This window comes from Barbatula barbatula (assembly GCF_947034865.1).
Source record: "Barbatula barbatula genome assembly, chromosome: 11".
Lineage (NCBI taxonomy): Eukaryota > Metazoa > Chordata > Actinopteri > Cypriniformes > Nemacheilidae > Barbatula > Barbatula barbatula.
In genome coordinates, this window is record NC_136774.1 from 22,109,326 (window position 1) to 22,397,683 (window position 288,358).

General features: G+C 39.3%; 17 protein-coding genes across 22 annotated transcripts; 8 read left to right on the forward strand and 9 right to left on the reverse strand.

Moving 5' to 3' along the window:
• Positions 1 to 4,217: 4,217 nt before the first annotated feature.
• Positions 4,218 to 22,847, forward strand: grip2a (glutamate receptor interacting protein 2a). Its single transcript, XM_079466849.1, has 24 exons — positions 4,218 to 4,892; positions 6,413 to 6,487; positions 8,259 to 8,394; positions 9,746 to 9,891; positions 10,913 to 10,999; positions 11,465 to 11,540; positions 11,891 to 12,036; positions 12,878 to 13,025; positions 13,642 to 13,802; positions 14,936 to 15,061; positions 15,344 to 15,508; positions 16,342 to 16,528; positions 16,936 to 17,081; positions 17,162 to 17,242; positions 17,992 to 18,055; positions 18,311 to 18,456; positions 18,575 to 18,719; positions 18,800 to 18,939; positions 19,049 to 19,237; positions 19,540 to 19,690; positions 20,489 to 20,606; positions 20,860 to 21,027; positions 21,104 to 21,250; positions 21,846 to 22,847. The coding sequence occupies exons 1-24, from the start codon at positions 4,850 to 4,852 to the stop codon at positions 22,032 to 22,034; spliced, it is 3,180 nt and encodes a 1,059-aa protein (XP_079322975.1). The 5' UTR covers positions 4,218 to 4,849; the 3' UTR covers positions 22,035 to 22,847.
• Positions 22,848 to 24,271: 1,424 nt separating this feature from the next.
• slc6a6a (solute carrier family 6 member 6a) lies at positions 24,272 to 40,859 on the reverse strand (the record flags this gene model as incomplete). Of its 2 annotated transcripts, XM_079466851.1 has the most annotated exons (14): positions 24,272 to 27,204; positions 27,279 to 27,449; positions 27,533 to 27,633; positions 28,979 to 29,081; positions 29,174 to 29,311; positions 31,677 to 31,789; positions 31,926 to 32,050; positions 32,137 to 32,240; positions 32,335 to 32,469; positions 33,074 to 33,206; positions 33,279 to 33,513; positions 37,532 to 37,666; positions 37,753 to 37,982; positions 40,731 to 40,859. In XM_079466851.1, the coding sequence occupies 13 exons, from the start codon at positions 37,979 to 37,981 to the stop codon at positions 27,049 to 27,051; spliced, it is 1,878 nt and encodes a 625-aa protein (XP_079322977.1). In that variant the 3' UTR covers positions 24,272 to 27,048. The 2 variants fall into 2 exon arrangements, with proteins under 2 accessions (XP_079322977.1, XP_079322976.1); XM_079466850.1 differs by lacking the exon at positions 40,731 to 40,859 and having other exon boundaries at positions 24,428 to 27,204; positions 37,753 to 38,005.
• Positions 40,860 to 43,929: 3,070 nt separating this feature from the next.
• Positions 43,930 to 49,740, reverse strand: abtb1 (ankyrin repeat and BTB (POZ) domain containing 1). Its single transcript, XM_079467274.1, has 12 exons — positions 49,523 to 49,740; positions 49,027 to 49,089; positions 48,883 to 48,938; positions 48,502 to 48,646; positions 48,270 to 48,429; positions 48,085 to 48,130; positions 47,884 to 48,000; positions 47,277 to 47,389; positions 46,860 to 46,958; positions 46,449 to 46,616; positions 46,125 to 46,325; positions 43,930 to 45,804 (listed from the first exon to the last, which is right to left on the reverse strand). The coding sequence occupies exons 1-12, from the start codon at positions 49,576 to 49,578 to the stop codon at positions 45,598 to 45,600; spliced, it is 1,431 nt and encodes a 476-aa protein (XP_079323400.1). The 5' UTR covers positions 49,579 to 49,740; the 3' UTR covers positions 43,930 to 45,597.
• A 43-nt stretch (positions 49,741 to 49,783) lies between these two features.
• Positions 49,784 to 54,137, forward strand: LOC306900186 (keratin, type II cytoskeletal 8). The gene is made up of 8 exons (XM_079466946.1): positions 49,784 to 51,046; positions 51,723 to 51,931; positions 52,274 to 52,334; positions 52,477 to 52,572; positions 52,645 to 52,809; positions 52,995 to 53,120; positions 53,295 to 53,515; positions 53,892 to 54,137. Exons 1-8 carry the CDS (start codon positions 50,606 to 50,608, stop codon positions 53,950 to 53,952), a joined length of 1,380 nt encoding a protein of 459 aa, XP_079323072.1. The 5' UTR covers positions 49,784 to 50,605; the 3' UTR covers positions 53,953 to 54,137.
• A 1,899-nt stretch (positions 54,138 to 56,036) lies between these two features.
• Positions 56,037 to 69,586, forward strand: LOC306900247 (NACHT, LRR and PYD domains-containing protein 14). Its single transcript, XM_079467034.1, has 9 exons — positions 56,037 to 56,447; positions 57,623 to 59,210; positions 59,320 to 59,481; positions 66,548 to 66,712; positions 66,845 to 67,018; positions 67,322 to 67,495; positions 67,675 to 67,848; positions 69,077 to 69,244; positions 69,328 to 69,586. Exons 1-9 carry the CDS (start codon positions 56,420 to 56,422, stop codon positions 69,395 to 69,397), a joined length of 2,703 nt encoding a protein of 900 aa, XP_079323160.1. The 5' UTR covers positions 56,037 to 56,419; the 3' UTR covers positions 69,398 to 69,586.
• On the reverse strand, positions 68,494 to 73,818 carry gpd1a (glycerol-3-phosphate dehydrogenase 1a). The gene is made up of 8 exons (XM_079467035.1): positions 73,463 to 73,818; positions 72,557 to 72,734; positions 71,505 to 71,645; positions 71,222 to 71,360; positions 71,013 to 71,125; positions 70,372 to 70,608; positions 70,123 to 70,229; positions 68,494 to 70,048 (listed from the first exon to the last, which is right to left on the reverse strand). The coding sequence occupies exons 1-8, from the start codon at positions 73,504 to 73,506 to the stop codon at positions 69,952 to 69,954; spliced, it is 1,056 nt and encodes a 351-aa protein (XP_079323161.1). The 5' UTR covers positions 73,507 to 73,818; the 3' UTR covers positions 68,494 to 69,951.
• A 689-nt stretch (positions 73,819 to 74,507) lies between these two features.
• asic1a (acid-sensing (proton-gated) ion channel 1a) lies at positions 74,508 to 90,947 on the reverse strand. Of its 2 annotated transcripts, XM_079467290.1 has the most exons (13): positions 90,887 to 90,947; positions 90,670 to 90,701; positions 90,373 to 90,442; positions 86,513 to 86,942; positions 84,883 to 85,078; positions 79,414 to 79,561; positions 79,213 to 79,340; positions 78,989 to 79,139; positions 78,262 to 78,318; positions 77,875 to 78,028; positions 77,582 to 77,673; positions 76,898 to 76,977; positions 74,508 to 76,191 (listed from the first exon to the last, which is right to left on the reverse strand). In XM_079467290.1, the coding sequence occupies exons 4-13, from the start codon at positions 86,887 to 86,889 to the stop codon at positions 76,072 to 76,074; spliced, it is 1,503 nt and encodes a 500-aa protein (XP_079323416.1). In that variant the 5' UTR covers positions 86,890 to 86,942; positions 90,373 to 90,442; positions 90,670 to 90,701; positions 90,887 to 90,947; the 3' UTR covers positions 74,508 to 76,071. The 2 variants fall into 2 exon arrangements, with proteins under 2 accessions (XP_079323416.1, XP_079323415.1); XM_079467289.1 differs by lacking the exons at positions 90,373 to 90,442; positions 90,670 to 90,701; positions 90,887 to 90,947 and adding an exon at positions 87,994 to 88,178 and having other exon boundaries at positions 74,513 to 76,191.
• A 799-nt stretch (positions 90,948 to 91,746) lies between these two features.
• On the forward strand, positions 91,747 to 95,615 carry wdr13 (WD repeat domain 13). Its single transcript, XM_079467291.1, is given in 11 exon segments — positions 91,747 to 91,827; positions 92,135 to 92,212; positions 92,379 to 92,610; positions 92,925 to 93,034; positions 93,184 to 93,314; positions 93,505 to 93,627; positions 93,630 to 93,811; positions 93,906 to 94,086; positions 94,238 to 94,379; positions 94,729 to 94,847; positions 94,986 to 95,615. Coding segments are annotated over 10 exon segments (1,446 nt in total). The 5' UTR covers positions 91,747 to 91,827; positions 92,135 to 92,171; the 3' UTR covers positions 95,171 to 95,615.
• A 254-nt stretch (positions 95,616 to 95,869) lies between these two features.
• Positions 95,870 to 98,876, forward strand: asb6 (ankyrin repeat and SOCS box containing 6). 3 transcript variants are annotated; one of them, XM_079466921.1, is made up of 7 exons: positions 95,870 to 96,004; positions 96,239 to 96,378; positions 96,729 to 96,901; positions 97,000 to 97,106; positions 97,198 to 97,306; positions 97,483 to 97,569; positions 97,649 to 98,876. In XM_079466921.1, the coding sequence occupies exons 1-7, from the start codon at positions 95,972 to 95,974 to the stop codon at positions 98,377 to 98,379; spliced, it is 1,380 nt and encodes a 459-aa protein (XP_079323047.1). In that variant the 5' UTR covers positions 95,870 to 95,971; the 3' UTR covers positions 98,380 to 98,876. The 3 variants fall into 3 exon arrangements, with proteins under 3 accessions (XP_079323047.1, XP_079323048.1, XP_079323049.1); XM_079466922.1 differs by having other exon boundaries at positions 95,998 to 96,066; positions 97,649 to 98,849; XM_079466923.1 differs by having other exon boundaries at positions 96,000 to 96,145; positions 97,649 to 98,831.
• Positions 98,877 to 99,520: 644 nt separating this feature from the next.
• On the forward strand, positions 99,521 to 116,598 carry LOC306900839 (uncharacterized protein). The gene is made up of 14 exons (XM_079468154.1): positions 99,521 to 99,800; positions 100,886 to 101,020; positions 101,293 to 103,242; positions 103,531 to 103,704; positions 104,380 to 104,553; positions 105,478 to 105,529; positions 109,939 to 110,087; positions 110,179 to 110,289; positions 110,460 to 110,570; positions 110,789 to 112,699; positions 113,498 to 113,671; positions 114,205 to 114,366; positions 114,837 to 114,883; positions 115,933 to 116,598. The coding sequence occupies exons 2-14, from the start codon at positions 100,899 to 100,901 to the stop codon at positions 116,448 to 116,450; spliced, it is 5,655 nt and encodes a 1,884-aa protein (XP_079324280.1). The 5' UTR covers positions 99,521 to 99,800; positions 100,886 to 100,898; the 3' UTR covers positions 116,451 to 116,598.
• A 2,013-nt stretch (positions 116,599 to 118,611) lies between these two features.
• On the forward strand, positions 118,612 to 121,855 carry neflb (neurofilament light chain b). The gene is made up of 4 exons (XM_079468246.1): positions 118,612 to 119,759; positions 119,850 to 119,974; positions 120,543 to 120,895; positions 121,158 to 121,855. Exons 1-4 carry the CDS (start codon positions 118,728 to 118,730, stop codon positions 121,340 to 121,342), a joined length of 1,695 nt encoding a protein of 564 aa, XP_079324372.1. The 5' UTR covers positions 118,612 to 118,727; the 3' UTR covers positions 121,343 to 121,855.
• A 2,091-nt stretch (positions 121,856 to 123,946) lies between these two features.
• nefmb (neurofilament medium chain b) lies at positions 123,947 to 126,786 on the reverse strand (the record flags this gene model as incomplete). The annotated part of the gene is made up of 3 exons (XM_079468186.1): positions 125,744 to 126,786; positions 125,046 to 125,170; positions 123,947 to 124,961 (listed from the first exon to the last, which is right to left on the reverse strand). The coding sequence occupies exons 1-3, from the start codon at positions 126,752 to 126,754 to the stop codon at positions 123,947 to 123,949; spliced, it is 2,151 nt and encodes a 716-aa protein (XP_079324312.1). The 5' UTR covers positions 126,755 to 126,786.
• A 9,517-nt stretch (positions 126,787 to 136,303) lies between these two features.
• Positions 136,304 to 188,615, forward strand: dock5 (dedicator of cytokinesis 5). 2 transcript variants are annotated; one of them, XM_079467950.1, is made up of 51 exons: positions 136,304 to 136,460; positions 141,742 to 141,825; positions 143,842 to 143,882; positions 144,005 to 144,060; positions 144,461 to 144,557; positions 144,685 to 144,833; positions 146,049 to 146,184; positions 146,455 to 146,612; positions 148,507 to 148,588; positions 148,743 to 148,872; positions 151,122 to 151,194; positions 151,359 to 151,501; positions 152,305 to 152,430; positions 152,605 to 152,729; positions 153,042 to 153,140; positions 153,677 to 153,749; positions 154,088 to 154,191; positions 154,617 to 154,797; positions 154,929 to 155,026; positions 155,104 to 155,193; positions 157,573 to 157,673; positions 157,855 to 157,989; positions 159,631 to 159,742; positions 160,786 to 160,856; positions 161,044 to 161,150; positions 161,245 to 161,381; positions 161,942 to 162,037; positions 162,236 to 162,334; positions 162,637 to 162,807; positions 164,773 to 164,873; positions 164,988 to 165,046; positions 165,238 to 165,392; positions 166,239 to 166,324; positions 168,596 to 168,752; positions 169,777 to 169,817; positions 169,905 to 169,995; positions 171,798 to 171,917; positions 172,063 to 172,152; positions 173,356 to 173,460; positions 174,008 to 174,149; positions 174,865 to 174,946; positions 175,024 to 175,108; positions 175,418 to 175,504; positions 176,589 to 176,765; positions 176,986 to 177,069; positions 177,853 to 177,990; positions 178,561 to 178,727; positions 179,817 to 179,961; positions 180,246 to 180,396; positions 186,095 to 186,216; positions 187,293 to 188,615. In XM_079467950.1, the coding sequence occupies exons 1-51, from the start codon at positions 136,418 to 136,420 to the stop codon at positions 187,392 to 187,394; spliced, it is 5,604 nt and encodes a 1,867-aa protein (XP_079324076.1). In that variant the 5' UTR covers positions 136,304 to 136,417; the 3' UTR covers positions 187,395 to 188,615. The 2 variants fall into 2 exon arrangements, with proteins under 2 accessions (XP_079324076.1, XP_079324077.1); XM_079467951.1 differs by having other exon boundaries at positions 159,631 to 159,746; positions 160,790 to 160,856; positions 187,293 to 188,613.
• A 2,657-nt stretch (positions 188,616 to 191,272) lies between these two features.
• On the reverse strand, positions 191,273 to 192,244 carry LOC306900840 (uncharacterized protein; the record flags this gene model as incomplete). Its single annotated transcript, XM_079468155.1, has 1 exon — positions 191,273 to 192,244. The coding sequence occupies one exon, from the start codon at positions 192,242 to 192,244 to the stop codon at positions 191,273 to 191,275; it is 972 nt and encodes a 323-aa protein (XP_079324281.1).
• A 2,870-nt stretch (positions 192,245 to 195,114) lies between these two features.
• LOC306900841 (uncharacterized protein) lies at positions 195,115 to 196,086 on the reverse strand (the record flags this gene model as incomplete). The annotated part of the gene is made up of 1 exon (XM_079468156.1): positions 195,115 to 196,086. One exon carries the CDS (start codon positions 196,084 to 196,086, stop codon positions 195,115 to 195,117), a length of 972 nt encoding a protein of 323 aa, XP_079324282.1.
• A 2,144-nt stretch (positions 196,087 to 198,230) lies between these two features.
• Positions 198,231 to 206,101, reverse strand: vsig8b (V-set and immunoglobulin domain containing 8b). The gene is made up of 8 exons (XM_079467474.1): positions 206,018 to 206,101; positions 205,022 to 205,125; positions 203,994 to 204,163; positions 203,208 to 203,409; positions 202,563 to 202,712; positions 201,910 to 202,032; positions 200,860 to 200,998; positions 198,231 to 200,001 (listed from the first exon to the last, which is right to left on the reverse strand). The coding sequence occupies exons 2-8, from the start codon at positions 205,095 to 205,097 to the stop codon at positions 199,758 to 199,760; spliced, it is 1,104 nt and encodes a 367-aa protein (XP_079323600.1). The 5' UTR covers positions 205,098 to 205,125; positions 206,018 to 206,101; the 3' UTR covers positions 198,231 to 199,757.
• A 42,188-nt stretch (positions 206,102 to 248,289) lies between these two features.
• lrrtm4l2 (leucine rich repeat transmembrane neuronal 4 like 2) lies at positions 248,290 to 249,939 on the reverse strand (the record flags this gene model as incomplete). Its single annotated transcript, XM_079468157.1, has 1 exon — positions 248,290 to 249,939. The coding sequence occupies one exon, from the start codon at positions 249,937 to 249,939 to the stop codon at positions 248,290 to 248,292; it is 1,650 nt and encodes a 549-aa protein (XP_079324283.1).
• Between the last annotated feature and the right edge of the window lie 38,419 nt (positions 249,940 to 288,358).

Sequence of the window (288,358 nt, forward strand, 5' to 3'; positions counted from 1 at the left end):
TCAGTGTTTATTTTTAATTTTTTTATTGCAGGATTTGAGTGCTTAACAATGATGATATTTAATTATTGGGCATGAGCTGCCCAGAACTTTAAGAAATCATTCATTTTGAAACACATACATATCTCATGAACACCAGATGCCCACCACAGTATGCGAAGCTAAGAATTTTGGGGGGGGGGGTAGGAAAGTACGAAAGAAGTCTGTACTTATGTATCAGATGTTGACGGATGCTTTGTGTTTTTAGCTGATTCTTAAAGACAACTAGAGAATCCTCTGACCTTGTGGAAAGAAGGCAGTATGAGTGCAGTATTTCAAGGTGTTCATAGTTATGATTTGCCATCACACACATCACATGGCTGTTCTAAAAATTGTTCCATAGGATACAATTGAACTTTGACTTTTAACTGCACTCATCTTATATATAATGTATGTCAAATGCCAAATTATCCAATATATATCATATATCTGTGTATATAACATATATCTGATATATCAATTGTAAAAAAACATGGTTATTTAGTTATTTCTTGATTTACAGTTAAATCACTGTTCTATGAATTTAGTTTCAGATCAACAGCCCCTAGTGGGGAAATGTCGTCATTTTATTTTAATTAATGCTCGTAGAACAATACAAAAACAACATGTTTACAATAAACTGTTGTCTAAGGCGTATACAAAATGCTGTCACATACTAAATTGACAATAGCTTTAACAACACATTTATATCAATTACATTGGAGTTAATTACAAAAACACCGCACAAAACAAAACAAAAACGTTTCGAAACGTCATGTTCAACAAAGCCTCGTTTGCTAAAAACACGCGCTGAAGAATTCGCCGTTTGTTTGTTTTATTATAGTGAATAAAAATAAAATGTTATCCTCATTATTCTGAAATATTTTGAAGAGAAAGGTAAGTTTAGACTCGATAAGGACTTGGCTTTTGTTTCATAGTTCAAGTCAGTATTAATAATAATAATAATAATACATTTTATTAATAATGCGCTTTTCTAAAACCCAAAGCAGAAAATAAAACAAGTAAAATACACAAGTACAAGAGTAATACAAAGTAAAGAGTACAACACAGTAAAATACTAATCATAACAGTCTGTATAAGCCATTTTAAAAAGATGTGTTTTTAACAACTTCCTGAAACTTACAGGCTGACTAAGTCACAAATATAAGAAGGTGCTAGTTCATGCATAGCTTTGTATGTTAATGTGAGACAGTTTTAAAAGCAATGCGTGAGTAGACAGGTAGCCAATGCAAACTATAAAGCACACTGACGTGTGCTGACGTGGTGAAGTGTATGTAAGCACACGTGCTGCTGAATTATGAATGTACTGCAGACGTTCTATAGATTAAGCATGTAAACCGACCAAAAGTGCATTACAATAATCAATGCTAGAAGTAACAAATGCATGAATCAGTCTTTCAGCATCATGTAAAGTAAGGCAGGGCCTAATTTCTGCAATGTTTCTTAAATGATGGAATGCAGATTTTGTAATGCTCTTAATGTTAGCTGAGCATCAAAAATCACACCAAAGTTACGAGCACAAGAAGATGGAGATAAAACACTATCATCGATGATCAAATTAAAATGTCTCCGTTTTTAAGTAGTTGCAGATGTGCCAATGAGTATAATCTCTGTTTTAGATTGATTTAGTTTAAATAAATGATGATGCATCTACGTTTTTATTTCCTGCACACATTCCGAGATAATTTTTAGTAGTAGCAACATTATGCATTACATTCACTGGAATGACCTTAGTGTGTATGCAAATGATAAGGTGGCACATCAAAATAAATGTTTTAATAAAAACTGATAATGTCATGTATTAATTGCATTGAAAATAAACAAACATGGTTCCAGAAAACTGTGTTGTGTGTTGTGTCTGAAAATACTCTCCTGTGGTTCAGGCAGCCTGTATCTCTGTGGCAGGCAGAATCACTCCATCTGTCCAATCTATGGGACTCACACACAGATGCGTATGTTAGTGCTCCAATCATTACATTCTGATGACTGTTGTTTTTATAGTGAGCCAATGATATTTTCCATTCATGTCCTGACAGTATAGCAGTTGTCAGTTTTTTCCACATTATGACACTCTCATCTTTGCAACGTAGCTGAAGGTAAAACAAACACACCCCTGATACCAGCTCACAGCCCTGTAAATTCAGTGTATTATTTAGTTAAAGGCTTTCGAGTTGTGGATCTGTGTGAAATAAAATAAACCGTCTTCTCTAATAATTCTGATCTGATCAAGCAGTGCTATTTCCAACAGAGAATTAACAGACAGCTTTGCCAGAATGAGGAGAGAGAGAGCGGAGGAGGAGGAGGAGGAGAAGAGGTATCATAGGACGAGACAGCAGAGACTGGTCATATTGGACAAAACAAAGCAATATTGAGAATCCCTGTTATACGGACCGGAGGAAACGGAAAGAAGGAGCATGTGGCATGTAAGTTGTACATTAAATCCCAAACTGCTGCCAGACGGGGTCCCTGCGTGGGGGTGCTTGAAGAAGGGACTGGCCGGAGGGGTGAAAGGCAACAGGAGAATGTTTTCGTTCTCACTGCGGTGTCGGATGGGAGTTATCAGAGGAAGAGTTAAAGGTAAGAGAATAAAGGATGTGTGCATAAGGTGTGAGACCTTTACGTGCTGCTTGTAGGTGTGCAGGTGTAAAGACTGAACTTTATAGGTGTATTCTTCAGAGACGGCCAATGATTATGAGTCCGGGCAATATTTTCTATAGACCACTTTGGAAAACGTAAGCAACGCTGGTCCAGAAGAACTTCCTATTTCAGTTTTTTTAACAATACACAAACGTTTGACCAAAATACGATCAGCAGAACATTTATAACCAAATCAATATGTTAAACAAATATCTTTAAGATTTAATTATACGAGTAAGATTTTAAAACGAAGAATAAATAACAATAAAACCAATGTACTTCTGGACCAGTGTTTATGTCTTACAAAGTGGTGCATACGTTTGTATTTTGTTTTACTGTACAGTATGCATTCAAGCTTTAAAATTGAAATGAAGATTAGTTATCATGTCTCAGCTGACCCGCAAAACTAACTTTCAGCCACACGGAGGCAGTATAGTGTCAGAATTACTTGCACTTACAGTTTGTCCAGTTTGAATTCTCTACAAATAACTGTGAATAAAAACTATATTAGGACATTTGAGGGAAACGTTGTCTGCAGTAAATATAGAATGAAACAAAATGATCATTTGACCCAAACGCTTATAAATAATGGAGTTGTCTCCTAATTTTTAAGAGCCGTGTGGCATTTTCTAAAAACAAAGTGTCAGGCAATAACATCTCGATTAGGACAGCAGAGTGGGAATGTAATGAATTTAAAGTAATTGCATGAACCCGTGGTGTTAGTTAGTCTATGATCATGTCTGTAAAATCACAGTCGGCTATCAAAGTTTGACTCCTTCAGCTTTACATTAGTCGAAATTGCAGAAGCATAGATACGTTGCACGATGTCTGATGTAAAGACATTTGTTTGCAGTGTGTTAAAGGAAAGAAAACAGGTGTTGGTCTTCTCCTACACATACAATGCAGCTGTCAAGTGAAATATCCCCCCCAACCCTTAAAATGAAACTTGAGAGCAGTTGTTCATCGACAGGCTCTCAGTCTGTCTTTGTCGCTCACTTCCATATCTAGTAAAGTTTATTACTTCCATGTTGTGCATAATAAACCCAAAGCCTCAAACAAGCTAACAGGATCATTCAGATTTTAAACCTCACTGTAAATATTTTGAAATGCTTTGTAAGGGATAATGTACAGTCAGCGGATTACTATCTTAAAATAAATCGACATGAGGGGTTTTGTTTTACGGTGGCTGACTTAACGTTATCCTGCTTATTACGTTACTGCTTACCAAAATAAATCGATGATCATAAAATATAGATTGGTCATGCAAGTGAGTGTGTGTGTGAGCGAGACACAGGGAGGAGTAAGTGATTTTGCGTGAGGCTCGTGGGGTCGATACAGTAGTGAAAGGGTTTGTTCTGGTGGGTTATATTTTGTGTTCACAAGTCGGTTGGTAAAAATACACTCGTAAGCACAGAGACAGCGCGTGTGAAGGATTAATAGAGACGGAAGAGCACATCTGAACAGTGAGATAGTACAGTGAGTGTTAGGAAGGAGGGAGGAGAAGAGAAATGTGAGTCTCGTGTGTGGCTTTGCTGTCTGGGGCGGATCTCTGTAAAGCACTGAAGCGTTCGACTACATTCCCACACTGCAGTGCTGTCATAGCTGGATAAACTACCATCTGCTTCTTCTTATGCTGCAAACGCAGGACTGATGCTCTGATCTGTTCAAAGGAGACTAGTTGCATGTGTGGATTGTCACTTGGCGTCTGAAAGAAGAGTCCTACGTTACGTCGATTGGTAACAGGAAATTGGAGTGACACTGGAATATCCATTGGAAAAATCCTGTGGAACACACACACAGTTGTATTCAGGCACATGTGATGCTGTTGTAGGGAATCAGGAGATTCGTGGGAACTTGGAAATGCTGGAATTCCGTGTCGGGGGTCCGTCTTTATGGATTAAATAGCATTTGCTCAAAGTGTCCAAGTTCTTTATTCTGCCAAGCTGAACGGATGCACATGTTTGATTTCTTGTTCGCCATTTCATTCCACGTGAAGAAAATATTTTGCACACTTTTCCTTTAAGGGAAGCTCCGAGAGATGCTACCTCAAGTTACAGACTCCTAGGTTCATATGTTAATTTCCACTTTGGCGTTTTAGCAAAGGTAGTCACATGGTTTAGTCCGTTTTAGTCGGTTCACAAATTGGCGTGTGGCAGAATGGAATCGTGACATTCCCATGATGCTTTGTGGCTTGAGGAAAGAGGGTCGCAACAACAGTGGTGAGTCACGTTGTTTATTCATTGATATATAAATATATCCATATGGAGATGCAACTGCTTTTGAGCCAATTGGTTTTATTCTGACTACACCCAGATAAGCAATTGGTCTTATGAATGTAAACATTGGACTTTGACATGGTACATGATTACTTTTCACATATTACTTTTATTTACTTACCATTTACATCAAGGTACACGTTCAGAAAACAAGTCGGTGTATACTTTTGGATGTTTTTGTCTTGCACACATCGTTCGTCCGAAAATGAAAATGCTGTCATCATTTATTCACCCTCTTGTCATTTCAAACCTGTGAAATAAATGACAGACACAAAAGAAGATATTTAGAAGAAAGTTGGTAAACGAACAGCGCCGGTACTGGCATCGCTTCGACAATATTCTTCAAAATTTCTCCTTTTGTCTTCTGCGGAAGAAAGAAAGTCAAACAGAATTTGAAATGACAAGGGTGAGCAAGAAAGAATCTTTCTTTTCCGGGTGAACTATCACATAAAGTACGTGGTTGCTCTTTACAACAAATATGTTAAATTGCTTCCCATGCTCCAAATCCTTATTATCAAATCATTAGAAATGTGGTCGTTTCCCCCTAAAGATTCCCTAAATGTCGCTGGTGCATACGGTCAGTGTTCAGCTCTCAGAAATGTATGACAACTGGGGCCTCCGTGTCCTCTATAAATAAAAGCCCGTCTCTGAAAATAGACCCTGAGCTTCCATTTGCATTGTTAGAACATCATCCGTTTAACCTACATCAGGATTGGTGTCAACACAAGCAGGACTGCTGCTCCAAATTACTTTTAGAGTTTTAATAGACTTGGAAATGAGTTATCATGACCCGTGCCGACACTCTTACTCTACGATGGGTTTCAGAGACATATGGCTTTGTCTGTTTCTTTCTTGCCCGTATAGAACCTTGAATCTGGAAGGTGTGGGTCTCGAGCACTTTTTAAAGTAGCGTTTTGATGTTTTGAGCCTCTAAATCAAACAGTCCGGCGGTTTATTCCTTTGTTTGGCCTTTTGGCCTGAAGAGCAGCTAAACCATCGCTGACCAACAGAGATTTTATGACTTGTTAAAACAAGTGAGGTTTGATGACCTTCATGTATTTATTGGCTGGCAGGTACCGTATTAATTCAGTTGCTAGAAAATCTAAAAGACAAAGTGAACAATTAGGTCTTAGTCTGAAACTATGCACCAAACAAAATGGATTAATAAAGCGTTTAATGGCCGATTTAAATCAGCACAACCCTGAACTTTGCGTAGTAAGAATAAATTTACGATTCAGACGTGGTTTTTCAGACGTGTGCTGGAAAGTCAATGAAGCATTAAGTCTCGAGCTGTCATCATTGTGTTGCTCCAGGTGAGCTGAACCTGAAACAAGCATTTGCAATCTAATGTCTAAATGTCATGAAAGATGATCGGTGTTCCGCAGTCATCTGTAACCTGTACGGTGGCTTGGTGTGCGCTTTACAAAAAGTGAATTGATATAATAATTTCCTCTCTGTTTCAGATGATGGCCCATACACAAAGGGAAATAAAGACTCGGCTGCGAGTGACGGCCTCACCAAGAGGTGCAGTCTTGCCGGTAGGTTATCAACTGAGAGAATCTCCTGCTGTCAATGTTCTGCATGTCCTATTTCAGACGTTCCTTCTGTTGTTCTTAAAGGAATACTTCACACGGAAATTCCGTCGTCGTTTACTTTGAATTTACTGTAATGCACAAGTCATTTGGACTAGGTTTGTGTTATATTTGGTCCATTTTTGAATTTTGGAGCTTCGAGTCCCCATTCACTTTCACTATATAAACATATGTTAAATATTCCTGATATTTTTCCATGATAGATGATTTTCATTTTCTGGTGTACTGTCTCTTTAAGAGTTTCACTGCCCACGAGGCTATCTGCTCCGACACTGGGTGCATCGGGCGACCCGGGTTCAATTCCCGTCTCGTAGCCCTTCCCCAACCCACCCCCTTCTCTCTCTCCCACTTCGCTTCAATTCAATTCATTTATATAACGCTTTTCACAATGTGCATTATTCCAATGCAGTTTTACAGGAGAAAAATGAAAAACACAGAATGTGCATGATGTTTAGAGAACAAGCAGGATCATTCTGTCGAATAATATATAATAAATGCAGTCTCCCGGTCTTCCTGTCCTCTCTATCACGCAAAACCTCAAAAATAAATCTTAGGGTTTAAAAAAGAGTTCCTCGTGCCTCAGCTGAGTCTTGTCGCTTAAGGTGAAGAGACCGTTCATCTGTAATAATGCTGATATTTGATTTCCTAAGACTGCTGCTGCTACTGTATATCCCCTCAATCACTCTTTCTCTTTTTATTTTACCCATCGGTCTTGTGAAGAACTATATGTCAGTTTCTTTGGCTGGATTTAAATGAAAGCGATGAGAAAACACCATGTGATGTATATCAGTAAGGCTACGGTATCATTCTCGTTTTAATGCTGTCATCATGATGTGATGAATTCATTCACATTTATTCCTTTAGCAGACACTTTTATCTAAAAGAGAATAAGACATTAAAACATCATTTAATATTTATTCTCTGTGTGTGCTATTTTAAGGGTGTCCTAAATGTGTTTGCATTCAAGCTGTACTTTTATTATATTCATGGGTATTAATAAAATACAGAAAATCTATTTATTTTCCATTTATTTAAGGTGAAATTACAATCAAATAGTATTTTCTATATTTTTTTCGATCCTACAGGTAAGATATCTGAATGCGCAGACTTCCTTAATGGGAATGAAACCTATGACCTTCGTGTTGCTAAAGCAATGCTCCACCATTCAAAATCCTTTAATTTCTTTTTTTGTGTGTGTATGAAGCTTGAATGAACAAAAATATACATTAATACTTTCATATATGGAGAAAACATTTGTCCCAGATTCCCATAACAGAATAGAAAGCAAGAAAATATCCAAGTTTATATAATTTTTTTTAAAACACACTACTAATGTTTTCAAATGTATTATGGAAACAGTTTGAAAATGATTATCCTTGCTTGTGTGCTCCTTGGCATTCTCAGTCTATACATTACTGTTGTTTTTCTTTGTGCCCCTCGTGATGTGTTTTTGTTGGAATTCAACAGATGGAATTGGCATACAGAATATATCAAATAGGTTCTAAAAATAGAAATACTTTATATTATAGTAATAATATAAAATATATATATAATTGCTAATGTATCCTCCCAAACAACACAGTCTGCCATTGTTGTCCTACTACCATCTGTCTATAGGAATTTCATGTCACGACGCACGGTTTCACAAGCCCTCCCGGAGGCCGGGGTTGAGTTACCTGCTGCATTGGTCTGATGCTTGTGTTGTGTGTGTACACAGATGAACAGAGAGGTGTGACGACTGTTGAACTCATTAAAAAAGAGGGCAGTAGTCTCGGCCTCACCATTTCCGGAGGGTGTGACAAGGACGGCAAGCCGAAAGTGTCGAACCTGAGACCCGGAGGTCTCGCAGCCCGGTGAGAAAAATACATACACACACACATCTGCTGACACAGTGACTTAACTTCCTCAAGCATTTGTATTGCTCCGAGGTTACTCTTTCATAGCTCAATTTAAAGATATGATAAAAACTATATTTATAATGAAATTATAGACATTAAATGAATGGCAACTTGTGCAATCTGAGCACAGTTTGAGACTTTCTGAAGTACAATCATGTGAGATTACTGGGATCTTTTCTATCTCATTGCTTTAGATAGTTACGAGATTTTATTTTTGACTTCACGAGTCATCTATGCTAATAAGGCTGGCGTGATGAAAGAATGCTTAAAATATTTGGATATTAAAACAATGTGTTGGTCTGTTCAATACCAGAAGTGTGTTATGATACCTGATTTTGAGTGTGTCGTGTCTGTGGGTTTTGGAGGATGTTTTGCGTGTAAGGTTGTTTGGACACACAGCTCTTTAACCTTAGGATCATTGCTACTGTGTGTGTGTGTGTGTGTGTCACCTCAGGATGCAGGATGCTTCATCACATCAGCATCTTAGAGTGTGGCAAGATGATGCAGTCCTCACGTGACTGCTCTCTCTCTCTCTCTCTCTCTCTCTCTCTGTCACACGCACATACACACACAGATGAAGAATATTACAGTTGAATGGTCAAGTTGACCCGTAGGCATCTGCAGGAAAGATTCATGTTAGTGCGAGAAGAAATGCAGACATTGATAAGTGGACAGAATCAAACTTTGTTTTCTTCAATTCCTTCCTACCCTTCATATCAGAACCATTAGTAACAATGCAGTTCATCCCAGATGGATGACATCATGTCCTGTCCTTCACAGGGTTGGGAATGTCATATTAACCCCAGACTGAATAAAACAAGACATGACTCTGTTTTGTGAAGTATAGTATCATGTATCGTAAAACCTGAGTCCAAGTCAAGAGGTGTAAATGCTATTAAACCATGTGTTTAAATATTTAGATTTTCCTTTAGTTATGTGCTCATGTAAATTACCTGTGTGTTGCCATTGTGTTGCTTCTGAGTTAACATGATGCTCACAGGCAAACATCCAACTGCTGGCTGACAGCAGCAGCTTAAATTAGATCCTACAACACTACACGAGGAGTCAGCTCTGCTTATATCACACACACAAACACATACACATACCCACACACACACAAACCAGTTACCTGCTTCACCAAGTAAAGCTTCCACACCTTTCTGTTGCAGATATTATCTAGATTTCCAACTGCTTGCTTCTATTGTTTGTAGTTATAAATGAACACACAATATTTATATATTACATTGTGGCAAAACACTTTGTTTAGTTTATAAACGTCTTTTCTATGTGTGTGTGTGTGTGGAAGGAGTGACCAGCTCAATGTTGGTGACTACATTAAATCAGTCAACGGGATTAACCTGTCCAAGCTGAGACACGATGAGATCATCAGCATGCTGAAGAACATCGGTGAGCGTGTGGTGCTGGAGGCTGAGTATGAGCTTCCTCCGTTAGGTACGGACACGCACGCACGCACGCACGCACGCACGCACGCACGCACGCACGCACGCACGCACGCACGCACGCACGCACGCACGCACGCACGCACGCACGCACGCACACACACACACACACACACACACACACACACACTCAATCACTTGTTAGGTTTCCATACATTGTGAGGACATAAGACATAATTACTTTTATACTATACAAACTGTATATTCTATCCCTTTACTCCCACTTTACCCCTAAACCTTTCTACATTTTTACATTTTCAAATATCATAATTTAATAATCAATAATTATTAATAAATGATTAATGTTTCTGGATCAGGCTTTTACCGTCCTCATGGAGCCTTACAACGATAGACAAAGTGACACACACTTCAAAGTGTGGATGAACGTGAATCTGAATTATTATATGCAAAGCGTGTGTGTGTGGGGGAAACTGGTATTAATCTGGAAAATACCGTCATATACATTTTTGGTCATACCGCTTAGCACAATTTTCTTTAGTGCTTTTAATAACGTTACATTTTGACATTTTACAGTAAAAGTCTGTACATTTTTCAAAGCAGCTTTACAGGAAAAAGAAAGACACAGAAAGAGGTAGAATACAAGACAGTACACGGTATTATAGAAAGAGTTAGACCTTTCTAACCCGCCCTAAACTAATCTAATATCAGCAGTCTCTTCGGGAGAAACCAGACTCAGCCAGGAGGCCAGTTCTCCTTTGACACATTACTGAAGTTTTTATTAAAAAGTTACTTTAGATTAAAAGTTACTGAGTGAATGTTTTTGAAAAATGAGGAGGGATTGATTAATTTGACATTTGTTCGAAGCTGTTTAAGTGTAATAATAGAGGAATAATTTAACCGAGTGCAGCTATAACTTCACACTACTGTCAAAGAGAAAAGAGATTGTATTGTAAATACTGTTCAGCATTAAAGTAACAAGCATGCGTGTTTGGAGTATTTGTCTTTTTCAGTCTCCTGTGGCAGTAACACAGACGTTTGTTTGTGTGTTTAAGCTCCCAGTAATCCATGCAGTGTGATCTCCAAGACTATTGAAGTGTGTGTAGAGAAAGAGGGAAACAGCTTTGGTTTCGTCCTGAGAGGTACTGAACCATCAATGTGTCTGTTTTCACAATTACCTTATGACCCTAAAACTGTTTATAGGTACAGTACCCTTTATACTAAAATATTCATATTAAAAAAACATTTTAACTTTGATTTCATGGGGACTTTAACTTATACTACTGTTCAGTTAAAGGCTAGTTAAAGTGATAGCTTACTCAAAAATGCTGGTTTGAAATGACAAGAGGGTAATGGGAGTTTTCTCTTTTGAGTGAACTATCCCTTTAAGACCAGTTGACAGCATCTTTCATTTCACAGCCACACAATGTAAATACTGTGAATAGCATTCACCTTGTCTTGAATATGTCTTAAACCTTTCAGAATGTTATCCAAAGCATGAATGTGTGTTTGCTCGGGACCAGAAGGTAGTGTGCGTTTTTGTGTGTGTGTGTTACGTCCCAAGCGATCAGCTTGGCATGTCAGGTGTGTGTTTTACATGTTTTCAGGGGGCTTCCATGAGGACTGGCATAAGGCTCGACCTCTAGTGGTGACCTACGTCAGGCCCGGAGGACCGGCAGACAGGTGAGATCATGACTCACTTCACTTCGGTGTGTATCCGAGATTCTTAGGTCGTAGAGTCGTGTTATGGGGATGGAAGCAAAAATGCTTATTTTAGACTGTCACAGTTTCTTTTTGCCTGTGTGTGTATCTGTGCTGATGTCTTTGTGGGTAGGTGTTAATTTAGACATTGCTTTATTTTGGTGTGAAAGCATGTGGCGTTTGTCTCATTCAACTGTCTCGTTTGTTCCTATTTTATTTCTCCTAAGTCATTTTTGGAGATACATCTGAGACTATGTTGATACCAGTTTTATTTACAGTGTTTTACAGTGTCTCAGTTCATCTTACGGCCTCTCCATCTGTCTCTTCATCAGGGAGGGAACCCTGCGCGCCGGCGACCGCGTGTTGAGTGTGAACGGTGTGGCTCTGAACAGGCAGAAACATGCTGACGCTCTGACCCTGATCATGCAGAGCGGCCACGAGGCTTTCTTCCTCATCGAATATGACATCGCCGTCATGGGTGAGCAAACACGCATACGCGCACGTGCATGCAGACACACTTCAGCACGCTCGTATGCACACAGACTCTCACGAGGCTTTAATTAGACTAGAAACGTACTGTTTCCCGCTTGAGTCCCGTAGGAAAGCGTTTTTGTTTTTTGGAAATGCTTGAATAATCCTGCTTCCGTCTCCAGTAGAATTCTCATGTCTGTGCTCCGATTTGCCAACATAACAAGGTCAAAAGATCAAAAGTCAAACATGCCCGATTCACTTATTCTCCCCAATGTATAAGATATGTTGTCCACAATCATTTTGTAGGTCTGTTTATCAAAATGTTTTTGTTGTTTCTGTTCAAATATAAACGTGTCTAAATATTCATGTAAATATTCCTGATAAAATGATCCTTTCAAAGATATGTTGTCAACATTCATTTCTGTTCTCTTTCTCTGTCAACATAAAATTAATACTGTTTTTAGTGTCGTCTTCTCAAAAAAGAAAATCCTTAAATCATTTATCGCGTGTGTATACTGTATAAAAAGAGATCTCATGTACACAGGTTTGCTAGGAGGCAAGCTCAAAAGATCAAATCTATTCTAAACGTTTCTCATTATGTTTTTTGAATTCTTCTAGAAGAAAGATTTTAAAAATGAATTTTAGGAGAAACACCTGAGAGTTTACACTCAAATTAAAAACTAAAGTCTATGAAAGAGCAACTTCTGAGTATAAATAGAGATCTTTGAACTTTGGAAAAAGGAAAAAAGTAATTCGAGTAAAAAGTAATACATTCTTTAAACTGTTTTCTCATGCCATTGTTTTCATTTTTCTCTGCTTGTCCTCATTTTTCTTTTACCTGTTGTCAGATTCAGTGCAGAAGTCTTCTGGACCGCTGCAGGTGGAGATCTCTCGTGCCACAGGCTCAGTACTGGGACTCAGTCTCACTTCCTCCCTCTACAGGAACAAACAAGTCATTACAATCCAGAAGCTCAAACCTGCTAGTATTGCAGACAGGTGAGGACACACACGTGCACGCCTGATCACCATGAGAATATATATATAAATAAATATACACATTTTCTATATACACATAACAGTTGTTATAGACGTACCTGTAAGAGGTGGTTTTCCTGTGACTCAGAGCATGGCACTAATGTCATGGGTTCGAAAGAAATAAGTGTTATGATACTTCACGTTCAACAATCAATTGATGTTTGGCCAAGCGATTCATATTTGTCAATTGCAGCCGTTCCTAGTTGATACTGAAATATTTTATGCTTTTGAAGTAACAAATAATCATGCCGGATAATATGATAATATCATCATCGTCAGGTTTTGTTCAAGATCTCTTCAAGCCATATTGAAATTCATATAAACCTTATTTAAGTTGATATAAAGAAATAGTAGTGGTTTCAGACTTGAAATCTCACTATATCTTACTGAACCATCTCTTTTCCACTTTAAATCTTTCTCCTAACACCTTTCGTTGACTCGCCTCCTGTTTCTCACTTTGCTCCTTATAAATGACTTTCTCACTTGTTATCACATGCGCTCTCTCTCTCTCTCTCTCTCTCTCTCTCTCTCTCTCTCTCTCTCTCTCTCTCTCTCTCTCTCTCTCTCTCTCTCTCAGGTGTGGTGCTTTGCATGTCGGGGATATTCTTTTAGCTATAGATGGCATGAGTACAGAGCACTGTTCACTGATGGAGGCACAACAGCTCCTGTCAAACTCCTCTGAACTCGCCAAACTAGAGATCCTGCCCTCTCAACACACCATATCTGTACACGATACAGGTCTGTCTTCAGCAGCCGCATGTGCAGATAATACCCATGTGCACGTGGAATGATGACCTAATACATTCGTCAAAATGTGTAGTATTACAATCATCACAAGACGACGAACAAACAATCATTGCGTTCACATCTTCTTATTCACAGCTGGTGCTTTATACTGCTCTCTCTCTCTCTCTCTCTGACTGACCTTTATGTGTGCCACAGTGAGTTTATAGTCGTTGTTAGTAATCTGCTTTGAGCTACTTTACAACATGTATCATGAGTCATTTTAATATGCAGTAGCTAAGAGCAAGATTTCCCCTACCCTACAGACTCAAGTCCACACGGGCACACGGTCAGATCAGAGCCTTCGCTATGTCATCAGAAAACTGCATTCTAACTTTATCGTTGGATTTTCCAGCAATGCAATATCAACACAAGCTGGGCTGTAAAATTATTTGTACAGCCGCTTGCATCTCTGGGACATTGCAGAAAGCAAGATGTTTAGAAAGCTTACCGTGTACTACACGTTGTACACTTTAGTAAGCATGTGAAACGCGTTGCATCAGAGATACTCGTATTAAAGGAAGATGGGAGGGTCTGTTATGCTTCCAATTGGAGAACCCGTTACGTCTAACAAAACCCATTGACATCTATTCCAAAAACAAGCATCTGGTCTCCGTTCCTGCCTTGCGCTTCTTTGGCTGCAGGCTTGCCTTCTAGTGGGCTTGGTTGCATATTTTGTTGGGTGTGGCTTAATTGGTTTTGCATGTTATGATGGGCGTGGCATGTTCTAACGAGCGTGACCGGAGCATGTGCTCAATTAAGCATGATTAGCAGCAGAGCTGTGGGATAGAAGGATGTGTTCGTGCCAGCTCACCAAACAATGTCTCTCATCCTTTGTGTTTGTTTATGAAAAGAGAGTCTTAAAATGCTTCCTCCACTGCTGTCAGCATTATTACAGCTGGCCAGAAAATGTAAGAAAGAGAAAATGTAGGAAACAAGCATGTGTTGTGTATAAAGAAGTGAATGAAGCACAAACAACAATGTCTCAATGAAAATGAACATCAGACGTTTTGTGAGTGCTGGAACATAAGCTTGTGTTTAGCAGAAATAATGCATTTATCATGTTTGTGCATGTGTGTCATCTGCAGTACGTGTGCAGAAGAGCAGTCACCGTCCGTGGGATTCGAGCGAGAACTACATCAGTGCTCCTCCACCCTTCCAGAAAACCCCTTCATCCTGGAGTCACACCACCCCGACACCGTCACACTGCCGATGTGAGTCACTCCTGTGTGTATTTGCATAATGCATATTGTTTAACATTCTATTTACAAAAAACACTATGTAAGGTACAATATTAGTTAGTTAGGATTGTTTCAATCATATTAAGCATTGTAAAGGCTGGAATACACCACACGACTTACAGGGCATCATACACTAAGCGATGAAAAACGCAGACTTTCTGCAACGGTTCCAGACTGAAAATCTAGGCAAGGTCTGAGCAAATCCAAGTTTGTTTGCTGTCTGTCTGTAGTCTTAAAGTTTTCTCTCTTCTCCAGCTGTGACGTCTGGAAGCTCGGCAAATACATCCGGCTTTCACAGTTATAGCTGCGGGACCCAGTACCCCAACACGTTCCCCAGCAACACCCTGCCCTCCTATCCCCCCAGCCCTCGCTGTACGGTCACGACGAGGAGACACAGGAGACGAGATCACAAGAGCTCCTGTGAGTCAAAACACTGCATTTCTCTTTGATCAAGTTTAGTGACTCTGTTTAAATCTGTAATAAAATAACAAATTATTGCACTTGAGATTATTGTATACTATATATTACCATATACATGTAGTATACAATATATTACCCATATAATGTAAATGTTACATGTATATAATAATGACAATATATGATGTATAATATTGTAAATATGTAATCATTTTAATATGCAAGGCATATAATATTGCAAATGTATATAATTATAACATTCTATGATATAAGAATATCCAAATAAATGATTTATATAATTATGGCAATAAATAATGTTTCTAATAATGCAAATATATAATGGTTTTAATTATGCCAATATATAATGTATAGAATAATGCAAATATATAATTATGGCAACATATAATATGAAATCATGCAAAATTATATATATATAGTGGTTTTGCAACATTGCAAAATTGATTGATTAGTTATTAAATATATTGAGTTTGATAGATTAAGTATAGATACATTTAGTTGATAGACATAGATTTTAATATAATTACTGTGACAAGTTAGTATTGTTTGACAAACAATGTAGTTGACTTAAAAAAATCTAATTTATTCAGCCTCAAGTTGTTCCACACCTTTATAAACAAACTACATTAAACTGATATTATGAGAATGATTTATTACTTCTATATATAATATTATACATAATTTATGTATAATATTATTTAAATACATGATACGATTATCATTATGAACAAATGATTAACTGAACTTTTGTTGTTGTTGCTGACATTTTATAAAGGCCGTAATCCAAAGCACATGCATCTCCTCTCTATCTGTATCAGTATCTCTGGCATCGAGCACAGTGGGCGCCGGTGGTCAGGTCGTGCACATCGAGACCAGTGAGGTGGTTCTAAGAGGAGATCCTCTTATCGGCTTTGGGATTCAGTTACAGGGAGGTGTGTTCGCAACAGAACCGCTGTCAGCGCCCGCCTGTATCCGATTTATAGAGTCCGACACACCTGCTGAGAGGTACGAATCCCTTGAGACGTGATGTGTGCTGACACGATTGTCCTGTATGTTCAAAGGCTGTGGACAGACATCTACACACACACCAGACTTTGATCTGACTGTGTAACTAGATCACCTGTGACAGTTTGCTAGAAGCTTTGTGACTTCATACTATTGATGCAAGTCACAAATCTGCAACCTATCAAATCCAAAACTTTAGGATAGACAAGAGCATTTTAGGGTTAAGCTGAATTGTAAGGCGGCATCACATGTGTCCTTCACAGAGAACGTACTCCCAGAATGAGTTGCGATCTGAGAGTTTTATTTGCACAATTCTTTTCATCACTTTTTCATTATAGGCCTATTTACAATAGACATCGTGTGAATACGTCAACATGCAACGTTGACGTGTGTCATTTGTTCTTCAGGTGTGGAGTGTTACAAGTCGGAGACAGACTTCTTTCAATTAATGGGATTCCAACTGAGGACGGAACACTTGAAGAAGCCAATCAGCTTCTCCGAGATGCTGCGTTGACCAATAAGGTCACGCTGGAGGTGGAGTTTGAAGTTGCAGGTACAACATGACATTGATTTAAATGTGAGTCAATGGATTTGTGACGTGTGGTTCTTGATGTTGTTCTGTGATTCACACAGAGTCAGTTATCCCCAGCAGTGGCACATTTCAGGTGAAGATGCCCAAGAGACGAGGAGTGGAACTGGGTATTACCATCAGTGGTGAGTGATGGCCAACAGGGGGCACTGTTGACTTATTGTAAAGCCAATTAAGAAAGAAAAATCCCAGAAGAGGCCTTTATAACATCTCAAATATTTCTCAGATTGAATGAAAAGTTGATTTTTTCAAGTCTCAGATAGGAAAAAAGAGTCAGAAATGTTGTTTAGCTTTTTTGTAGCTCAGTGTTAAGAGCATTGTGTTAACAACGCAAGGTTGTGGGTTGGATCCCAGGGGATTGCAGATACCTGTGTATAAATGTATAGGATAATGCAATGTAAGTCGCTTTGGATAAAAGCGTCTGCCAAATGCTTAAAATGTCAAACGTTATTTAAGTTTTGTTTCAATAATGTCTCAAAGTGAGCACAGATTTCTCAAGTGACAGTCTATTATCAAAAGTCAATATTATTTAATTTCTCAATACGAATTCAAACATTTCACAGCAAATTTTACTTATTCTACATTTATATTACATTTCCATCCTGTATTTCAGCAATTACAGTCTAGTTTGTTTATTTTTTAGTTGAAACATAAAACATTGAGAGCTCCATCAAACGTAAGATCCTCTGGAGGCCATAGTCATTTCTCGCCTTTTGTTTACATCAATGTGTACGTTTCTTTGTCTGTGTAAAATTGCTTTAGAAATGACATTGCCTCTCCGAAATCTCTCAAAATACAACCAGTTACTACAAATTACACATAAACAAAATGTTATATACAAAATTATACATTTTATATCACTGTTGTCTTAAAGCCAGCAAGAAGGCCGGAAAACCTCTGATCATCTCTGAGATACAGAAAGGCAGTATTGCACACAGGTACACGTGCACTACAACACGATCACCAATGGATTTAAAAAAGATTTTGTCAACTTGTTTTAAAGAGAGAAACTGTTAAACATTTATTTTGTTCCTGTTTTAGTGGTTATACATAGTGGCCATATTTAAAAAGAAATGTCTTTCTTAATGCGCATTTTATAATTATACAATTTAGAAACAAATTAATTTACTGGTTTCCGTATGTGACGTGAATAAAACTTTTACTAATATAGTGAAACAAATCTATGTTTGCAGAATAGGAACGTTGGAGCCAGGTGACCGTTTATTGGCTATTGATAATGTGCGACTGGATAACTGTGGGATGGACGAGGCCATGATGATCCTCCAGCAGGCGGAGGGGATGGTCAAACTGCGCATTCAGAAAGATGAAGATAACCTGGGTGAGTGTGTGAGTGTACGTGCTAAAACATCATCATTTTATAACTCGCTGGTCATCACATTTCGACATCTGCATTCATGTTTGCAATCGCAATGTAAATGCAGATCTGTGTGTTGTAGATGAATTGGAGTCGTCTGGTTCCGTCATCTTCACCGTAGAGCTCAAGAGACACGGAGGTCCACTAGGAATCACCATTTCGGGCACAGAGGAACCCTTCAATCCCATTTTGATCTCCAGCTTGACCCGAAACGGCCTTGCACACAGGTGCTCACACATGCATCCAACTCGCGTGATACCTAGTGGACAATCTGAGAACTGCAATGAGATTGGCTTTGTGTGTGCAGGACTGGTGCGCTCCACATCGGCGATCGTGTGTTGGCCATCAATAAGATGAGTCTGAAGGGAAAACCTCTGAGCGAGGCCATTCATCTACTGCAGACCGCTGGAGACACTGTGACACTCAAAATCAAGAAATGCTCTGTTCGTAAGTGTCAAGCACACACAACAAGGACATTTGATCCAATCGTAGGAGCATCTTCAGGAATAATTCATTACCTCTCGTGACCTATATGTGTGTTTTACTCTTGCATCAGCGATGTCAGAATCGGACAGAGGCAGCCCGTCCCGATCGGCTTCATGCGTGAGTGACACGGAGGACGACCAATCAGATTCTCTCAGGCGGGGCAAATACTCGGAACTTCGCCTGACCACACCGCCCAGTTTGGATTCGGCAATGGACTCTTGGGATAGTTCTGCTCTGGATCCTGGCTACGGGAGTCAAGGTACGCGGATTAGATGAGTTAAATGTATGCTGACTAAAGTTAAACTGAAGGTCAATAATCTCTTTTGGACACGAATGAGTTGGAGGGTTTCTGAACATTCGAACTCGAATATGTCCCGCGAGCGTTGTGTTATTGGGGTAATTGAAAGACGTTTGGTTAGAAGAGAAGTATCTCATAGAAAATTGAAAGACAGCCATAAACGGGATGAAATGGTCTGATATTATACGACATTTTTTTGTGTACTGTCCCTTTAAATCAACCTTTTTGTTATAACGCAGCTTAATTCAAAGTCTCTTTTTTAGGTGTCTATATCCATAGAGCAAATGATTTCACCCTTCACCCCAATGATTGGAGACAGACCAATCACAGAAGCCCGCTGACCTCAAGAAGTCACGTCCATCGAAACGCAGTGTATGATGGGAGGTTAGGTGAAGAGGATTGGACATACTCTGGGTGAGAGTTCAGTCGAGTCATACTCTGCATTTGTTTTATTTGTTATAGAAATAAAGTTGTGTGTATTAGATTATTCTGGCATGTTTATAGTTTTGGTCACACACACCATGTGGCTGTTGTTCTTTCTCTTTTTGGAAATGAAACGTGCTGTTTTTTAGGCTTGCCAAACCTGCACATCACATTTCATGCCAAAATAAAAATGATTTTATTAGATAAATAATTTGCTGTGGTTTCACATTGACATCTTCATGACTAACACATTCTCATTCTAACGTCACTGTGATGTTGAAAAACTGTATAAACTGAATTTTATGTAAAAAGGGTTTGTTGTGCCTTTTAATTTATGACATCATTTCATATACATTTATATTGATGGACTTTATTTTATTGACTCTTTTAAAGGGAAAATGTTTGGACATTTGGATGTTTTTATTAAACGTCACGTCTTGCACATAAACCTCATGACTATTTGCTTCCACTGTCTGTCTGTATGTTCCACTTCTTTCTTTTTTCTTCTTCTCAGGTTTTCTGTGTCTCGTCTGCCTTACTAATCATCTGTGGGCCGCTCGCTGTCACCTGTCATTCTCTGCTTCTTCTATTCTACTGCTTATGTTTTTCTCCTTTCACTGAGACTGAACTATTTCACGGCCTCTGTGTTTCTCTGCCGTTTTCTTGTGGTTGATAAGGATATATTTCAATCCTGCCCTGCTACAGTTGTGTAAAGAGAGAGAGAACGATATACTACAATACTACACCCAGCCTGCCTGACATTACCCAGGTTGCTTTGCGTTGACACAGATCTGTCAGTCCGGCACGCTGTTACAACAACAATACAGATGCTCAGGAGAACTACTGGTCGCAAGCTCTTCAGGACTTGGAGACCTGTGGCCAGTCCGAAATCCTCAGAGAGCTTGAGGTAATATCATCATAATGTACACCCCAAAATAAAAAAAGAAACATTAATTTATTATGAGCCTGTATGACATTTTCTGCAGCACACAAAAGATGATATTTTAAATAAAGTTTTGATCTAGACAGCACTGAATCCCATTGAGTTCTATTGTACGGACATTTCTCAAAATATCTTCTCCAGTCTTTTACAGATATTGAACCATGTTAGGATGAATAAATGACAGAATGTTAACTTTCGGGATATGTATGGTTTGCAGGCCACTATGATGTCAGGCAGCACATTGAGCTTGGGAGAAGATGTTGAAAAACAAAATGAAATCATGACCAAAGCTTTTGCACCGATTCCAGAAAGGACCTCAGAGAGCACAGTTCGATCAGAAGACGTCAGGGACACCAGTCCTTCTCTTCCATTGGAGCTTCATAAGGTAACGTCCACTTTTCAGACGCTCCAGGTTTATAATAATATCAGATACTGTGAGCTTTATCATTCTCTCATCTCAGATCTGTTTACGGAAAGATCCTGACAGCAGGGATTTTGGCTTCAGCGTGTCCGACGGTCTTCTGGAAAAGGGAGTTTACGTGAACATGATCCGTCCTGATGGGCCTGCCGACCAAGCTGGGTTACACCCATATGACCGTATACTACAGGTGATAACCCCCACCGAATTCTATCTGAAGGAATAGTACAACCAAGATCTTGGTAAAAGTAATATTAAAGCTAACGTGAAAGTTCGTCGTTTTGAATCGTAGCAAGATATTCATAAAGACAAGGTACAAACAATGTACTTTCTCAATAACATATTTTCTGAAGTTTTTTTTGGAGAATCTAATAACCCGAAATGTAATATAATACACATAACTTTGTGTTCAGAGGTGTATAAAGACCTCACATAATGAAGCGATATGTTTTAATGATCTTAGAATGGGACCGCGGGTCCCCTTACATGACATTCACCATGTTGTTTGTACAGTAGCCCTAAACCGACTACAAAAAGTGTTTTGTAAATACGTGATCTCCTTTGGCAAGGAAGTGAAAACGTGACGACATCTTAGCCCTGTGTCAGCCTCCATAGTGCTTAGAAAGGGAGGGAGGGGGTTGGAGTGATCAGCCGTTGGTTGCAATTCTCAACATCACCACTAGATGTCGCTATATTTCATACACTGGAAACTACAGATTTTACATTGAGTTTAAATAATAATATTGAGCTCTTTACGAAGTTTTTTTTGTCAAATTTTTGTCCAGGTGAATCACGCACGAACACGTGACTTTGACTGTTGTCTCGCCGTGCCGTTGATCACAGAAGCCGGAGAGCCGCTGCAGCTGGTCATCAGCAGGAATCCTCTCACTCAGGCACACGTTTGGACACCTAAAGACTGTCTGGACCCTTCTGATGCACTTCCTGCACAAAACCCCAAAAGAGTTGACCTCTGATTTCCAAACATGAGCACAATTTTCATCGTTTTTCACAGAATGGTTCTCTCTCTCACGTTCACAGGGTCAGTCCCACACAAACAGTAGCATTGTTGTTTTGATTCACGTCTACGTTTTTGCACAATTAAGGGTCCAATACTATTTTCATCACTAAAGTTGATGATTTCATCTGCTATTCGTTTCGCTTTCACGTCTTCCGAGTTTATTTTGAGATTCATGCACACATATTGTTTTTGTTCACAAATTGTCACGTGACTTATCACACAGGCTTTTCATCTTTTATGAAAGCCACTTTTAGATATAAACGCTTCGATGATGATCAAGATCTGCAGGTTCTCACAAAGAGATGGAGCAGAGTCGCGCGTCGACTGTTAAAAAGATCTACATTCTTCTTAAGAAACAAAAGCTTGACAGGTCAGAGAGAGAAGCTGGATACGCACGAACACACACACTTCACATATTTTGATGAGAATATTTCAGGTTCATGTGAAGTGGTTTGTGATGGTCTATCATCAGACATTTCACAGTTTTATGGCTTTACATCCTGATAAGCGCCAAGAATGAATTCAGATTTGATGTAATGTAAAGTCCTTGCAAGGAATTGGTTTTAAGTGCAACTTTTAAAAGCAAATAGTTTTCCCGCAATCCTCTATTCTGTGTATTAAGCCCTTTTGTCTGCACTGTAGGTAGTGAAGGATGTTAATGTACAGTGTCACTGATGTGTATTTATTGATTTTAAATTAGAAATTATAATTTCCTTTTTAAAGAAAAATAAAGGGTTAAACAGAGCATACGTTACCGTATACATTTTACAGAAGGTAGACGATGTGATCTTTCCACGACACGTGTCTGACAGAACAGAGTTCAGGGGTTTGATTCTGTTGACAGGCGCTGGCACAATGCTGTCCCACACCTCACTGCGCTGTCAAAAACGTGTGAATCTAAAGCTGCTCGACGTGCCGTGTTTATTTTAGTCCCACGGTGGAATCTGATTCGAGGAACTGTGATGCTTTTTTAAGTGCTGAGAAATTGATATTAAAGGGGTCGTACTGTCGCAGGGTCAAAGAGACACCGTTTTACATTCTGAATCCGAATACAGACCTCTGAAGAATAGATGTAACCTTTCCAAAGAAAGACAATTGGTTGAAATGTATTTGTTTCAGTCATATACAGAACCGTACAATTATGCATTTGACAAATGCTTCCAAAGGGACTTACAGTGCATTTAATCTGATTTTATATACGTGTGGACAGCTGGGGATCGAAACGGGGAGTTTTGTTGAAAGAATTGAGCTACAACGTACCTTTGAGCCAAACCTATAGTTTATCAGCAAAAGTGACAGTAAGGAAACTTCTTTCATTATTTACTCGCCTTCGTGTCATTCCAAACTTGTATGACGCAGAAAACGAAGTCGGTAACCAAACAACACTGAACCCCATTGACTTCCATTGTATGAACACAAAACCACCGAGACATTTTTCAAAATATCTTCTTTTGCGTTCCACAGGTTTAGAATCGCGTGAGTGTAAATAACTGACAGAATGTTTTATTTTTGAGTCATCTAAACGTGTACAGTAATCTCTGGAACGAGGTGTTGTTAAAACTCAACGTGTAACAGTATATTTAACAGATTTAGGAACAGAACAGCGCCACGGAAATGCCTGCAACCATTTTTGAGGAGGTTTATTTGATTAAGACGGTCAAGTTCACCCTCCAGGGCATCTTCACATATTCCATGGGTAGCACTTTACGTTCAATCTATTGAATCTCTATATGGTTTCAAAGCAACTACGTAAACAAACATAACTGCGCATGCACGCCTTTGTGACCCGAACTTAACTTCCGGTACAAATCTGCATAGAATTCGTCCCTTGTCGAATTTTTCTAGCAAAGGAAGTCAAATACATTTTCTTAATACAAAATGTTTTATTTTGGGTGGAAAGAGCTCCAGTTGAATTCACTTTATTTAAAAAATGATTATACTATTAAATATGAATATAAATATTAGCTATGTTATTAGCACTAGCGCTAGTTAACTCCAGGCCAGGGGTGTCCGTCCAATGAACAGTCTATATCTAGCTATTGATATTCGCTTTTATTATTTCAATGCTGTCCTTGCATGAAATCTCGTCTCTCCATATTTCGTGATTTTTAGTTTTTGCCTTAAATCATAATTATTAGTCACTCTTTTTGTTTGTCACTGGGATCTGCAAATACGTAACAAATAAAAAGTAGTGCTTGTCAACTTTTTTTATTTTCCTGAAAAACAGCTAATTTGGACATCAAGATTTCGGAAGAAAGCGAGTAGATTTGCGCAGTTTTAATCCAAATTGACTTTAAACATTGCGACCTACAGTATAAATTTATCACGTACGTAAATCAAACACAAACAAACGTTTTCGATTTTTATTTCATATCTGAAAGATGCAATATGCATCTTGTATGATGTCTGTCACAAAACTACTTTGGTTTAACAAGATCGTTTAAGTTTTCTTATTACAGCAAAATAGGAATAAGCCATTTATTTATGTAAAAGAAAAACAGTATCTTGAACATCCTGTTTCAATCTTGCCACATTTTACATCTGAAATGATGCTAAAAAATGGAAAAGCCACTTGTTTACAAATATTGCACACTGCAAGGTGTATTTAGGCTCACACTAGTTCAAATATAAATTTCGGAATACATTCAGACAAAAATACAGCAAATCACGTCAGGTACAGTATAAAATGGTTAAATACAAAAAAGGCTTTTTATAAGTATTATATAAATGAAATACTACACAGGAACGAACACTTGCTTAGTGAACATTAGCTTAGAGAGAAGTGTGTGTGTTTGTGTAGGTTGGGACAGGACAGACGGGTTTAGCTAAATCTCGAAGGGGTCAGAGGTCATATGATCAGACGGTGGGGGTCATGAAGGGGCACGGTTGTATTTTTGGATGGCAGGGGGGTCTGGGGTAAAGGACATGGGAGTATTATGAGGGGCAGTTCTAGCTGAAATATGTTAGGGTTTAAGGCTTAAAGAGACAGTCACACGATTTGAGTTTTGGACCCGAGTGGCAATTGGCAGTGTCTCTGTGCATTGAAGCCCGGGATTATTAATCCTGAAAGTTGATGATTGTTACAGTCTTGAGTGGTTTGAGGTACTGGATCACGTGTTGTACAGAAGGATCCTAAAGTCTGAGACAACGTGAAGTCAAAATGCAAATGAAAGAAAACGACGTACAAAGTACTAAACTATTTCTGCTGTATTTCTGGGTCATCGGAAGTTTACTTTTAGTGCACTGGTTTAAAAATATGAAAGTATACTTTCAGTCGGTTGTTTAATACTTACAGGAAGTATATTTGGCCTATGTTTGTATACTTTAAGTATACTTGGGTTGTAGTTGTGATTCCTCTGTGATGCCGACTCAATACTTTTTCACACAATTGTATACACTGTTCCACAAACATACTTGTTCGAGATTATGTAACGTAAACAGATTTTAGTCAAATCTGTGTAGCGACAAAGTGATCAGAGGAATTTATATCAAGCCGACTTCAAGTATAGTTAAAGCAACAAAGATATCAAAATAATAGTTACTTGCAGTGCACGATTTATATTATTGTGCACTTTAAGTATGATGAACTTAGAAGTATAATTAACTAGTATTTTACTTGGAGCGAACTTCAAAGTGTACTTTCGTAAACCAAAATATGTGTTACAAGTATTGAACTGTCACTGTATAAGTTCACTTGTAGAATTCTGTAATATCAGTACAAAAATATAAAGCTTAGATGTAAACTAGTCCTGTATTCAAAGTTTACTACTTTTACACTCGAGTATACCTAAAAGTATACTTGTAAAAACGAGGCGGGGTAGTTTTGTCACGTAGTATTGAAATGGTACACCACGAGTACATTAATGCTAGTATATTTTAAGCTAAGGTTAAAATATACCTGAACTTCTGTAACCTATAGGTAATAAAATGAACTTATATTTGTAAGGGTTGCTTCAAGTCAATTTTAAGTTAACGCTTGCTATGTTGATCATATAATTTGTAATGAAAACAATTAGAAAGAAGGCAGTTTTCACGAGTGGTCTCAGACATGTGTGCTCCGACATACACAACCAGGTATTGATATGATGAAGCCAAACAGCCATGTGTGATGATAATAAACAACAGCTCTTTGATATCATCTTTCAGTAAATGAAGCTTACAAGAGTGAGACGTATAGTCAACGTGAACACAGCTGCCTGCAGTATTACAATAACTTGTGGCAGTGATCACAACATTCGAGAAGAGACTTCAGGACCGTGTGTTACGTTTGTGTGTTTTAAACAGTATGTGTGTGTGTGTGTGTGTGTGTGCGTGCGTGTATGCATTTGCAAGTTGTGCAGAGCGTCCGCCTGAAGCGGAGGTACATTCGTTTTTCTTCAAGACAAAGAACTATACGAACCCCATCGTACAAGACTTACTGCCACAACCACGGACAGACGTTATTATGTAGCTAAATGTTTAGATTGCTGCTGTCTTATTGTTATATTTTCCTAAAAATGAAGCTTGAACTGTTTACAATCGACTCTCGCACTTGAATAAACAAGCGGGACTGCAGGGAACACTTTTGGCTGAGCGACGTGACGGAGTCTGAACGTGAGCGACATTCTGGACCAATGAGATTAAACTTGGGGCTAGCTAGACAAAAATAAAAGCAACTAGCCAAACTTCTTTTTAATGTGGTCGAATGCCGTGTCAGCTTGCCTGGTTAGAACACAGGGGAACAGCGCACTACAGGTTTAACAAAAACTACACGCACCGATTCATTCCGACATCAGCATTAATGCCCATACCAGTGATTACAGTAATAATACAAATCCTGCATGGCAAAAAAGATATTTCGATTTAAGATAATTTGGTAAAATAAAGCCCAACTCAGATTGTACTAGTACAGAGAGCGAGAAAAGAGAACCGGGATCTCCAACAGGAGAGGAGAAGGAAGGGATAATTTGGTAAATCTCTCTTAGAGAGCGTCACATTGTGGTTTCTACAACGGTGTGGGTGTTTTTGGTGAAGGCGTGGATGCCGTTGGGGTCCAGAGGATGAAGCAGTTCGCTGTTCTTCAGGCCGTACTCCTTGGGACGAGAACTTGCGCCCCCTTTCACTGGCGCCGCCACGGCTTTGATCCGCTAAACGAAAGAAGATCATTAAAGTTATATGGTAGAAAAGTTGTTTTGAAGGTAATACGATTGTTTCATCTCACCTCTATCAGGGAGCCGTCCGATTGGATGATTTTAATGACGACCATCATCGGGATGCAAATCATAGAAGACAGCGCGAGAGCCCAACCCAAACCGATCGACCAATCGGGATACTTGTACAGCTTGTTGTAGGTGAGCGGCTTGTACTTCACCAATGAAAAGACAAAACAACCCTAACAAAGAAAGACGAGCGATCACGAACCTGATGCACGGGCTGATAATAGATAATATAATACACACATCTAGAGATGCTTACCACACAAAGCACCGGCGTTATGACCATCCAGCTCCACTTCATCCAACCATTGGGTCTGTAACCAATCATATCCTCTATAGCATCGTAGAAATTATCAGCCCCTGCGAACAATCGTATATCATAATGTATATAGAGTGACCCCAATATAGTATAAAACCATAAAATATCAATCAAACCAATGATCTAGTCATTTTCTTGAACGTATGAAGTTATACACAGGTGTAGTTCGTCACATCTGATATCTATGGATATGTCAGCTGACATGTCTGGAGTGGTCGAATGTGGCATGTATGTAAACATATAGGTTAATATGACACTTCATTTGATATTTCATCTAATGCCATGATAATTCCTCATGAACATTATCTATGGTTTTACTAAAAAGAAGAAACGTGGATGGTTGTACCATGGGAACCACAAATTAACTAGCGTTTTGCTATAGTAACCATACTATAATTTTACCATGGTATTTGCAGAGAAACCAGGGTTATACGAATGGTAATCAAAACCTGCCAAAAACATGGCTACTTTACTTTTACTACGGTAAAACATGGATAGGTAACCTTCACTACGGTAAAACATGGAAACTACACTTTTACTACGGTAAAACATGAATATGACACTTTAACTACAGTAAAACATGGATACTACATGTTTACTACGGTAAAACATGAATATGACTATTTTACTATGGTAAGACATGAATATTACAATTTTACTACCGTAAAACATGGATACTACACTTTGACTACGGTAAAACATAATTATGACACGTTTAGTATGGTAAAGCATGGATATTACATTTTACTATGGTAAAACTTAGAACTACACTTTTACTCCAGAAAAAAATGGATTCTACACTTTTACTATAGTGAAATACGAATATTACACTTTTACTACGGTAAAACATGGATACTAACCTTTTGCTAAACATGGATCCTACATTTTCACTACAGTAAAACCTGGATACTATACGTTATAATATAATAAAAAAACAAGAAGTGTTCAGACACTTGTAGGGCTTACTGTGTGTTTTAATTGTTAGCAACAGAACGGTTTGCATCTTACAGATCTTAAACCGTTGCACACAAACCTTTCCACAGAATTCTGCAGCTTTTCACAGCAGTCAGTGCAGAACATGTGAGAGAGTTTTATGTGGGACCACTCATGACTGCGAGAGCGATCTGAAATAATCCCACACGTCTGATGTGATTATATAAAACGAAATAAGATTATGTCAGATTCATTCCAGACAAACACGGCTGAGAGAGATAAAGCTGTACATGAGCTCTGTATTTATACAGCAAACAATCCAAAGTATCTTATTCTGTAAAGCATACAGTGTGTCTCCGTGTGTGTTTTTTGATTTATATTGCATAAGATGTTCCTGTCAAAGGTTGATTTAGCTGACTGCACATTATCAGAATTTTAAAAAGCAATGCTTACCGTAAACCCAGGCTACTGCAACACATTCAAAGAATGCAACCCAGAGAAGACAAACACCGCTGGCTGCGTAAAAGTCAAACAGCTGAAAGACGTACATGCCACCCTGAGAGAAACACAGCGGGACGTTTAACGTTCGAATGCTGCACAGTGACACACAAACACGTTTTTTTCCTGTCGTCTCACGGTGACTCTTACTTTAGTGACCATGGTGAGTCCCAGCAGGTAACTGATGACGCAGATGACAGCGATGAAGATTTCTCTCCGGTATCCCTTCCTTAGGAGGGATGGGTACAGATCAACCAGAGAGGTGATCTGACCCTCCACTTCTACAAACTGATGGAAAAATGCACGTCACTTCATTTCGTAGAAGTACACATATTCAAGTACACTTTAAAAGCAGCGAACACCTTGACAATGGTCCGAAATCGCCCACTTCCATACTATATAGTAGGCGAAAATGAGTCATGAATAGTATGTCCGAAACCTCAGTATGCAAAATAAAGTAGGCGAGAAATACCCGGATGGTCTGTCACTTCCGCCGAGATTCGTGAATGTAGATTTGGATGGACACTTATCTATCCCATGATGCCACAGGAACTGAGCAACGGTCAAATTTCCAAAGCACATCAAATAAATATAGCGTAAACACATTAAACATCCGTTTTTAATGTAAGTGCCAATAAATGAATTTCTCATAACTAAATGATGTTTTTATCAACGCTCACGTGTAGTTTGTTTACTAATTCGTCATAGGTCAAAGAGAATACAGGTCACATGACCATAAAACATGGCGGACGCAGTATGTTCATTCTTCACCCGCTCATACTATATAGAACGTAATGTTTTAACGGCCGATAGGTAGGTACTTCTAATTCAGTACGTACTGTCGCAATATGCGATTTCGGACGCAGCCAATCCTAGGTAGGTATTATGATCTGGTTCAAATACTTCATGTTCTTTCACCCATTTTGATATTTGGAGACATCCTTAAAGGGACAGTTCGTCCAAAAATAAAAATTCTGTTATCATTTGTTCATTCTCATGTCACTCAAAATCCGTGTGTGACTCTTTCTTTAGTGGAACACAAAAGAAGATATTTTGAGAAATGTCTTGGTGATTTCAACGGGGTTCAATGTTGTTTGGTTTCCAACATTCTTCAAAATATCTTCTTTTTTGTTGATAAAAATTCATACAGGTGTGAAACCACATGAGAATGAATAAATTATGAATGTAAATTTTTGGGTGAACTGTCCCTTTAGAAACTTGTTGACTCTTGCACGTGTGTGTATGTTATTTCACACATGCACACACACACTCCGAAGGAAATGTGATTCAGCACACGTCGTCTTTTCAGTCATATGAGACTGGAATAACTTCAGTGTCTCGTGATGCCAGTGTGCGGGCGTGTTTGTGGGTGGAAGCCCTAAATATATCGATATAATTCATCAGCTTTGGCTCACGGCCGCCATGAGAGATGATGTTTCACATCAGGATTGAGCGGTATGATATAGAGTTATGATCTGCTGGCTTATCTCTCTCAATGTTTGCAATCTTCCCTTCCAACACCACACGCTCGTATGTCACACCACCCAGAGGACTGTTATATTGCTCGTTCAATGACCGGGACACTTAATAGAGTCCTCACTTTGTTTGGGACAAACCCAACTGTTGGGTTGAATTAACCTAGAAAATGTCATGAATCTGCATCATTTTGTCTAGCTTTTCGAGTTTATGGCAGGATCATGACAGTCCCACATGTTTTGTGTGGAAGCGCATGTGCATCACATGTTTTGGCATGTCATGTGCTCTCCGTTCTCTCGTTCCTCGTGAATTATCACGTTATGGTTTCATGCCCTTCACCTGTTCCTCTCTTGATGTTCTCCCCTATTTAATGCCCGTGTGTTTTCTGTCTTGTTTGTTTTTCCTTATACCCTGTTCATGGTCTTATCTAGTCTAGTCTAGACAGTGTATTGGTTTTTGTCAAGTGTAGTTTGTCTGTGCCTATGGTTTTGCCTCCTCGTGGGTTTTGTTTTGTGTTTGTTTATATTAAAAGTATTTTTTGTTAACCTTACCTGTCTGCACACACAAACCGTGACAAGAAAACGTCAAGATTTGACCCAATCATGGGTTACAAACAACTCTGCAAAGTGCATTTCCCCTTAAAGCATATAGTATAATAAACTACCTAGCTAACAATAAATGAATACACAAATATATATATATATATATATATATATAAAACATTTGTTTTAGGAATGTTTTGCTAACATTCATGTCACGTTATGAAAACATAATGTTTTTATACCAAAGTTTCAAATTCTTTAAAATGTCTAAGAACATTTACCAATGACATAAAATGTTGATAGGAGGCTCTTTTAATGTACTGAAAGAAAATGTTTAACTTTTGGTGAACGTAAACTAAAGTTTTTATCCCATTTGCGCTAAATATCTTTGTAACTTAATGTAATGTATATTTTTTTATAATTACATATTTTTTATAATAATTTATTAATTTAGCAGATGCTCATCATTATACATCATATATGTAATAAAATTGAATAGAATTTATTTTGACTCAATTGCATTTAAAAATATCCCTTTTTTTGTACCTGTGTCTATTTACAACATCTGATGAGTCAAGATGACGCTAGTAATGGGTTACCGACCAGAAAGTGCAAGGACGTGTCTGCGATCTCACCTGACTGTCTAGGCCTAGCAGCAGAAGCATTATGAAGAACAATATCGCCCAGACCGTTGGCAGTGGCATCATGGTAACGGCCTTTGGGTACGCGATGAAAGCCAGACCAGGACCTGAGAGACACACAAGTTACAGCACGTGCTAAACAGGACACAGCGATGAGCCACATACGCAGACAGCCATGAGTGCAAAGTCTGATTCTGCTGATCATTTTTAAAATGATCCGTGACCTTTGACCCTGAGCATTACCTGACTCAGCGACATCTGCGATGGCCACGCCCTGCTCCTGTGCCATGAACCCCAGCACAGAGAAGATGGCAAAGCCCGACACGAAACTTGTACCACTGTTCAGGCATCCGAGCAGCAAGCAGTCTCTAACACACACAACATAAAATAAAATAAACTACAAACATAACGCAGACAGGAAAGCATAAATATGATATAGAGAATTTACACAAACCTGTAGCAGTTATACTTGTACTTGTTGTAACTTCCCAGTGATGTCATAGCACCAAGACAAATGGCATAAGAGAAAAATATCTGTGTGCCGGCATCAATCCAAACCTGCGACGAACCACAGAGAGTCATCTTTTCTTCAAATTCAAACTGAATCTCTTTTAAAAGAACAGAAAACAAAAACAAATCTCTCTCTCGGTACCTCAGGGTCCTGTAGGCGGGTCAAGTCGGGATAAAGGTAGAACTTGATGCCCTCGGCAGCACCGGGCAGCGTCACGCCTCGAACCAACAGCACGATCAACATCAGGAAGGGAAACGTAGCTGTGAAATAAACCACCTGCAGACAGAAGAATGTTCGACAACTCATATCAACACTTTAAGAGTTAAACTAAAATAACACTGGACCTTATTTATGACATAAATATGTGTAAGTGAATTTCTGTGTAAATTGTTCATGACGACACCACGTCTTTCCGGTGCACCACCAAATAAATGACCTCTGTTTTAACATCATTTAAAAAAGACTTATTATTTTTAAGACTTATAAAGATTATATCAAATAAGACAAAACAAGCATTAGAATAAGTGAAAACCAAGTTGAACTTTTTTCTTAGTAACATTATATGTAAAAGAAAATGCTATTTTTTATGTTTTAAATAATTTAATATGTATTTAAAACATTCTTGAATAATAAATAGTTAATATATTACAGTATTACAGTATATTGTATTGCACAATAAAGCAATTGGTTTCAATAATAATGAAATGTATTCATATTTTGCATGATATTCTTTCAGTATATTCCCATGTTTTTGTGTTCATAAGGACACCGATTGTTTTACTTTCGTAGATAGGCATTGGCTATTTTGTCTCCACGTATTCTTCTGGAAAAGACTTGCTTAAGAACCGCTACATAACATGTTTTTCGTTCTCTCTCTGACCTTGCCAGTGGATCTGACTCCTTTCCATATGCAAAAGAAGCAGATGATCCAAACGGCCAGCAGGCACAGCGCCAGGTCCCACTTGAGCCCGCCGACCTCGTCGATTCCTGAAGATATGCTCAGGACGTTCCGCCTACAGACGACAGTGATGAGTACGGACGCACACACAGTCTCGGGTCAACGCGCCCACGCGCTTTATACTCACTCCCAGAATTCTGTGACCGGCGAGGTGAGGTTGGTGGCGCTGGCGGAGAGCCAGAGCGTTTTGTTCTTGCGGACGGTGTCCTCAACGCAGTTCGCCGTGTTCCAGCTGTGCCGACAGCGAGCCCACGGCAGCTCGTGGTGGAAACACTGCAGCAGGTAATACAGACCCCACGCCAAGATCACGATGTAGTAGATGTTCAGAAGAGACACAATCACAACCGAGGCGTAGCCGATTCCTGTCACGGACACACAAGATAGTCAACAACTGGCATTATAAAGTAAACCTTACTAAAAACAAGTTTATTCGAGAGCGCTATTAGTATACATCTTTTATACTAAAATAAGAATGTATATTTGTAGTGTTCTTTTTAAATACTTCAGAAATATACATTTGAGTGTGTTTGAGTATACCCGAGTATATTTTGTCTTATATTCAATCTTTTGATGAATACCTAAAACATTTTTAATATTCTAAGTATAGTGGCTTAGTAGGCGTTTACGCTTGAATGAGTAGCCTATTAAATATTTTTTACATTGTTTTACATATTGTCATATAAACTTACGAGTTTATATAATAATAAGTGAACTTTGGAGTGGACTGTGTAAATAAAACAAGGGGTTGATCTTGATCTTCTTTGTTATTAGCCTCAAATCTACTTCAAGTATACTTAACTACATATTTCAGATATAAAACAATGAATACCTGAACAGGAATATACAGTAGCATTATACTTATAGTTTACTATTTTTATATTATTTTTCACTTTAAGTAGGATGTTCAGTCAAAAGTAGAAAAAACTGTAAGTATAAAACTAGTAGTTTACTGACTAAAAAATGTGTCTTTATAAAAGTTCACTTCTAATTTAGTTGCAGTACAAATAAAAATTATAGTTGTATTGTGTACAACTGTCACATAAAATATGTATAGACATATTCTTTTATCAAATAAAAAGTAGTATCCACATAGTACAAGTATAGTACAAGTACATTGATTGATATTAGCAGAATATTGATAGTATTACTAAATCAAGTACAGTATACCTACAACCTACTCAAACTTAACTTAAGTACACTTGATCATATGATGCTATTTGTTTTAATGGTACAGTCATGTTAAGAGAGCGGAAACCATGCTAAACTACAGTATCTGTTTCATCATGTAAACAAGAAAACCTTGAACTAGATAAAGGTGAACTTCCAACTGTGACCATCAATGTTAAAGTGTCTAACAACTGAACAACTTGTTCTCTAGCCAGCACTTGTTAGTAAGCAATCTGTGGTGTTGTACTGGCACAAACTGTCCCTATGGAGCAAACACACTTCATGCACGATGCTTCGTCAACCTTTAACCTAATAACAATACGGTTCTTTAACCTTAAGCAAAACATTTAACCTGCTCAGATTTGTCAAGTCTTGTGGATCTCAATATGAACATTTCTCACCACATTTACCCAAATCCAGATTACTTGACCTCTACAATCTAAACCTCCCTCCTCTTCATGTTTTTGAACAACGAAGGACTTTAAGGAGGAGAAGTTGATACTTAAAACTGAGACCTCCATCAAAACAATTCCCAAGGAGCATCAAAATAACTGGTAAGAATGACCTTAAATCTACTCCTTTGGTTGCTTTGGATAAAAGTGTCTGTCAAAGCAGAACAACAAAGTAGTCATGGAACCGAATACAGCGTTTTTTCTTTAAAGTGCGATAGCTTTGATTAAATCAGATGCTAATGTATCTACGTTTATATTGTAGTATATTTTTAGATATTTGGCTAATGTTTTTATCCAAAGCAAGTTTGGATTAGAAATGTATAAAATGTTATATCTAGGTACCAATGTAATAGTATATAAACTAAGCAAGTTTATATCAGGCAGGCCAGGTGTCTGATACATTATCCTATGGTCTTAATGCACTTCCTGACCATTGGGGAGGGTCCTAAATAAAAGGTGAATGCTAAGCTCAAGGCACAGCTGTGCGTTTGTCTCTATGATAATGTGAAGGTATGGGCAATACTCTCAAGGTGATTGTATTGGTACCTATGCATTTGAATGACACTGTTATGCTGATGAGATCATGGCTGGGGAACGGGCTGATTCCTGTACTGCATTTGCATGCTTTGTTTAGATTGTCTCCATCTTTATGCATCCCTCCCACTTGAAAGGTATAAACTGTGCTGAGCTATAGTCAGACTTGGGTGACTGCAGCGACGCACAGCGAGTCCTCAATAAAGAGTTTCTTCTATATGAAAGATATCCCAACGTCTCCTGGTCTCTGTCTAAACGTATATAAAAAGGATAAACGTTTCCTACAGCAACTGTGCATTTAAGCTACGGTTTACATTGTGTGTATTTCATATTCATATTTATACATATTGTCATGTAATGTTCTGTTAATCAAAACAATATTAATAAAAACGAGTACATGTAAAAAGTTAAAAGGGTTTCTTGCCGTTTCTGTTGTCGTAGATACCGCAGACAGGGAATTTGTGACATTTTCACGAACGTTATTCTATTAATTTCCACCTTTTTCCGTGTCAAGCAGCACGACTGTCAATCTAACGTATTTTATCATGCGGTATCTTTTATACGTATTATTACATCTCAACTCAATCTGATGGGAATTCATATCAGGTGACTTGTGTTGTTTTCTCTGAGAGCCCTGCTGTGTTCTAATGAGTCAAACACAAATAAAGCTTCACCTGTTGACTTCAACACCTCTTCATCTGTCATCTTTTTTGTGTGTTTTTTTAAGGTGGATGCCAGACGAGAGGCAGGATGCCAGTTTCATGCTATAATTAATACAATGTGCCACAAGCTCACCATGCGGAGCCAGGAGCTCACTGTGACAGCTGACCGCAGAAATCAAAACGTGTGTGAGAGAGAGAGAGCGAGAGAGAGAGAGAGAGAGAGAGAGAAAGAGAGAGAAAGAGAGAGAAAGAGAGGTGGATGGCTATGGGGAGATGACCCTGCGAGTGTGTGTCATTATTTGCTTTCTCTCATGGAACATAACAGGTGAATTATTTAGGAATATGGTGACCACTCTTTTCCACATCATTAAAGTGAGACTGTCAAGTTTAAAGCAACAGGACAGAAAAGCTCCAATAAAGTAGGATATCTTGCCGTCTGAATCTCAATTCATGGCAATGAATCGTATCAGATAATTTTTTTATTAGCGATATCCGATCCTGACATTTTGGCCAGTATCGGATCGATATTTAAGGGATTGAAAATATTTAGTTCATGATTTAGATACTATCAAGATCAGCTATCGGACATAAAATGTGGTGTCATGCCGTCCCTACAATCAGGGTTGGAAGTTATACCCTAATTCATCCTCTGCTTATTTGTTTGCGAGAATAGTCAGCTGTTATAAAGTCTCCTAACAAAACCATTGGATTAAAGGGGACGCTGCAGAAGCTCACCACTCCAAAAGATAACATTCATCTGTGCCATGCATGCTAAATATAACCCGGCAGAATGAATATTAAGAATGTAATCAATGAGACACCTCCGTCTGCCTCCATTTGAGCTCCTGAGCCGACTCTCTCCGAGCAGGAGATCCCATCTAAACCATCTCAGTCACCTCTAATGGCTGTTGCCATGGCGATGAGGATACATGTCCAAATGTGGAGCGCAGACGAGAGCTGGGTGTTAGTCAGAGCGTGATTGTGCTCGGCAGAAGTGCAGCGCAAACAAATGATGGAGAGTTAAACGTGCATGTAGCGTGCGTTCGTACACGTGTGTACCGATGACCCGTATCCTTCCCACCTCAGGCGGAAAAGAACGGGCGGCCCGGTTCGCAACGGGACACAAAGATGCGTTTCAAAAGAACACAGCATCTTGTAGGGTTGCCTAGCAACCGCAGCGGATGCTGAAAACAGGTCACAGTGAAGATGTGTGTGAGGAGATGCCTCGTCAGCCAATCGGGTTCAATCGACGCATTTGTGATGTTGCAAAAAAAAGCTGTGTCACAATGCACGTTGCTTTTGGAGGAGGAAGATGCATTATGGCTCTAGAGATATTAGATTTTTTTGGGTTGATTTTAAATATATATTAAACACATCACAGTAACGGCTGTGCTGATCGGTCGATGCTGCCATGCGCCCCCGCAGGAGGGGTATAAAATATGATCACGGTGAAACAGACAAAGATTTATGCAGATTAAAAGGAACTTCAGACAGACGAGACATTAAATCCAAGCCAGCCTGCCTGACTCTCTCGCCTTGTCTTTTGATTCATCTATTTGTCTCACCAGTGAAAATGGGACACAGTTTCCCCCAGCAGGTGATTCCCCCTTCAGAAGTGAACTGGCCAAGCGCCACCTCCAGAAAAAAGACGGGCAGACCTCCACCGAACAGAAATATGAAGTAGGGGATGAGAAATGCACCTGGAGAGCGAACAAGCACAAAAACATTGTGAGCACGTTATAGGAATGTCAACGCACATCATACTTCAACGCAAACACACACTGACCTCCGCCGTTTTTGTAGCAGAGATACGGGAAACGCCAAACGTTGCCTAAACCTACGAAACCTCCGGCCACAGAGAGCACAAAATCCAGTTTGCTGGCCCATTTCTCCCGCTGTGGTGGTTTGCCCTCCGCCTCGTCTTCCGGACGCGTGCCGGGACTCTTACCGGGAGACGGCTTCAACGTGTCTTTATGGAAATCTTTAAGACACTGCAACTTCTCCTTCTGTGCCATCCTGAGAATCGAACAGAAAGACATGTCACTGACGTGGAAACGAACAGTCAAAAGAGCAGAATAACATGCATGCATGAAAGTTTTTCCTTTGAGATTTGATATAAAACACAGAGCACAAATAATATCTGCAAATATCACCAGATGGCTATAGCGCCTGAAGCAATGATGGTCACATAAGGACTATGACTTAAAGACAAAACTTTTGTCATTTAAAAACCTGTATGACTTTTTTTTCTTCCGCAGAACAAAAAAGAAGATATTTTAAAGAATGTTGCTCACTGGACCCCCATTCACTTGCACTGGTTTTGTGAGAAAACAGGTGTACAAAACTAATTTATAATGTGTTGTAAGTTTTTCAAAGGGATTTATTTTGATAGGAACTGGAAGCATTTGTGAAACTGCAAAAGTGTTCACTTTCTTTCCATTTACTTATTTGATGATGATCCATGAGAAATAATTCAGATATAAAACAGATCTCATGTGTGATTTTCTTTCTTAATATGCCTTTTTTATTATAGGATATTTTTTATTATAGGATTTTACAAAATACAATCAAGAAGACGTGTAAATTATCAGCTTCTTTCAACACCTTCAATCAATCATGTGATAGAATCAAGCTCTTGAAACAAGATTCAGACCATGTGGAAAACCGAGAAGCTTGTTCTTCACCTGCCGTCTTATATCGTGTTTGAAACCAACACTCACATCTTCAACACTGAAACTGATAATCTACCCTAGTGTTTCTTCTACAGTCACAGCTCAGCGCATGACTTATTAATGTCTGTTTTTATTTCTATTATCTCATTTCAGCCCTCTGATAATGTTTGGACACATCCGAGTAATATTTGCAAGATAAACAGATAAATCACATCCGCCTGACGTCGCGTAGCCTCTTGTTTTTACGACATTAGATTCCAACGAGCCATTAAACAACAATAAACTGTCCATCTTATCTTGTCTAAAGAGTAATGTGCATGATAACATTATTTGTGAAGCTGATAACAATACATCTACATTTATGCATTTGGCAGACGCTTTTATCCAAAGCGACTTACATTGCATTGTCCTATACATTTTTTGATTCTAAGTATATGCAATCATCTGGGATCGAACGCACTGTCTTGGCATTGCTAGTGCCATGCTCTTGCACTGAGCTTCAGGAAAGCTGAAAGATTGCCTGAAAACGTGATTCACACGTCCTTCTCCCGAAATGTTGAGGTGACCTTTCTGCAGGGTCACAGCTTAGTTGCACTCATCCCCCATCATTCAGAGCCATTTAAATGAGCCAAGACCTCTCCATAGCCTTCATATAGATAAATACTGATAGCTCACTATCATTAAAAGAGATGGAAACGCTTGTTTATTTAACCAATGTGTAAAGCAAATGAGCCGTGACACAGTATCAGAAGGTCACAACAGGAGACAGCTGCGGTTAACCTTGTCTGGATGTTCAGCTGTGAGATGTTTCGAAGGCAATCGAGGTGATACGTTACACTACCAACTGTACCGTTGGAAGCCCAATTTGGAGTGTATTTAAGTCCACAAATGCACACGATGAAAGGGAATATTTAGAAGCAGTGATGCTTTATTGTCTTTCTATGCCAACAAAATATGAAATTAGATTCGATAAAGAAAGCAGCAACGTGAGATTAGGAAGATTACAGCTCATGTCTTTTCTTTGTTGTCTCTACAATACAAAATCAGTTCAGGCAACTGTATCTTAAATAGAAAAGCAACTAAACTATTTTATTGTGTGCCTTGTTGCCAAACTATGATTAAGATTAAGAACAACTTTTCTTGTATCAGAGATTTTGAATGTTTGTTTCTGCAAGGTCATCGAAGGGCACGCATTAAAAACCAAATCTGCGTGATATCCGAACCTGATTATAACCCCTTGCAGGCGCGCACACCGGGTGTCTTGATTCTCGTTGCGCGTTCCTTATAAAATGACATTTTTATGCGCGTGTCATATTGTGAACCCACTGAACCCAAGGTCCGGGATAAAATAACGACATCCTCGGGTTTTTCTGACATTGCAAGTGCGCCTAAACACAACCATGGCACAATAAAAGGCTCCGCGCTCGGACACGCCTCAAATCACCCATTTAATTTCTCAACCTGTTTTATCTCTAATGCACATCCATCAGGCCTGTGCATTAGATCACTGCGCACAATGAGAAGTTAAAACATGTGTCCCATTAACCTACATTTGGGTCTTTTGGTGGGAAGCGCATGACAGGTCCGAGACTAAACTATCTCCAAATGGTGTCAGTGTGAACATGCATGATGAATTCACATTCACCTATATGCTGTTCGTCCGGCTATGATGCGCTCGCTGGTGGTCCTCGTGTGACTGTCAACAAGCGTTTTATTGAGATGCACGAGACCGGTGTGCTTTCATTAACAAAGCAACTAAAACAAACCCATTGCATTTAATATTTAATGACACCGAGCGTGCAAAATGCGGCGAGAGCACTTTAAAGAATAGAAAAGAGCATTTAAAAGCGCGCACAAAACATGAATGTGCGCAACATATGAAGACAAACAGCGGGAATTGAATGCAATGCCCAAACCCCTTATAATTGGAAATAAAACATTACAATTCGCCAAAACACTGAATGGCAAAATATTTTCACGTATTTAAAAGTCTTTATAGGAGACACAATATACTCCACAGACGCACAAAAAACGAGTTTGCGCGCTTAAGGATGCAGACTCCAGCAGCCGATGGCTCGAAGGTATCACTCACCTGTCAGTGCAATTTATTCTTCAAGTCCCTCTGGTGTTCTTTTGTCTTCTGGTGAGATTACAAGGCAATGAAAATATTCTTAACGCCCTCTTCCCCAGACTTGTGTCTTATATGGGGAGCGCATGTAATAAGGGAGACAGTGGAAAAACACCAGGCTCGTGCAACAGGAGCGCGTTTCTTAAAGAGACACGCACGCTCGCGTCGCGATGCAAGAGGAGATCGCATCCCGAAAACCACGTGTCCCGTTTAAAACACGGGACGTATGGTGCTGTAAATACATGATTGTTTAACTGTTTTATAGGCTGAGATTTGTACGTGATGTAAATCTGTTGAAAATACGTTTTAAATAGCGTTATTTATACGCGCAAAGGTTGGCGATTGGTCCATCCTCGTTGCGGTGACGTGACATCGCCATCCGCGAGCTGCTTCTGTTGTTCTGTTGACTTAACTCCGTTTTTAACATTTTTCTAAAAGAAATGTATTGTGTTTTATTGTATTTTTTGAGTTATTATGGCTTAAATCAGAACAATCCAACTGCAGTTTGATTGATATGAATTGGATTGATTTTAGTCACATGTATCTCATTTTGGAACCAAACTCTCATATATGTCTTATTGATGACTCCACATAAATGATGAGTTATTTAATGAAAATTTAATATCAGACCTGCAATACAGAGAAACATTCGGGCATCTCCTTGGCTTGAACTTATTATTTTGATTTGCGCATCAAAGGAATATGAATGTAAATGTAAAACGTCAGTGACCGACGCAGAATCAAATAATGAAGCTTCGGTCCAGCGGTGTTCAGTGCTTAAAAAAATTCTCCACTGAGGTCACATGAAGGGGGTCAGTGGCCTTATTAGGGGATAATCTGCCCGGACTCAAAACTTTGGGATCAACTGGAGAAACAGAAAAGAGGGGGTCGGGATAGCATTTTCCCAAAGTCTGGTGTTGGGCTAAGAACCCCCCCAACCAAATGTGTCTAGCCATCAAAGATCTTGATGGTGTTATTTCATTTTAATTTCTTTAGAAGAGCTTACATTTTAAGCAGTACATTTACAAATCTGGTTTTCTTATCTATTTTAATAACACCAATGAGCTCCAAGGTCATATGACCACGAATCCACAAAGGTCTATTTTTGTATCTACTTTTATCCGAACATGCCTACTTTGGTTTTAGTTTCATTCCTTGCTGTTTTACAGACACAGCTTAGCTGCTAATGAAGATTTTGTTCCTTGATATTCTACAGTAGCACGTGTAGTTTGTAGACAGATGGCTGGTCCCTCCACACCGTCCTTCCCTCCAGGACATCAGTCAAAGGGTGAGAGCTGCCTTCCTTTCAGCCTCTCGTGGGTTCTGTTTTATTATTTGACACATGCTTCCACAAAAATGTATTGTACACATACAGTACATGTGGTGATGCCGTCTGCATGGTTTAGTCTGACAACAGGCAAATGTTAGTTCGATGCTTTCAAAATATATCATTTAGAGCGACAACAATTCATCAGATCTTTGTCCATCTAAGACTTATTTTGAAATAGTTTTGCTTGGACAATCTCTTTCAATTGAAATCAGAACGTCCATTTTGTGAAGTATAAGCACCAGGTCAAGTCGGCAAGAATTCTAATAGTTTTGCCCATGCGGCGCAAGTATTTAATACCTTTCTTTGGAAAGGTTAAGCATGTCTGTATGCTGTGCTGCCAAGTTTCCTCGCTGGTCTCTGTGGTACAAGGCAATCTCACGGGAGGAGATTTAAGATCTACCCTAATGGAGCGGGTTGTTTGCTGTCCTTGCCAAAATAATAACTGTAAATCAGCTCAGCTCTGGGGCGCCGAGCCATGTGTGTTGTGTAACGTTAAAGTTCGGTGTGATCACTGTTCTCTTGTGTGTATTTATAGTCAGGTTAATAAATTGTTGTTTTCGCTTCATTCGGCCGATGTGTGAAGCAGGTGGGTATGTGGAGTCATGTGATGTCATAGATAAGCCTCTTTTATTCTCACACACTCTTACAAAACGTGTTTTGGACTCTTGGGAATACCGAAAGAGTTCGTTCACACGTATGCACACAAACAGCACATGCTGAATTCAAATGTTAAAAACATACAGGACAACTTGAATAACATTTCAGGAGGACAGACATTCTTGTAAATGCTTTGTGCGGCACTTTTAGAGAGATTGAACAAAAACATTGAGTCATTTTGGAACTAGCAAACTGATGTTAGTTTTATGTGGACATTTTTCCTTAAATAAAGATGAAGGTTCACTCAGGAAAGGACCATTATACATTAATTCCTGTTTATGGTGATGATAGTTGTTTTGGATTGGGTCAGTATTAAGGAATTTATAATATTTGCCATGGGTGCATGTGTTGCCAGTCTGTGGTTTTGGTTTTTGATAAGCTTAATATGAAATGATTTAGGTCTTATTCCCAACAAACTAAGACCCGTAGAAACATTTACCATAGCAACTGCAAAATTACATTTATTTCAGTCATTGTCATTACAACGAAACCTGGTATTAGTCATCACTGCCTAAAAACTCATTTTTTAGATGACCCAACTAATCAAATGACTGTAAACTCGCAAACTCTTTCCCCGAGAGATCCTTTCACAAACACCAGACGAGATCATATAAAATATTCAGATAAATGAATAAATATTAGTGCAATTTAACAATGTTCAACAATAGTTGACCCGTAATTAAGTTGAAGTTGAATTTAAGTTTTTTCATCCTCAGCGAGCTTCTCTAAATCTCTTCAAAATTGTGTAGAATTCTACCGATTCCACCGAAAAAACTCTCTTCAGCCGATGACATCATGAGATGGTGGGCGATGCTCTAGTGGTGCTGATGCTGAGAGGTTTGTGGGTGTACAGTACATCGGTAAGATAACTGCTCGACTATGACCTAGTTAGCATCCTCACATTAAATCCATCCACCGGTGTCTCTGGTAAGTTAAAGCATGCGTCTCATGACTCAAGGACCTCAGTTATACAAACACACAGCTTTGGTGATAAATTAAATACTGCTCTGACAAGCTCCATCACTCTCTCTCCTTGAGCTAGTTGTCATGGTAATTCTCACTCCTGTTGCCTGGAGAAACAGGCAAACCCAGGCCAGAGTGACCCCCTCTTCATCATGACAAGTTAACAAACTCCTGTGAATATATGTACACTTTTTTGTACAAAAAAACAACAGGCAAAATTCTAATGGATTTAATAAATTACAATGCTTCATAATGGAATCTATAATGCAAAACATTTGAATTATAATGCTGTTTTTTTTAGCAGGGTTATAAATAACATAAGGGGAAGACTTTTAGTAATATTTGGATGTTTCTAGATTTAAGCACCTATTGTTTGAACACCATACCAAACTCTAAACTGTTAAAAAAATCTATTTAAACAACACCACATAAATTGTTTTAAGACATTAAGAGGTGTAGAGAAAAAAGATAAAGAACTGACGAATGCATGTCATCAGTCACTCTGTGATGACAAAAACCACGGGAAGTTGAGCTGCAAAACATTTACAGATGATGTGACGTCTGATAAAAATCCAACAGTTGAAAAATGCCAGAATAATAATAAGATTTGTCCTTTATGATATATATGAGAGCTATCCAATCGTACAGTAATACAGAGCGCACTCTACAGGCCAAAATGAATAATGCATCTAACCTTCATCAATGTTTTTGTCCAAAAAGTGAGACAGCAAATAAAAAAAAGTCTCATTGTTCAGAAAAGTTATGGAGCAATATCAAATTTGAGAAACCTTGTAAAACTAAATATTCAAAGAATTCCATAAAAATTCCATATTAAATATTTATTTTTTTGTTCACAATATTTACATCCCATCCCACATTAACTCAAATGAAAGCAAATACCATCTGACAGTAAACAATAACAACTTATAACGTTCAAAAACATTAAGTGTCATTTGTGGGGATTCATCTTAGCAGTTCAGTAACATAAATCTATGCTTAAAAAAAGTGCTGCTATATAAATGAGCTCAACCTATTCCTCTCATTTAAACCACATCATGTAGACATGCCTCTTTAAGACCAGCATAAAACCAAACAAATAAAAGACAATAAATGAAATAATTGTTAGAAACGAGCTAAACGGAAGCAAGATGAGGGAAAATAAGGTTTAGGGAGAATCGTGCTCAGAAGTCTGAAGCTGGAAATGCAATGCTGGAGAAATATGTATATCAATGAGAAAAGAATCTGCTTCAGTAAACGCTCATCTATCACACAAAAACATCAGAGAGAAATGTGACATTCTTTTTGTAAATAACATCTCCTCGATAACTCACAACAACTTGAAGTCCTTGAGCTTTCCTAGAGGCCATTTAAAATGTATTCCTGTTAAACAAATCGTGCTCATCCTCTTTACATTTACATAAATCCGTGTCTCATCTCTGATGCTGTAACAGCTCGACCTATGATGCATTCGTTCTTTGTGCTTGACACAACCAACCTCTCTGAATATTCCGCTCCAAGATAAATCGTTGGCACGTGCCAAACATAATCACGCCACCAAACGGATGCTAATATCAACCTTTGAAATTCAATTTCATCTCTCTGCACGTGACTTTATCTACTGGAAAGTACAGAAACTTTTAAATGCTATTAATAGTTCTTTTAATTCACACCAGCAAAAACAGTACCGTGCACTTTTTAAGACTGTTATAGAAGCATCTGTTGTTAAAATCGACCGTGTTCGTGTGTTACTGCCAATGTGATGCTCGCTACAGATGAATGTTTACTGTGCATGTAAAGCTCTTATTTTGTAAACCACTTGGTTCCCCTGACCTCATTTCCACACACTCTCTGTGTCACTTCCTCTGGATGTCTTATTCTTTCTTAGCACTCAAGACCGATGCTAGCCAGCAGGATCTCAAGGGCGCCGAATTTCTGGTTGGCCTCCTCGATGGCGCTGTACGTCTGAACGTTGCTGGCGATGTGGAAACGGATCTCGTCCACCAAAGGGATGGAATCTGTTTCCTGTCTGGCAGCCACATTCCCAGCATCCTCTCTGATCATATCTGCAAACTCAGATCTGTCCACCAGCTACAACACATAGTAAGAGAAATTCAAGTTTATACATTGCACATCAACCAAAAAACTGAATAATAATAGAAAATAGTATCATTGCAATTCTTTCACGAGGTGTACTTTAGCAAAACTATATTTACAAAATATATGCTATATGTTAAAATGGAAATTATTTTGAGGTACCATGTGATGAGAACTTCTAAAATATTTATTTAGAAAATGTTTATAAAACAAATAAAAGGTCCCCATGTTGACATCAGAAGGACACATGTCCGTCAGAATCATCATACATGTAAACACAGACATAGTTTCTGTAATGTATGTTCTGTATATACCCGCTCGATGATCTTGGCCATATATTCTGTGCACTGGTCTTCTAGACGTGACAGCCGGAAGAGTTTTGCCGTCTTCCACATGTGCAGCACGTTCTCCTCATTGAGCAGCGCTGCTAGAGTCCTGCCGCACAGACGCTTCAGACCGGGCAACAGGTACAGATCAGCTACACACAGAACCTCATAGACGTTCTCATGCGACAGCTTGAACACAGTGAAAGAACTTGAAATAAGTGTACAGGAACCATCATTAGTTGTTTTTATTTCTGTCCTCTAAATCCTGCATTTGTGAGATCACGTAGAATTGATGTCAGTGCGTGTGGGTACCTGGGTGTTGTCGCTGTAGATGTAGTAAAGGATTCTGGTAAACAGGTCATGTGACACATCATGCAGGGTGATCACAGGAATACCAGGAAGCGCCTGCAGAGTTTCACCTTCACTAAAATGATCCTCCAGCAGCGCCTTGAAATAATCGCTACGGCCGCAGAAAAACGCCTGCGGAAACAAACACGCACACAAATATACAAAAACAAGCATTTAATCAGCACAAAGTTTCCCTTTTTATTAAATGACACATATAATAAAGGATTGGAATTGGCTTATATTTATTTAGATTATAAGTAATCACAAACGTTGAAGTATTGGATTGACGTCAGATATATTTGCTGTCTGCCTTTCACCAACGTTGTCCCGACTGTAACGCTAAAAAATAAGATCATATTGTTAACAAACACTGACCTTATTACATAGAAAGTCAAAGCCGTCCACCCGGAAGCAGATGTCAGGATAGCTCGGAAAACTGTCAGTTAGATCGAAAGGAAGCTGACCGTATCCAACCTATAAAGAACAAGCAAGTAAAACATTTATGAACAATACTAAAGAATGTGAAACACACAGGACTCAAACCCTCCTGAGCAGGTTGGGACTCTAGTTCATATGCGTTTCTGCCCAAGTCTTATTCTGCAACTCTGAGATTGTTCAGCTTTCCTTGTTAGACACGACATTTGTTGATATATTTAAATCCAGCAGTAAATCTTTAATACATCACATAAAAAGGTGAAGTAACAACTCAGCACTGACCCTGCAGTTCCGTCCATTTGTCTAAAGCTCTCAACTGTTTAACACTAAAAAGCAAAGGAAAATAACAGCGCTCACCCTGAGTTCAGCTGGGAGAGCACTGTCAGCCAGAAGAGCCATCCCGTCCTGCAGCTGAAAATCATGAGGGTCTAGAGTCAACACCTTCACACACGTGCCTGGCTTACTGGACACTGAGACAGAGAGAGAGGAACATAACACATGAGAAACAGAATCAGATGAGTGTCACAGGAGTTTATACCATGGTAGGGATGTAACAAACAAGTATTATGATATTGAGCACAATTTTTCAACATCATACACATACATAGGAAATATTTAGATTTATTTATATAGATCTACCAATATTTAAGTGACATCTAAATGTTTCTTTTTTATATATTTTATTTATATTTATGTGTTTATAAATACAAAATTAATATGCACAGTACACAGACATATATTATGTAAACACAAACTTTTATTCTGGATGCGATTAATCACAATGAATTGTTTGACAGCCCTACCGTCTGTATATAAATAATAAATAGGCCTTTCACTAAATATCAAAATTGTCATATTGTAAAAATCTGCACACATAACAAAATGTTGGTATCGAAGTACATTGCTACATCCATCAAGTGCGTGTGAATCTGTGAACTGTTTGTAGATCTGAGCGGTTCCTCACCAAACTCATAAACCTGTTTGCATTTCACCTCCAGCTCCTCAATGAGTTCACTGATCTTGCACTGTTTGGCCAGACGCTTGCAGTCCTCCACATAATTCACATCAATGTCCAATCGACCTGCAAACAAACCGGCACGGACAAAACTACTGTCTGACACTGAACAACAGATGAACAGAACCTACAGCCTCACGTGACACTCACCAGTGTAGAAATACTGCAGGATCGCAGCGAATGCCGCAGGATTCACCTGTGAGACAAAAAGTGAAACTGGAACTGTTAAAACTGTAGATTTAACTGAACTGCAGATGCGTGCTTTAATGGATACAGATAGTCTGCGTGTTGGAATTTAATTTTGCTTTCACAATGACTGTGGTGTTGGCGCCTACAAGTGGATGTTTGAGGGCAATGGCGCTCTTCCCCTTCCATTTGGTCTCCAGCATGTGAGCAAAATATTCGGACCGGGCACTCAGGACACAGCGGTGGGCTTTAAACATCTCACCATGCACCATAAACGTCACGTCGCTGTAATTACCCAGCTCCAAAAGTCTGAAACGGAGTATGGGATCGATCAGTGAATGTTGGCGGTTTGTGTTTTGTGTGTGGTTGTGATGGTCTCACGTCTGTAAGAACTGGTCGTAGTAATCTCTCTGCATGGCTTTGGCTGTGATGCGCTTGTACTCCTTCAGCAGGCGGCGGATGGGGTCGCTCAGAGCGCCGTAAAGACAACGCTCGCCATCGAACGTGTTCGCCTCACATTTAGCACCTGCCACAAATACAACACGCATTAAACACAATCTAAAGATACCATTTATCAGCCGTCTCTTCTTTTAATAGGCCACGATATATTTATTTTTGTTGATGTTTTTCATCATAACGCAAAACCTGTGGTTACATTTGTTTTTATGCCTACTATTATTCACATAATAATATAAAGAATTAATGCGTGACCCTGAAAACCTTTGAACGGCAGTGTATATTGATGTTGAATACTGTGCTTACCGTTGGCGAGCAGGTACTGCACCAGTTCTTCATGTCCACACAGACATGCATAATACCTGAATCAACACAAAAAACATCAACGTCTCAGGCTTGTATCTGCATTACACCTGTAATGCACAGCAAAGACAATACAAAAACACTTACAGAGGTGTACTGTCCCATTTATCTCTGATGTTCAGTTCCACGTCCCTCTGCTCAACCAGGTATCTGGAGAACGTCAGACAATAATAACAAATAAAGCAAAGAGATCAGATGAATCACATGCATTGACAGTGACTGTGACAGTCACTACAGTGAACATGCACATTTGTTTAGATATGCATATTCATGATTTCTACGGAATGTATGAGTCATATAAATTTGCCTAGACAAAAATATGGTTTAATGTTAATATCTGTAAACATTTGCTTCTATATGCATTCAGAGTAGATATAGACTGAGCCACTCGTGTACTTTGTCATGGGTATTTACATTTACAGACTAGACTATACAGTGCACTAAGACTAAATAGGAAATGCACGTTCGTTTGGATGTACATGCAAAACTACAAGACAGGGTCGAATGTTTTTGCTAAAGTTATTAAGAGGCTATTTTAGATATGCATGAGGCCAAAACAACAGCAAGTCCATGGTGATCTGACCTCACTCTGGCAATGTCGCCCTTCCTGCAACTTGAAAACAGATCAACGGCGTCCATCTGCGCGGAGATAAAGGTTCTCTGAAATGCATCGAAACGGCCTGTCTTACTGACAGGATCGAGTGCAGATACTGTATAAACAACCGCCGAGCTTTTGTCAGGGCCGATGTTAGTTATGGCTTGCTTTGAAAGTTCTTGCAAAACGTAAACAGGAAGCACATTTGTGTCAAAGTCCCTTTAAGGAAAGTATCCGCGCTCGGCGGCCATATTTGCAGCTATTGCAGTCATACAAGACCCGGGTCCTATCACACTGAATGGGGAAATATAAATGTCTCTAAGATTTCGAGCTAAGACCAAGGTATTTTGGGCCAAAAATTACCCTGAAATTACACGTAGCGTGCGTTTTGTTTATTAATTTAAAACTTCGCAAAGAAAATCATTTTCTTGGGTGCTTTAGCTACCGCGCATGCGTCAAGTAAAGCGTTGCACTTTTCCTTATGAAAAGCGATAGAACTGCTGTATTTGTCAAGAGCGACGGTCTTGGTTCTTACGCATGCGCCATCTTGCGGAGAAGTTTTAAACTATTAGGCCTACAATACGCACTATTTTGTGCCAACAAACGGCTAATATTGTAAATTTTGCAAGATATATTAGTTGGAGAAAGAAATGATATAGTCCAGTTTTGTATTGTTGCAAAGCAGCTTTACAATAACACATTGTGAAATGCACAAGACATGTTTTTAATACAAAATATATAACAATATAGAAAAGTAGGTATATTTTATATACTTGATAGAATATAATTGATGGAATTTTAACAAATTCTTCAAATGTTAAAAATAAGTTTGAAATAAATACCCGTTCAATCATGCTTTTTCTAGTGTCAGTGGGTTTAAAAAAAACATTTTTTTTGCAAAAACTCGCTGAGAAATCAGATATGTTTTTGTATTCGCCATGTTAGACGGTCAGAAAAATGCTCCCATGTTTGTCAGATCTCTTTACATTGTAAACAGCAGCTCTTGTTTTGTCATTCTTGTGCTTGATTGTGTATGGATGTGGAGAATGTTTGCTCTGGACATGTGGTGAGATGAACAGGTTTTTCAAAGGGAAGAATGCTTGTATATTCTCATTTATACACAAAGACACACCCACCCGTCTGCATATAAGCCACATGCATCTGAAAAAAACAGCCAAGTCCACTGGAACACCACTTTATGTCACCATTTCCCAGCTCTCTGTCTTTCTCTCTCGGGTCATGAGTGTCCGTAGGTCATCCGGGTCCGGCTCCAGCAGCTGGTCATTGGGCTCATCACCATATCTTGGGTCACAAATACCCCGTCAGGGTAACTCTTATTTTGGCTTTGCCAACATGTCAGCGGTCGGGGTCCCCATCACGGCTGTGTCCGTAAACAGGAGTCTTTTAACCCCGGTGGATTTACAGCTGGACCCAACACTACAGTCTGTTAGAATCCAGGAGAAAGAACAGATCAAATCTCTCAACAACCGCTTTGCTTCTTTTATCGACAGGGTGAGAAATCTCTGCCTACTATTTTCACAAAATATTACTGAGAATGTAGAAGAACATCATTTTAGTTGCAAATGGCAAAAAAATACTGAATTATGAATTGAATGGGCTTTTTCATCTTATCATTTATGCACACTACATCAGTTTAAGTTAATACCAGAGAAACAAGATGAACAACAAACAGGAGTTTCAACTACATGGAAAGAAAAATGGCGAAAGAAATCACTTTACAATCTCTGTTGTTTTTCTTTAATGGTATAAAGTTTTAAGAGAGTATCTAAACCATGTCTGAAATGTCAGAGACTTTTGAACGTATGAACTTAAAAATCTTTAAAGCAAAAATCTTTTCTTATTCTGCTTTTTTAATAAAATGCTAAATTCTATGTTTTAAGATGATGTCACAGCAAAAAATCTTTTGGCTTTATGGTTTCAAAAACCCTTTCTATTGCACAAAGATTCTTAAAAAAAGGTTTTAAAAAAAGATAAAAAACGTTGAACGTATTTTGGAGAAACTAAAATGGTCCTTCTGTGTCATAACTGCAAATAACACTATAGGACGTTTATTGTTAATTATTTAATGGATTTTTATGTACTCTTTGTCATTTTTTGTCACATTCTTTTAAAAGGAATTTAATAAAAGCATTTCAAGAGTGTAACTGTCTTCATTCTCACTGCACAGGTGCGTAAACTGGAGCAAGAGAACAAGATGCTGGAGACTAAATGGCAGCTGCTACAGAGCAGGTCTAAGCCTGACTCTAAACTGGAGCACATGCTGAAGTCTTACATCAGTACCTTGAGGGCACAGCTGGACCGCGTGAACAAAGACAAAGAGCACCTGGATGTAGACCTCAAGAATGTTCACGTGCAGGTGGTGGAACAAAAGCAAAGGTCATTCATCAGATGCTTTAGACTTAAATCAGAGCAGCCAAGGGTTTTCAAACCACAAAGCTGTGATATTTATATTAAACAAACACACGTTTGGGAATTCTCTCATCGTTTACTTACCTTTGTGCCATTCTAAACCTGTACGATATTTTACAATGGAAGTCAATGAGGTCCAATGTTGTTTGGTTATCCACGTTCTTCAGAATAACTTTTGTGTTCTGCAGAAAAAAAATCATTCAGGTTTGGAATAAATGATAAAAGAATGTTTATTTTTGAGAGAACTACCCCTTAATGTATTTTGACAGAAACTATAGTCACCAGGGTAAATTGTTTTTATTTATACAGGTATGAAGATGAGATCAACAATCGGAACAGAGCCGAAAGCGAGTTTGTTCTTCTGAAGAAGGTTAAACAGAAAGTAAAATAGTGTCATACAGAAAATGATATATTACTTAAACCACATCAGATTCCCTTGTTTTTCAACTCTATCTGATGCTACCATTGTCATCTCATTTTCAAAAAGTGAACATGTGCGTCTCTGACTGTAGGAGGTTGACTCAACTTACTTGTATAAAGTTGCCCTGGAAAATAAAATTGCTGGAATCCTGGAGGAACTGAACTTTCTAAAGAGCTTCAATGAGGAGGTACACTGAGAAACATACACATCTGTCAAACATCGTCAGAAGGTCTTCTTAAATCTCTCCCTCTCTGTGTAGGAGCTGCGTGAACTTCAGGATGAGATACAGGACACGTCTGTCGTTGTGCAGATGGACAACTGCAGACAGCTCAATATGGAGAAGATTATTGCTGATGTGAGGAGCCAGTATGAAGAAATATCAGCACGCAGCCGTCAAGAAGCTGAGAACTGGTATAAGAACAAGGTGAAGATCGCTCAAGCCTTTTTAATATTGTATAATCTTGAGCACAATTTGTTGAAATTTCTTCTACAACGAAACATATTACAAGACCACAAGAATGTTTTTCTCATGAAAAACATGTGAGAAGCAGGTAAAATATACTTCTTAAGCCTAACACGTGTCTATGTCTATCCGTTTTGCTTCCACAGTTTGAACTGATCTCCTCACAAGCTGACCAGACCAACAATGAACTGAGAAACAATAAAAGCACAATCGCTGACTTGAGAAGACAAATCATGCGACTGCAAAGTGAGATAAACTCGGTTACATCACAGGTATCTGCTCACTAATAGAACTTACACTCTTTGTTACCATGGCAACACAGCATCCTCTGTGCATGCACTTCACAAACTGCTTCTGTGGGGTCAGAGGGATTTTTGTGATTTTTTAATTATAGTGTTTAGTAAATAAAACTTTATACCGGTTGCCATTCTCTGACATCAATGTAGCGTTGCAGCGTTGAGGGGCATATCAAAGAGGTGGAACGCAGCGTTGAGGCGGTGGTGCTTGATGCCAAACAGCGAATCAAAAGCCTGGAGGATGCGCTGCAGAAAGCCAAACATGATATGGCCAAACAGATCCGCAGCTACCAGGATCTGATGAATGTCAAAGTGGCTCTGGATATAGAGATCGCCACCTACAAGAAACTACTGGAGGGAGAAGAGAACAGGTTCAATTAAAGCATTTGATTTATTTTGTCTCGTTTAGTTTTATTTATATAGCGCTTTCAACAATTTTCATTGTTACAAAGCAGCTGTACAAGAAAACTTTGACTATAAGCAAAACAAGGTTATGCAAGTCAAAACACAGGTCAAATATCAGACAGACTATACATTCCTACAGGCAGTGTTAATTAAAAAAAGACTATAAAAAGTAGACTATCATTCATTTGAATTATATTACAGTATATGAATTTTGATTTGTAATAATATTTTTGGCTTGTTATTTATGAAATAATGCTAGTATAAGCAAAAAGGCAAAAAGGCGTATAAATGAGTAAAGATTGAATAAAGTGTACATGTAATAACTGTCCTCTCTTTCATCAGGTTGGAATCCAGTATAAACATACTTCCAGTCCATAAACGCTCAGCAATGGCAAGATTCTAGCAAGATACTCTTTATAAAACTGGCTTTTTGGTTCTTTAGTCATTTTTGCAAGAACACAGCAGTGCTTATCAAATAAAAGAAAAGAAGAAATAAGAGAAGATATTCACATTATATATAAAATGTACATCCACATTTTTAAACCTCGCTTTCCTACACTCATAAATAAATATGTTTGCTTGCTGGTATTTTACTACTACACTGTTATTTACTCTAACCGCATGCCTTTACTATGTAAGAATGACAAATACAGTTCTCAAGAAGATCTTTCGCTGGAAGCTTAACAGTTTTTTCGCAATCCTGTCCTGAGGGAAGATGAACAGGTTTGTTAAGATTCCACAGGAAACAACTAATGGGAATATAACCCACTCGAGACCTTTGGACAGAATTTCACAGAGAAAACTGTTGGGAAAAAATCATTATAATGTATTAATCTGGTACCAATTAAAACATTGGCATCGTTTTTAAAGGCGCGTGCACGCACACACGCACATTGCAAATACCATAATTCAAGGTTATGACGTCAGTCTGTTACTAGATGACGCTCTTTAGTTACTTGTGTTTGATTGTTTACCTTTGGTGTTACAACATTTGAATCAAACTGCTAATTTGACATTACTAGAATTCATATACTGAGTTTTTCATGAGTTTCTATAAAGTTTACGCTTATGTATGTGCGTTTCCGTAAGTTTTATCTTCGAAAGATTAGTTCTGTATGACATATCGCCTATTTCGTTGCTTTGGATAAAAACTTAATGTTGAGTTATTATTGTGACTAATTAGCATATTATAATAACACATCAAGTAATATAAACGATAAATCATGTTTTAGCCTTTTCAGTCACTAGATTAACCGCATTTCAAGTACAGAGAGAACACAAAATGATGACTCAGTGTTGAGTGTTTATTTTATATGATAACAAATTAACAGTTGATCACACCAAATATTTGTTTACATGAACCACGTGCACCACTTCATTAATGACCAACTTCACTGATGACTACATTGACCCCTAATAAAAGCATAGAGAGAAAGAGAGCGAAGTGAATGAAATATGTTCAACTCTCTAATTTTAAATTCCATGTTAAAAGATCTTAGTGACCACTAAAGCCGAAATTTCTTGGACAATGTTTTTGTTAATCTTTGTCCTACTATTGCCTGCATTGAGCTCTGTACTACACAAAACTTGCATGACAAAATCTAGCACGTGGTATTTTAACAGTCAATTCTTATGATGTCAAATTTAACAATCAATATTATAAAGATAATGTCAAAATGAAGAGACATGACAAATAAAACATTAAGATTAATTTAAATGACTTCAAATGGAAAAACAATGAGTATATTGTGCTGGTTTGGCCTACGATTTATAATCATCCAATAGTCAAAAAATCAACATACGCTTGCCAGTCATGCTGCGGTGTCATTAAACGAATAAACTCATTTTACAGCATTGGAAGCTTATATTGTGCCTATAGACTAAAGTGCATTCACGAGAATTTAGCAACTCACGATCAACTCACATTACATTACATTAACTTAACCAATTAAAATGTTCACAATTGTTTTTCACTTTTGATACTCACACTCTTATTGTCTTTTGTGAAATAGGCCTTTATTTAAATCACATCTCAGAGTAGACAAGATATAGTAAATGAGATCTGTACAAATCTGTATAGATTTAAGAATATGAATATCATGATAACATTTATGTGGATTCCAGTTCAGGGGATCAAGGGAAATGAAAAGGTTGATAAAAAGTGCTGGAAAAGGAGTGGATAATTAATATCTCATTTGGTAAATGTAAAGCAATTAAAGCATATGCCAATAAGGAATGGCAACATAAGTGGGATACAGGTAATGCATGCACGTCAACTGTATGAAATTCAACAAGGGAGGAAAACTAAAAGAAGCGCTGAGCGGGATTATTCCAATGAGCGAGAAATAAGAAAGACTGAGCTAAGAAAGAGTGGAGTGGATGAACTAATCTATTTATTTTTATTTTTGGGAAGGGCAAACTCAGGTTCACACTCCAACTGTGCTGCCCGCCGTAAATTATTTTGATTGACAGGGGTTCCGTCCAATCAGGAGTAAGTACCCCGGTCACACAAAAGACCCACCTTTTCCGTTTTGACTTATTTGTCGTTGTGTTTTCTGACTTGTTATTTTGTTTCCGCAATTGTTGTTGTGCTTTATGGTTTGTTAATGTGTTTTCAGATTTGTAATTATGATTCAGGATTAGTTTTTTGGCTTTTAGATTTGTTGTTTGTTTTGCGATTTGTTGTTTTGTTTGGCACTTTACTACTTCCGTACTACGGCATAAAACCGAAAGAAAAAGACAAAGAATGCGTCCCCAGACATGCTGTCCTGAATGTGCAGCCTCCGGGTTTGCAGGGAGACGCTCGACAAGACTGGAACCGAACAACAACCGTGCGGGATTTACAGATTTAAAGGACATTATCTTCAGCCATGCAACAAACAACTGAGATCATTAAATGTGAGCAAAGGTCACACACTGTGTGTGTGTGTGCGTGCGTGCGTGCGTGCGTGTGTGTGTGTGTGTGCGTGCGTGCGTGTTACACATATCCTACAGCTAAATTACAATTTGTTGTTAACGAAATGTCAACATGTATGGAGGAATAAACGTGAAAAAAGTAGCTATGGTAAAGCACAGGTATTAACATTTGAGATGTGAGATCTCTCTTCAAATTTGTAAAGCATTTTTATTATTTTTAGTGCATGATATTTCCGGTTACCATTTTCAGGATTGTCACATCCATAACGCTACGAATACATCACAAACATGAACATTTAAATAAAGTCACTGTTCTATAAAGAGCCTTCTCCATTCATTGGGTATTATTGTTTCAGGATTGTGCATTTTATTTCACAGAAATCCTACAAAGTGTGTGCTTTTTGGTCACATCCATAACGCATGTTTATTTCCCTTTTTTAAAATGGAAAATGAAATCATAAACTGACATTTTAGTATTTTGACTCTGTCAACAAGGGTTTAGTAAAATATAAACAGATGGTTCAGGCCTATTCGTAACAAATTCATTCTCTGAGCATTGTTATGTCACGTCCATAACGTTGGAATTGCCCATATGATTTTTTACGCAATGTTTTGCATATTACGTCGTATTCATAAGCATAAAAAACAAACCCTTATTAAAAATATAAGACTATAGAACACAGACCAAAACACAATAGAAAACAATTATTTACGTGGAAATTATAATGTTTCAATTGGGTTTTGTTTCAATGAAGTTGTTTGAGCCTATAGAATGTAATATGCAATGAAAGTACCTACAGGTTTTTAATCAACTTTAATATTTTTACAGCTTATTTTTATAAACGCACTATGTAGAGTTGGCTATATAGAAGTGCAAAACAAACTCTCAGGATGAATTTAAACTGGGGCTATGTAACCTCCCCCTTCTCTCCGACAACTATTTCACAAGACCTGAAGTAGGGAAACTATCCCTTTAATAGCACAGCAGCTTCAGTTTTAATGCTTTACAATCGATGTGCATTTGACATAATTGTACATATTTTTATAAAGTTAAAAAGAGCTAGCTAGATAAATGTCATCATTTTAAGAAGTGTTGTAATAGTGTGGCGTTCATCTGAAGTGAAGGACTTTTATTATGTATATTCCTCTTTTCGCAGATGTTCAGGAGGTGCATAAGGACACCCTGAGAAGCTCTCTTCTAAATTCAGTTCTGCCCGACTCGCTGTTAGGAGGTCAAACTGTGCGAGAGGTGATCGGAAAGGACCACTACACACCCGTCTCGCTGCGTGCTCGGGGGGGCAAGTCTGGAGATCGGGAAACTTTGGAAGATGTCATATCTCGAGAGTTTTCTCCAGGATCTGAAGGGTGTAGAGTGGTCCTCTACGGCGGTGTTGGAATGGGTAAGACTACAGCGGTGGAAAAGGCCATTTGGGATTGGACGTCTGGCACACACCTGCAACATTACAAACTTTTGCTCCACGTGTGCGTCAGTGAGCTGAGAGTTCCCGGAGAGAAACCTGTAAGTCTGCACAGCGTGTTAAGCCGTACACACCCTCACCTGTCCGCAGAGCATCTTGCCCTCATCCTAAAGAGGCCTCAGTCTCTTCTTTTTGTGTTTGATGGACTAGACGGATTCCAGAACTTTCTGTCCACTCCACCGTCCTCTTCGAGTCTCATCTGTGATGCACAACAAGAAGGAACTGTCTATGCATTGTTGTACAGTCTGCTTAACGGCTCGCTGTCTCCAGAAGCTTCAATACTTGTCACGTCCAGAGAACGGCTTGAGCTTGAGTCATGGAAGAGTTTTGAGGTAGTCGGGTTCTCTCAGACTCAGAGGAGAACGTTCTTCCAGAGATTCTTCGATGATGGAGATCAAGCAGAGAAACTTGTTTGGCACAGTGAGGAGATGTTGGGTGTGTCGGAACAGTGTTTTTGTCCGGCCTTCTGCTGGACACTTTGTAATGTGTTTAAAACTCAGTTTGAGAGGAACGGTACCCTACCCGAGACCCTTACTCACCTCTTCGGCATTGTCACCCGTATGCTCCTGGAGAAACAGAAGATGACCGTCGAGCAAACCAGAGAGCTTGTGTCGGGTCTGGGCAGACTTGCTTGTCTTTCTTCTGCCCAAACGGTTTGCTCCTATAGTGAGGTCACATCTTGCGGCCTGCTGCCTTTTCTACGCTGCCCTGTGCTTTCTGATGTCCTGCGTATCCGTGGTGATGTCACTTCCCCTGATTCCGCATTCTCATTCCTGTCTCTTTTGATGCAAGAGTTCCTATTGGCTGTCTCCTTTTACATCGACCAATCCGAGCATAGGGGGAATGAGATTTTTAAGGAGCGCTCGGCTGTGTATTACACATTTCTGGCAGGGTTGTTGGACCCTGGCCAGCGCAAAGAGATGGAGGACTCCGTGAACAGCTTTGATGAAAGTCGAATCTCTGAATTCTCTCAGTGGTTAGGGGACACTGCTTCCGCAACGTTATGTAACTTTGAACGAGAGCAACATTTCCGTATTTTGCGTCTTCTGCAACACACTCGCAATTCCTCTCTGGTCAAAGAAACTGTCAGTAAATCTCAATGGAGGCATATCTGCTACAGTGACATGCAGGAGGAAGACTGCAGCACGATGTCGTATGTGGTGAATTGCTTGGGCAAGTTGGAATATATGAACTTATACAGAGCATATCTAACGGAGGAGAAGGTTGTGAGACTGGCCCCAGCATTAAGGCTGTCGCAGAGCATCTGGTGAGTCGAAGTTATTTAAAAAATGTCAGCTTTATTCGGTTCAAAAGTTCACTGTTTTATCCTGCAATCTTTGTTCAAACGAGTATTTAAAGCATTTTCCATTTTCCAGTCTGTCGCAAAGCCATCTCAGTTTGGCCGTCATCACCCACCTGGCAACAGCGCTGGCAGAAGGACAAATGACCACGATGGATATGTCTTACTCCAGACTGGTAGATGGAGCAGTTAAGACCCTTTGTCACAAACTCGCAAACTCCAAAGTCAAGTCACTCAAGTGAGATATTTAAGTCTGTCTCTATCAGACAGGAAAATATTGGACATGTTATATAACCACCATGCAGGTCACACTTAAATCTAAAGCCTTTTCTTTTTTTAATGCTTTATTTACCACAAATGCAAATAAATAAACAAACACCGGGGCTGTGAAACGATTGATCGCATTCAGAATAAAGGTTTACGCGACTGTTTACACAATATAGGTCTGTGTACTGTGCATATTATTAATTCAGTATTTATAAACACAAACACATACACGCATATATTTAAGAAAAATGTGTATATCATTTAAATCATTTGTAAATATAAATAAATGCATGTAAATATATATATATATATAGAATATAGATGTTTGTGTATGTTTTACAAATTTACAAAATTGATATGCACAGTTCACAGCCAGATAAACACAAACTTTTTGTCTGGATGCGCTTAATGGTTTGACAGCCCTAATATACACACATGCTGCGTCCCAATTCGCCTACTTAAACGATGCACTAAAAGTATATACATTTTTACGTGCAGCAAAACGGTATGTGTGCACTAAGACATGCTAACGCAAAACAGACGACGCTGTTGTTGCTTAGATGATCTTTAACTTGGTGTCCATGCATCGACACTTTTCATTGGAAACAAAAGACCTTCCAGGTACTTTGAGAACGCTCATTTCAGCGTAATTTGATGTTGGACGTACTAAATGATGTTTTATTAACAAAGTTCGGGAGGAACCTAAGCATATAAATCAGCCCGATGTTCCATCAGCAGTAATCACCTATCAGCCGAGCACGCTATCTCTACTTAATTATCTAGGCTGGTTCACCATCAGCAATCACCTATCAGCCGAGCACGTAATCTCTACTTAATGATCTAGGCTGGTTCACCATCAGCAATCACCGTATCTACCCTATCAGCTCCTGCAAGCTCTATCATATATAGACAAACAATCTTACCTGTTGCATCTTGTCAGATAAGCATCGTCAAGTTTCGCCACTATGTCAGAGTCTCCCGTGGTCTCTAAAGTAGCAAACGTTCCAGATCCTTCGGTGCCATCATGCGCACCCCAGCTTTCCAGCTCAGGGTCGGATTATACGGACTATTTCCAAGCTTCGCCGCGGGGCCGCCATCCCCGCCGCTCTGAGCGGCGTGCATCTAAGAGGAAGGGTTCGTCATCGCTCCCACCGGCACGATCTCCACCTCATTCACCGGCGTCATCATACGCCTCTGCGCTCCCCAAGATATCTGCATGCAGCAAGTGGACGATCCAGAGCCTTCGTCTGGCCCTTGCCAACGCGGACGTCCCATTCAGCAGGCGGATGTCGAAACTAGAGCTCTACACCCTTTACGTGTCGTCCCAGGCTGACGTCCCCTCGATGAGGTTGGCACGATCGGCTGTCAATAACGAGCCAGGCTCGGCTCGGGGTCCCGTCTATTCCAGGCACGGGCAATCTACCTCCGCGGCTCGGCTAGGCCTCCCTCACTCGAGCCGACGCAGCAAGCCTTCGGCAAGTCTTGGAAGCGTTCAGGTCATGCTAGAAGCCACGGATATCCCGATCGAGCACCTCCGGCAGCCCGCGGCATATCAGCTCAACGCGTGGGACAGCACAGCGACTGTAGATGACCGCCCCGTACAGGCTGGCCGGCAACTCTCAGGAGCCCTGGCTCACCCATACGTCTCAGGCGTGAGGCTGCCTCCGGTGGGAATACAACCGCTGGTCTCTGGACCACAATTCTTTGGCGCCGTCGCTAGCGCAAGCTTGTCTCCGTTACACATACAAACGCCCGACATTAGATTCGCCTTGCCCGCCCCGGGCTCTTGGCTCCCCAGTGCGAGCCTGCCTCCGCTGGGGACACAAGCGCTGGTCTCCGGACCGCAGTTCTTCGCTTCCGCCGCTAGCGCGAGCATGTCTCCGTTAGATGCACAAGCGGACGCCATTAGATTCGCCTTGCCCGCCCCGGGCTCTTGGCTCCCCAGTGCGAGGCTGCCTCCGCTGGGGACACAAGCTCTGGTCTCCGGACCGCAGTTCTTCGCTTCCGCCGCTAGCGCGAGCATGTCTCCGTTAGATGCACAAGCGGACGCCATTAGATTCGCCTTGCCCGCCCCGGGCTCTTGGCTCCCCAGTGCGAGGCTGCCTCCGCTGGGGACACAAGCGCTGGTCTCTGTACCACAATTCCTTGACACCGCTACCACCGCTACCCCGAGCCTATCTCTGTTAGACGCACAAGCGGCCGCCATTAGATTCGCTTTTCCCGCCCCTGGATCTTGGCCCGCGGCGCCGGAATTGATTTCTGGGGTGAGGCTGCCTCCGTTAGAGGCACAGGCCTCAGTCCCTGGGCCTCATATCTCCGGCGCCGCTGCCAACGCTAGCACGAGCTTGTCGCCGCACAACGCGCAAACGACTGCCATTCTCTCTCTTCAACAGGCACGCCCCACGTTTTCATTGGCCACAGCCGCTGCGATGCCAGCGCCTCCACACATGCATGTGATGGAACCTCCACCAGTCTCCAGCAACATCAGAGCGCAGATTTTGGCAGAAGTCCAGGCTGCTGGCGCTCGAAGCGGACCCCAGGCCTATTCCTGTACAACCTTATCCGGAGTTGATCTTCCAGTGAATCACCCACTGCAAACGCTTCTCGATGCCTCTCTCAATTCCATAACTAAGGCAGTTTCCCCCAGGACCCTGCAATCATACCTCACGGCGTGGAGAAGCTTCAGATCATTTCACCAGGCTTTCAGCATTCCCTTCCCAGAATTTTCTCTCCTCACAATTACCTCATACATCTCATTTCTCAACACCGCAAAAAACCTTCAGGCCAGCTCCATCAGAGGTTACCTCAGCGGACTCCAGTTCTTCCATAAATTGATTTTCAACTCCCCGTCACCGGCCATAGCAAGCTCCCAAACATCAATGGTTATCCAAGGCATACGAAGATCCCAACCCGCCCGTCAGGACGCTAGGAGGCCCATTACCTTGGAGATTCTCACCAAATGCATCTCCACCCTCCGCAAGGGATATCACTCCACACATGTTGCCCGCACACTTGACGCCATGTTCACATTGGCGTTCTTCGGCTTTCTACGATGCTCAGAGATCACCACCACATCCAAATTCGACCCTTCAGTTCACCCCACCATGAATGACCTCCAGGTGCTGGATTCGGAGACGATTTCTTACTCGATTAAGCAAAGTAAGACTGACCAGACCAGGAGAGGTCATTTCGTCTACGTGTTCAACATCAATTCACCGATTCAGCCATATCGAACCCTCCTAGCCTACCTTCGCTACAGACAACCCCGGTCAGCGGCCTTATCGGATCCCCTCTTCGTCGACGACTCTAATCGCCCGGCCTCACGCTTCTGGTTTCAGAAGCACCTCAAAGCCGTCCTGCTCCAATCTGGCATCCCAGCAGACAACTTTTCCGGTCACTCCTTCCGCATAGGCGCAGCTACCACAGCCGCCCAAAAGGGCCTATCCCAGCCGCAGATCCAAGCCCTAGGCCGTTGGTCATCAGAGGCTTTTAGAAGCTACATCCGGACAGACTTGTCGCTCCTCAGGGAAGCCCAGCAAACACTCCTTGCCCGTATCATCTGATAGTCTCGGATGTTAGTTCAAACCTCAGCCACTTTGACTCATGATTCCTTGAAGATCGCATCACCTTCGGACCAATCGACTCAAGCAGGCGTCGCATTCACAAGTTACCAGTTGTCCAGCTTTGACACCCGGGAACACCTTCGGAGGAGATGGTTCTCACATCTGGGGCTCGGCTGAGCCAGTCTTCTTTGCTGAAGGCGGCACCACAATACAGTTTGTTAACAAGGCAGCCAGCGCTTCCATCCCACGACGTTGTTCTCAAAGTCTCGAAGACTGCACCACTCGCCCAACCGGCCCCGCAGGGGTCCTAGCCTCCAACAAGTGCTCCGTAGCAGTAGGCACCACCAGCAATGAAGCCAGTATCGCAGCAGCGACCGCCCCCGCAGGGGCCCGAGCTTCCAACAAGTGGTCTGTAGCAGCAGGAACCACCAGCAATGAAGCCAGTATCGCAGCAGCGACCGCCCCCGCAGGGGCCCGAGCTTCCAACAAGTGGTCTGTAGCAGCAGGAACCACCAGCAATGAAGCCAGTATCGCAGCAGCGACCGCCCCCGCAGGGGCCCGAGCTTCCAACAAGTGTTCTGTAGCAGCAGGCACCACCAGCAATGAAGCCAGTATCGCAGCAGCGACCGCCCCCGCAGGGGCCCGAGCTTCCAACAAGTGCTCTGTAGCAGCAGGCACCACCATCAATGAAGCCAGTATCGCAGCAGCGACCGCCCCCGCAGGGGCCCGAGCTTCCAACAAGTGCTCTGTAGCAGCAGGCACCACCAGCAATGAAGCCAGTATCGCAGCAGCGACCGCCCCCGCAGGGGCCCGAGCTTCCAACAAGTGTTCTGTAGCAGCAGGCACCACCAGCAATGAAGCCAGTATCGCAGCAGCGACCGCCCCCGCAGGGGCCCGAGCTTCCAACAAGTGCTCTGTAGCAGCAGGCACCACCAGCAATGAAGCCAGTATCGCAGCAGCGACCGCCCCCGCAGGGGCCCGAGCTTCCAACAAGTGGTCTGTAGCAGCAGGAACCACCAGCAATGAAGCCAGTATCGCAGCAGCGACCGCCCCCGCAGGGGCCCGAGCTTCCAACAAGTGTTCTGTAGCAGCAGGCACCACCAGCAATGAAGCCAGTATCGCAGCAGCGACCGCCCCCGCAGGGGCCCGAGCTTCCAACAAGTGCTCTGTAGCAGCAGGCACCACCAGCAATGAAGCCAGTATCGCAGCAGCGACCGCCCCCGCAGGGGCCCGAGCTTCCAACAAGTGGTCTGTAGCAGCAGGCACCACCAGCAATGAAGCCAGTATCGCAGCAGCGACCGCCCCCGCAGCACTCGTGCATTGGTCACGCAACGCGCATTGGTCGCACAAGGGTCACACTCGTGCATTGGTCACGAAACGCGCATTGGTCGCACAAGGGTCACACTCGTGCATTGGTCACGCAACGCGCATTGGTCGCACAAGGGTCACACTCGTGCATTGGTCACGAAACGCGCATTGGTCGCACAAGGGTCACACTCGTGCATTGGTCACGCAACGCGCATTGGTCGCACAAGGGTCACACTCGTGCATTGGTCACGAAACGCGCATTGGTCGCACAAGGGTCACACTCGTGCATTGGTCACGAAACGCGCATTGGTCGCACAAGGGTCACACTCGTGCATTGGTCACGAAACGCGCATTGGTCGCACAAGGGTCACACTCGTGCATTGGTCACGAAACGCGCATTGGTCGCACAAGGGTCACACTCGTGCATTGGTCACGAAACGCGCATTGGTCGCACAAGGGTCACACTCGTGCATTGGTCACGAAACGCGCATTGGTCGCACAAGGGTCACACTCGTGCATTGGTCACGCAACGCGCATTGGTCGCACAAGGGTCACACTCGTGCATTGGTCACGAAACGCGCATTGGTCGCACAAGGGTCACACCCGTGCATTGGTCACGCAACGCGCATTGGTCGCACAAGGGTTCCCAGTCACACTCGTGCATTGGTCACGCAAGCGCATTGGTCGCACAAGGGTCAACCGCCCCCGCAGGGGCCCGAGCTTTCAACAAGTGCTCTGTAGCAGCAGACACTACTAGCAATGAGGTTAGTATCACAGCAGCAACTGCCCCCGCAGGGGCCCGAGCTTCCAACAAGTGCTCTGTAGCAGCAGACACTACTAGCAATGAGGTTAGTATCACAGCAGCAACTGCCCCCGCAGGGGCCCGAGCTTCCAACAAGTGCTCTGTAGCAGCAGACACTACTAGCAATGAGGTTAGTATCACAGCAGCAACTGCCCCCGCAGGGGCCCGAGCTTCCAACAAAGCTCTGTAGCAGCAGACACTACTAGCCATGAGGCCAGTATCGCAGCAGCGATAGCCCTAACAGGCCCTCATCCTTTCGTTTATTAAATTTCAGGTTGTACCTCCGTAACGCACAGCATGGCATTTTTGGGGGGGTGTATGCGTACTTCGGCGGTTGTCCAGCTTTATTTGCATTTGGGGGGTGTGTTCTGGGCTCGAGCCGGTTCCGAGCCCGGAGCACTTGCTCTGAGCAGGGTAGAGTGCTCCGGGTTCGGATAGATCCGGCGGGCTCGGAGCCCACTCCCTGCACAACACGCCAAATACGCATAACCTTCATTCCCATGCTTTACCATCTATCCCAACAAGGAGCTGTTTATTAGCGAGGGCGAACTCGTGAAATGATGTTTTATTAACAAAGTTCGGGAGGAACCTAAGCATATAAATCAGCCCGATGTTCCATCAGCAGTAATCACCTATCAGCCGAGCACGCTATCTCTACTTAATTATCTAGGCTGGTTCACCATCAGCAATCACCTATCAGCCGAGCACGTAATCTCTACTTAATGATCTAGGCTGGTTCACCATCAGCAATCACCGTATCTACCTTATCAGCTCCTGCAAGCTCTATCATAAATAGACAAACAATCTTACCTGTTGCATCTTGTCAGATAAGCATCCCTCCTCCACCCCAGCTCCTCTCATTTTTCTAAAGTCCCGCAGGACCCCCGGGGGGGTGTGTTCTGGGCTCGAGCCGGTTCCGAGCCCGGAGCACTTGCTCTGAGCAGGGTAGAGTGCTCCGGGTTCGGATAGATCCGGCGGGCTCGGAGCCCACTCCCTGCACAACACGCCAAATACGCATAACCTTCATTCCCATGCTTTACCATCTATCCCAACAAGGAGCTGTTTATTAGCGAGGGCGAACTCGTGAATTATATGTCTAATACTATTTAGGACGGATAGTATGCGAATTGGGAAACACTGACAACAGTAACAATAACAAAACGAGAAAGAATTACAAAGCAAGTAAAATATACAAGCTATACAAATCAGATCAATGTAACAAATAACAATAAATAAATAGAAATTTCGAAGCTGGATAGAAGTTCAAGGCTTTACAATAGTGATCTTTACACCCTCCAATCCTCTTGGAAACACTAGCTCGTATGATGGGATTCATTCGTGTGTGATCTTGTCTGTGTGTTTAGTTTAAATGGATGTTCATTGACTGCAGCTGATTGTGAAGCGCTGGTTAAGATGCTTTCTGGCGCTTCTGAATTGCGTGTGCTGGATCTGTCTGGAAATAATCTACAGGATGACGGACTCATTCAGCTCAGCAGTGCGCTGGGGAACTGCAGACTACAGGAACTCAAGTACGTTTACTGTACATTATTCATATAATCACTCTTTTTATCTAACATAGATGGATTTTATTGCTTCTCTCTACTTATCTGAGTAGCGGATGTACATGCTTGTCTGTGTTTGTGTGTGCGTGTGTCCTGCAGTCTGGATTCGTGCTCGTTGAGTGCTGCATCGATGCCTGCGCTGTCTTCAGCTCTGAGCGGTGGTCATTCAGACCTTAAGACGCTGAACCTGAGCAGAAACACATTGGAGGATGAGGGAATGGCGATGTTGTCACAGGCGTTACAGACAGGGCCGTGCTGTCTCGACAGTTTGAAGTAACTGTCACACACACACAATGAAAATGATTTGGTCATTCATTCCAAACCTGTAGGACTTTCTTTCTCTTGCCGAAAACAAAAGAAGATATTTATAGGAACGTTGATAACAACACTGGACTTCACTTACTTTCATTGTATGAACACAAAACCAATGAGACATTTCTCATAATATCTTCTTTTGTGATCCACTGAAGAAAGAGTTAAATGCAGGATTTGATTGACACGAGCGTATATAAAAGATGACAAATCATGTCTCTTTCCTGGATGTTTGTGTATTTGCTGATGCGGTGTTTATTTCAGAGTGTCTGACTGCGGGTTGACTGGCTCCTGCTGCTCCTCACTGGCAGCCGTCCTCCAATCAGAACACTGCCGTCTGACTGATCTGGACCTGTCCGTCAACGAACTCGGCCAATCGGGAGCCACGCTTATATGTGACGCCCTGAAGTACTCCAATTGTAGAATGCAAAATTTGAGGTGCGTATTCTATTGAATCCGTCATTGAATCCCATTTAACAACTTTTTTTTTTAAATAAAGCAATAGTAAAATGTTAATGAACCCTTTAAATAAGCATTACGTAAAGATGGACACAATAAAACACATCTGACAAATGAAACTGGGCTGATTCTGTAAATAGAAATGTGTTTTGTTTTAGCTTGGTAAGGTGCGAGCTCACCGAGGAGGTGTTTGGAGTGATGGGAAGCATTTTGATGTCTGGCGTGTCGAGGCTCATCAGTTTATCAGTAGGACTGAACTCTGTGGGGGACACTGGAGCCAGACACATGTGGGAGGCGCTGAAGCACCAAAGCTGCAAACTTCAACACCTGGAGTGAGTGAAAGTTGATTTTAAAGATAAAAATAAAAAAATATATAAATAAATAAAATAAAATAATAAATAAAATTTGCTGTATACATCCTTGCATGTCACACAGCTACACCTGTGAACAAAACATCCGAGACTACACCTTTGTGAACCTGACAACAACTAAGGACCTTGGGAAACACCCAGCTAACAAAATATGTTTGTTTTGCTAACATTTTTTTTAGGTGATGAAAATGAGAAAGGGATTATTCAACCAAAAATGAAAATTCTCTCCTTGTTTACTCACCCTTAGGTTGTTCAAAACCTTTATACATTTATTTGTCGATATTTGATAGACAGATCTCATCCCCCATTGACTCCCATAGTTAAAATGTTCTTTTATCGTTGCTTTAAGAACATTTTTCGAATGTTATCTGTTACCTTTGGAGTTAAAGTCACAATTCACCCAAATATTACACTTCTGTCTCCGTTTCCTCATTAGCAGATGCCCCTTGATTTGTCATTTTAGTCCTTTTTAAATGTTCAAAACCCATTCAATTTAGTTTTAATTATATAGTGTTTTTCATAAAGCAGTTTTACATACATTTAGGCAGTAGTTACTGTAGTAAAGAGATATTGTTAAAAACAAATAATAGACATGAATATGTGAAGTAAGAACGTAAGGTTTTTAATCAGACATTTCTATTCATGGTACAAGTAAGCGCCACTTCGATTGATGTTAACAAAAACTTCCTGTTTCAGTTTTTAACACTAAACAAATGTTTGAACAAAATACAACCAACAGAACATTTATGAGTGAATCAAAAACATATATGTTTAAGATTTAATTATATACGTACGATTGAAATTTATCCGGAAGGGCCTCTGGACCGGTGTTTACATTGAAATTAAAATATTGTAATCAGTTTCTATGATTGAAATATTATAATCAGTTTCTATGTAGAAAGATATTTATGGCAAACACACCAGATTTAAGCTTTAAAAGACAGTCAGCACTACATGTGATTCACTTAAAGTCTTGTACTTACATTAGTACTTAATAAAAGAAAATATATTAAACAAGGTGAATAATTTAGAAGGCGGTAACGTCAACGCATGATTGATTTCTTGTGTTTCTGTATTAAGACAGCGGAGATGTTTTAAAGATCTCATGTACTCCCAACAGCATCTTACAGGATTATAGAAACGCATTCATCTGCTCCTGATGATGTGACTGTCTGTTCTGTCTCTGCAGTCTAGAGATGTTGTCGCTGACAGATGCTTGTGTTGATGAGTTATGTGAATCTGTCACTGCCAGCTGCACTTTATCATCCCTCATCCTAAAGAACAACCGTCTGACGGACGCTTCAATTCCACGATTGGTTAAATTAATGCAAGACTCTCCAATCATGAGCGAGCTGAAGTAAGTTCATTCAATATTGTACATGCACATGCACTGGTGTCACACTTCAAAATGACGTGATTAAAGTTATTTTGTGTTTCTAGTCTGCAGTATAATGACTTCAGTGAAGATTATTTTGAGTTGATGGATAGCTGCCCTGAAATTGTTTACTAGAGAAAAACAGATGGACACTTCTGCATGGCTGGAACATCTGTGAGAGATTTATCCTGGCAATGCTTTCGGAGGCACATGTTATAAACTCAAATATAGTATTTTACATCATTTTTGATATTTCGAATTATTGTTCAACACTCTAATTTTACTTTGAATGTTAAAATAAACAATGTTTATCACTGGACTGTTGTCTGTGTCACGTGAGGTTTTTTTTACAGAACAATGTTGCTTTAAGTGTATAAATCCAGGTCCATTTCTCAAGATTTTACCATTGAAAGGGAAATGTCACGCACCCACCCACACACTTGATCCATTGAGACGAAAGGGGATGACAACACGCTTACAATGAACAGATTTAGAAATTGCCGGCCAAAAATTCAACAGCATTTTTCACTGGTAAAACTGGTTAACTAAACATATAGGCGATATGACATCAGCACACCAGCATCCCATACTGGAAACCAGCATGCCAAACATATAGTGAGCAGCAGCGCACACACACACAAATGCAAAACACTCGCAGACGTGCTCAGCACTGCAAAACTGTCCTTTTGTCACTGATGTTCCGGATGGTTCTGCAAGCAGCAGATGAACTCGGCGACGGGCCGGCCTTCATAACAGATCTCATACACTCCACTAAATAAAGGAAACCTGCAGACACAAAGCAGAACGTTTAGATGTTGTGTCAGTGCGCTTCACATCTATATTTAGAGTTTGTGTCTCACTTGTCCAGCAGGCCTTTGTTTTTAAGTATGGTGTGGATTTCAGCGGCCGTGGCGGGACCCTGGAGTTTCTGACCGTTCAACATTTCCTTTTCAAGCTCCTCGAGAGACTGAAACACGAGTTGAATTACAATTTACGCTGAGATATTTGTTCTGTGTAGTTTTGGTTGGTCAAAAGCAGGAGGATGAGTAAATTAACATTTTTTATTTTTAGGTAAAATATTTCTACCCTAACAAATAAACAAGTCTCACTTTGCCGGTCTTGGCGAAGGCCTCTGCGACCTTGCGATTGCGTCCTCCGTAGCACGTCGTGATGAGATCAGCAACACCGCAGCTCTCCAGGAACGTCGCAGGTGAGACGGTCCCGGTGGTGCAGAATATCCGAGCAAAGCTGATCATCTCCATCAAACCCAGTCTGATCACGGCTGCTTTTGTGTTGTCACCAAAGCCTAACCCATCACAGAAACCAGCCCCCACTGCCACTATATTCTGTTTAAAGAAACCAAACATGTATTGAGATCTTCAATAATATTTCCAGACTCGACAACTCTGAGCGCGGTTTGTGACATTGTTAAGATCTTTTCTGAAGCTCTAATAAAGACGTGTGTGAGATTTCTGGGTGTTTTTCCTCACGAGAAGTATCGGAGACTTAAATAGTCTCGGTTTCTGTTTGGTCTCCATTTAATCTTATTGATGTTATTGATGAGAAACTTATTGATGAGAAACGTATTGATGTTATTGATGAGAAACTTATTGATCTTATTGATGAGAAACAATTGAGATATCGAAGAGATCTCATCTGCGATTTGTCTTTCTTATTCGTCCTCGATCCTCTTCTTTAAACGGCATGTGTGAAGTTTGAGATGTAAAACAGAGAAGCGTTATTAAGAAACCTTCAGGGCACCGCAGATCTCCACCACATCTGCTTCCTGTACGACCGTGACCCGGAAGTGATCCGTCTGCATGAGTTCTTTAAGCTCCGCCCCCTGAGCCTGATCTCTGCAGCCTTACAGACAAACATGCACAAAAAAGTGATGAATCTGACTGCCTGCTACCTAAAATGAAACAATCAGCAGAATCATCATTAAGTTTTTAGGCTCACCAATAGTGGTCTCGCAGAATTTCTCATCCGCCACCTCGTTGGCGATGTTTGCACCCATCAGCGCGCTCATTCTGATGCCGAGCTTCTCGTGAATGACCTCGGAAATGAGCTTCAGTCCATCTGGTCCTTCATCGACCCCCTAAACACACACACACACACGTGACGCATGCAGAGTCATGGCTTTTTCTGTGACTGTCTTGTGATCTTAGACTGCAACTTTCCTGCTGAGTAAGCGAGAAATAAACACGAACAAATTAACTTTCACACGGAATGAATTCGGCACCTTGATAAGGGACATCCCAAGCGCGTTCTGTTTGATTTTGCCCTTCATGGTGTCACAAACGCGGCCAATGAACTGATGTGGAATTACAAAGAGCAGAATGTCAGCGGCCTTTGTAGCCTCGACCAGATCTGCCACTGCCACCTGTGAGCGAGAGAGAAAGCCGAAGGGAAAACATGAGAGAAGGCAATAATGTAGGGACAGAATCTGTTTGGTACGGACAAAATGTCTCAAACTGAGCTCAGATTTGTCAAGTCTGCAACCAAAAGTCAACATTGATGGCTTCAAAAAGGTTCTTTGGATGAGAACATTTAACATCTTAAGATCCTTTCGGTTTTCTTAGTGGCGAGAAAAAAGTAAGAAAGAAATGGTCATTAAAGAACCAAATCTTTGTGGAACCAAAAATGGTTCTTCTATGGCATCGCTGTGAATGAACTTTCAAGCACCTTTGAAGATCTCAACACAAACTCAAACATTTCTCATCAAGTTTACCAGATTTTTTTACCTATACAATCTACATTCATTTACCTCCATACTTTACATGCGTTTTATTACAATTATAGTCTCATTTGTATCCGTTTTCATTTCTGTTGAAAGCTCATTTTAAAATAAACATACAAGACTAAGTTGAGTCAACATCAAAACGTCATGAAAAATTTATGAAAGCACTTCTGAGATCTTTGGAAGGATGCTTTTAATAATATATAAATGTAATTGCATTTGATGTTTGAGGTCTTGATGGATCTCCAGCTGTCAGATGTGACACATGACCATTTGGCTGTCTCAACCATTTGGACTGACTGCGGGTCATAAAGCCGAAGAAACCACAGTCTACGGCTTTAAACTGGCTTTCAAAAGTCTCCCCGAGGATATGAATGTAGAGTCTCAGCACTTTTTCAACTTCTGCACGGCATTATGACTTCCCCTGCAGTGAAAATGTCAAATCTAGTGTTCAGATCTGTCTTTGCATTGTACAGTACACCTCCCACCAATACAGTATACATCAAAGCATGTGTTTAACAATATTCAGTTTGTTCAAATGCAAAGCATCTTACAACATTCTCTGGAAGCTTGTGTCCGGGCAAGTACTTGACGTTCTCGTGGTCCGTGTTGATGATCTCTGTGAGTTTGCGTCCGTTCACCATCTCCTCGAACACCCACATGTTAACCGTGGAGTCAAACTTTGATTTATTCCTCACGTTCACGCCAACTATCTTGGCGATGGCAGAGCCCCTGTGCACATAACATTACAATATTCTGACAACACATCAACATTGCATGGTTGTTTGAGCTTCTCACGTCTGTTAAGACTAAACTTTGAACACTCTCTTGCGTGGCTCTATTTGATGATTCTGCACATATATACTATATAAACTACAAACATGTACACTTGCATTGCTGTTATATAAACAACTATGCTTTCTATGACAAACGGTACAATACGATCTTAACAAATGACTTTTTGATAGACAGAGAAAGTTATTCTTCCCAGATATCAACCCACAATATTCTCTGTTCACGCAAAAATAAACACATTAACAGGAATTAACCAGTAAACTGATATTAACCAGACTGCGTCAACTCTCAGTAATGTGCATTTATCACAAATGCATGTATATTGCAATGCAAAATATGTTCAAATATGACAATGCATATACATAAAGGATGTGGGCTGATTTTCTTCCAAAGATTTATGCCATATACTAAACTAACCAGGGGGACTGACTAGAACATATGTACCACTTGTTTTGCAATGACTCTTGCAAAGGTTCATGGATACTATTTAAGTCTGGCCCAAAGGTGACAGCACATAAACACCTGTTGAAAGTGTGTACAAAAAACGAAACATATGATGCACATTTATCACAACTTGCGAATAAACACTTAATGCTCACGAAAAGAAACCTTGACAGCTACAGCCATAACAGCCTTTCCTAAAAATACACGGAAATATTGTTTACCAGTTCCCGGAGCCGACGATGCATATCTTTTTTGCACTTGACATGTTGCTGATTCTCCACCGGATCCTTTTCTGACTTGCAATGCAAATCCCGTCAATCAAACCCGCAGCAAACTTGTGTAGCCACGCCCCCCGTCGCTCCAGACGGTATGGACGTGTCGTCACGTTACCACGTGAGTACCGCTGGAGCGCGCCGCCGTGAGGGGCAAAACATCAGGAAACGCAACATTTCAGTTTCCAGAAACAGCCGATTCCTTTGTAAGTCATCGGGAAGTCGTGAGGATCACAGTTGAGTCCAGCTGCTTGAAATCTCAGCCATTTTTCTGCGTGTTTTACTTTTACCACTCAGGGGAACGCGTCACGGCGCTCAAGAGGGGCGTGTCCCGCCGTGTTCACGTTTGAAGCATTTGCCCCAGAGACTCCGCCCATTGTCAGCTGGTCGGAGTGTTTACAAAATCTTAAAACGAGTTACTCAAGGTTTAAAAATAAAAGCGGTGCAGTCCACAACACTTACACACTATTTGCTACTGTTAGTTACTATAATAAAACTAAGCCATCAATAGCATAGAGAGTAATCAACAATGGTGCGTTTGTGTGGCTTTACTGAAAGCAAGTCTGTAATGGTCATCATGTGTTACTCACATGCATGAACTTTAATCTGACCTGCACATAAAGGCCAAGCGGTAACCGGAGCCTCCAGGCAAAACGACACAATGTCGAGACACATTGCTAGATTTATCTCAAGCAATGGCTTCCTAGATCCTATCTGTTTTTTTAAGAGAATACATGATCAAAACTGTCACGTAAATGATGTTAGATTGCAAATTGTTATATCCTAAATTAGACCATTGGCACCTTGATCCATCTGTTAGAAAGCTGGAATAAAAGAACAGCATTACAAAGGGTAAATCCCATGAGGAACCTGATGTCGCTCGAGAGAGGAATTTCACATTTCGAAGGAAGATAAACTTGAAAACATTTGATCTTTACATAATTATCACACAACTTATGATGCACACGTAAACAAAGAAATATTCCAGGCAAGTACATTGAAGGCATACTTTTATGGATGTTTATTCGTATAAAAAAAACATATTTAGTACAGCCAGGTGATAAACATTAAAATAATACAGAAATGTCTCAAGATGTTTAATTACACATTTCAACGTCTGCAACTGCTTGTTGAAAATCCTGCTTTGGTAACGCTTTGCTTGACGCATATATGTATAATGCTTTATGAAAGTATAGTTTCAATGCCTTGTAATGTCTCATAAATTGTAACTGTAACACTTATCGATTCTTTGTTACACTTTGCATTTTTAATTTGGTTATAATTCTTTACAACAAGATATAATGTGCAACACACATTATAATGAATCATGCCCTTAATTACCATTTATAATGCATTATACGTAAAGGCTCTCAGTAAAGTGTTACCCATTCCTTTAGTCTCTTTTAAAATAAAATAAGCATTGGTTGAAAACAACCAGACCAAGTACACTAGTAGACTGCTAGAATGGTAAACCAAACCAAATTAGAAGAAAATGATAACAAATAGCCAAAAACTCCACAACAATATGCCGATAACACTACGTTCTATCATAACTGGTATTTGACTCATATCAATATAACCACAGACTTTAAAAACCCTGATGAAAATTAACCATAGTTTTATTGTAGTAAAAGTGTGGTACCCATGGATTTAAGGCAAATTGGTTACCATTTTGTATAACCATGTTTTAATACAAATACCATGGTTAAACTATGGTAAAAATTGTGGTGGTTACAACCGTTTGTGGTAACCATTTGTTTTTGTTTAGTAAAACCATGGTTAATCTAAAGGGAAATACGTCATTGCGGTTTAAAAAATACTTAACATCCACCCTGCCGTTCCAGTATTTATCACATGTAACATATACATGCACAAAAACACACATACATACAAACAAACAAACAAACACCTGCATGTGCATGTGCAAACAAACGTTCTCTCTCACAAGACAACAACAACAACAACAGACACAAACATGCAATCGACACATTCGCACATGCATGCACACACAAACACACATACGCCTGTTTCAGCGACAAACGTGACATTGTGTACCAAAGCCTGACATGCATCACATTGGGAGTCTACGGGTCATTCAGATATCATGCTCATTTCAGGTCTTTGTACTGTATCTCACGCAGGATGGGCTTCAAACAATACCAGGCGATATGATTTGTCTGTCACATTACATTTTTAGTCATGTCAATGCCATTACGATGCACGCAGCTCATATATAATATAAGACATGAAATAAGTCCTCAAGCCGGCAGATGCGTTTCCATCAAAACGTCCAGGCACACAAAAGATCGAGCCATTCCATTCATATTTAATGTAATTGACATTCTTGTTTTAAAGCGACAACATCATAAACAGCTTGTTTGAAAAAAACACGAAACATTTTAAAAACTCCTAGAAAATTCGTGTTTTCTTACAGAGTAACAGAATAGACCACCACGCTGCAGTTCTGATCTGCTAGAACGTAGAAGATAATGTTGATCATCTCTAGAACATAATCTGTGTGTGTGTGGCAGGCAAACAGCTGGAGAATTGTGGGAATGCTAATGAAATTTAGCGACGTGGCATTTGACGTCATCCAAACCGAGAACATTCCCATGATCAGTGTTGCTTTTGTTTTGGTGCTTTTTGTCTGAACAGCGACATAACCTGTATTTCATGACCTTGATCAATCAATAAAAAAACACAAAAAAATCAAATTGTTATTCTTCACTAAAAGGAACAATCTGTCATCATCATCATAATCATCACGTCGTTTCAAACCTGCATGACGCTCTAGTCTTTAACCTTTCTGTGTCGCAGTTGGTCATGTGACACACACATGCACATCTTTACACTGCATACTTAAATATTGCTGAAGATAAATGAGATCTGACAGCTATTGGATGGTTGCAGAAGACTTTAAACAACTATATTTTATTGCATTTTTTGTGAAGCCTGACAGTCCGGATCATTGTTTGCATTTAAAGTGAATCACCTTTTGTGAGGAAAGTCATACAGGTTTGGAATGGGTAAATAAATGTTGACAGTTGTTTTGTTAGTATTCCTTAAGTAAACTAAATTTTACACAGGTCTTACAAAAAAGTCTAGTCTTCTAGTATACTTCTTTTAAACTAAATAATAAGAATGGATACTTGTTCTGTACTTCTCATCATTAAAATAGTATACTTAGGAACTAAAAGTGATTCCAAAGTGCTTTAAAATACTGTAGTACACATATGGGGTATAGTAGCACTCATACTTACAGTACTACTTAAAGCATTCTTAAAAATAAACGTTGTAAACCAAATTAAATGACCTTGAGCATACATTATTTGTATAGGAATTTTTAAAGGACATGACTGTGGTTGAGACCTTGATAAATCTCACCTCATAAAGATAGTCAAAAAGCTCCAAAATGGTCAGAACACTCGCTCCAATGAAAAGACCCATCTGCCCTCCAATATCACCTGCAAACACACGTACACAAAAATAAAAAATAGTGCGTAATGCAAAACTTGTTGGCTTGTTCTATTTAAACCCTGCGTCTGAAATCACCTACTTCCATACTATATAGTAGGCGAAAATCAGTCATTATAGTATGTACTAATCCTCTGTAAGCACAAAATAGTAGGCGAGAAATACCCGGATGGTCTATTGCTTCCGCCGAGATTTGTAAGTGTGTATTGAACGGACACTTCTCGATCCCATGATGCCACGGGAGCTGATCAACGGTAAAATTCAAGAGTAAATCAAATAGCGAAAAAATAAAAGCCATTTTTAAATGTAAATACCAATATATTAATTTCTCGTGACTTAATTATGTTTTATGTAATAGTGTTTTTACCAAAGCCTAACAGGTTGTTGTTAATACGTCAGAGGTCAAAGAGCGAAATGGGTCACATGATGATAAAACATGGCGGATGCAGAATGTCCGAAATGTATTCATACTACTCGTAATATACTGTATAACCCTCGGTAGGACGTTACTTGTTTAACTGTAGTATGTAATGTCACAATTTTCGACGCAGCTAACGTTTTTTTAATGCACGTTGTTACTAGGGTTGAACTTACCCAACAGACCCGCCACCTCATAAGCTTTCCTCTGTTCAATGGTTTCATAATTCAGAGCCTCAAAGAACACATCCAGCACCAGAACATTGTCACTGACAGAACAAACATCAAAACACAATATCAGTTCACATTCAAACAGACTAACTCATGACAAATCTTACATACTATAGTTACTAATAAATACATTATTAAATGTTCAAATCAACCAGCAATCTCCAACACACCGAAAGTGATGTGATAGACAACTAACAATATGTCACTTACATAACAGACCAATATATTTGTACACGTACGCTATGTATTTCTCAGATTTGCTGTATTTCTTTGCGAGGTATTTGACCGACGCTTTGCTGGGGATCTTGACGAAGGACAGCTCTTTATTGTAACGGGTGATGTTACACGGAGTCTCGCACGTGCAGTAATGGCTGTCTCCTTCAACCAGGAACTCTGCACAACCACAAGACAAACATTTCATAGCACTGTATGCATTACATTGATGGGTAACAAATAACATTTTTATATTTGAAGCCCTGACCGCTAACACAACGCTCTACCAGGCGAACATTATAACAGGCAAATGTGGTATAGAAAAAGTGAATGCAATGGGTCAGTGTAGATCTTAGTTGAGTAAAATACAGCTACAGACCAGTGAAGGACGCTTCATAACAATAATTACTTACCAAGCGCAGGATGTGCACAATCTTTATATAGTACAGGGGTGCAGTACTGAGCATCACCTACGGGGGCAGTAATGATCCCATCAGCATAAATGGAACCCACAAATACAATTCATTTACTCACTCACTCACCCTCACCTCATTCCAAACTTATTTGACTGACATTCGGGAGACTTTTTAAAGTACAATTTCTGTAGCGTTTGGCTTTCTATCTTAAAGATAAAGACAAACCGAAGTGTCTGAAAATACAATTTGTTTAAGCCTTGATGTAACTTCCACTTAATCAGAAAGTTTGTGTGGGACATATTGCGACCCGTCCAGTTTTAATAGTGTAGAAAATAGTGTTATTTTAAATAAAAATATTGTAATAGTGTTAGTATATCCCACAGTCAGATGAAGAATCAGATGAGAAGCTGAAGTGCAGGATGATGTCATCAATAAAATCATTGATATGTATCGGTGGATGTGAGAGACTGTCCTATCCAATGCTTATATATTCTAAGTGAAAATTTTAGAGCACACAAGTTTATAGATATCCTTAAGATTAACATATTTATAAAAAAAACTTTGGAGTTTCATGGAGACTTTAAAAGCAGCCATATTGCTCTTGTGCTAAATTTAGGTACAGCTTGTCAGATTGTAGAATTGCTGGAGACTGCATGTTGACTTTTCCCTGCTGGTTTCTCCAGACAGAGATTCAGATGCTATTTTAACTGGTGCTGTGACTCACCGGGCATGTGTACCATGCGACAGTTGCAGTTTTCCACCAGGTAGCGCGTCTCGCAGTCCGTGCGGCAGGCGCTGATGCTGTATGCTTTGAAGTAATCCAAGCTCGACGGGGTGGACTTACAGCTCCCCCACGGAGCAGGAAGATACATCAGCTGAACAAACACAGCTTGTGTTTAAATAAAACACAGGCTCAAAATAAACCCTCAAGATTTCCTCAACACTCACTCGCTGCTCCTGACACGATACGAAAGTCTGGAATCCAGGTGCCACTCCGAAGCCCAGCTGATCGATAAACGGGGGCTCATCCTGACTGTGGATCTGAACTTTGATTCCCGCCTCGAACGACGAGTCATCTAGGAGAGAACAAGAGCATGAGAAGACATTTTAATAGAGCACCTGATGTTTGTCTGGGATGTTTGTTCTCACTTGTTTCTCCCCACACGGGTAAATATTCGTCCTGCTGAATGTCCAGCATGATCTCCAGTCCGTTCCCCATCCCTCCTTTAACACTGATCTTTGGCGTACCGCTTTCACCGGAGTTAAATGTGTAACACTTTCCGTAACGCGTGAAAACCTGCGACACACAGAAGAAACAGTCACACTTTAAAACACATGAGGCAAAAGACTCCATTCTAAAGGCATAGTTCTCTCAATCGTTTATTCATCCAAATCTGTATATGACTCTTTCTTCTGTTGAACACAAAGGAGGATATTTTGAGAAATGTCTCAGTGGTTTTATGTTCATTTAGTGAAAGTCAATTGTGGTTATTTTAACCACAATCTATAAACCCATTTAAAGCCACACAGCCCTTGAGGATGATTTCATCTTTTTTTTTTAGGATATTTACTTGATAACCATTCAATTAATTTAGCTACAATATGCACACAATTATTCTTATGCTTAATAACCCAAATAAAATGCTAAATTGACAGATAATTATAAATTACATGAGTCGCGTAAATGACATATTATTAATCTAAATAAGCATTTTGTCGTTTGCATCAGTGAATACTGTCGGATGTTAAAAACGAAACAGTTCGTTATTTTTGTCACTTACAGTTTAAAACTGAAGCGTCTTGCTGAACAGCTAAAGACGTATCAGTAGCTCCGTCTTCTTTCATTTGATTGGCCACCTCACTTGATATTGCAATGTTGCGTTTAGTCAGTAATTTCACAAATTTTGACACAAATTCATCCCCATATCAAAGTATATCAAATAGCAGCACGTTTCTGTACAATAGTCATGCTGAAATGTATTAAAGGAAATAAAGTCATGTTGGCATGTTGTATTGTTTTCACTCAGCACTGTTATTAAAAACTCCATTCCATAAACCTGACATGAGACATAAACAATGAGAGCAGTAGGAAGAATAAAATGAAGTTCATTTCAGACCTGCTGAGGATTATTAATGGGAGCCGGTTCCTATGGAAACAGAGGACCAAATGAGAGAAACAAGGAGACACACACACAAACCTGGTGCACTATTCTCTCTCGGTTCTCTTTGATACGTTAATGAAACATTTAAAGCGTCTCTTTCTCAGCACAGAGAAATGTCACCCGTTCGTGTCTACGCCTTACTTCCTGTGACCCGAATCAAAGTGATGTACCGTGCTGTCCGCATCGGCGTCCATTAGCACTCCTACTTGCTGTAAACAAACATTGTGCATCAATGCTGCAAAAATGACCCTGCATGCATCCGCCGAGTCTCAGGAAGCCTCGTATTGACGTGAAGAGAGTGAGGCAGCACACGTCGCTTTAGCAATGTAATGACAAACACGCCTCTGAGAATACATCAGTAAAGTCCATGGATGAAGCTAATGTTCTGTAAAAGTGACAAAATAGAAAAGTTGTCTCAATCCAGTAAAAACATTAGCTATTTTATGTTTCGAGAGCTATTGTGTCATGGGTTTAAATTTTCATTTCAGTACTGGTTTCATTGTGCGCACGCTTTTTTAATAAAGAAATGTTTGTCTTCATCATTTTTTATCAAATAACTTGCTCTTTGCTGAAATGACTTTGCTTTCAGTTAATATCACCCCTACCTCATAAAGGCACTTTCACCATGCAATCTTTTTCCTAAAGATAGCGTTTTATTTCGTTATGTATCCAGTCGGACATTTGCATTTTAATGCACATTATGCATTTGACAGATACAAACCAAACTACATTTTCTGTTTTAGTATGCATGTTCCCTGAGAATCAAACCCACAACCTTTGAGCCAACTGTTGGATCGCTCTGAAATCTGACATAACGTGACTCTAAAATATTTCAATATCAGATGAAAATGGATTGCAAATTTCCTCTTGGCTTTGTTCAGAAATCGGAGATTTGGTTTGTCATTTCTGGTCACAAACCCTGTACCGTGTCCCTCTCTCCCTCTGTGATCCACTGCCTAAATCCCGTCTGTTGGTGGGTCCTCTTGAGGACAGATCTGTCTGATTTAAATCTCTGGTAGGTTTGAGAGGTGTTCACCACAGGCGATGTGAGGAACGATGAGAACAGCGGTCTAACACGACACGGATGAAGATGGATGAATGAATCTCTGACATGAGAAACAGATTATCATGTTCTTGGTCGGAAACATGAAAAACGATCCTTCCTCAAATCGAAAAAAACATGTAGGGGACAGGCACATTATTACTTTTCCAAGCTTGACAATTTTCTTGGCGCATGATGAAACTGTCAAAATATTTCACCTAATTAAATTTTAAAGAGGGATTAGACTCCTGATATCTAAGGACCAGGATATCCTTGGAGGGTGGGCATATTTGGCTTAAACTACTGAGAAGATCTAGCAATCCCAGACAAACACATAAACTATACATTTTCACATTTTAATGGAACTCTGAGAGGAATTTTAATGGGTTACAGTGTTAAAGATTCAGAGAGTCTATAAGTTTTTGATGGTCTGTGCATGATTTCTCATTGGTCCTCCCGCAGCATCCCTCTCTTCACATCCGGTGTCTCCCCGGGCAACACTCTGGAGTCCAATTAGCCGTCATGATTAGCTGTAAACATCATTTAGGTTTGGGGGGGACGTACAGATGGAAAGGCACTTTAATCACTGCCATGTGTGATTATTCATTACACTATAATTTATTCATCTAGCCACTGAAATTGTGAAACATTGTCTGTAGTCGTTAAGAGAAAAGTCTCAGTGCAAAAAAAAGGAATGGCACGTATGTTTTATATGTTCCTCTCTCACACACATCATCTTTGAATTTTTATGCTGGCTAGAATATTCACTGTAAAAATAAATCTTTAAAAAATTGAACTTTTATGTCAACTGGATTAAAATTATATTTATAGGAAATTACAGGATATAAGGATAAATAGTTTCCCCTGTGTTTCTTGTTAACTTGCTGTCTTTTTGTGTAATTTTACAGTTTTTGACCGTATTTCAAAGATAAACGGTAAAAAAAAGTGTATCTTGTAAAACACGCCAGACATTAACGGTAAAATAACAGGTTTTCCCTGTATAATTAACAGTGTACATGGGAAATTCTATAAAACAACATTTTCACAGTGTAAAATTGTGTGTTAATTCAATTAATAATTAGTTAACTCACTGAATTTGATGCAAACTCGTTGTGTTGACTAATATTTTAAGTTTTAACTCAAAATTAAGCCAAACAGGTAATTTAAGATGCACTTTTTAAAGTTGAACCAAAAATTATTTAACAGTGTTGTGGTTTCGAAACGAAATTTCACTTCAATGGTTAGAGATAGATGCTGTCACGGTTTGTGAGGAGAAGAACCCAATTGCAGGCAGACGCGGGGATGAAGGGGTTAACAAAGGGATTTTAATAATATTAAACAGAAAACAAAAACCCACGAGGGGGTAAAACAAGACAGGAAAATAATGACAACTAGGACACAGATAAACTAGACTGGAAAAAATAAACACTAAGGACTAAACTAGACTGACTCACCAAACTACAAAGAACAAGAACAAGAACAAGATACTGGGGAAAAACTAGACTCAGCAATCACGAATGAGGTACAACTACAGGGTACAGCAAACACGACCAAGGTACAATATACAATGAACGAGCACAGGACAATGAACACGAGGATGTTTTATAGGGGAAACAAACACAGGATAATTGACAAGGGTCAGGTGCGGGTAATGAAACACTCAGGGAAGGTTAACGAGGAAACGAGATGGCGGGAACAAAGACACGGACCAGAGAGAGAGCATAGAAAGCCGATAGCCAACATCTCTCTCTCACATGAAACACAAGACTTTGTCATGAATCTGCCTCAAGACCAAGAATAGACATGACATGAAGGCAGATTCATGACAAGATGCCACAGGATACAAAATATGGCCTGAAAAAGAAAAGATAAAGTAAATTATAATTATTAACCCCAGTTGGACAGCCTAAATATTCTAAAATATCTTTAGTAGGACGTAACTAGCTTGTAAACATACAGTAACAAACCTACATTCTTTGGTAACAGGGTTGAATTGTTGAGCTTGATTTTAAACATCACATTTCATGCTCTGTTCATTTTGTTAAATAATAGTTTCAGCAACCTAAACAAACTCAAATAGTTTTCACAACATGTGATGTGTGCCTCTGATGTTTTACAAATAATGGAGTGCCAAACACACTGGGAGAATATAAAGAGCAGTTGAGCTGAAAGACTTCAACGTACAGACATAAAACGCAAGATTCAAATGTAAAGCTGGCCACGAAGAAAGACATGAGACAGGCCATCCCCGAACCTCCATTTAAACTGACACAAAGTCTGGTGCACTTCACAGACTTATTTTTTCCCCAATGCACTGACTCCGTGAAGTCAGAGATAAAGAATAGCACATCCCAGACACTCTCTCACACTTCACAGCAAATCTAATATTTAACACTGACCTATTTTACAGGCTGCAGGGCGTTTCGGACGAGCTGGAAATTTAAAGCCTGGAGCAATAGCAATTTTAAGCTCTATTCGAAAGCCTCGCATGGAAGGTGAGCAAAAATTATTAGGAAATAAGAAATCCCGCATTATCTGCCAGACTCCTTGCTCATCAGGGAACTACCTATGCTTCAATAAACACATTTATATTTAGAGATGTAAAAATCCCTGCACAATATGCTCATGTTGGCATTTGGGTAAGTAGGACATTAGTACCAACACACACACAAAGGACTTCAGATGCTTCAAACAGAGACGGGGGAGTCGGTTCCACATGTCGCCATGGAAACTTGGAGAGAAACACTGTTACATCACCAAAAAGCCACATCTTAGCATCCTTGTCTTTATGGTTTCATGGTGAAGCCAAGCTTTTATGATCACTTTCAGTAATCAGTCAATACTCAGATCTCCACTTACAGATTGAGGTTAAAAGTTTAACGCTCTTTTAAGTCGTTAAGATGATATCGAAAATGGTCAAGCAAAGGCAAGATAAGGGATTTAGTTCTTATCATACTGTATAATTTGAAATCAAACACAAAAAACATACTGGCTTTTTAACATTTTAAATGGCCTTGAGGCCCAAACAAAAACCTTTTTATTCAACCTTTACCAAGTTCATTTCCAAGTAAAAACACTCAAATAACTTTAAAAGTGTTTCAAAGTTAGTGTGAAGGAAGCAGGCCATCGTTACACATTCTACCACCCTAGCCCGTTAAAAAAACCTTTTGGTGTTTTTTTATGTGTTGTACAAAACGATTTGTAAAACTACACAACTGTTAACTTCATTCCAGTGGTAAAAAATATAGAATTGCCAAATATTACACCCCTAAACGTGTCAAAAAGCTGAAAGACAACCGAGAAGATGCTCCAGACCCTTCAGCACCTTGGAGAGCTCTCTAATAAATAAAAGCTGCGATGCAGAAGCACAGGACCTCAGTGAAAACTGTTTGATGTTTCCCTAAAGAATCTCACCACACTGAAGTCTTCAGGACTGCACGGAGAGCCTCTGTACTGGCAGGACAGCAGCATGTCTCTGATGTCATGTCCTGTTCTGTTATAGAACTCCAGCATGTTGAAGGGCCGTGCCTTGAACTCACGGAAGTCTGCTTTTCTCTTAAGGACCTCCAACACACTTTCTTCAACAAGGTGAGCGTCCCGAATTTCATGTCTATGGAAAGAGAGAAAGACAGCTATATAAATTATGTTATTATTTATCTGTGTCTGTCTTGTATTAAGAGTCTAAAAAACTAGCTTGAACTTGCTAAAGTTGGTTTCTACTGTTCATGGTTTTACAGGTGTTTTGGGGCTCTTATCAGACGGTCACACAGATAAATCAGTTGAAACCATATTATTCCACCAAACCAGCTTTTTGTTTGCTTTTGTTTTATTTAACTTTAATAAAGTCTAAACCAGTTTTATTAAATCCCTATTGACAGTGCATTTGATTCTTATAATGTAAACCAAAATAATGACACAATGATCATTTTAATGTATTCATTTTTATTAATGTATTAATGTAACGCAATTATTTCAGATTATGCTTTCCTTTAGCTCAGTGGTAAGAGCATTGAGTTAACAGCGCAAGTTCGTAGGTTCGATCCCAGGGGATTGCAAGTACTTAGACACAAACGTAAAGGATAATGCAATGTAAATAACTTTGGATAAAAGCGTCTGCCAAATGCATAAATGTAAATGTAAATAACCGCAATGATTGTAAATCTTTAGAAAACAAGGTTGATCTGCACTCACTTTTACGTTAAAATGACATTTCTTTATCACTTGAGCTGTATCAGGTTTGTACATTTTGTGTATAGAGATCTACACAGGTCTTTTCTGTTAAGGTCACTCTGTAGGGAATGTTACTAGTTATTTACAGAATTTTCACATTTCGTAATGTATCTTTATTTTATTAATAGATTAAATGAATTGTAATTAATCGTTATAATTGTCAAAGCCTTTAAACAGACAATTAATCACCATTATCGCAATTATTTAATAGAAAATTAATCGTAAGCCAGATTTCATCATAGGGACAGTCCAAAATACAGCAGAAGTCTGTTATACTTAAACTTAAATTTGACATACCCTCAAGAAAAGAAACGGTTGAAACGCAGAGCGCAGAGTATTGCTTAGAAAGAGAGCGATGGAGAGAGAGAGAGCCCCACTGTGCAAGCACTTGGAATGCAGAAGCAGGCGTGACTGGAGTCCAATTCAAACCCACATCACATCCCAACCGCTGGGTGTTACACTGCAGTAACTAAATCACGACTTTCTGCATTGCCAAGTTGAAGCCGATACTGACGGCTGAGCCAAAAATCACATTTCATTAAAAGATCTTAACATGGAAGATTTAACTCAGCAGCCCAAAACCGACACATACCATCTGTCGCCTCTCTGTGTTACACTTTTCTCAATGAAAAAGAAACAGTCAGGATACTCATAGGGATTCAACAAGCTAGCCATAAATAACAGAAACCCGTGATTCCGCTCTTTTTAATAATCCCTCACTTATCATTTACGGAGGCCAGGAGGATACAGTCGACCTGGTGACTCACTCTCATTATTAGAACTTAACAGCAGCACCTGATCCGAGTTCACCCACCTCGAGTCCAGCAGCGTCAGCAGCTCCCCGGCATGGAACAGGTCGTTGCTTGAGATTTTGCTGAAGCGGATGAAGTTGAGATTGCAAAACGTCACAGCGGGGAACACCATTACGGGAGTCGCGATCTCGTCCAACTTGGTGACGTGAGGGTATTCCAGGTAAAACTGAATCCGATCGATGCAGACGTACAGCAGGAAAGTCAAAGAGCTGAGGAAGAAAACGACCCACAGGCAGCATTTGGCCGTTATCTTCTCATAGGAGAAAATGTGAGAGATGCCGTGTAGAGTCGAAGTGTGAGCGAACACCTGGAGAGGTGGAGGATGCTCGTAGTCAATGTCCATATGTTCCACTTTAAGATCCATTACGGATGTCTTCATGGGAAAGGTCTTCCTTTTCCGGTCTTGTGGCTCGGGTGGCTATGATACTCTCCCTAAGGAGATAAATATTCAGATTTCAGTTTCGTTATTATTTTAGTTTAAAATTAGTTACTCAGCAAAAATGTAAAAATGTGCAGCTTGGTTGGGTAGAGCATTCCATCAACAACACAGACTGACATGTAGAACATAATAGTAAGTCGCTTTAGACAGAAGCATCAGCCAAATGCATACATGTTAACATGCACAATGACTGGATTCGTGCAGAAGAACGAACTAAAGATATCGATTAAATGCAATCATGCAGTCCATAAGTGTATCCAAGCAAGGATCTGAACAAAGGCTGTGGATTGAAACCTCACAGGGATTCATTATCATTAAATCCTTGATAGTGAATCAAGAGGAGAAGTTGTAACCTCAGGTCAGTCCAGAAGGAATATCCGTAGGTCACTTTGTATAACAGGATCTAACTAGACACAAGGTCCCTACTGTATATATATATATATATATATATATATAGAGAGAGAGAGAGAGAGAGAGAGAGAGATAGAGAGAGAGAGAGAGAGAGAGAGAGAGAGAGAGAGATAGAGATAGAGATAGAGATAGAGATAGAGATAGAGATAGAGATAGGGACGTGGATGTATTATAGATGAAGAGTGTAATTTTCTACCCACGCCAAGTTCCCAGTAAGGCTTTATGTCTGGATAACTGGATCACTACATGCACATGCACAAACATTACAGATGGATTAGTGTCCTGAATGTGCATAAATCAATAGATCATCATTAATGTTTAACAACCCAATGAAACCCATCAATGGCAATCAATAAAAACTAAAAAGTCAATCATCCTGTACATTACAGTAGAGATGTGTGTGAAGTGTCCAGACAATAATATCACAATGCAAAACCAGCTGCTCCATCATTTTCTTTACGCAAAATGTATATTCCTGGGGTACAATATGACCCCGACACGTTATCCAAAATACAACAAATATCACATGAACAGTGACAATTCGATACATTGTAGCGCACATCAAATCGGCGGCGATTGAAGAAGAAAGTAGAGCGCGCATCTCACTTGTAGCGCGCGATGCGATGCGTTTACCTGAAGCGCTTTAGATAGACGCTGGGCATGACAACACGACCCAGTTATCCACAATGTATAATTCTGCACAATCAACATTTCCTGTCTTCCATCCGACGTACTGCTGGAAATCCATGTCTTGAAATGATTCACGAAGAGCGTGACAGTGAAGAGCCAGTACGCGTCTGGTGTCTGAACTGAAGCCCGATCCTAAAGCTTTCATGGCCGAATGATTGGGGGAAAGAGAGAGAGAGAGAGAGAGAGAGAGAGAGAGAGAGAGAGAGAGAGAGCAAGCGAGAGACTGAGTGAGTTTTGTGGGCGTGAACCTCTAGTTAGTACGCTAAAAAGCCTACCAAAAAGTATCATGGTGTTATGTTTTAAAACCATCTCTCTCCATTTATTTCCTCGGTCGTGCACATCTGGTTATAAATGATGTCATCTTCATTCTGAAAATAAAAACCAACACCAACATTTCACATTCAAAACTATTTTAAAATAGGTCTGGTCCAATTAACATCACGTGGCATTTCGGTCACATGTGCGCATATGCAAATAATCATTTGTAAATACTGGGTATTGTTGAAATGCATCGGAAGAGAAATGGCCACATCAAACTGACAGGTTTATGGCTCTGCATATGCCATCACACACACAGACTCTAATCCTGTCTCGTGTGGTTAAGAGAAAGTATGGCATCCTTTTTCTGACTATGAAACAGTAGTGCAATCTTTTACGCCATATATCAGGACAACCCTGGTTACATTTATTCTTATTCATTTTTAATATTTGTACATATTGTTGTTACTCAGACAAAATATGTCTAGTTCATTGTTGACCTATTTGGTTTTTAAATCGATACAGCCATAAAAGTGACACGTAACAAAGACACCATTCTATTTGTCATGTATGTTCATTATCTCATATATACATACATTTATATATGAAGAGTTTGGTTCCAAAATGAAATAACTCTATCGTGTTTAATTGTTTTAGTGTATTTTTTAATATAGTGTTATTATGGCTCAAAACAAACCAACTCCAGTTTGTTTGATATTAATTGTTTTATTTTATGTCATAGTAGAATGAGCTAGCTTGTAAACATAAATGCCTATTAAAACAACAGCAACAAACTGGTTTGGTAACAGGGTTGTATAAATGCATGTATATATGAGATAATGAACATAATGTGTGCGTACGTGTGTGTGTGTGTGTGTGTGTGTGTGTGTGTGTGTGTGTGTGTACAGTAACATCACACACATGAACACAAAACCCTGTTATATGAGAATCTGGAATAAATGTCTGAGCTTAGAAAATGCATCATGCTTCTTTGCCTCCACGGTGTCTCAACGCTGTCTCTGATGCATTGCTACACTACACCTATATATTTTTTCTTTTGATTTGGTTGAATGCCCAGACGTTGACTCACATGGGGCCGCTGTACTAAAACAGATATGTTTTAAAAAATGAGTTAAGATGGGATGACTATAACTACTCTCCAGATCCGTTCTTATTATCGAATGGTGTAATCCTGGGACTTTATATTCCAGCATATAGTATATTTTTTCTATTATTTGCACTGCATCTGATTTGTTCAACTACTTGTCATATATAGAAACCAGTACTACAAAGCAATCAAAATTCAAAATTTTGGCAAGTGTATGAAATCATGTTTATTACTAACTTTTACAGCACAGGTAGGAATTCAGACACGGGAGTCAGCGTGAGCAGATGAGGGGGGATCACAGAGTCTTCCAATGAGCAAAAACAGCAGTGGTATTCAAACCTGAGACCCACGAGAGAAGGCACAGATGTGGCAGACGGTCGCTACAGAGGTTTGGGGTGAGCTCTGTTTTGCGATTCTGAGATGGATGTTTTCGATTGGCTGAGTGGGAGGAGCAAACCTCAGCCCTGTTTTCCCCGGGGACCACCATGTTTGCGTCGACAAGAGCCCAGGAGTGTTTCCAGAGCCAGCTTCACGAATGCCTGAAAATTATTGCTTCTCTCCCTTCTGCTCTCCTGTGAGGTAGACAGATATGTTGACAGGAACCATATAATAAAATAGAATTATCCCCCATGTCAGAGAGAAATGAGTGAAGATATTCTCCCTTTTATCTCTTCCACACTGAATGTTGACAGTCTATAATAATATCACATGACAACCAAGGCTTATTAAACTTGTATCATTTGCTTTTACATTTACATTTATTCATTTGGCAGACGCTTTTATCCAAAGCTTTTGGCATTGTTTTACCCCGTCGTTTATCAGAACAAATCAGTGACACTTTTTTAGCTGCAAGCCGTCATTGAATGAAATGCATAAAGGTTTTATTTGTCAGTCTGTGACTTTCATATGCAAAGCCTCATTTTACACGTCGGTCCTACATTGGTCAATATAGTCACCTCCTTGCTTTTTGGTGTCATCTCCTTTCTGATCACCTTTCTTCGGCTGTTCCTTAGGACTCTGAGGTTGCTTAGGACAGGGAGACAAAATACGTTTAAAAGAAAGTTTCAAAGATATTAAAAGATTTCAGTACACACGTAAATGGCTTCAGATTGTAATATGGTGGGTTTTTTTAAAACACAAAAATATATGAAAAATCATCAAGAAAGGTAGATTAAACAGGTTTGTTTTCTTAAATAAAACATATTTTTTATTTGTTATTTGATAAATAAAAACATAAATGTATAGATTTTTACCTTTGTGCTGGATTTCTTGTCAGTCTTATTACCTAAAAAGATCATTCCATTTTATTTCCCTGCAGAACGTGCTTCATTTCCATTTGATTATACAAATGCCTTTGTCAAAATAACTCAAAATGATGATTTAATAGGCCATATTTTTGTCTTACAGTACACTCATTTAATTTAAAAACTATTCCCCTCATATAAATACAACCTATCACTCAATATTTACCTTTTGTTCCAGGCATGTTGGCTGTGCTCCAAAGTCCTTGTGTCCTTTTAGAAAAAGCAGTGCAGAGTGGCGGACGGGGCTCTTATTTATGGCCAAGGGCCCTGAATGGGTACATGTACTGGGCCCCTTCGGGAAAGAGCAGCAGAAACAAGCAAAGAGCTCCGTCAGCTTTGGCTCTGCAGTGGGCCTCTGCTGAGCTCTGGTGAAATCCTGTGCCATATGATCTATTGTATAGTTAATCCGTTCATTTAGCTGAATAAGATAAATGGTTCTATGGTAGGCCATAGCATTTCCCCCATACACATTCATATTTCTACTCCGATTTTGTATATTCACGTTTAAAATGTATAATGAAATGCGTCCACAGTCTCTGAACTAGTTTATCCAATAAACACAATGTTTTCTCTCAGGTTTAGCTTTAATGAAACAGAGACCAAGCATGTAATAGATAGATACTAAGAAGACAACTTACATATGACAACCTACACCTATAAAGGAAACAAATCACACTCAGTCATACACTTAAAAAATCATGACTTATTTTTGAATATGAACGTTTTGCTTTTAAACATAAAGAAATATGTTTGCTGTTTATTGAATCTAGATAGAAATAAACAATCAGTTAAAAAGCACTTATATTAAATGAAGCTGCAGTACATGTCATGTAAGATTTGTTTGACTTCAGTGCAAATTGCAAACAAAAATATTTCAAAATTGTTTACATGAAGTTCTAGACACGCAAGCAGACCTATTGAACTATGACATTGAATTACCGCGAGAGAAGAAAGCGCTCTATGCCTTAAATGTGCTCTCGCGGTACTTGTCATGTCTGCGCATCGCCGCATGAAGTCACGCACCGCAGAGGCGTCGTTGATAGGCGGGTCGGTCACATGATAGCGACAGTCCTGTCAGACAGAATGAACCGGTGAAAACGGCGCACGGTACGTGTCTTTAAATAGTAAAATCACACATTGACAATGAACTGAATAGAGTCAAATGTGCTAAGAAATAACATTGTAAAAATATTGTAGCTGTTTGGTGATTGGCACGTTTTCTTTGGTGTGTAATTCAGCATTTATTGCTGTTGTTGTTAGCTTATTTGCTAGGCTGCGGCTAATGGTCAAAATTATGAATGCGATGAATAAATGTGTCGTTTTTAAAGATATGTCATATTATTGGGATCCGCGTGAAATATCGTACTTGGTTTAGTTTATACAACATAACGTTGGTGTATTTTGTATTTTACAGACCTTGTGTTTCCTGCATCTGTGTGTTCGTGGATCTCATGGCTGCGGTTTGGCAGCAGGTGTTGGCAGTGGACGCAAGGTATGTCTAAGAAACTGCATGTGAATGTGACTTAAAGGTCCAGAAACATTTTTGGGGCATTGAATGAGCAAATCTGCACTTGATGCACTGACATCCTCAGTAGTTTATTTTTCCTTTTTCATTCACTTTTTCATTCTCTTTACTCATCTCTCTCTCTCTCCCTCAGGTACAATGCTTACCGCACACCTACGTTCCCCCAGTTCCGCACGCAGTACATCCGCCGGCGCAGCCAGCTGCTCCGCGAGAATGCCAAGTGTGGCTTTGAGCCTGGACTGCGCAGGCAGTACCTGCGTCTGCGCAGCCAGTTGCTCGCCCTGCGTTACGGGCCTCTCTCAGAGCAGAGCAGCTTCAGAGCCAGCAGTGTGCGCAGTTCCCGCACCACACTGGATCGCATGGAGGTTAGGTCAACTCAAAAACGGGGAAGAGGGTTTCAGAAAGACACCGATTAGGAACTCTGGGCTGAAATAGGCCCCGCAAAATTAAAACAGGCAGAAGGCAAAAAAAATAAAACGTCTATATATTTCTCGATATAAATAGAAATCCAGATCCAGGTCAATGTGTTGTGTGAGAGCTGCAGTGCATGTGAATTGTGAGCTCTTTGTGCATGATGGGCTTCATGTGTTTGTTGTAGTGCTGAAGATCGTCTCATCCATTTCTGTTTCATCCTTCCAGACCCTTGCCCTTTTTTATCTTTCTTCTCTGTCTTTTTAAGGACTTCGATGAGGATCCCAGGGCTCAGGGTGCCAGAGGTCACCGGAGATCAGTAAGCCGAGGTTCTTACCAGCTGCAAGCCCAGATGAACAGAGTAGTGTACGATGAAAGGTAAAAACGGAATCTGGTTGGTAAAGTCACATTTGTTAGAATGTTAGAGGTGGTTGCTTTGAGGAGTGGTCGTTTTTGTGTTTCTTGTGGTTGCCTTAAGAGAGGCTTGAGGTTACCTTAAAAAGTTTTGTTGATATTTCATGTGCCAGGCCTCCAGGTAGTCTGGTGCCCACCTCAGTGGCCGAAGCCAGTCGTGCCATGGCAGGTGACACCACCCTTAGTGAGAACTACGCATTTGCTGGCATGCATCACATCTTTGATCAGCATGTCGACTCAGCTGGTGAGGGTGCCATTGATGACACAGCTAATTTCCATACGATTACAAATATCCACTGTTGATATAAGATGCTGTAAGGTGTTATTTGTTTTCCTTCATTACATCTTGGAATTAACACCTGCAGTCAACACGGTTTTATTGATAATGTTCCCAGATTTCCCAGAGTTTACTCTCTACTATTTTATCTTCTTAGTTCCACGGCTGCAGTTTGCCAATGATGACAAACACCTTCTTGCCTGCTGCTCATTGGATGGAACGTTGTCAATCATGACACTCTCCCCGCCTCCACCGACTGTAAAGGTGACGCTGAAGGGTCACGCCGGGCCCGTCCTGACTTTGCCTGGTCGCTTAGCAATGACATCATTGTGTCCACTTCAAAAGACGGCACACTGCGTATCTGGAACACAGAGGATGGGCGCTGTATCCGAGAGGTGGTCGACCCAGAAGGAAGCGAACTCCTGTGCTGTACTTTTCAGCCCATGAACAACAACCTCACTGTGGTAAAGCACATTAAACATATAACTGTTTCTTATTAAAGTTGTTTTAACAGAGTATGTAACAAAAACAAAACCCCAACAAATGTTGTGTTCACAGGTTGGTAACAGTAAACACCACCTGCAGGTGGTGAACATCTCCACTGGGAAGAAAGTAAAAGGAGGCTCCAGTAAACTCACCGGTCAAGTTCTCTCGCTCTCATTTGATGCGCCAGGGAGAATCTTGTGGGCTGGTGATGACAGGGGAAGCATTTTCTCCTTCCTCTTTGACATGGCCACAGGTATGACAATACCGCCAAATGGGCCTTATGGAATCTAGGTTATTTTAGGTTTGGTAAAACATGTTAAAAAGCGTTTTACATATTATCGGTAATAAAGTAGATGTAAGGATCTGTTTTTTCAGTATGTGAAGTTGAGGTTTCTCTTCCATAGGAAAACTGACAAAAGCTAAAAGGCTAGTAGTGAATGAAGGCAGCTCAATCTCAAGTATCTCAGCACGCTCATGGATCAGCCGAGAGGCACGGGACCCATCCCTGCTCATCAATGCCTGTGTCAACAAAGTTCTGCTGTATAGGTCAGAAAGAACTTTTACTAAATTATATGTATTTAAGAGATAAATGAGCATACTACAATGCTGGGGGAAAAAGTTGGGAAAATTGTTAAAAATCCATGTTTCCAGCCATAAAATGATGCAGGGTTCTCACTATGACAACCATCTCAATTTCAACAGTGACTCTTGCATATAGGTGGGATTGTCGGTCCCAAATCTTTGTAAATTAGTAGGTGGTCAGAGGTTTATTTAGATTTATTTATATATATATACTGAACTCTTTGTAAGTTGCTTTGGATAGAAGTGCCTGCTAAATGACTAAATGTATATATATAAATATATTTATTAATTATTGATGAATTGGTTTTCACAGGGTTGTGGATAATGAGGGAACTTTACAACTAAAGAGGAGTTTCCCCATCCAACATGGATCTCAACTTCTACACAGCATCTTCTGTCCCCTCATGTCCTTCAGACAGGGAGCTTGTGTTGGTAAGACTTATCTAATATAAGTGTTTGGAGAAACATTTGTTTTATTAACGTTTACATAAACTTAACAGCTGAAAATACACAACTTGGTCCGTTTTAATAAAGTTACATTTAATGTTTATAACGCTTTCTCTTATGTAGTCACTGGCAGCGAGGATGCTTGTGTCTACTTTTTTGATGTTGAGCGCAACACTAAGGCTATCGTTAACAAGCTGCAGGGCCACAGCGGGCCCGTCCTGGACGTCAGCTTTAACTGTGACGAAAGCCTTCTGGCCTCCTCTGACGCCACCGGAATGGTGATCATCTGGAGACGAGAGCAGAAGTAACCTTAGCAACTCCGAGCTTTCGCTACCTTAGCAACAGCCTCTTACATGCGGGCTGATTTGAATCATGTGCAATTAAACTCCAGATCTCTACTGTAAATGTAATGGTGTATTGTTTTCTTTGCGTCTGAACTAACTGACAATTAAGGGACCGTGTGCTCTGTTATCTTTGTTTTGGGACAGACTTGACTATTTTTGTTGGTTTAGGATGTGATGCTTGTTTGTGCTTGTCAGTGCTTTGCAGTCAAAATGTTTAACTTAAATGAGAGAGGGGGTTACTGTAATCATTTGTTTGCATTGCGTGACTTTGTGAACCGTATGAATGAAAGTGTTTGAGGCTATAGAAAATGTCACTGAAATGTATTCGCTTGCACATTAACACTACTGTATTTATGCCTTGTCGAAATTTAATAAATATCAGACTAATTCAATAAATATCAGACTAACTAAATATACGCTGTAATTTGTTATTTACATTTATTTATTATCAGCATTAGTTACATTTAAAGAGCTTTGCCAGATTGGGAAGTTGCCCAATTGAAAAATCTTGTTTTAACGATGTTTGCCATTTTGAAAGGAATCCCAACACCTTGATTAATTCATTTTTGTTGTTTTAAATAATGCAATTTATAACATTATATACACATAACTATTTTACATTAATATAATGATATAATTAAAATACTTTTCGTGAAATGAACCACTTGAGCGTTTTACGTCGTTCACGCAAACCAGCTTTTATTATGAAAAAACAAAACGCAAATAAAAGTCTGGCTTTAGCAGCGTTCGCAGTCTGTTTGAAACATGTGGGAGGAACTGCTTCCGGTTCTACAGTGGGTAAGTGAATTGAATAACATGCTATATTTCAGAGGTGTGGTCCAACTGATAAACTAACTCGGGTCTGTTTATTTGTATTTAAAAAGCTTAAAACGAACGTGACTGTAATTTCTTATCAATTAAATCGTTATTTTGTGTCTCGTAAGTTTTGCACACGCTGCAGAGCTATGTGATGATATTGTTGTGCTTTGTTTAAGACTGATGGTTTGCCCGAATGTGTTCTTTTTTTTAAAGCGTGAAGAGTCGGTGGGCCAGCGGGGGGAAAACATGCCATTTTTGCACGGCTTCAGGAGGATCGTTTATGAGTATCAGCCTCTGGTGGACAATGTGATGCGTGTGCTGGCAACAGAAGATGTAGATCATTCACAGAGCAGGTATACATGCAAGCATCCTACAAATATATAATTCAGCATCTCAAACTCATTTAAACACTAACGTTACGCTACCCTGCTCGAAACAAACGAAAGCCCAATGGCTTCCAGTATCCATAATCTGTTTGCCAATAAACGTGTTTTTGTTGTGAGTTATGGGCCTTATTCCATTCATCTAACATTTAATAATGTCAGATAACAACCCACTGCAAAAACCTCTGTTGACATAGCATTTGAATTGAATGGTCGATAGCATAGTTTACATCATACAGAATGTCTTATGCAGTCTGTTGGATGAGGTTTTCTACTCTGCTGTTTGTGTGTCATGCGTTGATATTTGTGGCATATTACAGGCAAGGTGATCATGAACGCATCTGTCGGGATCTCACGGAGCTTCTAGATAAGGAGTCTCAGTCTCCGGTCTTCACGGAGGGAATCAGTTACTCTCTGTTTAAAGTGGCTGAACGCGGGTTGGTCAGCGCAGCAGAAGTGCTCTTGCGTTATGGGGCTGACCTTAACTTTGAGGGTACATACATGACATTTGACATGATTATTAGAAAATGTGTCAGCGGTGATTCTAATTAAGATTAAAATGGAAACATCAGACATTTTCTTTTTTTACAGACCCTGTATCGTACTACAACCCTTTGCACATTGCGGTGCTGAGGAGCAAACCGGACGTGGTTCAGATGTTGCTGGGTCACGGGGCTGAAATTGACAAGAGGGACAGGGTGAGAGCAGCTTGCTGTGTGATAGTCCTTCGAATCTTTTGTGACATTCAAAAAAAAACAACAACGTAATGCTGTTTTTCCTTTCTAACAGATTCATGAAAGCAGTCCCCTTGACTTGTCCAGTGAGGAGGCAGACAGACTGCCATGTTTGCGTGTTCTTCTGGACATGGGGGCTGATGTAAATGCAAAAGACAAGAATGGTATTTCAGCAAATAACTTGAATCAAATAAAGTCTATTTGCACAAAATTAGTACCGCCAAGTGATAAATATATTTAGACACTAAGCTATTCTATTTCTAAATATACTTTAATATATATATATATATATATATTATAATTCTCTATATAATATGTATAATAACTTGTTCTTTGGCAGGAAAGACTGCATTGCTCCATGCTCTGGCCATCAGCGATGGACTCACGGTCAACAACACAGACAATATACAGCTGCTTCTAGAAAGAGGTGCACAAAACCAGATGTTCTTTGGTATTAATGCGTATACATTTTTTACAGTGCTGATGCTGATATTTGTCCTGTGCAGGTGCAGACGCGAACGCCGCTACACACGATGGCGAGTCCTCCATGTCCTCGCTGACCTTCCTGGTAAAGGAAGCACTAGACAGCAGTCCGGAGGACGGCAAGGAGATCAGGCACTTCTGTACTCATGTGGCACATCTCCTCCTTAGCCACGGTGCCGATCCCAGCTGCTGTTTGAACGCTGCTGATGGAGAAGTGTGGGAACCCTCCTTAACCTACACCAGCCTGGAGAGCTTTGACCAGTTTTTCCCCCTGGCTGCTCTCTTGCTCCAGCACGGGGCTTCTTTCTTCTGCTCTCACCACAGCGACTCCTACTGGACAGGACAGCGACTGATATTCACTCGTCTGGCTGAAGTACTGCGTGAGTCTTCAGACGATGTTGACGTGGCTGATCTCTTTGCTAAAGCTGAAGCGCTGTTGGATCTGGCCAGGATCTGCTCACCGGTCTTACCTCCTCTATTCCCTCAATCCGAAGTCCCTTTGCTGGAACAGGTCTCCGCCCATCAATCGCTCCTGGAGCTCTACAGCAAACTGAAGGACCAGGAGAGCCAGCCGCTGCCACTGAGGTGCCTTTGTCGAAGACGTATCCATCACTGTCTGCGACCCTGGCCCTTTGAGGAGAAGGTGAAAGCCCTTCCACTGCCAGACAGATTGAAGGTGTTATTGCTCCCAGAGCACAGCTGGACAGACAGACCTGGCTGGGACGCCTTCAAATCCTGCTGTTCACTGCGCTGAGAAGTGGAAAAATAAGTGTTTCTCTGGTTGTAAATATTGATTTATTATGAGCTGGATTATTAACAAACCGGTCAGAGATTACAGGAGTTTGGATGTGTTGCTTGAATACTTTCTGTATGAATAGCTATTGTGTGTTTACAATTGAATCTTCATTGTATTGTACCACTGCCACACGTGTGGACTGATTCGTCTGTTCCTGTTTAAGTCTTTAATTTCAAGTTTACAGTATTAGTGAATCATGTCATGTGTTCTAAATTGTGCCTTAAGAAGACTAGATTTGTAGGGGCAAAAATAAATATTTGAATCTTTTGCATTGTGCAATGTATTTGTCATGTAACCACAATGTTGACTAACAAAACAATTTAAACACAATTGTACAGTATGTAAATGTCATTAAAACATAAAGACCCGATTTCACAGACCGGGTTTAGCTTAAACCCGGACTAACCCTTGGTTACATTAGGATGTTTAAGTTACTTTTATAAAAATGCCCTAGTAAAAGACATTACTGGTGTGTATCTTGAGACGAAACAATGGCGCTGACATTCTTTTAGATGTTAAAGGTTATAGTAATTTACAGTCAAGACTGCTTAAACATTCATTTTAGTCTGGACTATCCTCAAACCTAGTCTGAAACCGGGCAAAAACAAACAAACACAATCATTTAAATCTTTGACTTTGAGGTCTGATATTATTTCTAACATTACATGACTTTCTTCTACAGAACACAAAATGCATTTTAAAGAACATTGGGTCCATTTTGCAACATCTCCGTCTTGAATAGCACTTGCATTCAAATTTGCCAACTGCACAACAATATAGCTGTAAAAATAGTATGCAAAAGGTGTACTATGTAAATCTTTGGGTATTAAAGAACTGTATTGATGGATGGTTCAGGTAATCAGGGTTTGGGCTAAACGGCAGGAAACTAGCCCTCCAGGAGCAAGACTGGACACTCCTGATTTGCAACAAAATGCATATCTACCGAGACAGTATGTGTTTATATATTTGACACGTACTTCACTGCTTCTGGGTGAAGTCTCTACTTGGAAGGTGGATTTCTGTCTTAAACTGGTTGTGTGCTCTCTCTATGTTTAGTACATTTTACGGTTCATTTAGAATTGGTGGATGCAGGTCCAGTGTGTGGGCTGGAGGGAAATAAGGAAACAGCTTTCATCGAAAACGCATATACACAGAATAGAATAGAACCTTACTTTAGTAAATAATAAATGCAAATGTACAGAGACTTCATATTAATTAGATAATCGGTTAGTTTATAACTGAAATAGCCGCCCGGAGGCGTGGCAAGTATGGTCGCCTTGTAACTTGACTTCCCCAAAAGGATAAACAAACATGTTGAAACCGGCATCACCTGTGTAACTGAAACGTTTGTGGGGGTTTGCAGGGCTGGGGACGAAAAGGTAAGAAAATCTGAAACAATGCTTTGGAATTTTAAGAAAATGTTAATATCTTGAATATCAAATTATTCTCTGTCTTATTTTAATGACATATATGCAGTTCTCATGCCGCTACACCTCGATAAAACACATTTCCTTTTGATCTGAGAGGACCATTTGTGTGATGCACCTTAGTCGAAATACATGCTTTTTTCACAGTCTATACAACGCCTCAAATGGTTATTCATATGTAAATATGAAGAGTTTGGTTCCAGAATGAGATAAAAAATCATGTGTTTTATAATGTTTTCATTGTTTAAGTTAGCTGTAATTTTTAAGTTAATATGGATGAAATAAAACAAACCTACTGCAGATTTATTGATATTAGTTATTGAGTTATGTTATTTTGAAACCCAATTTTGAAATACAAGACAATGTAGCTGTTGCAGAAAAACCAAAAAATCATATCTGTCACAGCAGAAATCCTTCTCCAATCCGCCATGTTGATTGTGTAAGGCCCACCCATCTCGGGAACTCGGGTATCAAAATGATTGCAGTCTAAGTTGTATTTGCACTGGCAGGTATCTCAAGTTCGTTCATTCTTCACAAGGTCAACAAGGCATTGAGTAATGTGTATCAGTTAAACAAACCTGAAACACAAGTCTTATATATTTCTTATGTATAAGTATATAAGTCTTATATCTGCAAGTCATTTTTAACCACTGAGACATTAGGGCTCATATACTGTGAGATATACAGTAGGTTTAAACTTGTATTTGTTTCTGAGCAAATTACGTTTGCTGATGGCAAGTCCGACACTTTTATCTTTTAAATTGTGAATTGTTTGCTGTCTTCCGGTTTAACAAGCTTCTTACATTTTTTTTATTATAAAAGGTTGTATTTTTTATCACATTTCACTTTATTGTGAACAAAATACAGTGACTATAATAATCGAAAGATAGAAACATGTTGCTTAAACCGCATATTTTAAAAATAAATAAAAACAGATAAACATGAAGATAACACGCAGATGGCACACTGAGAAATGACTGATTTGTTAGATATCTGCTTAATGTATAACACTGTATATGTGTATGCAACGTTATCAGCCTTTTGAAAGCAATGGAAAAAAAGGAGAGAGAGAAATCTGCGTCTCCAGGACCCAGCTGTGTGTCTTTGAAGAGTACAAACTCCATGTTCTCACCTCCTGAATTGAGGGATGGAACGGTGACCTCTGACCCCATGTAAGACGGAACTGTTGTTCATTTAAAATTGCTTTGAATTTATCAAATGAATTCATTTATAAACATAAACATATACTTAATTCAATAATGGAGGATTCTTATATAACAGTGACATGTTTAGTGTTTATATCATACATCTCTGACATGCTCTTTGATTGTTAAAATAATGATATTTCTCTGGAGTGAAAATAGAAACGAGTCTGTAAGTTGAGTCTGTAAGTAGGTTTTAAGAGATCTAGTCATTAACACCTGTGGACACTGTTTTTTATCAGCCATTGCTTGGACCACTCCAGTCATTCTGGAGACTTTGGCTATCCAAGATGTGGAAGAACTAAAACCCAACCTGTTCTGTACACTCGCAAAGACATAAGAGCATTCAGGTCCGCTCAGTGCTGTACAGAACCAGCTGGAGACCTACAGCAGGGCCCTTGCCAACCAGTGGATGATGTTCTGCTGAGAGTTAAAGACCAACACAAAACCGGTATGAGGTCCAAGTATGGGAGTTTATTTGAGGGAATCAAACTGCAAGAGAATCAAACCCCCCTGAACAGAATTTACACACCGCTGTACATCATAGAGGGAGAGAGTAAAGGAGTGAATGAAGAACATGAGGTTTTACAGCTGGAGAAAAGTTACAAGACACGTCATAACACTCTGGTCAACTGCAATGACATCTTCAAACTTCTACCTGAAACTGACTCTGAGAGAAATGAAAAAATCAAGAGTGTCCTTACTAAAGGCATCGCTGGAATTGGAAAAACCGTCTCTGTGCAGAAGTTTATTCTGGATTGGGCCGAGGGAACAGCCAATCAGGATGTCGATTTCATGTTTCTGCTTCCGTTTCGAGAGTTGAATTTGATTAAAGATGATAAGTACAGTCTTCACCAACTTCTGCTTGTCTTTCATCCTGAACTTCAATGTCTGCAACCCCAGATTTACGATGAGTGTAAAGTTGTGTTCATCTTTGATGGTCTGGACGAAAGCAGAATATCACCTGTGTTTGCAGACGGCGAGAAAGTTTCTGATGCGACTGAGCCGTTATCACTGAATGTGTTGATGTCAAAACTGATCAAAGGAGATCTGCTTCCCTCCGCTCTCATCTGGATCACCTCCAGACCAGCAGCGGCCAATCAGATCCCTTCTAAATACATCAACCGTGCGACAGAAATCCAGGGATTCAATGATCTTCAGAAGAAGGAATACTTCAGGAAGAGAATCAGCGACCAACGTGTGCTCATTAGAATCATGTCACACATTAGAAGAGCGAGAAGCCTCCACATCATGTGTCACATACCGGTCTTCTGCTGGATTTCATCCTCTGTGCTTCAGAAGATCCTGACACAAGATCAGGGTGAAGAAATACCCAGAACTCTGAGCGAAATGTACATCCACTTCCTGCTCATTCAGATCAAAATGGGGAATCAGAAGTTTGGCGAAAAATATGAGAGCGATCCAAAGGAACACTTACAATCCAACCGAGAAGTGATTGTGAAACTGTCTGAACTGGCTTATAAACAGCTTATGAAGGGCAACATCATGTTCTATGAGGAAGACCTGAGAGAGTGCGGCATAGACATCACTGATGCCTCTGTTTATTCTGGGATGTGTACTGAGATCTTTAAAGCAGAGTCTATGATTCATGAGAGGAAACTCTACTGCTTCATACACTTGAGCTTTCAAGAGTTTCTCGCTGCGTTCTATGTTTTTTACTGCTTTGTAAATAAGACTTCTGAGGATCTGAAAGTGTTTGATTTACTTGCTAATCTCCACAAGGGGGTGATTGACGCCGCCCTTGAGAGCGAGAATGGACATCTGGATCTCTTCCTCCGATTTCTGCTGGGCATCTCGCTGGAGTCCAATCAGAATCTTTTACAGGGTCTCCTGACACACACGGAGAACAGCTCGGAGAGCATCCAGAAAGTCATCACCTACATCAAAAACAAAATAAAAAACGAACACGTTTGTTCAGCCGGCAGATCCGTCAACCTGTACCTCTGTCTGCTTGAACTGAACGATCAGAGTCTGTCGACAGAGATTGTGGAGTTTCTGAAATCCGAGAAACACACCGAGAATAAACTCTCTGCTTCTCATTGCTCAACAATAGCATACATGCTTCAGGTGTCAGAGAACGTGCTGGAGGAGCTGGACCTTATGAAATACAACACATCACAGGAAGGGAGATTGAGGCTTTTACCAGCCATGATGAACTGCAGAAAAGCTATGTGAGTGCATTACATTAGATTACAGTTCAGATTTTAAATTGTGAAGTGAAACCCTGTAACTTGCAGGCAAGTTAATAGTTAAAAGTTCCATAAAGCCCACAATGAACTTTGAAGTTAGTCCTCTATAGAAATATGTAAATGTAGGAGCTCGATGAAAAATGCTCATTTAATGAAAAGTCGCCTGGCGGATTTAGAGGGTTCGACAACTTTTCCATTGTTTGTTGTGAGCATCCCTTTCAGCTGTCCATAAAATTGAAAAAGTGAGTAAATGTGTGTCCTGTTTTTCAGTCTTGCAGGCTGTGATCTCACTGCTCAGTGTTGTGAAATTGTGGCTTCAGCCCTACAATCACCAGATTCTCCTGTGAGAGAGCTTGACTTGAGTACCAACGACCTTAAAGATTCAGGAGTGAAGATCCTCTCTGATGTTCTGAAGAGTCCAATGTGTAGATTGGAGATACTGAGGTGTGTAAAGGCTAATTTACACGGATCTGACAAATGCCAACACGCACTGATGTTCTCATCAATGTGTTGTTGTGTTATGGGCCCTTTTTATTTTGAGTGTAGATCGCCTATAGTGGAGACAATTCGGGACAAATTCTGAAATATGGGAGAATGCACTTTTGCTGCAAAACTACAGAACACACACATGCGCACACCTCACCGTAGGGAAGGTCAGAGCTCAAACACAGACTCACACCAAGCGTGCGCAGCTCTACGATGAATTAAGCTGTTTTTAATAGTAAAATACAAATTTTAAGGGGAATCATGACACATCTATTCATGGTCGCCCGTGTTGACATTGCGGTGGGCGGCCACAAATGAATCAATGTATGGGAAACACAGTCTACACGAATGCTTCTTACCGTATTTGACCGTATTTGGTTAGAGAGTTGGGCTTGTGATCAGAAGGTTGCCGGTTCTAATCTCAGTGCCAGCAGGTCATGACTGAAGTGCCCTTGAGCAAGGCACCCTACCCATTGCTCTGCAGTAATGTGCCACTGTATAAAACTACTTGTAAGTCGCTTTGGATAAAAGCGTCTGCCAAATGAATAAATGTAAATTTGAAAACCTCACTTCATCAGACTGCGATTTCAGTGCAGAAAAACAATGAATGGTACAGCCTTGTTTTCTGTGTAGATTGTCAGGCTGTATGGTGACTGAGGAAGGATGCTCTTATCTGGCTTCAGCTCTGAGTTCAAACCCATCACACCTGAGAGAACTGGACCTGAGCTATAATCACCCCGGACCTGCAGGAGTTCAGCTGCTCCTTGATAGACTCAATGATCCAAACTGCACACTGAGAAAACTCAAGTATGTGCTTTTAATATTTTTATTAAAGTGAAATGAACAAGGTGAAGCACAGGAGTCAGGACTAGAACTGCACTGCTTTAATAATCTCAATCTTTTATTTTTTGTTTCCATTTAGTCCATGAAGTTCACGGATGATACCAGGATTACAAAAATGTAGGTTTTCTATCTTTTAAACGTATTTTTGTTACGCTACAAAAGTTTAATGGCACTTCTCATGATTTTCAGAACCTTATGATATCAAGCCAAATGTCAATGTTTTAAATAAGTTTTGTTGCCAAAATTGTGCAAACATTAGTTTTAATTACAAAATGTCGAAAAATATGAACTAAATAAAAAAAATATATTACATTTCTTTTTTGTACAGTCAGTCCACCATTATTGCAATTATCTCAGACAGGGTCTTGACACCTGAAGGTTTTTTTATAAGAGTGTGTATTCACATGCTAATTGCTAATAAATAAATGCAATTATTTCAACTCGCATCAATATATTATGGTCTTTTATTATGTACAATTTAGTGGTCATTTTTGCAAATATGAGGGCTGACGGTAAATATTAAAAGTTTGATCAAATTAAGCATATAATGTGACAAATAATTACATTATATAATATTTGCTGAGAAACATTTAAATTACTGAGATGGATAAAATATGTTCATTAAATGTAAATACATTAAATCCGTTTTGGGGTCAATCTCGAAGAAAAAAAAATCTGTGTTCACAAATGTCCACTCCGATTTAAAATAATGATTTATAAGTAGATCTGTCAAGTCCGATTCAATGTTCAACCCACATAACGTGTAAAGAAACCTGCAATGTTATGTTTCAGACAGAGATGGCAGTAGAGGGGCAGCCTACACTAGTCATTAAAAATATTTCACATATTCATATAATAACATGTTGTATATTTATCTCTTGTGTGTAGATCACGTCCATCTTACACTGGATCCAGACACAGCAAACACTCGTCTCGTTCTGTGTGAGGAAAAGAGAACAGTGATGTATATAGACCGGGAGCAGTCGTATCCTGATCATCCAGAGAGATTTGATCACTTTGAGCAGGTTATGTGTAAAGAGCGTCTGTCTGGACGCTGCTACTGGGAAACTGAATGGACTGGAGGGGCTTGTATAGCAGTGGCATATAGAGGAATTAAAAAGAAAGGAGGAAGTTATTGTAAATTCGGATGGAATGACAAGTCTTGGTGTCTTTTTGGTACTGTCGACCGATTCCAGGCTTGGCATAATAGTAGAAGCACAGACATAGATGTCCAGTCAGCGCAGATAAACAAAGTTGGAGTCTATCTGGACGAGCCGGCCGGCATTCTGTCCTACCACAGTGTCTCTGACTCGCACACACACCTACACACGTTCCAAACAACGTTCACCGAGCCCCTCTACGCGGGCTTTTCAGTTTATAGTTCAATGTCTTTGTGAGGTTAAACAGATTGACTACCATAGTGGGAAACATTTAGTAGGAGCATTTTATCATTTCTTTTTTTGTACTGTTGAACACAAAAGAAGACATTTTGAAGAATGAAGGAAAGCAAACCGTTCTGTGGACTTGGCCACCATTGTATTTTTCCTACTATGGTAGTCAATGGGAGGGTTATAAGCATTCTTCCAAATATCTTTGTGTTCATCAGTAAAAAAAACATTCATACAGATTCAAAACAACTCGAAGGTAATTAAATGATGACAGAATTTTTTGGGAAATTTCCATGGGAATAAACAAGTCAATGTAGCAGCTGATCGTAGAGATTTCATGCATGCTTATGTATAGTCTTTCCTTTGATAGAGTCGCTTGACATTCAGCGCTCCACCGCATTGTGTTTATCTATGTCTTTTCTGTTTTGTTATTTATCTAGATATTTATTTATATGGATGCACTGATTCCAGTATCTGTATCGGGCACATTACTAAGCTCATGTACTCATACTCGTAAAATGCGAAATCTTTTAATCTTGCATACACTACACAACAATAATATAAATACTAAAGGTTTAGGCTGCACTAGTTAGATCAACCGGAACCAGGAACACTTCCAATAACATCTGATGTATTTGTCGCATCAAAGAGTGCAGAACAGTACTCTACTCTCAGCCAGTCTTGTCTCATTGTTCCAAGGTTACCAGAGCGGGCAAGATGCAGTTTATACCAAGACCAGACAAAAAGCTGAGATGATAGAGCTGGATAAAGGACGACGCAGCAACTCGACACGTAGTCACTACAAAATTTCAGCTGCTATAAGTTTATTAATGATAATCTTAAAACTAAAATTTTTTAATTTTGCCATGTCGTACAAGCACTGTTGAGCTTGTGCAGAGGCTGCAGTTTTTGCCAGAGGGAAACTGGAATCCCCTGGTTAGGCCTGGTTTCCCTGTTTTTTTTTCTTCCTCCAATGGATTGTAACAATGAATATTGTAAAAGCGCTATATAAATAAAGTTGACTTGACTTGAATTGTATTGGCGAGTACCAAAAAAATATGGGTTCTCGTACTCGGTCTTTAAAAATGATATCGGTGCATCCCTATTTATTAATATTGTAAATATCTACTTTTCTGATGAAAGATAATCACTTTAAAATTTTTAATGCTGTGACCTCAATGTCATTCATTAATCACTGTTGTAATGAAACGATACTTTTTTACACACGGTATATGTTCTGTATATGTGTATGAATTCCTCTATGCAGTACTGTACTACTTTTAGTTTATTAATATATTTAGGATGAAACTTTAAAAGCATCTGATAAATGACTAAATGTAAATATTTAAATTAAAGCATGTTATTCTTTTTACTGCGTTGTGTTTCATCGTGTGTGTAAAATAGCACCATAGACTCTTTTTTTATTTTGTAAAATAACATCACATTTTATAGATTTTAATAGAAACAAATAATTCCGCCGATACCTAGGACAGTGGAATATGTGACTATTAAGTACTCGTCTCAGAGCACATGTGCTACCATGTTCATCTTGGCAAATCACAAGGTTTGTATCAGACTACTTTTCGACTGGTTACATATTGAAATAGCATAATGCATGAGTCTACACTCAATAACAGTAATAATTCCATTTCAATTATGATATTTACCAGATTTTTGTAGTACGTGCATTCATATACAAATAAAAAGAACAAAGGACAGATCTAGGCTTACTACTTTCACACTCTTCTACACTCCAACACCCCATCAAGAACCATGCGTTCAGCAAATGAGCGGCACCTTGTATTGCCTTCTCATAAGGGCAGCAAATCAAAACTTTGTATAAGCACCTAATGTACTATTGCTCTTGTAGGACTGGACATATTGCTTATTGCTCCCTGAACTCTTTGTAAGTCGCTTTGAATAAAAGTGTCCGGTAAATGACTAAATGTAAATGTACTAAGTTATAAAGTTGATGCGTTTTTCAAAAGCTAATGAAAAATGAAGGAAAAGAACGAAAAGATTCATCCTATTAAGAAAAAAAGATCATGACATTACATTTTCTGAGATGAATACAAAGTTTCAACAGTTGTAAGAAAGCATACATAGTTTGGGCATTCAATATTGTTATTAGGTGTTCACTGTCACAGAAAAGCATCTGACCTTGCTACAAAACTCATCATGAAAAATGTAAGGGAGTCTAAAATAACAACAAGTATAAGTATTTAGGTCGAGACTACGGTTTTAGTCTATGCAAAGGTTTTTATACATGTCTCAAAGTTCAGTTTATCTTAAATATACACTTTTCTTTCAAACTTGGTGACCTCAGTGGACCTTTCTAAGATGGCGGACTACATGCCCGCATGGTCCCGCCCACTTCCGCTATTTAGGTGTGAGGTAACGACAAAGCGAAACTGAAACTTTAATTTGTTTACCGAAGTTCTGAGGGCAAAAGTAAAATGAAAGCATAGTATTTAAAGGTAAGTTTATCTCTATAGGTATAACGTTAGTTCGTATTATTTAAACGATTAGAAGTAAGTTGAATAAATAAAAGTTAATTATTGCCTTAAACAAGGCTGAGGAAGTGCGTGATTATTACCCATACCGTATTATTACCTTTAAAGCATACGATGCCATTCGAGTAAAATTCTTTATTTTGTTTCCTGAATGTGCGTATGTTTGACCTTAAAAAGGGTTTTTAAATAAATATATACGCACAAATTGTTCACATCTGCGTGTGATCGTTTACATTTCCATCTGCGTCACCTTTGCTTGCTTTCCTTAAAAATCTTAAATAAAGTTTTCCTAAAATAATGCGTTTGAAAGTATAGAAGTATAAATTCTAAATACTTTGGTCACATTTCCTCGGTGCACATATTTCGGTGCGAATGATTCGCATTTGCAGAATAACGTTCGTAAAAGTACGTAGCCCAAACGTGACATTTCAAGCGTAAAATAACTTTGGATTCGCAAATAAGTTTTGTAAAGATGTAAATCAAGCGCAGGCGAAATAAAACTTTTAAAGTTTTGCAGCATTGTATCGTAATTTGTTGTGAAACGGCAACTTAATAAAATGAGCACAGCGTTTGGATGCTATTTCATGGATAAAAGATAGAAGTTCTGTTTTAAAGTCATCTATATCTAGACTTAAATCCTTGGAAAACCTAAACTTCAAAATGTCTTAATGGTTGTGGATTAAGCAGGTGAAGCGAAATATTGATTTTCAATATTTATTTGTTAACAAAAAAAACTATGAGCGGAAATTGCGTTTCCTAACAGCTTTAATCCAGACAAACCTCAGGAGTGACATAAAGTAAAGTGTATAATGAATGAAAGCTGCTGTGATTAAATATCAGACTTATTCCATCATGACCCGGTCTGTGAAAACCCATCTAAAGTATTGTTTCTGCGTAAAATAATCTTATTTGATTGTTTTATTGTAAAACTATAACCTTAACATCTTTAATATTGACTGAGTAAGACCATGTCAAAGCTTGAAATAGTGAAATGAATGCTTGAAATCAAATCTAATTTTATGCTTTTTATTTCATAATTAGATTAAGAGACTTTAGCCTCGTTTTCTTTGACTGGGTTACATATGTACATTTTTACAAACATCTTAAAACATCTATAAATATTTAAGTATTCTGAAAACCAGTTTCCCTTTTAATATTCTGGCAAATCCAATATTCTTGTGAATTTGGGTGAAATTCTGTCGGTAGTTCACAGAAAAAAACTCTATGCAGAGGTAATTTGAGTGGTCTCTACATTTTCAGAGGCTGTGTATATGAACTATATGTATTAGAATGTGTATGTCCATCCTAGGTTTGGTCTTACATTTCATATAAAGTGGCATTAAAATGGTCTTCAAAAGTCTTAAATTGAACTTGCTTATATTCACATCCTGCTTTCTAACCTTAAATACTAATTTATGTGTTCTATTATATGACATATGTTCATGTAGACCTGTCAACGTCTTAAAGCTCTTAAAGCTATGGAAAAGAAGAGAAAAGGGAAATCTTCATATCCAGAACCCAGCTGTGTTTCTAAGAAGAGTCCAGATCAGCTTGAAACACCGGCATTCAGTGATGGATTGGTGACTTCTGACCCTAGGTGACAGGAAACACTACATATGTTAAACTTAGTTGTAAACCAATTAAATAGAAAATTTGTGAACATTTCGTATGATGTTTCTTGTTTCCAGAAGGCAGATTACCGCGTCATCTGCAGGACCCAGCTGTGTGTCTATGAAGAGTACAGGCTCCATGTTTCAACCTCCTGCATTTAGTGATGAAACAATCACCTCTGACCCTAGGTAGGATCAAACACAGTATGCAGACGAAGGATACAGGCTAATTAAACCCATTTACTGTACAAGTTTTATGTTGATTTATTGCTATATACGTTGAAAACTTTATATTATTCCGTTACACTCTTACTGACCATACTGTCTGTGATTGTAATTTTAAATCCTTTGTTTTGTAGAAAGCAGATTGCAGCATCATCTCCAAAACCCAGCTGTGTGTCTATGAAGAGTACAGACTCCATGTTTCAACCTCCTGCATTTAGTGATGAAGCAATCACCTCTGACCCTAGGTAGGATAGTATACTAATGAATACAGACTGAATAATTCAGTTTGCATATATTGATTTGATGTTGTTAAACTGGTTTATATTTGATACCCCCTGTGTTCTATATAATAAAATGCATGTAATTATTTATACATGTATGTCTCAATTGAGGTGGTGAAGGTTATTAAATGAGGGGAGATCCAAACATAGTGTTTAATTTTCTTTACATTCTTTTTATGTAGGAAGAGGTATGATCTTAATCTGGTTCAGTCCAAACGTGAACAGTTAAGTTCTGCTCAGCGCTGTGTAGATCCAACCCTGCTGGGGGAGACTGAAGATGTGCAGCAGGATTCTCACAAACCGGTGGATGATGTTCTGCAGAGAGTCAAAGACCAACACAAAACCAGTATGAGGTCCAAGTATGGGAGTTTATTTGAGGGAATCAAACTACAAGTGAATCTGACCCTCCTGAACACAATGTACACACAGCTGTACATCATAGAGGGAGAGAGTAAAGGAGTGAATGAAGAACATGAGGTTTTCCAGACAGAGAAAATTTACAAGACACATCATAATACTCCTGTTAACGGCAATGATATCTTCAAAAACATATCTGAACCAGGATGTGAGGGAGAGAAAACTAAAAAAATCAAGAGTGTCCTTACTAAAGGCATCGCTGGAATTGGAAAAACCGTCTCTGTGCAAAAGTTTATTCTGGATTGGGCCGAGGGAACAGCCAATCAGGATGTTGATTTCATGTTTCTGCTTCCGTTTCGAGAGTTGAATTTGATTAAAGATGATAAGTACAGTCTTCACCAACTTCTGCTTGTCTTTCATCCTGAACTTCAATGTCTGCAACCCCAGATTTACGATGAGTGTAAAGTTGTGTTCATCTTTGATGGTCTGGACGAAAGCAGAATATCATCTGTGTTTGCAGACGGCGAGAAAGTTTCTGATGCGACTGAGCCGTTATCACTGAATGTGTTGATGTCAAAACTGATCAAAGGAGATCTGCTTCCCTCCGCTCTCATCTGGATCACCTCCAGACCAGCAGCGGCCAATCAGATCCCTTCTAAATACATCAACCGTGTGACTGAAATCCAGGGATTCAATGATCTTCAGAAGGAGGAATACTTCAGGAAGAGAATCAGCGACCATCATCAAGCCAGCAGAATCATGTCACACATTAGAAGAGTGAGGAGCCTCCACATCATGTGTCACATACCGGTCTTCTGCTGGATTTCATCCTCTGTGCTTCAGAAGATCCTGACACAAGATCAGGGTGAAGAAATACCCAGAACTCTGAGCGAAATGTACATCCACTTCCTGCTCATTCAGATCAAAATGAGGAATCAGAAGTTTGGCGAAAAATATGAGAGCGATCCAAAGGAACACTTACAATCCAACCGAGAAGTGATTGTGAAACTGTCTGAACTGGCTTATAAACAGCTTATGAAGGGCAACATCATGTTCTATGAGGAAGACCTGAGAGAGTGCGGCATAGACATCACTGATGCCTCTGTTTATTCTGGGATGTGTACTGAGATCTTTAAAGCAGAGTCTATGATTCATGAGAGGAAACTCTACTGCTTCATACACTTGAGCTTTCAAGAGTTTCTCGCTGCGTTCTATGCTTTTTACTGCTTTGTAAATAAGACTTCTGAGGATCTGAAAGTGTTTGATTTACTTGCTAATCTCCACAAGGGGGTGATTGACGCCGCCCTTGAGAGCGAGAATGGACATCTGGATCTCTTCCTCCGATTTCTGCTGGGCATCTCGCTGGAGTCCAATCAGAATCTTTTACAGGGTCTCCTGACACACACGGAGAACAGCTCGGAGAGCATCCAGAAAGTCATCACCTACATCAAAGACAAAATAAAAAACGAACACGTTTGTTCAGCCGGCAGATCCGTCAACCTGTACCTCTGTCTGCTTGAACTGAACGATCAGAGTCTGTCGACAGAGATTGTGGAGTTTCTGAAATCCGAGAAACACACAGAGAATAAACTCTCTGCTTCTCATTGCTCAACAATAGCATACATGCTTCAGGTGTCAGAGAACGTGCTGGAGGAGCTGGACCTTATGAAATACAACACATCACAGGAAGGAAGATTGAGGCTTTTACCAGCCATGATGAACTGCAGAAAAGCTATGTGAGTAATTCTTAAAATGTATTAATGTATTGTTAGTTCAGATTCTAAATTCTGATCGGAACCACGATGAACTACAATACTTGATAGGAGATATTACTTGATATTAGCTTATTTCATCATGGAAAATAAAAAAGCTATTCTTTTTAAATAATGCTTTTAATATGTTGGCTATACACTAAAAGACCCTTCTTTTTCGCAGATAGTGAAGCTAATGTACATATTATTTACCAAAAAGACACATGGCACTGAGGAAGGGTGAACACCCAAAATGCCACTTGGGCAAATTTTGGGGTGAAATTTAATGGTTAAGCCTTTGAAAGTGTGCGGATGCTTTTTCTATTTACCAAAAAGAGGAAATTATATATAACAGAAATAAGTTAGAATTCCACATTTATATAAATATTATATAACTTATTTCTGTTTTATATAATTTCTTCTTTTTGGTCCATTCACATGTAGGCTGGAATATCATGCCTGTTTTAATTTAATACCTGTCACTTATCATACTATCTGACATCTTGGTTATTTATATATTGTCTTATCATAAGCCACTGTGGTAGTAAAGAGCCTGTGGATGAAATACGCGTTTCGTAACATGGTGCACATTTGAAGCAGTTGTCATAAATTCAATTCAAATTTTCTATTGTGAAAACGATAGTAATCTGACAGACTTGTTTAGAAGTACATTCGAATTGAATTTATTGAGAACCCGCACACAATACACACATTAATATACTTTTTCAGCTCTCTATTACATAAACTAAAAATTGCCTTTTGAATGTGTGTCCTGTTTTTCAGTTTTGCAGGCTGTGATCTCACTGCTCAGTGTTGTGAAATTGTGGCTTCAGCCCTACAATCACCAGATTCTCCTGTGAGAGAGCTTGACTTGACCAACAATGACTTGGGGGATTCAGGAGTGAAGATCATCTCTGAAGGACTGAAGAGTCCGAACTGTAGATTGGAGATACTGAGGTAAGTTCATTTTTAAAGGGGTTGTTCATCCAAAAATGAGAATTCTAACATCATTAACTCTCCCTTATGAAATTTCATACCTGGATAAATTACTTTATTCTGATGAACACAGAGAAAGATATTTGGAAGAATGTTAGCGATTTTCAGTTCCGGGACATCATTGAATACCATAGTAGGAAGAATTAAATGGTAGTCAAAGGTGCCCGAGAACTCTTTTGTTTTCCCAAATTCTTCAAAATATCTCATTATATGTTAAACAGAACAAATCCTATGTAGTGGATGATGTCCCAGCACTGAAAACTGCTAACATTCTTCATATCCAGTAAATGATGACAGATTTGTAATTTTTGATGACTTATCACTTTAAGACAATTTGTTACTGTGTTTTGTTTTCCGTTTTTAGATTATAAATTGTTTACATAAACTGGATATAAACTCATAATTTCAGACAGCTGCCTTTTAAATGGTCTATCCTGTATACGTATAGAATAATAGAGTAATAATTATTCTGTTATTATAAATTTTCTGTGTAGATTGTCTGGCTGTATGGTGACCGAGGAAGGATGCTCTTATCTGGCTTCAGCTCTGAGTTCAAACCCATCACACCTGAGAGAACTGGACCTGAGCTATAATCACCCCGGACCTGCAGGAGTTCAGCTGCTCCTTGATAGTCTCAATGATCGCTGCTCACTGAAGTATGCTGCCACGCATTCACTTTTTCGTGGAAATAAGGGGTCTTAAATGGACCCAAAAAATGGGAAACAATTCTGTGATGAATTACTCACCCTCAAGTAATTCGACCACCCCTTAGACCTTTGTTCATTTTCGGAACAGAAAGTTTTGATGAGGTCCGGCAGCTTTCTGACCCCCCCCATAGACAGCAACATAAGCGATATTCAAATTTATGTTCCCAAAATGGATCCTAGGGCGGTCGAACTATTTTTAGCAGAGGTTAACTTCAATCATTCTATATATGCATTTTCAAGATTCATTAATTCATTCACTTTTAGTCATTTACATTTAGGCATTTGGCAGACGCTTTTATCCAAAGCGACTTACATAGCATTATCCTATACATTTTATTCATAATCTTGTGCAGTTTTAGTAATTCTACTATAATTTCAGTATTTCACAACATTAATACTTTTTTCATTGTTTTTTTTAGTTCCAACCAAAAGGGAAGGTCCAGGATCAAACCAGGACTACGGAAATGTGGGTTTTGTCTGTTTCTCTAATTTTTTCTCATGTTCACCCATATTTAACATTTATACAACCTTAAGTCTTTTACCGTTATTTCGCCTCTTTTGAAATCTTTTCAGTCGGCATGGAGCGTTTTGCTTGCTGCTTATGCACGCCTGACGTTTTTGGTGGAGCTCTCTGAGCGCCTTAAGTTGAAAAAATCTCAACTCTTAGCAGAAATGCTCTTGACATCTTGTGCATTTTTTCCTATAGTCCAATCAAATTCTACAAATCACAAACTAAGATACTTGTGTACTCAGATTTTTTGCAAACCCATTCACACACCTGCACCGAACGAACACCTGTGTGTTTGCATTAATGTGACAGATAAGCCAGTTTATAATAAATTATTTATTCCTCGTATAGCACAATACTGCATACATTTCCCATAACCGTAAAGTTTCACAATATAAACGTCAGATCAAGAGCAGGGTGCTGTGTGTGGTGATGGGCTGTAGGCTACACTAAAACCTTTCTGTTGTTTAAACTTGGCAAAGTGATATGGACCTGTAATGCGGTCAGCAGACCTGAAACACCTCACTGAAAGTTAATGCATACCCATAGAACCTTTCTCAACCAATCAGTTTGAAGCATTCAACAGCCTAGTTAACTGCAGAAAAATGTGCAGACTGTCAGCCCATCATTATTACAAAATTGGAAAAACGCTAATTTTCCAGAGAAGGAATTGTACCACACCTAACTGTATATTATCCCTTTTACTACAAGGTGACTTGTTAATAAATCTATAAATGCTTGTCTTATATTGTGACTCTCATTTTATGAGGGATTTTTATTAAATAAACTAGATACACAGTAAAATCGCCAGTGTTAAAATTGTCAAATGAACTCTCACAGTGTGGATTATATACAGTATACACTGTGAGAGTTATTTTGACCTTTTTTAACACTGGCAGTTTTCACACTAAACAAACATTGATGAAATGTTTGAATACAAAATGGTGTCGATGACTAGAATCAAGAGAGCTGTGTAATATAATTTTATTATCTGTCTTTGTGTGCAGACACTTCCTATCTTACGCTGGATCCAGACACAGCAAACGCACGTCTCAATCTGTCCGAGAAGAGAAGGGTGACACTTGTAGAGAAAGAGCAGTCGAATCCAGATCATCCAGAAAGATTTGAGCACCATGAGCAGGTTATGTGTAAAGAACCTCTGTCTGGACGCTGCTACTGGGAGGTTGAATGGAGTGGAAAGGCCTATATTGCACTGACGTATAAGGGAATTGGAAGGAAAGGAGAAAGCGACTGTAAGTTTGGATGGAATGACAAGTCCTGGAGTCTTTTCTGTACTCCTGACAGATTCAGTGCTTGGCACAATAGTAGTAACACAGACATGCATGTCCATTCGGACTGTAACAGGGTAGGAGTGTATCTGGATGAGCCGGCTGGCATTCTGTCGTTTTACAGCATCTCCGACACCGGTACACTTGTGCACTTACACACGTTTCACACCACATTCACTGAGCCCCTCTATGCTGGGTTTGCAGTGTACAGTTTAGTGTGTCTGTTGGATTCATGAAGATAAGGCTTGGATGGCTTGTATCATAAGCTATCTATCTTAAGTTTGAATTTCTCATTTCTAACCACCGCTCTTGTTTTCCAGTCATAAATAGTTAGGTTCACGCTGCTTTTTTAACTAATGGTAAATATTCTTATGCCATTTCTTAGAATCTGAGTTTGGTAAAGGGTACCCCGAATATACCCCCGGCAGTTTGGAAGTTACATTTCAGTTGGATTTCATTTTATCTATTTATTATTTACTACTACATTATTTCACTAATGTAATGAGAAAATACTAAATCTGTTTCTGAATGGACAAAGTCAGACTGAGCATTGAAATGCAATTCAATTCAAAAAGACTAAACTTTGCTGATTTTATTGTTATCCATTTCATCACTTACCCTGAATGCACTACACTTTCTGGATGCATTAATATAATAATAATAATCATAATAGTTACACTACAAAAATGTCATCTTTATTTGTCAATGCTAGGTCAAATAGGCAGGGGCAGTGGTCATGGGTAGCTTGGTGCAACCCCTGAAGCCATCTTCACAACCCCTTTGGCTACCCGTGTTGCACAAAGCACTTACACTGGTAGTTGGCTCTTTTTACTGCTCTATAATACCAATGTCATGTAAAATAAGACAATCTACATGTATTTATTCAATATAGAGTTCTTTTTATGCTTTATTTTGCAATGAATGTCTGAGCGCATGAATGTAATGACTAGAGGTGTTAAAGGAATCACAGATACACTGAGTTCATAAACAAATGCATTCAGGAATACATTGTTTAAGAGATTTACACTGAGATTTACAGAGTACACTGTTTGTTCCCAGTTTTTCATTCTACTGAAGAAACCAGTGTGAATTCCATATTTACCAACTTCCATAAAATCCTTGATTAACACTTCTTAGCTTTTTTTAATCTGTGTAGCCTGTATAAATATGCTGTGCAAAAATATTCTGTAAATTGTCCTTGCAACTCACGATCGCAATATCAAGGGCAAAAATGTGTAATGTTTTTTATGGATTGCATTGGGTCATACAATGCAATTGACAGCTACCTTATAGAGTCAATTGTTATTAAATAAATCTTTTCTATATTCTTTACATTGTCTCTTGACTTACTATTTCAAACTGAAGAATGGAATGAGGGTTGTGTAAAACTACCTTTTACCACCACTAGAGAGAAGCATTTACTTTGCTCTGATTACTCTGATGTCCTGTATTATCACAGATTCCCACTAGGTTTGTGATAACTGGGTAAATTGTAACATTTACAAAGGGCTACAGATCATTAGAAAGACGTCATTTGTGTATTAAAATAATATTACTATTATATAATTACTATTAGGTTCAAATTTATGATTTGTCTTGAGTCCTGGTCAAAGATATCAGACTGTCCTGATGCTGCGACAACAACAGCAGAGATTATAAAAAAGGTTCCTGTTTCCTTCTATACATTTGATTAAGCCATGAATGAGGAGTGGTGTCTTTTTTTCACAGGCTTTTTCTTTGCCCTGTCTCTCTATCGTTCTCTGTCTCTCACTCTCTCTCTTGTCCTCTCTCTCTCTCTCTCTCTCTCTCTCTCTCTCTCTCTCTCTCTCTCTCTCTCTCTCTCTCTCTCTCTCTCTCTCTCTCTCTCTCTCTCTCTCTCTCTCTCTCTCTCTCTCTCTCTCTCTCTCTCTCTCTCTCGTTCTCTCGTTCTCTCGTTCTCTCGTTCTCTCGTTCTCTCGTTCTCTCGTTCTCTCGTTCTCTCGTTCTCTCGTTCTCTCGCTCTCTCGCTCTCTCGCTCTCTCGCTCTCTCGCTCTCTCTCTCTCTCTCTCTTGTCCTGTCTCGTTCTCTCTCTCTCTCTCTCTCTCTCTCTCTCTCTCTCTCTCTCTCTCTCGTTCTCTCTCTCTCTCTCTCTCTCTCTCTCTCTCTCGTTCTCTCTCTCTCTCTCTGTCTCTCTCTGTCTCTCTCTCTCTCTCTCTCTCTCTCTCTCTCTCTCTCTCTCTCTCTCTTATTCTCTGTCTCTCTCTCTCTTATTCTCTCTCTCTTATTCTCTCTCTCTTATTCTCTCTCTCTCTCTCTCTCACGTTACTAATCCATTTCTTTAATTCCTTATCTCGAGAGCCCAGCCTGGACTGGAAGGCAATCGATTAGCGTTGTCAGTAAAAGCTCTGCGTCAGAGTCTCGCCGACTGCTATAAAAAGCCCTGCCAGTGCAGCAGCATCCTCACAGAAGTCTCTTCACAGCAGCACTGCGGTCTCTCTCTCTCTCTCTCTGCTCTCTTCTCTCCTCAAGCATCATGAGCTCCATAGGCTACAACCCCTATTACCCATCCACGCAGCGGAAGCGGGTGGTGGTGCGCAGCGGCACGGGCATGGGCATGGGGGGAGGAAGCGGTCGTTCCCGTACCCTCTACTCGAGCTATTCGTCCCCAGCCCGCGGCCCCGTTTTCTCCTCCGCTGGGACGATGCATCTTTCCGCTGCCTCGGCGGACCTGGACCTGAGCCATGCTTCTCAGCTGAACTCCGAGTTCAAGACGGTGCGGACCCAGGAGAGGGCCCAGCTTCAGGGTCTGAACGACCGCTTCGCCAGCTTCATCGAGCGCGTGCACAGCTTGGAGCTCCAGAACCGTGCTCTGGAGGCCGAGCTCCTACTGCTGCGCCAGAGGCACTGCGAGCCCTCTCGTTTCAGGGGGTTGTACGAGCAGGAGGCCAGGGACCTGCGCGCAGCGGTGGATGAGGCACGAAGGGAGCGCCAGGCCGCTCAGGAGAGACGGGATCGTCTGGAGGAGGCCCTGAAGGCTCTGCAGAGTCGATATGAAGAAGAAGTTCTGGGCCGTGAGGCGGCGGAAGGCCAGCTCGTGGATGCCAGGAAGGGGGTGGATGAGGTGTCGCTGGCCTGCTCCGAGCTGGACAAAAGGGCCGATACTCTATTGGACGAGCTGGCCTTCCTGAAGAGACTTCACGAGAGCGAGATCGCCGAGCTGCAGGCCCAGGTGCAGTACAGCGCCCAGGTGTCGGTGGAGATGGAGGTTGCAAAACCGGACCTCACTGTGGCTCTCAAAGACATCCGTTCCCAGTACGAACGCCTGGCGCAGCAGAACATCCAGGCGGCGGAAGAGTGGTTCCACGGGAAGGTGAGCACCATGGCGGAGGACACGGCCAAGCACTCTGAGAACATCCGCACCTTTAAAGACGAGGCGGGAGAGTATCGGCGCCAGCTGAAAGCTCGGGACCTGGAGATCGATGCTTGCCAAGGTATCAATCAAGCTTTGGAGAGACAACTGCAGGAGGTGGAGGATAAACAGAGCGCAGAGATCGCAGGAATGCAGGTTAGAAAGTTCACACAGTTACACACAGATCTATCATTACTGATTGATTGTCTTTACTCATTGTCTTTAAATGCATTTTGTCCGGGGCAGGATGCCATCAGTGACCTGGAGACCGAGCTCAGGACCACGAAGAGTGAAATGGGCCGATATCTGAAAGAGTATCAGGACCTCCTCAATGTTAAAATGGCCTTGGACATTGAGATCGGGGCTTACAGGTCAGTAACAGGACATGTTTGTGCTTACAGGAATAGTTCACCCCCCCAAAGAAAATTAAATTACTCACCTTCTTGTCATTTTAAACTTGTATGACTTCTTTTCTTCTGCAGAATTTTATTTTGAAGAATTGTATAGACACAAACCCAATGCAAGTCAATGGTACATTGACTTATAACAACAGTTTCATTTATGTAGAAATAATTCCATGCTTTTAAAAACAAGAAAACAAAGCATGCAAGAAAAAGAAAAGAAAACCAAAGGCTTGTGTTTTGTTGGGGTTTAAAACCAATATAAAATCAAAAAAATATTTTGTTATGGTTATTCTCGAACAATCTGTCTTGTATAGTTATAACTAGGATAAACATTTACATTACTTACCTTTCTTGTCAACCATGTTTACAGTGAAGTTCAGCATTTTGTGCTATAAATGCAAATTTTGCAAATGCACAACCAGGGCTAAATTCACATTTTCAATGACTTTTTCTTATACTTCAATATTTGTTCTTTCTTTTCTTGAATATTTGTTTATATATTTATAGAAAAGTGTTTACACTTATTACCCCACAGGAAGCTTCTAGAAGGAGAAGAAACACGTTTCAACGTTGGAGGTATCGGTGGCATCTCCAGTTTGTTTTCTCCCTCTATAGCTGCTACGCCTTCTTTTGGGCGCCCTGTGTTCTCCGTGCAGTCCAGCCTATCCTCCGGCGCCCCCTATCTACTGGGAACCAGACTGATGAGCTACTCCGCCACAGCAGATGAGATCATAGAAGCCAGACAGGCACAGGAAGCCGGAGCAATGCCAGAAGAAGAGGAGGAAGCAGAGGAGGAAGAGAACGAGGGTGAGGAGGAAGAGGAGGGAGAGAAGGAAGGTGAGGAAGAAGAGGAGGCAAAGGAGGAAGAGGAAGCAGAAAAAGAGGAGGGTGAGGACTTTTTTATTGTTTGACTGTTTATTAAAGCTGTGCCTAAAATAATTAAATAAAAATGTGTTCTTCCATCACACATTTAAATCTACATTAACTTGTACTGAATGGGATTTAAATGATAGTTAATCTGATGAAATAAATATCTGAAAAAAGTTATTTTCCAGCAAAGGTACTAATATGGAAATCTGCACTGAATGTTGAAAAATGCTTGTCAACAAAGCACCCAGCCCAACCGGCGTACTTACTTTTACCTCAACAGGTGAAGAGGGAGGAGAGGAAGAAGACGAAGACGAGGACAAACAGGAAGAGGAAGAAGAAAAAGATGCTGAGGGCGAGGAAGGTGGAGAGGACGAGGAAGGTGACGAGGAGAAAACAGAGGATGACAATGGAAAAGAAGAGAAGGAGGGAGGTGAAGCTGAGAAAAGCAAACCGAAAGAGAAGTGAGCAGACAGATGTTAAACCCCTGGTGCTAGAGGTGATCAAACCTCATACATGCCGAAATCTCTACAATATTACTGTGACCCTGCGACTCTGTTTCACATACATTAATGGCAAACCACTCTGCAAAACAAGAATACCTTACCTAAGAATAAATGCTTTTAAAGCGTGCTGTATGCATGAATATATGTGCCTCACGTGTACGCTTGGCAGGGATGGTGTGATTGCACTTTTCCTTGGTTTGGTTTAATCATCGTTTTTTAAACATGCAAAAAGAAGCTTTTATTCAAGCATTGTGTTGAGTTTGACACTGTGAACTGCCTCCGATTACACAAGTGTGCTTAGTATTGAAAATGCCTTAGACCAGATCTTCCGAGAAAGCCTCTAATAAACAAACCTGACAACCCTCTCTATCCTTTTGTGTACTCTGTGTGTGTTACTCTACTTAAAGTATAGAATATTAATACAATGCTTACTGTGTCATATTCACAAATAAAAGGCTACATTAGGCTAAATCTCAGAAGTTGATTACTTTGTATTTTTGTCATCAGTCCGTTTGTCAAACTGGATGTGTCAAAAGGAGCGCATTGCATTATCGGAAGTGTGGTGTGTTCCATTTATAAGTGATCCTCCATATACCCTAAATTGTTTAGGGTCCACAGTCCATTAAAGGTTAAAGGGTGTACGTTTCACAAATGCTGCACGTTTTGAAAGATGTATAGTTCATAAGTTCTACGTGTGCATGATATACATGCAGCAGAGTGTAGGGTAGAGCGATAGTGCTGTTGTGTGCATAGCCCATGTTCTCAATCAGGTACTACTCATTGAATCTGGTTTGGACAGAGACATCAATTTCCGCAGATGGCTGTGCATTGATTATTTATTCATGACGGCTGTAATCAATATAATGTAAGAAACCCCAGAGCTCAGCTGAAGTCATGCGACCATTTTCTGCTTATTGAGCATTTCAACAACAGCACAGAGCAGAAACGCCATATACATGTGACATAGCGGTAAATAATCCCCTAAAGGAACATTATATTGCTCACGGGTTGCTCTTTCGTAGCTCATGAGATCTTATTTTTGATGAAACACACGAAGGAGGTGTTAAATTAATGCAAATTGAAGAGGTCAAATAATCAGAATTTGGTCAATTTGATGAGAAATGTTTCAGTTCATATTGAGATCTTCAATAATATTGACCTTTGATCGCAGACGAGACAAATCTGAGCTCAATTTGACACATTGTTGACATCTCTTCTGGAACTCCAATGACAGAGACGTTTGTGAGATTTACGACGAGAAATAAAATGCTCTCTGTTCAATCTCATTAATGTGTAGAAGAAATAATTGACATTATAAAGATCTCATTCGTGATTTTTCTTACTTATGGACCGTGCTGATGACAGATAACTGAAATGTTGAATTTTAGTTTTTTATAGTAAACGGAATGTTGTGATTCATGTGACTTATCTAAATAACCGCCAACATACTGAATTACGTGCTCCACGCAACCATCGCAGTGTTGCGCTTCTATTTTTCTTGTGTGTTCCTGGAACAGTTTAACTGGCGACCTACACAAATGTGTATTAAGTCATGGTTGCGGTCTTGAGCATCACAATCAATGGTTATAGATGGATCGACAGTATTTTGCATTTTAAATTGTATGGACGCCCGGTTACCGTCTTGCTTCTTCACAAATTCAGCTATGTCATGCTGCAGACACCCCAGGTCAAACTCAAACAAACCAAGGCGAGCACATTTTCTCCATTATTTTAATTGAGAGCTAACATATTTGATTCATGTGATGAAATATTTGAGATTATGTGGCCTTTTTTATCGAGCTGTGCATTTGACCAGTTAAAAGACATTGGTCAATCATTTAATGGACAGTTTCATTCCTGGATGTTGATCGGTCAAAACTGGGTTGTTTAATCCGATAGTAAGGTAAAATATAGACAAACCCAACCGTTGGTTTAAAGGAACCTAAAATGTGTCATATTTGACCCAACCACGTGTTGAAACAACCCAGCATTTTCCAGCTTCCGGGTATCTCCCTCAAAAGTGATAGTGTAGAATTGAAAGCAAACACACGATTTTGACTTTGCAAGTTCTTGACAAGTTTTATTGATCAGGATGATAATATTGCAGATCGAACCAGCAGCAACTTTAGCTTTCACAGTATTACCAGTTCTGGTGTTTTAACAGATCGATTCTTGTTTCAGTGCATTATGTCTTAAGGCATGAAGTATACTAGAAAGACATCATATAGTTTGAAGGAACTTCATAAAGCAGCTTTCGGCTGCGAGTGTCAGCGTTGTGGTAGCACCATTACTGTCGAGCTGCTCTAGAATGTCATATCACTGTAAAATCTTTCATAAACAGACCTCATGTTATTTCACTTAAAGTCATCAGCAGCATAATAAAATTGCAAACACGCTATAATTCCAGTTTAGCATGGCTATTTCCTTCCGGGTCACACATGCAAGTCGATCAACACACATGCAATGATTTTTGCGAGCTGCATCAAATGGTGTTTGGATTGGTTTTTCACATTTTGCATGGAACAGGATTAATTTAAAACTAACTTTCAGTTGAGGTACATTGGTTTTAGTCTTTGCCTTTGATATCCTCCTTAGCTGGTGCAGTTACTTTCTCCACTTTCTTGGTGACTTTCTCTTTGTCCTGTGGTTTTTCTTCAGTCTTTTCCTCTTTCTCTGCGTCTGGTTTGGCTGTTTCTTTATCTCCATTGGTCATGGTCTGCACCGATCCGGTTAAGACCTCTTCTTTAGTGGTGGGTTCCTCTTTCGCCGGGCTGCTCTGGTCAACATTGGAAACGACCTCTTCCTTTTGCTTGGGCTGTGTTTTTTCTTCTTTCTCTTCACTTATAGGAGATGATATTTTCTTCTCTTCCTCTGTGTCAGGTTTTCCGTCATCCTTTTCAGAATCGGACTTTGCTTCCTCTGCTTTAGAATCGCCTTTCTCTTCATCTCCTTCAGGTTTGGTCTCCTCCTTTTCATCGTCCTTTTCTTCATCTTTCTCATCTGCTTCTTCCTTTTCTTCTTCATCTTTGGCCTGTTCTTCACTTTCCTCTACTTCTTTCTCCCCCGCATCCTCTTTCTGTTCTTCTGCTTCGTCTTTGTCACTGCCTTCTTTTTCTTCTTTATCAGATGTTGGTGTTTTTTCGGCACACAGTTCTGTCTCCTCAATCACCTCCACCTTGGATTCCTCTTCTTCATCCTCCCCCTCTTCCTCTGCTTCCTCTCCTTCCTCTTCCTCTGCTTCACCCTCCTCTTCCTCTGCTGTTTCTTCCTCGTCTCCTCCTTCCTCTTCCTCAGGAGCAGCAGAGCTCACTTTGGCTTGTTTGGCAGAAACAATCTCCTCTTCTTCGACTGCCTCTTCCTCCTCGCCGTCCTCCTTTTCCTCACCAGCTTCTTCTCCCAGTTCCTTGGCCACCTCTGCCAGGTCATCATCGATGTCACTGTCTCCTTTGGTCTCCTCGATGATCTCCTCAACTATTTTATGTTTGACCTTTGTTGTCTTGGGCTGACTGTATGCAAAGCTAGGGCTTGTGAAACTTCCAGAGATGGTGTGGAAGCGAGTCTCTTCGCCCTCCAGCAGTTTTCTTACATTTGAGAGAAAAATATAGGATTTTCAATTATGCAAATGAATCAAATCTGGGTATTTAAAAGTTTAAAGGTGTGTGTACCTGTAAGCTGCTATTTCAGCATCCAGTGCCATTTTTACATTGAGCAGATCTTGATATTCTCTGAGGTGACGAGCCATTTCCCACTTTGTTGCTTTCAAGTCGTTTTCCAGTTGGTGCATCATCTCCTGTTAAAAAGAGTTGCGGAGATGGAGATATTTAATTCACAAATCCATAGATTACTACTCGATGGCAAGCACAAAAAATACATCATCATCAATTTACTGGACACTAAATATTGAGGAAAAAAAACAACCGATTTGCTTGTAAAATAACTTGTTATGCTGGGTGAAATGTTTACATTCAAGTGCCATAGAATAATCTCTACCCAGCTAAACGTGTAATACCAGATGAAAGAATGTCACATAAACCCAAACATAATATTTTGCAGTACTGGCACCTATAAAGTTCATCTGCATGTACTACAGCGCGTAAAATACGCACGCAGTGCGCAAACCACCTGTGACAAAAATGCGGTTTCTAAACCAAGTACGCAGTATTTTGGGACATAATAGCCGCATTTGAATGCGTAATTAAAATATATATACAGTTTAATAACAAATAAGTAACACAAACATTTTAACGTGTTTGTATCATACTCGACGTGTCAGAAAAACAGACACGTTACGCAATGGATAAACATCGCAAGCATGTTGTTTTAATAAGGACATTTCCGAGTGAAAGTAACTTCATAAACAAACCTGGTAACTGCCGACGTCAGTGTTGTGGCGGTCCTCAATATCGTGCAGTTGCCTCTCCAGCGACTCTCTGCTACCCCGAAGCGCCTCCAGCTCAATGTTCTTGGCTTGCATCTGACGCCGGTAATCTGCAATCTCATCCCGAACAGACTTTATAGCGCCCTTGTTCTGCTCAGCAGCATTCGTCAGCATGGAGTAGCGGCACTGAAACACCTCTTCAGCCTGCTGGAGGTTCTTGGAAGACAGCCCGTCCAGCTGCGCACGGATCTCCCGGAGCGCAGAGGTAATGTCGGTCTTCTGCAGGTCCTTCATCTCCACCACCGGCACCTGTGCTGCTTGAAGCTGAGCCAGGAGCTCGTTAATCTCCTCTTCGTGGTTCTGCCGCAAGAAGTCAATTTCATCCACAAGGGCCTTGGCTTTTCTCTCCAACTCCAACTTCAACAGATTTGAGTCGTCCTTGTCCTTCTTCAAGTCCCGGATCGCAGCCTCCACGTTCTCCCTGAGTCGTGCTTCATCCTCGTATCGCTCTCGGAGACGATGGAGATCCTCGTCGACGTGCTCCGTGTCGAGCAGGACGCGCGCCTTCTCCTTGTGAAGTTGCTCGAGGGCGCAGCGCAGGTCTCCAAGCTCTCGGTCGTACGCATCGCTGTGCAGGGACTGCGTCAGCTTCTGCTGCTTTAGCGCTTGGATCTCAGCTTCCAGCTGATTGTTTTGCTCCTCTAGGAAACGCACTTTGTCGATGTAACTGGCGAAGCGGTCGTTGAGTCCCTGGAGTTGCTCTTTTTCGTTAGTGCGCACGGGGTCTCCGTTCAGTGCCGCGCTCAGCTCGAAACCATCCGGAGACGCGAGCACAGCGGTGTAAGACCTGGACACAGGCGCAGAAGAGGTTTTTTTAAAGTGAAGCGAGGAACCAGGACCACTGATAGCCCGGGAGTGCGAGCGCATAGGTGACGACGCGGGACGGGTGGTCCGCGTCTCCAGAGCCCTTCTGCGGGAAGACATGATCATGTCCATGGTGAGCGGTGTTGGTGAATTGGTGGTGTAGTGAGGGCATTGCTTCTTCGGCTCCGGGGGTATTTATACGCTGGCTTACTTTGTCAACGAGGCAAGAGCAACCCCTCCCTTTTTAAAATCGATGTAGATGAAGAACTTCAGCAATTCACCACAATACACCAGAGCGGCCCTTGTGCATAGAAAGCTTACAAAGTTTCCTTCATGCCCTAAAACAGAGTTTTTATTGCATTGTTTCATTTATATGTTTTTTTGTTGCTTCACTCTGTTCATTACAGTTGCTCTTCACAAACAGCACTAAAATATGTAGTATGTATATTCTGGTTACGTGTGCTCAAATGAAATAAGATACAAATATGATAGTTTCGTAAATAATATCTTTATATGTATTATAATAAGAAAAACTATGACAAAACATTTTTACATTTACATACAGTAAATGAGTACTGGTAGAAGTGTTTTAAGGATGTCATTGACAGATTGACAAAGTATTGTCAAAAATCATGATATAAATATCTGTGATTGTTGATATTGTGTTAACACATATGATCATTTTGTAAACAATTCAGTGTCAAAAAAATGTTGACACTTCATTTTAGTATGGTGGTATTGCACCCGTTTACCATTTTGCCTTAAAACCCACAATGGATAAAACTGGCCAAAATAAATGAAGAAAGTTTTGATTTATAACTTCATTTTATTTAAATATATATCGCAATCATATCGTTATCAAAATAGTGAAAGTATAGTGAAAATCTAATATAGGGACAGCTCTAACGCATGTCAAAATGTAATCATTCAAACAAAAACGCAAATAATCTTTATGGATTAACTCAGATAAATAAATCCTTGCAGTTGACATGCACAAACTTTGATGTGGACGCAATGTTATCTTAAAGGCGGGGTAACATGCTATGTTGTGCATTCTGACTTCTTTACAGTGTTGAACATGCTGGCTTCTCATGCTTAACATGGCATTCAACATTCAATTTAACGTTCAACTTGTTAAAAACGAGTTGGACATATGACATAGTATTTCTGTGCATGATGCTCCAAGCACTCCAACCTTCTACCAGCACTCCAACTTGCTTCGGAAAGTTTGCATCCTATTCATTTTGTTGGGCAATGCTCCTGGAAAAGCACACGGCAAGGCGAAAGAAAGAACCCGCTCATCAAGACTGGCTGCACTGCGTCAAGATTGGCTGCGCTGTGGGCCTCCAGCTGCAGCTCGTTGCTCTTGCGATAGTGAGAGAAGTTGAGGTGTGTTTGTTTGTTCTTGGCATTTCAGTTATGGATGTTATAGAAACGATGGATGTTATAGAAACGATGGATGTTATAGAAACGATGGATATAACGCTGGATTTGGAGATGGTTTGAAACTGATAGATGGCGCGGTTCCATTGCTAAAACATGAAAGGTATGAACTGCATGCGGTAAGTCAAAAAAAGTCATACGTCTGTGTTTTGTTGACAATCGGCGGGTACGTCAATAATGTGAAAAACACATTACTGCTCTTGTATTCATGGCAATGCCAAGAGAAAAAAGCCAATCTGCTTCCAGCTGCAGTTGATGCATTGAGGATTTGGCCTCTGTTGTCAGGGAAGTTCAATAATGCAGTAAAGTATCAAATGTTTTCACATTCATTTGAAACATCAAACAGTTTTAATTTACAGCATGACATTAATCGATTTAAACAAATGTTTATTTTTTAAATACCTTAAATAGATAATAATAAATAAAAAATTCAATACATTTCATTAAAATACTAATAAAATAATTCTGTCATTTATTTTACCTTCTGTGGTTTAAAACCTGTATAAGACTCCTTATGTGAAACTCAAAAGAAGATATCTCAGTGGTTTTGTGTTCAGACAATGACAGTCAGTGGGGTCAAATATTTACTTTTGTGTTTTGCAAAACATAGGAATGACACGACGGTAAGTAAATTATGAGATCATTTTCATCTTGGGTTAACAATCCCTTCAAGGGAACTAAATAATATAAAACGATTGGAATGTCAGTGCAAGTTCGTCCGTGTGCAAGTCTCTGAATAAGGACATAAGGACAGCACAGAGGCATGATGGGAAATTATCTGAGCATGTCAGAGGTTAAGACAATCTTTTCGGAGAAGCTTTCAGAGTGGATCAATAGAAAAAAAAGAAATCTGACAAAATGGAAAAGAATCCAGACTGTTGCTGATGCAAGCGATGCTCTTATTCAGAGGTTCCTTTTAGTGATGGCAATATGTGAAGTCCACATTCCATGTTATACATCAGATGTATGACTTTATTTTTAAAGCTTTGGCCGTCTCTCCGCGCATCAGTGTTATTAGTCTTCTCAAATGTCCTTGTGGATTATTCTCGCCCTGCGGCAGTGGAACACTATACGGTTTGTTGTTGGAGTGTAATTGTAAAGGCTAAACAAAAGTAGCTTTTTTGTCAGATTGAAAATGGCGCATTCATGCTTTTGCATGCTTAGATAGTGCGCTGGTTGATTTTTCGACCTGGTCCGTGGGCCAACGGCGAAGTAAAGAGATGCTGAGTCAGGTCCAGTGGGACTGCACCGGCCCGAGCAAGGCCAGAGGAGCACAGCACAGCTCAATGACTGGACCAATAATCTGCATGTAAGAGAAGGAAACCGACAGCAGTAAAGAGGATTAGAGCATTAGATGCTTTACTCTGAGAAAAACAAACATACAGATACCAGATAGATGTAACACGTCTCTGGTGGATGGATATGCACTTATTCATGTAATCCTGCATTTAATTTAGGAATTTACTTGTAGTTGATCAAACCTGTGCTGTCAGTCATCAGAGATATGCTCAATTGCTTTTATGACAATAAACAAAGTCTCCCATTGATGTTTTAATCGCTTTAGTTTGATGTAAACATACTTTGACAAGTATAGCGCTGTAAAATTGTATTGCTCTTCTGTTTCAGAAGTGAACAGAATCTCACTCGAGCTGTCAGCATCTCTCTGGTGCTGTGAGTCTGAGCTCTGGCTGACATGGCTGGTTTTCCTGCACACTCATATTCTCCTCTTCAGTCTTCCACACATTGCTGGGTGTAAATCAGGAGCTCCGCCCCTCTGCAGCACACAGCCGCGCTCGCCCGAATGCAGACCGAAGAGCACACAAACACACGGGTGTGAATCCGATGTCTCTTTTACTGAGGAGGCCGACTGCGTGTGTTCGCTTCACTGCAGCCTGGAGTCTGTTATCTTTGCTAGATAAAATGTGTCAGTCGGTCTAGAAAAGCATGTACACACACGTATCAACAATTCTAAGATGCAATGGCTTTCATATTAAAATATTTACTTCGCTTAAAGCTACACATGCATGAACAATGAGGATAAACCAGAAGTCATGCATGGATTTAAATGCTTATAAATGACTCCTAATAGTCATTGATGTGAGTACCGCACATCCGATAACTAGTATGAAACAGATCGATTCATATTGATCAGGTTTGGCTCTTATTCCATTTTCCTGTGCAAATTTAAATCAAACCTATGTAGACCAGTGTCACTAATACAACACTAAATCAATAGACAATCTGATCTATTTGCTCTGTAAGAATTTTCTAGCATTATTCAGAATGCAAAGCCATTGTTTAACGCATGCTGCAAAAGTATGTCCCGTACACTACATGTACTGTTTTTCTTAGTAGTATGTGAAACAGTATGCAGAGATAAACGTTTCAAACTCTAGTATGCTTCATTCTTGTCATATCACCTTATTGTGTACATGTTTATATATAACTTTAAAAAAGATGATGCGATTGTATTTATATTTATTGCATTTGTTGCATTGTGGGATACGTCCCTGGGTAAGAACAATACTTAGTATGAAGGAAATGTATTTTAAATGTATAGTATAATTGTCTAAACATATTTGCAGACATAAACTGATGTAAATTATAATTAAACTTTATTTGGAGTATTACCTGTACACAATGTAGATTTCATATCAAGCTTAAAATGTGTATAGCCTACCAATTAAGTATGGCAAAATTACAATTGCAAGGTGTTTTTATAAAGTACATCAATAAAAGCTCACTGTCTGACCCGTGCACACACAGAGCGTCCTCTACTGGTGTCATGGCACATCACATTAATGCACACACTAAACGGATTCATATTTTACTATCAAATATTTTAATTTCCCCAGTCGCCTCTGAAACTGAGCCAGAATGCATAAAGCAAAAACACTAATATCATTCTTGTACTGCACATGTTCAGTGAAATGAATAACAACAAATCTCGTTCTTTATCTCTGCAGCTACCCAGCTGGGAATGCAAAGATCTACAGAACTGGCCCTGGTACTTTAATGGATGACACGTCTCATCGAGTGATCGCGTCTGAAGTAAGACTGTACCATCATGCCCTGCTGCAGGCATCTTATTAGACATTTGCCTGATGTTTCTGCCAAAGAACAGAGCAAGTGTAACTTCATTACTGCAGTGGACATAAATCTCACAAACCTGCATGTGGCGGACAAACGCACACACATAAGATCGACATCTCAGGCTGTTGCTGAAGTTTGCTGAATGATGAACAACCTCTACATCTGCTCCAATCTATAAAATACTGATGTATGAGGACACACACCTGTACCGATTCACAAATGCAAGATTGTAAAGTTCTACCAATGCATTTTGCTGATTCAAACACCACGCTACAAACAATTCCTTCAATAGCTGCATTCTGCATTTTATTGATTTGCATATGTTAGTATTAAAGTAAAGGATGCAAGAATTCGGCAGGATGAAGTAAATGAACTTGATGAACTTTAGAATCATCATCTGTGCCAGGCTGCTGCAAAACTACGCAATGCATCAGAAGAGCTGACCACTGCACAGAAAATGTTGGATATGGATTTGTAACTATGCATTTGGTGCAATAGATGCTGCATTGTGGCCGGCATGATGCCACTGTAGTCACCTTTACCCTCTTTCCACGACCCAAAAGGCAACACCCAGAATCTGCAGTGCAGTGTGAAAGCTTTATTATTCCCATGCTCTCTCCCTCCCTCTCTCTCTCTCTCTCTCTCTCTCTCTCATAACAGTAATATAATAGCAAATGCAGTTACCGATGAGGAGAGGTGGTCCCACTTGTGACGTGGGTTGGTCCAGCACTGCATTGCACCCAGACCACACCCCACAACAGCGCCCACATCCAAATCACAGACAGACCAAAGATGCGTCTTAAAGCAACAGTGAAGGACGGTGAAGCATTGAGTTCTATATTTGAGCTTGAGCGTGCTGCAGTGGTCAGCTTTTCTGATGTGTAGCGTAGTTTTGGAGTGGACTGGCACAGATGATGATTCTAAGGTTCATCAAGTTCATTTACTTTAGTTTTTTGCATCATTTGCTTTAATGTTAGCATATGCAAATCAATAAAATGTAGAATGCAGCTATAGAAGGAATTATTTGTCAGTAAATCAGTAAAATGCATTGGTAGTACTTTGCAATCTTGCATTTGTTAAAATTAGTAAATTCACTAGTTTACTTCTACAATATTAATCTTAGTTAATGTGCTTTTAAGCATTTGCTAATACATGTTTAAAATAAAATGTTGCAACTGTTGACACAGACAAGGCACAATGAACTAACAAGAACACTTAATGGCATTAACTAACATTTACCAAAATAAAAAACAAAAACAAAAATAAAAAAAAATGTTAGCTAATTCAATTACTGATGTTAACAAATACATCTAGTGTTTCCGATGCATTAATAATATGCCCTGGACGTGGGCAAAGAATAACTTAATATGTTATTGCATGCCATGATTTTCTAAATCTGATTTAATGAGATTAGATTACATTTAAAAATCCAGTTTAATACACTAGAGGAATGTGAGCATTTTGCCGAAGGAATATCACGTTATTAATGGATGGGATACAAAATTCTCATCTGTCTCTTTTTAATTTCTAAAGCACAGAAATGAGACAAAGCGGTGACATCCCGGGTGCTGTTTCGACCCCATCAGCGGTTCCAGACCCAGAAACGCTGCATTGCCTTAACAAGATTGAAAGGCTGAGTGCTGAGCCTTTGACTCCAACAGAGATGTTTTAGCAGAAAGATGCTGTTCTGGCCAGAAGCACTCGGCCTCGGTCATGCCAGCACTTACAGACTGGATATGCTGTGCGCCGCTGATCAATTCAGTTAAATGGCAGGACAGGGGAGGGCTCGAGGACACAAGAACTTCATCTAGAAACTGTGCATGTCCTCACTTTTATACAGCTCTGCTTCAGTATTTGATCTGCTGTTTATCTCTGATATACATAAACATTCTGTCATATCTTTTTCAGCATGTAGTCAAATACGAAATATGAATAAAGACTTTTTGCACGAGTCAAAGACAGCAGTTGTTCTGAAAGAGTTAATTTATTAAAGGAACAATATATTTGTTTCAAACACATACCTTTTTTAATATATCAGCAGGTTTAAAAAAGCAGGACTAAAATCTTAAACCCAGGACTAAGCCTTGGTTAAATAGGGATATTTATTGTTTTTAAAAACACACTTTACAAACATTACTGGATCTTGAGACAAAGCAAGAGCACTGACATATTTTAAGATAAGTTCGTGCAAGTTTACATTTTAGTTAGTCTGGGACTAGGTTTAAACCCTGTCTGGGAAACCGCGGATGACTACTTTAAAGTTTAAAAAAAGCTTTAATATTTACATAAAAATAAACAAAACATAATTTACACAGTTTTAATTTTGTAATACTTTTATTTATATAAGGTGTATACAAATAAATAGTTTATTATGTTTTATTATATAAATTATTTAATGGTTTCAAAAACTTAACTAATATTTATCAGCCAATCGTTATTGCAGTATTGCAATAGCATCATAAATCCAGTATATGCATGACATCAGAGGAAACGTTCAATGAATAACAACACTTACTCCCTCTGCTGGACACTAAGGTGCATTGTGTTTTGAAAAAAATCGCCATTTCTAAATATTAATAGACATTGATGAAAATACAAATAAACATTATAATAAACAAACAATAAATTAGCATACAAAAACATCTAACGTGAGGCATGGTTGGTCTGTATTCTTTGGCTTATTTAAATTAAAGAACACACCAAATGAAAGAAAATGCAGTGTAACAGCAAACAAGATTGACTGCATTTATAAATATCAAAGTTGAAAAGAAACGAACACATCCAATCATTTCAGGAAACACCGCCCCTTTCGCCATGACACCACGCCCCCTTTTCTTCAGACGTTTCCTTTTTCGTCTTTTAATCAATACACACATTTATATTTATTTGAAACGTGTTTACAGCAGTGTGAAGGCTACATTCATGCATCAATCTTTGACTTGATAATTGCTTTCATTATTGTGGAGTTATAGGTATATATAGACAAATTCAATAGAAATAATGCTAATGACACATCAACTGTTATGTTGACAGGTCAGGAGGACCTTTAGATTGCATTTATAACAAACCTCATCTAAAGATATAATATGCACATATATGTAAAAACAGAAGAGTCTCACTTCAAGATAAAATGCTAAAAACATATTTTCATTACTGTCATATTTTCATAGAACATACCTACTGTAACATATTTTCATAACTGTATAATATTTTCTCAATATTGTATTCTGTATTTATTCTAACTGTATATCCTGCACTTGCTAATTGCACTTCTGGTTAGACCTAAACTACATTTCGTTACACTGTACTTGTATATGTGTAAGGAAAACAAAGTTGAATCTAATCTAATCTAATCTAATCTAATCTAATCTAATCTAATCTAATCTAATCTAATCTAATCTAATCTAATCTAATCTAATCTAATCTAATCTAATCTAATCTAATCTAATCTAAAAAGATCAAATGCTGGCATGAATGACATGAATTGAATGCAATGTCCCATGTTGAACACTTGATGGCGCTCTGTTCCTGCCAAAGTCAGAAGAGCGGATGAGAAGATAACTCTTATTTTGTATTTTCTGTAAATATGTGATGTTATTTACACATTCAATTCTTCCTATGGGAAGGAATAAAGTGTTGTACCTGGAATTTAAATCTTGTAGTAATACATTTAAGATATTTACAGCCACGAAGTCTTTAAAAACAACAGATATTGCTCAATAATGCCTTTAAAACGATGTTATTGATTTTGTCATATATGTTGAATTGTAAATGCGGTGAATTTGACCTATTATCAACTGCACAAACTAAACACTGAAAACAACATTATGAAGTTCATTATAGTGACTTCTTCTCTGGCAGCAGATCAGTCAAACTGAATAATAAGTGTTTTCAAGCCAGAAACGTTTTTACGGAGTCCTTCGTGATTGCAGGGATGCTGAAACGAGTTTTGTCCAGATGTACTGAAGACTGTGAGAAGTAATGAGCTCTGGACCATAATCAAAGTAAATGTTGTTGTTTTATTTTTTTTAATTGAAATAATATACATGTGCCTTTAAGAACTTACACACTACTATACAAACACACATTCGTGTGAGAGAGAGAGAGAGATAGAGAGAGAGAGAGAGAGAGAGAGAGATAGAGAGAGAGAGAGAGAGAGAGAGAGAGAGAGAGAGAGAGAGACAGAGAGACAGAGAGAGAGAGAGAGAGAGAGAGAGAGAGAGAGAGAGAGAGAGAGAGAGAGAGAGAGAGAGAGAAACAGAGAATAAGAGAGAGAGAGAGAGAGAGAGAGAGAGAGAGAGAGAGAGAGAGAGAGAGAGAGGAGAGAGAGACCAGAGAATAAGAGATCGAGAGAGAGAGAGAGAGAGAGAGAGAGAGCACTTGCTGTAACAGCAAAAGATTCCAGACATTCCTGCCCCTTACAGCTCTATTCACCGTCCATGATAACATTAAAAATGGATTATTAAGGCCATGTGCCAAATAAACATAAATAAAGATCCCTGTTTATAGCTTCTTGAAAAATAAACATTAACACGTTTGAGTTTGAATTTAGCAAGCTTTAATAAACATAAATAAAGATCCCTGTTTATAGCTTCTTGAAAAATATACATTAACACGTTTGAGTTTGAATTTAGCAAGCTTTATTGGCAGTCAGTGCATTTCTGTTAAGCTGTGTACATGAGACCATAAATATGTGCAAAAAAACAAAAATAAATGGAAAATAAGGTCAAAAAAGAACAAAATAAATGGAAAATAAGGTCAAAAAGAACAAAATGAAAGCTACGCTGCAGAAAGAATGATTGCAATGGCTGTATTTGTTATACCTAAAGTCACAGTCAGTTTTATTGTCATTCTTTCTTTGCAGGGCAGAGAGAAAAGTAGTTTCCCAGGAAACCTTAGAGCGAAAATTCAGCCCCAACACACTGTTTACAAAAGCACAGAGGCATAACACACAATAACTACTGACTGACAGCACAAAAAAGAAATATTTAAATAATATAATACTAAACAAGAAACTGTTTTATATGCGAGAGAGAGAGAGAGAGCGAGTGTGTGTTTGGCGACTAAATTAGTAAATTGAGTGATATGTGTGCTTATGCGAGAGAGAGAGAGAGAGAGATCGTGTGCGCGCACGGCGGCGGCACGCACACGCGCTTTTTTTGCGTAACACACACCGGAACTGTGATGTTGAGACAGCGGATCCCTCACTTCACAAACTTATTCCTATGTTTTATTTCATTTCACTGAACTTCTCTTGCCATGACGCGCTGGATTCCCACTAAACGGGAGAAATATGGAGTGGGTGAGTGACTTTAAACGCGCTTCTGCCACTTTTCCCTCAGTTTAAAAAGCTCGCGTTAAAGTTTCAGCCGCACCTTTACCTGCAAACACACCTGAGATTCCCGCACGGAAACGCACCACTGGTCTATATAAAGTATTCACGCGCGCGCCTTAAGAAAAGTCTCAGGTTCGTTGACAGTTTGTTGGAGACGTCCTGGTTCATTATTGCGCAGAAACGCAACGCTTTCTTTCTGTGTAGTTTGGTTTATTTATTACACGTTTTATTTTTTAAATGTGTCCATCTATATGTAAGCATGCAGGTGGTTTTGTTGACACACTGTAACTTTCAAAATGCAACAAAGTAACGGAGCTGCCAAATGTTACACCGTAAAGAAATATTTCCCTTCCAGTGACATGAATCGGTGCACACACCGAACACACCCATGCGTCCAACAGATCTCTTTATCTGTGAGTGATGAATGACGCATCGAGTTTCTGGATCGTTTTGCACGTCAACTCACAGACCATAATACTCGAGCTCCACGTGCATATGTGCTGTCTGGCTTCCTTCAAACCCTTGGCACTTGAAAGACCCTCCCATTGCAAGTTTGTGTTGGATTCAATGTTTCAGGGGCAGTCGTGAGTGAAGTTGGAAATCTCTCGCAGACCCTTATGAATGAATGCTTATTGAATATAAGCCCCAGTACAGTATTGCGTTTGGTTCTTGTGCCAGGGCTGGTCAGTTTAATACACAGAGGCGATTGTTTTTGAGCCATATGTAATCTGTTGCTCGGACATCAAACGGTCTGCCAGTTTTTCTGGACTTATTTGAGGATTTTGAACCAGTGGCCATTTTTGCTTCTGGTATAAACTTGTTTTGCCTGTTTGCACATATTTGTGACTTAGTAGGTGATGGGGGCTGCAAGATCCATGTTATTATTAAAATGATCAAAATATTGCAAACTTGCATATAGATGCGCAATAACTGGATAACGTTTAATAATACAAAACTTGAATGTGTGTCGTCAAATCCTTGTATTATTCAACTGGCAGAGAGTGATGTTTTGTTTAAGAATGTTAAACATGTATGTTGGTTAACGTTACGTTTTATTTATAATACTAGTTTAAAGAGATTTGACAAACATTAAGCATTTTGCGTTGCGTTATTTAGCAAGTTATTAACCACAAATCTTTAGTTACGCTTTGCCCTAAAAAGTCGTTTCCTGCCTGTTGCTCAAGTGAAGTGGTCAATTTGCAGGCCATCCATCTTCATTTGTCAGACAGATGCGGGAAAGAGAATACAAATCTCATGGCAGAATGACAAGAGAGAGCATGTTTGTGACTGGCCTGTGAGTGAGGTCATATATGAGCACACACAAAGGCTGGTGTTAGCACAGCCTGCATCCCAGCATGCACAAGGTCGCGTCATTGTGACACCTCTATGGCCCAGACAGCAAATCACACGCTCAAATGGTGCCCGGCGTGTGAAGTAGAGCTTTGTCTGCGACACCCGGGCTGCGTCCTGAATCTAAAGCCGCTGCCTCACTGTCTAGTTAGTCAACGACTAAACAGTCAGCATGATGGGCTTCCAAAGCACCGTAATGTCTTATTCAATCACCTAGAACAATATGAAAATATGTAGCGACGGCAGCTCATGTCTCATATAAGAATATTAAGAAATGATCATTAATGAATAAATTTGCTGCTCCATCAAACAGCCGAAACATTTTTTAAATGATAAAAGGTTTCACGAAGGTCCAGTGTTGGTTGTTGAAGAAATGTACGCGCAGAAGGGCCGCTGTGAATAAAAACGAACAAGCTTGATGTTTCAAGCGCTTTTAAATGTTTTTTTTTTAATGTAATGACACATTTCCATCTAGGTGTGATAAATGTAGCCAGAGGGGAGGGAATTCATCTTGCGTACATGTGGCGCTCCTCTGGAAGGTTTGGGTGTGTACCGGAAACGTCATGCACCTCTTATGGGTATTTTATCCGACCAAACAAGTGCAAAAGACTCCTGAGCTGATTTTACGTCACACAAAGTTTTCTTAGTATTGCGCAAATGCAGCTGCTCTTTCATACTTCTTTCATAACTCTTATCAGTTGTGTTTGTGTGCGCGTGAGATGTGCGGTGCACCGGTGGACGCGTGTGGTGAAACGCAGCCTGGAGCGGTTGGGAGTCTTTATTTGAGCTGAGCTGTGTGCATGCCTGAACAAACACCGAGCTTTGTGCTGCAGATATTATTGCATTCTCACAATGCGGGATATTGCAATGTATGGTGTAAACAATAAATTGGTTTTGGCTGTTTGTTTTGGTGGTTTAGTGTGCCAGCTGGGGGTGAGCAGTATAATCGGAAGTCTATATTACAACATAAAAAAATATAGACCTGTTATGATATATAGTCTGCTATTTAATTAAACATTGCAAGCTGTAACTTTGCCTCTCTATCGCCATCTCTGTTTAAAACATAAAATTGCAGGTTTCCTTACGTATGTACATTTTAGTGTTTTTGTTTTATTGTGTTAGTTCGCTGTATTTTGAATTAATCATTACTTAATCAAAACAACCCAAGTGCAGTTTGATTTCATATGAATAGAAACGCACGATGGGCCTTTTTCACGTTTCCGGGTTCTTGGCAGCGGAAGTCATCATTGTTGGGAACTTCTATAGCGGTGAATGGTAGACTACCACAAATGTATTTTATGAATACTCATTTGCTCAAATAGCAAAAGAAAAACTAAACAATAGTGTTTTCACTACCTTTAACAAAATAAAAAAATAGAGTCTGTCAATGGCGGTCAAAAGAGAGAATGACGTCAAATTTACTGTGTCTTCCATAGACGCTATATAAGAAACACCTTCTCATTATGCTGCCGTCAAACTTGATTTTTCCTGCCATTGACTTCCATTCAAACGCATGCGAATGCAACAGACTGGAAACGCAAGCCCTTCCAATGATATTTAGCATCTCGCTTCGTAGCAAAGTTCAAGCTTGGTGAACACCGACCTTCAAATTCGCGTCACGTGAGTGCGTGAGACCAATAGAAGATCAAAGCGTCACACCGTGACCTCTCGGTACAGAAATGTGAAAAATTGAGGAATCCTGTCTGCCCGTTTTCGTACCCCCGTCCGAACGATCTTCACATGCTCAAAGTCAAGTCTGACCGTGGCTAACCATTTTTTTGTCATTTGATGCAAAGGTACTATAATACAAAGTATAGGGTTATAAACATACATACATTCTTTTTAAACGAAAATATTTTTTTAAACGAAAAAAAAGGAAAATATTGGAGGATTTACGATGCCGATGACCGTTGAACGTGTCAAAACAGTCTTATGAAAAAGGTCCATCAAATATATATATTTTAAAACAGAATTATCTGTTTTTGCAAATGAACTCTTCATTTATTCTTTTGCTTTTTAGTCCTTCTTTACTTTGGACACTGTGGACACAGCAACAGTAACTTAGGAGGGCGGGATTAAGCAATCGGTCATTTAGGACAGTCCTTCTTCCTTATCGTCTCCTTGGTAGTCAATTTTTCAAGCTCCTGTAACGCTCATGCATTCTGCACAGCTGTGATACTAGAAACATTAGTAAATTTGCACACTTGCACATGTTTAGCCACTATATTACCAGCCCTCTTATCAGCCAATCACCTTTCAGCATTTGCATTATTGTGATTTTGTGTATCTTTGATGTAATCTAATATGTGTTCAAGCAAAATAAATTCTGTCTATTTGGCATTCCTGTATCGTATCTGTGCGCGAACAGACACATACGTTTGTGTGTATTCAGCTGACAGAAAACACTGTGGAGGCAGATGCATGGCACTGAGAAATCTTGAATTCCTGCTATGTGTCCTTCAACATTCAAGAGGGAGGTCAACACAGGGCTTCAGTCTTCGAGTGTGACAGGCACTCTGAGGTTCATCTGCAGTTCAACAATCCCAAATTGCATCTATCACTATGACAATAGACTTTCTTCTTGTAGCGAAACCCAACAATTTGGTTGCTTTTTGTGCCTGGCAGTCCTGCGTCGTCTGTCATACCTCTTATAGTGTGACGACACGTGCTCAGGTGTTTTATTGATGGATAGGTTATTTCTAAGGCAAACATCACTACGGTCACTGTTCATACTGAGGCTAGACATTTGAACAGACTCCTGACCCCTGGAGTAATAAACGGTTGTGTTGCACACTTGAATGATCCTTCGGATCAGAAGAGGTGTCGAGAAGAAGCGCGTTTGCATTTTTTTTTTGTGACTGGACTTGTGAGTTTGCTTGAAATCCCACAAGAAAGAAAAACGACAGATGTCTATTTTTAGACACATGACATTTACATTTATGCTTTTGGCAGACGCTTTTATCTAAAGCGACTTGCATTGCATTACACTATACATTGTTTCTGACTATGAGCAATCCCTGGGATCTAACCCATGACCTTGGTGTTGCTAGCACAATGCTTTAACCACAAGCCACATGAAAGCCACTTAACTATGAGGTTAAATGTGGATCAAATGGAGTCTCATCTGCGTCTCAGACATATTTCTCATAAGAAAAAGCGTCTGAAATTTGACAAATGTCTCCATTAGGGTTTCAGGTGAGATGTCAACACAGATTCGTCAAGTCTGCAATCAATGAAGGTCTCTCAATATGAACTCAAACATTTCTCATCAAATGTACCCAAATCCAGATTATTTTACCCCGACACCTCCGTACTCTACGTGGATTTGAATTTAGAGTCTTGTTTGTTTTTAGTTTATTCTCAAAAGCAATTTGATGAGAAACATCTGAGACTATGTTGATACTTAAACAAATCACAACTGAGAAATCCATCAAATCTGCTGAGCAATGAAAGAGCAACCTCTGAGCCATAGATTTTCATTGAATAGACAAAATGTCGGTTTTGCCCATAAGCAACACCCTAGCAACTGCGTAGCATCATCCTTAAAAAACACCTTAGCAACCACAAAGCAACACTCTGGGAACCACCCACAACAACTGTTGCATTTTGTTGATGAATTTTGCACAAACAAGCACATTTTCATCTCATGTAATCTCATTGGGAGTATTGTTGGGTTATTGGCCCGTTAGTTTAAAGATGCCAGTGAGTCACACTTACAGACGTCAACACGTCAAGTGCCTGTTCCCCGCAGAACTCGCGATCTTCATATAAAATACTTGTGCAGCAGCCGCCGTGTTGTTTTCACCAGTCACTTTTTTCCTCTTTCTCAGGACAGACAGGCAGTTGAGCTATTTTTACTTTTTACTGCCGTCCGTGACCCCTTTGCTTTACATTTCAGCTATCTATAACTATAATGCAAGAGGAGAGCCGGAGTTGAGTCTTCAGGTGGGGGACACAGTACACATCCTGGAGACGTTTGAAGGTGAGGCTTCTGTTCCAGCCTGTCCTGACACATTCTCCTACACTTTCTGATAGCGTGTTCACACTTGTGCCGGCGAATAATCTGGGGTATCCTGGAGCTCTCCAGAATATTTGAGAGACATAGGAATGCAGGAGCTTCACGCATGGCCGGCCGCACATTGTTTGACAATATAAAAGGGAATTTATTCTACACTTTACCCAAAAATACAATTTCTGTCCTTATTTACTCATCCTCAAGATGTTCCGAATCTGTAAAAATGTCTTTGTTTTGATGAACTGAAAGATATTTAGAAGAATGCTTGTAACCAAACAGCTCTTGGCCACCAATGACTACCATGGCTTTATACATTTTATTGTGTTGAACCCAAAAGAAGATATTTCTTATTATGGCCAAGAACACGAAAACAAAAAAGATATTTTGAAGAATGTTGGTAACCTTTGACATTTATCCCTACTGACTTTCATTGTATGAACACAAAACAACTGAGGCATTTCTCAAAAGATCTTTCTTTAGTAATATCCTTTGTGGTGGACTATCCCTTTAACCCATACCTGCTCATTACAATTAATCTCATGGCATTTCTTAAAGTCCCAGTAAAATAAAAAATTACAATGCCTATTATTTTATGAAATATTGCAGCGTTTATTGTAAATACTTTATCAATGTGGATCATTCTCTTTTTAAAACTTGTGCCCTCATAATCTTTAGTTAAAATCTGAATGCACTTCCTTCCTATAATGCCTATCCATCTTAAGACGCATGCATCCGTTAACTCCTCCCCTTCAACTGTCAGTCTGCTGACAGTTCCATTTCCAATTGCAACGGCTGTTTTATACATCCAATCAAATCGCAGCAAAAGACGAAAGCCACGCCCCACTATTTTTGTCTTTTGAAATTCCATTTAACTCGGAAATGCGTCAAAATACGTAAGTAAAAACGAACTTCTGTTTCATGGGTCACTTCCTTTTCTATGCATTTGTACAATTTCATTTGTATGTTTTAGTATGATCTGCATTCACGGCAGTGACAGTTAGGGCTTCAGTATTGCATACGAATAATCGTATGTTTTTTACAATTCACATCGTACAAATTTATACAAATCAGTTACCTTGTAAAATAATCCAGCTTTGATTAAGCTGGAATTGAATTTTTATCTGTAGCCAAAGATATTTGGTCACGTGTACAACAAATTAAAGTTACCATTATATTCACTAAGTGCTTAATATGTGTTTTAGTTCTGTATTTTATAATTCACATGCTGCCACATAGAATTATGGGATATGTAGTTTGCCAAGAATAATTTGTCATAACCTGTTCTCATGGGATAACTTAAACTATTTAACGCATGATGTCTATTGTTCAGAAACCAATATTGGAATTTATTTGAAAAAAGCAAACATGAAGGACGACCTCTCAACAAACACAGATGGTTCAAAAACGTACAAGTACAATGTTGGAGATTGAAAGGCACACTGTGAGTCTATAAAACGTTTTGCCTAAAAATGCGAAATGGATAAACAGTGCTCATAAATGGTTTTAATAATATCCTCCATGGAAATGATTGGAGGCTTGGACTTGAACAGTATTCCTTACGTCACAACAAGCAGACAACTGCACCAATAGTATACAAATACAAACAATGTTGTCAACATTCACAATTACCAGTTACACGAAAATACCCAGACATGAAGTAGTCACGAAAAGCTTACAAACATCCAACTTAATGAGAACAGTATTGCATGCATGTTTGCTAATGTAAATACAATTGTTATGACCAATGCCAAGTCTGTCTATATAGTATTTCATTTTTAAAACAAGTTGAATCATGTTTTGTTTGACATTAAATTATTTAAATAATGGAAACCCTGACAACTCTAGTTTTAATGTATTCTTACTGTCATTGGTGACAAACTCGTATGACAGAATGGAATGACAACGTCTGCCTGTATGTCAATAAAAAAGAAACCTCTCTCTCTCTCTCTCTCTCTCTCTCTCTCTCTCTCTCTCTCCTCTCAGGGTGGTACAGAGGATACACACTGCGACAGAAATCACAGAAGGTGTTGACAATTATCATCCCGCTATTAAACTGACAATCTAATCATTACCTGACATTCCACTGTGGGCTGAATGAATTGTGTGGGTTCTCACAAGCGTTTCTGTTCATTCTCTCATTTCAAAGGGCATTTTTCCTGCCAACTACATCCATTTAAAAGACGCCAAAGTTGAGGGGACAGGGTAAGAGGCAAATCCTATGTTGTTTCGCTCTGTAATTCATTAGCGATAAATTGCCCATCGCTCAGAGGTTAATGTGGCATGTACCGTAACCATAAGTCACGCCAGATGGCTTTGCTCTAAATGTAAAAGACCCCATGAAATTAAAATGGGCTTTTGTGACGTTAATTTCAATGCTGTAATAAAATTATTATTAAGAAGTGTATTTTCTGCTTTCCTTTTTCATACAAGCTCAATACTCAAAGGCAACTGTAAGCTGTTCATGGGTTTATTTTCCTTGCGGCTCAAAAGTTCTCAACTGCTTCCCACTCGCAGCGATGAAACTTCATCATAGCTGCGTCATCTACATTTCTATCTGAAACTGAATGAATCATGTTTTTTTTCTTACAACCTTTCTGTTTAGCAAACAGGAGACTGTGGTGCCTACAGACTTGCCATTGGTTCAAGAGCTCGGCACCACGCTGCGAGAATGGACGCAGATATGGCACAAACTTTACGTGGTACGTGAATCCACCTGCGTCCTCACCTCACAGACTTACCCGCAGTGTGTTTGTTCAACAAGTCAAATCCCATCCCAAGGATTAAGCCACCTTATCGTTTTCAATCACCTGTTCCTCTGCACCGCAGAACAACAGGACCACACTGTTCCGGAACGTTCAGCAGATGGCCTACAGCCTGATCGAGTACCGCTCGCAGATCGTGTCCGGCACGCTTCCCAACGATGACCTTGTGGAGCTTAAGAAGAAGGTCACGGCCAAAATCGATTATGGGAACAGGTGTGACGCAGCTTAACATTTACTCACCTTGAGTTTTTGTTGTTTTTGTTGCAGACAATGGTCATGAAACATTCGTAAATATATGAGTCCATTCCGAGGAATTTGCGCGTAAAACCAACTGTTTGGATTCACAAATACCAACATCAGATTTTGTATTAGAATTTGTGTTACGCAAGTTATGTATACAGTAATTCTGGACTTCATTCTTTAGCTTGGCTACATTATATTGCATAAATGCATAAGATATTAATAGGTTATATGCTTACCAATAAATTAATCAATTAAACTGTGTCCACCAAATTATTTTTCGCCAGCTAAAATAAAAGAACTAGCTGGTGGCGTCTGAGAATGCTCTGGATGCACTGCGCGTTATTCCCGCAATGCGTTGGTTGGTTTAATTTGAGAATATCCGCAACAGTTAGCCTACTTGTTACTAGGATGTTATTATGAAGAAGATTACTTAATTTCAATATGCAGGAACCGTTAATATTAACTTCTCCATTGTTGTGTATGATGGTTGGTCAATGTATTGTTTGTACTTCTTCTCCACCATGATTGGACTGCTGTTTAAAAAAGGACATTGACAAGCTCTGCTTTAAAATTAAAAAATGATAAAGGACAGAGCAAAAAACTCATGAAATATCATTATAATACATAGTGCTTCAAAATGCAGTTTCATCAGTTTGTTTAAAATAATACAGAAGGTTATGTGCGGATTCACCCACTATTTACACGTGGTATGGAGCAGGTGTACATTTAATTCGTACCAACTAACATTTTGTAAATACGAACATTTTCATGAATCGTAAATCTACGATAGTTTTACACATACAATCGGTCTGCTCGTGTTTCATGAATGAGGCCCTTTGTCATTCATTACTGTTGTATGTAAAGGTAAAGTTCGCTTAAAGTAAAAATACTGTCATCATTTATTCACTCTAAAGTCATTCAAAATGACTCTTTCATCTGTGGAACACAAAAGAAGATATTTTGAGAAACGTCTCAGTGGTGTTGTGTTCATACAATGGCGGTCAATGCAGGCGGATGTAATTTGGTTACCAACGTTCTTCAAAATATCTTCTTTTGTGTTTCGCAGAAGAAAGAAAGTCACACAGGTTTGAAAATGGTTAAAGATCGTGATATTTATGTCAACTGTTTCTTTAACAAATGTAAAGCATTCAAAGCATTTCAAGGGTCCGTGTGTTTGTCTCACAGGATTCTGGGTCTTGATTTGGTGGTACGTGATGAGGCAGGAAACACTTTAGATCCCGAGCGCACCAGCACGATCAGTCTGTTCCGAACCCACGAGTCTGCGTCGCGCTGTATTGATGAGAGGATTCAGGAGGAGAAGGTACCACAACATCTTCTGCTAACAACCATCAGTCTGAAAGAAAGTCCATCCAGTTTGAGATTTAGTTGTCAGAAAGCTACACAGACTTTGACAGACATCAGATGTTCTTTTGCTGAGCCGTAGGAACTTTTCATTTGTAATGTGGGCTTTTGTACGTTTGTGTTTCCGATAACATTGGAGCTTCTTTAAACATTCATTGACTTTCCAGAGTCTCAGAACGTCAGTCATGCTGTTCTGTCTGTGATTCTGAGCATCGTGTCTGTTTAACAGATGCGTCTTCAGAACCTGGAGAAACGGCATCAGACCCTCTTCACCGGGGTGCACACCTTCAGCATCCTCATGAATCTCAAGAACTTTGTGTGCAACATCGGCGAAGACGCTGAACTCTTTATGTCGCTCTATGACTCCGATAAGTCTGAATTTATAAGGTGAGTCTCCCTCTTTCTTTCTCTCAGGTTTCGCTTTGTTTTTTATTTTTGATAAATTCGATAGATATGAATGCTTTACTGAATGATGAATCACAGCACAATTAACTGATCATGCTTTAATGAGGATATATGTAGGGACGAATAAAAAAAAATCATGCCTTAAAGAGAGCCGCTTGTTTGTGTGAAGTGCGTTTGTCGTTGTACTTGTTTTCTGTTTGATGTTAATCAATGGCGCGCAGCTATTTTACTTAGTTTAAGTCTATTTTGCGAGTGAAACTTGTTTTCCGGCTGCAATCCTGTTATACTTTCCATACCCACTGTATATTAGGAGTTCGGACTGCGACTAACGTGTTAATTTTTTTTCTTGTGTGTTAAAAGAGTTATATGTAAGAGTACATATTGTTTTTTTCAGCCTTGTGGTGTTCATACTATTGAAGATATACTGAATGTGACCGTGTATTCAGTGATGGCATTTCTTTTGTGTGGTTAAGCCTTCATCTTCTTTAGGAGGGTCATAATTTCCATTCGCAAAGTGTTTTTCCTTGATTCTGTAAGAATCTCTTTTGTCACTTATCTGGCAAAATCACAACTCAAAACCTACTTGTTCACCCAATACTATCAGACATGTCAAGCTTCATGACACTATTCTCACGCTACCAGCCGTAGTCCTCTCTGTAATCCTTTGTTGGTAACTTGTGCCGCTCTAATGTGCCCATGGTTACTTAGACTCTTTTGTGTATCTTTCTTTACTGTTTACCGTGATGTGGAACTGCAGTCACGCCATCTCTGGACTGGCCAAATGCCTACCGTCCATCTTACTGTCAAATTGATGGTGAAATGTCTGTCTAAGATCATTGACTATCGTAGTAGGAAGAATTAAACAGTAGTCAACAAGCAAGTTGCCCTCGAACTCTTTTGTTTCCCTAGACTCTTCAAAATATCTCATGACGTGTTCAACAGAACAAAAAATTACAATATTGTTTTCCTACTACGGCAGTGGATGATGTCTCCGACCTGAACATTTCTAACATTCTTCCCAATATCTTTCTCTTTGTTCATTGGAACAAAGAAATGTATACCGGTTTGAAACAACCTGAGGGTGAGTAAATGATGACAGATTTTTCATTTTCGGATCAACTATCCCTTTAAACGAAGTTGCTGTTGAAAAACGAATCCTGCAGAGTCACAGAATTAATGCGGATGATGCAGGAACACCACAAGAAAGAGTCAAATGTGTTCAAGTCGGTCAGGTCTTGTGTTTCTGTCTGTATGAAGGATCTGTTGCTCCGAGGCGTCGATGTTTATTTGAACCACAATGTAACGAAGGGTTTTTGCAATGAAGGACGGAGCAGCGCACGCTGTTCGACCTGAAACACAACCCCTGTATGCACAGCGCTGTTTTTATTTGGTATGGACATACAGAAAATATATTTTAAAATGTAAGAGAGATGAAAATGGTCACGAACACTTGAAACCTGATTTTATGTTGACCACAGGGGAGAAAAGAGACATCTTTCTTTCTTTTTTGCTTAAGACTCAAAGTGAAGGCAAACCTTTATTCCTATGTTTCGCTTGCCACGTATATAAAACGATTAAAGGGACAGTTTAACCAAAATGAAAATTCTGTCAGCATTTACTCACTCCCAGGTTGTTCCAAACCTATATAAATGTATTTGCTCTGATGAACAGAAAGAGTTTTAGTTACCAAACATCTATTTGGTTACTGACATTCTTCCAAATATTTTCCTTTGTGTTTAGCAAAACAAAGAAATGTATACAGGTTCTGAACAATCTGAGGGAGAGTATATGATGACAGAATTCCCTTTTTCTGGTGAAGTTTATTTAAAGGTATATAAGTTACCCTTTCGTGACACATTATGTTTTGTCCTCCCAGCGAGAACTTCCTGGTGCGGTGGGACAGCACGGGCATGCCGAAAGAGATCGAAAAACTCAACAACCTGCCTGCACTTTTCACAGTAACAAAGTTCAAAATATTATATCATATTTCGGTCATTCCCGTTCTAAATCCATGAAAAATGTTATTAGAGAAAATAGCATGGACAGTTTTGGTTGTGCCAACTCTGGGAAAGTTTTTTGTTGACGATTCCTGTCGTTCTTCTCTGTGTCCAGGATCTGAGCAGCAGTGATCTGATGAGACAGCGCCTCTTCCTGGTGTGTCAGATCATCCGTGTGGGCCGCATGGAGCTGAAGGAAGGAAAGAAACACACGGGAGGACTGCGCAGGCCGTTCGGAGTAGCAGGTTCTTATGCATTAGATGCTTGATTTCAAATTCATTTTTATTCATGCATCCGGCAGACGCTTTTATCCAAGGTGACTTACGGTGGTATACATTTATTATTCTGGGAAATATTAATGGGTCATTCTGTGCCAGTTCAACCGCCTTCTCGACTTTAGTTATTATTGCATTTCTGCAAGTGCATGTTGTGTTTACTTCATCAAACAGAGACTTGAGGTTATATTACTCTCTGTTGCAATAGAGCTTAACCCAGAATATTCCTTAAACCCTACGAAAAAAAGGCTCTCAGAATTTAAACACGATGCCTTTAAACACAGCATCACTCTGTGTTTTGATAAAAAAAAGTGCACTCACTATTTTGTTACTGCAATATTTCAATACAGCCTCGCATTATTGTTTTGCGACAAAACTGAGAAAACTTCAAAAAAAGCTTTTTTTCCAGTTAGGTGCACCCACATCATCTCCATATCTCTACAGTAAATTATTTTCTCCTGTTTTCAGATAAAATCACTGCGTGTTGCAGTTTAAAGTAACAGTAGTTTCACCACAAAAGCATCTTTCTGTTTTGTTCCTAGTTCTCTATTCATCTGTCTATACGATAAATACATGCTGAATAGAGACAGTCAGACATATGACCTTGCTCCTCTATAAAAGCTGTAAAATGTCGTTGGATCTATTGTTGTTTCAAAAAGGTTTTTTTCTGAAGATGTTTATCATGTATGCTTGCTGTTCTACTATTGAAGACAACTTTCCAAATGTAGGGCCCTATGAATTCAGCGATGTGGAAAACGCGGACTGAATTGCGGAATCCAGGCATAAAAATGGATTATTTCATAAAAATGTAATATTTCTTAAGTAGAAAGTACAATTGTGCTATGAGTAACGTTAGAAATTTTCAGATGTGGTTTAAATATGTATGCTGCTTGTCCATGAGTGGCGGGTTGCGTGTACTGCACGTGTGACGCAGCGTCCGAACACATTAACTGCATTTACTATTTCACATGGTGCATGCCAAACCGCGCACTTATGCACTGTTCCATGTTTTGTTGTATAAACTGCGTTAGTAGTGAGTTTACATTGAGTTTTTTCTCGAAAAGAAGTGCACTTTAATACCTGGGTGATGAACTCATTCAAGTGAAAATATGAAGTTTGGAACACTAGACACTACGCATTCAACGATCGCAGTTTCGCTTACGTGGCGGAAGGGAGGCGGAGCTATTAGACGCTGCCGAGCAAATTTCTCCTGCAGTTTTTACGCATCAATTTAATGCAGACTGAAGTCATGCCGAGCAAAACAGATTAAAATGACATTTTTATTGACATGCATTGAGTTGTTTGATTGACATATTTTGCCCTCATCTGGGAAACCGCACACATTTCCAATTACTATAAAACTGTTCAGTATTCCATTTGGGATGATACTACTCGTCTTAAACTCATACACTTGATGGTTAAGTGTCAAACAACCTTTGCGGTGACCCGTCAAAATAAAAGTCTGGTCAACTCGAACAAGTTATAACGCACACTTTTTACCACACCACCCCCTTGACTTTTTATAAGTCGACCACTAAGTACGTTAGTAAATTAAAGTAAATGTGCTAGTCAAAAAATTTGTACTCATTAATAAAAACTAATACTTTATTAAAGGGCAAGACTGAATTTAAGACCTAAAAACTAAATAAAACCCCCAAAATGTATTGGTTTATTAACTAAGTTGTGCATTATGTAGTACAGATTCTTTCCTATATAACTTCAAGTATCTACTGTAGGTCTTTTAATATAGTTTATAAGTGAATGCTATAGTATACTGATGTATTTGTGGGCAAATAAACTACTATTGTATAGTAAAAGAAGTACAAAACAGACTCCAGAAACATTAATATGTAAAAAAATCAAACAGATTTCATAGGGCCCTATATGCAGATATTATTAAAAATGTGGTTTTCCTAAAGCAGTTTTGCCTTGCTGTAAAGGTGTGAGGTCTGTTTGATTCTTCTCTACCTGGAGACTTACTCTTTTTATTTTATTTAATTTTTTATTCCAAAACTCTAGTGTTTTGAAAAGCTGCTTTTCCGTTTTATGTCTGGAAAATATATAGTGCTCTCTAGGTGCATATCATCTGATCTTTAAATATTTTTGAAGTGCTTTGTATTTGTTTACCCCTGAGCGAATGAGACAATTACATTTTATAAGTATATAAATGCATCTGTAGTTCAGATCAGCATTAACCTTTTGTTTTTTTGTCTCTGCAGTCATGGATATCACCGATATTGCCCACGGTAAAATCGATGATGATGATAAACAGTATTTCATCCCTTTTCAACAGTAAGTCTGTCTTTATCAGATTAGGAGATAGTTTCTCTCTTTATCACTTCTTTTTTTTCAAATTGTTGTTTATTTTGGGAAGAGGCCATCACACACTGTAATAGTTTTGTTACCTCTAGGCAATTTTTTCCCTTCTCAATTGTGTCGTCCTTCTCTCTTCTTAGGATTGCCATGGAAACGTACATCCGACAGCGGCAGCTCATCATGTCTCCACTCATGCCGTCTCGTGTCATCGTCGAGAACGAGCCTCTCGTTGCCGTCTTCAACAAGGTCATTGCCACACGAGAGGTCAACCACAAAGGACAGGGTAAGGACGGCCAAAAAATGTATCGTGATGATGAATGGGGCAGATGAATAATCTGAATAAATGCAGTTTTGCAAACATTTTTTATATTATCTTTTGTTTTAGTTGAATATTTATACATTTTCGTATGTGCTTTTGTGCATTTTATTATTCTTTTTTTATTATATGTTGTAATATAAGTGGAATAATTTTATTTCAATTTCTTTTCATTTATTTTCAGCTAATTATTTCAGCGACTCAACTCATTTCAGTTTATTGCTAAGGCAACATTTGTCACTTTAATTTTTCATTTTATTTTCAAGGTTTCCAAATAATATTTAGGCATATTTTTATTTCAATTAACAGAAATCTTAAAATAATGTTAGTAAACTATAATAACTTTGGTTAACAGTGTAATAATAACCGTGTATATACACAACTTGCGTTATGTTTTGTTTTAAAATAGTCAAGATATTTTATTTGTTTCAAGAATGTTTGGGTTGCATATATTCTCCAAGTCTTTTTAAGCCTTTCACGCGGAATAAAAATGACTAGGGTTAGTTGTAATCTCTACGAATAAAAATCATAAAAAGTCCATAGATGATTGAACTTAATTCAAATTTTCTTTTTGGAAATGCATTTTAACATTTGTAGTATTTATTTTCCTTTATTAGTATTTATTTAATACCTGATGTATATTGGGTTGGTGTTTAATACTTCAAGTCATTTGTATGTTTTTGTATTGATCTATTATCCAGTAATTAAGTTTGTTGCCTTTTGTTCACAAGACCTATTCTCCATTATAACGGCATGTTTGTTGCTTTCAGGGCTGTTTGTGACCCTTAAACTGCTCCCGGGAGATGTGTCTCAGGTCCAGAAAGATTATCCTCATTTTGTGGATCGCACAACACCTATCGTCAGGAAAATGGGCTTTCCTGAAATTATCCTTCCAGGTGGGTCTATCCGTCTTTCAGATGTGATCCTGATGGCGTGATAGCGGTGCTAAAACCTTCAGAGACACTTTAGTAAATCCTAAATAAGCTGAACTTCTCTCTTATTTTTAACAGTATCATTGGCAGTTAAGTTGTCTGCTGGTGATGTTAAGTGCAGCTCTTATTTCCGTATAGGTTACGTGAGGAACGATGTTTACGTCACGCTGCTACAAGGAGAGTTTGATCGCGGCAAGAAGAAAACCCCGAAAAATGTTGAAGTTATGATGAGCGTTTTGGATGAAGAAGGAAACCCCATGGAGGTAAAGACATCCCTTAATGTTAAATATTTCATAGAAATTTTAATAAATGCATTTTTTATTAATATTAATATTTTTGGTTAATATGGTGTCCCTTTTAAACCAAGTAAACGTGTCCGACGTATTAATGTCGTGCATCGATCGTTTGCGAGCGCAAGTCAGTAATCTGAAAGCCTAATCTACACATACGTTTTTATTTAAATGTTCAGTTATTTCTCTGTTTGACGGCTTTACCTGAAGTAGGTGTTGTTTGGGTAGATCTTGTTTCTCCATTTCTTGTTCTTTATTTTTCTCCGTCTCGCTATCTCTCCTCAGAAGGCCATATTTCCCGGAGCGGGTTATGAAGGCATCACAGAATATAAGTCTGTCATTTACTATCAGGTCAAGCAGCCCTGCTGGAATGAGACTGTTAAGGTACAAACATAAAGAAAACAACAAAGACTGTGTGCAGCTTAGAAAGTGACACATCCATGTGTCTTAGAGAGGAAATTGAGCCTTTTGTGGCGGCTTCTTACAGCTTTGTGCTCTGCTTGTTAACAACCCACTCTTAACACGGTTAATAAATGATGACATTAATAATTTAATGAATTTAATAAAGGTAAACATCTATGCTGTCGAAAAAGCTGCAGACGTGCACCATGTGCAAAAACAAAAGAAACTTGCTTAAAATGTATTTTTAAGGAATAGTTCAGCCAACATATTTATCGTTTATTCATCGTCATGTCTTCAAAGCTATTTTGAGAAATGTCTCGGTGGTATTTATTATACGATGAAAGTCATGTTGTTCGGTTCATCTGAAAATCTTGTGTGTTCCGGAGAAGAAAGTCATAGATGTCTATGACATGAGCATGAGTAAATTATGAAATAATATTTTGTTTCTTTAATAATAAATAGGTTAAGTGAGAGTAAAAGCATGTGAATCTCATCATATCCTCTCTTTTGTCCGTCAGGTGGCCATTCCCATTGAGGATGTTTGTCGGTGTCATCTACAACTAACCTTTAGACACAGATCATCTCAGGATTGTAAGTGTCTTTTTCACAAGATACCTTGAATGCTACAATATAAAGAGGAAAGTAAATATTTATTATAGAGTATAGTTACAATATATAGCATTAGTGGTATGTGTTCAAGTGCGTCCTTGACGTGAATACTTCACCCAAAAATTCTGTCATCATTCACTCACCATCGAGTTGTTCCAAATCTGTATTAATGTCTTGTTTCTGATTAACAATTTATGACTGTTGAACAAAAATGACTGAAGAAATGCGATGGCAAGAACCATCTTGAGGTTAAATGTTGCTTCTCTTTTGCCTCATTTATGCACATTTCTAAGTGTTCATATTTGGTTATTTGTTTGCAGCCAGAGACAAGTCTGAAAAACCATTCGGCATGGCTTTCGTCCGTCTGATGAAGTCAGACGGCACTACGCTTCCAGATGGAAAGCACGATCTCATCATCTATAAGGTCGGCATCTTTTCATTTATGTTGGCTAGTACAGTGGTGTGATATCTTGCAGGCATGTGAAGTGTCGCGCAAATGCTTTCGGATGATATTGTAGAAATACTTTATTCAGAGTCATCCATCCCTCCAGCTCTTTCTAAAACTGAACATCTACTATTTCATAACTATTATTTGTTCAGGGGTAAAAGTGGTAAATAGACTTTTAAGACACAAATTCTGTCCAATAAGTTTAAGCAAGCGAGGAGACTTTAAAGTGAAGATGTCTTTGTCCTTCGGCTGTTTTGTTTTTCTCGCTTTACAGCAGTTAACGCTCAACAATGTGACCTTCATATAAAATCTCCAGTTTCACCTGCAGCGTTTGAATTATTTCAGAGAGTGATGTCTCTTTTTGAACCACACATTTCTCTGCCATTCCTCGTGTCCTTCAGGTGGATGTGAAGAAGACTGACGATGCCAAGACGTATTTGACGCTGCCCGGCTCGTACGCTGACGTGGTGGAGAGAGAGAGACAGGCAGGAAAACCTTTTCATCACGCCGCCGTCATTCCTGTCACCAAAGACAGCTTCCAGATCTCCACGCTGACCTGCTCCACAAAACTCACACAAAACGGTGAATCTGCCACAATCATTTTCTTGCCTGTTCTTTTTTTGGGGGCTGGGCAGGAGTGACCTGAAGGGATGTATGTAATAATTGAATGCAATAAAGTTGAGCTTTTTTACCTTCCGATCTTTTTTCCTCAGTCGATCTTTTGGGCCTTCTCAACTGGAGATCGAATACTGAGAGACTTGAAGAAATTCTTCAGAAAATGATGGCGGTGGAAGGCGGCGAAATTATTAAAGTAAGAAAAAAAGCACACACCACCTCTGAACAGTGCTTCTGCCTTTAAGTTTTTCTTTTATTTATGTTGGTCTGTAGTTTTTGCAGGACACGCTGGATGCCCTCTTTAATATCATGATGGAAACTTCAGAGGAAGAAACCTACGACACGCCGGTGTTCAATGCCCTGGCAAGTATTGAAGATTTTATTCCACATGAGGGGAATGTATCAGTCAATATCTCTTGGCGTTTTTAGAGATTTAAACAAACCTCTGCCAATGTTTATTAAAGGTTTATGCACAGACATGAATGATACACCAGATTGTCAAGACTTATGCCCGTTCACACTAAGTGACAAAGCTACACTGTTGGCGAACATTTCTAAACAGACCAAACATTTGTTAAACCAATAAGGACACAGGTTACATGAATGTGAATTATATGTGTATTTTTCAACATTTTAAGCAGTGTTTAAGAGAGTGATTGCAGCCCGCAACCTAATAATATTTTGAAAATCATTATTTGGCCCTTGAATTTGTATTACATTGGATTGACTAAAACAGTCTAGTTGCATTTTGCATTCCTTCTAGTTGTTAAAATGTAGGGTAACCTTGTGTTATCTTGGTACCAATATTTCAGTAGTAAAACTCCACGGTTCTCTGTACTAGATTCGGTACCAAAGCAAAACCCCAGTACATGCTAATTGAAACACAATTTTATTGATAACGCTCATTTTTTATATAAATGTATAAAAAGCAATGCCATTTTGTATACGTGAAGTTAACAAGTTAATTGTTGCTAAAACTGTTGTGTGCTCATTGGGATCTTTAATGCTGACGAACATCTTCATCATTCAGCATCTGTAAAAGAAAAATGTAATAAACTCCAGTAAAGCAACTGACTGAACAAACATGCATATGCAACTTAATTTGACTTACCCCGTGCGGCTCATATCCGGCATCTTTTAGCACCGGGACCGCGCCATCTATCAAATGAATCTCCAAACCATCTCCATATCCAGCTTTATGTCATTCGTTTCTATAACATCCATCTCTGAAATGCCGTGAACAGACAAACACACCTCAACTTCTCTCACTATCGCAAGAGTAAAGAGCTGCAGCTGCAGGCCCACAGCGCAGCCAATCTTGATAAGTGGGTCTTCCGTTCGCTCGTCGGTTAGCACGTTGGCTTTTTCTTTCTCTTTTCCAGGAGAATTGCCTAATAAAAGAAACCGTATCCCTGTTACGAAACAGGGATCCAGACTTGAAAATCTTTCCGAAACTAGTTGGAGTGCTGGAGGAGTTCTCAAGCACAGAAATACTACATCATACGTCCAACTTTTTTTTAACCACCTTAAGCATGAGAAGCCAGCACGTTCAATAGTGTAAAGAAGTCAGAATGCATGACATAGCATGTTACCCCGCCTTTAACATCTCAAGTTCTGTGTTTTTTTGGCTCAATGGCTCTTTGTGAAACCAAAAATGGTTCAAAAGAGTATTCAAAATGATCAAATGTTTCCCCAATGAATCCAAATTCTAATAAAGGAAGGCACAATTAGTCATCTTATTTGATTTGTTCATGATATTACAATAAGTGTAGAATTAAGAAAACATCTATAACTGTGTTTTTTCATATCACCGTTATTGTATATTGTGTCACCCCTACTGGCGACTTTACAGAACACCCTAGCATGCCTCACAAGGTACTGAAATAAAACACATGTTAAAAATCACAATGCATCGAGGTTGCCAGGGCATCCTACCGACCGGCCATGTGCGCCTGTCCCTGGACCCAAACCGTGATACTCCCCCACATATGGAGGGTTATATCTTCCTGTACCAATCGCCAGTCATTGCGATTTCATTTGTTATAAGCATGAGTAACCTTATTGCAATTACACGCCATATCGCCATCTGCATGTGGGATGTCCTCTCCCACACAGACACACAGGTCAGATTATTCTCTCATGTGATAAGTGCACGATGACTGTGAAAAAAACAGATGACTTTATTTTATAGTCAGTTCCGCTGTTTTTAGATTCTGTCCATTTGGTGGTGATCCATGCACCGACCGACCTTGACCGGAGTACTGTAGCATCGGGTAAAGCACATTTTTCTGTAGAAATCAAGTTGTGAATGATTTTTTCCTGCTTGCTAAGCCTTGGTTATGTAAAAGAGTTTAGCAGAGGTAGGCGTAGAGAGCGATTACATTTTCATGAGTAAGATTGAGATTTTGAGATGGAACGTGGTTTTTATTGCGAATAATGTGAAAATGTTAGTTCACCCCAAACTGAGAATTGTATTCAATCTTATTCATTCTCGTGTCATTGCAATCCTTTATGATTTTCTTTCTTCCCCCAGAACACAGACGGAGATATTATAAAGAACTTTGATAACTAAACAACATTGACCCCCCATTGACTTGCAAAACCACATAAATATCATCATCTGTGTTTCACTGAAGAGAGAGTCACATACAGGTTTTGAATGACATGAGAATGAATAAACAATGACTGAATTCCTATTTTTTTTCTGAACTAGTATCTCGGTTTTGTTTTTCATGTGCACAGGTCTTCATCATCTCGCTGATCGGTGACATTAAGTTCCAGCACTTTAACCCGGTTCTGGAGACATACATTGACAAACACTTCAGTGCGACTTTGGCGTACCAGTAAGATATCTCGTCATGCATCCTCTCACTTCGGCCACATTTAATTCTCACCTTTCCATACCTCACACTCCTCTGCTATCACCTGTTCCCCATACACACCTTCACACACGTCATCCGTATTGATACAGAACACCGTTGTGTGTAATTGCCTCAGCGTACCTTTTCTTCTCTCCTTTTGCAGAAAGCTGACCAAAGTGTTGAATTATTTTGTGGTCCGCGCTGAGGACCCAGCTCATACAGAGAGACTCTACGCTGCTTTGAAAGCTTTCAAGTACCTTTTTCGATTCATCGTGCAGTCACGGATTCTCAATCTGAGGTGGGTTTAGGTCCGAGCACGCATTGTGAAAAAAGTACCTGGAGGCGAGCTTGGAAATCACAATTGAACTGGTCCTTGTTTGGATGATGCAGATGAAAAAACAAGAAAAATTGATATCATAGAAACTCTGTTTTTGTGCAAACACACGGGGGAAATGGATTTCCATTAAGAGCATGCCGAATTAAAGCATTTATTTCACGAGTGTGTTGGATCAAAGAATTAACCAGAAACCCTTTTCAGAGAGCATCCTGCTTTACTGTTCAGCATCTTAGTTGTTCCCGTTTCTTTAGATGTTATATCTGTGCACCTAAAAAGAAAAGAAAAAGATGGCGTCATGGAAAAATACATGTAAAAAATAAACGCAGTGGTTTAACTTTCAACCTGCTAAGTGTCATGCAGCAAAAATAAACTACAGCGGAGTGAATTACATTTCCATTTTGCCATGAAATTAACAAAAGAAATCCGTGTTACATTTTCAAATGTAAAAAGCACTCGAACGTCAGACAACAGTAGAAGATAATAAACATGTTCTCTTCACTAGTGTTATTATTATTATTATTATTATTTATTCAGTGTATCATAAGCAAATGATAACATAAACAACAACAATAGTTTAAAATCCAACAAATAATTAGTTTTTCTCCAGAATTTCAGTTAAAGAAATTAAGTTATAGAGAAAAAAGCATTCCGAAAACATTCCTGAACATACTAACATCTTTAACAGTCTATATATAGAAATATTACACACGCCTGTGTTTTATACTTTTTGAGCCATAATATTTCCTTAATACTCAAGAATACATTTAAGAATAAACATAACTTTGAAATAGTTATAAAATAGAACAAACGATTACCTTCATGATCTTCAGTTGTAGACCCACAATGAAATCGGCAAAAATGCATTTATACTTTCTAAGAAAAAGAGATTTTATACACATAAGCTTATAATATAGACAGACCACCATTTTATATTCAACTCAACATAAATAACAACTTAAAACATTTTGACGTTCTAAGCCTATTCATCAGTCAACGAATAATTTGTATTGCGCCAAATCTTCAGTCAAACTGGACTTTATCACAAGAAAATAAAATGTATCTACAGCTTCTTTAAGAAATATATATTATGCCCATTGCGCAATATTGTAACCTACAATACGCCATTTTGATTCTACTCTCCTTGAGCAAATGATAAAATTGTAATATGCCTAAACTTCACCTCTGTCATAACGCTTTCATAACTTGATGATGTCGACAACGGCTGTTCACTTGAAGAATTAGCAACACTGCTACTTACTGAAGAGATGCTAGGGTCAATCGAACATGTCCATTTGTACGTGAAATTTAAAGACGAATTGACATCAGAGCAATGATAAACTACCCCCACTGCTGTTTGCAAGGTCAACCAATCAGTTGGCACCCCAGTATTTTAAAAGCATTTTTGATTGTTTAAAATTTATTGAGAAACATATGCCGCTTTTCCGTGGGTTCGTCGAGTCCCGGTGCACCCAAAAGATCGGCACCTATGCCCTGTTTCCCCTTGAAAATATAAATGAAGTTGTTCATTTGTTATAGTGGCAGGAATTGACAACATACAGTCTTTTTGCTAATTTTTTAAAAACTTTGTTTGTTGTTTAACAGGTTTTACGGAAAAAGTGAAGATGGCGGGCAATTTCTTGACTCCATTCGTACCCTCTTTCTTTCTATCAGCAACCTTATGGACAGGCCTCTGGATGAGGGCGTTAAAATAAAGGCAGGTGTCACAACACATTCATATAGACCAGCGGTTCTCAAACTTTTTTGTTGTAAGGCCCCCTTTGTGTAGAGTTACTTTGCGGCCCCCCAAATAAAGACTTAGAATCTTAGACTTAGAATTTTAAATAAGCCAGAAGCATATTACGTTATACAATGCTGTCAATAATTTTGCTTGGTAGTCTTATTTTTCTGATCTTTGATTGCATACATCTATGATAATTTTCTATATTTCATAAAACAGCAAATCTCTGCCGTTCAGCTAAAAATAATTTTTAGTATTTATGTACCACATAAAAATAACTAAATCTGAAATCTAGTATTTTTAAAACTATAATTACCCTGCATGGCAGAAAATATTGGCTTCCTTGGATATTTGTTGAAAAAAATGCAATATTCCTCTTGAAATGAAAACTCATGGGCAATTCCAGTGTTATGGATGTGACATTTGCAGGCAAACACGAAATATAATCTCTCAGAGAATGTGTTTATATCTTTCGAATCCTCTGTTGATAGAGTCCAGACATCAAAAAATATCAGTCCACGTTTTCTGTTTAAGCTTAGGGAAATTCAGTACATGCGTATATTTTTGAAAGACGACTTGCTTTGTAGGATTTTTGTGACTTAAAATGCACAAACCAGAAGCAGTAATACTTGACAAATGGAGAGGGGGTGACTCTTCATAGAATATAAAATGCTTATGTATTTTTTGCCGGTATTACTTTTTGATTATTTTTGAGAAGATTTTACTATTATGAAAGTGTCTCTTATACCTGAGGATGGAAAATCATGCTTTAAAAAACTTTTTTAAGACCTCACATGGATTTTTAAACCCCCAAATCTTGACATCAGTATGGTGAAAAACTTTATTTTCTTTAAAGGCCTTCTTCGTTTCTATGCTTGGTTTATTGATGCTTCATCGGTTAGCAGTGACGTGAGACTTAGCGAAGCCATCAATGATCCATGATTTTGAGTTTGATTCAAAATAAAACTTTATTATAGTCCACACAATGAAAGAGTCATTCTCTGTGTTGTTCCTCACAGGGAGCGGTCCTAAAATATCTCCCTACCATAATCAATGAGTTACAGAAAGTTTTTGATCCTGTGGAGCTGAGGTAAAGTGGATTCAACTTTTATTGTTTAACTAAGACCGGTGTGAAATACATCTCAGGTGCATCACATCTCCGCGTGACATCAATATTTATGTCCCTTCTGATTTGCATTTTTTGCATCATGTTATTCATTCATTCATTTCCATTTTTTTATTCTTCTAACACGTTTCTCTCGTCCGACCCTTCCCAGCATTCAGCTGGCGAAGTTTATCGAGAGCATTCCAGACTTTCAAATGGTGCGCCAGAAGCTCGGATGTCTTGTAAAAATCGTGGAGAGCGACCTTTTCAAACTGCCGGGTGAGACTCGAACTGACACCTTCTCCCATAATTCATCTCATTTATTGTGCGGTAAACACAACAGCTGACAGCCTCGTGTTCTCTGTGCTTGCAGACTGCAGGGATGTGTTGTTGCCCCTGATCGCGGATCAGCTGAGCGGTCAACTGGACGATCACTCCAATAAACCCGATCTGGAGGCCTGCGTTCAGCTCTTCAGTGCTGTACTCGACATACTGGACCTCAAAAACATCGTGAGTTAAAACATCTCGAACAACAGCAGATGTTCTCTTATTCTCAGACTCGGGCGGCATGGATTGCACACAGAAAAGGCAAGAGCTGCATTCTCATTGGCTGGCGATTTATTGGAGACGGAGAGCAGGATTTTAATGAGTCCGCCGGGAAATAAAGCCGTGTGAATGAGATGCCAAGCTGATGAGGGCCGTTTTAAAGGGACGGTTCACACAAAATCATTTATTAATCCTCATGGGAACACACCAGCATATGACATTTTTAATGCCGTTAATGTATCTTACAGTCCCAGTCCTAGATACTGACAGGCTGATGTCTCCCATAATGCATTTCACTTTGCTTGTTGATATGAAAGTGCATTCGAGTGCTGCTTGTTGACATTTCGGCTCAAAGCAGTTTTTTTCGACAGGCAGGCATTTCAGGTCAGATTCTTGGAGCGCCGAGATTAGTTTATCGCTGAAAAAGTTATGTTGCCAACTCCAAAAAAAGGTCATTTTAACCGCACTACTCCCCATCCCTCCATCTCATTCTGTTTCCTTTTCATGTTTTCCTATCATTTCAGGGTCCCACGTCAGGTCACGTGAAGCTAATCGTGGACCGTCTGCTGCGGAGGGTCAACCGCACCGTCATCAACCTGAGCTTAGACTCGCCCCTCATAGTAAGATGCCGGCTACAAAATACAGCATTTGCAGTGACTAAATCTGATTACCTTCCTGCCAAAGCTGGTTTTATTTCCTCCGCACGGCACTAAATCCCACACAAACATCTCATAAGAGCAACATTTCAAAGCTTAACCTAGTTGAGTTTATATATTTGTCCAGGTTATTGATTGTCCTGTTTGTTTCTCCGGACGCAGGGCCACTACCTCGCATGCATGACCGCCGTCCTGAAACAAATGGAAGATGCGCATTACGCGCAATACATCAGCACCTTCAAAACCAGCCAGGACATTATCGTAAGTCTCCTGCTTTCTCTGCCGACCCGATCCATCACCGCAGACGCACCGAGAGCTTCTGAGATTTGCTTTATAAATAATCCACCTTTATGCGGTTGACTGATGCGGTGCGTGCGGCTCACCGTCCCGCTTTCTGTTGCAGGTTTTAATCATGGGACGAGATAAGAGCGTTCAAAGCGGCGTTTTTTAAACAAGGCTCTGTTGCGCTGCTCGGTGATGTCTGTGTCTTATGCAGGATTTCTCAGCACGTACGCACACGGTCGTATCCACTGAGATGTGTTTTTGGCTTGCTTTCCCGTCAGGACTTTCTAATGGAGACTTTCATCATGTTCAAAAACCTGATGGGGAACGTGTTCCCCCCTGACTGGATGATCATGAATCTCCTTCAAATGAAAGTCTTTCTGCGGGCCATAGACCAGTACTCTGATGTTCTCAACAAGTATTTTCTGGATGCCACTCACTTTCACTTACAGGTCAGTAGGTTGGTCCAATCACACATCAGAGATTATATTGGTGGAGATTGTATCTCGTAACAGATGTTTGAATGTTAACAGTCTCCAAAAACAAATTATTCAGTTGAAATATTGACACCATTATTTTATCGGCATTAAGAGTGAGATTTATGAAGTCTATTAACTTATTGACAAAGCACAGACTGAGATTTCTTTAAAGCGGCCATATCACACAGAGCTTCTGTATATCTCATGTTAATCTTGAGTATTCAGAGGATAGTATCGCACCCTTCAAATATCCGTAGAGTCTTTAGTTTAATCACATTTATAAAAGACTGATACAGCCGTACGATTATTTCCGAAAACAAACGTGCGCACACATTGTCAACAAAACACGGACAGTTTCACTTACCGTGTGCGGTTCATGTCCGGCATCGTTTAGGGATGGGAACGCCGCTCCATCTATCAGTTTAAACGATCTCCAAATCCAGCGTTATATCCACCGTTTATATAACATTCATCATCCAAGTGCAGTGAACAAACCACACAGCTGAACTTCAACTCACATGTGAAAGTGCGCATGTTCCTTTTCGCACTCTCCTTGGTTGATGCGTGCCGCGTGCTTTTCCGCGAGAGTTGTCCAATAAGGGATTAAGAAAAGTTGTTACGTAACGATTTTTCATGTTTTCGAAAAAAACTTTCTGAAACCTGTACGATCACTGGGGGAGTGTATCGAGCACAGAAATACTACGTAATACCTCCAACTCGTTTTTTGACAAGTTGAATGTTGCAGGGCCACTTTAATATCTCAATAACTTCTCCTAGACATCAAGGAGCTTAAATAAATTGAAAAAACTTTGTCTTTTGCATCTCAGATATTACTCCTGAGATAAAGAGTCGTAAATCTGACATTCAAGTCTCCGTTTGATGTTCAGAAGACATCACAACAATGCCTCAAATCTGAGCTCAGATTTCTGAAGTCTAAAATCAAAAGTCAATGCTATTGAAGATCTCGATATAAACTCAAGCATTTCTCATCATATTTACCCAAATCCAGATTATTTTACGTCTATAATCTACATTTATTTTACACATCCATACTCTTCGTAGATTCCAACAATTGTCAAATTTTCGAAGATGTGTCTGAGACTTACCTAAACTGTTGAGCAACCTCTGTGCAATAACATTTTACCTTCATTGGCTCGTTGAAAACTTGGAGAAACCCTCCAAGTTTATATTCCCAAAAATATTGTACTGAAGTAAAAATATGGTCATTAAGAAATACATGCTTGTGTATGCATAGAAACTAGTTCCTCCTGTAATATAAGGTGCTTGAAAGATATATTCAACCTCATCTTTCATGAACCACACATTTTCTCAACTTGGTTATTTGTTCTTATTTAGGAACATTATGATTACCAACAACCTGCATTTTGTATTCGTGCATTATGATGTTCTTATGGGGAACTGCATGGATTTTGCGTTCCTTGTGTTTTGGGGAAACATCTATTACTCCGTTGCAAACTAACCAGCAGTGAACTGTACTGTTGCTTGGTTACCATTCATCCAGTGCCCTTGCATCCAGACAACGTGTTCCACTCGTATGACCCCAGACAATTAAAAAGCAATCACATTACTATACATCAATACAAGCTTAGCGTCTGAATGGTGAAAGTGCGGCCTGTGGACTGTAGCCCGTACGGAAAGATGATATTAAAACACATTAATTAGTTGGGATTGTGTTCCTACTGTATATTTAATTTCAATATTTGGTTTTCTAAATGGTGTCCCTTTAAACATTTTATTTTCCTGATTAAATCGGCATTTCTAATTAAATCAGTTCATTTACATACTCCACAGCACACATGCCCAAACAAAAAAAACAGTCGTTTTTTTGTAATATAAGTGTGACTCTGTGCAGACTTTACCAGATTTTTTTCTTGAATCATCCTTGTGTTTGTTTTTGTTTCTCTCTTTCCTCTTTAGCTCTGGAACAACTACTTTCATCTTATCGTTGCGTTTCTTACCCATAAGTCATTGCAGCTGGAGTCCTTTTCTCTTGAGAAGAGAAACAATATTCTCAACAAGTGAGTGCAGGACCTCGAGGCTCATTTTCTTTCATTCGATATTTAAATGTCGGTCACAGTTCATTTGTTTCAGCGCTTGGCAGCTAAAAAGTTTTTCTTAACACATATTCACAGGTACGGTGATATGCGGAAACGCATCGGCTTCAAGTTGGGTGATATGTGGCATAATCTTGGTAAAAGCCTTTTCCTCATCCTCTTATCTTTCACATACAGTGACCACAATTAGACAAATGACTGTGTGCAGAGTCATTTGACAGAGTTGTGGTTTTACAAAGAACATGTCTTATTTTTCTTTAATGGTCATGTGAAGTGCATGAAAAAAAATATTATCAATGTTCTGAATGAATGTGTGTGTCATTTTCAGGCCCACATAAGATGAAGTTCATTCCCGTAATGGTGGGTCCCATGCTGGAGGCGACGTTAGTTCCAGAGCCCGACCTGAGGAAGGCCACCATCCCCATCTTCTTTGACATGATGCAGTGTGAACACCATTTCAGTGCCAACCACACCTTTCAAACGGTGAGCGTTTGACATGAACCACTCGTGAACATGAGTCGCTCTGAATTTAGCTTATCGTTAGTTGGTTAGATTGCAAGCTGGTCATTTAGTTGGTTGGTTGGTCATTTAGTTGGTTAGTTGGTCAATTAGTTGGATGGTTGGTCAGTCGGTTGGTTATTTGGTTCGGTAGGTAAGTAGGTAGTTTATTGTCCTTAAATGGAAACTTGTCTTTGGCGGCGTCATACATCATAAAACAAATATAAATAAAATCAATATAAAAACTTACGTGAAAACACTCAACATTACATTCTAGCATAGACTATATTCTGTATACAATACAGGTCAAACGTTTGAAAACTTCTCTAAAACGTCTCTGATGAGAACAACTATGTTGTTTATTTTCCCTTGCTTTATCTTTAATCCTAACATGATCTCTCATTTGCTTTGGACAACATCAATAAATGAATACATGTCAAATGTAACTGAGAATGTATGAAAACGAAGAACCCTCTATACTGATTTTTGTTTACATTTTTGTTATATGAATATCTTTAATCCCATTTGTTAAAAAATGTACCAAATCATAGAAGAGTGCTGTACAGGTCAAATGAAATCACAAAATAAAATACAACCTCTTGCTCCATAAGTTTATTCCTGATAGATTTGAATTAAAGGCTGAACATGTACAGCCGAGTGAAAAGAGCTCAGGTAAAGGTCAGTCCTGTCAGAGAGTCGTGTGTCTTTCTGGGTAAATAGCTGGGTGTTGTAAGTGTCACTTGTAAACAAATCCATTGGGAATATGGCTGTCATTTTGTCTGTCAGTTGAATCTAGGCCACAGTTTGATGGATTCTGCTCCTGCTTTGCAGTTTGAGAACGAGCTGATCACAAAACTGGACCAGGAAGTTGAAGGAGGCCGGGGGGATGAACAATACAAGATTCTGCTGGAGAAGACGTAAGATCCTTCTAGTTTCTCTCTCTGCTGCCTCACTCTCTCTTGCATAGAAAAACACATTCATTTATACTGTAACATTCAGGCTGAAAGATCAGGAAACGCTTATAATGATGCTTAGAAAGCAGTGGACAGTAAAGTATTCGTACTATTGTACTGTGCTGTATCAGAGAATAATTGATTTAGCATGTCCGATTCGTGAACGAGGCAAATCTTTTTAATAACCCTGTTGAGTTGGTTTGACAATCAGACTGCGAGCTTGAGTCAAGAACTCACTGATTCAAGGATTCGTTAAGACCAAGTCTTCAGTCAAAAACTCCTTCTGGTTCATGAATTCATTTAAAGTGAGCTTTCAATCAGCTACTTATTCAAGGATTCATTTCGAACAAGTCTTTAGTAAAAAATTCAGTAATTCAAGAATTTTTGAAGAGCATGTTTTCGATCATCCATTTACTAATTCATTGAATCTTTTAAAGTGAGTCTTGAGTTTACAATTCACTGATTTAAGGATTCGTTGAGTCGGCAACCCGTTCATTCAATCAATTCTTTAGAGCGTGTCTTTGAAGAACTCAATGATTCAAGAAATTGTTATAGCGAGTTTTCAGTCAACAACTCACTATTTCAAGGATTCGTTTAAAGTGAGTCCTAAGTCAATAATTAACTGATTTAGGGATTCATTTAGAATGAAGTCTTGAGTCAACAACTCACTGATTCAAGAATTTATTTAGAGCGAATCACCAGTCAACAACTCACTATTTCAAGGATTTGTTTTAACTGTCTGGAGGAGACGACTCACTAGTTCATGGATTTAAAGGGTGCAGATCTTGAGTCAACACCTTATGGATTTAAGGAATCATTTAAAGTGAGTCTTTAGTTAAAAAGTCCCCGAATTCGTAATATCTTTCTAAATTACAACATTACAATAGAAGTAATATTGAACCCATTTTAGCTTATTGTAGCCATCACTTTGGAAGGTTATTGTGTATTTCTTGGCTGCCTGTATATTTTGTAGATGATACTCCGTACAGAGCCGGGGAGTAATGAAATACATGTAACTTGGCTACGTATTTTAAATACAAAATTTGGTTAACTGCATTTCATTAATCCATTAGTTTAAAATACTTGTACTTTTACAGTTACAGTTTTTATTTTTATTATGCATTTTAATTAATATCACTCAAACTGCAGTTGGTTTGTTTTGATTTAAGCCCTGATAACTAAAAAATACTTACACAATATGTTAACGTAATAAAAACATGATGTTCTCATTTTGGAACCAAACTCCGTAACACAAACTGAGCGAATTTATACAAACGACTGTTTTTATATTTCTTGTGATAGTTGTTTGTGGGTCCCTTGTTTGAGTCATTTTTTCAAGACAGGCTCAATGCGACTTTTTATCTCACAGTTGCGAGTTTATAACTCGCGAATCTGATTTCTTTTCTAAGAATTGTGAGAGATATACACTCGCAAGTGCAGACTTTATTGTCCAATGAGAGACTTTTTTTCTCAGTATTGCGAGTTTGAGAAAAAAAATCTAAATTGTTGTAAAGTTATAAAGTCTAATTGTTTGAAATCAACTCGCTAGAAAAATGTCAAAATTGCGATTCTGATTTCATAGCTTGCAACTGCGCGTTGAAATATTGCAACCTTTTCATTTATTTTATTCAGTGATTATTTAGGAAAAAGTTTCCATGAAACACGATGCATTCAGAGAAGGGGTGAAGATGTTTAAACCGAACGTGTGAAAGATTTTTAATTTACTTCATAGATAATATTATTTTCATTCAGTACTACCCTTCACATGTATAACGTGTTTCCCGAAAGGCAAAATAAGTACAATTTAGTCTCCAATTCAAAAAAAGGTTGACATACTCCAGCTCTTAATGCAATGTGTTGCCTTCTTGAGCATCAGCGTTCTTTTCCATTTCTTTTTCTAAGATTGTCTGCTTTTTTGCTTTATGAAATGATATAATGAAATAAAAATAATAATAATCTAACGAAATACGGTACAAATGACGTTTTAAAGCATGCAAATTGTAATCTGAAATACATTTTAAAAGGTAACCTTCCCAAGACTGGTTATCAAACACATTGTTCATTCTAAGTGGATTTCGAACTTCACTCAGTGAATGTGCTTATTTGTGTCAGATGCCGGTTTCTGGCCTTCGCTCCAGACGCATTCTGAGTCAGTTGCTGAACAGATGAAATGTGTGAAAATGTGCAAACGCTCGTTCGCTGCATTCGTGTTTTATTTCATGATTGTGTTTTCAGGTTATTGGAGCACTGTCGGAAGCATCGATACCTGTCTCAGTCCGGTGAGGCTTTGGCTTTGCTCCTGAGCAGTCTGCTGGAGAACCTGCTGGCCTACCGCACCATCACACATGATGAGAGCCCTGAGCTCCGCATGAGCTGCACCGTCAACGTCCTGGTGAGATCGCTTTCTCCCGCCGAGCCCAAACAACCCCAACGCACGCATGAGTGTTTGAAACGTCTCTGCCGCTCCAGATGGTTAATGCTGGTTTGGTGCTAAACTCGATCAATAAGAAACCTTACTGATGAAAGTGTCAAAATATCATTTTTCAAGTATGAAGTTAAATTCTTCATTGGGTCGTTCCAGGACTGTCATGTTGTTGTATTGCCGTTCCCCTATGTAGCGTGACGCCTAGGGTCTTATTTGGAAAACACATCTCTCATGTCACAGGTGTCCCAGTGTCCCTTTATTTGGCTGCTTTGTTTTACCTCCGCAAGCCTTGCAGCTGATTTTTGGTCTCATCGGACCATGAAAGCTTCTCGCGTCCGGCTTCGGAGTCTCTCGTGTGCCTGCTGGCGAAGGTTTCTCTCTCGCAGTCTTTCACAAAGCTGGAGCACCCTTCAAACAGTTATTGTGTTGTATTGCCTCCCTTCCTACTCCTTCAGTTTTCATTGCTGGTCTTCCTCTTTTCATTTCAAGCCGACTTAGTTTTTGTCAGTTGCTTTCGGTAGATTCATAAATGTGATGTTTCTGTCTTAACAATACATGGATTTGAAGGGATAGCTCACCCAAAAATCATAATTTCAGTCATCATTTATTCATCCTTATGTTGCATATGACACTTTCTATTAAGATATGTGGTTTTGTGGAAGTCAATGGGGTTCAGTGTTGTTTGGTTATAAACATTCTTTGAAACACTTTTGAGTTCTGCAGAAGAAAGAAAGTCATACTGGTTTGGACCGAAATGTGTGAATTCACATTTTTGGGTGAACTATCCCTTTAACTAGTTCATGGCAAAGTTCATATCGGAACAGCCGATATGCGTTTTTGACTTCAGAACTGAAGACGGAACAAGGAATTAATGAAACTATATAAAAAAATATATATATTTTTTACATTAAGTACACAGTAAGGACCAATAATTGAAACAAATGTGTTTAAGCATCATTCTCATTAATGTCATGTTCTCCCATGTTCACAGAACTTCTACAAAGAAAAGAAAAGAGAGGATATTTATATCCGGTAAGTATTTTCACACGATGATTAAAGTATTGGCTTGTTGTTTGTGGCACGTAAACTTATGCATGAATATGTATATTATGCTTGTAGGTATTTGTACAAGCTGCGTGACCTTCATCTGGACTGTGAGAACTTCACCGAGGCGGCATACACGCTCCTGCTTCACGCTGAGCTTCTGGAGGTCTGTGACGCAATATCATTCATTAGCATAAAGTGCATTTCAATTAACTAGTGGCATTTTCGCAAGATATTTGTACCTCTTGATGGATTAGATGTGTGCGGCAAACATCTGTGTTATTGCTTTTCTGCTTATTTCGCTCGGTCATCTGTTTGCTTTGCAAAACCAACGGAGGCCGTTTGTATCCTCAAAATCTCAATTCACTATTATTAAAGGCAAACACAAACCTCTCGCTCCTCCAGATGTTCATATTCTGATGAAGTGAGTTTGTTTGCAGTGCTTCAAGTCTTTTCCACTCTCATATTCGTTATTTAAAATGTAGACGAGCGGAAATAGGGGCGACGCGGTCGGCGCCGCATTGAGATGAAAAAATCTCTACAGGTCATGTGACAAGAACCAACCAGCCAATATAGACAAGGTCAATGAAGATGGAGACACAGATAATCACAGCATAACTAAATCTAGTAGCAGAGTTATTGCAAGGTATTTTCAGTGCATATAATCCATATATCCTTTGTCCCTGTCTCAACGGCTATCCAGGCCCATGGATACTTAGCAACCACAGATGACAGGAGAGCGCAAAGTCCAGGGGCTTTGGAGAAAAAGTAGAACGCAGTGCGGTTACAGTTTTCTGCGCAGATTTTGACGCGAAATGTGAATCGGGTCTAAAGCCACATTCAGACATCCAGAAACTAGCAGCGGCGCGATCGAATTCATTTCGATGGAGAGCTTGCGACTTCAGGCGACACTAGCGACAGTGACGTTGGCGACAGAAAGTGGGCGTGTCCAGCGACGGGAGTCAAGCGACAAAAGATGAGCGACTTTCGTGAGCGACTACCAATGGTAGTAAAGCTGTAGAGCTCACGTCTTCCGTCTCTCGTCAGTTACTGGAGGTTTTGTTCAAACTAGGACAACCAAAGCATAGCACGAGACAAGCGACACACAGCGACAAAGTGTCTGGCTGTCTGAACAAGGCTTTAGGGTGCGTTCACATTGCAGTTGAATACTGTGGTACTGTGCACAAAGCATTTAGTTTCTCTTTCTGAGGTTTGGTACTAGAAGTAAGCATTAAGATGTACTGAATGTACATTGCCATGGTTGCAAATGTAATTTACACCCACATAGGAATCTATTTATTATCTAGGAATTTTACTACAGTTCACTTTAGTTAAGTAGTTCTGAACATTGATGTAGTACATATTACAGTGAACTACAGTATTTACTACAGTTTAGCAGCTCATTATGGTTATAATTCTACAGAATACTGTAGTAAGCCTATACATTAGCTTTAAAATAAATACTGCAATATACTACAGTAAACTAGTGTAAATACCGTATACTAGATTCATTTACTACACTTGATCAATTCAGTCATATCAATACTGGGAAACATTTTTGTCAGTTCACTGTATTTATAATACTACAGAATAACGTACAAATTAACAAATTGTAGAATTTTTTTTCTAGTTACTATAGTAAATACTAAAGTATTCTACATTATTTACTTCTGTTTATCATTTCACTGAAACTAATGCTAAAAAACGTTACTACAGAATACTGTGCTGTACATATTCAATGTGTAGCAATTAATATACACTACAGTATACTACACTTTACTACGGTGAGTGCATTATTTTTTATGTTGGTAGGTATTGTGTGAACAGAAAGAATCATGACTTCGTTTTCACATCGTGTTCATAATGCTAATGTGTGTGTAGTGTGAACACTGATTGTATTACCTGATGCTAAGGAGCTAATTTGAAGCATCAAGTGTGATGCATGACACATTTTTGTGATCTCTCTAGTGGTCGGACAAGCCTTGCGCACCCCACCTGATCCCGCGGGACGGAGCTCCTGGCTGGTCGCAACAAGAGCTGAAGGAAAGACTTTTCCAGGAGATCATGTGCTATCTGGACAAGGGCAAAGTATGTAAGCTGTTGTTTAGGGTTATGTGTTTTCCTTCCTAACATTCTGCAAACTAGTCACAGTAAACACAACAAATATGACACATGTCGTGGTCTTGTTTGCCGTTCAGACTTTGAGGCTCCTTGTTTGTTCTCTCGTTCTCAGATGTGGGAGAAGGCCATCGAGATGGCCAAACAGCTTGCTAAACTTCACGAGAACCAAATGTTTGATTTCCTCGAGCTCAGCCTGCTGCTGGTAAGACAGATGTGATCAAATTCCCAGGTGGGATCTGAAGGTAACACCACGGAGAAAACCTTGAGTTTCAGCCAAAATAAGAGACAAACCTCGGGCGTGTCTTGATCCGCACACCCAATGTTATATCTATAACCCCGTCTGTCGTCGCTGGGAGGAGATCCTGCAACGTATGTTCATTAGTTGCGTCCTCCTTAACCGATTTCATTTTATACTATAACAAGTACCATTACTTCATTCATGTCATTGATTCTAAACTAGTTCATATAGTTTTATTCTTATTTTGAATTAACTTTTTAATTGTAGCCATTTTATTAAGTGCGTCTATATTTATTTATGTTTATATTGCTATTATGTTTAATTTATTTTCCTTTTAGTTTTAGTTGAGATTTAATTATTATATTTACTTAAATAATCTACGTTATTCTTGTAAAGATGTGTTTGCGAAGCATCACGTTCCTCGCCCTTTATTACTCGCCGGAGAAAAAGCATCGCACAACAGGGGTTGTCTTCACACGTCCGGACGTGTCATGTGTTAATTTCAATTTGCGCGGAAAATATTTCTAACTCTCTTTCAGTTTTTATTTTTTCAATTAGTAATAAAGACTTTATTTAATATTACGCCAATTATCATGTTTCGATAGTCTTACTATAGTAAACTATAATGACTTTTTTCAATATATCCATACAGATTTCAAGCTTTAAAAATGACCAAAAGTACTTTTAAAAACAATATTTTTTTCTTAAGCTACTGTACTGTATATTGCTATAATGATATCACGCTAACATATTGGTCTGTTCCTCACACATAATATCTTTAATTCATTCCTAATTCATTTAATTTCTATAGCACGTGTCACAGTTAAAAAAAACAAATAATATAAAACAGAAAAGCGCACACAATTGCTGCATATAATACATGATATTATTGCAACTCTTTCATAAGGTGTAGCAAACCTTTCTAAAGCTTTTTGTCTGTTTGTTTTTAATCTGATCCGTACAATGCTAAACAGGTGTATCCACACATGGCAGTTGACTTCACAAGACTTGAAATGTATTTTGATGGTCTTTTAGCAGCATCTGTATGTTCCTTTCATGGTCTTAAACAGAGCAGTTCCAATATTCTGCTCGACAGGAAATATCAAGTACATTTTGGAAACTCGTTTGACCGTTAAATGTGAATGTGACGTGGGATTTTGTTCACAGAAACAGCAGGCGCAGTATTATGAAAATATAATGCATGCCATGAGACCTCAGCCGGAATATTTCGCTGTTGGATATTACGGCCAGAGTTTCCCGTCTTTTCTTAGGGTGAGTAAATTGAGCCGCTCCAGCCCGATTTTCCCTCTGTTAATGGCTTTACTGCGACCAGAATAAAGGATGCAACCTTGGAATGGCAAGTTTGGGAATTATTCGGTGCGCCAATGTCTAATTTTCTGTTGTTTGTGTTGTGTAAAATCGCAAAGAGTGGATTAAATGGTGACATAAACATGCAGTCAGGGCCGGCTCGCTGTCTGGCATTTCGGCACCAAACAACGCCAGAGGAAAACAGATATTGTAATTACAGCTTTCCCCAAAGAGCTCTCAGAGTAATTGAGTTTTAACAAGAAAATAATACTTCTGTTTTCACAGTCAGGGGTTTGGAAATCCTGGGGCTCACACTCTTGGAGATACAAGTGCCCCTTAGAAATCTAATGAAATTAAAGCCTCTACACAGTTATTATTGCTTCCGTGTGCCAGATATCAAGCTATGAAAATGACTTGAATAGGAAAATAACTTTGTCATAATGAGATCGATGACCTGTTGATTGCGGTTGTTCACATCACAAAAATGATATATTCTGCCCGTCCAAAACAGAACAAAATGTTCATATTCCGCGGCAAGGAATACGAGTGGCTGGAGGACTTTAGCCTGAAGCTGATGTCTCAGTTTCCCAATGCAGTGAAGATGACGAGCACATCGCCCCCTGGTGAAAACATCTGGAACTCAACAGGTCAACGTATCCTAATTTACATATATACATTTGGCAGATGCTTTACCGTCATGCTTCAACTAACAATATCGTTGTGTAATCACGGTTAACCAACATCTTATACGATTAACCAAACTCTCACTGTTTTCAATAGAAGATGTAGATTGAGAGTAGTTGTGTTTGCTTTAACAAGACATAAAAAATTAAGAGAGAATTTCAAAATTATTCTGAATTGACTATTTATAGGTTTGTGTATAGGTAAAATTATCAGTTTTGTTTCCTTTTGTGAACAACTAACAATGTTTCTACCAAATTTCAATAATAAATGTTGTTTCAATTTGTATTTATTTGCAAAAAATTGAAAACTGGAGAAACAGATGGAAATAACAGAAAATATTTTTTCAGACCTCAAATAAGAAATTAAGTTCATATTCACTTTTGGGCAATACAGCAGTCATATTTATACATGTATTTTGAAAAGTTATTATTAAAAAAAATTTTTTATGTAATGATCTGGATTTTTATCACCGTTCTCATGCTGCCAGTCTTTCACATTGCTGTTGGATGACTTTGTCACTCCGACTGTTTGATGTTGTTGTGTGAACTACATTCACTAAAAAACACCTTACAAACAAATATCCCAAAATTGCCTTGATATTTTGCTACTATAAAAGTATTTCTTTTGGGTCTGCTGTACATGACCATGTGTTCCAGTGTTTTTCCCTCAACGTCTTTTCCTCAGATATTCAGTGTTTCACAGTCAAACCCGTTCTCAACTTACCTCCGTCGTTCAGAGACAAGGGACTTCCTGAACAAATCCTCAAGTACGGCATGAATCCACACACGCGTCACGATTTTAACATCTCACTTTCATCTCACTCGCCTTCTCTCTCTACTGTAGTTACTATCGCACGAACGAGGTGGAAAAGTTCCAGTATTCCAGACCTTTCAGGAAAGGAGAGAAAGATCCGGACAATGAGTTCGCTGTGAGTTCACGCACGTTTTTCTTCTCATTGCATGCAGAATAAAGTGTATATATTAAAGTATATACATCTCAATTATAATCATATTCTTTCCAATATCTACATTCAAAAGAGCCACAATGCTTTCTCTTTCATTGTCCCTATAGAACATATTATTGGCTCTTTTAATATAAGCTCTGAATAATGGCCATTGGTCCCTGTAATTCTATTATTGTTGGGAATCTCTAATTGAATGTTGTGAATGGAGATAATTGAAGTGCAGATGTCGGAAGCCCTCTGTGTAAATGAGACTCTCTACTTTTCACCTCGCAGACCATGTGGATCGAAAGAACCACCTTCATCACGGCATATCGCTTTCCTGGAATTCTCAAGTGGTTCGAGGTGAAATCCATGTCTGTGGTGAGAGACTCTTATCTGATACACCGTCATACACACATTTAACACAAGTGAGTTCTTATTAAAGATAGAAATACGCACCCACATGACTAAATATTGAATTATGTTAATATTTACACTACAGTACAAATGTTTTTCTGTTATCTTTAAAAGCTTTGATCTGAAGACGAATGTGTATAATACGCAGTGTTTTAGAAAAGTGTTTTTATTGTAGAACATATTTTATACCTTTTGCTCCACTACATTTCATGAATAAATCATGTTGTTTTTTTTTCCTTTAAAAACTTAAGTATACATAAAAAGTATTGTAATTTTAATTCGAAAATGTTCTTAAGCACTGTATTAAAGGTAAAGAAAATATGTTAAAAACTATTATTTTTACTAATGATTCGCAGTATGCTTATCATTTTTCTCCCAAGTACATATATCTGTATTTGAGAAAAAGGAAAAAACTTCACTGCTAGAGAAACATTTGTGCCTTCCTTAAAAAAGGAAATATATATATTTGTACTCTATGAATTTCATCTAATGAAGCTTTATTTACAACATGATTCTCAAAGTTACATTTGTCATATTCTATAGTTTTGATGAATTTTCAATTATTCTAGAATAGTTGAACACACACGTATAAGTATATATTATACTGTATAATGTGCTCTTTATATATGAAGAGTTTGGTTCCAAAAAGAGATAACACGGTTTTTATGTGTTTTATTATGTAATCATGTTTTATTGTGTTAGTTAGCTGTATTTTTTTGTTATTGTGGCTTAATCAAAACAAACCATCTGCAATTTGATTGTGTTAATTGGAATGCACAATAAAAAAACATGGTTTATATATATAAATTATGTGGATTTATAATCTTAGGGTGTAATTTCCTTTTGAATTTTCTTACATTCTTAATTTCTTTAAAACAAGAAATTGTTTCATGTCGGCTTGAAGGTAAAAGTATTCACATATAAATGAATTCAGCCATTCATCCGTTCACCATCGTGTCTATCCAAACCAAGCGTGATCTTCAGTAAATCGTGACAGAATTTTTCTCCTTCATTCATGTATAAGAACTCTTAACCGTCTCATTTATAGGAAGAGATCAGTCCTTTGGAGAACGCCGTAGAATCCATGGAGCTGGCCAATGAAAAGCTGAGTAATCTGGTCCAGCAGCAGGCCTGTGACCGCTCGCTCCCCGTTCACCCCCTGTCAATGATGCTCAACGGGATCGTGGACCCCGCGGTCATGGGCGGCTTTTCCAACTATGAGAAGGTTTGTTTCCAGATCTTTTTCTTTACTCGTCTTTTATTCAAACAAAAATGTCAGGCTGTCCACCCGCATGACACACCTCTGAATCGGCGGGAAGTTGCTCCGCGGTTACTCAGTACCGTCTTCTGTTGGTCAGTGATGAAAAATTGATGTGCACCTTGAGGCGTCCCGTCTGCTGGAGCATCGGCTGATCTTAATTGAAATTTTTCTATCGGCCCCTCAGGCGTTTTTCACAGAGACTTACATGGAGAAAAATCCAGAGGACCTGGAGCGCATTGATGTCTTAAAACATCTCATCGCACTGCAGGTGACGCTCTCTTTAAGTTCTCTATTCTGCTTACAGGTTCACGCTTTTGTCTCGAAACACCCACATAGAGATGGTAAATTGACCAAAATTACCGCTAACTTTATATATGACAACGTCATCTTTCATGTCTGACATTCAGTCATGTTGTATAATATCTCTTTTTGCATAGTTTAGTAAGTTCAATATTTCATTTCATTTATTTTCGTGATGGATGAAAGCCTTGGCCGAAATTCATAAAAGTGACAAGTTTTAGTACAAATCACATGTAAATAACATGAAACAGTCGGGTTAGATGTATTGACGTACAGTATCGATCACATTAGAACATCCAGAGAAGCAGATTATATAGTTAATACATCACCCAGCTCGATATCTCCATAAAACATGTTAATGAAATACTAAAATCAGTTACTAATGGAGTTATGCAGACATGAATTCACTTCAAATCAAACTCTTGAGCGCTTTATAAATGATCGCAAGGCAGCCTCACAGAAAACGCATTGTAGAACAAAAGATGAAAAACGAATAATATGGGAAACCGCAAGATTATGAAATGGTTTTATGGAATTATTACAAATATATAATTGCAAATCTTTCATAATATGTAACTTGGACATCTGAAATGAAATAAAATGAAAAAATTAAATATATACTGTATACAGTATATATAAAATACAAGAAATGAAAAAGAAGTGAAATTAAATGAAAACAAAATAAAAAAGAATGTATATTAGTGACAGTAAGTGTCAACACTTATTATTATTATTTGATGTCTGTTATCAGGTTCCGCTGCTGGACGAGGGGATTCGGATCCACGGGGAGAAATCAACAGAACAGCTCAAACCTCTACACAACAGACTGGTCAGCTGCTTTCAGGACCTGCGTGCCAAAGTGGAGAAACTCTACGGCGTCATTACTCTGGTGAGAGCGCAAATGACGTACTAAAACTCAATAAAGATGGTATGGACATCTCAGTTTGACTAAAACGCAATTTTAAATTGGAAGAGAAGGAAATACTTTATCTCAGTCTTCATGCCTTGTTATGGGCCCTATCGTACACCCAGACCAAGGCCCAACAAATAAAGTCCGGCTTGTCCTGTAGCTGTCTTGCATGTTACGCACGAAAAACACCCTTTACATATTAAGAGAATCGGGACAATGCGCCCTGGCGCACCGACCGCTTTCCAGCCGTTAAACTAGCAACACGGCCTGAGTGCAACTGTGCCGTGCGCTTCGATCGTGAAAATAGCGCCCTCTGTGTTGTGTGTTTTGCTGTCTTCGTGAGAATAATGACACAGAATTTACTCGATTTGCTTTTATCGAAATGATTGAAATAGCCTGTGTGTATAGCTTAAATGTGTACAACCAACACCAATAATATGTTTGCATGAAAGTATTTGCCCTGATGTAAATAAAGACTGTTATAATCATGACCATAGTTAATAAACGTCAACAGAATATCTAAAGAAATGTGTTTGTGTGTGTCTTCAGCCCTGTTCTCTGACAGGAAAGAAGAAGAGTCGTGTGGGGTCAGTGGTGATGCCGTACATCATGTCCTCCACGCTCAGACGGATGTCCACTATCTCAAACGCCTCCTCCGGACACTCCAGCGGCTCTGGCTCCTCTGATGGAAACTCCTCCAGACCCGCGTCACAGGAGTCAGTACCCATAATCCCCATTCTATTACTCTCTCAAATAAGGTCATGCGGAGGTCACTTGATTATGTCTGACGGTGCTTAAACGTGATATTTTTATAACAAATAAACCATTGTTTTATTATAGTAAAAACTGCAGAAACCGTGACTTTTGGGCAGGTTGATTGTCTCATTTGTATTTACATAATCAAATGCTATGGGTATTGTGGTTAGACCATAGTAAGCCATGGATTTACTACATAAATATATTGATTTATTAGTAAATGTTTATCTTATAGCACATTTAAAAACAACCAAGGTTCACCGATTTGCTGCACGATGTATAAAGATGAAGAGTTAAAAGAAATATAAATTCCTTGCTATGTGGTTTCTAGAGATTTCAAGCTCTTGTTTGAGCGTGATGGTTGATTGACAGGTGAGTAGGCGGTCCTTTATTGTTTTCCGGGACTGGAAAGCATTTACATTACAAATCTGATGTGGTCAGCTACTTTTTCCACTTCCTCCTATTGTGGTTTGAGTGATCGGATCACAAAATGTTTTGTTGTCGCATGTTTTTAGCATTCTTTACTTGATACCGAGTGTAAAGAGATTTTTTTTGTTTCCTGTTTTTTACTTGTTGAAGCTTTGATCAAAATGAGATGATGTCTGGAGGAGTTTGTATATTTGTTTTTCTTTTAAAATTTCGTAGTGTTTTATTCAAATGTGGCATTTCGCGTGATATTGGAAAGCATCTCTGGTGCCCAGACCTGTTTACACGAATATTGGCGGATTATGTTAAAATTTACATTTCTTTTGTGCGCTTTTTACTTATGATACAATAAAGTACATGTTTCACAAAACAAGCAATTACTGAGAAGAGCTGAGAGTCTTTAGAATATTAGCATATACATTGAGATTTCACATCAGGATACTGATCTAAAACCAGACTAATGCAACGACGCTGAAAGGAACACAGCCAATGACACACTTCACCTTTAGGAATAACTGAATGTTTTTTTCGAATCCTAGATCTGAAAACCACAAAGCTATTGTAGAAATACATACAGCACCAATGATTTATCGTGCAAATATCTCTTTCTGTCTTTTTCTCAGTTCACTGCTCTCCCGTGTGAGTGACAACAGGGTGTCGGTTTTGTCCCGTTCAGAGGAAGATAATCGGATCAGTAAGAAGAACAGAAAGGAATGGAGCGTGAGCAAGTCTCAGGTTCTTCTGGAGCGACCCTCCAACAAGGATGAGGTGCCTGAGCTTTACAGCTTTATGACTGTGTTCCGTTTATATTATCACAATATGACGCATTAAAGGACGATTCAGATTCTATATACAATGAAAACAAATGACTAGCGGTCTCTGGTCCCCATCCACTGTCAAGTTTAAACATTTCCTTTTTTCTCTCTACAGTAAATTAAGTCATTACATTTTTTTTAGAGTGAACCTTTCCTTTACCATGATTACAATCTGTTCATTTTGATAAAATGATAGTTAACCCTACATTTAATATAAATATGTGTTTGTGTGTGCAGATTTCCATAGAGAAGCAGCAGAGACCTAAAAGTCTGACGATTGGAGATCGGAGGGTCACGCTGTCTCTGTTTCATGGAGAATCATCCAGTATAAGTTTACACAACCCACTTGGCCCACTGCCTGCTTCACCACACACACCACGCAGCTCCAGTGAGTACACACACACACCACGCAGCTCCAGTGAGTACACACACACCACGCAGCTCCAGTGAGTACACACACAAGCCAACACACACACCACGCAGCTCCAGTGAGTACACACACAAGCCAACACACACACCACGCAGCTCCAGTGAGTACACACACAAGCCAACACACACACCACGCAGCTCCAGTGAGTACACACACACCACGCAGCTCCAGTGAGTACACACACAAGCCAACACACAAACCACGCAGCTCCAGTGAGTACACACACAAGCCAACACACACACAACACGCAGCTCCAGTGAGTACACACACAAGCCAACACACACACCACGCAGCTCCAGTGAGTACACACACAAGCCAACACACACACCACGCAGCTCCAGTGAGTACACACACAAGCCAACACACACACCACGCAGCTCCAGTGAGTACACACACAAGCCAACACACACACAACACGCAGCTCCAGTGAGTACACACACAAGCCAACACACACACCACGCAGCTCCAGTGAGTACACACACACCACGCAGCTCCAGTGAGTACACACACAAGCCAACACACACACCACACACAGCTCCAGTGAGTACACACACAAGCCAACACACACACCACGCAGCTCCAGTGAGTACACACACACACCACGCAGCTCCAGTGAGTACACACACAAGCCAACACACACACCAAGCAGCTCCAGTGAGTACACACACAAACCAACACACACACCACGCAGCTCCAGTGAGTACACACACAAGCCAACACACACACCACGCAGCTCCAGTGAGTACACACACAAGCCAACACACACACCACGCAGCTCCAGTGAGTACACACACAAGCCAACACACACACCACGCAGCTCCAGTGAGTACACACACAAACCAACACACACACCACGCAGCTCCAGTGAGTACACACACAAGCCAACACACACACCACGCAGCTCCAGTGAGTACACACACAAGCCAACACACACACCACGCAGCTCCAGTGAGTACACACACAAGCCAACACACACACCACGCAGCTCCAGTGAGTACACACACAAGCCAACACTCACACACCACGCAGCTCCAGTGAGTACACACACAAACCAACACACACACCACGCAGCTCCAGTGAGTACACACACAAGCCAACACACACACCACGCAGCTCCAGTGAGTACACACACAAACCAACACACACACCACGCAGCTCCAGTGAGTACACACACAAGCCAACACTCACACACCACGCAGCTCCAGTGAGTACACACACAAACCAACACACACACAACACGCAGCTCCAGTGAGTACACACACAAGCCAACACACACACACCACGCAGCTCCAGTGAGTACACACACAAACCAACACACACACAACACGCAGCTCCAGTGAGCACACACACAAGCCAACACACACACCACGCAGCTCCAGTGAGTACACACACAAGCCAACACACACACCACGCAGCTCCAGTGAGTACACACACAAACCAACACACACACCACGCAGCTCCAGTGAGTACACACACAAGCCAACACTCACACACCACGCAGCTCCAGTGAGTACACACACAAACCAACACACACACAACACGCAGCTCCAGTGAGTACACACACAAGCCAACACACACACCACGCAGCTCCAGTGAGTACACACACAAGCCAACACACACACCACGCAGCTCCAGTGAGTACACACACACCACGCAGCTCCAGTGAGTACACACACAAGCCAACACACACACACCACGCAGCTCCAGTGAGTACACACACAAACCAACACACACACAACACGCAGCTCCAGTGAGTACACACACAAGCCAACACACACACCACACACAGCTCCAGTGAGTACACACACAAGCCAACACACACACCACGCAGCTCCAGTGAGTACACACACAAGCCAACACACACACCACGCAGCTCCAGTGAGTACACACACAAGCCAACACACACACCACGCAGTTCCAGTGAGTACACAAACAAGCCAACACACACACCACGGAGCTCCAGTGAGTACACACACAAGCCAACACACACACAACACGCAGCTCCAGTGAGTACACACACAAGCCAACACACACACCACGCAGCTCCAGTGAGTACACACACAAGCCAACACACACACCACGCAGCTCCAGTGAGTACACACACAAGCCAACACACACACCACGCAGCTCCAGTGAGTACACACACAAGCCAACACACACACCACGCAGCTCCAGTGAGTACACACACACACCACGCAGCTCCAGTGAGTACACACACACACCACGCAGCTCCAGTGAGTACACACACAAGCCAACACACACACCACGCAGCTCCAGTGAGTACACACACAAGCCAACACTCACACACCACGCAGCTCCAGTGAGTCCAAACACCTCGCAACTCCAGTGAGTACACACACAAGCCAACACACACACCACGCAGCTCCAGTGAGTACACACAACACGCAGCTCCAGTGAGTACACACACAAGCCAACACACACACACCACGCAGCTCCAGTGAGTCCAAACACCTCGCAACTCCAGTGAGTACACACACAAGCCAACACACACACCACGCAGCTCCAGTGAGTACACACACACACACACCACGCAGCTCCAGTGAGTACACACACAAGCCAACACACACACCACGCAGCTCCAGTGAGTACACACACAAGCCAACACACACACCACACACAGCTCCAGTGAGTACACACACAAGCCAACACACACACCACGCAGCTCCAGTGAGTACAAACACCTCGCAGCTCCAGTGAGTACACACACAAGCCAACACACTCACCACGCAGCTCCAGTGAGCACACACACAAGCCAACACACACCACGCAGCTCCAGTGAGTGCAAACACCTCGCAGCTCCAGTGAGTACACACACAAGCCAACACACACACCACGCAGCTCCAGTGAGTACACACACAAGCCAACACACACACCACGCAGCTCCAGTGAGTACACACACAAGCCAACACACACACCACGCAGCTCCAGTGAGTACACACACACACCACGCAGCTCCAGTAAGTACACACACAAGCCAACACACACACCACGCAGCTCCAGTGAGTACACACACAAGCCAACACACACACCTCGCAGCTCCAGTGAGTACACACACAAGCCAACACACACACCACGCAGCTCCAGTGAGTACACACAAAAGCCAACACACACACCACGCAGCTCCACTGAGTACACACACCTAGCAGCTCCAGTGAGTACACACACAAGCCAACACACACACCACGCAGCTCCAGTGAGTACACACACAAGCCAACACACACACACCACGCAGCTCCAGTGAGTACACACACAAGCCAACACACACACCCCGCAGCTCCAGTGAGTACACACACAAACCAACACACACACCACTCAGCTCCAGTGAGTACACACACACACACACCACGCAGCTCCAGTGAGTACACACATAAGCCAACACACACACCACGCAGCTCCAGTGAGTACACACACAAGCCAACACACACACCACGCAGCTCCAGTGAGTACAAACACCTCGCAGCTCCAGTGAGTACACACACAAGCCAACACACACACCACGCAGCTCCAGTGAGTACACACACAAGCCAACACACACACCACGCAGCTCCAGTGAGTACACACACAAGCCAACACACACCACGCAGCTCCAGTGAGTACAAACACCTCGCAGCTCCAGTGAGTACACACACAAGCCAACACACACACCACGCAGCTCCAGTGAGTACACACACACACCACGCAGCTCCAGTGAGTACACACACAAGCCAAAACACACACCACGCAGCTCCAGTGAGTACACACACAAGCCAACACACACACCACGCAGCTCCAGTGAGTACACACAACACGCAGCTCCAGTGAGTACACACACAAGCCAACACACACACCACGCAGCTCCAGTGAGTACACACACAAGCCAACACACACACCACGCAGCTCCAGTGAGTACAAACACCTCGCAGCTCCAGTGAGTACACACACAAGCCAACACACACACCACGCAGCTCCAGTGAGTACACACACAAGCCAACACACACACCACGCAGCTCCAGTGAGTACACACACAAGCCAACACACACACCACGCAGCTCCAGTGAGTACAAACACCTCGCAGCTCCAGTGAGTACACACACAAGCCAACACACACACCACGCAGCTCCAGTGAGTACACACACAAGCCATCACACACACCACGCAGCTCCAGTGAGTACACACACAAGCCAACACACACACCACGCAGCTCCAGTGAGTACACACACAAGCCATCACACACACCACGCAGCTCCAGTGAGTACAAACACCTCGCAGCTCCAGTGAGTACACACACACACGCACACATAAATGCGAAATTGTACATATATTTTGATATATATACAGTGGGGCAAAAAAGTATTTAGTCAGCAAAGTTCTCCCACTTAAAAAGATGAGAGAGGCCTGTAATTTTCATCATAGGTACACTTCAACTATGCGAGACAGAATGAGAAAAAAGTCTAGAAAATCACATTGTCAGATTTTTTAAGAATTTATTTGCAAATTATGGTGGAAAATAAGTATTTGGTCACCTACAAAAAAGCAAGATTTCTGTCTCTCACAGACCTGTAACTACTTCTTTAAGAGGCTCGTCTGTCCTCCACTCGTTGTATTAATGGCACCTGTTTGAACTCGTTATCAGTATTAAAGACACCTGTCCACAACCTCAAACAGTTAGACTCCAAACTCCACTATGGCCAAGACCAAAGAGCTGTCAAAGGACACCAGAAACAAAACTGTAGACCTGCAGCAGGCTGGGAAGACTGACTAGGTAAGCAGCTTGGTGTGAAGAAATCAACTGTGGGAGCAATTATTAGAAAATGGAAGACATACAAGACCACTGATAATCGCCCTTGATCTGGGGCAAGATCTCACCCCGTGGGGTCAAAATGATCACAAGCGGTGAGCAAAAATCCCAGAACCACACGGGGGGAGCTAGTGAATGACCTGCAGAGAGCTGGGACCAAAGTAACAAAGGCTAGCATCAGTAACACACTACGCCGCCAGGGACTCAAATCCAGAATGATCCAGAAGAGGATTGGGAGAATGTCATATGGTCCGATGAAAGCAAAATATAACTTTTTGGTAAAAACTCAACTTGTTGTGTTTGGAGTAGAAAGAATGCTGAGTTGCATCCAAAGAACGCCATACCTACTGTGAAGCATGGGGGTGGAAACTTCATGCTTTGGGGCTGTTTTTCTGCAAGGAGACCATGACGACTGATCCGTGTAAAGGAAAGAATGAATAGGGAATGTGTCTCTCATAGTTGAAGTCTACCTATGATGAAAATTACATGACAAAACTCTGATTTTTTTTACTTTGAGTGAACAATATAGAAAGAGCAGCCAATAAGAGCACAGAATAGATGGGAACTCCTTTAAAATAGTTTAAAAAGCATTTCAGGGTGAGACCTCAAGAAGCTGTTGATAAGATGACAAGACAATATTTCTGCGAATTCTGGTCAAAAGGTGACTACACTGAAGATGATGAAATTTGATGAGTTCATTATTATTCTAAAATATGGAAAAGATATGAACAAATAAGTGGATAGCTTTCCAAAAACCTCTGAGCGCTAGTGTATCTGCTCATTCAACACAATCTGAAGTAATCTGTAGAAGTTCCCATGTGAATATTAACACGTCATCTATTCATCATTCACCTGCAGGTTACACGTGTCTCCCGAGTGACGGTGACTTCAACACATCTGACATCACAAGCACTCCTCCACCAATGCCTCCGAAGAAACACCCGCACGATAGTGACATCATCTACAACTCTACCTCTGAGGTTAGACAAACATCACAGTCTCGCACGAGGGACCGGATGCTGTTCTTGTCTTGATCTTGAGTAGCTGTAAATTTTACTAAAGATTTTTAGTTTGTTTTTCATAAAATTTTACAGTTTTAGTTGACAAGTGTAAATGAACTTGCACAAAGAAATCTTAAAGGAATATTTCACCTTCAAACCTCATCCTGTTGTTATTTTAAACCTGTGTGATTTTCTTCTGCAGAACACAAAAGAAGATATGAAGAATAAATGACCTGAAACCGTTGGTCCCCATTGACTTCCATTTTATGGACACAAAACAATGCAAGTCAATGGGGACCAACAGGGTTTGTTTTACCAACATTCTTCAAACTATCTTCCTTTGTGTTCTGCAGAAGAAGAGAATGAAAAGAGGATGCATGAATGATGGATTTTGGTTTTCCAGTTAAGTTTGTATGATATTAATATGAACAAATTCTTTCTACAGTATATACATTTTCTATTTAACTAAAACCTTTTTTCTTAAAGTGAAACTCAGAACTGAAAATTCTGTCATCATTCACCCGCCTTCGAGTTGTTCCAAATGTGTATAAAATATCTTTGTTCTGATGAACACATTGAAAGATTTTTTCTGATGATGCTTACAAGCAAACAGATCTCAACACCCATAGTAGGAATAATTACTTCCTACATTTTGAAGAAGGTCGGCAGCAAACAGTTCTGGGGCACTATTGACTGTCATTGTATTTTTTCCTACTATGGAAGTCAATGGGTGTTGAGATCTGTTTGCTTGTAAGTTTATTCCCAAAATCTTTCAATGTGTTCATCAGAACAAAGACATTTATACACATTTGGAACAACTCGAAGGAGAATAAATGACAGAATTTTCAGTTTTGGGTGAAGAATCTCTTTCAAATTGGGGAAAAATGTCTAATAACCTCATTATACTTGAGTGAACCACTGTATTTCTACTTTACTATCAAAATGTCTTAAACTTCAAAATAAGCTAAAACGTGATTTCGAAATGGCAAAAACGTCAATCCGAAATCTTGCCAGACTGAAGGTTAAATACATTATTGTCTTTGTTTCACCTGTAGTTCACACCTCCTTTACCAATGAAAGTTGAAAGCAAGCCTCCACCCCCACCACCCAAAACCCGCAAGTCCATGTTACCCAGCAATGACAGCAATCCACTATAAGAACATCAACCAGCGCTATACGTCTCACATCTGCACACGCTCGTGAACTGTACTTAAGACATCCGAGGAGCTCATAATACATCTGCTCTTTTTAAAATGTCTCACCCTGATGAAACATCACTGCTCTTTGTTCATTTAGAAATAAACCTCTCGATTGTATTTATTCATCAGATTGTTTGTTAAATGTTATCGTCGTTCTTGTCTAGACATCATTTGTTTTGTCTGTCTGTGCCTTATGAATTTGAGATATTGAGACAACGGAAGCAAATGTTCATATTTTAACTCCCTCTTTGCACGCATTCACTTTGCACATAGCTCTCGCCCGTGGAGCTCACGCATTTCCAACTTCCTAATTGAATCTCTCGCAGACACTTTGCTTGGCATTACGTTCCCCAAAGCAACAAAAGACTTTTGTGTGATCATTTCTCTGCGCTTTCATTTTTCAGCGTGGAAACCAAATTTTTATGCAAAAACCTCAAATATGAGACGAGTAGTGAAATAAGTTGTTCTGGAGATGCAGTTTGATGCGGAGGGTCCTCATCTCGCTGTCAGATACCTCAAATCTAAACATCGTTCCAGTAGTCTGCGCACTGGGTGAAAAGCATACACTGTATATTTATGCCAAACTTTTTTTTTAAATATGATCGAGTTTGAACTTTCAATGAAATAAGGGCACCTTCAGATGTGTTAAATTATTATTTGTAATGTTTTTGAATGCAACTTGTTGGTTAACAGTCAGATTCAGGATCAGATTCATATTTGCACAGTTCACATGTTAAGGTTTACATTCAAGGTTTCTATATTTAGTTATGTACTGTAACGGTGTTTGTGCAAACTACGTTTCTGCTTTAAACGTTTGTACATTCTGTATTAAATCATGAGATTATGAGAACAAATGTGATCAACGTGTCCCAGCTCTAAGAGAGAAAACCAGAGCAATGTTTTTTTAAAAGGGATCGTAGATGTAAATATTGAATTTCTCTTAACAGAATTATTTAAGCTTGATATTGTAATTTAAATGAGATTTGAATGAGTGGACTTTAATTCTTTAAAGCAAGAACATTGATCATTTTAACATTTCTTCATTCATTTGTTTTTAATATCATTCATACTTGTAGGTTTCCATTCACCGTGGGGAGTCTTTGCCTGTGAATGTGAATGATTTATAATGTTGACTTGCACTTCAGTTTCAATAAAAGTGGCAAATCAGACCTTTTTTATTTTTATGTTCTCTGTGTTTATTTTGAAAAGTTACAAATAACAAACGGATTGTAATCGCGAGAACAAAACGTTGAAGAAGGATGATTGTGAATTCTTTCTATAGATGGTTTCATCTAAAGCACATGCTGGCCTGAACTTCCAGAACTTCCGGTCTGTGTTTGGGTTATAATATACTTTATATTTCATTTATATTCATTTATTTTTATGTTTTATTGTATATTAGTTGTAGTTTCTTCAATTAAAACTACTCAATAGTTATTTGCGGAGGTCTACTGGAAGGTAAGATTGGGCCACATAACATTAGTTTGTTGTTGCCTCTTTAACCGTCTATACTAAATTACTAGTAAACAAAAAAGATTGTAGGTTTAAAATGAAACGGTTGTGTAAGCGAAAGTATGTCTCTTAGACTTTCCCACACGTCTCTTCTTCTTCCGTACACTAAATCACCCTGACGTCAGTTAAATGTCATTGTCAGCTGTATATTTTTACACCATTAAGTCTTACTGATGTTATTTGAGTCATGACCTCCGTCTGTGAGGTAATGATAATGACACGAGTCATGTAATTGTGACGGTTTAATCTTGTGCTTTGCTCTTAGCAGCTGGAAACATAGATCGCGCAGGAACTCTTTTCTCATATCGCGTGTTTAGATTGGAAAGTGAAGGATCTTGCCTTTTGAGGTGTTTTTGTTTTGTGGAAATCTTTTTCTTTCTTCTGTTGCCCGTGATATGAGCTTTTAAGTCAAGTGTGCTTGAGATCAATGCTTGGCCTCTGTAAAGTGCAAAGAAGTTTCTACATTTGACTTCATTTATTTGCCCTTTATACCTTGTTTTTTCGACATCTTGTTCTGGATAATGAAGGTCTGCTTGTAGGTTTCGATGCTGAAGGCAGGACAGGTCCTGAAATGTGTGCTTTTCTGTGCCTCGTTCTACTAGCCGGCTGAACGTTGTTGTCTCTATAAAATGATGGATCGTTAAATAGCCTTTAATCTTATATGCCACTGATGGATGTCTCCATGGTAACACCGTTTAACACTTGCCTATTTCAGAACATCAGATTCTCAATTCAACCCATGGACTGGGAAAGAATAGACATAAGCCATGAGTTTTATGTTTATGCCATTACCTTTAATCAACTACAATGTTGTATATAAGATATATATAATTTCATAAACGTGCTTGTCAAGGTTCATGCTTATGTTTTTCATGGACAGGGAAACGCTGAAAAGACCAAATGCATTCCAAAAGAATGACATAATATTCATGTACGGGTGAACTATTCCTATAATACTTTTAGTTTTCAGTTCATTTGAATGTTTTCAGATAGCATCTTTAACGGAGGTTTGTATTACCGCTTGCCTTTCTCTCCCTTTGCACATAATGTTATTCTTCTCACAGACTTGATAGACGTTACATAAATACGGCAATATTTGCTAACATTAATTTGATCTGAATGTCTTCATCTGCATGAATATGGAGAAATGGAGAATGAGGATTGTTTTGTCAAACCAATATCTCATTGGGCAAATATGTTTTGATTCAGTGTTTTTTTTCCCCGCATATATGATATTATTTTGATCCCACACACACACACATTTCTGAGAAGCATTTTTTATATATCACTTGACTCAATCTGGCTATATTTACATTGTGTATAATGTTAGTTGCTATTAGAATACTTCCATGTAATAGCCACACTGATTCACACCATACACCTGTGTCCGGTATCTATATATTTAAGGTAAAATATCTAGGCTCTTCAATTTACAAACGTTTACCTGTACAGCGTAAAGGCCCAGTGTGTAATTTTTTGGAGGATCTATTGACCCAAATGCAATATAATATGCATAACTATGATACATAATGAAGCATTATTTTTACTCGCGCAAAACGATTAATTCAAATCTGGTGTGATCCCAGTTTTAGTCCTGTGAGGGCCACCATATTGCTTCGAAAGGGAGGGGGAAGGGGTGAAGTTAGCCGTTGGTTGCAATTCGTGCCTCGTCGCAAGATCCACTAAATTTCATACACTAAACCTTTTAAAAATATTTGGATACTCTGGTGTGCTTAAATAGCATGAATATTGTTTTTAATCATGTTTAACGTTATATAAATTGTTTGTATGTAAAAAGTTTTTTGTCCAGTTGTTTTCTTTCAAGTCATTTTAAGGTCTAACATATTATTTATGGTGTTGATCTAAAGTTCCAGACTCTGAATTTGTCAGTAAAACAGACCGTAGGAAAATGTAAACTCACAGAATTCCTGTTTGATTTTTATCTACTTCTGAATAACATATTCTCTTTTACAACTCTTATCTGTAAGTCTGATGTGTCTTGTGTACACAAAAGGGAAGAACAACAGTTTAATACTTGCAGAATATCACGAATAAGGTATAAAGTTGATCTTTTACACATTGAGTTAACACAAAGGTAGAAAAATAAAAATCTACTAATAATTTATCTACTGGGGTGAAGAATAGAGAAATATAGCATTACCTGTATTTACTTTCAGAGACATTTGATGGGACACAAATAGAAGCGTTCTTGTAAGTAAAATGCATTACTAAATAACCTTTCTGTGTTTACTTTTGTGCCATCCACACATAACCTACACATGTTGAAGTTTTAGTAACGTCTTTAGTTGCGGCCGCACTTCGAGTTAGTCGTGTTCGTTGTCGTGCGGTTCCGTTTGGATCTCCGCAAGCTTCAAAGTGCTCAAGCAAGGGTACTCGTCTAAAAAGATGTTGTAGGAGGCTATGAGTTCCTTCCAGTGGCTTTTCTTCCCATAAACCATCGCAGCGGCGCTGACTGTGGTATAGATGCTGGAGATCAAAACGATCAAATACAGGGTATTCTGCTTCATCAGCACCACGGTCGCCTGCGTCAACATGTCCCCGACCACGAACATAACGAACATGACCACCAGGCTCAGGGTCATCCTGATCACACGCATCTGTGTGCCCAGCTTGGGGCCGTGGGCACCGTTGGTGTTGGCTTTCATGTCCCGCAGATGTTTTGCCAGGTGGTACATAATGGAAATGCTGCTTTTCACCATTACAATAGACGGCATTATGTCAGAGATGACAATGTAGTAGAAGATGTAGGTATATCCAGCGGGGGTGGTTGGCATGATGGTCCCGCAATCCGCTATGGTGGAGGTGGAATTTTTATTGCCCAAAATAGACAGCAAAGGGACGCAGTTTGCAAAACCGCATACGTAGATCACGGCCAGGACGGTGTGCACGTGTTTAATGATGGCCTCCTGGATGCGCGTGTAGCAGTGCACCGGCTCCACCACCAGTTTAATGCCGTAGTAGAAGATGAGAAACGCCGTGCTCCAGAATATGATGAGCTTCAGGCTGAAGATGAGCACCAGTAGGATCGCTTCTAAGTAGTTGATTTGGCACACAATGTCAATCTCATCTATGGTCTGCCATAAGTAGGTGAGAATCTGCAGGGTGATGCTGGTCACGGCGATGGCCGAGATGATGAAGTCACACGGGTTCAGCTTGTGCTTTATTCTGTAGCTCCTCTGAATCACCAGAAGCAGATACATGTTGAAGAAGATGGTACAGATGCCCAGCAGGCCCGTCGTAAGCCAGATGACAAGTTTGTCCTCAAGCATCAACATGATAAGGCTTAAGTTGAGAGTCATACAATAAAAACAGGAGAAAAAGTGAGAAAACATTCCGATGAACAATCTGGGTTCTAAATCTGGAGAACAATTGGGGCAAATGGAGACTTTAATCTGCTTCTCAGATAAAGACCCCATATTTAAAAAAACACTGGATTCTTTCAACTCACTGTTGGGTAAAATATGGACTGAGCAAATCCTTTCAAATTGGGTCAAATTCCAAGATTGAACATGAACAATGTACAAAAATAAAAAAATGTGTTGAACTTGTTAAAGTAACTGGATGAGGACCATAATTCATTTCAATTCGTATGTTTATATCATTTGAAGAACTTAAACTAGAAAACAAGAAAAATCTAAAACTGACACAGTATAAAATATTTCAAACCTTTATGGTAATATGTAAAAAGAGAAAATTGAGATAAATTGAGAAAAACGAAATGGTTAAAGAATTATAAAAAAAAATTAAATTAAAAATTATTTCTAAATTTAAAAGGCAAACTATTAAAAAAATACCAGAATTGTTTCATAATTTTAGTTAACTATAATAACATAAACCCCCTTTGGCTTTGTCATTATTTTACCCAACCATAATTTCAATCGTCTCCTAAAATTCCAGAAACACCAACAAAACGGCAGTATCTGCAATCAAAAACTCCAATATGAACAAAGAAATCTCAAATTCATCAAAGATCAAATGATCTGAACTGCATCAGAGCTCTTACTATATGTCAACAAGAGTAATCATTTCTTCTCTAAAGATTTTAGTACCTCGTTTTGGAGTTCTCAAATATTTGTCAGTGTTCGGCAGCTGCTTGAGTGTTCGACAGCTGCTTGCGTGTTTGAAGGATGAAAATCGCAGGAAAGGGTGTTTTATCAACACGGCCGAAGACATTTATTTAAAGAACAAAGTAAATGACAGAGAGGAATTGAAGCGGTATTGCTGCGGTTGGTGCTTGAGATTTTCATGCGCTGTCTGAAACCATATTTAAAGCAGTATGTTCTAGAGGTCAGATGCATAGTCAAACTTAACCACTATCCAGACATGGTGGAAATGGAACGCAGGTATAATTCAGATGGCTGTTTACATGCCTATACATACATCCATATACATATACATATACATATATATATGTATATGTATATATTAATATTAATGGTCACTTTTATGAAAATGCATTTGGAAAGAAAAATCTTGGCCCGTAATTGCTGCTTGCAGCTATGTTTATTTATGGTCTTGTTCTAAAGATCTAGACTTTCTGCATTTGTCAATAAAACAAAAAGCTGCATAATTAAAATGAACAGAATTCCTGTTTTTATCTTTAATCTACTTTTCAATTCAAATCAGTTTTATTTATATAGCATTTTCACAATGTGCATTGTTCAAAAGCAGCTTTACAGGAGAAAATAAAAAAGCTGAGAAACACACAAAAATAAGGTAAAACAATCAAATGTATTTTCATCCAAACGGAGGTCCGGACAATATTTTTTTGTAAATAAATAAATAAATATTTGATAAATGTAGCCCAGTTGGATAAACTGTATATGTGTAGGTTGCTGTCTAATATAACGCCTAGATATTTTACTTTTATTTATGAAGTAACAGTACAGCCTTCAATTTGCAGGTTATAATCTGAAATATTATGCTTACGTGTCTTCAGGCTGATAAGTAATATTTCTGTTTTATTAGAATTTGAAAGAAGGAAATTACAAGTCATCCAATGTTTTCTATCTTCGATGCGCACCACCAATTTGGATAGCTGGAAGGAATCATCTGTTCTTGATGAGATTTACAGTATAGCTGAGTATCATCTGCAAATTTGCCGGTTCAAATCTCAGTGCCAGCAGGTCATGACTGAAGTGCCCTTGAGCAAGGCACCTTACCTCAGATTGCTCTGCAGTAATGTGCCACTGTAAAAAAACTACTTGTAAGTCGCTTTGGATAAAAGCGTCTGCCAAATGAATAAATTTAAATGTAAATAACAGTGGAAGCTAATTCCATGTTTTCTAATAATGTTTCCATTACATGCCATGGGCAGCATGTATAGCAAGAGAATAGCAAGGGTCCTAAAACCGATCCTTGAGGTAATCCATAGTTGACTTGAGTGTTAGATTTGACTTTTGTTTAACACATTTCTTCTCTTTTACATCCCAAATGTATCACTGATGTCTTACATTTATTTTTCACTTATGTCCAATGGCTACACTGTAAAAACAACTGTATGATTTACCACCTTTATAAATGTAAATATAAAAAAGGTTGCGTGCACTTTTACGTACGTGAAGAGTTTGTTTGCACAAAAGGAAAGAATCAGTTTTACACTTTTTTGTGTTGTTACGATATGTCATGAATAAGGTATACAGTTGATCTTCTACACTTTCAGTTGATAAAAAACCTTTGAAAACGTCTTAAAATTAAACATCCAGAGGTGATTTCCCAGACAGGAATTAGCTTAAGCCAGCACTAGGTTTTAGTTAAATCCGGATATTTAAGTTGTCTTTAAAAAAACTTTACAAAAAAACATTATTGATGTGCATCTTGAGACAAAACAATCGCACTGATATATTTTAAGAGTTTTTTCGATCAAAACACTTCTAACATAGTTAGTCTGGGACTAGGCTTAAACCCTGTCCAGGAATCTGCCCCCTGTTATTGATTGATCAACTGTGGGTAAGAAACAGAGTCACAAAGCAGTTTGAGAAATATCTCAATTGATTTGTTGAAACATTTGATGGGACTCCAATAGAAACAAGTGTAATGTTGTTTTGAGATGAGTCAATTTCCCTAATAAAAGCAACCTTGCTGTAATGCCACCCACACAACCTGTCTTGAAGCATGTGAAGAAATGTTTGCGTCACACTCCGGGTCAATGATGTTCTTGGTCGTGCTTTTCGGTTTTAACTTCCGACACTTTCAAACCACTTAAGCAAGGGTACTCGTCTAAAAAGATGTTGTAGGAGGCGATGAGTTCCTTCCAGTGGCTTTTCTTCCCGTAAACCATCACACCCGCACTCACTGTGGTGTAGATGCTCGCGAACAGAATATTCACAGTCATGGTGTTCAGCCTTACCAGCACCACGGTCGTCTGCGTGAACACATCCACAACCACGAAACAAACAAACGCCACCACCAGGCTCAGGGTCATATTGATCACACGCATCTGAGTGCCCAGCTTGGGCCCGTGGGCACCGTTGGTGCTTGCTTTCATTTCCATGAGATGTTTGGTAAGGTGGTACGCGATAGAAATGCTGCATTTGATCATCACGATGCCCGGAACGATGTCAGAGATGATAACGTAGTAAAAAATGTAGGCGAGTCCATCGCTATTGGTGGGCATGATGGACCCGCAATCATCCTCATTGGAGGTCCTGTTGGAATATTGTAAAATCGTCAGCATCGGCATGCAATTGGCCAAACCGCATATGCCGATCACGGCCAGGACGGTGTGCACGTGTTTCAAGATGGCCTCCTGGATGCGCGTGTAGAAGTGCACGGGCTCCACCACCAGTTTGGTGCCGTAGTAGAAGGTGAGGAACGCCGTGCTCCAGAATATGATGAGCTTCAGGCTGAAGATGAGCACCAGTAGGGTTGCCGCCGTGAAGGGAATTTTGCACACAATGTCAATCTCATCTATGGTCTGCCATAAATAGGCGAAGATCTGCTGGAAGATGCTGGCCACAGCGATGGCCGAGATGATGAAGTCACACGGGTTAAGCTTGTGCTTCTTTCTGTAGCTCCTCTGGATCACCAGCAGCAGGTACATGTTGAAGAAGATGGTACAGATGCCCAGCAGGCCCGTCGTAAGCCAGATGAAGAGTTTATCCGTGAGGGTCAACATGACTGGGCTGTCTTCAGGTGAGTGTCTATCGCAGAGCAACAAATATGGGGACAAAATGATGGTGAGCAAATGGAGGATTTAATCTTATTGTCAAATGTTACTCGTAACATAAAGAACCTGCATTGTAAAAAAACTGAAGACATTTTTCAATCCATGGTTGACTTGTTGATTTCAATGAGCCAAATAATGTCAACATTTAACCTAAACTTGGTTAAGAACAAATATAACTATTTATTTAGGATTATCTTTATTCTTACACACATAACCTGATTTAAATTTGAGTCAGTTAAAAAGTATATATATATATATATTTATTTAACTTTCATTTAATAATTTGAGTACTTCCACTTCAACTTGTTTCACTTTATTGCTAAAGGAAACATTTTTATTAATATAAATGTTTGAATAGTTTGTTTTAAATAACACTTGAACCAACACGTTGTTTTTTTCCACCACAGATTTTTAAAGAACAGGCTGTAGAAATATTTGTTTTCCCCTAAAGCTTCACAAAACACCAAGTCTTCAGTATGAAATAATAAGAAATGTTCTCCTATTCGTCCAAGATCAAATTAATTGAAGCAAATCACAGCTCTTATTGTATGTCAAGATATAAGATTCTAGTACCTTGTTTTGGATTTCTCAAAATCTTGTGCGCTTGAAGGATGAAAATAGCAGGAAACTGTCCTCTGTTATCACTGCCGAATACATTTATTTAATGAACATAATAAATGACAGGAGGGAATTGAATCAGAATTGCTGTGATGGATTTATAAATCGGCTGACCATAACCATATGTAAAGCAGTGTGTTCTAGAAGTTGGAGGCATTACTAGTCAATCTGAACCACGATCAATGGAACACAGGTATAATTCAGATGGCTGATTCGAGTTTGCCTTCGATATACACACAAACAAGAACATTTATGGTCACTTATGATAATGGATTTTGAAAAACGTTTTTCTTTTTGCCAACTGAATGTCACCGTAATCTTATCTATGATGCTTTTATTTATTTAGCTACTTTTCAAATGACTCTTAAAATCTTCAAATAAATATAAAAATATAAATAATGTTGCATTTTTTAATATGATTTTATTTACTTATAATGATTTATATAGTTTTTTTATATTACCGTTTTCATATTCAACTAACAAGTATCTTTTATTTTTATGTTATCTTATTGAACATACAATTTAAAATAAAAAATATTTTATTTTCCGAAGATAGAACCGTTGAAGAAACATAAATGGTTTTATTCAGAAGCTGATCGTTCTTTGGAGCGTGAACGCATTCATTTTTTTAGTTTTTCTAAAAGGCTTCATGTGGTCACCTGCAATGTTCTGTTCTTTGTCGATTTTACCATTTGTAATGAGTGTTATTAATATCAAAGGGTTACAAAGGAAAAGAACAATTGTCGTAGTAACTCCACTGATGTGGATGGATTCTTAAAGATATTTTATCAGTACTGCCTGCGTATTCTGAATTTGGCAAACTATTCTCACTCTATGGGCTTCAAATGATTGCCTTGTATCTTACATTAAACAATATAGAATTCACTATTGCCATGTCGTCATTTACTTTCAGACATTCCGAATGTAAATGCAAGTCAAATGTAGGTTTGGTCACGCTTTTTTGCCTACGCGAGTCCTTCCTGTGTTAATGCAGAACGGATCTAAGAGGTCAGATTTGACTAGCACACACACCACCGAGACGCACGATGAGAAGATCAAGTCTTTTTCACACCTCCACCTTATTAACAAGTCTATTTTAGCTCATCTGGCATTCACATGCATGCTACACCATAATTGGACGTTTGCTACATAACGTGCAGCGGACAACATTGTCCTGAAGTCTGTTCATTTCGCTCCATTCATTTATGACATCCAAACACATCCAGCAGTCCTCACCATGAGCCAAACGTCTTCTCGTTTCCGTAGTAACCCAGCGGTAGGTTTTCTCTGCTTCTTGTCTAGTATAGTGAGACTCCTTATATGACCCTGACATTTCAACACAGATCTGACGGAGTAAAGCCTTGATAATCAGGAGTCCTACAGTTTTCTGTTCGGCTGTGAAAACGTCTGATAATCCAGAAAGATGTGTTATGTATACTTAATAATACATTTTTCCGAAGTAAAAAATACAGACTGACAGTTTACCTGACCAAATGTTTATTTGTTTTGAGAATACTGTTTTACTGGTTTTGCCAATATAACTTTTATAGCTTTTTTAATATCCCTTTAAATAAAAACTGTTCCCTGATTACATCACACTATAGGAAGTGACATTAAAAAAAAGAAAAACAATGTAAAACATCAGAAAATATGAACAAAGGATCTGATGAATGCTCTTTTTTTGTGTTGGTCTGCTTGTACAAAAAAATTGTAATCGGTCGAATGAAATACAGAAATCCAAGTGTCTGACTTTGACTACATCACATTTATATCTGCTATCATCTGTTTCTAAAATACTTTATTCGATCACAACACCACTATATATATACATATCATATGATAACACAATCATATTTATTTTACAGAGCCGTATGTGGTGAAGGGGACTATCATTACATGGTAAGCTTGATATCAGACCATATTTCTGTTATCTAGGGGGAAACTGTTATTGAGACTAGAAAAAGTAGTTAAGAACATGTGAAACTGCTCAAAACACTTCAGTAACACAGAAAAGCACTGTTTGTTAGCGAGGTAATCATATTAAATGGTAAAAACACAGTTTGTTACGGTGTATTACTTGCAAAATCATTTTTGATAGTGTAACTTAAAGGATTTTAGTTTCCCTACACCAAATATTTCATTTTCAAGCCGAATGAACCTTGGCATGAGAAATTAGTTTTGTGCAATTAAATCGGAGTTCATGCAAAAGCACTGCCGGTAAATGAGGCTTTATTTTATATATCTCAGATCACCACTTCTCATGTTTTCTTCTCACCTTCATCCAGAGACACCTTTTCCCATAACAAGCAAACAACCCAGAAAAGGAAAGTGATTGGAGCGTAACAGATGACGAGGGCAGTTGGGTTTGTACTGACACTGCAGCCTGGGGGCGCTCTCGCTCAACACTACCACATCCATTGACCTGATGAAAATCACAGCAGTCGACGTCCCATCATCTCTGAATGATCGTGCTGATTCAGGTGCATTAGTTCAAAATTGAAAAAGATGCAAATTATTCAACCTCGCGTCAATACAAACGTGTACGACTTACTTACTTCTGCAGAACACAAAAGGAGATTTTGAAGAATGTTGACTTCCGTCGTTGGTCACAAAACAACAGAGACATTTCTCAAAATATCTTCAAGTCTTATAGGCTACAGGGTTTTGAACAACATGAGTGTGAATCGTTTTTGGGCAGAATATCCCCCCTTATAAACAGACTTTACCGAATCGTGGTGGTCAACCTCTTTTAGATCATAACATTCATACAGAAATACATTCTGATTTCACCAAAACATCCAGCTATGCCGAGGCGTAGACAAATAAAATCATACAAAAATACATTAGAAAATATATACATATATATTATCAATCAATATCCTGAATATTATGCAAATTCAACAACGTGAATATTCTCCTGTACACTTCCAACGTCCACGGATCTGTGGTTTTGCAGAGTAGTTCATCTGTAGTTTGATGTGTTCTGTGCAGGACATCCGTGGTTATACAGCGTATCCGTATTTATTGTCGTATCGGAGCGGGGGCTTGTTATCACTAGCTGGCATGCTTGCTTCTCTTTGAACTCCTTTCCGTTCGGTGTAAGCACTGCGACCGGATTCAGCCCGCATTACATCTGCCTGTCGAACCGAGGTGTACTGCAGCCCCGGATGGGCATGGTAGCTTCGCATGGACCGGAAGCTGGTGGTCCGGCTTCCAGGTCGACTCTCAGGAGGCGCGGCATCCACCCTGACAGAAGATAAATTGTGGGAAATGAACACTTGGTATATTTGTTTTCTGAATTGAGGTATTTCATATTATAGATGGTTTCGGCGACGACAACACAAATGTGTTCTAGTTCTTGTAGACCTGCGCAAAGAATGAATTAACTGTCGAGTAGGCCTATGGTTTCAAATTGTAGGAATGAAGCTTAAAATAGTTACATTATATTTCCTACTTTTTGCTTTTGTTATAGAATAATTAAAAAATGCCTTTTTTAAGATTTGGCAAGAATGTTTATTGCAAAACATTATTACCGCTTTTTAAATGTTTACATTGCACACCTTGCGAATGATAGATGCTAAATATATGCCAAAAAGCAAACCATCCACATATTTCGTGTCGCTTTCAACACCTGTGGCACTCGCTGTCACTATACTATTGAAATAATAACTTACATTTTGTGCTATTAGATGTAAAGGGAAAGTGAATCCGAGTGATAATGACAAGTACATACTGTATCTGTGTTTATCCGTGTTTCTGGGTGTGGTGGCAATAACAAGGTGATGAATGACAAGCATTTACTGACTAGTCAACCAGGAATTCTCCAATTTGATCTTGTCAATTCACACATACTTCACTTGAGCACTTTAGGTGTGTTTAGCTGATAATGAGAGAGGAACTGTATATTTTACATTGGGCTTATATAGTAATTCAGTACTGGGACTTATGTCATAAACTATTAGACACGGCAGTCCACCTTGTGTAATATGTAAAACACACCACCACGATGTCAGGGGGGTTGTCAGGGCGTTCCTATGTGGTTTCCGAGCGGAGTCATCACTTCTGCATTAGGAAGGAAGTGAAAGTAAGGCTTGATAGTCTTACCTGACTTCATTGGCAATCTCTTTTTCATAGCGCCTCTTGTTGCAACAACAAATCAGCAGCCAGATCAGCAAAAGTAGGAGGAGAAGCAAGAGTAACGCACCAATCACAGCTCCCACAATCACGCCCACTTTATTGGTCGCTAGAGATAAAATACAGATTCAGATTGTACAGGAGCGTGCAAAGTTTTCAAGGATCTCACAAAACCATTCATAGAAAGAGTTTAAACGATCAGTTTTTGCACAAAATATTCACAAGTCCCAAGGATTTTTTCCCCCAAGGACACTCATGATGGTTTCTATACACTGAAATAACAATGAAAGAGAGCGAGAGAAAGACTGCAGAATTTCGGTTACTGAAAGCCATTCTCTTACACTGGAGAAAGAGATTGTCTGAAAGTCATTGTAACAGATAACCAAACAGATCCGCAAAGAAATTATGATTCAACTATTGTGGGAGTCAAAATCTTTTTTCCGACTCTACCGGAAAGTTGTCGACGTTGTCAGGAAGAGCTCTGTCAATACTTTGGGATATAACAGTATATAGGGAAATAGTATCACTTCGGGGAAGTTGTAACAGGGCTCATGTATTCTCTTTGGCATCTTGCTTCAAAACTTTCTATCTGTTCTTGTGTCAGGGATGTGAATGTTTAGGGGTGGGGCTTCATTATTGCATTTGTCTAAAAATCATAAATGTTTATGCACAAATTTGCCATCTCCATAAAAACTGAAATTCCCGGAAGATCACGCCGGTTGGTTTTTAAACTTGTTTTAATGTTTATGGACAGGTTACAACACTACACGAGATCATCTTGTTTGCACAACACATATGCCGACCAGTAGACATAAAGACTTTATACAAATATTGACCAACCCTAGAAAAACATCCACTGAACGTGTGACAACTAACCCCATACGCTTTACCAAATGTTGTTGGGAGAATGCGCCTTTTTAAACAAATGTCATTTGCTTTGATATTTTCTTCTGTAACGCAATGACATTTAGACACATACAGCTGTGTAAATATGCGTAAACTTTGACTGTCAACACTTACGGTTGTACGCCTGAAGGTTGTACGTGCATCGCTCCGTGCCAACCTCATTGCTGACCTCACACAGGTACTTCCCTGAGAAGCTGTCGCTATGGTTTGCGATCAGCATCTCTCCAGTCTGGGAATCTGCAAACAGAGCGGCCATTCAGAATGTGCACTCATTCCTGTCTGATTACACGGAAAAACCTGTTCGGTGGCTGTGAGGCCTTTAAAGGGATAGTTCACCCAAAAATGAAAATTCTGTCATAGTTTACTCACCCTTAGGTTGTTTTAAACCTGTATACATTTATTTGTTCTGTTGAACACATAGAAAGTATTTTGGAAGAATGTTAGCAATATTCAGTTCGGGTACATCATCATATAGTGGAAAAAAATACGCACACTAGGAGATATTTTGAAGAATTAAGGAAAGCAAACTGTTATGGGGTATTGCGACAATTGCTAACATGCTTCCAGTTCATCAGAACAAAGTAATTTACACAGGAATGAAATGACATGAGGGTGAGTAAATGAGGACAGAATTTCAATTTTTGGGTGAACTGTCCCTTTAAAATATTTTTGTTTTGATGTCCAGCACGAGTCATTCGAACTCTCACACTTAAAGAAGCAGCGGAGCACAGTTGAACTAGACCTGCGTCTTCTGCTGTACAACTCACTTTGTGATGCGGTCGGTGGCAGGTTTCCACTTTCCTTCGTCCACTTGTACTTCAGAAGAGCCGAACCATGCGACGATTTGCAGTGGAGCGAGACCGTTTTGCCTTTCTCCTCGTTGCCCTCCACCCAGCACTTAGGAGGGGAAGGTTTTACTGAGAGAAAAAAGACAGATGAAAATCTGACTTATTGTAGGGAAACGCTAGAAGAAAAGACTAATGTAGTAAGATAAAACATCATATTATAATTTGTTTATTAGTCATTTGATGCATATCTCATTATGTATGCTTTTACTCTGAATTTACCTTATGGTGTGTTTTTATTTTTATCCAAACACCCATTACAATAAATCACAGTGGTTAATGAAAAAAAACTCCTAATAAAGACATGTCCTAAAAGAGTAAACAGCACTAGGTCTGAGCTTTTCCAAATGAGTGCTAATAGAAAGGGTTGGGCTGAGGTTAAAAGAGACAAACATCAGACAGGCAATGACAAAGCGTTCACCCCACCTACCATTCCACTTGGGTCATTGTGAAAGAGCGGATGAAAAAGGCGTGTTAGGGTGGAGGGAACCGGTACGACAGAAATCCAAAGGTCTGAGAAAACTGCCAGCAGGAGTTAGCTGAGAGATGGAAAGTGTTTGTCCTCACCTAACACCACTAAAGTGACTTTCCTGGAGTCGATGCCCGGCGTCTTCTTGACTTTGCACTGGTACGTGGCCGTGTCCTGGGCCTGGAGGGAGGTGATGGTTACCGTGGCGTCTCCGCGGCTGGGGTCGGTAACGAATTTAAAGCGGCTCATCAGGCCTGGGTCTCCGAACTCGTGCTGATTCCCCCCAGTGTAAGATAAGATCTAACAAACAGACAGACAGAGATTTGGTGAGCTGTCCACCTGCTGGCTGTTAACATGCCACGCTGAAGCATTTCTGGGAATCTCTGCACACATCCCCGAAAGGATGCCTGAGGTGAAGCAATTTGGCCAGGAGAGAAATAACCAAAGAAATGACTAAATCTGTCAAGATGATCATGGAACTCAACATTTCATTTATTCTTTTCTTATCATTAAAGGCTTCAAATGTCACGTAAAGAATTGACAAGCTATGTGGCGTGTGTCCTTTTGGTCCAACTCATAATTTTCACCTACACCCACTGGGAAACGTCTCAGGCGTTGTATTTGAAGCATATTCTGATGGTTTTAAAAGCACCTGAAATGATTTTCGGCAGACAAAATTAAAATACAACCTGCATACTGCTGTGAAACAAAAGGAGACATTTTGAAGAATTTGTGGACGCTCATTTCCACGTACATTAAAAGATCCACAGAAAACAAAATGGTTTGGGTCGCCATGAGGGTGATTAACGATAACACAAGTTTCATTTTCACCAGTTTGAGAAGAAAAATTACAGGCTTCTGTAAACTCTTGCATCTCCTCTCACCAGCTGATCTTTCTGGGTCATGTCTTGACTGACGCGTGACCACTCAATGTCCAGCTCTCCCACATCCGGAGAGTCTACGGTGTACGTGCAGCCTATAGTCACGCTCTCGCCCTGGGCTTTCTTGATGGTCTGGTCTCCCGTTGTCGTCACCTGTATGGCCGCAGAGAGGCCTGAAAGTTCAAAAAGATTATTATAATCAAGATCTGTCTCGTCTTCAACTCTGTGAGCTGAATTTTTTCCTCTTTACTGTGTTTTTGTGTCATCACTCATTGTTTATCATACAAAGATAACACAAACACAGTCGAGTTATCAAACGTACCACCAAGTATTTAAAAAATGAGACGTTGCCACATGTCCACTGCTGTTATGGACTCACAAATGTGACCAAACAACAAGTATTTCCTTTCAACAGAAACTGGCCGAACAGACGCATGAATGAGATGCCAAGTAGTTCCTGTAAATGATCTGTATTTCACAATCACAGTCTCTTTAAGAACAACTGTTTGCTTTCTATTCCAGAGGGATGACCTGTCTGCCGCAGTTTGGGTTTGCAAGGGGGTCTGCTGATTTTTTTTTTCAGAAGATTGTGTGCAATTTGTTCTCAGCACCGCCGTAACTACAGAACTTGTTAGGTGACTACGTCACCCCTGTTAGCAATACACATTCACACAAAACATTGGGAGTGACTGTGATTTTGACGGCTTGAAAAACAACCCAACCATAAATGTGTTGAGCAACACTGTTGGCTTTAAACCCAGTGACCGGTAGAAAGTGCATTTATGCTTTATAATTCCTTCTTAATCCCATTGTTTTCTGCACGCTACAGTCGCGCCTGTTTAGGTCTGCAATGCACTGCACTGAATCTCAGAAGACTTTGATTTTGTATACCGTGGAGTGGGAGGCCTGTACATCTTTTTAATTTATGCATAGCACGGTCACGCTCTCGTAGAAACTTGATGCAGCCCACACCAAATAAAAAGAAGTGACCTTTACCACCGAAACCTGAAATCTGAAAAAAACGTACACACCTGCGAGATTCAGACATACTGCAACAACATATATCGCAGCCAACGGTGAGGTGATGTTAACCCAGAGCTTGATCATAGCCAAATGTCGACTTCTCACAGAAAACCTACATGAAAAGAGAAAAAAACTTGTCAGTTTCCCTCGATGACTCGACAGCTCATTTGCGAGTGTGAATCGTGTGAATCTGATGGTCAGGGTCTCACGTGTGACTAATTCAAATGTCCTTGTAGCCGAAGTAGATTTGGGAGAAAGACTCCAGTTTCAATTCCAAGGTGTAAAAGCAAATCATTGGAAAATAGTTAACGAAGAAATCAATATGGCTATTTCCACATTGACTTGCGACGTCTGTTATACCGATATGTGTTAGAAAATATGTTTTATTAACTTTTAAAATCAACATTTTGAAATGATAGATGAAACAAACCTTATTATTGTGTTTTACAATGCTTTTTACTCATTTTAAAGGTTATTTAAATTGGAGTGATGGGATTTCCTACAATATAGTACGTTACAGAATTGATGATGTTCAATTTAAAACAAGGGTTTAATTTATCACAAAGCAAGGAAGCAATGCAAATTGAAAGGCTTTGCTGTTTAAAACGCTGAAACCGATTCTTATCAACATCTCTATCAATCCTTTAAAGGACAAATGATGCAGCTGCCTATTAAACAAACACAGCGATGACCTTAAGAAACAAACGCTTTCCAATAACCAAAAACTAAACATATACATACACATAAACACACATCTAACACTAAAGTCAGCGAGCGTACGAGTTTGCGCACGCTAGTAATGATTTCATATAATGAAATAAGCAGGACAAAGCCAGTTGTAAGGGTGTGATACAGACAAGGAATTCATTTCTCAGTTCTTGTAAAGAGCAAAGTTCAAACTTATAGTCCCTCACATCAAAACCACTTTACTTCCTTCTCTCCTTGTTAAAAATCAAGCAGCAAAACTTCTCTGAGAGATTTCATGTAAATGATTGAAAGATTACCTTATAATCTGAATAACTCCAGCAGTTTGATCGCAGTATCACTCCAGCCACTCTCACTCTCAACTGAACAGGTAAACAGGTGAGTCCTCTCAAACCACGCCCCCTCTCCACAGTCCACCAATCACGGTTTGAGAACCGGGAGCCGTGTGAAACTACCTGCTGCAGATCCTGACCAGCCTATTTCCATCTGAAATGATTTATTTCCTTCAGTTAAGGTTTTATTTAAATGAAATATTTAGTTTTAGTGTTTAACGTGATGTGTGTTTAGGAGAAAACAAACAACAAGCGAGTGGATTAATTGAGACGTTTTTGGGTCTTACTCCAACAGGTTTATTAGCAGTGGTTCTCAGCTGGTGGGTAAATGATAAATAGCAACTTATGACATTATTTTGCTAAATGAACAGACTTATAAAAAGGAAGAAAATCTTTTATTGCACAAATGCATCCATCGCTTGGTTAATACTAACACAACGTTTGGCTCAGTTTCTTCCATCTGTTAGGCTGTTAAATCACACCTCCCTTGTTGTTTTTTGAACATTAGTCATTTTGCATATTGTTGGGCCTATGCAGTGCACTTGTATTATTAATACATTTCATTTTTGTTTCTTAAACCGCACTAAAGTGTGTCCCTTGCATAGATGCTCTTTGCGTTTTATGATAAAAGTGTCCAAATGTGATGTGGTTTTATTTTTCTAATGATAAAAAGCGACCAATGTTTTTCTCAGTGCAGTGCAACACAGGCTTGTTCAAGTGTTTATCTTAGAAGGTCGATGGGAACGCAAATGCTAAGCTGTTATCTCGGAGAAGAACTGGATTGTTTGTCTGGTGCTGTTCTGATAGCAATTATCATGACAAAACATCTGTAGCACCTGATTCTTTGTGCGGCTGTCACTGTAGGTTATACATGTGCGCAATCAGACTCGCATCAAGTCTTCTGTCAGTCAACAAGGCTTTTGATCATCAACGCCTCCTCGAACTCTCACGGCACAACAAACCACAGAAATGAAGATGAGTTCACACAGGGAACATCGCCGAGCAAGAAATGAGGCGCGTATATTTGACGTTATTTTTTCACATCTCAGAATGTAAGTCTCAATTCCAGTGTGAATCAGTTTATTTTATTTTATAGATGTTTTACCATGGATGTCTTTTACGAGAGGCTTTAAAAAATGCACTGCCTTTGACATGACAGACAGTGTGTCTATGCGATGCCGCTGGCCAATCAGAAGTGTCATGATATCATTTTCCCGAGGGATCAGTCACGTGACCTTTGCAGCTCAGATGATTGGCTCAAATATTTTCTGCGGTCCCCTGAGCGAAATCCGCAGCGGCTGTCATTGAGATGAATGGGAACGCTCCGGGATTGCTTTTACAAAGTATTATGGACCTTTGTTGCAATTTAAATCGAATTGGCCACACTTCACGTGATGTTAAATTGGAATTTCAATCGTATTGACAGGAAGAGGAATTCAGAATTTCAGAGGAAAAGTTCAACACATCCACACAACTGTTACATTTCATTAGTGTGAGACAAAACATTATGACATATATCATTCATTTGGACATTAGATGTAATTTAAACATTTTTTAGTTTGTTCAATATAGTGAAAATAATGAACATATGTTGTATTAGATTTTAGTTTACTAGATTTTATTATGTATTATGGCATGCAGAAGCAAGAAATGTCATAAACTTATATAACAATAACTTTTGACTTTCAGACACTGATAAATATACAGTATAACGTTTCAGTTCATCCCTTTATGACCACGTTTTTGGTTTTACTGAAAACTCAGATTTTTTGTATTCTATTGTAATTCTGGATTCATTCTGCATCGGATTTAAATTATACAGTAATACTGCATTCTTCTCGCTACCTCCATTCAAATTTAATATAACTATATAAAATGTATTTGCTGTGCTTTCCTTTCACAAATGAGTATACTTGCAGTAGTGAAAGTATGAATAGAAAAAATCAACTAGTAGCTAGGAACCAAGTTTGCGTTTGGGACGCAGCGACACACTTTTAATAATCTATTTTAAAGTATTATATATATTATTTTACAACAAATACATATGCAGCTGTGCTTTCCATAGTATCGGGTCAGAGTTCACTGTTTCACTCGTTACGAGTGGAAATGAATTGCGCACATTGCATGACCGCACAGGTTATTTTCCAGGTGTCTGACTTCACGAAAGTTTACATCATTTTAAATGTCTGTCACAAGTATTAAATGTTTTATTAAGCATAAAATTAACTGAAACTTACACAGTGGTTTACAGTATATCACAGTAATTTGAGTAAGACCGTTTAGTGAAGAGTTTAGTTCTGTTCATTAGCTACGTTTTTTAATGCATGTTGAGCAGATTGAACAGAATATGACATAACAAAGGGCTCCAACGTAAGTGTGTGCACACTAACTCGCAAATGCCTCTGGCTTGTTTTTTTTTGTATGGCGTGCTTGGCGCTTTTGTTTACGAGCCTGGAGCTGCTGACCGTAAAGTCGTGAACGCGCTTTGCAGAACAGAGCAAGTCAAGCATTTGTGTTTATAATGCATATACATTTGAATATTTTTAGAAAATGACCGACCCTTGTTCATCGTCTGGCATCGTTTAAAGCCCTCTGAAGCTGCTCTGAAACTGTAATTTTGACCTTCAACCGTTTGGAGTCCATTGAAGTCCACTATATGGAGAATAATCCTAGAATGTTTTATTTCTTTTTGACTTTAGAAAAAATACATAAACATCTTGCATGACAACGGGGTGAGTAAATTATCATGAAAATGTATGTTGAAAGTGAACAATTCCTGTGTAGCCTGTTTATAGCGTTGTGTGAGCTTCTGCGATTTTATTTTGGCTTCAAACGTAACAAATGTGGTGTCAGTTTGTAACGATTATCTTGATAGACAAAACATGTGAACATCATAAACATTTGTTAATCACAGATCTTATTTTTTGCGATCTTACCGAAGTCTATGGGAAAAATGCATAGGCTAACCAGCACGCGCGAAACTTACTTCTGGGTAAGCCTACAATAATATGTCGTATTTGAGCCTCTCGATTGTGTTGGTTTTAATGGAAACTACCCTTAGGAACCATGTTTTTATTAAAGTAAAACTCGAGTAAACAGTAGCAAAATTATTACTATTTCTGTAACCATAAGCTACTATAGTGATATCATGAGTTTTTACTATGGTTTTAATACAAATAAAGAAATTGACCATTATGGTCTATGTGTAACCAATGTGTTGGGTTCTGTTGGTGGGATGTTATCTGGTGAATGGTAACCAATGGATAGACATAAATACACCACACCACACTACTAAACATTTTTTTATGTTTTTCATTGTAATTGTAAATGTGTATTTTTTCAGCAGGCCTGTTACGGTAGTACTTATTTTGCAGTTTTCTCCAGATTTGTTATGCTTAATTCTTTGATGCTCCTCTTGCACAGTTTAAAAGGACACATACAGTTACATTTTGGTCTACTTTTTTCAAATAAGAAGAGTAATTTGTCCTTGTCCGTAGATCCATGACAGCACGGCAGGATGCCTATTAGTAGATTTTCTACGGTGATGCTGGGGTATTTTTGACGTGCTAGAACCTTGATGCTGTTCTCTTACAGAACAGTGGGTGAGGAGCCTAGAGCTAATTTTGCAGAATGGGAGGATAGGCAGAAATATGCGGCATCGATCAGCGGGCAATGTTCTCCATCATGTCGTGATTGTACATCTTTAAATAGTCCCGTGTGTCTCAGAATGTCGGTGTCAGAATAATCATAAAACCTAACGCGTTCATTAAGACGAGGCAGAGCTTGATGAAGACGTAACGCCTCGCAGAACATCTAGATTTATGTAAAGACCGAATCTGTAGGCATTGTTCTGTTTGAGTCTAATTTAAAGGTCCGAGCCCACCAGGGTTTCACACTCTCACTGACGTCTTTCTTCATAAATTTGCATAAATGCAGACAGAGCTTTTGAGAGTTCATGTAGGACCATGTTCATATTTTAGAAGAGTAGTTCAGTCCGATTTGACATTATTAAATCTCTTTTCTGTTAGTGTTGTTGGTGTTTTTCTACTTGGAACACTAAAAATGGCAATCTTAAGCTCACCTGGACAGTTTGTGTGAGACAGCAAATGCAATTTCTTTCTCAGCAAAAAGCTTGATATTTATTCTATAAATGTTTAATGATCCTTGCATGATCCATACAGACTTCATTAGTATGATGAGTTCTTTGACATTTCATGGCCGCCTGACTCTTACAGTTAATGTTCTGCAGACTTAAAGTAGATTACTTTGTTCAGTTTAAGTACAGTTTTAGTTAAATTGTCCACATTTTTATAACAAATGAGGAACACCACAAGCAATTTATCTTACAAGAGCCAACAATAAGCATTGGAATGCCAAGTTTCTAGAATTAGCTCCTGTTTTTTGCTAACAAGTGCTGATGTGGCTTTAGTTATTTATTCTAGGTTTGTTGTTTTAGCTAATCTTGTAAGGGTTCCACAACAGACGTACAGGGAGCGTAGAGGTTCTGGCCGGGGCTTTTGTGCCTGGTTGTGATTAAAGTGCTAGAAAACTGATTAGGGTCCTAATGCATTCTGATGGTATCTCCAGACCCCGGTAAACACAACAAAAACAGTGTGGATGCTCGGATCAAAATGTCTTTAACTTTCCTCCAACTGTTTTTTAGACTGTAGTGTTTGCTTTCAGTTTCAGACTAAAATCTCCATGACACATCAGAGAATTCAGAGAAACGTTGTTCTTTTAACAAATTTTTTCATCTCTTCACACATTCATGAAAGACTATCGCTTCAGCCCGACTCCCACTGTTTACTTGACTAAAGTATGCAGCTACAGCTGTTTGAAGGCGCTGGACTCTCTGTTAGTCAGCGCTGGCAACCTTCATTATATGGTAATTGTCCTCGCTTTTGAAGGCAGGAACGGCAGCCAAATAGGATTGAATTTGATCCGCAGCCAGGCCTGCACTGATAACCCCATCAATCTTAGTTGATTTAGGGAAAAGGGGCTCGCTAATGACACCAGAGGGGGTGGCAAACCCACCAACTTGACAGATGTCCAAATTACAGGTACACAATGGGACGCAGGTGAAAACAAATAAATGCCCGGATCGCTTCGGCAGGGAGGTGGACGATGTCTGCGGACACTTTAAGAAAGTAAGTCGAAGTCTGATCGGAGGCAGAAACAGGGATTGCAGGTGCATATGTTTATTTTTGTCGTCCTCGTGGACCAATAAGACATCTGGGGAGCTTTTTAAATGCTCTTGATGTTACAGTGCACCTGGCAGACACTCCTTCTGTACTGTAGTAAGAGTTTATGATGGAACTGTTTTATAACAACAATTATTGGCTGTTTTCTAAAAAAAATGTCACAGTTTTGCGCCTCGTGTGTCGTCGTGTTCACACCAGACACGAACTTTGGAACTTTAGAAAAAAGCGTTTCTTGGGTTCTTGGAATTCATTGAAGCTTGTTGTGTTGGTAACGTAGAAAAAATTCCTTTTCTTATGCGTTGCAATTTTACGTCGTCTGTCGAGGTATATAATCATCTTCATGTATAGGAGTCACTGACGTATAATATAACATCCACTCATCATGTGGTGCAACCAATAATATCAATAACTGTAATAATATATATTATAATATTAAAAAAATTGTGACTGAAATATGAATGTTTGATACAGTTTGCTAGATTGAATGGCATTCTAAAACGTTTTTATCAATTGTGTGCGATTTTCAGGAAACGTAATGTATGTTTGTAAATTTCTTGAAGACAAATTTATTACAAATATATGAGATGATTTCTATAACAAAACTGCAAAGAAATGCAAATAATATGTTTCTAAAAGGAAATAAATACATTTTAAGATCACAGTCACACCACGTGACATTTTTTAAGGCTAAAGCCAATTCATAGATGAAAAACAATACAATCACTTGATTTCTAAAATCTGCATTTGTGTTTATGTTTGAATAAATGCCATATATATTTATTTTGTATTATAAATTGTCATGTCGAAAATCCTTATATGTCATTGTTATATTTGCTAACAGTTTAGTTTTTTCCATTTTTTGTCATTGTCCTCATATTTTGTCATGTTTTGTCCTCATATTTTGTCATAGTTTGACCTAACCTGAGGGGAAGCAAATATTATACAAATATGCACACTGGATATCATTTGAGCAACTTTTATATATAATATATAAATAAAGGTATAAAAATGTAGTTTTAATGATATTGAGGGCGAGTTGGTCAACTGGTTTTGGCTTTGACTTCCAAGACGAATAAATGAGTTTATTATACACATACTGCAAAGTGACAGATTCATTTATTGCAAAATACCGTATGTTCTCATACTATGCAATTTGGCATTATATGTTTTTTTGTTTCTTCTATTTTTTGTATTTTCCTATTTTTTACGACCCTTTAAATGCCGGCCTGACTTGTATGAGAGTTTGGGGTGTGTGAGATGGAGTAGAAATGTAAGAAATCCCATACATATTTAAAATCTCTGGAGTGCTTGGATCAATAAAGGTTGGGATCTTTAGGTAAATAAACTGGTTCACTTGTTGTAAAAGGGAGTTGAGATTTTATTTATATTACTTAAGTAGGTCACATACAGTAGATTACATACACCATACGAATACTTCATATCAACAAATCACCCATGCACACACACCTGAATATCTGCAGACAGGTGCGCAGGACGCCAACAAATGTGAGAAATCTTGCTATAGCTTGCAAAATTCTGAAGCTGTGACAAAAGGAACTCGCTCCGAGAAAATCTTGAATTTCTTGGTCGGTTTCTATCCAAGCATTCAAGAACTCATACGATTGCATAGGCATCACTCTGCTCTTTCTGGACGGTGTTGACGTCGTAATTTGCAGTTGCTAACCCTTCATCGGCATTCTTCCGTGAATAACAGCTAGCAGTAATGGCAAGAACACAACCAGGCACCTTCTTAAAAGACACTCCAGGGAAGAATCATTAGTTTTACCCTGCTTTGAACCGGATTGATCATCAAAACCCAAGTGCTTGTGTTTGGCTCCTCTAAATGTTCTCCTCTGAAATTCATGATTAAATTCCCACAGTGCGGTTCAGCCGGCGTGTGCGGTCACTTATCTAGTTTGTTCAGCACAGGTGCCTGTTTCATAAAGCAGATTTACGGCCTGTGGACGGACTCGGAGGAGTCGAGCAGGCGGTGAGCGGTTCTAACTGCCCGCAGCTGTTTCACATTACCCTCGTGAGATGCTCCGGCCTCAGTTTAGCCTTTTAATATCGGCCATTACAGTTTGGGATATACATTTTTCAAGACTTATCTTTGAGAGTGACTGTAGTGAGTGGTGAGTGATGGCAGGATGGGAAAGAGAAATGGGCCGGTGTCTGACCTCTGTTAATGTAGAGTTGCAGGGAAAGGGTTTGTGGATTGATGACACTGTCAAAATAATTTGGGTTTAACTTTTAACATTCAACCTGTCTAACACATACAGTGTGTTTTTGTGTCTTTGGTTAAATGTAGCCCTGTAAACGTTTACAATGAAATGACGGTGAATGAGATCTTATTTTGTAGGTGTTCTTCGGTGGTTTTGTTCTTTGATTTTGTTGTTCCTCACAGTTTCAGTGTTAGTATAAAGGTCTTTGAACAGAATAGATTGAGCACATAATATATGAGAAGCAATCAGTTCAAGTGCTTTACACATTGTACTTGAGTTGTTTAGTGGTTGACCACTCATGGCTCACGGCCAATATAAAGCGTACAGTATATATATATATATAGATGTAAACATGCCGAAATGAAATCTTATTTCACTCTTTCTTTGCTCAAAGGAAAAATTTGATATTATTAATTTGGCTAAATTGATCTAATATGAAAATTCTCATAGTTTACAAAACCTCACACCATTCTAGATGTTTATGACTTTCTTTTCTCATTTGAACACAAATTAATCATTTAAAAATGCCTTCAAATAATTTTCTTTTGAAGGTCAACATTGCAAAGCTCCAACAAGCACATGCATTTATCATTAAGTAAAAACAAATTACTCCAGTAGGTTAATAAATGTCTTTGTTTGTGAGAGAAAACTATTAATATGTTGAGTTTATTTTGTTATAGATTTGTCTATTATAGATAATTCACACTGGTCCAACAAATAACAGTATGAAACCCCTGGTTGTTGGATCGGTGTCAATGAGAATTTAGAATGGTGGTGTTTGTTGCTATTTGTTGATGTGTGTTAGCGTTTGTTGGTGTTGTCATTTGTTGTTATTTGTTGGTGGTGGCGATAGTTGATGTTGGGTGTTTGTTGGTGTTGACCGTTGTTGGCGTTCGTTGATGTTTGTTGATGTTTGCATTTGTTGCTGTTTGTTGGTGTTGCTCTTTGTTGGTGTTCCCATTTTTTGCCGTTTGTTTCTGTTTGTGGACATTTGTTGGATTAGTGTGATCAGTCCAGATCAGTATGGCGAAACAACAAGGATGTTGAATCTCATTGTGCGATTAGACAAGATGTATTTAAGATGCAAGATGTAGGCCTATATCGTGACATTTTACTGTACAGTTATTCATTTGAAGAAAAAAGCATGAGGATGAGTAAAATATGAGACCGTTTTCAAATTCGGTCAGGCACATGTGCATTAGTAAATGTGCATTACTAGTCTAGAATGTACTGAGATCGATGTTCAGATTTATCAATCCGTCACTAATCACAATGCATACTGTGCTGCAGTCTTTATTGTTCCATGTCGTCTGGGCCAGACGTTTGATGAGTTGAAAAAGCGACAGTGCAATCTAATAAAAAGGCACATGTTAAATTTCCCCACAAATCAAAATTCATGAGCGCCCCCACCCTTCCTTCTACAAATATCCCATTTCCCTTCCAACAATACGAGCGACAGCCCCTCCGCTCTTCCGCGGTGACAAGCTCTTTCGTCTGTTGTGCTCGCCTGTCGAGATTGATGAGAATAGCTTTACTGTTTGACAGTCTGTTAGAAAACATTTCAAAGGAATGCTCCACCGACGGCCCAATATGGAGGCGTGACAGCACGCAGGTGACCTGCTGAGCTTTTTGAATATCTAGACGATTCCTGAGTTGGCATTTGCATAATCACGCTAACAGTTTTGACCGATGTTGTTGTCTTATTGTTAGCTGTAATTCCTAGACGTGCCATTTGTGTCATTCACGCACATGGTTACCCAGTTGACCATGTAATGGCTGAATGCTAAATGTTCTCTGGGTACCTTTGGGAATATGTCAAGGCAATACAACCCGGTTTATGAGCTTTAATTAGGACTCATTCTATTTGAGATCTTGTGTCGGAGCTCGCTATGGATCAACGATAGATGGAGCGGATCGGGCCCCAAACCAAACGGATTGAAGATGGCACTTCAGCAGGAGATAAGCTCCGCACCTACCACTGTTTATCCAACCCGATCAAGAGACTGTTTCTAAATCAAATATATTGAGTTCATCTGCTTATCAACGCAAGATGAGTTAGATTCTCAAACCCCCTTTCACACCAGCACATCTGTTGCTTTGAGCAATTTTTGCTGCAAGGAACTGATTTGTGTGAACACTCACAGCTTCTTGATATTTTTGGCCCATATATAATTCCAATTCGACTTTTCCAGTTATTGTTTCATAAGATAGAGCAGATTGCTTTTCAGTTCCAGTCAGCAGTTTTTAAGTGTTCTTCCATAGAAACAGGTGATGCGATTAGAGGCTTGAATAACAGTATCACGCTGTTTTGTTGTTTGAAGGCCACCGATGAAAAGCCCCTTATGTTCTGTCCTTGAGTCTCTATACAGCATCAGTACATATGCATTAAAAAACGCAGTAATGTGTCAGGTGTAACCCTTTCAATGTCACTGTGATCTCACCGCCGAGTAGTTTCTGCCTAAATAGGCCACTTTGCAATATCTATGTTCTTCCCCGTTGACTTTGGATCAATTCATATATTAATTTCAGTTGATCTTTTTACAAAGAATGCATAATCCGGAAATAATGAAATTAAATAATTCAAGGTTACTTTGTATTAAATTGATATACTCTACAAAAAGTTATTTGTATTTTTAAATAAATAAATATATATTTAAGTTAGCTCGAAGCGATGTATTGACTTTGATGTGCTCTTTGCAAGAAGATCTTCAAGAAGTTTGGACATGGCAGTGTTTTTATCTAATCAGTGGAGATTACTGCAAATTTAACCCAGATAAATGTGTGTCAATCCTAATCTTGTTTTTAAGCAAGCAATTTATAAGATCAGGGAGCGCAAGGCTCTCGGATACGACCGTAAGGACAATTTTGTTGGTAAGACAATTTTAAGAGGCACACACCATTTTCCTCCAAATGGATTACTTTTCACTTCAACGGTCTGGTTTAGTTTCAGGCCAAAAGACAAGTTATAATAAAACCGGCCAAGCTTTAGCGTTGAGGATTTATGATCATTGTTTTTCTGAATATTAGGGATGTTGTTGCTCTGCTTATATTTTCCACCTTGAACTTAATACAGTATTAATTAAAGGAACAATACGGGTTTTTCATGAGGATGCATTGACAGAAATGCAATATAATATACAAAACTTTTTCTTCAGAAGACCTTACGTAATGAACCGTAATGTTTGTAATACCTTAGAATAAGCTATCTACATACAGAGCGGGCCTACATGCATTGAATTCGCCGCCATGTTTTGTACAGCAGCCCTAAATGGACAAACACCACGCGTTTCCTCTCCCGCTCCCCTGCAGTAAAACGTTTGTGGTGAAATGATCGAGATGATCCCTACAGATCGTTCCCTACGGTTCGGACTCATGTGACCAGTGGATTTACTAGTTTATTCATCATTGACGCGTTCTCACTCTCTCTCTAGTTTAAGTGCCAATGTGCTCTCGCTCCAGTATCTGGACGAGTACAATACTAAAGCGTTTAAAGATAAACAATGACCTCAAAACTGCTCCGTCACACAGCTAATATTACAACAACAACAACATATCTTAGAAAAAACAATGTAACTCGCATACTGATCCGATTCAAAGGAACCTCCTCAGAGGTGACTTTTAGACGAACTTTCTCTCCAACGTCTCTCTGCTATGAGTAATGAGTTCGATTTATATCTAAAATTAGCTAAAAGCTGTATTGCCGCGGGTCCTAACGCGTCTCTGCTGGAAAGTCTTGATAATATTAACGCAGGTACTAACTCCTGCCTGACTTTTATCCTTCTTTTAAGGGTTCGAGCGCAAAGCGCTAGAAAACCTATTGTATTTGTAGGTTTTATTCCTATTATTATTCTTCCCTAAAACTGATCGTGCAGCCTAAACCGTAAGGCCGACAGAGTTGAGACTTGGTCAGATGGTAGTAGTCTTGCTCGCTACTCAGATACTTTGAGCCAGCCATGTCGACCCATAGGTGGCACTACAGCGATGCTGAACGCGTTTGCGCTCATAACCCCTAAACCGTTTGTCGCACACCCAAGTTGTTAAATTAATGTAATCTTTGGCTCAAAACTTAAAAAACATGTATATCCGATTTCATTTCTGGTATGTAAATTCTTTCGCTAATTTGCATTTTATGCAAAAATCAAAAATTGAACTAGTTATAATTATACTTGTTGTACTTTGAGCATTGTCCTTGTTGCCGACGACATCTTTTCGTACTGTCGTGTTTGTACTGAGGGATTGGTTGCAAATCTATAATACAATGCTAGTGGCCGCTGTAAATCAAAAACTGCGCCTTTAAATATGCATCTTTAGGTTCTGGCCTTCGTTCACTTTGAGATGGGGTTTTTGTCGCAAAACAATGCCGTATGTGTTTTGAAGAATTATTCAAAACAAAATGATCAAGATTCTTATGCCTGTAAAATATCCCAAAATCAAGTAAACTGTAATTGCATCTTATGGGTAAAGTCACAACGCTTTACCATTTTGCAGACTGCGACATCCACGACGGCTACATCGTGAAAAATAATTTAAATGATTTGGCCATTGGAAGGCTTTATATATCTCGTTCATGAATAAGCTGCTGGCAACCCGACATTGCTTATGGTATGATACTTTGTGTGTGGACCTTGTTATAACTTCAACGAGGCAGTCTGCAGAAACCTGTTTCTTATGTGTCAGCAGTTGCCATTAGCGCAATGCCAAAAATCCTGTGTGTTAGCTCGACCTCTTTGTGGTCAGGCTTTCGTCCAGTACATGAATTTCATCTGACAAACAAGTTTCAAGGCGGGCATTTACTTTCAGATGTGACCCACGAAGAACACAACGTACCTGTGAAATAGGTCTGTCAGTAAACAGTTTGGGGAAATAGAGCGCTCAAACATTGACCGTGTGTCCCTTCACCTGCCGTGACGGGAATGTCGATACTGTTGAATGTGTAGCAGAAGGGTGGCAACTGGCGAGTGTTTTAAGTCATCAAACTGCATCTTGACACTGTAGACTTGAATACTGTTTTCATTTGCATGTCACTGATGGCATCTCTTTTGTGTTGTTCTATTAATGAAAGCAGATAGTTTGTGTATTATGTCCTATTGACTGTACTGTTCCAGCATTATTTGTTATGATTTAAAGCACAAATCTATGGTAATGATATTAAGATGATTTGTAGATGTGAGATGTCGGTTATATGTGAGTGTATAAATCTGCTATAAAATTAGAGAATCATTAAAGTGGACACATAACAATTTATTTCTTTATTTAAACCTTGATCCATTGCTGATACATCCATCATCATACATGTTTCTGATTGTAGTGAACACAATTTAACTTCTTTTCCTATCTACCTACCGCAAGCAAAAAACACTTGATAAGGTTAGAAAATTATTGCAAAACTTGCTGTTTTAATGGCGTAACTTCAGGAGACTTTACTGTTTGCAAATAAATATACATTTTATAATAAACATTTTTTTAATATACATTAGTGTTTACATATTATATAGCATGTTTTAATAAAATAAATAAAAAATATAAAATATATTTTTATTTGCAAACAGTTAAGTCTGCTTAAGTTACGCCATTAAAACAGCATGGGTGCCGCCCTTTTCGAGGGGAGTAGATGATAGGAATGATGACTTCATTTGGAATTTTACCCGTGACGGTTTAGTACGAATACACGTACTGTTACACTCCGTTATATGCTAATGTTATTCTGAGGGGAGCACTGTGAAGTGAGCACTTTGAAGGGAGCACTTTGAAGTGAGTGTTCTGGGGGGAACATCGTGAAGTGAGTATTCTTGGGGGAGCACTGGATAGTGAGTACCAGGGACACTCATGTGTTTAACATCCTACAAAGTGTGTAGTGTTCTCTCTGGGTCTGACTCAGTTTCTCTCACATGGTTCACAGTGAAGTGACATTGACTGTGTGGTGAATAGTAAATGAGTGAAGTGGTAAAATGTCGCGATAGACGTGTAAGATTTCCAAAGCCTCTCTCTCCACCTCAGTTGTTGCATGAGAAAGTCTGCTGGCATGTAGATGCTAAAATCATTACTATGGCAACAGATGTAGATGCACCAGATAGCCAACAAATGGAGCAGATATCATTCCTTGCTAGCTGACAGTAAGTTCTAAGGATTGATTCGAGAAACAAATTAGATTTGCGTGCAGTGTAAACAAAGCCTTTGTTTCTCTATTTTCAGATTAATTTCTCATTACGTGCTACCTTTCCCTGTGGCATTAAAGAGGATAAACCGTATATTTCACACCGGCCGTGGATAAAAGGTTAATTTCGTGATGCAGACCCGAGTATGACTTTTGATCCATAAACTGAAAAATTACACTATGTGACCTTGTTATGTTCCCTTTAACAGCATTGTGGAGGAGGTATTCAATTACTCGCTTTCAGACGAAAAGACCCTACAGGTACGTTCCCCCTTTCTGCAGTGCCATTCTTCAAGGTTGCCAAAATGACATTGAGAATTTTCCTGATACGAACATAATAGAAAGTTTCTCTCTAACAGAAAGTGAATAGATAACAAGTGCTGCACGAGTCTTTCTTTCCTCAGTGGATTTGAATCTCTTATAATAAGATCGGACACTTGTAGTCCTCATTGTGTAAAGAAAGTGCTTCAAGACACTTCGATTACCGGTAATGACTACAATATCACAGTAAGGACTCATGCAGCGTTTGCAGTGTGTCTGACATTAGTCACTTCCCGTCTCTCAGACTGTTGCACTTCTGTTACGTCCACATCCACTTTAACACCCACGAGCTCTCTCACAAGTCTCTCTGCCCTTGAACTTGCAGTCATTTTTGTGTCCCTGTAGCTCAGTTTGTAGACATTTGAGTTAGTGGTACAAAAGCCATGAGATTGATTTTTGGGAACACACGTGCCGAAAAATATGTATAGTTTGAGTGGCTGTATTGTTTCGGACGCCATCAGTGGGAACCTGGAGGTCATAGAGATCCGCCGCTGGGGTTAACACGGCTCAAAGCCACCGCTTGCCGACAGGTGTGTTTTTATAGGTTGGGCTACTGAATAAGTTTGAAGCGTTCACATCAAATATGAGTGTTTCTTCAACTATATGCCTTTATTTGTCCCGGGAGTAACAGGGTATTTCTGTTATTAGTATCACGTTAAAACTGCATTTTAAAGCCATGATCTGTAACTTGCCTCTCTACGCCACCTTGAAATGTAAAATTGCAGGTTATTTTATGTCAAACTGACATTTCCCATCACATCATACCAGATGGATCAAATTAGGAAACTATGCAGAAATTGACAATTTGATTTAGGATACAAGCTATGAAACTTTAGCAAAACAGAAGAAAATTTTTTATGAACCAACAGCACAAATAGTTAAAGAAACACCCATATACAGTAGGCCTGTGCGATATTGAGGATAAATGCGATATATACGATAGCATGCTAAATAATACGATATTCGATATGCAATACTTTATTTCTTTTTCTAAAATCAATTTGAATTGTATTTAGATATATGTATAGAAATTATATAACCAACACATATTTCACAATATTTTAGCAAGAAGAAAGCATCACTCCAACTTGAAAATTGGAGTGAAGTTACTGTTTTACTGTTGCATTCAACAAATCTGACATTTTGTAAACAAACAAAATTGGATAAAACAAATTTCGCCTCGTGACGCGGATTGTTGATTGTCTTGCATCAGAGCATGCACACGCTATCATGCGCACGCACGCATAACGCAATACTATACTACACTCAATATAGATAATATACTCTCCACATCGACCTAAACCATCGCGATATGCATATTTTGCGATATGCACATGTGCGATATTTCGATGATTTCTATATATTGCACATCCCTAGTATACACCAAGACTGGTCATAAAAAAATCTGTTTTGTCTGTGGATTGGAAAGGAAGGCAGTGAGTAACATTTGATTTAAAAATTGCCGTTAGATATCAAATACAAGAAAGTTGCTTGTATTTATGGACTTGGTGCAAGTAAACTATTCTCCGTAGATTAAAAATCTTACGGTTCAGTAAACACTAATATTATTATAATGTCTTTTGTTTTTATACGAGACGTACGGTGCAGTCTTTTTTTAGAAAGGGAAACACTTCAGTGAGCATTAGAACGGCTAATGACTCGAACATGTGAATTCTGTTAATGAGTATTGATATGTAGCCGTAGGTCACTTGTGAAGATCAACACGCAGATTTCTGGATTTTGGTCAGTGCTTGTTAATGAGTGTTTTCAGTGTTAAAATACATTCTTTTAAATCAATTTTGCGTATGGATATTTTTCGAAGCCTGTAAACGCCTTTGCGCTAATGGATTAAGCCGTGATTTTTCACGGTCAACGTCACGCTGTTTATCTTTAGCAAATGTGCAATCCTTCATTTTTTTTGCGATTCTGTTTGGTGTTGCTAGTGATGCACAGATTACACACTCTGAGAGAGAGAGAGAGAGAGAGAGAGAGAGAGAGAGAGAGAGAGCGTCTGTGATTGTGAGAGAGCTGAAAGGCTCCTGTCAAAATATGAACGGAATAAAACATTTGCATCCGGCCCAGGAAACCTGTAATTCACAACACTGCAATTACAATCATCTTTCATAAGAGTGAAAAAACAGGCTAATAAGACGTCGGCGAGGATGAGAAAGTTAATTCATAAATATTCTTTAGACGCAGTATAATCTGTACAGATGCAAACAGCACATTTGCACAATGTCTTTAATTAAACATCTTAATCAAACATCATGTTTTCCTTCTCTCTATAGTTACGGAACGTTATGCGCAGGAAAGAGACAAATCTGCATTGAGTGATATTTATTTATTTGACCATGTTTACAATATTTATCCCGTTTACTGGCTTGTAAATGTTCCTAGTTTCATTGTGCACAATTTATCACTACCTGTCCGTTCTAAGAAAGAAATCGAGGTCTGTTTCAATAACCTCAAGTCGTAACGTAACGTAACTTTTATCAAATATATAAAGATGTGTTTTGAAATGTCTAGGTTTGAAATGAGAATCATTGGGTGTCAATGTTGTTTGCTTTCCAACTGTCTTCAAAAATGTGCTCAAGGGAGTGAAGTTGACCTTCAGTTGTCTTCAGACTTCTATGCTGATGAGAGCTTCTCACGATACATTTTTATTCTGCTTTGCTTATCATTTACCATATTAATGCCAAATAAATGCGTCGATAATACATTTTTTCTGTATGGGTCATTCTTGATGAGCCATCATCCTCTGAAGCATCTGTTTTAAGGTCGACCCTTCCAGCCCTATTAAATATCCTCTTTTGCTCAGAAATCCATCACGTTCGGAAGTATAACGTCTGTCTCATGATGTCCGACAAAGTAACGGCGTGTTCTCTCACAGTCTCCATTAATCACGCTGTCTTACTCCAGCAGTATGTTGTTGATCACACGAGACTTGTACCTTGATAAATGAACGTGTTTGTTTGTACAGTGCATTTCGCTGGGGTCCGTTGTGTTATTATGTCCGTATCAAGACCACAACAGTGACGCTTTAACAAACAGTGATGATTCATATGTGAATCAGAGCCTGTAACAGAATTCTGTGTTGGCGTGTCCTCTCTCTCTCCAAAGCAGATTCCGCCGTGTCCACACCTGCACAAATTGACAGGTTTGGCTGAAAATCACTGGAACAATATCTGCCCGTTACTGACGTAAAGTGCTTTCTACTGTCACTGGGGACCTCATTGGTTGGGCATCCGTACAACCTGTCTGCTTAGCCAGAAAAAAAGGTCAAATTCAGCTAGTTCTAGAGTCAGACTCATTTGAGTGTTTTGCTCTTGTTAGGCAGCGAGCGTTCTGCGTGCAGATTGCCGACAGAACGGGTTCCTGCAGAGATTTCTGTAAGGTCACATTAAAAACAAATCGTACCGATGCCACGAGAAACGCTTCAGCACATTACCTGGGTGCATGAATCGAATTAATCGCAGCTAACATGCAATGTTTCGAAAAACGGTGTCGGTACCGTGGTACGGCGATGTGAATAATATTTTGTCATGGAAACCCAAAGTAGGCCTACTTCATATATTAAAAAGGTGTCCTGCGGTGCCAAGAATAGGGATAATTTAATTGTCTTTGTTATTCCACCGTTTAACACGCAACCTGAGGAACTAAAAATAAAGCTTAAGAAACACAGACACAATCTTGAAGCGTAAACTAGCAAAGTGGCTTAAATATCAACTGTGAGGATGTCTGTAGCGCCGGTTTAGCGGCAAAAAGCTCTTACACGCAAAACGGTTTTGGAAAAGGCCGCTATCGGTGAAGCCTCACATGACAGGAGGACAAAAAAACAGCTGGATGGATGTTATAGACATGCAAAACCATGTGTGCCGGAGGAAAGATGGGCTCTACATGGTGGGCGAAGTGCTTGGGTGAAGCAGGTTACATTTTAATTCACCAAGCAGTACTAGATGATTATTATAAGCAGTGCATTTTGAATTGGGGACTTTATAAATTAACCGAAAGACCCCTTAAGCTTTTGCCTCAATGAGCGGCACGGAATTACGTTTAACCCTGACATGAATAAATGCGCTTATATTTTATAATACTCGTTGACATGGACTGAATTAGTCATATTTCGAAAATGTGCCGATTCTTCTTCAGGATGTCAAAACAAAGACTTGGCTTAAGTCGTCTGGGAGAACAAGGCGTTAAAGAATCAGGGGTACCACTTTACATTAAGGTGCTATTAGTTAATATTAGTGCTGTAAACCAATTGAAAAAAATAATACACGTTGTTATGTGATTCATCACGATTAATCGCACATAACATTGATGTTTTTTAATACATGTAATGTATGTAATGTGTAATCTCCAAATAAATGTAGAAACAACAGATGTCTTTAACAACATTCTGAAATGAGTACTGCAACTCTATTAAATTGATATCTTAATTTTAACATGAATTATAGCCATTTAATATTGAAGTACAGTATAACTGAGAACTCTCATGTCTAACTGGTAGGAAACAATACAGAAGTTCTCAGACACTTTACAGTCTTTAATGCTAAATTCTAAATTAAATATAGAATTAAAGCTACAAAACACATTGAATTCCTCTTTCGTTTGTTGTTAATAACAGGAGTCACAGCAGCAGGTTCAACTTTTTGCATTCATTTAAGATTTTATTTTATTTATTTTAGTTGAAATCTGCGCTTACGAAAATGCTAGACAAAAACTGGCTTTCTGGCATAATCTTGTGTGTTTTTGTTAATTCAAGCATGAAATAGAATTTAATACTGGTGCGCTGTCTGACAGAGATTCACTGACGCAGCCTTTAGCCCGTGACTGTACTGTATATACCAGACTGGACCGCCGTCGCGTTGTGTTGTGCGTCTTCCCACAGATACAAGTGTTTCAAATCTTAAATGGCTTAAAGGCCTTTATATGAATAAGATCATGAGTGATTATATAATGTAATAATAGACAAAGGATGCCAAAATAAACTGATGCTGCGTCAATTGCGTGAAATATATTAGAGTGTTAATCTTAAAAAAAAATGAATCGCATGCAAAAACACGTTGACGTTGACAGCCCTAGTTAATATTAGTAAATGTGTTAGCTTACATTAGCTATGAACAATTTAGTTTTTCAGCATTTGTTAATCCTTGTTCATGTCAATAAAGTTACTAAAGTTAGTTCATGGCCCATTAACTAATGTTAAAAGTGACAAAGTTTGAGTTTAATAATGTATTAGTAAATGCTGAAATTAATATTATTAATTCATACTAATAAATGCTGTATTAGTATTGTTTATTGTTAGTTCATGTTAGCCAATGCATTAACTCATTGTTAACATTTGCTTTCCTGTAGCTCAGTGGTAAGAGCATGGCGATAGCAACGCCTAGGTCATGGGTTTGATCCCAGGGGATTGCTTATACTAAGATGCAATGTAAGTCGCTTTGGATAAAAGAGTCTGCCGAATCCATAAATGTAATTGTTAACAAATAGCACCTTATTATTAAGTGTTACCGACTACAAATGACTGCGGCGAGATGTGCATTCAGCAAGTTTTGGCCTTTTTGAAACGTCATGATATGAGATAACGGAGAGATAAATGAGTGCTGATTTCATTTAGCCACAATATGTTCCGGCATAAACGTCGAATTTGATTTCGCACGGCCATTTCAATGCCTTTTAGTCATAAGATTTGAATTCATAAACACAGCGCTGCTGATAATTGGAAATTGCAAGCCCGGGTGAGCTGAGAAAAATGCATTTGCATGCTGTTATGTTTAATTCATTTTCAAAGCTGCTATTCATCCCATTATGTGTTTTTTGTCTAAAACAGCCACTTGTTCCATCATAACTGATACAAAGCAGACTTTGGCAATTTCTGTACTATTTTTGTTCTATCAGTTCTTTAGGCAATGTAAATGTTTGGAATAGTAAGATGTCTGATAATATCTGCCAAATTACATTACAAGAGCACATTATGTGAAATACCGCATCCCACAATGCACTGCACTCTATTGGACTTGACAAATTTACCAGGAAATAATATCGTTAAATAATCATTTATGTCCATTTTTATATTATTCCTTACTCCCAATAAACTGTTTTTATAAGATTTAAATAATTGGACATCAACATAATGCCGTCACGTGACAGCCGTGTAGTGTAATTTAATGTTAATTAAATTATATTTGTCAACTTTAAAGCAGTACTTCAACCCTGAATCAAAATTTCCCCATGTTTTACTCACCCTCAAGGCATTCTAACTGAATATGTTTTTCTTCTTGAGGTATAATGCAGTCAGAGTTTGTCCTTCCAAGCGGTAGAATGGGAGTGAATGGGTGTCGACTTTTTGAAGCTCCAAAAAGTGCATCCATCGATCAAAGAGCTGCTCGAAGCGGCTCTGTGGTCTTAACAAAGGTCTTATGAAGCAAATCGATGCGTTTGTTAAGACCACAGAGCCATGTCGAGCAGATCTTTGATCGATGGATGCACTTTTCGGAGCTTAAAAAAAATTAACCACCCATTCACTCCCATTCTACCGCTTGGAAGTAAAATGATATGTTGTATTATAACTCTGACGGCATTATTCTTCAAGAAGAAAACCATATTCCGTTAGGATGCATAGGGTGAGTAAAACACGGGGAGTTTTGATTCAGGGTCAAGTACTGCTTTAAGTTCTGTTATTCTGACATTTGTTTTATTTTCCAATGCTTCATGAGGTTAAATAGTCCCCAAGTGTTTCTTCGTCATATTAACCCTTCATTTACTCCCTTTTTGGACAATAACATTGGGACATGCTTCATATGACGTGCTGGTACAAATGAAATCTTTCTGTCACAGATAAAACTGAATCAGCAAAGCAGAGCGCATCATGTCAGATGAGGCGTTGCAGGTATTTAACTAATACACTGTGATTTTAATTCCACCCTTCATTTCTGATGTGTTTGTCTGCACAGCAAAATCCTTCACCGGCAAATTAATGGTGTGAGGAAAATAATTAGATTTGTGCTGAAGTAATCCTGGAAATACATCACTTAATATGTAACTTGAGTTTTGAGTTTTTTTCCTGAAGGAATTCACTGTTGCAAAACAAACAATGTGCTTGAATTTTCATTAAATATGGAATTGTTTAGGACTTTAGGGGTTGTGGTGTAGTGGCTGTAGATCTGCGCTGAAAGCTTGCAGGATTGTACCCACAGGGGACTCCTATTGTAATTTGACGGTTATCGGAGAGTGAATTCTAGATAAAGGTTCCTGATAAAAGAAGCACCTGCAGTGCATAATGTGTATATATATGCATATAAAGCCGCATCATTTTTTTTATGTGATAACCAGTATTTCCGTGTCTTGTCATGCTGTCAAGTCTTTCACATTGCTGTTGGAGGACCTTGGATGCTCTCTGTTTTTTTCTGCGGCTGTATATACTGTATATTTAACAATATATATAACTTCTATATCTTAAACATATACCTGTTTGTTTGTGTATTTAAATATTCTTATAAATATACATGCCAAACACACATATACAGTATTATATAACCACATTCGTTTATTTGGGATTTGACGGCACTAGGTAAAAGTCTAATTTTGTCTACTTTATACGAATCCAACTTGAGGCTTGTAAAATGCGATAACTTGCAAAGTGATGCAATATACAATATGCAAAACAATAATGCTTAAACTATATTTAAATGTTTAAATCATTACAAACTATTTTGATATGCATATTATATATATATATATATGCACACACGGGTAGTTGACATATAAATGTGTCTTATGGTTTTATATTAATAATACAAAATGATATATTATTAACAGTTTGTGTACGGTAAATTTGTCAACTATCCACATTCTTGATATTTTGATGATCTGATATTGTGCAGCCCTAGTATTTGAAGACATTTGGAAAGACCCGTACACAGGACATGTAAATGTAGGCCTACTATCAATCTACTGATGGCTTGCAAATAATTGTCTGTTATGTGACATAAAAAGTATTTTAAAGGCCAGATTTCCAAAGTGAAGTTTTGGAGCTGTGTTTTATCAACATACACTAACAGATAGTGTGTGATATTAGAGACCCGGCCTTCGAAATTTCATCCAATGCGATCCCACAGAAACCTCACTCAAGATGCACATTACTGCCAGTCAATAACCGCTCACCTCCTGACCGCTCGAGACGGGATGACCAGAGACGGATGTTTACACATGATATAAATGAGGATGATGTGTCCTTGATAAAGTCCCATTTGCAAGTGCGCCGCATGTCTCTTTCAATATATGCGTCTGCTTAATAACTTACAGCGCATTAGAACATTGGCACGCAACACAAATCTGTTAGTGCTTCTCGCAACTCCATTACTGCTAATACCACTAAAATAACAAAAAAAACAGCAAGCCCTGCAGATTGAGACGGCGATGTTGCCATGAATGCAACGGTGTCACTCGTGTTTCTCTGTAATGACACTTGTAATTAAAATCGCATTAGTGTCCTCCTCTTAATGACGCCAGCCAGCGACAGCTTGGCAATCCATTACTTTCACATCACCGCACCCGTAACTCTCTAGTCTCGCCGTATGAGCGGAAAAGCAAGGGGAAGAGAAACTAAAAGAAAATGCAGAGAGATCTCACCCCCGCAGAGGAAGAATGGAGCAGCGATTCATTCTTTACTGCGCTATCATCAAATAAAGAATGGGGCTGATTGTGTGCCAGACGTTCTGATTCAACTTTTGTACCATATTAGTGTAACACTGCGGTTTTGGAACAAGAAGTGTTTCACACTGTAAGCAGACATTCAGCAGATGTTTTTTTATGTGACCTGCCGTTAAAGGAAGTAAAATGAACCATGGGTGTACTATAATAATCGTAGTTCTACCAGAAAGGAAGCAGTGTGTTTGACAATGAACATTTATTAACCAACTGATCAAGGTGCGAATGTGGTAAATATATGGTTCTTTGGTGTAGGCTCTGTCCATAGCTCGCATCCAGAGGGTCAAGAATTGCTGCACTTCCTGCCTGAAGATGAAGCCAGGGGCGCAGCCGACCCCCCTGGGGGTAATGGACAGGGACCATCCTGGCAAAGTGGCGATCTTGTATACTCCAAGTGTTAGATGGGTTGGGTGAAGATTGGTAAGGTCTATACGTGATGTAAGATGAGTCTTCCTGGCAGAACTCGTGCTGAAGCTTACTTTTCAAGTATGGTATCTGTATTCTGTTGAGTGATTTAGTTTTGAAAGCAATTCGGTTAATGTCGCTGTAGAAATGGGGAAACGTGTCTGTCCAGCTGTAATAAAAGCACTTTAATAACTAAACTTTCTTGATAAGAGTGTCTTGCTATTCTGGTTTGTTTTTTTAGGTTAGGGATAGTTCACCCAGAATTGAACATTTCTGTCATCATTTCCAAACTTGTATACATTTCTTTGTTCTGCTGAAAACAAACGAAAGTCATTTGGAAGAATGTCGGTAACTAAACGGATATCATTCCCTATTAAATCCCATAATATTTATTTTCCCTACTAATATCAATTTGAGGGTGAGTAAATGATGACGGAATTATCAATTACCATTTTTCATTAGTATTATGCAACAATATGTCGTTATATAATAATATATAATATTTCAATCAAATATTTTACATTTGTTAATAACAAAAACGAATGCGTTGCTATAGACCTAAAGCTCTATACTGCCACAGCCCCCATCACTTTTCAATCACTTTCTTTCTTACAAACTTAAGAAGTATGCAACACAATGCACTATACAATCTTCCCTTGCATAAACCACTATGTGCAACAATACTGGGGAAGGTAAACATTTATGAATTAAAAAATATACTGTAAGTATCATCCACATACTTAACATAAACATGTTTTCATGCACAGTATGGAGATAATGAAAGCAGATATACTTTTTTCTTGCACATCTGCATTCGTTTCACAATGATAACAATGAATAATTACATCTTTTCAAGAATTTTTAAGAAAAATACAGTCAGTTTATGGCTCCAACTAATATAAAGGACATATTTGATCTAAAAGCAAATGAATATTTTCTGGTTCCCCAGCCATTTCTTGAACTAACTGTACTGTATTAAGATGTACTGCCTATAATAGTCCATAGTTGTCTCAGCCATTTTTATGTAATGTCCTAGAGAATGAACAAGAGCTAGCAGATGAAATATGCTATTTTACAGACTGAGATTTTCCTCTAATGTCTGAGACCTGACTGGCTGGTGATTTATCAAGTCTTACCTCACTCAGACGCATCATCTTTCTGTTTCCATTTCCCTGCTTTCTGATGTCCATCCACAGGGGCTATTTATGATCGAGTCCAAATAAATTATCGATATTATTTAGAAACGTACTCTAGCTTTCATTGACTACCTTGTGTCGTCATCCTAGCGTGCCTGTGTGCTGAATGTATATGGGGCGCAGGGGTCTAGCGACGCGCTTGCTTGAAGGGAACAGCTTGGATTCAGGAAAATCTTTTTCTTGATGTATTGCAGAGCCATTCGGCTGTCCTGTATATTTGATTGATTTTAATAACCTTAATGTACCACAAGTGTGCACTTAAGTATAGTTGAGTAAGGAAAATAAGTATAGGATGGCGACTCAGTATTACCACATACTCCATATTAAAGGAATAATAAAAAATAGTCATATTATTAATTTATTTATACCTTCATGTCAGTCGAAACCTGCATATATTAAATAATTCTATTTAAAATAAGATATTTTGAGAAATGTCTCAGTGGTTTTGTGTCCATACAAAGTTAGTCTATGGGGTTCAAGTATTGTTTGGTTATTAAACTTTTTCTTAATATCATCTTTTGTGTTCTGCAGAAGAAAGTCAAACAGCTCTGATCTGATGACCTGAGGGTGAGAAATTGATAATTCAATTGTTTTGGGTGAACCATCTCTTTTAACATTGCATTGATGTCAAATGTGTGAAGGCAAAGTCAAGAGTTTTTCAAATAAATCCTGAAATTTTCTTACAGAATCTTTACATCATTCTCAAGGCCTTCAAGCCAAAATGACAAATCACGGTCAATCCCACAAGTTTTATGAAAGTATTTCATTTATTTTTCTAAAGAAGAGCCACAGACATACCGAGGATACAGTTAAAAATACAAATAGCAACATATCAACTGTTGGAGCAGAGGTCAAAGGAGGGGAGTCTGTACATGTGAACATGTCTTCTGCTGCAGTTTGCATGAAATGTGTTCTGATATTAACAGTTATCACAGAGGAAAATGAACATACATAAAAAATACATGAAGAGTTTGTCACAGTGTGATATATGTGATATAGAAGTTAAGCTACTTAAATAGAAATATATATATATATATATGTGTAGATTTTTATTCCTGTCATATTGTTAAAAGAATTGTGTTTCCAGTAGTGCAGCTAATGGGGGTCTCTGGGGTATTTCCACTATTTTAGTGACCGTGAAAATGCGGTAATCTTTATAAGACACAGGCAAGGATATCAGTAAGTTTACACGGTGACAAACCGTAATTATTCTGGTGATGCTAAAACCAGTTAGACTAAAAATACCAAATACCAAATTTATCAGAATGAATGTAAATCCTTAAAATATAATTACCTTGCTCCATAGACGTCCATTGAATGTCTGTTACTGGAACTACATTTTTGGGAAGTAAAGGTATGAGATTTGTTGTTCTGTGCTAATTCACATCATGTCACACAGTCTGTCCGCAGATCTGAAAGTTGTTACTGTAACATTCCTGTCTGGATGAATGACAGGTGTTTATTTGGTTCTCTCACAAGTAATGCACAACGTGTCTGATATTTAAGAAGCAGTTCAAGCTCTTTCCGACTATTGTCAGCGTAGTCAAACTGACCTTTAAGATCATTGTGAATTGAATTTTTATAAATGTTAATTATATATGTAGAGGTCCAAAAGTCTGAGATGGCAAGGAAGATTCTTTTATTTTTGACATAGATTGTATTATTAGCATGTAAATGTTAAATTGAAAAATAACACATTTCATAACATAATAGTAATATCTCTTTTGCTTTAATAAGCTTGCATGGACTACATGAATGTGTGTTAAACCTGCTAATCGATTCATTTATTCTCAGTTTTTTTTAATGCTAGTTGTGGGCAGACAATTGTTTTTTATTGGACGTAAACGAGTAAGTGCAAGATGAGTCATCAACTGTTGGTCTCAATTTCCCAGATGAGAAAAAGTATACAGTAATACTAGGATGGATGGCATCCCAGATTTTAAATGTAGTCTTGGACATTGTGTATAATTATCTTTGTTTGTGAATATTTTCTTGATTTTGGTATTTTGTTGGTGTAAAATTGTGTTAGTTTGCCATGAATAGCTTTTAGTGCTAACATGGCGTTAAAATTAATAAATATAGAATAAGACGTTTGGACGTTTTTATCTAGTTAAGAGGCTGATTTTGGGGGTTAAAATATGTATTATTTTAGTAAGCAATTCTTTAAAATGGGCTGGTCATGAAAACAAAGCCTCACAAACACAAGTGATTTCTATGCAATAGAAACTCAAGATTTATAAAAAAGATTTTTTGATTAGGATGTTGAACAAAATATCACAGCAGGTCATTTTATTAAATAAGCAGTGCTTAAAATCCTATTTAGTGTACGAAAAAGAGAGAGAATCTGGGCATGTGTCTTTAACTCATGATTTAGCATCTACACCTTCATTTAAATATTCGTCTAATTGGGAGCATTTCATTAGCAGCGTTCATGTCTTGCTTTAAAAACTGAAGGTCGTTGTTAATTCGAAGAAAGGGATGGGGAGCTACATTCTGTGTTTGTCTTGACTGCAGTAAATAGGAAATGTTTTTAATGCAACCATAAAGACGTCTGGCTAGATTTAGACTAGATGGCACAAAAAAGTATCAGAGATATCCATTTTTTGTTTATGTTTTTTGTACCTTTGAGTTAGAAATTTCTGACATAAATCACAGAGTAAAGCTTTAAATTGCACAAGTCACCAGGCAGAACCCCTGCAGTCTGACCACTGATTCAGTGGCATTGATAGATTTCTGGCAGGTTGAACATTTATTTTCACGCAAGAATCTTTCAGGGTGGTCAGTTCTCACTAAAAAACACCACAGAAAATGTTTAAGCTGTCTTTAGTTATGTTTGTCTTCTACCTGCAGTCTCTCGCATGGTTTGTTGATGTTGACGGGTGCGGTATTGTGGTATTTCTAAAGGACCAAATCATGATTTTGATCGAGTTTGGCTTCATGAACGTTGAAAGAGGAACCTTGTTTGAGAATGGAGGTATTGTAGAAACCATTTAACAATGCCCCAGCAACCGCACGAGAACACTCCATCGTTTCAGCCAATTATCTTCAACTCCAATTCATCTCTCTTCAGCCAGAAACTTTCTAGAAAGAAATGAATTAGCCTTGGCAGGTTTCCCTGTAATTCAGCTTGTTACAGGAACGGCTATATTTTAATTTTTCTCTTGAATGTTATTAAAAGATTTACGCAACAGTCGTGGGGGCTTCCGGACAGATGGCTTTCAGATCAATCACTCTCATTCATTTATGTACAGCTACATAATGCACTTTGTCTCTTGTACGTGTTACCTGTGGCTTGTTACTGTTGTGACTGAAATACTGTAAATATGGTGCGGAATAGAAAATACTAATCTGAAAGATAATATGGTTGGTTGAGTGTGAAAAACCTGCCCAGATGATTATGTCAGCAGTTCTCAACTGGGCTTTCTTCGGGGCTGACTCGGTACCAAACTCTTAAAAATACTGGGCTGTTTAATCCCAGGGTTGGGTAAAACATGGACAAATCAATAATCTAAGAAATTTCATTTTTGGACCCAACCATGGGCTGAAACCCAACATAGGTTCATTTAAAGTTAACGGATGGGTTTGTCCATATGTTATTCAGCCGTGGGTTGAGGCAACCCAGCTTTTTCTTTTTTGCATTAAAATGTATTCATTTTGTAAGGTCTGATAATAATGTGATAAACCAGGTTTGTTCCCGTTGTAAATGAGCTTGTGTACTCTTGGTTTTTATGAATAATTGTTATTCATGCATGCACAATTTATAATTCACTTAATATTATTCATTTAAACCCATCTGTTGAGGTCAAATTAATATACGCTGGGGTTTTTCAATTTATGGTTGGGTTAAATATAGATATTTTTAAGGTTAATTTCCACCAGCAGTTGGGTTTATCCATATCGTAGCCAACCAGGTTTTAAAACAACATCATTTTGTTCACCGTGTGGTTTTATTCATGGTGATAATGGCATTTCATTCAGCCCGTCCACATTGGCATCTGTATAATCTGGCCTGTTTCTACCAAGCTAAAGTGTTTGCATGGCACAGCCTTTGATGTCGACCACAAAAGATGAAAAACATTTGTTTTTGCTCTGATTATGAATGATGGTTAGTTGCATTTTCGTTGCATCATTCTTTCACTGCCCCTCTTGACCTTAGCATACACATGACCGTTTTTTGGCTTGACACCAATTAGTTGAGAGCTGCTTGATGTTCCACCAGGTTTTGTTGTAGTAATGTTTTTGTTCTAGAAAACATCCATTTGCTGTGTTCGATCGGTGACCGGAGATGTGTGGTGAAGAAAGGCATTCGGATGCAAATGTTCCAAAACACGTATGTGAATGTCCATCTCTCTACGATTCATCGAGCTATGATGACAGGTCCTCGTACAAAAATAGTCAACTTTGCTAACTCGTCTGGACAAAGAGAAAAGCCTCCTTTAAAAAATCCAGGAAAATCTCTGAAAAACAGGAAACAAAAAGGACACATCCACAACAAACACGTTCTACCCACAATTCAATTCTCCTGTGGTTTGTCCGAGCTCAGCCGGTTCCGAAATCAAATCACAGTGGGAACTCGTGGTGAAGCCGCGGTCCTACAAAATAGCTCTTGACGCTTTCTTTTCAATTATTTTTCTGCAGCAGTCAAAAATAACTCCTGTTGTCGTGTAGTCCTCCAGAAACATCCCCGTGGGTTGTGCTCAATTGAGCAATTACTGTCCAGTGATCAGTAGAGACGCTTTCAATGGTTCGGCATGAATAGTCATCACATCACTACACGACACAAAGAGATGAGCAGTACGGGAGGTGGGAAAGATCCGAACGGTGGGCGTAGAATCCACAGAGAGAGCAGGTAGCTATCATACAGGAACAATGGCAGCCTCCAAAACCGTTTTGCCAGTTCATTAGATTTGGATTTGCCATTCATGTTTGCCAGCGAAGTGTTGTGGGGGACGGTTATTGTTTGTTGAATTGACTAGCGGACCGGTTTATTTTAAGGACAGGGTGTCAGATTCATGGCGCAGTCATTTGCTCCACTTTCGAAAGAGTCCGAAATGAAGGGTTTCCGTCCGAGAGGAAAGGCGTGCCGCCCGGCTTGATTCTTTTCAGAAAGGCTTCTTTCGTGTTTGCAATTCCAAGAAAGGCTTTATCTGCACCGCTCCGTGTTCACACGGGCTCCTCCCTCAGTGATTTGTGTGCATGTCTCTCAGCCATGGCCCCGGGAGCATACTGAGAAACGTATATGCATTCTGTGAAAACAAGCGAGAAAACATTAGATTCAAATATAGCATCTTGTTTAGCACTTCTCCGACACAATTGAAATGCGCTAATCGTGACTTTCAGTCCCAGACAGAATGCACTCAAACAAATTAGCTTTCCAATGTGTTTAATTTGAAAGGGTCCCCGAGACGATATTTCTTGCGTAAACAGCCCTCCCATTTAGAATCCAAGCTGTCTTTGACTACGTTGAATCAATTAACCGCCACGGCCATATATTTGGTATCTTCTTTACCTAAAGAAATTTGAAAGCATGTCTTTTTCTGATTAAGTTCTCACGCGGCCTTGCTTTTGCTCACCTTTACGTAGAGAGAATAAAGCGTACGTGAACTGCTGCTCGTGTTTACGCTTCAAGATAGTAATTAAACAGAGAGAGGTGAAATTAAATGGTCTCTCACGTTGATTTGCATGCACGCGGTTACTTGGAATTAACGCAAACCATGTAGAACCCGGGTCTGGTTTTCAGAAACTCACCGGTTAAATGTCTTTTCTTCCCACTAACAAGAATCTTTGGATAATTATGTGCCAAACAAAGACGTTTACATGCTGTCTTATGTTTTGTTGAATATGCGATCTTCACTCTATTCCAGAGACACAAACGCAGTGGGGGTCTAATCTCTCAATAGCACAACTCCACTGAGAGTTGTAATTATCTTCTTATGAATAAATCATCTTTTATGCCTCGCAACATGGACGGACTGAGTTTCAACATCTGTGTTTGTCCTTGACTGAACATCACACGATCACATGACCACACAGGTATGGCGAGGGGGATATAACGTTTATTGTGATGAAACACTTGGGAAATAAAGTGTAACTGTTGTAAGATCCAAAAGGGAGATTGTTGGCCACAAAGTTATCATGAATAAATGAGTTTTTATCAAAACAGATGGAGCAATCCCAAAATTCTCCTCCTGCGACTGACAGCTTAGTCGTGTGAGTTTGTGAAAATGATGGCAATTGGTATTTTAAGGCATTTTTTGAATAATTAATCTTTTTTGGCTCATCTCTCGCTGAGAAAATTGAACAAAATATCCTGATTATCTGACAATCAGGTGCACCCCGGGATACAGATATGAGACAATTAACGCTTCTGTTTTTGAAGAGACAAGGCTTCTGCTTTCCTAGTGGAAATGACATGTAGTCTTTAGTGAGACATGCCAAACACAACACGCCTGCACAAATAACTGAAAATCTTTGAATGCATATCTTTAATGCAAAAGCGTTCACAATAAATCAAATCACGTTGAGTCAATGAAACAGTTTGAAAAATAAGGAAGCAATGAAATGTTTCAGAGGAGATAAATCGCAGATGAAATCGCTTTAACGTCTTAGTTATTTATGAGATTAAATGCAAAATGAAACTTTGCCTTTTGCCTGAAAAAGCATCTAGAAATCGAAAGATCTCAACAATGTCTGAAACAGCTCAGATTGGAAGTCAATATTATTGAAGATCTCAATATAAACTCAAACATTCTCAAATATGTTATTACCCATTTCTCCTAGACATGTTTACAGGCTAGGTTGATACATGAAACACGACTGAGAACTACATCAGATCTCCTGAGCAATGAAAGAGCAACTTCTTAGCGATAACATTATCCTCTTTGCTTTGCATATTCCTTGCAAGATATCTTTTTTTAGCATGCATATTTTTGTATAGGAACAGATCTCATTCCATACCTACTATGGAGAGATCTGTTTGGTTACTGACATTAGGCAGAACGAAGAAATGTATACAGGTTTGGAATAATCTGGGGGTGAGTAAATGTGTTTCCTTTGATCCTGATTCTATGATCTCTTCTATATTGCCATAAATCACTCCAGCATCTGACCCGAGGACCTTCTTCATTGCTGGGGGAGATTCATCCCTAACAGCTTTTTAATTTCCACCTCATCATCCCTGCACTAGAGATTTCCAGCGATTTACCGACTCATCCATCAGTTTTCAACAGATATCCTAATTTCTGTACTACCGAATAGCTCCAGGTCAGTATTAATGTACTCTGTACATGTTTTATCAACACATGCATGCTCAAAACATACTCATGCATATTAATAGCAACGCACGGCCAACACTGCATCACACGCACAAACCTCGATGTGTTCCACCTTTCTGATGCACAATGCAATCTTGACTCATGCAGAGATGCAAATGATCTGATGGGTCACATCAATGTTTAAGATGACAGATAAACACATTGACACTTGGGCAGGTTTTAACACATTTCGTCTTGTTGCAGAACAAGGGTTGGGAGTAGAATAGTGAGCATCTCCTAAAGAGATATTCGTGGCTGGAGGTTTCGCTCTTTTTTTGTACACAGAGTAAAAGCACTTTCTAAAATGATCAACTGTAAAATAAATGTGCTTTGCACATTGCATCAGAGTGTTCAATGAGAAATATTTGAGTTCATATAATTTTTTTTGATTTTTATATCAACTTATATATAAATATACAGCTGTGAAAAAAGAGACTATTCCAAATTTCCATTTAATCAACATGTCTTGATGTATTGTGGCAATTCCAGTTCAGTGTCGTGTTCAGTGTTGAATTTAAATCAAATTAAACCACACAAGTGATATAAAGTCATCCAACGGCAATGTGAAAGACTGACAGCATGACAAGACCCATGAAAACTGTAAAAATATTTGTAGGAATATTACTGTTGTATTGCTTAAAAGTGAATATGAATTTGTTTCGTTTGCTGTTTTTTTTTAAAAAGTCAGAGCATCTACTGTATTGTGTTTTTTGACCTGTTTCTTCCGTTTCCAATTTCTGCTAATCAATGCAAATAAAAACAATATTTTTATTTGAAATTTTGGGACCATTTTACCTAAACACATACTTTTAAATAGTAAATTCAGAAAAACTGAACATAATTTTGTGATTGGTCTCTTAATGTATATTAAGTTAAACTTAATACAAATATATTATATTCATTTGTGTTCTTTTTCAAGCTTGTCACCGTAAAGTGTTGTATGAAAAGACCTGCGCCAGACAGCATGCTAGTTTCTTTGCCTATACAATGAAAAGAAGAAAAAACAAGGACAGATGTGACGAATAACGGTGTGTGGGAAGAAAAATGCTTTGGCAATCAGACCTCATTTGTACCTGGTTTATTTTTACATTATTCCAATTTGAATCGGATCCCAGAGATGACACACAAACACACACACACACACACACACACGCTCCCATCAGGTAACATGGAAACATGAAAAAAGTGCATTGTGAGAGCGAGCATGTAGGTCATGCAACAATTTTCTCTTTTTGACGCCTGTGACTGCGGTATGCAAATGAGTTTCCCAGAGGCTCTGAGGAGTTTGGATCTTTATAATTGTCTCTATTACTCGCAGGAGAGAGACTCTAATACGTGAAATGTTGGTGGAAAAAACAGACGGCATCTGTAGGCTGGGGCACGATGTATTCAGGCTTTTGCATTGCTCTCGGAGGGGAACATTTCAATCAAAATTTGAAAACTGTGCGAGGGAAAATGTGGAACAGCTTTTAGCTGTGAAGATCTAAATCAAGTTAAATAACTTTTACAATGCAGCCAAGTGACAGAATTTGAGTAAATCTGCGATTCTACATTTATTTATTTTTATATTCAAAGCGCTCTGCATGATAAACTTGTGTTTGGATGTGAATGTTTAACTAGTTGGTGGTTTTGTTCAGAATGGATATAAGCATACGGCACTGCTTACAGCATTCTATACATCGTTCTTTTGTATTTATCAATTGTCTTATCTTATATTTCATCAGGAATTGTGCAATGTTGTGGCATCTTGGAAAAACTTTGACTGTGAGTGACAGCAAGTGAAATGTTTTACAAGATGGTGGACACGTCAACATGTCTTTTGTATTTGTCTCAGACTTCAAGAATATGGCAGGAGTACTTCAGCCACGTCAGCTTTCAAAACCACCATAAAGGTGATTCATAACCTTTTCTGCACAATATTCCTCTACATGATCTCTGACAATATTCAATAGCTTGATGTGTGGAACAGACCCACATTTCTCAATATTTCTCCCAATTTTCTAATAAAAATATTGTTTTTATTAGCATTCATTTGCCGAAAATGAAAACTGGAGAAATGGTCAGACCTCAAAAACAAAACAAGTTCATACAAAAATCTAACGTTAATTCTGGAGTTCGACAGCATGACTTCATAACTAAAAACGAGCAGTTGAGGGTGTCTGCAAAATTTCTTGACAACAGGTGAGAAAAGTTTAAAGATTGAGCGCCAGCACATGAATTAGCGAGTGTTTAATTAGCCGCTGGGTTAAAGGTTCCTGCAAATTCGACGTCTCTGTGATGAAGTGCAATGGCAGTATGATAAAAATAGCCTTAACATCCCGCTGCACCGTTTGTTTTTAATCTGCACCCTTAATCCAAGATGGATTCTGCTCTTTGCTTCCTGCTCACTTTAATTTCCTCTCTCACTCCTTAAAGAAGGATGGAGTGCTGAGAGAGAGAGAGAGAGAGAGAGAGTAATAAAGAGATTGAGCCAATGGATTTCTTTAATAAAGCAGGTCTTGCTCTGACCCCCCTCTGCTGAACTGTCAATCCAACTCTGCATCCCCTCTCTTCACGCTGTGTGTGTGTGTGTGTCTGTCTGTGTGTGTTTTTGTTTGCCTGTGGATCTGAGATCAACTACTGTACATAGTGTGGGTCAGCCAGCGGCCCCTGTGTGTGATTGTGGGGGTCTTTCCGCATGCGTGTGTGTGTGTTGTAGCAGCAGCTTGAGACGGCAGTAGCTTTCATCAAACAGGGCATTAAATAGCTCTATAACTGATGGATTGAAATAAAGGATCAATCATTGCTCGTATCAGCTACATTTAGAAAACAACAGTGCTTTTGAAAAACCCTTAAATTTAAAGTCAACATAAAATGTCACATTATTGTAATTGCGCTCGCTGGTGGAATAGGCCTACTGCTGTCACGGTATCAGCTTTCCATTACGCGATCATCACGGCTAAAAGAATTCACAATAACAATATAATTGTGGTATCTTCTGAAATTAAATATATTGTCCTATCAGTCGAATGCGAATGATTTTGTCTGTTTGTGTTTTCTCTTGTTTGGCCAATGAGTCATACTCAAAATACAAACTCCTGCCGCAACATTAAAATCACATCTTTATTTGGTTTGTTTTAAATCAAGGTTTGATCTTATGGAAATCCGTTTTCATTCACTGGAAAGAGATTTTGTAAAAGTGATCTGTATTACAGGTTGGTCGAAGACGAGAGCTTAAAAAATAAGATGGACTGGTGAAGTCAGTTATGACTGGAAGTTGTTTTTGTGAGAGCTTAAATGTTTTTTTTTCTTTGCAGTAAGGAATGAGTGCAAACTGCGGGCTCAGGTGGGAAGATGAAAGCGTGCGGTCATCGGATTTTTATTCCTCTCACAAATATTCAGAGGTGATGTGAATGACTCCCTCGGGATGAGGACGCACGCTTGACATTTTCAACATGTGAAATATATGAGAACATTTCTTTGTGAAGAATTAATATTCGTCAGAATGAATTTTATATGACCGCCGGGACTCTCCATAACCCAAGTACATTTTTAGTTACATGTAATCTAAAATCTTAAAACAAAGCAACGATACAGAAGTGCTCCATATTAATTCCATACTCCATACTAATATTAAGAGATCCTTGTCATTTTGGTTCTTTTCTTCTGCGTCTCATGTAACAAATCCCTCTTCATCTGTTTACCGTGTCATGCAGATACACAGAATATAAGCATCTTTACTCTTATCGTAAGTCTGCAGTCTACTATCAGAAAACTCCTAAAACCGAACAAACGCTTGAATCCCCTGCGGGAACGTGCAGAGTGCTGTCTATTAATACACATTTACTTTCTGACTCATCCATTTAGCCTGTTGTGTTAAGGAGAATGGCGTTGGCTCACCTGTATGAGTTTCTTTGGTCTACAGAACACAAATGAAAATAGTTTTAAGAACGTTGGTAACCGAACAACGGCGGTACCCATTAACTTCTATTGTAAGGACACAAAACCTGTTTTGAAATGTCAAGAGGGTGAATAAATAATAACAGATGTTTCATTTTTGGGTGAACTATCACTTTGCATAATACTAATCATGTTACATATGTATTTTTTTGTATGCCGTAATCTTACATTTAAGATTTATGCCTTCCTTGTTTTGTTAAAATTTTTGATTTGGATGAACCCATCTTCAAATAGCTTCTGTGTAAATGAGTGTCATGGAAATTTCACCAAAACTTACAATGACTAGAATTTGTGAGGAAATGTGGTTGTCATCCTAATACGATCACATTGGAAACATATGAATTGTCCTTAAAGAGGCTTCAGTTGCTTTATGCAGAATCTAATTGTATTATCTCGTCATTTGAGTTGGAAATGAAACAAAATCTGTCAAAGTTTCAGAGAATCACACAGGGACTCCTTTGAATATGTATTCACTCAGGCATTTGCTGTAATAATTGCAAATCTCATTATTGAAGAGCCCTGCTGCGTATATACATTGAAATACGTTTCCAGAGTTTGATCCTGCTGTTTGTCATGAAGAAACCCGTGCTAGGCCTCAGAATTACAGCTTCAGGTACAGTCGATTTCTCTAGGGCACAACATCTTTACCAGAAACATAAATAACCAAGCAAGCATCCTCTTTAAAACCTTCACCAGAAAAACGGATCTATTTCATGCTGAGAGTCTTGAAAAGTTTCTTGCTATTGACAAGACGAGGAAAATTCTTGATTATTACCGGGACCAGAAGACTTGACATACAGTAGTTGTGTGTTCATCTATACAGTACATGACACGAGACGCATTTGAAACTGAACAGTCTAAAGGCAGTTCACCCACAAATTGTCATCTTAACAACAGCGGTCATTGACTTACATTGGTTTTGTGTTCATTTAAAAGAAAAGTGAATGGATGCCGCGTTGTTTGGTCACCAGCATTCTTTAAAATATCTTCTATGGTGTTCTGCAGAAGTGATATGACAAGACGGTGAATAAATGATGACATTTTTGGGTGAATTATCCATTTAAAGGCAGATTTAATTCTATTTGCTGGGATAATTGCCAATAATTATCCATAATTATATTTGAAGGTTATCAAACCTGAAATATGTAAGGCTTCTTAAAATCAGGACTGATAGATATGTTTTGCTCACCACCACTTAAAGGTTCATGTGCACATACTCATTCTTTATTCGTTTCCCCCCTCATATTTTGGAATATTAGTAAACCAATTCAAATGATTTTATCAAATAAAATGTAAATAACGTAAAATTAGGCAAACATCCAAATAGATCTCAACTGTGTTATATTTGATCAATCGCTATTCGTGTGGATTTATTTCATCGGGCAGATTCTTGAGGTCTCTGTCTGACATGCTTTTAAACAGCATTAAAGAAGTTCACATCTATTCTGGGCTACTATTGTCTGCATTTTTATTTTATTACATTAATTTGTTGACTAAACTGTTTTTCTCCACTTAACTAATTTCACACGTTTAGACATGCTCTCAGATCAAGAGAGATTTTAAGAGTATGAAAAAGATTTGGTTTTCAACGGTAGTGTATCTGGAGACAGATTAGAGAAAATAAGAACACTGTCCGTTTATACTACTAACTATATACTGTATATGTTAAAAACAAAGTAGACATAATAATGGATACAACGAAGAGATAATGCCGGGCGAAAGTAAGAGATTATAATGAGGGCATAACACATAACACAGGCAAGATTATGTTGTACATATACTACACTAGATCATTTGATTTAGATAATAGATAGATAGGTAGATAGAAAGGTAGATAGACAGACAAATTGAAGTTGTTTATTGGTCCCTGAGGTGAAATATCTGTATCTGTTCTAACACTTTCTCACTCACATATTGAGTTTAGGGCAGCGCCCCTCGGCGTCGCTTTTCCACGCTTAGGGGAACCCCTTTGGCTTTTTTTAACACGCGGGGTAATCCGTTGCTTTCCTCATGAAACCATTGACGTCAACGATGGCCACGTACATTTTACTGTCATTTTGAAATTGTGACGCAATTTAGGCAATTTGTGCTAGTAAAGTAACAGTTAATTTATTATATAATATAAAACACAAGATGCAAACTGTCACAGTGTCGTTAAAAAAAATACAAATACACAAATAAGTGTACCAAAGCTAAACGATAGATAAGTATGAGGAACAGACACCATCCGCCATACATCTCGGAGTCGTTCAAAAGAAGAAAGAAAGCATTACGTCTGTTTCGTGCAATAGCATTGGCTCTCGCGTGTCTCGTGACCAGTTGCGTCGTCACGTCTGCTTTGAAAGTGAAACGGTATTGGCTCACGTCATCAACACCGTCATGCTTGCGTTCTGCTTTATGTTTGAACGGGTTTAGGGTGTGCATTCGTGGACGCGGAGTTCTCCATAGAAAGTTATCGTACTTTTATTCATTTGTTGTGTTTTAGATGGTTGAAAAGGGGTCAGATTTTGGCCGCGGGTGGGGTTAGGTGCTCCAATTTGTTTGAAACTATAAATAATATGAAACAAATTATATTTTTACAAATGCAATGAGTTAAATGCGTCTTGGCCTTGAGTGTATAGCGAAAAACCTAAGGTCATCGAAAATGACAAAGGGCGTTGACCGAAACAAGTCGGTAGTGAGAACGAGTCGGTAGTTTGGGGGCATTTAAGACTCATGAGGAAATGATCGAAAGTGTTATGGAAAAACCATACAGCAGATTAAAATGGCGTTGAATATCACCCATCAGGCTTTTATCACTATTGTTAAAGGTTAAAGACGTCATTGCAGAAACTTTAATAGAAACTTTAATGTTTGAATGTATAAAACGTTTATATTTTTATGACCACCATCCGTCTTAATCTTAGAAAATAACTATCTAACGTCAGTTAGCTTTAATAAATGTTTTTTTTACTGGAAAGTATTTAATTTTTGAGTTCTTTTAAGCGCAGCATTTGATGTGCTCTTGCGTCCCTCCCCCATTCTACTGAAACACCTGCACAGACTATCACAAACACACACAAACATAGGCCGCACTCGAGCGGTCTCCCATCCCCAGATCCATCGCCTCCATCGCTTTGACCCGCCAGCCTGACAAGCAGGTCTGTATACGGTGCCACCATGGCAGCAGGATCAGATGGCTGCTTGTCGGAACTGGATTACTTATCCCTGTTGCGAGTCTTGTCTATGGTGTATTGTGTACATGTTTTTCTCCTCACGTTATGCTTTATCTTCTTCTAAAAATACATTTCGTTGCACTGTACTTGTATGTGTGTAATGACAATAAATTGAATCCAATCCAATGTGACCCCTTTAAATGCCACTTTGTGATTTTTGGCAGAAAACGATGCACAAGGAAGATCACATTGACCTAGTGTGACTTGCAAGTATTTTTAAATAACCACCCTCTCTCCTCACCCTTGAAAAATAAGTTTTTTGTCTGACTGATGTCAGAAGGTTTCAAAAGTAAGCTTTTTTTGCTGGAAAGTCTACAGTTCTGAGTCATTTTAAGCGCGGCATACTTTCATGGTACAATGAAACGACAGGAATTTCAGGTTCCTATGATGTGACCCCTTAGAAGGCCACTTTGTGATGCTTGGCAGAAAATGATGTTTAAACTTAGAACGCAAGGATGATCTAATAGACCTGTTGCGACTTGCCATCGTTTTTCTCTTGGGATTAGAAATCAAATTAGCTGTAATTAAAGTTTATTATCCTTGTAAAAGGTTGCCTATTTTCTTGTTAGGTGTGTAAAAGCTTTTATAACGCCCCTGTAATTGTTTTGCACCTTCCAAAAAGCAGAGATAGACTTAACTTGTTAGAACCACGCCATTTTGCCACAAACACAAGCATGCATGCACACACATACAAATAAGCATTTCCACTTAACAAATGTCAAAACTGAATATGTCATACTCTTTATGAGAGAGTGCTGAAGATGTGATCAAATGAATGATGCTGGAGTAAAACACTAGGCAATAATTGAAGGTGATGGAATGCATGAATGTACATTTATTTCTAACAGCTGGCGCTGGTGAAGGCTAAAGAATGCATCGGTGCAGTATAATGCATCTTGAGAGAAACAATGCATCGCAACATAAACGTCATAATTTAAGTGCATAATTACTGAACGCTTTGTCGGTTCCTATTTATTTCATGATAACCACGGGCTGGTAACAGGGTCTCACAATAATGCGGCTGTGATTGCTTTAATGCAAGTCGAATTAAGATGACGCCATACTTAAACATTGCTTGCTCTGAATTATGACAATTGCACGATGAAGTGAAAAGTATAGAGACTACTATAAAGCACTTTAAACCTTGTATTGAATAAACTAAGGAGATGGTCACAGGATGAATTTATCTCATGCCTGTCTGTTTTTTATCTTTCTGTTTTTTCATTTTTCTGTCTGCCTGTCTATCTATCAGTTGAATCCGTCTATCTTCACCTCTATCTCTTCCTCTTGTTTCTGTCTGTCTATCTGTCTTTTATCAGTCTGTTTTTTTCTGTCTTTCTCTACCTCTCTATCATCCTTGTGTCTGTCTGTCTGTCTATCTGTACACTCTCTTATGTTGATCTGTTTTATCTGTATCTCTCCATTTCGTTCTTTTATCTATCTATATCAGACTAATAGAAGATAGTATTTAGACAGACAGACAGACACAAGAGGTAGAAAGAGAGGTGGCAAGAGAGACATCTATCTATCTGTCTATCTGTCTATCTGTCTATCTGTCTATCTGTCTATCTGTCTATCTGTCTATCTATCTATCTATCTATCTATCTATCTATCTATCTATCTATCTATCTATCCATCCCATCCCATCCCATCCCATCCCATCCCATCCCATCCCATCCCATCCCATCCCATCCCATCCCATCCCATCCCATCCCATCCCATCCCATCCCATCCCATCCATCCATCCATCCATCCATCCATCCATCCATCCATCCATCCATCCATCCATCCATCCATCCATCCATCCATCCATCCATCCATCCATCCATATATTCTCTGTAAGAAATATTTCAGGTGTTTCTTTATATTTTCGTTCCCCTCTCTCTCTCTATCTCATCTGTCTCTCTCCACCTCCCTTTCTGGACATAAGTACATAAAAGGCGTCAGTTTGTTACGCGCAATGGCTTCGGAGTTGACCGTGAAAGCATAACTACCCCGAAACGAGTTAAAATCCCCGCTGACGATTCCAACAGATATGAAGTCTTACGAGAGATGATCACGTTAAGATGCGAGCCCGACCTGAAACGCGATCGTTTAATGCAAAAACACAAAACGCACAGAAGTTTTATCAGGCGTGGATTAGAAAAGCCAAAATGATCCATAGTGTAAATGTGTAATGATGCTGGATCCAGAGCGTCATAATCCGTGGGATGCTCGCAGCATCAGCACCAGCTAGTGTTTCTGAAGGGACGTGTTGCATGCGCCGGTTACAATGTTGCGCTGCGAGCGAGGCGCGTCGCGAACAGACAGCAGCTATCACGCGTCACGCGATAGGGGGGGTGGGCTGTGGACCAGTAATTTATAATCAGGGGCTTCTCTCTGACACGCAGTCTGTGGGGTCGCACCTCAGAAAGTGTTCGCTAATCGTCACTGCGCACTTGAATTGAAGCTGAAATATTATGGTGTATAATAAATATGAGCTGCGTTTTCATTATGTGATGTGCTCCCTGCTGATCTTAATGAGATCTTTTATTTCTTAAGTAAAAAACTGTAAGAAATATTTCAGCTGTTTCTTTATATTTTCGTTCCCCTCTCTCTCTCTCTCTCTCTCTCTCTCATCTGTCTCTCTCCACCTCCCTTTCTTCCTCCTGTGTCTGTCTGTCTATCTCTCCACCTCACTCTTTTTATTGTCTGTCTATCTATCTATTATATCAATTCGTTTTATCTCTCTCTCTAAATGTTTTCGTTGTGTCTGTCTGTATGTCTGTCAATACTCTCATTTTGTATTTATCCTGCCTATACTGTCTGTCTGTCTGTCTGTCTGTCTCTCTGTCTCTATATTTACTGTATGTAAAGTCAAAGTCAACAGTACAGTATAGGGGGGTATATGAAAACAGGGGTCCGCTGTCTGAAGTTAGGGAGTGAGGGGAGCGAGTAGGGGAATGCCACAGGCAATATTCAAATGTGTTCCCAAGTGCACACCGCACTTATATGATGTGCGCACAGCCTCATCCCACTGTGCTACAGTTCCAAGTAAACAGAACTTTAAGGAAAAGTTCTACCGCAAATAAAAATGGCATTATTTACTCGCCCTCACATCATTTCAACACCACATGACTTTCTCACACAAAGATGCCCCGTGGCTTCTGAAAAACACACTGCATGAGCAATGTGGACATGATCTTTATTTATATATATATATATAGTGCTTTTAACAATTTAACAGACATGGCGACTGTGAACTGCATTAAAGAAATGTGTGTAGGTTAATCAAAAACATTCCGCTTCTTTCCGCAGGAAAAACAAAAGCATGAAGGCGAGTAAATAATTGTATGTAAAGTCAAAGTCTACAGTAATGTAATAGTCATGACGAAATGTAATTTTCAATTTTGGATGAACTGTTCTTCATGCATTTAAATGTGAGGTTTTCAAATGTGTTAACATCCATAGGCTAAAGCTTCATTGGGAAAACAAAGCTGAGAAAAAGAGGGGCAGTCATGCTCTTGAAAAGTTTACCTCTGACTCCCCGGTGCAGAGAATGCGTTTGTTAGCGACTGGTCATACCTCGCACTCTCTGGAGCCCGAGATGGTGCAGGTGCACGCCCCCCCGTTAACCAAAGAGTCAATGGTCTCCACATTGGCATGGTTGTAGCTCAGATAATATTCTTGCAGCTGGGAGTTGATGTCGGGCTCTGGCTCTTGAGTCTTTTTCCTGCGCTTGCGTCGGATGGAGTGCTGCTGGAGTTGCCTCATGCTGTTGGGGTATCGACGCCACGACACGTAGATAACCAACAGGATTAGTGACATGGATAGGAACAGCGCCACGCTGCCAGCGATGATCTTATGGAAAGTCATGTGCTCGAACTCCGGCTCCGGGGTGAAAGGTACCGTGCTGGCCGTGACCGTTAGACGTGGTGGAAATCCATTGTCGGCCTGAACAGGGAACGAAAGCTTTGGAGAAAGTCTTTGGGTAACTTCAGAAAGCTGAGTAGTGGTGGTGAAAGGTGTTGTCGTGGTGGTTGCGGTTGGCTTTGTCACGTAAAAAGTAGTTGTGGTTGTGGTTAAAAGAAGAGTTAATTCCGTGGTGGGTTCCACCGTGAATATCTCCTCACATACAGAGTTGTTTCTCACGGCGTCCACAACCTTATCTCCCTGTAGGGATTTGGGTGTACTGCAGATGATGCTGGCATCTCTCGTTCCTCTGAAATTTCTCAGCCAGAACACTAGTGGGCAGATGCTGGCGCTACAGTCCCATACGTTACCTGCCAGGTTGATGGTGCTGATGGAGATCCACGATGACACCACTTCTTGTGAAACGTTGCTGATCTTGTTAGACTCCAGATTGAGCGTGTGCAAATTGGGCAAACACCTAAAAACGGCGGGGTCTAAAACCTGAATCTCATTGCCCGATAAATCCAATTTCTGCAGGGTGTGCCACGTCCAAGGTAATCCTTGAATAACTGTCCGTATGCGATTCCATTGCAGATACAGAGCCTGCAGATTTAAGAGGCGTGGAAAAAGGAAAAAATTTATCCTGGAAAACTGATTGTGTTCGAGATGCAGTTCCGTCAGCCGCAGTAGGCCCAGAAAGGTCGTTCGAGTTATTGTCCGCAGGCGATTGTAACCCAAATCTAAAAACTCCAGGCTTCTACATTCCATAAACGTGCGAACGGGAATGTTTTTGATACTGTTTGACCGGAGGTGAAGGCTCTGAAGCTTGCGAAGCCCTTGAAAATGCCCCGCTGCCAGATCCTCTAGCTGATTGTAGGACAGGTCGAGGTTGCGCAGGTTCGGAACCGCCTCGAACGTGCCGTTTTGTAACTGCGTGATCTTATTAGAGCTCAAGATTAATTCCTTTAGCCGGCGAAGGCCCTGGAAGGCCAGTCTGTCCATGACGCTGATAGAATTGTGGTCCAAATAGAGCCACACCAGCTGGTTGAGGTGAGCAAATTGGTATGGCAACAACACCAGGAGGCCATTGTACCGCAGGGATAGCCCCTGGCACCCCAGAGAGATGTTCTCCGGGACATCTTGAAAGCCGCCAGACTCGCAGTAAACAATCTTGCCTTCGCAGCGGCAGCTCGCTGGGCACATCTTCTCCCCCTTGCTGAGCAGCAGGAGAACAGAAACGTGAAGGAGGAAACATGTGAGACGCCCCTCCCATAGTGAGAGCCCTGTGGAGAGACAGACAGAAACACAGACGGACATTTTGGGTCAGTTAAAGTTCTCACTCAAGGTTTGCAGGTACGTTTGTGTGTGTGTGTGTGTGTGTGTGTGTGTAACAACCCATTTCTTTATCAAACACAGCAAGATGAGTCATGAAAATGATGGGTAGGGAAAATCCTATGAAGTGTGGGGGCTGTAATGCACAAAATCTGAAAATGCATTGGGAAGCATACTGAGTTTGAGCAAATTATCTGTGATTTAACACAACACCATTTAATGTACCCTAGGCCAAAATGGGAAGGTTAGTGGGAAGTTGCTTTTAATGAATGGAGTAGAACTCATTAGCATACATCCAACGTGTGCACTCGGCATTCGCGCCAAACAATTTGCCGTTTCCACCCCCATCAAAGATTCACCTAATGGCACTGGGTAAAAATAGCATACATTCACAAATCTATGCGGCTCAAGGCAGCCAATAGTTAAGCATCTTAAATTGCGTGCGAGGGAAAGCGACAACAGCGTCATCCGTCTCAGAGTTTACTTGTATCATTAGCCGGGTACATATGAACGATTCGTACCATGCTGTTCTTCTGCTTTGCTCCGCTCCTGTAACAAGAGGAGCCGTGCAACACCAGTGGGGCTTTACACAGTCATCAATTTGATATAATAGCGTCCTATTGGTGCAGTAAATATGTTTTGTTCTGTGTCTAAAGGCCAGTCACCCGTCGCCTGCTGATTAGTTATCGAAAAGCAGAGATGGCACAGAGAGCGCATGGCTGCCCTTAGCAGCGGAGATCATTAGTGCCCTGGCCTTAATGGATAAAGACCCACAAGAATGCGGTAATTCTTTGGACGAGAGACGCTGCAACCAAGAAGGTGGTTTGTTTTCCCTGGTGGATTACATGCCTTGCTAGACAATATCATGTAAGTAATTATATGAGCCATTAAAACCGTATTTTCTTTTAATTGGCGAAAAAAGCACCGAAAGAGAATGGTGGCCACATGGAGGTATGGTGGGGTTGTTCTCCAGGGTATTTCATGAGCAATGGGTTACTCAATGGTTTGTGAATATTTTTTCTCGTCGGTTATTAAATTCACACAACAGAAAAACTTCGTCCTCGGAAGGCTGGATGTAAAGCTGGGCGATCAATCTTCAGGTCTGGCTGCTAAAGAAATCAATGAGGAAATTAAGCCTTTGAGAGTCATTAGAAGATTTTCTGGGGAGATTCTCTTAATGTTTTCTTCTCAGTTAACTGTTTAAAATCAAGAGCAGGTAGGGCAGTTTTTAAAAGCACAGCCACCTTGTGTGGTCTTTATGGATGGAGGTCTGGAGGGTTTCAAAGCTGAACTGTATGAGCTCATATTTAATAAACTCCTTGCATAAGGAGCCATGAGTGAAGTCCAAATTTTGAAATTGACATCTTTGCTTGTTATTCAAGTGGGTATTAAAAATATATAAAATCTGTTCGATGTCGTATGATAAATTATAAAACTTTACTCAATGTTTGCTTTTTGTTTATTTCCATGAATTTGTACTGTATATTAAAATAAAACACATATTTTGTCATATAAATAGGCCTACATTTATCCAATTATGTGTTTTGTACATAGTTCTCATATTTTGATGGATTCATTTAATCTAAGGAGGCATCCTCCAGACATCACTTTTGGTCACTACTGTACATGAATGATGCAATAAAATAAACATGTAATAAAATAATAAACTCAAGTTTGGATTTTGAGCTCTCAGGTGAGACTCTTGGTTTTGCATTACCAAAGGAAGTTTGAAAGTAGTTTTCTCCATGTGAACAGTGTTTTACAGGTAGTTGCATCACATCCTATTTTGGTTTCAATGTGCAAATCGTGCAAAGGTTAGTGTTCTGTAATATTGTACCTTTTTTGTTTATTTTTCTTATTTGAGAAAGTCTTAATTATGTTCTGTGGAAACACTATACCACAGATTCCGATGAGTGGTCGTAGGGGGACCGTTCATCCCAAATAACAATGCTTTCATTATTTACTCACCATTTCAAACCTGTTTGACTTTTCCTCCTGTAGAACAAAAAGAAGATATTTTGTTGATAACCAAACAACTTTGTCCCCAATTAACTACCATTATATGAACACTAAACCATTTTTTAAAATATCTTCTCTTGTGTTCCATTGAAAAAGGAAAGTCATAAAGGTTTTGAACAACACGAGGGTGAAAATCTGATGAGAGATTTTTTTATTTGTAAACTATCCCTTTAACATTCTTCAAACATATGAACATATTTAGGGTAGACCGCATTCAACTAGATCTAATTGAAGCTGTGGGACAGAAAACCTCAATCATTCAGCCATCAAAACATCTTTCTGAAACAATTACAGGTGACAAAACAATGGATTGTGTTATTTAGACATGACATATGACAACCTGTTATATGGAGACCAAATGTCTGTCTATCCTTCGCAAGCTTAAATTTTCTCAATGCCTCATTCTGTCAATATGCAACTGAAAGGAGGCTAGGATATTCCTAACACATTTGTTCTCTGTTTCAGGTTTCAATTTGACAATTCATGACAGTCATATTCATGTTTCTTCTCGCGAAGGCCATTAAACGTGATGTGGACATCAGGTGCAAAAGCGAGCGAGTGGGAGAAACACCGCGGCCGTCTCCTTTGGCAAAAAGACAAGTTGGTATTTCAGAGGAATGCTGCAGTGGTCTATTACCCTGACATGAAGTGTAATACCCAGACCGAACCCAGCAGGAGATGATTAAGAAACTAGATGTAATGCTGTGAGGTGTTAAGAAAAAACCAGGGTAACAAACCAAATAAATGTGGCAGGCGAGCCACGTTTAGCCAATTCTTGGGTACACAAGAGTAATTACATCTTTGATGTCGGCAGAGAGTCATCGTTTCATCAAAAGAACCAGCCAACAGCAGCTGGAAATGCAGCAGAAGGGAGAAGGTTGAGCGTTACTCTGGGGTCGGCCTTTGTGTTTAAACATTTGAAGGATGTTTGTTGATGTTTCGCTTTGTGGCGGATTAATTTCCAGCCTTCCTTTAGACTTGTGATGTCAATCCACAGTTCACAGAATGAGTTACTGACCGCAAAACACTTGAGATCCATCAAAGTTCTGGAGCTATTTCAACTAGTCGATTCACGGGAAGAGTCTGAAAATCTGTTTTTTTGTCATGCTGTGGACATAAAGGTCAATTTCATCTTCCACGGCATCACCTCATAACCTAGTGTTAATGCTGCTTATTCAAATCCAGTGTTGCTTGGATATTCAAATAGACTCCATTGCTAAAAACACTAGAGTTGGCGAACTACATTACTGCTGATTTGCCATGCACGACTGTACATTCTGAATATTCCTAATGCACTTAGATTTGTGCCATATGTTCAGGGCCTTCATTCCCTGGAGTCTGTAAGGTAATGCATTTGATTCTTAATATTGAATTAAATGAATCTTGATGGACCTTGCATTTATCAGCTGGGGTGTTCACTTGCTTGCTTTTGCACACATCCAGTGTACAGTCAGATTAACATTTCTGTTTTGTTATTCACGGCTACATAACGGGAATGGTTTCATCTTGTGAATAATTTTTTTTAAGGATTTATCCATTCCTCTTCGGATTCCCGTCTGCTTTTCAGATGTTGTTCTGCACAAACCACATGTCTGTAGGAGGATGTAAACCCAGGCTCTACAGGCTGGGGGAAGGTGGGTCCTTCCGGGTTTATTACAACACAACTGTTGGTTTTGCTCAAATGGATTAGACCATGGCCAAGAGTGCTTGGTTTTAATCCAAAAGTGTTTATTTCAAACAGACAGCATATCTCACTAAATCAGGGATATCATATTACAACTTCATTATAGGAAGGCTTAGAACTTCAATTAGGTTCTCGCTTTTTATTACAGGAATATGGAATGAAATTGATTATCTGTCATGTCAAATGAATCTCGGATGTTAAAAGTTAATCGTGACTCATCGGTGCATTCAAGGACAAGTTCTGTTTTATACCAGGTGATCTGGAGTGACTGCCAGAGATTGAGTACAGTAACTGCCGGGGCGGACGTCTATTTATACCACGTACAGAAGCTGCATAAAGAATCAGCAGTGTTCACGGCGCTCTCTCTAAAACACGGCCGTACATGGTTACTGACTCAAATGAGGACTGAACTACTTGTGGATTTCAATGGAAGCCATCACAGAAATGTAGAATTATGAATCCCAGCCGACCTCTGAGAAAAGTCCAGAATGCAAAGATATCCAGACGATTTCGATCATATTCCACTGCACTGCCAGCAGGAGACCAATTACCCCACAGTAAAAAGCCTCACTTTAATATCAGTCAGACCAAGCGCACGACGTTTGCATGTAATATGACATATGTTCCTCTGTTAAAAAACAATGATATAGCTGACTGCCCTTTTTATCCGATGAAGTATTTTTGAGCTTTATAAATCTGAATGTGCATTGCATCTCTTTTTCAAGGCATTTAAAGACTGAACCACACCAAAACAAAATGTTCAACAATCGTAGGCACAGGTGAAATTATAGGTTATATTTCTTTAAATATATTGCTAATAAATATTATTTAAAAAGAAAAACATTCTATAAAGCTCACTATGTGCCAATTTGACCAGACGTATCCATATTTTATCTTCATAATTCTCTTTAGGCTACATTCCTGGCATCTAAGTAGATGAATGTGTGTAGTGATTTACGATCAGGGAGGTGAAACACAACGGCCAGAAATCAGGTTGAGAAATGCATTGCCCAGTGAAATGAATTAGAAAACAATTGCATACGCACACATTGCATATTCATTAAGCGCGTTCAAAAACACATTACGAAATTGATGCATTTGGCACCGAGGATTTAAGTTTATATGCATGCGTCCCGTTAGGTGCGTCTGGCAAATGGGAATTTGGCACGGCATTACGCACTTTGCGACAACATGTTCATTTAACAAACCGAGAGAGAAAAAATATGCAGTGCTTCATGTTCTTACCCATTGCACAGGTTCTTTGCCAGTTGGGTGTTGAGAAGCAAATTCAGTCCCCGACTTCGGAAATCTCCTCTGCGCTTTTTGGCGATGCCAAAAACGAACACAAGTAGCTACATAAAAGGCGTCAGTTTGTTACGCGCAATGGCTTCGGAGTTGACCGTGAAAGCATAACTACCCCGAAACGAGTTCCCCGCTGACGATTCCCACGGATATGAAGTCTTACGAGAGATGATCACGTTAAGATGCGAGCCCGACTTGAAACGCGATCGTTTAATGCAAAAAACAAAACGCACAGAAGTTTTATCAGGCGTGGATTAGAAAAGCCAAAATGATCCATAGTGTAAATGTGTAATGATGCTGGATCCAGAGCGTCATAATCCGTGGGATGCTCGCAGCATCAGCACCAGCTAGTGTTTCTGAAGGGACGTGTTGCATGCGCCGGTTACAATGTTGCGCTGCGAGCGAGGCGCGTCGCGAACAGACGGCATCTATCACGCGTCACGCGATAGGGGGGTGGGCTGTGGACTAGTAATTTATAATCAGGGGCTTCTCTCTGACACGCAGTCTGTGGGGTCGCACCTAAGAAAGTGTTCGCTAATCACCACTGCGCACTTGAATTGAAGCTGAAATATTATGGTGTATAATAAATATGAGCTGCGTTTTCATTATGTGATGTGCTCCCTGCTGATCTTAATGAGATCTTTTATTTCTTAAGTAAAAAACTGTAAGAAATATTTCAGGTGTTTCTTTATATTTTCGTTCCCCTCTCTCTCTCTCTCTTAAAATTTTTATAGAATATGCTTTAATTACTGATCAATTTAATCAATTATTATATGTATAACATCCAATTGTAGAATTTGATGATATTTATTTGGTTGTCTCTAAAGCTCACTTAATTCGACGATTGGATGTTTACAGTTCATTTCGTGTCATCATGATATAAAGGAAGCGTGAGCCTATCCGTTTCATGTTTTTCTCATGATTCACTGAAGGGCATGTCATTGAACTGTCATTCTGATGTGTGAATGCTGATCATTCCTCAGATCAGATCTCTTTCAGTGCTGCAGACAAAAGCACATACATTCAGGCTTTATTTAAGATGTTCTCATGGAAATAGAGTCTGAACTAAAGCCTGTATCTGTCATATTGCTTTTATAATATTTTATGAAACAGTAATGCTGTCCTGCTATTAAAGAACCAGATAGCAGACAGTCCTTCGGCTTTGAAAAGTTTGCAAAGAATGTCACAGACAGAGAAAAGGCATTCAATGTGTACTCAGAAGTTTGTTGATTATTTAACAGTTGTGTATTTATCCAAAGGACTTTTATGCTTTCCAATCGCCATTTTCTCTTCACAAAGTTGAGTTATTTTTAATATGTTACGGGACAGTATTAGAAGAACTTGTCATTCTTCAGTATTCAGAGCAAGCACTTACTGTATCTGAATCTCAAACCTCTGGTCACAAACATATGTCATCGTGTGCTCTGCCAAAACTGTATGAATTTCCTTTGTTTATCAAGTCTTTAGAAGATTTTTATGGAATTGCTACTATGAAGAATAGATGGAAACATTTCACATTTAGCTCTCAAACTGATACTTACACAAGCCACAACCGATCATGTATTTGTGTCAATGAACCTGTTCACATTATTTCTTATTTTTGCGTGTTCCACAGAATCAGTCAGCCGATAAGTTTTGGTACGGCATCAGTGTAAGTAGCTGATTTTTCATTTTTAAGGGAATCTAACTGTGTCTGCACTCTCTGGATGTCCTCCATCAGCAGTGATGTCACAGTGTGTTTAGAAAATAAACTAATATTCATCAATCCGAAAGTGACAATTTGCAATGATTTGGCGTGCCTTGGGAAACATATTGACTATTTATGGCTTCATTGAAATCAATTTTTGAATACATTAAACTTGTTGGCAGGCGGTCGGGGTGCTCTTGTGATCTTTAATGAATGTCAAATGTAATTATGTTGTAATTTTCTCATCATCAGCCAAACTCTGCAGCTGCTGTTGACTCACAAGTTATCAGAGATAAACAGTTCTTATTGGTTACAGATCTGATCCCGTGCTATGTGTTTTTAATTGACTTTTTGAAACATTATCAGATATACAAGTTTTGCTGTGTTTTACATTTATTGTGCTGCAATTGTATGCAACCAAATTGAATGTTTTTTCTTTTCGGAAAGTTTGCATTGGATACAAATGAGCTTTTTTGTCTCATCATTTACTCATGGAGTCATACGATAAGCAGCTTCCAGGATTACTTTTGCAATAATAAACGGCTGGATGTTCATAATATAAAATAACTTAATTTTAACTTTAAGTTATTTTAACTTAAAATTGTGTGTTTTCAATTGTTCAAGAGAAGTGCAGTAACATTTATTATACAATGAGTTCATTCATCTCCTCTGATTGATCCCAATATTTGGCAGAACTTCATTGGTAAGCCTCTCCGTTTATATCTTTGTGCTCATCTGTGTTTGTGTTCTTTCAGTTTTGTATTCAATTAAACATAATGTATAAGCAGATGGATAAAATGATCCCTAATGTGTGTAAAATGCAACTTGAAGTGGGTTTGTTCTTTCAATGAAGCAGGTCTGTAAACATCATCATTTTTACAATCTAGCTTTATTCAATCTTGCTCTGAAAGAATGTCAGGACAGCTGGGCTTATGTAATATTGCTGGAGTAAGACATTCTGGGAAAAATAAGGAGGTGAAATGAATTTGTCCTTAGTGTATTTCGGGCCCTAACATGATGATTTTGTGTTTTATCGGATGGTCATTTGTTCATAGTTTACGCATATGCTGAAAACTCAGATTTGATTGGATCATTCAATAAAGTGCATTCAATCTATCCAGCTCATCAAATGACCATCTGTTATTCATCTTCACCCTCAGCAATAACGCGATAGCTATCATTACAAAATGACCCTATAGTCTAAAGAAAATGTAATCACTTGCAATCATTTCCATCAAATTATGATGAATGTGCATTTTGTGGGGATGCATAAAAATAATGAGGAACAATTTTGGAGATGAATGTGCTGAATTCATTTAAAGTAGTGATGTGGTAAAAATATGTATATGTTGAATATGTTCTTATGAGAATATAACACAGTTATATTAGAATACCTGCACAGCTGTTTTCTACTCATCAGATGAAATAAATACATTTAATAATAATAATAATAATAATAACAACAATGATATTATCGTTATTACTATTATCATTTTTATAATATATATCATAAGGCAACTGTCTGCTCTGCCTATAGGTAGCACCGGCCCTGAGTTTAACTGTGACCACGTAGAGCAAGTCAGTTTATTTGATCTCTTTTTTGATCGCTTGATCGCTTTTCTTCAGTTCAGTTTTGTAAAGTTCAGCTTATACACTGAAACGTTTGCCTGGGGCGGTTTCCCAGACAAGGATTAGCTTAAGCCTTCGTTAAAGTAGGATATAAGTTATAAAAAACATACTTTACAAAGAAATAACATCTTGAGACAAAATAATCGCACTTGATACTGTATATTTTCAAATAAGCCAGTGCAGTGTTTTACGTTCAAGAGTTATTCTGGGTAGGTTTAAGCCCTCGCTGGGAAACCGCCCCTTTAGATACAATTAAATTGGCTTTACAATTCTTTCAGTTAACTATTGAACATTTTTAAATGTTTTTACGTTACTTCATAATCATAAGTCACCGTAAGTTTGATGCAATTTCAATTTGATGCAATGATTCAAAACAAGTAGTTTGATGCAATTTCAGGTAATTTGTATGCGTTATGGGAACTCACTGCTTGTCTAAATTTAAAAACGTAAGTAAATAAGTAAGTACGTCGAAATTACTTGTAAAGACAGTTGCATGGGCGAAGCTAGCCCCTTTTTAGGGGTGCTTCAGCACCCCTAAAAAGGAGCTCAGCACCCCTAAAACTTGGAGTAAGAAATGTTGTTATCTTGTCGGCTCTCCATTGGCTCCCTGTAAAATTCAGGATCGACTTTAAGATTTTAGTGCTGACTTTCAGGGCCTTAAACGGTCAGGCCCCACAGTATATCCGAGACCTTTTGAAGCCGTATTTCCCTAGCCGGACTCTTCGGTCCTCTGACCAGTATTTGCTTGCAGTCCCTAAGACTCGTTATAAGACCCGAGGGGACCGGTCTTTCCAGTCTGTTGCTCCCAGACTGTGGAACGCCCTGCCCCTGTCCATGCGTCTGGCTGACTCTGTTGTCTCTTTTAAAAAGGATCTGAAAACTTGTTTATTTAGGAAAGCTTTTGGTTGATGGGTTCTCACTAGCGTCCCTTTCTTTTGATATATGTATATGCATTTTATACTGTTTGTATACCTATTCTGTTGTACAGCACTTTGTGATTCTATCTGCGAAAAGCGCTTTATAAATAAATTTTACTTACTTACTTACTTACTTACTTATTCTAAAAAGAATCGTCTTTTAGAAGGTTGAATAATTTCCAAAACATAGTCCGTAGTTTTTGGATTAAATTGTATTTGTTAAGGATGAAAATGAAACATCCCCCGCTTAGCAAATGGTGTCATCCTCTTCTCTTCCTCCTCTGTACCTGCACCGCTCAGCGCGAGACACACGCGGAGTGAGAACACGTTATGTAGTGTTGTGAATCAAATAAGTTACTCCAAAGCTGTCTCACACTTCTTTCCTTTTACATAGAGTTATTCCGATTGCGAAACCATATCGGTGAGTACTGGAGTCAGTATCCTGAATCACCATGGTACACCTATAACAAGTGTTTATTTTCGGACTATTTTAGTCCAGCGGGTCGCCGCCGCTGTGGAGTAGCACAGGACCTGGGTGACTCGTCCATGGTCATAACCGGAGAGAAGTAGCGCCGGTTAATATGTTCTTCCGCAAGACGCATTCAGTTCTGTTTATTAACTGCTAGCGCGTGAAACAAAAACAACTAAACTGCGGACCTGTGTCTCTGTTGTTAAAGTTTATCGTTCATTTGATACTCATTTTAACAGTCTGGAGTCACGTAAACATGACGTCACCTGCGTCTTTTCTGGTCAGTCGTCATGGAAACGTGATCGCCCTGGCGTTTGGACCAGAGTGTCAGAGGAAGTGATGCTTTCTGAAGCGCAAGAGTGATGCTGGTACAGTTCAGATTCGTGTTCCCTTCACTGAAAGTCTTTTAGTGCCTTGCGTCGGATCCATACATGGCTCAGGAGGACCACAGGCCAAAGCAGACTCCAGCACCTATAGCTGTGATGTCTATTGAGAAGGAGTTGCTTGAAATAATTGAACCCCAAAGGGTCATTGACAGGTTTGCCACCCTTAAAGTGCGGCGACATAGATGAACTCTCCCAAAGTAGAGCCAAATGGGGATTCAGGGGAAGTACTTTAAAGATTTCCCTCTATTTCTTTTTTATATCTTTACTTTCTTAGTATTTTCAAGACCTCTGTAAATTATCTGGATATTTTGGACTTTACCTTCTTTTCTTAATTTTTTAATTTATTGATGACTTATATTGGTTTCTGAAAGTTCAGACTGGCGTGCGACCAGATATAGATGGCCATTTGTAAATAATTTACAGAAGGTGAATTACATTTTGTTGTCCAAGTACCTGTTACATTGTTCAATGACAATAAAGATCTAATCTAACCAATCTGATGACTGTTGATACAGAAGGAGGAATATGGAGTGAAGGGTCAGGAAAAGCTGTTTGAAGAAGGTTTTGTGTTTGTTACAAGGGGCTGTCTGTGTGAACTTAAACCTTGTTTGTATGTGTTAGCGACCACTCATTCAGTATTTTAGGTTTAGTTAGTTAAAACAGCTCCGTTCTATCGTTCTTACTTTAAAGGGATTGCCATGCAAGGAGGTCTGTTCTGCAAAAAAAGGTGTTAAAAAAATCTGGATTTTGGAGTTAGTTGAATCAATGTTAAAATGATTAAGTTATTTTTCAATAGACACATTTTTTGTTTTTGTGTGAAAAGAGGGCTCAGCACCCCTAAAGCTCTGACCCTAAAATCGCCCCTGGACAGTTGGTTTGCAAATAAAATACAATGTACGGGAAGACAGTAAAACTTTTTAATCTTTGTGATAACACTGCCGTAATCTGAAAGTTCACCCAGTTTTCGAGGCCAGAACTTCAGTCCCAGCGGATCTGATCACATTACCTCTAGATACAAGAACTTCAAACTTCTGTCTTATGCAACACTCTTCCTTTTGACCTCACAGTCAATGGATTGTAAAAAGGACCACAAGTGTTTTGTGACTGTATCTTTTATTCTATGACAATGAGTGACACTTTATAAGTCTTTATAACATGTGGATACAGACTCTATTAATGACTGTTTGGCATTTACTGGTGCTGTAACACATCCTGCTGTTTCTCTTCCATTCAATAACCCCTTTAACATTGTTCAGCGTGTCATTATACAGTCAACATGAATTAATAATCTACAGCCTCTACCAAACATCTTCAGCGGAAGAATAACGTGTCCCTCAGCTAAAAACATGACATTTATACATACTTTATTTGCTTTATTATGCATCTTCCTGTTTAACGTTTTGGTGTGTGTGTGTGTTGACCTTTCAATGTCAAAAACAATATTGTGGTCCACGTGAGATATATACGATATATTTGTGAAGCTGACACATAGAATTACATTTCAATTGCGTGACGTGGCATAACCTGAGATTCCTAATTGATTTCTGATGCCTCCCAATTTACATGTTTTTTTTACGTTTTATCTTTACGTTTTATCGCCAGATTGTTGGTGAAAAAGAGACACGATTGCCGTGTTGATTTTTATTTGCCCGACTGCAACTGTGACAGTAGAATTGAACAAACCATTTTTGTTTCTCGACTGAAAAATAATATGCATCAAAATCAACTATGGACATTTTATTAAGGCAGTTGTTCTCAAACTTTGTAGTTGTAAGGCCCCCTTTCTGTAGAGTGCATCGCTTTGCGACCCCCTAAATATCTTAAACTTACCAAAATCATATTCAGTTAAACAACGCTGGAACATACATTTTTTGGTTGGTGGTCTTATTTTTCTGTTTGATAATCTATGAGAAATTTCTATATTTCATAAAATGCCAAAAATCTGTGGCCCATCTTGGGGACCCCCAGGGGGCCACTCTCCCAGTTTCAGAACCACTGGAGTAAGGTATTCATTTATTTGAATGGAAACATTCTCCGCTCGCTGCTCTGTTGCCCTCATACTTGATGGAAATCTCTTTGTTGGTGAGATAGTACGTGACTAAATTTTCCAAAAAATACCACCCGTCGTGCATTTTTTATGTCTCCGCATGAGCATCTCCACGTGTTTGTCTCTTCAGATCGCATGTCTCTTTTAATTTCACCCCTTTTTACTGCTTGAACTTTTGCTTAACCGCAAATGACTCGCTGGGAGGACACAAAAACAAACTTCTTCTTCACTTCGTTCAAAACGTCAGGAAGCGATGGAGAAATGGAGAATGATATCATGACAATGGTCCAGAAGTCTTTACTTTCTTAAAGCTGCGAGTGTAATGAGCTCCGGTTGAGTCCAGTTAATCACACAGAGCGCTCGCTGTCAGCTCTCATCTGAAAGTAATTAAGAAATGCTTCAGAAGGCAGGCGAGCTGTCGGGCCGCTCAGTCTGCTGCTGGAAGAAGTGGATGAGAGAACCATGAGTCTGGAACGAGTGCGAGATGAGAAAGCTTTTAGTTCCTGGCAAAAGCGTAAGGCGCGAGACAAAAAAGAGAGAGCGTTTAGCAAGTTCTTCTGCTGTGCTTCATCAGAGTGAATTCTTTTTTTCATTTTATAACTTAATTCATTTTTTTTTATTGTTTCATTTAATTTTGGGATGTTGGCCATTTTCTTTAATTTCAAGTCAGAATCAGACTAATCCATTCATTTTTTATCATCATGCTTCCATTAACTTATAACATTAATTCAGATTTTCATTACAAAATTCACATTTGAGATTTTCTATTTTATCATTGCAAATAGTTTTTTTGTGAAGCTTTTGTTTTGAAATGTCGTCATAACAAATGCGTTCTCTATGTAGAAAATGATTGTTTTCTACTTTCTAATACACACCCATAATATATTAACCATGCTAAATTGAAATAGGGAGTTGTAAAACATGTTGGGTTGTTTCAACCCATGTTTGGTTAAACATAGACAAACAGTCAATGAGTATGCCGGGTCGTTTTAACCCATGGCGGGTGAAATTGACTTTTTCTAGATTCCTTTAAACAATTTGGTTTGTTCCTGTTTTACACAAACATGAGTTGAACCAACCATCTGTGTTTCATGTCTGGTTTTAGAGCAACGTTTTTTCAGCCAGAATCACTTCAAAAGTTAAACTATTGGCTTAAGAGACTCAGTGAGCGCATCGGGGCGGGCCGTCTTGTCAAGCCAGGATGAAAGAGAGCTGCCAGGATTCAAGAATTATTCCCACTACTATAAAACAGCAGAGCACAGAATTTCTATTTATTGCGTATGAGTTACGGTCCACTGGTTCATTGAGAAGAAAGAAAAATGAGACACGCCCGCTCCAACTTGACTGTTCGTTCTCATTGGCAGCACATCATGAGGTCTCTAAAACATTTTCCTAATCAATAATCTCTTACGCTGTTGAATAGGAAATATTGCTCAGAAAATTACACGTTGTCATTTATCAGTGAGACAGTAGTGGGTAATGGGCCAAGCCATTCTAAAATCATTCCGAAAACAGAAGAAATGGAAGTGGATATACTACAAAGACCATCAAACTCTATTAAATGTGTGTCGGTTGTACTGTCACTTCATGTTTTCTGAGGTTGCAAGATGTTTTAAAATGGATCATAGATTGTGTTTTAAATACTGTAACCTAAGCAGGTGTTTGATTCAGTCAGGCTATGAGTCTATCAGTCAACTTCCATGTTATAATGATTGTTATTCAGGTCACGATCGCTGTCATATCTGAATTGATAATCCGTGAATGTAAAATGTCATCAGTGTTTACATTATTAAACATCATTGCTAAAGAATTGAGAGCAAACAACACACCCCATGGTGAAATACACTTTCATGTATTTAACGAAAAAAAAAAATTTGAGATAAATTTATGAAGACCTAGTGTGCCCTAGACTATATTCTTTGTCTGCAATAATAATGTGCAAAAGGACCACTTTAGGAACAGTATAATTAAATGAAGTGTATTTTATTGCACTGTTTTTGACCTGGAGACTGTATTTGTCGCTTTGAGCTCATACTAAGATCTTTATTTGCAGACTTTGATGTCTTGTAAGCTGCAGGTAAGATTTTTTTTTCTTTCATTCAAACCTAATTTGCATCTACATAAGAAAGCCTCTATTTTCGCAAAAGTTTAACATTTCAAGTAACTTTTTAAGAAAGAAAAGATCAAACGCCGTCAAGTGGAGGCCAGCAGAGTGAAGTTTTTTCTCTTCTCCCTTTTGCTTGCTCTCTGCGATGCAAGTCTGCCCGTCTCATTTCAACCTTAAAGCACTCGGCATAAAGTCTGTCTCTTACTTCCGCACAGATGTGACTCACTGACAATTCAACATCTTTCGGTCTAGCTGATGTAACTCTCTTATTAAACAGTTTGTGAGAAGCTTCGGCTTTAACAACGTGTTTTGGATGCTCAGATGATCCTGTTCTGTGATTTCATCCAGCGGGAGTGTTGAAAAAGTGAAGATTCGGGTTAAGTTAGATCAAATGCAGATACTAAATGTATTACGAAATGTTGTAAACGTTTAATAATAACAGCAGTAACAAAATGTGAGATTTACATGATACTAAATCTAGTCTGTAATATTTTTATATACAGATGGATGGATGAAAGTTTTGTCTTCAACATTTGTTCCAGTTGTTTCACTGTTTATCTAATATTTCTAAAGCACGCTCTTGTGTTAACACTGAGCTAAACCTTTTAAAATCATAATATGTAAATTATGAATTGAGTGTTTATGTACACTCTGCTGTGTGTATATCATTCCCTGTTCGTTTGTGTGGTCAGGACAGAAAGAGAGCGTGGGTGAAGCTCTTATTATTCTATTCAGAATGTGAAGTACAGTAAACGTGAACAAAGTACAATAGCTCGTCCAGACTAAAATGTGCATTTATGGATTTCAAAAGTGTTGCTCTTTTAGGACTCGTTTGTTTTCATTTAAGTAACGACTGGGTTTAAGATGTTTCAACTAAAATTGTTTAGGAGAAATAAAAACCGGAACGGATGAGAGCGTGATTGTTGAATTCCATGAAGAGTAAAGAGGTGTCGTTCTTAGAAGTAAAATAATCTAGATTTGGGTTAATTTGGTTGGAAATTAGACATTTTTGAGTTCGTATTCAGAACTTCAATAGGATTGACTTGATAGCAGACAAATCTGAGTTCAGTTTGAGACATTGTTGACATCTCTTCGCAAACTCTAATAGAGAAGCATCTGAACTGTAGACCAGATTAAATGATAGTTCAGCTAAAAATGAAAACTGTGGCATCGCTTACTCACCTTCAAGTTATTTCAAGCCTGTATTAAAGAATTTAGGAAAGCAAACAGTTCTGGGGTACCTTCGACGACCATTTTAATGTAAGTCAGTGGTACCCCAGAAATCTCATTTGCTATCATTCTTTCAGATATATATTTTTGTGTTCAACCACACAAATGTATAGTTAAGTTTCATCAAATGCTTTCATTTTCTTTAAATGTATTCTATGTGAAGAATAACTGAGATACCTCTGTGAATTTTGGAGTGGCGATAAAATGGCTTCATCTGTTTGCGATGGGTTGTTACATGAATGCATTACTATTTTGCTTATAGTCAATGTTTTCTTGTACAGCTTCTTTGTAACAATGATAATTGTAAAAAGCGCCATATAAGTAAAGCTGACTTGACAGAGTTCTCTGTACGTCGATGGGAAGATGTTCAAGGGCGTTCAACGGCCGATGAGAGAGCTTAGTCTTCATACTGAATACTCTGCCTTATTCACAACACATTTAATGCAGAAGTTTGTCATTTGAAATACTTTCAGTTTAAGCAATGGAAAGTGTGAACTCAGTGACTCTGTTTACTGTGTTTGTTTCAGTTCTAGCTCAACCGATGGCACGAGTCTGGGGTGAGACAACCTCTATGGCTGAACTAATGGCGTATATTTGGGTCACCGTGTTTCCACCCATTTTGTGAAACTACTGAATAATTCCTGCTAATAGCAATCACCATTCTGTCTAGAAACAATCATTATTTGTGCATTTGCTAAAAAACAATGAAAACCATCACATACATTCTAAATGTTTCCATTAAAATAACATTGTGAGCCATTAGCCATGTCCATTAAAACCATTTGAAAATTCCTTTTAGGGGTAATCTACCAGATACCGCCCCAGCAATATAATCCATAACATACCAGTTACTGTAGACATCATTAGTTTCCATTAAAACCATTCAATTCGCCATCGTGTTTTGAATTTGGGCAGAGTTCTACTGTTTTTTACAGCAGGGAAACCAATGTTAGTGCGGAAATGAGACGGCTGGATGGAATGGATGGATGGAATACCGTGCGATTTCATTCCTTTCTGGGGTTATTATTCAGTACTTGATGTCAATCTTGTGTAGAATTTGCCTGTGTAGAGTTCAGCTCTTCTCACTCGTCTGTTGTATTTGCAGCTTGATGCCGCCCACCCACATATGACACCACGTTTGCTCTCTCCACTGCGAAAACACTTGAAAATCTCCACCGCCTGCAGTAACAGCCTGAGACGCTCGGAAATGGGAGGTTTATGCAATCCAACTACAATAAATTGAACCCATAATGACTTTGCCCATGTAGGTCTATAATGGGCATCCGTGCTGCGGTTCTCTGATGTTTGACCTTTCATTTAGAATAACACTTACATGACTGTCTGAGTATGCAATGAAAGTGTAAAATCACTTCCAAGTTGTAATCTCGCATGTTATATGGAGTCTCGTGACTGTATGGGACGGGGTTTACATGGGGCTAAACAGACAGCATGCTCGACCGTGACGTTACTCCACAGATTATAACGTGTGTGGTATGTCGAAGCCGTTAACTGGACCCCCATTCACTTTGATTTAGAATCACTTCAAAGTCACAGGACGCTGTATGTAACACTGATTTCACTACAATGAACTGTATGACACTTATGGCCTTAAGAACTATATGAAACTGAACCTAAATACATTTAGAGTATTTGGCTTTGCTACATGAATGTTGAATTCAATTGATTTTGATAAAAAAGGTTGGGTTAGAAGTAGGGTATATCAATTAGGCGAATAAAAGACATTACATTTATGCATTTGGCAGATGCTTTTATCCAAAACGACTTACATTGCATTATCCTTTACATTTGTGTCTAAGTACAAATTTATATTTGAATTAAACAGTTCGGTTAATTTTGTTTATTGGCAGTTTTAGGCTGTTTAGGGTGAGTGTTGCCAACGATTTTAAATGGAAAGTAGCTTAAAAAGTTGTTAAAAGATGTTAATCGATGCCATATTTGTAACACCATCTTGTGGGATTTACATTCTATCTAATGTCTGCACTTTTTGTCTTTGTTAGCTGTAAGACACATTAAGTACGACATAAGTGAACACAATCTACTGAAAGAAGCTGAGGCTTGTCCAACAATGTGATCGATTTTTTTTGGCAATATTAGCAACTACTCCCGTACTCTATATATAGTAGTCTAAAATCCTTATGAGCCACGAAGAGTATGTCCGAAACCTCGTATGTAAAAACAGTATGCGAGAAAAATCTAGATGGTCTACTGCTTCCGCCGAGATTTTTGAATTGGATATACACTACGCTATCCCATGATGCCGCAGGAGCTCGGCCACGGTCAAATTTCAAAAGTTAATTGAATAAAAATAGAAGAAAGCTTGAAAAAAAGCAGTTTTTTATTTCTTTTTAAATACCTACAGGTTGTTGTTTATAGGTCAAAGAGCAGATGGGTCACATGATGATAAAACATGGCGGATGCAGGATGTCCGAAATGTATTACTACTCTCACACATACTATACTGTCTATAGAACGTACTGTTGGAACGGTCGGTACATATTCAAATTCTGTCACAGTGTGCGATTTCACATGCAGTACAAGACCCTACGATGGCAACACTGTTGTGATGTTCAGTAATATACAGAATGTGCGTTTATTGTGTCTTTTAAACTAAGTCAAAGAGTTTGGAGGAAAACCTCTTTTTGTATCTCAACAGAAGTTGTGCCTGGTGATGTCATTTAAGTCTTGAATGGATGCCACAGCCAAAGAGATGAATGAGCTGCCATTATCTTTTAAAGGGGTCAGATTATAATTTTTTTTTTTAGGTATTTGATTTTTCTCCCTCAGCTTCACTTTGAATATTATTGAAATGCTTTTTTATGACTTCTATGTTTCTTATCCTCCGAATTGAACTTGCTGCTTAAAAATGGCTTTAAAGTGATGGTTCACCCAAAGTTTCTCTAATCATTTATTCACTCTCATTCAAAACCTGTATGTGACTGTTTCTTTTGTTGAACACGAATGAAGATATTTTGGTGTTGTGTTCATACTATGGAAGTCAATGAGGTTCAAAGTTGTTCGGTTACCAACTTTCTTCAAAATATCTTCTTTTGTGTTCTGCAGAAGAAAGAAATTCATTCAGGTTTGAAACAACGTGAGGGTGAGTAAATGATGAAATATTCCACACTTTTAAGGAAAATGTCCCTTTAAGTTTGTGTAGATGCCCTGATGTTGTGTGTTGCCATTATTCACTGATTCTCAGCCCCCTTTGGTATGTTGGAGCAAATGTCCATAATCTTTTTAATGTCAGAATTAATTTTTCAGATTAAGTATTGAAAAATTCTTGTCTTGGATTGTGGAGAAGGTTCAAATTCGGAATGTTCTGTTTATATAGGATGAAGAAATGTTTTATGTCAAATCATTAAGGAATATTTCAATCATCATGCTTTTACAGTTCCAAACATGGAGTGCACAGTTAGTACCATGCACAGGCCGAGAAGATGTGGAGGGTTGAGCCATCTTTGTGTGTATGTAGGTGTGTGGGTGTGTGTGTGTGAGATAGCAGAATCCGGGCAGTATCTGAGTCTTCTGGGCTTCTGTGTGCTGATGTAATGAATAGATGCGTTTGTTAGCCGACGTGAACAAGCTTAGTGTTTCTCCCCGTAGCCGGAGTCTCTCACAGGGGGTGTTGGGGGCATTTTCACATTCAGTGCATGACAGCGAAACCCATCACCGCAGATCCCCTCTGACACGCTGTCCAATCAGAGAAATGCAAAAGTTTCAACGAACCGCAGGAAGTGGATGTGCTCTAATGGTGCTTTTATTTGCTTCCCAAATGTGAAATATCAGATTAGGAGTCAAAGGCAAACACAGGTGCCATTGAGAGAAAAAAGATCAAGTGAATGTTGGTGTACAGAGGTAAAAAAAATTATTATTTACAAGCAAGTAATTTTTTTATTTGGTGGTGTTTCCTTGTGTTAAACTGGCATGCTTGGGTGTTGTGTGTAGTTGTCAGGGCGTTGTGGATTGTCCTCAGGGTGTTGGGTGTGGTGGTTTCTATTGTATCTTAAATGTTTTTATTATTTTGCTACGCCGTTTCCAGATTTTACCCAAAATTATATCATTTTCTCGCCAAAATGTCAAACATGGGTTCTTTTTTTCTGCAGGACACAAAAGAAGATATTTTAAAGAATGTTTGAAACCAAACACCACACACATTAATTACTGAGACATTTCTTAAAATAACTTATGTTGTGATCTACAGATGAAAAAGACATGAGAGTGTTAAGAAACAATGAGGGAATTTTCTTTTCAGGTGAACTATCCCTTGGACATGAGTTGGGTCCCTCCTTCAATCTACTCAATACTTCAACTACTGATTTGTGTGATGATTCATGTTCATGTGACAATCCTTTCTCATCTGCAAATGAGAAAAAAGTAATGTTGGCATGTTTTGTTTAGACTAACCACACAACATGACTCACATGGCAACGATAAAATATTTAATCCATGATAGGCTTTAAATAACACGAAGAGGATAAAATTGCATTCAAAGCTGAGAAAATAAACGAAACTTACTTTTATAAAGAAACCTATTAAAAGGGTTTTGATGAAATGAATTGAATAAACGAGATCAACAGAAACGACAGTCTTTTGTGTATTTGACAGGCAGATCTCAGCAGTGCTTTTCTATAGCTTTACTTTCGTAAACTGTACACTGTAAAACCTCTTTCCTGATTTAGCGCTCATAAGTTCGCCTCCTGGCACCTCATTTTTCACGGCAGAGATCATCATCGTGTTTGAATAATATTTCGATTGTTTAACTTGAGCTTAACCGCCAGCCTTTCCCTGTGGCAAAAGTCTGGCTTCCTGATTATGATATTTCCATTTGTGTGAGGTTTCCTTCCTCCCGGTAATGAGCCTGTTGAAAGAGGGGTCGTCGAGTTTGTTTATTTGTCCGTTTATTGGTTTGAAAAGAGAATTGCTAAATGAAAAACTGTTTAAATCGAAAGAATTATTGCATAGAGACCCCGCTCACCCGTGTTTGTATTTATTTGACTCAGAGACTTAATAGACAATTATGGCGCACAAACACAACTGTCAGTCATAATCTTTCTTCTGGGTGAAATTTGGACTTGTAAATCATATGTTTGTAAATAATACAGTGACACGATCCTTTTTGATTGATGGCGGTGGTGAAATACATTGCCATACATGATTTATCACCCTATTACATGAGTCAGTCTGCGTCAAACAACTCTGGGATGCAAACGTGAAAAACCCCAAAAGGAAAAGTTCACTTGTTGAGCTGGTTTATGACGTTTGAAAAGTATAAATAATTGATTTCAATGCAACATCAGATGAGAAATATGTAAATGTCTGACCAACATATACCGTAGCATCCGCCTGCTTTCATCTGAAATACAAACTTTATTTTAACGTCATTTAAACCAATAAACATACTTTTAAAAAAATATTGGTTACTATCAGTATTCAGTTCTTGCTATTAACAAACCATTAATTACGACTTTTCCCCAATAAACTCTTAATTTCCTGCATATTAATAGTTTGTAATATAAGTAATAGTTGTTAGGTTTTGGAATTGGGTAGGATTAGGGATGTAGAGTATGGTCATGCAGACTATGTACTATATAACTATAAACACTCAATATGCCAATAATAGACATGCTAATAACAACTAGTTCATAGGGAGAATTGCCCCCTATACTGAAGTGTTTCCAAATTATATACTCAATATATAGTATGTTGCATATTAACTTATCTATAAACTGGAAATGCTTACAAGATGAAACTTTTTGTTTTGGGGTTGGCAGGGTGTTGCGGGTCGTTGTGTGGGTGTTGTGGGTGGATGTGTGGGCATTGTGGGTGATTGTGTGGACATTGCAGGTGGTTGTGTGGGTAGTTGTGTGGGTGGTGGTGTGGGCGTTGCTTGTGGTTGTTTGGGCGTTGCTGGTGGTTGAGCGTTGTGGGTGGTTGTGTGGGAGTTGTGGGGGGTTGTGTCGGCATTGCTGGGGGTTGTGTGGGAGTTGTGGGTGGTTGTGTAGGCATTGCTGGTGGTTGTGTGGGCATTGCTGGTGGTTGTGTAGGCATTGCTGGTGGTTGTGTGGGCATTGCTGGTGGTTGCGTAGGCATTGCCGATGGTTGAGTGTTGTGGGTGGTTGTGTGGGAGTTGTGGGTGGTTGTTTTCGGCATTGCGGGTGGTTGTGTGGGCATTGCTGGTGGTTGTGTGGGAGTTGTGGGTGGTTGTTTCGGCATTGCGGGTGGTTGTGTGGGCATTGCTGGTGGTTGTGTGGGAGTTGTGGGTGGTTGTTTCGGCATTGCGGGTGGTTGTGTGGGCATTGCTGGTGGTTGTGTGGGAGTTGTGGGTGGTTGTTTCGGCATTGCGGGTGGTTGTGTGGGCATTGCTGGTGGTTGTGTGGGAATTGTGGGTGCTTGTGTCGGCATTGCGGGTGGTTGTGTGGGCATTGCTGGTGGTTGTGTGGGAGTTGTGGGTGGTTGTTTCGGCATTGCGGGTGGTTGTGTGGGCATTGCTGGTGGTTGTGTGGGAATTGTGGGTGCTTGTGTCGGCATTGCGGGTGGTTGTGTGGGCATTGCGGGTGGTTGTGTGGGAGTTGTGGGTGGTTGTTTCGGCATTGTGGGTGGTTGTGTGGGCATTGCTGGTGGTTGTGTGGGAGTTGTGGGTGGTTGTTTCGGCATTGCGGGTGGTTGTGTGGGCATTGCTGGTGGTTGTGTGGGAATTGTGGGTGTTTGTGTCGGCATTGCAGGTGGTTGTGTGGGCATTGCGGGTGGTTGTGTGGGCATTGCTGGTGGTTGTGTGGGAGTTGTGGGTGGTTGTTTCGGCATTGCGGGTGGTTGTGTGGGCATTGCTGGTGGTTGTGTGGGAGTTGTGGGTGGTTGTTTCGGCATTGTGGGTGGTTGTGTGGGCATTGCTGGTGGTTGTGTGGGAGTTGTGGGTGGTTGTTTCGGCATTGCTGGTGGTTGTGTGGGAATTGTGGGTGGTTGTGTCGGCATTGCTGGTGGTTGTGTGGGCATTGCTGGTGGTTTAGTGGGAGTTGTGGGTGGTTGTGTGGGAATTGTGGGTGTTTGTGTCGGCATTGTGGGTGGTTGTGTGGGCATTGCGGATGGTTGTGTGGGCATTGCTGGTGGTTGTGTGGGAGTTGTGGGTGGTTGTGTGGGCATTGCGGGTGGTTGTGTGGGCATTGCGGGTGGTGGTGTGGGCATTGCGGGTGGTGGTGTGGGCATTGCTGGTGGTTGTGTGGGCATTGCTGGTGGTTTATTGGGAGTTGTGGGTGGTTGTGTGGGCATTGCGGGTGGTTGTGTGGGCATTGCTGGTGGTTGTGTGGGAATTGTGGGTGTTTGTGTCGGCATTGCAGGTGGTTGTGTGGGCATTGCGGGTGGTTGTGTGGGCATTGCTGGTGGTTGTGTGGGAGTTGTGGGTGGTTGTGTCGGCATTGCGGGTGGTTGTGTGGGCATTGCTGGTGGTTGTGTGGGAGTTGTGGGTGGTTGTGTGGGCATTGCTGGTGGTTGTGTGGGAGTTGTGGGTGGTTGTGTGGGCATTGCGGGTGGTTGTGTGGGAGTTGTGGGTGGTTGTGTCGGCATTGCGGGTGGTTGTGTGGGCATTGCTGGTGGTTGTGTGGGAGTTGTGGGTGGTTGTGTGGGCATTGCGGGTGGTTGTGTGGGCATTGCTGGTGGTTGTGTGGGAGTTGTGGGTGGTTGTGTGGGCATTGCTGGTGGTTGTGTGGGAGTTGTGGGTGGTTGTGTGGGCATTGCTGGTGGTTGTGTGGGAGTTGTGGGTGGTTGTGTGGGCATTGCGGGTGGTTGTGTGGGCATTGCTGGTGGTTGTGTGGGAGTTGTGGGTGGTTGTGTGGGCATTGCGGGTGGTTGTGTGGGCATTGCGGTGGTTGTGTGGGCATTGCCGGTGGTTGAGTGTTGTGGGTGGTTGTGTGGGAGTTGTGGGTGGTTGTGTGGGCATTGCGGGTGGTTGTGTGGGAGTTGTGGGTGGTTGTGTCGGCATTGCGGGTGGTTGTGTGGGCATTGCTGGTGGTTGTGTGGGAGTTGTGGGTGGTTGTGTGGGCATTGCGGGTGGTTGTGTGGGCATTGCTGGTGGTTGTGTGGGAGTTGTGGGTGGTTGTGTGGGCATTGCTGGTGGTTGTGTGGGAGTTGTGGGTGGTTGTGTGGGCATTGCTGGTGGTTGTGTGGGAGTTGTGGGTGGTTGTGTGGGCATTGCGGGTGGTTGTGTGGGCATTGCTGGTGGTTGTGTGGGAGTTGTGGGTGGTTGTGTGGGCATTGCGGGTGGTTGTGTGGGCATTGCGGTGGTTGTGTGGGCATTGCCGGTGGTTGAGTGTTGTGGGTGGTTGTGTGGGAGTTGTGGGTGGTGTGTTGTGCTACACATTGGTACATAGTTTTAATTACAAAGAACCATAAAAATATTCCTTTAACCCCAGAGGTGTGGATGTCAACTGTGAAGAAACTTTGCTCTACATGTCATCCTCAAGAGAGGACTTTCCTGACACATCTACAGAATAAAGATGAAGAATCATTGAGACGCTTTACAAGACCCCAGTATAAATAATGTAATCGTATTAAGAAAAGGTTTGTGACTTGTTGAGAAGCAATCGAGCTTTGAATTCAGTGTCCTTGTTAAACGCATCTTTTAATCTCAGCAAACGCTTAAAAATTTATTTCATAAGTCTCCCTTTTATTTTTAACAGCATGTACTTCACTAATATAAAGTATCTTTTCAAAGGGGACAATTACCTAACATAAATGAGAACGTATTGCTGTAATGTCAAGCATATTTTCCTGTGAATGTTTGCTGTGGTAATTTCTATTACTGATATCTTTCAGCAATCAGGCAGTTTGCACATGGCAGATGATGAAACGGGAGAAAAACTGATAGACGTAATAGAGGCTATTACAGCTTTTATGACATGGGCAAGTAAGCAACCGTCTAGAAGCCCCTAGCACCTACCTAGCAACACATTAGAACACGTTAGCAACTCCATAGCAACACCCACCCTCACCCTCGCATCCTTCTAAAGAGATTTGCACGGACAAACGAGACACGTTTTCAGTTTTATAATTTGAAGACCTGTAATATAGCGTGCAGGTTTATCATTTTGACATATGTGACATTCCCCTTCCTCCTAAAAATAACGGCCAAGACACTTACCGCACAGCAACCCATGAGTCACGAGAGCAATAAAACGGAGAGCGCCGTGGCAAATTGTTATTTATATAAAGAGCAGGGTTCCTCCGTTTCGTTCAAGTCATGTAAATGAGGTGTAACATCGGCCATCTCTTGACTCATCATTTTTGTGTCGGCGTGAGAGAGAGAGAGAGAGAGAGAGCCTTTTCCACCAATGCTAATTTGAGGGCCAGAAGCAGCGACAGGCTTGTTGTTCATTATTTCGCACGCCTGCGTGGCTGCGTTCACAGAGACACATGGACAGAGACTGTGCCAAACGAGACAACTCAGCGGGCGTCTGAAGGCTGGCATGAAGCAGAGATTGACTCATGTTTCTCGTGCCATTTACCTGTGGCTCTTATCCACAGACCGATGGTTTTCCCTCGAGCCTGACCCATTGAGTGGCAATTCTCATCAGCCACTTCATGTACTACAAGTCTGTCGGTAAACGCGGGGAGATAACGCGGTAAGAAGGTCATCGGCTCCCATTTCGGGTGGCCGTAAACATTCACTGCCCAATCACGTTTGACCGTGCGCTCGTAATGAAGGCCATTTTTCACGGGTGTCAGTCGTGACATTTATCCCGGCGATGATTGCGAGTGTTCACCTTACTGCTCTCAACGTTTGATCACTGTGAGATCAGTTTGTCAATTAAAAAATATGACAGTACTACAGTTGACCAGTAAATAAACCTGCTGGTTGGTTAACCACTTTAGACAAATGATGAGATTGAATTGGGCATCCCTGCTGAGAAAACAGCCTAAACTAATGTGTTGTCCTAACATAGATATTAAAGGGTATTTTGACATTTCCATTTCTTGAAATTGTCGAAAATGGATGTAGTTGTCAGTAACTCTTGACACTCATGAATTCAAGTCAGTAGGGACCTGAAATCTGTCGTGTTTGACACCTGGCATGTATGGCCCTATTATGCCCTATTTTTGCATTCACTGTGTGACTGGATCAAGACACACAATTTTGTGCGCTATGAATATAAAAATCCTACAGTGTAGGCAATTGTTTTTACCGTTAGTAATGCCAAAGATGTAGTAATAATGTCATTTATCTGAATACCATCTATGTAAAAGTACAGTTCACCCCCTTCCCCCCAAAAAATCTGTAATATAATTTAATTACTGTTTATTTATATTCTGTAAATATGTATAAAAGAAAGACAAAAATATTTTTTAAGAATGTAGTAAAGCAAACCGTTCTGAGGCATAATAGACTATTCCAAATATCTTTTCTTTGAACGAAATTGAGACAGGTTCATGCAAATGATGAAGTTTTTAATTTTCAGTGAATTATATCCTTGACAAAATTGTAAAGCTTGTAAAGTTGAATTGTAGTATCATTATGTTTTTCCGATAGGGACCAAATGTCTTTTCACTACATTCAAGTCAAAATGGTTTTGGGTGTTAAAACAATTTACAACGAGAATTTCACATTACAATCAGTACATAATAATATGGTTATACTGTCATTTTGAAAGAAAGAAAACATGCGCAACTTTATCAATTAAGCTAAAACCACATTACAGTAAAATGTTTCATCACTGTGATGGTGGGGACTGGATGTACAGCGGGAGAACACGATCAATGCTCACAGTCGATAAAATCTATGCTGTTCTCTTTAAAAACATCACATGAGGAGGAATTGATGTTGACTGCAGGAGAGAAATTCTTACCTTGATTCATTTAGACAAAAATCTGCCTTCTTCGAGCTCAGATTAAAGGTGTCAAAAACAGGGCAGAGGGCATTGTGGTTATATAATTGCATGTCACATCAAACCATTCTTCGTACGCTCTTACCGTTTTGTATTCTTCATTCACTACACCTGAATTATACTTAAAATTGAATGCAGGCTATATATTGTATGTGAAATTGCTATATGCTGTAATGTCTCAATAATTGATGTCGTTTAAGTGACTTTGAGTAATACGCAGAATTCAGATTACTGTCCTGAGAAGATAAACCTCAGGACATGACCTCGTCATTAGCTAATGTGTTTGAAGGTTACTAAAGTGACAGTTCATGCAAAAATGATCTTTCATCATTTGTTCACCCTCGTGTCATGACTTTCTTCTGCAGAACACAAAAAGAAGATATTTTGAAGAACGTTGGAGACCAAACAACATTGAACACCATTGGATTTCTCTAAACACCAGAAGAAAGGGTAATGTACAGATTTAAACCATGATGACTGTCGACATGATATAAGTCGACAGGATATAAAAAAATACTAATTCTTAATTGTTTTACAAAGTGGTAAAGTATTTCTTATAAATTATTTCATCATTATTTTAAAACATGAATTTGCCCTTGTAATCTTTCATCAAAAACGCTTACCTCCTCCTCCTCTCAAAACGACCTCTCTTCACCTCTGGTCACGAGGAACGGCGCGAGGGCGGCGCTGAAGTGACTGACAGATTGCAAACTAGCATAAAATCTTTCCCAATCAGTTGTCGGTGGATGAAATCCTACTTTTTTTTCATTTCAAAAGTCGTTTCACTTATACGATACGGAAAAAAATACATTCTGCTTCTCTTTTCATGCCAACTTTAAGCTGTCATTGGGCTGAATAAACCTCCTGCTTCTATCAACATGTATTCTCAATATGACATTGATGAAGTAACAAGCACGTTGTAATGACAGAATACGTTCTTTCCTCATTTGCTTTGCAGAGACCCCGAGAAAGTGGCATGTTTGTCAAGATGAGTCGCACATGAGGTAAGGGTTTGGTGGTCCTCTCTTTCAGGCGGGGTTCTGCGAACAGCTCAGCTGTGTTGTCCACTACCGGTCTGCTGACCTGAGATCTGAAGAAGCGGGCAGCTGTCTCGGTTATTCTCACACGGAGTGCTTGAGAGACTCACGCGGGGTGCAGAGCTGCTGCAGGTGTGAGACTCCAAAAATCCTTTCAAAATTCGTATCATATTACCAAACACATTAAATTAACAAGGAAACTCAAAAGAAAACTACATCAACCTTTTTCGCTTTTTTTTAAAGTATGAGCGCCTTGATATTGGTTGTCTAGGTTTTCTAAGTAAAAAACTGTCTGATTTCTTAGAAATACATTAGCGGTTCTTCTCAACACGCCGTATGATTCATTCATGCTTGAAACGTAGACCGTAGGAGACCTCATTTTAAAACACAGGGTCAGGGGTCGAGATAAACCCGCTAATTACTCTGTAACATGAATTTGTGTTAAACATCAATGCATTCATTATGCAAAAGGCATCTCTGCCTTGGTGGAACAGATCAGCGCCGCTAAATTAAAAAAACAACAACATATTTCACAATTTGCTTGTGAAGCAGAATTAAATAAATTAGCTTCCTGTCAAATCTTCCGACGAGTTTTTTCATTATAAAAATCTTGTCAAAGAGTCTGTTTAATAGGCGTCTTCAAACTCTGAGGACGTGACTAGAACAGAATTGAGGAATGGTTGTCTGTGGTGGTTTCGTGGAGGAAATAGACGTGATCAAGACAAAAGTCTACGAACAGACGTGGACGCTTAACAAGCCAGGATGGCTTGCATATGTTATCAAAGACACTCCATAAGCTGCGATGTTTATTTTAAAGCGGTTTAACAAGCTTGTGAAATCTTTTTTTAATTGAAACTTTCTGTATATTATGTGAAACCAAATAAAATACGTTTCGCCTACATTTTTATTTGCATTTCCCATATAGAAGCTAAACGAATAACCAGCGAGCGAGCGAACAATGTACTTTTGCCTCAATGAAAGGAACAAATGACAGGCTTTGGAAGCACATGAGTGCCATCCTTTTTAGAAAATGTTGGAATTGTTCTGTTCCTCTCAGCTGGTGATCATTCTGCAATGTGTTATTTTCAGGATCTTGTGTTTCATAGAGTTACAGTTTGAATCTTTGTCTCACGACGGCTTTGGCTAAGACGTGTGATCTCCACAGATGGCGAGGTCTAGTTTAACAGTGAAATGGCTCGGAAGCATATTTTGGTGACATCCTGACATCTAATTATGAGAAGATCCAGAGAACTTATCTACTCTCACAGTTTGGGCCAGATGGTGGACAATAAATCCTCCATGTAGGTGTAAGAGATAAACATGTTCGGCATGAAGAAAACCGATGGTGTTTACAAAGGGACAAACGCAGTCCTAATGTTAATTGCTCAGAGGTTGCTCTTTCATAGCTCGGATGGTAATCTCAGATGTTTCTTCTAAAATAATTTGAGAAAATCGAGACGGAAACAAACGGGACTGTAATAGCTCAAATTCATGAAGAGTATGGAGGTTTAAAATGAATGTAGATTGCACAGGTACAAATATCTGGAGATTAAAAGTGTTGATTCAAAAAGTTCGTTGTCATGAGTTTTTCGACCGGTGTCATGACAAATTCTACCCTCCGTGTGAATTGTGTCCGCTTAGGACCCTATCTAGTAGGCAGTCGTAATGCCTGATCACCAAGCTGTATAAAATACGCTGTATAAAATAAAAGCATTCAAATGACATGTTAAAATGTTTGTTTACGAAAATCATATAAGCTTTGATTTTTTTGTAACATACACTGCAGTATTTCTGGGTCAACGTCTGCTTTACAAACAAAAAACATCACTTTTGATATTTTAAAAATAACCATTGTTTAATAAAGTAAATAACCAAAACACCCATAGCCTCATGTACTATGATATGAAGCATTTAGTAATTTTAACAAAGCGTTAAATGTACTAGCGACATAAATCGTAATATAATTTGTGAGAATTGCAATCAGGTGCTAAAATGAGTAAGTCTACCTATTAGAAGTTATTTTCGCCATAAGGTCACGCAGGGTCATAGGCGGACACAATTTACACGGGGGCTGAGTTCGTCATGACACCGACAGGTTAAATATCCAAATGCATGAAGTAAAAGCTCAATAAGCCACACCGTTTGTGTTGACACTCACAGTGTGACGCACATGACGCAGGTCCAGTTGTATATTCACGTTTAAACCCTACGTATTAACAATAATAACAGAGATTACGGCCCTGGCATGCTCGGCTAGAAATAAATCAACTTTCACATCATTGAAACGCTGTCATAGATGTCCGGAACAGTACAGTGAAAATCACCATCCTCCAAATAGAAAGCTGACAGTTCTTACTGACATGCAGGTGAAAGGGTAGTATTTTGTCTTCAGACAATGTTCTTTGAAAAGGACATTTTTGTCTATCAAATCTTACACAACTTAAAGATGTATAAAGGAGAACGAAGGGGGACTTTTATGTCATTTTAATCGGGGATCCAGGTCTTCTTTTTCTGTGTTTTGGCACCAGGACCGAGCCGCGTCAGCAGTACGACTTGGTCACGGTGGTCTATTGTCATTTTTCAGGTTGTGCCTTCGGACCCCCGTGGTCATTTATTCCAGCGGGTGAGCTTTAACTTGAACACTGTTCATGCTGTCTGGATTCTTGTTCGTGTAGGGAAATTGCTTTCGTTATTTTCAAGGCTGTTTCCCTTGAGACAGAAAAGATTGGTGTGTTTGTGATCGATGTGCCTGCTATTGAAACACCTTCAAGCATTCTGTTTGGTCTTCATACCGCTCCTCACCTCATAGTGCGTTGAAAACATGTTCATCCAATATTAATTGTCAGACCTCTTTTATTTCTGACAGCAACTGAAGCTAATTGCAAATTGGAAATCAGTCTAATATGATTCACCTTCAGAGCAGCATTTGTTATTGTGAGATTCAAAGTGAATCAAATATCACTACTTTACATCTTTTCATTTTATATTGGTGTTCCTTTAAATACACACATTCGTGTTCCAGGGTTTTTTCTCTTTTGATGTTTTCAAAACAGATCTATTGAACTTTTACCATGCCTTCATCATCTGCTACTTTCACATTAAAATGAAGGTGCTACACGATACCATAGACTATACTAAATAAATAATTATTTGTAGAACCAATAGTTATTTGGGAAAATTGCATTTCTGTTAAGAACCTTCTGTAGCACCTTTATTTCATTATGACAAGTATTTACATGCATGCGTTCGATCTATACATTATTTGGTCAATGAGGATTTTCCATGTTGATAAAACAACCAATTCAGACTCCTAATACAAAAAAGACAAATGAAGACAAATAATTACATTTATATAGTAATAATTCATTTAGTAATATTGCTACTAAACTATTTATTTAATTCATTTCTCTTTATTGCTAGGTCAACATTTCCTATTTATGTTTATTATGAGCATTACGCCTATAATATTTAGTTATAATTAGGCCTAAATGTCATTTGATGTTATTAAACAGAAATGTTTTAATAGTTTTAATTATATTGACCTTGCTTCTGACCAAATAGACAAAGGTGTCGGTAAAGAAATCAAATGTTTGTAAACACATTGTTACGGTTTAGAATCACTGGGGAAAATAACGTCAATATTCCTGTTAGTATGTGAACAGTGTTTTAGAGAGTTTGGGCATTTTGAACACATTGGTTGTTTGTTCCGACTCATTCTGTGTCACTGCCAGTGTTGTATTAGTTGTTCATGTCGGATGTTACGTGGCGGACAGACCAAATCTTCCAAATAATCCTATATCTCTCCAGCACATGTGATCAGGAGATGATCAAAGATCTGCCGATGACACAGACGCGCTATCACGCAGACAAGCGGCTCTGTTGTGTCCAGCTGGTCTTCTCCATCTCAGCCGGCCTGTGTCTGATATCTCCACCTGCTGTCATTGCACCATCAAAATCCGTGGACTTTCTTCCACCAGAAATGTTTAATAAGGAATCGGGTATGCAGCGTACGTAAGCTAGCACTTACATTTTATTGATGCATTTAAATCCCCCCGTGACACATTTCATTCCCCATTATTTGCATTATAAATGTCTCTCTTCCAGAATGTGAGAACCTGACCTTTCATAAAAATGTAGACATTTACATTTTCGCCAACAGTTACAGAGCAACCGTGAGTCAGTTCATACCCGGCAGAAAGTGGATTTCGCCATCATTATTATTCATATATATGATTTTCAAACCATGAATCAAATGGCCTGGGAGTTGTTGTCCGCGGCTATTATGCATTAGTGTGCAATGTGTAAGTATTGAAGTATTTAGCCAGCAGTATCGTGTTCTTGTAGCATCGCATTAGCAGTGCAATGGTTTCGACTCCCAGGTAACACACATACTGATAAAATCTAAAGCTTGAATGTACTTTTAGTTACTTTGGATAAAGGCATCTGCCGAATGCATTAATGTAATGTACTTTTTTAAATACTAGTTTTTGGACTAAAGCTTGCACACTCCTGTCAGCAACAAAAGTAGTTGAGTAGTGCAGTTTTCAGGAATCCAAAGTATAGTACTTGCAGAACTTTTTCAACCGAATCCAGTTGGTGTCTTGCAATTAAACTCGGTTGACACTGCGACTGCCCCGAGCATGAAATCCTAATGAAGATCTTGCATTCTGTGCGTCTGGTTTTATATTAGCGCACTGCATTAGTGCCATTATGGAAACGACCTGCAGAAGAGGAACGGCAAATGGAGGTTGAGAGGCTGGAAGGACGGGCGGCCCTCTGCTGATTCAAACACGGTGATGTGAATTAAAGCAATCCTGGCTTTGAAACCCAATTAAGATGCTGGAATTCACCGTAGTACAATCAGAGGGGAAAGGCTTCTGAGTGCTCTCCATTCTTTGACAGGTGGGTGTGTAGCTGTATATCAATGAGCTGGAGCACATCTAACATTCTTACATTCATCTATTGGTTCTTAAAGAAAAATGGACATGAAATGACCATTCTGTCATCATTTACAGTCTCTCATCCACATGTTTCCTTTTTCCACGATGCACAATCCATTCTGTTTATACCGATGGTTCCCAACTTTTTCCCATTTTACAACAATTTTGTAGTTGTAAACCTGACTCTTTGTTTAGTGGAATCCAAAAGAATATATTTTGAGAAATGTCTCTGTGGTTTTGTGTTCACTCGATGAAACTCAATGGAGTTCAGTGTGGTTTGGAAATAAACGTTCTTCATAATATCTTCTTTTGTGTTCTGCCAAAGAAAGAAATGCATTATGAAAAAATGCTTAAATTAAAAAAGAGAGATCTGATGTTTGCGACGTTTACAATTATTATTGTCTAGGTAGGAAGTGGTGACTGTCGTTTAATGGTAATATGTCCCAATGTGTGTAAACTGTATAGCAGAGTCATGCCCATTTTTAAATAGTCAATTTTGCATGCAAATGACAAGTTAAACATCTACTTATCAGTTGCACGATTCTATAAGAAGAAACTGTATCAGTTATGAGCTGCACCCAGGTCCTGTTTTGGAGATTTTCCCCGTTTTGATCACATACAGGAGTTTAACATCCGTCGGCAGAAGCAACAGCGTTGGCTAATGATGTAATCAGCATCTGTGCTCAGCCGGGAGCTCGTCTAACGGAAACACCTGCGTCCCCGAAACAAGACTTTCAGACTCGTTCTATGCTAGTATGCGCCGTCGTTTAGGGAAAGCATTTGTCACCGACCAAACAGGGGTGAGAGAACTGGACCCTTGAACTGGGTTTTTGACTTAAAAGTGGCCCAGACCGATCCCAGTAAGTCACAGAACAGACTGCTGAAGATGCTTTTAAATGGCTCTTGCGATAAGTTGGTTCAAACACACCTCTTGGCAAATGGCATGGAATTTTGTAATGGATAAAAACAGTAACCATTTTGCTTTATTATTATATTATTTTTCTTTCGTGCTCTATGTTCATTTGTATGCAAACAATGACTATAGCACAAAATTGTAAACATATACAAACCACACCAGACTGATGCATTTACCTTAAAAATATAAAATTTTAGTGGGAAGAAGATTCATGTATCAATCAGATAGTGTTTTAAATTTAATTCTTGCGAGGATTTGTCCGATGTTTTGAATACGCTTAAATATAATATTGCTTTAAATCTATGTACTTGTACGTATAGGACATGTTTCTGTGTGTTGTGCACACGGTGCCCCCTTAAAATAAATGGGTGCATGACGGCCTGCTGTATAGTATATACTTTTAAAGTATATACTTTCCCCAACCAAACCAGTACTTCAGTACAGGTATAGGGTACAGTATGTGTAGGCGAAAAGGGATTCAACTTTATCAAGTCTTTCCTTGCTTTAGACATTGTTGTGATACTCAGAAATGCTGTCGATTATTGGCACTCTGTCTTGAATTATGGTTTACCCCAGTGTGCATGACATTGTTCTGTACACACACGCCCACTTGCTACTCACACGTTAAAAAGAAGAGATATTGATCTCTAAATCCCCCATAATTCTTCATTTATTTATCAAAAGCTTATTTTGACACTCCTGTGATGAAAAGACGTGCACTAAAACCATTGATAGCTGCTTGCTTTTTCTGGAAACAGCGGGAACATTCCCTGTTGAAAGAGTATTTTCTGTTTGGCAGAGAATTTAAAGGTTTTTAGAAAAGAGCCGTAACAAACAAGATGAATGTGTGAAGCAAAACAGAGTTATAAGAGTACAAGACGAAGGGTGAAAGTATATATATACACTGTGGCAACATAAATCATGCAACAAACATGAGGTTTTTTACGATAACACGAGGTCTGTTTAATTCAATTAGTTAAGCTGTGACATGCATCAACATATATAACGTTTTATGGTGTTTACTGCTTTAAGAAATTATCTATTAGGGTTGAGCTTTCTTGTCGTGGAAATTGTCATCGTAAACAAATTTTCATGTCGTACATTCGGTTCAATATATTGTGAACCCATGTCTTGAGCTGTGTCATTACACATATTCGAGTTGTTTTTTCAGGGAATGTCCTCGATGAAACGCAGAAAGCTCCATGTCAGTAATACCCCAGCAGTTCATTACCTTCGCATCTATTTGACTCGGTGACATAAAGGAGAAAATTAATTTAAACGTCAGCAGAAGTGTGGTGGTGATGCGCATCTCAAACTAGACTTCATTACAGTCATTCACAGAGAAATAATGACTGTGTCAAACACATGAAAGCATCAGCTAAAGAACCGCACGTCCCATTTAAAACCAATTGAATCACTGCCAACACGAAGATATTCATGTGCAGTGCTTTACTGTACACCATTACACATTCGTATGAATAATGAAAAACATGGATCAATGTTTGAAAAGTTTATTTCCAAAAAGAGTTTTCCAATTGCTCAATTAAACAATGTTTTTAATATGTTATCATGTTTTATTGTGTTCATGTATATCATGTATGAGTTATTATGGCTCAAAACAAGATTTAAAAAATTAAAAACTGAGTTATCTCTTTCTGTAAAAAATCTTCATTTACGTATCATTTATATGCACATGAATGATCTCAATAATACCGTCCGTCCGAAAGTGATTTCTTTTCATATTCCGTTCATATTCAACATCTGTTCGATCTGTCTGAACAGCGGCACGTAGACTTCAGCTGTTCCTTAGTGCTCTTACACAACTTTATTTTGGCATCTTCATCAAAGTTTGCTTATGTAATGAGAATGACATTTACTAAATACCACGAGAATCTGGTGAAAGCCTGAGTCTTTGCTTTATAATTGCTTTTTCTGTAGGTTTGTGTGTTATGGGGTATAACAAACAGGTTTCTAAAATGCTTGAAAATGATGAAATATATGAAGTGAAGGTCAACGTGTTGATGCATTTTAAAAGAGCATTCCCTGTTTTAAACAAGACAAGCCTGTATGGACATTATCTATGGTGTGTTTGCCTCTCGGTTTGTAAAGACAAACAAAATTCATGTTTTCCGTGATGCATTTGGAACGCGAGATGGAAGTCTATGAGGGCAAAGCCTTCTGAGCAGATCAGCACATTGTCCTTTAAATCACGTGTATATTATTTTACTGTTCAAGACTGATGACATTCTGGTTTTGTGGTTTACTTTGGGTGTGTGAACAGTTCGTTTGTTCTAATGTATAATATGAAAGTTTTCAGGGTTTGATGACTGTAGATGATCGTTGAAATGTTGTATTATACAGTAGTCTTATATTATGTTATATTTTCTAAACACTATACACAAAATATATTTTTATTATCCTCTAAGCCTACGTGCACATAAGCCGTGGTTTATTTTTTATTATTCTTTTTGTCCTGTCTTTTAAATTTGTATATTTTACTTTTATTGGTGTACTGGAAGCTCGTTCTTATTCCGCAGTGTCTTGCCCCAAAGACTTCAATCGTAAGTGTGTAACTGTGAACATTATTCGTGCTTGTTTTTTCAGCGACTGGTCAAAAATATTTTCTCTGGTAATCAACAAAATGTCTCAGGGGTCGATACGGTCTGACTGGTTTCGAACCCCCAACATTTATTTTCCGAGTCTTTGAATCAAATTGTGTTCTCTGTGCAAGAACTTGTAGACAAATCCACATTCATCCCTACACTTCGCAGCCGTGATCAGAGTCCGATCCAATCATCCGGCCTCGGGGAGAAGAAAAAAAACCTCACCACAGAACTCTGAAAGCCGGCGGTCAGAGGAAACCTGTGATTAGACCTCCACTGTTTGCCGGTTTTGAAGCTGACAAAACACACCAGCGACTGGCTAATGGAGCGAATCAGAGCGCTGAAGGAGAAAAGCGTGAGACGTATCATGATAAAAGCTCTGTGATGTTTGTTTCGCACAGAGTTTGTTTTGGATGTTATTCCCAAATGGTTCGATCTCTTTCATCTGCTCACTTCCCAATCCCAATCCCTAACAAATCTGACAAGCTTCTTCATCTCAGACTTTCTCACATTGACCTGTTTTGCAGGGAATCCCTCATTTATTCCCCAGACCAGTGAACTGTCAGGTTTAGATGACGTTTACAGAACACGGTAAAAATGGTGAAACATAGACAACCCCGACCTTTAAAGCATGGTATACGGTCATTCTTTCCAGAATTTATTTTTATGCAGGTTGGAAGTCTCTTCAAATTCTGATGGCCATTGCCAAGTGAGGTGGTCATAAATATCTTCTGTGGATGGTGCATAAAATGTTCGCCCAATTTTCTTTCATTTACTAACCTTCGTTTCATCCCAAAGTGATGATGTTTCAGCCCATGCTGGGCCAACATGGACATTGTTACGCTGATCTAAACCAACGGCTGGGTTTGTCAATATTTTACCCGCTCTTACAAATAGATTTTCCAAGTATGCTATTACTAGACTTCTTTAAATCTTGTTTTTTTCAGTATTTTATTATGTAAGTTTTGGATGAGGTTGTGTTATCGTCTGACCGACAGCGTTCAGAAATCTTTATTTCAGTCTTTACCTTAAAATGACCTCCATGGTTGCACGCGAGTCCTTTGCTTGCGGGAAGTTTCCAGCTCTAGACGGTTCGGACAGGTGGTGTTTGCTGAATTGGTTGTTTGGGGAAGCCATTGTTCATTCACACAGATCACAGCACAACAAAGAGACTGAGGACTGAGCAGCATCCCCTCGACTTTCTAGGTTTTTGAACCCAGAGAAGACTGATAAGAATTGATCAAAGGCTGGGAAAAATTACATTGGCAAAAGAAGAGAAACCAGACATCGACTGTGCTGGAAATCCAATATGACATTTTCTAAGTGTGTGAAAAAAGGGTTGAGGGTTGCGATGTGTCATCGGAAGATATAAATGTGTTTTTCTGAGGATATTTCTGGTCACATCGCCTTCTGTAACCCCGCCGTGCTCTTCAGACTTTGCAGACGAGAGAATGATCTCCTGATATTAGGAGCACTAATAAAAGATTACACACCGTCTAAACATGTAGACATTATTGTAGGATATAGGAATAACAGTGGTCTTTGTTTACAGTGAGTGGGCTTGTAATCGAAAGGTTTCAGGTTTTATTTGTCTGTCCTTCCTCCCGCCCGTCTGTCTGTCTGTCTCTCTGTGTCCATCTGTCTATCAACCCATCCTTCTATCCATCTGTCCTTCCTGTCATCCACCTGTCCATCTGTCTCTGTCCCACCAACAACCTTTCACTGTTTGTCCCTTCATAAACCAAGCCCCCCATCCATCTCTTTCCCTCTGTCCAGTCGCCCATCCGTCTGTGTATATATGAAATCGTTTGATACGTTTGTTTCATTTGTCGTCTCTTTTCTAAATATGCAAAATAAGATCTGTAAATCTGATATGGGTGTGGATTAAGTTTGCATAAAGTATGGCGTTTGGTGTTCTCTGGTGGACAAAACATGTAGTGCATCACTAGAAACAGGTCAAAGCGCCTCTGGTGTTCAGTTTGAGTATAGACACGAAACTAAAGTTTTAAACTGTTGTCTTGTATGACAACATTAGTCTAATAATAGGCAATGGTTTGTGACAAATAAAATGTAAATCCTAAAATATGGAGATACTGTAAAAAATTGTGTTTCGATTTTACTTCAAAACCATGATGCAAAAAGGGTGCACGTATATTTTAAGTAAATTATAAGTAAATTATAAGTAAATAATTTAAGTAAAATTCAACTGTTGTTGCGTTTACACAAATGTATTAGTTTATTTAACCCTCTTTACTTAAAAATGAAGTAGCACGAGTTCAATAAACTTACAGTGCTCACGTAGGCTGTACTTAAATATTTCATTCATTTGCTTTAATGTTCATATAGCACAGTGAAGAATGTTATTTTAACAAACAGTATTGATTTCCTCCATGACTTATTTGATGTCATTCATTGACTGATTCTCCACAGAAGATCACAACATACTGTATTACTGATGTGTGTCTGTCTTCCTTACAGAGACATGATGTGTTAAAGAGGGTCAATGCTTACCAAAGCAAACGGTAACTTCAGAGAAAAC

Coding starts and splice junctions, on each gene's coding strand:
- grip2a (XM_079466849.1), top strand. CDS start 4,850: ATGATGCTTTGTGGCTTGAGGAAAGAGGGTCGCAACAACAGTG. Junction 11,000..11,464: donor CTTTGGTTTCGTCCTGAGAG/GTACTGAACCAT, acceptor ACATGTTTTCAG/GGGGCTTCCATGAGGACTGG. Junction 15,062..15,343: donor GACACCGTCACACTGCCGAT/GTGAGTCACTCC, acceptor TCTCTTCTCCAG/CTGTGACGTCTGGAAGCTCG.
- abtb1 (XM_079467274.1), bottom strand. CDS start 49,578: ATGGACGCCGTTGATCTGTTTTCAAGTTGCAGGAAGGGCGACATTGCC. Junction 49,090..49,522: donor GGCGACATTGCCAGAGTGAG/GTCAGATCACCA, acceptor GACGTTCTCCAG/ATACCTGGTTGAGCAGAGGG. Junction 46,326..46,448: donor TCTACAGCGACAACACCCAG/GTACCCACACGC, acceptor ACTGTGTTCAAG/CTGTCGCATGAGAACGTCTA.
- LOC306900186 (XM_079466946.1), top strand. CDS start 50,606: ATGAACAGGTTTTTCAAAGGGAAGAATGCTTGTATATTCTCATTTATA. Junction 52,335..52,476: donor AGTTTGTTCTTCTGAAGAAG/GTTAAACAGAAA, acceptor CTCTGACTGTAG/GAGGTTGACTCAACTTACTT. Junction 52,573..52,644: donor TAAAGAGCTTCAATGAGGAG/GTACACTGAGAA, acceptor CTCTCTGTGTAG/GAGCTGCGTGAACTTCAGGA.
- LOC306900247 (XM_079467034.1), top strand. CDS start 56,420: ATGCAACAAACAACTGAGATCATTAAAT. Junction 59,482..66,547: donor TCCAAAGTCAAGTCACTCAA/GTGAGATATTTA, acceptor CTGTGTGTTTAG/TTTAAATGGATGTTCATTGA. Junction 67,496..67,674: donor TGTAGAATGCAAAATTTGAG/GTGCGTATTCTA, acceptor GTTTTGTTTTAG/CTTGGTAAGGTGCGAGCTCA.
- gpd1a (XM_079467035.1), bottom strand. CDS start 73,506: ATGTCAAGTGCAAAAAAGATATGCATCGTCGGCTCCGGGAACTG. Junction 71,646..72,556: donor ACAAGCTTCCAGAGAATGTT/GTAAGATGCTTT, acceptor TCTCGCTCACAG/GTGGCAGTGGCAGATCTGGT. Junction 71,361..71,504: donor TTGGGATGTCCCTTATCAAG/GTGCCGAATTCA, acceptor GTGTGTGTTTAG/GGGGTCGATGAAGGACCAGA.
- asic1a (XM_079467290.1), bottom strand. CDS start 86,889: ATGAAGACATCCGTAATGGATCTTAAAGTGGAACATATGGACATTGAC. Junction 85,079..86,512: donor CTGACGCTGCTGGACTCGAG/GTGGGTGAACTC, acceptor CTCTTTCCATAG/ACATGAAATTCGGGACGCTC. Junction 79,140..79,212: donor TATCGTGTCAGGAGCAGCGA/GTGAGTGTTGAG, acceptor GTGTTTGTTCAG/CTGATGTATCTTCCTGCTCC.
- asb6 (XM_079466921.1), top strand. CDS start 95,972: ATGTGGGAGGAACTGCTTCCGGTTCTACAGTGG. Junction 96,005..96,238: donor TGCTTCCGGTTCTACAGTGG/GTAAGTGAATTG, acceptor TTTTTTTTAAAG/CGTGAAGAGTCGGTGGGCCA. Junction 97,570..97,648: donor ACAGCTGCTTCTAGAAAGAG/GTGCACAAAACC, acceptor TGTCCTGTGCAG/GTGCAGACGCGAACGCCGCT.
- LOC306900839 (XM_079468154.1), top strand. CDS start 100,899: ATGGAAAAAAAGGAGAGAGAGAAATCTGCGTCTCCAGGACCCAGCTGT. Junction 110,571..110,788: donor GCAATCACCTCTGACCCTAG/GTAGGATAGTAT, acceptor CTTTTTATGTAG/GAAGAGGTATGATCTTAATC. Junction 113,672..114,204: donor TGTAGATTGGAGATACTGAG/GTAAGTTCATTT, acceptor TTTTCTGTGTAG/ATTGTCTGGCTGTATGGTGA.
- neflb (XM_079468246.1), top strand. CDS start 118,728: ATGAGCTCCATAGGCTACAACCCCTATTACCCATCCACGCAGCGGAAG. Junction 119,760..119,849: donor CAGAGATCGCAGGAATGCAG/GTTAGAAAGTTC, acceptor TGTCCGGGGCAG/GATGCCATCAGTGACCTGGA. Junction 119,975..120,542: donor ATTGAGATCGGGGCTTACAG/GTCAGTAACAGG, acceptor ATTACCCCACAG/GAAGCTTCTAGAAGGAGAAG.
- dock5 (XM_079467950.1), top strand. CDS start 136,418: ATGACGCGCTGGATTCCCACTAAACGGGAGAAATATGGAGTGG. Junction 160,857..161,043: donor TTTGATCCTGTGGAGCTGAG/GTAAAGTGGATT, acceptor GACCCTTCCCAG/CATTCAGCTGGCGAAGTTTA. Junction 174,947..175,023: donor CTTCCTGAACAAATCCTCAA/GTACGGCATGAA, acceptor TCTCTACTGTAG/TTACTATCGCACGAACGAGG.
- vsig8b (XM_079467474.1), bottom strand. CDS start 205,097: ATGATCAAGCTCTGGGTTAACATCACCTCACCGTTGGCTGCGATATAT. Junction 200,999..201,909: donor CAACCTTCAGGCGTACAACC/GTAAGTGTTGAC, acceptor TTTTATCTCTAG/CGACCAATAAAGTGGGCGTG. Junction 200,002..200,859: donor GAGATTGCCAATGAAGTCAG/GTAAGACTATCA, acceptor ATCTTCTGTCAG/GGTGGATGCCGCGCCTCCTG.